The sequence below is a fragment of the Syngnathus floridae genome, chromosome 12 (genome assembly GCF_059516105.1).
Source record: "Syngnathus floridae isolate MCC-2025c chromosome 12, RoL_Sflo_1.0, whole genome shotgun sequence".
In the NCBI taxonomy this organism is placed as follows: Eukaryota; Metazoa; Chordata; class Actinopteri; order Syngnathiformes; family Syngnathidae; genus Syngnathus; species Syngnathus floridae.
The window spans coordinates 13,902,887-14,180,931 of record NC_142424.1 but is presented as its reverse complement, the minus strand read 5'-3'; the positions used below and the strand labels follow the sequence as shown (position 1 = coordinate 14,180,931).

Below are 278,045 nucleotides of genomic sequence, written 5' to 3'. Positions count from 1 at the left end.
ACAAAACAGCGGTTGCTATATGACGTCTGCCACGTCGTGGTCACGTGACGCGGACGTGACGTCGACGCCTACTTTACATCCCACCGATCACAGGACCCCTCGGCTGCATAACCGTGCCCCCTTCCCAACCAATCGGATTTGCTATACGCGAAAACGACGCCAATGGAAAGAGCTTCCGCCCAAATTTAAATCCGTGGGCGTGGCTCGCAGCAGGAAGTAGGAAAATGGCGGCGATGTTGACAAAGACACAGCGGATGGTAACATACGACTAACAAGAGAAATATTTTTATTTTCTGCTTGCAACTGGACCGTCCAGAGCGTACACGGTAAGTACAACTCATCGTTTTTAAAAAGAAGTACTTTTGTTGCCCTGAAAAGCGAGTGAGCGTGGCGTTTGTGGGGGACGTCGAATTTCGACGATTCTTTCTGGTCAACGGTTGTAAATGATTGTGTTGATTAAAAAAGAAAACTTGATGTAACTCTACTTTTAACTGCCGTTTCAGATAGATTTGGAATTGCATCACATCCAATTTTGCCTAGAGCGTACACGGTAAGTAACACTCGTTGTGTTTAAGGAGATTTACGTTTGTAATAGCAGAAGTGTAGCCGCGTTGCGTTGTACGTGTGAATGTTGGTCCAGGCGAAATGTTAATGTTTAATTTCATTCCTTTAGGTTCCACGGTGTTTGTTGGCTGCAAGTTTTCCACTGCAAGAAGAGGCTCATATCATTGACCAGGAGCGAGCTACAATGGTGAGTAGCCATAACATTTATGTTAAACACTTCCTATTTCATGTCTAACAGTACTTGATTTAACAAATAACCATAAATAAATACAGTGTGGGCACTGAAGTTAACATATGTGATTATACTGCCTAATCTGTCACCGAGTAGATTGTTGCAAAGTAATATAAGATCCAAAGTTGTAATTCAGAATAGTTTTCAAAAGAAGGCCATTAGAATTATATACAAGTCTGATTACCCTGAACAAGCTATTAATTAAATCACAAATTCTTCAATTCAAAGATTTGGTAGATTATCAGACAAATAATGTCTAACAGTAATTGATTTAACACATCACGATAAGTAGATTGAGTGTGGGCACTCTCAAGTTAACATATATGATTATACTGCCTAATCTGTTACAGAGTATGTTGTTGCCAAGTAATGTAGAATAGATCCAAAGTAGTAATCCAGAATAGTTTTGAAGAGGCCATTAGAATAATAAACAAATCTGATTACCTTGAACATAATAACAAGCTAAGTGTTTAATATGTCCTATGAAGTCAAAATTGGGCACCATCATGTGGTGAAATTTGGAATTGCATCACATCCAATTTTGCCTGGGAACAAACAGATTAAATAAATCTTAGTTTTGAATAAGCCACTCCTTCTCAAACAAGTAAACTCTGCCCATTTCGCGCAGTAGATGTTCTGTTAATATCTAGTATTTATACAAAGTCATAATTTAAATTGCTTTCAACCTTCATTCATCGGTTCAACCAACATTACTCGCTCTTATTACCAACTTGTATTGATTTAACTAAGCGTTTAATACTTCCTATCAGGTCTCAAGGCAAGATTTGGCAAAATACAGTTTCAGCAAATCCAATTTTGCCAGGGAACAAAAATAGATTAAATAAACTAAATAAGTCTTCTTCCCATTAAATAAATCAGAAAAGTCTGTCTTGTAACCAGTCCTCTTCAAACAAGTAAAGTCTGCCCATTTTGTGCCGTAGATTTTGTGTCTATGCCTAGTATTTAAACAAAATCATAATTTAAACGACTTCTTTCCTTCATTCACTTTGGAAATTTGGAATTGCAGCAAATCGAATTTTGCCAGGGAACAAAAATAGATCAATTAAACTAAATAAGTCTTCTTCCCATTAAATAAATTAAAAAAGTCTGTCTTGTAACCAGTCCTTTTCAAACAAGTAAAGTCTGCCCATTTTGTGCCGTCGATTTTGTGTTAATGCCTAGTATTTATACAAAATCATAATTTAAAGGACTTCATTCCTTCATTCACTTTGGAAATTTGGAATTGCAGCACATCAAATTTTGCCTGGGAAGAAAAGTAGATTAAATAAATTTAATAAGTCTTACTACTTCCCATTAAATAAATTAAATACGTCTTACTTGTTCCCACTCCTTTTCAAAACAGTAGTTTAAAACGAGGGCCCTTCACTCAATCTTTAACCTCAACCCCGCACGTTGTGTTGTATCTGTGAATGTTGGTTGTGGCCAAATGATAGTTTTCTTTCATTCGTTTAGGTTCCAAGAAAACTTGATGTAACTCTACTTTTAACTGCCGTTTCAGATAAGCGGGTATTACGTCGCAGTCATGTGCCGCGGATATGACGTAATTGCCCGAACCTCCGCCAAAATTCAAATCTGTTGGCGCGATGGCCGTGAGCCACTGAGCAGCGACGATTATCAACGGAAATATCTTTATTTTCTGCTTGCAACTGGACCGTCTAGAGCGTACACGGTAAGTAACACTCATTGTGTTTAAGGAGATTTACGTTTGTAATAGCAGAAGTGTAGCCGCGTTGCGTTGTACGTGTGAAAATTGGTCGAGGCGAAATGTTAATGTTGAATTTCATTCCTTTAGGTTCCACGGTGTTTGTTGGCTGCAAGTTTTCCACTGCAAGAAGAGGCTCGTATCATTGACCAGGAGCGAGCTACAATGGTGAGTAGCCATAACATTTATGTTAAACACTTCCTATTTCATGTCTAACAGTACTTGATTTAACAAATAACCATAAATAAATACAGTGTGGGCACTGAAGTTAACATATGTGATTATACTGCCTAATCTGTCACCGAGTAGATTGTTGCAAAGTAATATAAGATCCAAAGTTGTAATTCAGAATAGTTTTCAAAAGAAGGCCATTAGAATTATATACAAGTCTGATTACCCTGAACAAGCTATTAATTAAATCACAAATTCTTCAATTCAAAGATTTGGTAGATTATCAGACAAATAATGTCTAACAGTAATTGATTTAACACATCACGATAAGTAGATTGAGTGTGGGCACTCTCAAGTTAACATATATGATTATACTGCCTAATCTGTTACAGAGTATGTTGTTGCCAAGTAATGTAGAATAGATCCAAAGTAGTAATCCAGAATAGTTTTGAAGAGGCCATTAGAATAATAAACAAATCTGATTACCTTGAACATAATAACAAGCTAAGTGTTTAATATGTCCTATGAAGTCAAAATTGGGCACCATCATGTGGTGAAATTTGGAATTGCATCACATCCAATTTTGCCTGGGAACAAACAGATTAAATAAATCTTAGTTTTGAATAAGCCACTCCTTCTCAAACAAGTAAACTCTGCCCATTTCGCGCAGTAGATGTTCTGTTAATATCTAGTATTTATACAAAGTCATAATTTAAATTGCTTTCAACCTTCATTCATCGGTTCAACCAACATTACTCGCTCTTATTACCAACTTGTATTGATTTAACTAAGCGTTTAATACTTCCTATCAGGTCTCAAGGCAAGATTTGGCAAAATACAGTTTCAGCAAATCCAATTTTGCCAGGGAACAAAAATAGATTAAATAAACTAAATAAGTCTTCTTCCCATTAAATAAATCAGAAAAGTCTGTCTTGTAACCAGTCCTCTTCAAACAAGTAAAGTCTGCCCATTTTGTGCCGTAGATTTTGTGTCTATGCCTAGTATTTAAACAAAATCATAATTTAAACGACTTCTTTCCTTCATTCACTTTGGAAATTTGGAATTGCAGCAAATCGAATTTTGCCAGGGAACAAAAATAGATCAATTAAACTAAATAAGTCTTCTTCCCATTAAATAAATTAAAAAAGTCTGTCTTGTAACCAGTCCTTTTCAAACAAGTAAAGTCTGCCCATTTTGTGCCGTCGATTTTGTGTTAATGCCTAGTATTTATACAAAATCATAATTTAAAGGACTTCATTCCTTCATTCACTTTGGAAATTTGGAATTGCAGCACATCAAATTTTGCCTGGGAAGAATAGATTAAATAAATTTAATAAGTCTTACTACTTCCCATTAAATAAATTAAATACGTCTTACTTGTTCCCACTCCTTTTCAAAAAAGTAGTTTAAAACGAGGTCCCTTCACTCAACCTTTAACCCTATTTATTCACCTTCTAGGCTAAGTGTTAAAGGCTAAGTGTTAAAGGCTAAGTGTTAAAGGCTAAGTGTTAAAGGCTAAGTGTTAAAGGCTAAGTGTTAGAGGCTAAGTGCCAGAGGCTAGGCGCCAGAGGCGAGTTTTTGTGGGCTGAAGTTTTAGTGGGGTTAGTGTGAATACAATCCAAAAGAATACAACAGAATACAATACAATAGAATATAATACATAGATTAAATTCAATAGCTCTTACTACTTCCCATTAAATAAATTAAATACGTCTTACTTGTTCCCAATCCTTTTCAAAAAAGTAGTTTAAAACGAGGGCCCTTCACTCAACCTTTAACCTCAACCCCGCACGTCACATTGTGTTGTATCTGTGAATGTTGGTTGTGGCCAAATGATAGTTTTCTTTCATTCGTTTAGGTTCCACGGTGTTTGTTGGCTATGTTTTCCACTGTCAGAAGGATGAAAATACAAAGTACAACGCTTGGACGTGGGCGAAGACGTCACCGGTGAGTCCTTCCTTCCTATTTATTTACCTTCTAGATGCTAGAGGCTAAGTGTTAGAGGCTAAGTGTTAGAGGCTAAGTGTTAAAGGCAACACAATACGAACAACACAACACAATACGAACAACTCAACACAATATGAACAACACAATATGAACAACACAACACAATACGAACAACACAACACATTACGAACAACACAACACAATACGAACAACACAACGATACTGCACTGAACAACACGATACCGCACTGAGAAACACGATACCGCACTGAACAACACGATACCGCACTGAACAACACCATGCCGCACTGAACACCATGCCACACTGAACAACACCATCCCGCACTGAACAACACCATGCCGCACTAAATAACACCATGCCGCACTGAACAACACCATGCCTCACTGAACGACACCGTGCCGCACTGAAAGACACCATCCCGCACTGAACACCATGCCGCACTGAACAACACCATCCTGCACTGAACAACACCATCCCGCACTGAACAACACCATGCCGCACTGAACAACATTATGCCGCACTGAACATTATGCCGCACTGAACAACACCATGCCGCACTGAACAACACCATGCCGCACTGAACAACATTATGCCGCACTGAACAACACCATGCCGCACTGAACAACACCATGCCGCACTGAACAACACCATGCCGCACTGAACAACACCATGCCGCACTGAACAACATTATGCCGCACTGAACAACACCATGCCGCACTGAACAACACCATCCTGCACTGAACAACACCATTCCGCATTGAACACCATGCCGCACTGAACAACACCATCCCGCACTGAACAACACCATCCCGCACTGAACAACATCATGCCGCACTGAACAACATTATGCCGCACTGAACAACATTATGCCGCACTGAACAACACCATGCCGCACTGAACAACACCATGCCGCACTGAACAACACCATGCCGCACTGAACAACATTATAACGCACTGAACAACACCATCCCGCACTGAACAACACCATGCCGCACTAAACAACATTATGCCGCACTGAACAACATTATGCCGAAATGAACAACACCATGCCGCACTGAACAACACCATGCCGCACTGAACAACACCATGCCGCACTGAACAACACCATGCCGCACTGAACAACACGATCCCGCATTGAACACCATCCCGCACTGAACAACACCATGCCGCACTGAACAACACCATGCCGCACTGAACAACACCATGCCGCACTGAACAACACCATGCCGCACTGAACAACACCATTCCGCACTGAACAACACCATGCCGCACTGAACAACATTATGCTGCACTGAACAACACCATGCCGCACTGAACAACACCATGCCGCACTGAAAAACATTATGCCGCACTGAACAACACCATGCCGCACTGAACAACACCATCCCGAACTGAACAACACCATGCCGCATTGAACAACACCATGCCGCACTGAACAACACCATCCTGCACTAAACAACACCATCCCGCACTGAACAACACCATGCCGCACTGAACAACACCATGCCGCACTGAACAACACCATGCCGCAATGAACAACACCATCCCGCACTGAACAACATTATGCCGCACTGAACAACATTATGCCGCACTGAACTACATTATGCCGCACTGAACAACATTATGCCGCACTGAACAACATTATGCCGCACTGAACAACATTATGCCGCACTGAACAACACCATGCCGCACTGAACAACACCATGCCGCACTGAACAACACCATGCCGCACTGAACAACACCATGCCGCACTGAACAACACGATCCCGCATTGAACAACACGATCCCGCATTGAACAACACCATGCCGCACTGAACAACACCATCCTGCACTGAACAACACCATCCCGCACTGAACAACACCATGCCGCACTGAACAACATTATGCCGCACTGAACAACATTATGCCGCACTGAACAACACCATGCCGCACTGAACAACACCATGCCGCACTGAACAACACCATGCCGCAATGAACAACACCATCCCGCACTGAACAACACCATGCCGCACTGAACAACACCATGCCGCACTGAACAACACCATCCCGCACTGAACAACACCATCCCGCACTGAACAACACCATTCCGCACTGAACAACACCATGCCGCACTGAAACACATTACGCTGCACTGAACAACACCATGCCGCACTGAACAACACCATGCCGCACTGAACAACACCATGCCGCATTGAACAACACCATGCCGCATTGAACAACACCATGCCGCACTGAACAACACCATCCTGCACTGAACAACACCATGCCGCATTGAACAACACCATGCCGCACTGAACAACACCATCCTGCACTGAACAACACCATCCCGCACTGAACAACACCATCCCGCATTGAACAACACCATCCTGCACTGAACAACACCATGCCGCACTCAACAACACCATGCCGCACTGAACAACACCATTCCGCACTGAACAACACCATGCCCACTGAACAACACCATCCTGCACTGAACAACACCATCCCGCACTGAACACCATGCCGCATTGAACAACACCATCCTGCACTGAACAACACCATCCTGCACTGAACAACACCATGCCGCACTGAACAACACCATGCCGCACTGAACAACACCATGCCGCACTGAACAACACCATGCCGCACTGAACAACATTATGCCGCACTGAACAACATTATGTCGCACTGAACAACACCATGCCGCACTGAACAACACCATGCTGCACTGAACAACATTATGCCGCACTGAAAAACACCAATCAGAAAAGTCTGTCTTGTAACCAGTCCTCTTCAAACAAGTAAAGTCTGCCCATTTTGTGCCGTAGATTTTGTGTCTATGCCTAGTATTTAAACAAAATCATAATTTAAACGACTTCTTTCCTTCATTCACTTTGGAAATTTGGAATTGCAGCAAATCGAATTTTGCCAGGGAACAAAAATAGATCAATTAAACTAAATAAGTCTTCTTCCCATTAAATAAATTAAAAAAGTCTGTCTTGTAACCAGTCCTTTTCAAACAAGTAAAGTCTGCCCATTTTGTGCCGTCGATTTTGTGTTAATGCCTAGTATTTATACAAAATCATAATTTAAAGGACTTCATTCCTTCATTCACTTTGGAAATTTGGAATTGCAGCACATCAAATTTTGCCTGGGAAGAATAGATTAAATAAATTTAATAAGTCTTACTACTTCCCATTAAATAAATTAAATACGTCTTACTTGTTCCCACTCCTTTTCAAAAAAGTAGTTTAAAACGAGGTCCCTTCACTCAACCTTTAACCCTATTTATTCACCTTCTAGGCTAAGTGTTAAAGGCTAAGTGTTAAAGGCTAAGTGTTAAAGGCTAAGTGTTAGAGGCTAAGTGCCAGAGGCTAGGCGCCAGAGGCGAGTTTTTGTGGGCTGAAGTTTTAGTGGGGTTAGTGTGAATACAATCCAAAAGAATACAACAGAATACAATACAATAGAATATAATACATAGATTAAATTCAATAGCTCTTACTACTTCCCATTAAATAAATTAAATACGTCTTACTTGTTCCCAATCCTTTTCAAAAAAGTACTTTAAAACGAGGGCCCTTCACTCAACCTTTAACCTCAACCCCGCACGTCACATTGTGTTGTATCTGTGAATGTTGGTTGTGGCCAAATGATAGTTTTCTTTCATTCGTTTAGGTTCCACGGTGTTTGTTGGCTATGTTTTCCACTGTCAGAAGGATGAAAATACAAAGTACAACGCTTGGACGTGGGCGAAGACGTCACCGGTGAGTCCTTCCTTCCTATTTATTTACCTTCTAGATGCTAGAGGCTAAGTGTTAGAGGCTAAGTGTTAGAGGCTAAGTGTTAAAGGCAACACAATACGAACAACACAACACAATACGAACAACTCAACACAATATGAACAACACAATATGAACAACACAACACAATACGAACAACACAACACATTACGAACAACACAACACAATACGAACAACACAACGATACTGCACTGAACAACACGATACCGCACTGAGAAACACGATACCGCACTGAACAACACGATACCGCACTGAACAACACCATGCCGCACTGAACACCATGCCACACTGAACAACACCATCCCGCACTGAACAACACCATGCCGCACTAAATAACACCATGCCGCACTGAACAACACCATGCCTCACTGAACGACACCGTGCCGCACTGAAAGACACCATCCCGCACTGAACACCATGCCGCACTGAACAACACCATCCTGCACTGAACAACACCATCCCGCACTGAACAACACCATGCCGCACTGAACAACATTATGCCGCACTGAACATTATGCCGCACTGAACAACACCATGCCGCACTGAACAACACCATGCCGCACTGAACAACATTATGCCGCACTGAACAACACCATGCCGCACTGAACAACACCATGCCGCACTGAACAACACCATGCCGCACTGAACAACACCATGCCGCACTGAACAACATTATGCCGCACTGAACAACACCATGCCGCACTGAACAACACCATCCTGCACTGAACAACACCATTCCGCATTGAACACCATGCCGCACTGAACAACACCATCCCGCACTGAACAACACCATCCCGCACTGAACAACATCATGCCGCACTGAACAACATTATGCCGCACTGAACAACATTATGCCGCACTGAACAACACCATGCCGCACTGAACAACACCATGCCGCACTGAACAACACCATGCCGCACTGAACAACATTATAACGCACTGAACAACACCATCCCGCACTGAACAACACCATGCCGCACTAAACAACATTATGCCGCACTGAACAACATTATGCCGAAATGAACAACACCATGCCGCACTGAACAACACCATGCCGCACTGAACAACACCATGCCGCACTGAACAACACCATGCCGCACTGAACAACACGATCCCGCATTGAACACCATCCCGCACTGAACAACACCATGCCGCACTGAACAACACCATGCCGCACTGAACAACACCATGCCGCACTGAACAACACCATGCCGCACTGAACAACACCATTCCGCACTGAACAACACCATGCCGCACTGAACAACATTATGCTGCACTGAACAACACCATGCCGCACTGAACAACACCATGCCGCACTGAAAAACATTATGCCGCACTGAACAACACCATGCCGCACTGAACAACACCATCCCGAACTGAACAACACCATCCTGCACTAAACAACACCATCCCGCACTGAACAACACCATGCCGCACTGAACAACACCATGCCGCACTGAACAACACCATGCCGCAATGAACAACACCATCCCGCACTGAACAACATTATGCCGCACTGAACAACATTATGCCGCACTGAACTACATTATGCCGCACTGAACAACATTATGCCGCACTGAACAACATTATGCCGCACTGAACAACATTATGCCGCACTGAACAACACCATGCCGCACTGAACAACACCATGCCGCACTGAACAACACCATGCCGCACTGAACAACACCATGCCGCACTGAACAACACGATCCCGCATTGAACAACACGATCCCGCATTGAACAACACCATGCCGCACTGAACAACACCATCCTGCACTGAACAACACCATCCCGCACTGAACAACACCATGCCGCACTGAACAACATTATGCCGCACTGAACAACATTATGCCGCACTGAACAACACCATGCCGCACTGAACAACACCATGCCGCACTGAACAACACCATGCCGCAATGAACAACACCATCCCGCACTGAACAACACCATGCCGCACTGAACAACACCATGCCGCACTGAACAACACCATCCCGCACTGAACAACACCATCCCGCACTGAACAACACCATTCCGCACTGAACAACACCATGCCGCACTGAAACACATTACGCTGCACTGAACAACACCATGCCGCACTGAACAACACCATGCCGCACTGAACAACACCATGCCGCATTGAACAACACCATGCCGCATTGAACAACACCATGCCGCACTGAACAACACCATCCTGCACTGAACAACACCATGCCGCATTGAACAACACCATGCCGCACTGAACAACACCATCCTGCACTGAACAACACCATCCCGCACTGAACAACACCATCCCGCATTGAACAACACCATCCTGCACTGAACAACACCATGCCGCACTCAACAACACCATGCCGCACTGAACAACACCATTCCGCACTGAACAACACCATGCCCACTGAACAACACCATCCTGCACTGAACAACACCATCCCGCACTGAACACCATGCCGCATTGAACAACACCATCCTGCACTGAACAACACCATCCTGCACTGAACAACACCATGCCGCACTGAACAACACCATGCCGCACTGAACAACACCATGCCGCACTGAACAACACCATGCCGCACTGAACAACATTATGCCGCACTGAACAACATTATGTCGCACTGAACAACACCATGCCGCACTGAACAACACCATGCTGCACTGAACAACATTATGCCGCACTGAAAAACACCATGCCGCACTGAACAACACCATCCCGCACTGAACAACACCATGCCGCATTGAACAACACCATGCCGCACTGAACAACACCATGCTGCACTGAACAACATTATGCTGCACTGAACAACACGATCCTGCATTGAACAACACCATGCCGCACTGAACAACACCATCCTTCACTGAACAACACCATCCTGCACTGAACAACACCACCCCGCACTGAACAACACGATCCCGCATTGAACAACACCATCCCGCACTGAACAACACCATGCCGCACTGAACAACACCATTCCGCACTGAACAACACCATGCCGCACTGAACAACACCATGCCGCACTGAACAACACCATGCCGCACTGAACAACACCATGCCGCACTGAACAACACCATGCCGCACTGAACAACACCATGCCGCACTGAACAACACCATCCCGCACTGAACAACACCATGCCGCATTGAACAACACCATGCCGCACTGAACAACACCATCCTGCACTGAACAACACCATCCCGCACTGAACAACACCATGCCGCATTGAACAACACCATCCGCACTGAACAACACCATCCCGCACTGAACAACACCATGCCGCACTGAACAACATTATGGCGCACTGGACAACATTATGCCGCACTGAACAACACCATGCCGCACTGAACAACACCATGCCGCACTGAACAACACCATGCCGCACTGAACAACACCATGCCGCACTGAACAACATTATGCCGCACTGAACAACACCATGCCGCACTGAACAACACCATGCCGCACTGAACAACACCATGCCGCACTGAACAACACGATCCCGCATTGAACAACACCATCCTGCACTGAACAACACCATGCCGCACTGAACAACACCATGCCGCACTGAACAGCACCATTCCGCACTGAACAACACCATGCCGCACTGAACAACACCATCCTGCACTGAACAACACCATCCCGCACTGAACAACACCATGCCGCATTGAACAACACCATGCCGCACTGAACAACACCATCCTGCACTGAACACCATGCCGCACTGAACAACACCATGCCGCACTGAACAACACCATGCCGCACTGAACAACATTATGCCGCACTGACGCATTGAACAACACCATGCCGCACTGAACAACACCATCCTGCACTGAACAACACCATCCCGCACTGAACAACACCATGCCGCATTGAACAACACCATGCCGCACTGAACAACACCATCCTGCACTGAACAACACCATGCCGCACTGAACAACACCATGCCGCACTGAACAACACCATGCCGCACTGAACAACATTATGCCGCACTGAACAACATTATGCCGCACTAAACAACATTATGTCGCACTGAACAACACCATGCCGCACTGAACAACACCATGCCGCACTGAACAACATTATGCCGCACTGAACAACACGATCCCGCATTGAACAACACCATCCCGCAGTGAACAACACCATGCCGCATTGAACAACACCATGCCGCACTGAACAACACCATGCTGCACTGAACAACATTATGCTGCACTGAACAACACGATCCTGCATTGAACAACACCATGCCGCACTGAACAACACCATCCTGCACTGAACAACACCATGCCGCACTGAACAACATTATGCCGCACTGAACAACACCATGCCGCACTGAACAACACCATGCCGCACTGAACAACACCATGCCGCACTGAACAACACCATGCCGCAATGAACAACACCATCCCGCACTGAACAACACCATGCCGCATTGAACAACACCATGCCGCACTGAACAACACCATCCTGCACTGAACAACACCATGCCGCACTGAACAACACCATGCCGCACTGAACAACACCATGCCGCACTGAACAACATTATGCCGCACTGAACAACATTATGCCGCACTAAGCAACATTATGTCGCACTGAACAACACCATGCCGCACTGAACAACACCATGCCGCACTGAACAACATTATGCCGCACTGAACAACACGATCCCGCATTGAACAACACCATCCCGCAGTGAACAACACCATGCCGCATTGAACAACACCATGCCGCACTGAACAACACCATGCTGCACTGAACAACATTATGCTGCACTGAACAACACGATCCTGCATTGAACAACACCATGCCGCACTGAACAACACCATCCTGCACTGAACAACACCATGCCGCACTGAACAACATTATGCCGCACTGAACAACACCATGCCGCACTGAACAACACCATGCCTTACTGAACAACACGACGTCGCACTGAACAACACGACGCCGCACAGAACAACACGACGCCGCACAGAATAACACAATACCGCACAGAACAACACAATACCGCACAAACAGTTTTAGATAATATTACGTCGCAGTCATGTGACGCGGACATGACGTCAATAGGCGGAACTCACGGCAAAATTATAATCCGTGGGCGTGGCTTGCAACAGGAAGTAGGAAAGCGGCAATTCTGGCAAACAAGACACAGCGGTTAGTAACACGATGACTAACAAGGCAAATATTTTTGTTTTCAGCTTGCAACTTGACCGTCTAGAGCGTACAAGGTAATTACAACTGTTTTTTTTTAGCCCTGAAAAGCGAGGGAGTGTGGCGTTTGGGAGGAATGTCGAACTCGGCGTCTGCTTCCAGCCACAGACGCCAAATTTCGACGATTATTTCGACTGGTCAACGGTTGTAAATTATTGCGTTGACTAAAAACTTTATTTAACTCTACTCTTAACTTTGCCGTTTCAGATATGCGGGTATTACACCGCGGAAATGACGTCAATAGGCTGAACTCTCGCCAAAATTCAAATCTGTGGGCGCAATGGCCTTGAGCGAGACACCGGATACAAACACGACGATTATCAACAGAAATATCTTTATTTTCTGCTTGCAAGTGGACCGTCTAGAGCGTACACGGTAAGTACAACTCATTGTGTTTAAAAAGATTTACGTTTGTGTAGTTTGCGTTGCGTTGTATCTGTGAATGTTGGTTGAGGCTAAATGTTAATGTTTAATTTCATTCCTTTAGGTTCCACGGTGTTTGTTGGCTGTATGTTTTCCACTGCAAGAAGAGGCTCGTATCATTGACCAGCAGGAGCTACAATGGTGAGTACCCCTTTCGTCTTCCATTTATGTTAAACACTTCCTATTTCATGTCTAACAGTACTCGATTTAACAAATAACCATAAATAAATACAGTGTGGGCAGTCACGTTAACATATGTGATTATCCTGCCTAATATGTTTATCACAAATATGTCACTAATCACTAATATGTTTATTTGTTTATCACAACACCTTTGGACCTTCAGCAATCGATTATTTCCCTTCATCTACATAGAGACAGAACGATGGTGTCTTAAACATCTCATTCATTTCACCAAATAACTTCACGCAGGTGGATAACGGCCGTCTCGGTCACGCTATGTTGCGTGATGCAGTTTTGAAGAACCAAATGCATTTATTCAATGAATAAGTCAAGCTAGTTCTATGTTTATGATGTTGTAAGTTACGGTACCGATTGAAGTTGAGTTCGAAGCCAGTGGAAAACAGCGCTGCGTTTGTGCTCTCCAGGTACAAATGTTGTGATCTCTGACTGACGACCGGGCGAGACTCGAGTAAGAGATGTCCAAACGAGCTCCGGCAGGGCGGGCCAAGGCGGAGCGAACGGACGCCCTTCAGGCCGCCAATGACGAGCTGAGAACCAAACTGATGGACGTCCAGTTAGAACTTCAGCAGGAGAAGAACAAGGTGAAAACCTCAACAGACAGACACTGCCTGCCTCCCTGCCTGCCTCCCTGCCTGCCTCCCTCCCTCCCTCCCTCCCAGTTTTCCCGATGTAGATTAGACATGCGTGTGCCATGACTGTGTCAGCCTACATCAACAAATGCACCGAGGACGTCAGCACCACTAAGAATATCATCACCCGGGGCAACCAACGACCCTGGATGACTGAGGAGGTACGTCAAACGCTACGAGCGCGGAACTCTGCCTTCAAGTCTGGCGACAAGGAGACACTGAGGACAGCGAGAGCCAACTTGAACCGTGCCATCAGGATAGCGAAGCGAGACCGCAGTCGAAAATTTCAGGATCGTTTCCACGACGTCAAAAACATCAGGAGTATGTGGCAAGGCATACGGGCGATTACAGACTACAACTCACTCTCCCCCCCCCCCCGGTGGGTGTAGTTGATGCTGACTTTCTAAATGGTCTAAATAACTTCTTTGGGAGGTTCGAGGCACTAAACGGCACTCCAGCAGTTAAAACTGTCCCCCATCAGGAAGAGGAGGTACTTTGCCTTGACTCCGCCGATGTGTTGAAGACCCTGAGGAGAGTCAACCCCTGTAAGGCCCCTGGCCCCGACAACATTCCTGGGCGTGTGTTCAGGGAATGTGCAAGTCATCTGGCTGGGGTCATCACAGACATTTTTAACACCTCGCTGGGCCAAGCCACAGTGCCGGCGTGCTTTAAGACTGCCTCCATCATTCCGGTGCCGAAGAAACCTCAAATCACCTCATTTAATGATTACCGGCCTGTTGCACTGACTCCGGTTATGATGAAGTGCTTCGAAAGGCTGCTTAAAGGTCACATCGTTTCCAGACTCCCCCTATTATTTGACCCGTTCCAGTTTGCCGACCGGCAAAACCGCTCCACTCAGGACGCCATCTCCTCCGTTCTTCACCTGAGCCTGGCTCACCTGGAGGAGAAGAACACCCATGTGCGGAGGCTGTTCCTGGACTTCAGCTCAGCGTTTGACACCATCATCCCACAGCATCTGGTAGGAAAATTGGAACACCTGGGCTTCAACACCCTCCTTCGCAACTGGCTGCTAGACTTCCTCAGCAACAGACCTCAGTCAGTCCGGGTCGGACAGAACACCTCTGATGTCATCACCCTCAGCACAGGCTCCCTTCAGGGCTGCGTCCTGAGCCCCCTGCTGTTCACCCTGATGACACACGACTGCGTCCTCAGGTTCACCACCAATCACATCGTGAAGTCAGCAGACGACACAACGGTGGTGGGGCTCATCAGAGACAACAACGACCTGGACTACAGAGAGGAGGTGGAGCAGCTGGTGGGCTGGTGCAGAGAAAACAGCCTGATCCTGAATGAGGAGAAGATGAAGGAGATCATCGTCGACTTCAGGAAAAAACAGCCTCACCACGCTCCACTGATCATCAACAGCTCAGCTGTGGAGGTGGTCAGCACCACCAAATTCCTGGGGGTCCACATCACAGAAGACCTCACCTGGACTATGAACACTACGGCACTGGTCAAGAGGGCACAGAAGCGCTTGTACTTACAGCGGAGGATGAGGAGAGCCCACCTGCCCCCACCCATCATGAGGACGTTCTACAGGAGCACCATAGAGAGCATTCTGACAAGCTGTCTCTCTGTGTGGTGTGGAGGCTGCACCGCCTCCGATTGGAAGAACGTGAGGAGAGTGGTGAGGACAGCAGAGAGGATCATAGGGGCTCCTCTTCCCTCCATTCAGGACATTTCATCTCAGCGCTGCATGTCCCGTGCCCGTAACATCATCAATGACCCATCACACCCCCACCATGGACTGTTCTCCCTGCTGCCCTCTGGGAAGAGGTTTGCAGCATCCGCTGCAGGTCCACCAGGTTCTGCAACAGCTTTTTCCCTGCTGTCATCAGACTGTTGAACACTAGAACTGTTGAGCTCTAAACTGAACTCTGCATCACACATTCACAGAACTGTACTTTATGACACTACGGACCTCTATCTTGCACTATCTCGCACTACCAACTTTACTGAACTTGTATAAACCCTTTAAATAGAAGTTTAATACATGGTTTAGCATTCCTCTGCACACTCTTGAATACTGTTTTGCCTACTTGCACTATTGCATAATTATCACTGCTGCACTTTATACTTATTTTTAATATATATATATATATATAGTATATGTATATATATATATTTTCATAGGATATGTTACTTCTATTCAACTGCAATATCACTACTTTGTTGTAAGACGTATGCAACGGAATTTCGTTTTGTATGCACCATGTGCAGACAAGATGACAATAAAGTTTGTCTAAGTCTAAGTCATGTCAGGTCAGCTGTCTGGAGAGAGAGAGAAGTCAGGACCTGCGGGCGGAGCACCACCGTGCCACCGCCGCCATGACGGAACTCAAAAGCAAACTCCATGAGGAGAAGCAGAAAGAGTTAGCCATTACCAGGGAGACATTACTGCGGCAGCATGAAATGGAGCTGATGAGAGTGATCAAAATCAAAGATGGAGAGATCCAGCGACTGAATGCCTTGGTCCTCAGCCTGAGGGACGGCTCCATGGACAAGGTGATCCGCTCTATCCGTGTCTGACTATCCGCACGCCACGTCGGGCTTCGATGCGGCCGCTACCGTATTGTGTAGCTTGTCCCCAGTAAGCGTCGCGGCGCTCCGTTGCGGTCTCAACGGCCCGGTGTGGCGCAATGTCTGCTCAGGTGAGGAGGGGGGGCGCTTTGCTGGCGGAGGTGGAGGAGACGCGGCGGTGTCGGGAGACCGAGCGGTGTCGCCTCCACCAGGAGCGCGGAAGAAGCCCTGGCAGCGGCCCAGCAGGCCTGGCAGTCCCGAGCGGCCGAGCTCCGATCGGCTCATCACCAGCATCGGGAGGAGCTGAGCCGAACCAAGAGAGACTGCGAGAGGGAGATCCGCCGACTGGTAGGACTGATCAGATGCGCGGTGCGTGGCTATGTTCCCAATTTCGTTGTATACTTGCAGTGCAATGACACCTAAGGCATTCTATTCTATTCTATTTCACAAGAAGAAAATGTCCGGTTGCTCGCTTCGCTTTTGTCACAGCAAAGGTGTTCTAGTCGATTCAAGAAAAAAAATTGGCCGGTTGCTCTCTTTGTTTTTGTCACAATTCTGGCAAATGAGTTTGCCCGCCTGCCTGAGCGCTCCCCGTTTGTACATCCAGACGGATGAGATCAAGCTGAAAGACAGAGCGGTTAGTGTTTTGGATGAAGCCCTGGGGCCGGCAACGTCCACCGCCTTCAGCTGCAGACTCAGGCTGCCGAGCAGCAGATCGCTGCCCTGAGGGATTCCCAAAGGGCGGGCCTAAACTACCCTGGAAGTGGGGTCAACGCCGCTACTAGCAATCCTCTTCATTGCGTAAGCCACCTCATCACACACTTGCAGTACGCATGACTTAGTTCGTTGCTGGAGGAAGGTAGCACAAAAACAGTTTTGAACTTTGAACGAGTGCTTGTGTGTGTGTGTTGCGGGGCGTTTTCAGTCTCAGGAGGATCGGGACACGCGACGGTTTCATCTGAAAATCGCTGAGCTCAGCGCAGTCATCAGGAACCTGGAGGATCGAAACGCCCTGCTTTCTGAAGAGCGCAATGAACTGGTAATTTATTGACGGCACGCTTGAATGTTTGCGCTACGTTTGATGCGCGCCATCCAGCGAGGCACCCATTGCGCTTGCTTATTAGTTGAGCGGCGCGTCGAGTCGGTTGCCTGGTAGATGTCTTTTATTGGGAGCCAAAGCCACGATTCCGTTCAAACCGATGCAAAAGGAATGGATACGTTCTGGCCCGCGTGTTGTGCGTCTTTCACATCCCGCACTTCATGCTTGCAGCTAAAGCGACTGAGAGAAACAGAAAGCCAGTTTCTGCCACTCCTGTACAAAAACAAACGCCTGAGCAGGAAGAATGAAGAACTCTCGCTGGTGCTGTGTCGCCTTGAAAACAAAGTGCGCTTTGTCACCCAGGAGAACGAGGAGATGGCAAGCTTGGTAAGTCGACGCGGACAACGGCGGCGTGCCAACAGAGTCCACTGCATTTGTGTTCCACAGAGAAGGCCTAGTTCGCTCAATGACCTGGACCGCGGTTGCGGCCAGCAGGACGGTGAAATGGAGTTCCTTCAAGTTGTGGAGCAGCGGCACATCATCAACGACTTGTCCAAGGTCTTCAGGCAGGCGACTCGGTGCACGTACGGCAGCGCCACGCTCGCTCGCTGTCGCCAGGAAACCTTTTCCGTCCAAAGCTTGGCCGGCGGCCGCCATCCAAAAAATTGGCCCCTTAAATTCCGACCTTTCAAGCAGGAGCATTGTGCGCACGCGTTTGAACACGCTTTAGACTTGTTTTGCCGTTTTCAGCAGCTCAAAGCTCCCGTTTTGTCAGCGCCTTTGCCACTCGCTGTGCGCTGAAAACGACGGACTTGCCCGGCTGCTCAGCCCGTCAACCATGAGCCGCGAGCGCGACATCATTGTCCGTAGGCAGCTAGTGGCAAAATGCACCCTGTTAGAGTTGCGCTCGCTCCAACTTATTTTGCAAGAACCACACGGGAGACAAGTAAGTTCTTTTGGACACCTGCAGGTGGAGAGTCCATCCGTTGTACGAATGAAGTCTGACTCTCGGCTCCTGCACGAGCATTTTAATTAAGAGAAACAGGGTGGGTGTAAGAGTGGATTGAATAGAGGAAGCCCTTGACCTCTAGTCAAAACATAGCAAGGGGTGTTTTACGACTTTGTGTAGGAAGGGATAAGCGATAGGGATAAATAAGGGATAAATAATATTATTTATTACAGGTTGCAGTCAAAGTCAAAGCAACATAATGATACGATAAAGATAATCTGGAAAACCCTGACACACCCTGTAGTTGTCACTTTTGGAAAAGACGAGCGTCCCTCCAATCATCGCCGGTGACGTGTTTTTCAGGCTCTGGAGACAGGAGCTCATGTCAGAAATGTCATTGTGAGTCGCGTTTGTTTCTGCGCCGGAGCCGTTCGTTCCCTTTGCATCCAAAGAATCTCAAAGGCGGATTATTTGTGTCGACAGGAGAGAGATTTGCTGCTACGATACCGACGTCGAGAATCTCTGAGGAGGAACAAAGCGTGAGGTCCTGCAAGGTGAGTCTGTTTGTTTGCGGCTGCTTGGTGTTGCGCAAGATGAAATGGCCTTTTTCTCGCTATCGTTCCTCTCGTCGATTCATCGTGAGGTGTCGCTTCAGTTTGTTCAGAGAGATGTTTGCTTCCGCGCCCGCAGGTCATCGAAACATTTTACGGCTACGACGAAGACGTGTTGGTGGACTCGGACGGATCGTCCTTGTCTTTTCACACCGACAGAACCCCCGACACGGAACCCGAAGAGGTAGCCCGCCATTTCTGCCAGCGTATTGGCACCAAACATTCCTCTTCAGCCTGGAATCGGACTCGTCTTTGCGTCGCGGGTGCTTTGTCGCCGGTCTGACTGACTCTGGTACTAGTGCTGTGTTGCATTGGTGTGTGCATGAAGAGGCGGAGCTTCGCTACCGCCAGCTGACGCAAGAATATCAAGCGCTGCAACGAGCCTACGCTCTGCTAGCCCAGACCAGCGAAGGGGACTACGACGCCGAGAAGGAGATCAAGGTGGCGCCCCTTCCCGCAACCCCCGGCCGGGTCGCAGCCTCCCCGTTCTCACCCAGCCTCGGGTGTTCTCTGGTCTGAAAGGAGGAGGAGGAGCCTCCCTCCTCCTCCTTTCAGACCAGAGAAAAGCTGATGGTAGAAATGGGTCACTATCAAAGCAGAGTAGCAGATCTGGAGTCAGCGCTGAAGCAACAAGGACAGGTAAGCTCATCAATGAGCACACCTTTTTCTCAGACAAAATAGCTACATTCTTCAGTCACTCATTCGTCTGGCATTACTGGACCAACCCCCCCCGAATGTGGCTGGGAAAATGCGGAGAAAAGCAAATGTCATTTTCCAGTCAACCAAAGAATTTGTGGATGAAAATGACACAACATTCCAAAGCTGTCCACGCGTTTGTCTCTTCTAGAATGTCAAGTGGGTGGAGGAGAAGCAGCTGCTGCGTCAGAGCAATCAGCAGTTGGCCGAAAAGGTGACGGAAAGAAAGGCGCTGGGCGGAGTCGCTTGGCGTCACACCCGTCAGGAAGCCCCGCAGATGAGGTCTGACTGTCTTTTCAGGTCAGGCGGATGGAGGCGGAAGAAGCGCGTCTGAAAGAGCACATCCAGGATATCCGAGACCAAAACGAACTGCTTGAGTTCCGCATCCTGGAGCTGGAGGTGGGAAGACTCGCACAAGCGTGTTGAGGCCAGAGATGTGACGGACGGACGGACGGACGGACGGATGCATGCCTCTGCCTTTCAGGAGAGGGAGTGGCGCTCCCCCGTCTTGAAGTTTCTGCAAGTCCGTTTCCCAGACGGCCTCAGCCCTTTGCAGATCTACTGCGAGGCCGAGGGCGTGAGCGTACGTAAGGCGTCCCTCGCAACCCTAACCTTAACCCGAGGTCCCAGAACACCTTACATTGCTCCTTGCGCCTTTCCCCCGGACATCGTCATCAGTGATCTGATGAAGAAGCTGGACATCCTGGGCTATAACGCCGTAAGTGTATGTCGAACTCCTTATGTTCGCACTCCACGAGACTCGGCGGCTCAAATGTGACTTTTGGAAGGCTTTGCGCTGAAAGAAGCTTGTTGACGCTGTGCCTTTGGGCTCTTCTATGTTCTGCAAGCAGAAGGGCTACCTGGATGAAGAGTTGGACTTCAGGAAGTGTTCCATGGACCAGGCTCATAAGGTAAGCCTCCCTCAAATCTCCCGCCGGACCACTGATGGACGAGGATTGCGGCCCAGAGGATCCTGGAGCTGGAGGCCATGTTGTACGAGGCGCTACCGCAGCGGGACTGCCCCGCCACGGACGGCGAAAAAGCCAGCCACGCTGGCGTGAATGACGTGCTGACGGCGGATCAGAGAGAAGAGCTTAGGAGCGCCGTGGACCAATGGAAGCGAGCCCTGATGTGCGAGTTGAGGGAGCGCGACGCTTGCATCCTCCAAGAGAGAATGGATCTGCTGCACAGCGCGCAACAGGTAAGGGCCCAAAGCCAGCCCGGCACTTACTTGCACGCTTACTGGCTTTTGAATGCCACTTTCCATTTGTCCGTCCTAGAGGAACAAAGAGCTGAAAGAATTCATCGAAGCTCAGAAGAGACAAATCAAACAATTGGAGGAGAAGTTTCTGTTTCTCTTTCTATTCTTCTCCTTGGCCTTCATTCTGTGGCCCTAACACCAGCTGGTGAGTGAGCTCCAGCGGCACCGCACTCGACACCTCCGATACACTGCCAGCCGGTCTCAGACGTTGGCAGACGCTCCGATGCCAACGTATACCCCCCGCCACGGTGACAGAGGCACCGCGTCACACCGGCGCTCATCCAATCAGAAGGCAGGAAAAGCAAATTCACATGCAGGGCACTTTTGAACCAGAAGAGAGCGCCACAAAAAACGGTTGTTGCCCCAAACGCGCACTAAAAAGGGTCAGAATAACAAGAGTCCCACTGGCCAGCCGGGGCCACCCGTCCAGCTGTTTCTTCAGGGGGGAAAAAAATTGGAGTCACCGGTGAGTACATTTTGCATTTAGCTCTGCTTTTCTGCTTCTGTCTTCAAGTGTGTGGCATCCTGCGATCAAAGATTCAGCCAACCCCAAAGCGGTTGACCTCAACGTCCCACCACCATGCCTACCAGAGCAGGTGACGTGATGCTTTGGACATCCTTCCGTCTCAGATGCCCAAAAGTACTCTTTGCCACATCTGCGGCAATACGGTGTCTTTTCAAAGGTGCAAATAAATCCAGCGTGGGCGGAACACGCACGTCTTCGGTTTTTCCCGCTTTGTTTGTGTGACAGCTGTTGTGAAAATTTTATACAAATAAAGTTGTATAGTACAGGTTTGGCCAAGCCGCAACTCCCGAACCGCATGCGGCTCTTTTATGTTCATATCAACATTTGTGTGTGTGTGTGTGTGTGTGTGGGGGGGGGGGGGTTGTGCGTGTTGGCTTCACTTGAGTTCAATTTGGTATTTTGGTCAAAAGCGCATGTGGTGAAATTCCACAAAGTAGGATGGGCAAACACATTTCTTTAAACTATGAGTGTCAATTGGGCTCTCGAAATGGCAGGGAAAAGATGCACAGCAAAACGAAAATACGTAGATGAACGCAGGACGTTTTAATCAGAGTGGGAAAGTTTCTATTTTTTGTTGAACGTGATGGCAAACCATTCTGCCTGATATGTCAGACCTCAGCGCATTTCAAAGATTCAAATCTTCAGCGCCATGCACTTCAGCTCACTCCATGCTAACATTGATCAGGCGTCGAACCCGCAACATCATGCTTAAGAGGTGGCCATGCTAACCAGTGCGCCATTATGTCAACGCATAATAACTAAGTCTACTGATCAAAACAGCGGTTACTATATGACGTCGCTACGTCGTGGTCACGTGACGCAGACAAGACGTCAATGGACGTGGGCAGAGTTAACTTGTTTAAAAGGGAGTGGGCAGAAGAAATATTTAATTTATTTAAATCTATTTTGAGTGCACACCATTATGCCAATGCATAACAACTGTAAATCTACTAAACAAAACAGCGGTTGCTATATGACATCTGCCACGTCGTGGTCACGTGACATACGTGACGTCGATGGGCGTAACTTTCGCCGGAATTCAAATCTGCGGGGAGTATTAACTTGTTTAAAAGAGAGTGGGCAGAAGAATTATTTAATTTATTTAAATCTATTTGGTGTGTGCGCCATTATGTCAATGCATAACAACTGTAAGTCTACTAAACAAAACAGCGGTTGCTATATGACGTCTGCCACGTCGTGGTCACGTGACGCGGACGTGACGTCGACGCCTACTTTACATCCCACCGATCACAGGACCCCTCGGCTGCATAACCGTGCCCCCTTCCCAACCAATCGGATTTGCTATACGCGAAAACGACGCCAATGGAAAGAGCTTCCGCCCAAATTTAAATCCGTGGGCGTGGCTCGCAGCAGGAAGTAGGAAAATGGCGGCGATGTTGACAAAGACACAGCGGATGGTAACATACGACTAACAAGAGAAATATTTTTATTTTCTGCTTGCAACTGGACCGTCCAGAGCGTACACGGTAAGTACAACTCATCGTTTTTAAAAAGAAGTACTTTTGTTGCCCTGAAAAGCGAGTGAGCGTGGCGTTTGTGGGGGACGTCGAATTTCGACGATTCTTTCTGGTCAACGGTTGTAAATGATTGTGTTGATTAAAAAAGAAAACTTGATGTAACTCTACTTTTAACTGCCGTTTCAGATAGATTTGGAATTGCATCACATCCAATTTTGCCTAGAGCGTACACGGTAAGTAACACTCGTTGTGTTTAAGGAGATTTACGTTTGTAATAGCAGAAGTGTAGCCGCGTTGCGTTGTACGTGTGAATGTTGGTCCAGGCGAAATGTTAATGTTTAATTTCATTCCTTTAGGTTCCACGGTGTTTGTTGGCTGCAAGTTTTCCACTGCAAGAAGAGGCTCATATCATTGACCAGGAGCGAGCTACAATGGTGAGTAGCCATAACATTTATGTTAAACACTTCCTATTTCATGTCTAACAGTACTTGATTTAACAAATAACCATAAATAAATACAGTGTGGGCACTGAAGTTAACATATGTGATTATACTGCCTAATCTGTCACCGAGTAGATTGTTGCAAAGTAATATAAGATCCAAAGTTGTAATTCAGAATAGTTTTCAAAAGAAGGCCATTAGAATTATATACAAGTCTGATTACCCTGAACAAGCTATTAATTAAATCACAAATTCTTCAATTCAAAGATTTGGTAGATTATCAGACAAATAATGTCTAACAGTAATTGATTTAACACATCACGATAAGTAGATTGAGTGTGGGCACTCTCAAGTTAACATATATGATTATACTGCCTAATCTGTTACAGAGTATGTTGTTGCCAAGTAATGTAGAATAGATCCAAAGTAGTAATCCAGAATAGTTTTGAAGAGGCCATTAGAATAATAAACAAATCTGATTACCTTGAACATAATAACAAGCTAAGTGTTTAATATGTCCTATGAAGTCAAAATTGGGCACCATCATGTGGTGAAATTTGGAATTGCATCACATCCAATTTTGCCTGGGAACAAACAGATTAAATAAATCTTAGTTTTGAATAAGCCACTCCTTCTCAAACAAGTAAACTCTGCCCATTTCGCGCAGTAGATGTTCTGTTAATATCTAGTATTTATACAAAGTCATAATTTAAATTGCTTTCAACCTTCATTCATCGGTTCAACCAACATTACTCGCTCTTATTACCAACTTGTATTGATTTAACTAAGCGTTTAATACTTCCTATCAGGTCTCAAGGCAAGATTTGGCAAAATACAGTTTCAGCAAATCCAATTTTGCCAGGGAACAAAAATAGATTAAATAAACTAAATAAGTCTTCTTCCCATTAAATAAATCAGAAAAGTCTGTCTTGTAACCAGTCCTCTTCAAACAAGTAAAGTCTGCCCATTTTGTGCCGTAGATTTTGTGTCTATGCCTAGTATTTAAACAAAATCATAATTTAAACGACTTCTTTCCTTCATTCACTTTGGAAATTTGGAATTGCAGCAAATCGAATTTTGCCAGGGAACAAAAATAGATCAATTAAACTAAATAAGTCTTCTTCCCATTAAATAAATTAAAAAAGTCTGTCTTGTAACCAGTCCTTTTCAAACAAGTAAAGTCTGCCCATTTTGTGCCGTCGATTTTGTGTTAATGCCTAGTATTTATACAAAATCATAATTTAAAGGACTTCATTCCTTCATTCACTTTGGAAATTTGGAATTGCAGCACATCAAATTTTGCCTGGGAAGAAAAGTAGATTAAATAAATTTAATAAGTCTTACTACTTCCCATTAAATAAATTAAATACGTCTTACTTGTTCCCACTCCTTTTCAAAACAGTAGTTTAAAACGAGGGCCCTTCACTCAATCTTTAACCTCAACCCCGCACGTTGTGTTGTATCTGTGAATGTTGGTTGTGGCCAAATGATAGTTTTCTTTCATTCGTTTAGGTTCCAAGAAAACTTGATGTAACTCTACTTTTAACTGCCGTTTCAGATAAGCGGGTATTACGTCGCAGTCATGTGCCGCGGATATGACGTAATTGCCCGAACCTCCGCCAAAATTCAAATCTGTTGGCGCGATGGCCGTGAGCCACTGAGCAGCGACGATTATCAACGGAAATATCTTTATTTTCTGCTTGCAACTGGACCGTCTAGAGCGTACACGGTAAGTAACACTCATTGTGTTTAAGGAGATTTACGTTTGTAATAGCAGAAGTGTAGCCGCGTTGCGTTGTACGTGTGAAAATTGGTCGAGGCGAAATGTTAATGTTTAATTTCATTCCTTTAGGTTCCACGGTGTTTGTTGGCTGCAAGTTTTCCACTGCAAGAAGAGGCTCGTATCATTGACCAGGAGCGAGCTACAATGGTGAGTAGCCATAACATTTATGTTAAACACTTCCTATTTCATGTCTAACAGTACTTGATTTAACAAATAACCATAAATAAATACAGTGTGGGCACTGAAGTTAACATATGTGATTATACTGCCTAATCTGTCACCGAGTAGATTGTTGCAAAGTAATATAAGATCCAAAGTTGTAATTCAGAATAGTTTTCAAAAGAAGGCCATTAGAATTATATACAAGTCTGATTACCCTGAACAAGCTATTAATTAAATCACAAATTCTTCAATTCAAAGATTTGGTAGATTATCAGACAAATAATGTCTAACAGTAATTGATTTAACACATCACGATAAGTAGATTGAGTGTGGGCACTCTCAAGTTAACATATATGATTATACTGCCTAATCTGTTACAGAGTATGTTGTTGCCAAGTAATGTAGAATAGATCCAAAGTAGTAATCCAGAATAGTTTTGAAGAGGCCATTAGAATAATAAACAAATCTGATTACCTTGAACATAATAACAAGCTAAGTGTTTAATATGTCCTATGAAGTCAAAATTGGGCACCATCATGTGGTGAAATTTGGAATTGCATCACATCCAATTTTGCCTGGGAACAAACAGATTAAATAAATCTTAGTTTTGAATAAGCCACTCCTTCTCAAACAAGTAAACTCTGCCCATTTCGCGCAGTAGATGTTCTGTTAATATCTAGTATTTATACAAAGTCATAATTTAAATTGCTTTCAACCTTCATTCATCGGTTCAACCAACATTACTCGCTCTTATTACCAACTTGTATTGATTTAACTAAGCGTTTAATACTTCCTATCAGGTCTCAAGGCAAGATTTGGCAAAATACAGTTTCAGCAAATCCAATTTTGCCAGGGAACAAAAATAGATTAAATAAACTAAATAAGTCTTCTTCCCATTAAATAAATCAGAAAAGTCTGTCTTGTAACCAGTCCTCTTCAAACAAGTAAAGTCTGCCCATTTTGTGCCGTAGATTTTGTGTCTATGCCTAGTATTTAAACAAAATCATAATTTAAACAACTTCTTTCCTTCATTCACTTTGGAAATTTGGAATTGCAGCAAATCGAATTTTGCCAGGGAACAAAAATAGATCAATTAAACTAAATAAGTCTTCTTCCCATTAAATAAATTAAAAAAGTCTGTCTTGTAACCAGTCCTTTTCAAACAAGTAAAGTCTGCCCATTTTGTGCCGTCGATTTTGTGTTAATGCCTAGTATTTATACAAAATCATAATTTAAAGGACTTCATTCCTTCATTCACTTTGGAAATTTGGAATTGCAGCACATCAAATTTTGCCTGGGAAGAATAGATTAAATAAATTTAATAAGTCTTACTACTTCCCATTAAATAAATTAAATACGTCTTACTTGTTCCCACTCCTTTTCAAAAAAGTAGTTTAAAACGAGGTCCCTTCACTCAACCTTTAACCCTATTTATTCACCTTCTAGGCTAAGTGTTAAAGGCTAAGTGTTAAAGGCTAAGTGTTAAAGGCTAAGTGTTAGAGGCTAAGTGCCAGAGGCTAGGCGCCAGAGGCGAGTTTTTGTGGGCTGAAGTTTTAGTGGGGTTAGTGTGAATACAATCCAAAAGAATACAACAGAATACAATACAATAGAATATAATACATAGATTAAATTCAATAGCTCTTACTACTTCCCATTAAATAAATTAAATACGTCTTACTTGTTCCCAATCCTTTTCAAAAAAGTACTTTAAAACGAGGGCCCTTCACTCAACCTTTAACCTCAACCCCGCACGTCACATTGTGTTGTATCTGTGAATGTTGGTTGTGGCCAAATGATAGTTTTCTTTCATTCGTTTAGGTTCCACGGTGTTTGTTGGCTATGTTTTCCACTGTCAGAAGGATGAAAATACAAAGTACAACGCTTGGACGTGGGCGAAGACGTCACCGGTGAGTCCTTCCTTCCTATTTATTTACCTTCTAGATGCTAGAGGCTAAGTGTTAGAGGCTAAGTGTTAGAGGCTAAGTGTTAAAGGCAACACAATACGAACAACACAACACAATACGAACAACTCAACACAATATGAACAACACAATATGAACAACACAACACAATACGAACAACACAACACATTACGAACAACACAACACAATACGAACAACACAACGATACTGCACTGAACAACACGATACCGCACTGAGAAACACGATACCGCACTGAACAACACGATACCGCACTGAACAACACCATGCCGCACTGAACACCATGCCACACTGAACAACACCATCCCGCACTGAACAACACCATGCCGCACTAAATAACACCATGCCGCACTGAACAACACCATGCCTCACTGAACGACACCGTGCCGCACTGAAAGACACCATCCCGCACTGAACACCATGCCGCACTGAACAACACCATCCTGCACTGAACAACACCATCCCGCACTGAACAACACCATGCCGCACTGAACAACATTATGCCGCACTGAACATTATGCCGCACTGAACAACACCATGCCGCACTGAACAACACCATGCCGCACTGAACAACATTATGCCGCACTGAACAACACCATGCCGCACTGAACAACACCATGCCGCACTGAACAACACCATGCCGCACTGAACAACACCATGCCGCACTGAACAACATTATGCCGCACTGAACAACACCATGCCGCACTGAACAACACCATCCTGCACTGAACAACACCATTCCGCATTGAACACCATGCCGCACTGAACAACACCATCCCGCACTGAACAACACCATCCCGCACTGAACAACATCATGCCGCACTGAACAACATTATGCCGCACTGAACAACATTATGCCGCACTGAACAACACCATGCCGCACTGAACAACACCATGCCGCACTGAACAACACCATGCCGCACTGAACAACATTATAACGCACTGAACAACACCATCCCGCACTGAACAACACCATGCCGCACTAAACAACATTATGCCGCACTGAACAACATTATGCCGAAATGAACAACACCATGCCGCACTGAACAACACCATGCCGCACTGAACAACACCATGCCGCACTGAACAACACCATGCCGCACTGAACAACACGATCCCGCATTGAACACCATCCCGCACTGAACAACACCATGCCGCACTGAACAACACCATGCCGCACTGAACAACACCATGCCGCACTGAACAACACCATGCCGCACTGAACAACACCATTCCGCACTGAACAACACCATGCCGCACTGAACAACATTATGCTGCACTGAACAACACCATGCCGCACTGAACAACACCATGCCGCACTGAAAAACATTATGCCGCACTGAACAACACCATGCCGCACTGAACAACACCATCCCGAACTGAACAACACCATCCTGCACTAAACAACACCATCCCGCACTGAACAACACCATGCCGCACTGAACAACACCATGCCGCACTGAACAACACCATGCCGCAATGAACAACACCATCCCGCACTGAACAACATTATGCCGCACTGAACAACATTATGCCGCACTGAACTACATTATGCCGCACTGAACAACATTATGCCGCACTGAACAACATTATGCCGCACTGAACAACATTATGCCGCACTGAACAACACCATCCCGCACTGAACAACACCATGCCGCACTGAACAACACCATGCCGCACTGAACAACACCATGCCGCACTGAACAACACGATCCCGCATTGAACAACACGATCCCGCATTGAACAACACCATGCCGCACTGAACAACACCATCCTGCACTGAACAACACCATCCCGCACTGAACAACACCATGCCGCACTGAACAACATTATGCCGCACTGAACAACATTATGCCGCACTGAACAACACCATGCCGCACTGAACAACACCATGCCGCACTGAACAACACCATGCCGCAATGAACAACACCATCCCGCACTGAACAACACCATGCCGCACTGAACAACACCATGCCGCACTGAACAACACCATCCCGCACTGAACAACACCATCCCGCACTGAACAACACCATTCCGCACTGAACAACACCATGCCGCACTGAAACACATTACGCTGCACTGAACAACACCATGCCGCACTGAACAACACCATGCCGCACTGAACAACACCATGCCGCATTGAACAACACCATGCCGCATTGAACAACACCATGCCGCACTGAACAACACCATCCTGCACTGAACAACACCATGCCGCATTGAACAACACCATGCCGCACTGAACAACACCATCCTGCACTGAACAACACCATCCCGCACTGAACAACACCATCCCGCATTGAACAACACCATCCTGCACTGAACAACACCATGCCGCACTCAACAACACCATGCCGCACTGAACAACACCATTCCGCACTGAACAACACCATGCCCACTGAACAACACCATCCTGCACTGAACAACACCATCCCGCACTGAACACCATGCCGCATTGAACAACACCATCCTGCACTGAACAACACCATCCTGCACTGAACAACACCATGCCGCACTGAACAACACCATGCCGCACTGAACAACACCATGCCGCACTGAACAACACCATGCCGCACTGAACAACATTATGCCGCACTGAACAACATTATGTCGCACTGAACAACACCATGCCGCACTGAACAACACCATGCTGCACTGAACAACATTATGCCGCACTGAAAAACACCATGCCGCACTGAACAACACCATCCCGCACTGAACAACACCATGCCGCATTGAACAACACCATGCCGCACTGAACAACACCATGCTGCACTGAACAACATTATGCTGCACTGAACAACACGATCCTGCATTGAACAACACCATGCCGCACTGAACAACACCATCCTTCACTGAACAACACCATCCTGCACTGAACAACACCACCCCGCACTGAACAACACGATCCCGCATTGAACAACACCATCCCGCACTGAACAACACCATGCCGCACTGAACAACACCATTCCGCACTGAACAACACCATGCCGCACTGAACAACACCATGCCGCACTGAACAACACCATGCCGCACTGAACAACACCATGCCGCACTGAACAACACCATGCCGCACTGAACAACACCATGCCGCACTGAACAACACCATCCCGCACTGAACAACACCATGCCGCATTGAACAACACCATGCCGCACTGAACAACACCATCCTGCACTGAACAACACCATCCCGCACTGAACAACACCATGCCGCATTGAACAACACCATCCGCACTGAACAACACCATCCCGCACTGAACAACACCATGCCGCACTGAACAACATTATGGCGCACTGGACAACATTATGCCGCACTGAACAACACCATGCCGCACTGAACAACACCATGCCGCACTGAACAACACCATGCCGCACTGAACAACACCATGCCGCACTGAACAACATTATGCCGCACTGAACAACACCATGCCGCACTGAACAACACCATGCCGCACTGAACAACACCATGCCGCACTGAACAACACGATCCCGCATTGAACAACACCATCCTGCACTGAACAACACCATGCCGCACTGAACAACACCATGCCGCACTGAACAGCACCATTCCGCACTGAACAACACCATGCCGCACTGAACAACACCATCCTGCACTGAACAACACCATCCCGCACTGAACAACACCATGCCGCATTGAACAACACCATGCCGCACTGAACAACACCATCCTGCACTGAACACCATGCCGCACTGAACAACACCATGCCGCACTGAACAACACCATGCCGCACTGAACAACATTATGCCGCACTGACGCATTGAACAACACCATGCCGCACTGAACAACACCATCCTGCACTGAACAACACCATCCCGCACTGAACAACACCATGCCGCATTGAACAACACCATGCCGCACTGAACAACACCATCCTGCACTGAACAACACCATGCCGCACTGAACAACACCATGCCGCACTGAACAACACCATGCCGCACTGAACAACATTATGCCGCACTGAACAACATTATGCCGCACTAAACAACATTATGTCGCACTGAACAACACCATGCCGCACTGAACAACACCATGCCGCACTGAACAACATTATGCCGCACTGAACAACACGATCCCGCATTGAACAACACCATCCCGCAGTGAACAACACCATGCCGCATTGAACAACACCATGCCGCACTGAACAACACCATGCTGCACTGAACAACATTATGCTGCACTGAACAACACGATCCTGCATTGAACAACACCATGCCGCACTGAACAACACCATCCTGCACTGAACAACACCATGCCGCACTGAACAACATTATGCCGCACTGAACAACACCATGCCGCACTGAACAACACCATGCCGCACTGAACAACACCATGCCGCACTGAACAACACCATGCCGCAATGAACAACACCATCCCGCACTGAACAACACCATGCCGCATTGAACAACACCATGCCGCACTGAACAACACCATCCTGCACTGAACAACACCATGCCGCACTGAACAACACCATGCCGCACTGAACAACACCATGCCGCACTGAACAACATTATGCCGCACTGAACAACATTATGCCGCACTAAGCAACATTATGTCGCACTGAACAACACCATGCCGCACTGAACAACACCATGCCGCACTGAACAACATTATGCCGCACTGAACAACACGATCCCGCATTGAACAACACCATCCCGCAGTGAACAACACCATGCCGCATTGAACAACACCATGCCGCACTGAACAACACCATGCTGCACTGAACAACATTATGCTGCACTGAACAACACGATCCTGCATTGAACAACACCATGCCGCACTGAACAACACCATCCTGCACTGAACAACACCATGCCGCACTGAACAACATTATGCCGCACTGAACAACACCATGCCGCACTGAACAACACCATGCCTTACTGAACAACACGACGTCGCACTGAACAACACGACGCCGCACAGAACAACACGACGCCGCACAGAATAACACAATACCGCACAGAACAACACAATACCGCACAAACAGTTTTAGATAATATTACGTCGCAGTCATGTGACGCGGACATGACGTCAATAGGCGGAACTCACGGCAAAATTATAATCCGTGGGCGTGGCTTGCAACAGGAAGTAGGAAAGCGGCAATTCTGGCAAACAAGACACAGCGGTTAGTAACACGATGACTAACAAGGCAAATATTTTTGTTTTCAGCTTGCAACTTGACCGTCTAGAGCGTACAAGGTAATTACAACTGTTTTTTTTTAGCCCTGAAAAGCGAGGGAGTGTGGCGTTTGGGAGGAATGTCGAACTCGGCGTCTGCTTCCAGCCACAGACGCCAAATTTCGACGATTATTTCGACTGGTCAACGGTTGTAAATTATTGCGTTGACTAAAAACTTTATTTAACTCTACTCTTAACTTTGCCGTTTCAGATATGCGGGTATTACACCGCGGAAATGACGTCAATAGGCTGAACTCTCGCCAAAATTCAAATCTGTGGGCGCAATGGCCTTGAGCGAGACACCGGATACAAACACGACGATTATCAACAGAAATATCTTTATTTTCTGCTTGCAAGTGGACCGTCTAGAGCGTACACGGTAAGTACAACTCATTGTGTTTAAAAAGATTTACGTTTGTGTAGTTTGCGTTGCGTTGTATCTGTGAATGTTGGTTGAGGCTAAATGTTAATGTTTAATTTCATTCCTTTAGGTTCCACGGTGTTTGTTGGCTGTATGTTTTCCACTGCAAGAAGAGGCTCGTATCATTGACCAGCAGGAGCTACAATGGTGAGTACCCCTTTCGTCTTCCATTTATGTTAAACACTTCCTATTTCATGTCTAACAGTACTCGATTTAACAAATAACCATAAATAAATACAGTGTGGGCAGTCACGTTAACATATGTGATTATCCTGCCTAATATGTTTATCACAAATATGTCACTAATCACTAATATGTTTATTTGTTTATCACAACACCTTTGGACCTTCAGCAATCGATTATTTCCCTTCATCTACATAGAGACAGAACGATGGTGTCTTAAACATCTCATTCATTTCACCAAATAACTTCACGCAGGTGGATAACGGCCGTCTCGGTCACGCTATGTTGCGTGATGCAGTTTTGAAGAACCAAATGCATTTATTCAATGAATAAGTCAAGCTAGTTCTATGTTTATGATGTTGTAAGTTACGGTACCGATTGAAGTTGAGTTCGAAGCCAGTGGAAAACAGCGCTGCGTTTGTGCTCTCCAGGTACAAATGTTGTGATCTCTGACTGACGACCGGGCGAGACTCGAGTAAGAGATGTCCAAACGAGCTCCGGCAGGGCGGGCCAAGGCGGAGCGAACGGACGCCCTTCAGGCCGCCAATGACGAGCTGAGAACCAAACTGATGGACGTCCAGTTAGAACTTCAGCAGGAGAAGAACAAGGTGAAAACCTCAACAGACAGACACTGCCTGCCTCCCTGCCTGCCTCCCTGCCTGCCTCCCTCCCTCCCTCCCTCCCAGTTTTCCCGATGTAGATTAGACATGCGTGTGCCATGACTGTGTCAGCCTACATCAACAAATGCACCGAGGACGTCAGCACCACTAAGAATATCATCACCCGGGGCAACCAACGACCCTGGATGACTGAGGAGGTACGTCAAACGCTACGAGCGCGGAACTCTGCCTTCAAGTCTGGCGACAAGGAGACACTGAGGACAGCGAGAGCCAACTTGAACCGTGCCATCAGGATAGCGAAGCGAGACCGCAGTCGAAAATTTCAGGATCGTTTCCACGACGTCAAAAACATCAGGAGTATGTGGCAAGGCATACGGGCGATTACAGACTACAACTCACTCTCCCCCCCCCCCCCCGGTGGGTGTAGTTGATGCTGACTTTCTAAATGGTCTAAATAACTTCTTTGGGAGGTTCGAGGCACTAAACGGCACTCCAGCAGTTAAAACTGTCCCCCATCAGGAAGAGGAGGTACTTTGCCTTGACTCCGCCGATGTGTTGAAGACCCTGAGGAGAGTCAACCCCTGTAAGGCCCCTGGCCCCGACAACATTCCTGGGCGTGTGTTCAGGGAATGTGCAAGTCATCTGGCTGGGGTCATCACAGACATTTTTAACACCTCGCTGGGCCAAGCCACAGTGCCGGCGTGCTTTAAGACTGCCTCCATCATTCCGGTGCCGAAGAAACCTCAAATCACCTCATTTAATGATTACCGGCCTGTTGCACTGACTCCGGTTATGATGAAGTGCTTCGAAAGGCTGCTTAAAGGTCACATCGTTTCCAGACTCCCCCTATTATTTGACCCGTTCCAGTTTGCCGACCGGCAAAACCGCTCCACTCAGGACGCCATCTCCTCCGTTCTTCACCTGAGCCTGGCTCACCTGGAGGAGAAGAACACCCATGTGCGGAGGCTGTTCCTGGACTTCAGCTCAGCGTTTGACACCATCATCCCACAGCATCTGGTAGGAAAATTGGAACACCTGGGCTTCAACACCCTCCTTCGCAACTGGCTGCTAGACTTCCTCAGCAACAGACCTCAGTCAGTCCGGGTCGGACAGAACACCTCTGATGTCATCACCCTCAGCACAGGCTCCCTTCAGGGCTGCGTCCTGAGCCCCCTGCTGTTCACCCTGATGACACACGACTGCGTCCTCAGGTTCACCACCAATCACATCGTGAAGTCAGCAGACGACACAACGGTGGTGGGGCTCATCAGAGACAACAACGACCTGGACTACAGAGAGGAGGTGGAGCAGCTGGTGGGCTGGTGCAGAGAAAACAGCCTGATCCTGAATGAGGAGAAGATGAAGGAGATCATCGTCGACTTCAGGAAAAAACAGCCTCACCACGCTCCACTGATCATCAACAGCTCAGCTGTGGAGGTGGTCAGCACCACCAAATTCCTGGGGGTCCACATCACAGAAGACCTCACCTGGACTATGAACACTACGGCACTGGTCAAGAGGGCACAGAAGCGCTTGTACTTACAGCGGAGGATGAGGAGAGCCCACCTGCCCCCACCCATCATGAGGACGTTCTACAGGAGCACCATAGAGAGCATTCTGACAAGCTGTCTCTCTGTGTGGTGTGGAGGCTGCACCGCCTCCGATTGGAAGAACGTGAGGAGAGTGGTGAGGACAGCAGAGAGGATCATAGGGGCTCCTCTTCCCTCCATTCAGGACATTTCATCTCAGCGCTGCATGTCCCGTGCCCGTAACATCATCAATGACCCATCACACCCCCACCATGGACTGTTCTCCCTGCTGCCCTCTGGGAAGAGGTTTGCAGCATCCGCTGCAGGTCCACCAGGTTCTGCAACAGCTTTTTCCCTGCTGTCATCAGACTGTTGAACACTAGAACTGTTGAGCTCTAAACTGAACTCTGCATCACACATTCACAGAACTGTACTTTATGACACTACGGACCTCTATCTTGCACTATCTCGCACTACCAACTTTACTGAACTTGTATAAACCCTTTAAATAGAAGTTTAATACATGGTTTAGCATTCATCTGCACACTCTTGAATACTGTTTTGCCTACTTGCACTATTGCATAATTATCACTGCTGCACTTTATACTTATTTTTAATATATATATATATATATAGTATATGTATATATATATATTTTCATAGGATATGTTACTTCTATTCAACTGCAATATCACTACTTTGTTGTAAGACGTATGCAACGGAATTTCGTTTTGTATGCACCATGTGCAGACAAGATGACAATAAAGTTTGTCTAAGTCTAAGTCTAAGTCATGTCAGGTCAGCTGTCTGGAGAGAGAGAGAAGTCAGGACCTGCGGGCGGAGCACCACCGTGCCACCGCCGCCATGACGGAACTCAAAAGCAAACTCCATGAGGAGAAGCAGAAAGAGTTAGCCATTACCAGGGAGACATTACTGCGGCAGCATGAAATGGAGCTGATGAGAGTGATCAAAATCAAAGATGGAGAGATCCAGCGACTGAATGCCTTGGTCCTCAGCCTGAGGGACGGCTCCATGGACAAGGTGATCCGCTCTATCCGTGTCTGACTATCCGCACGCCACGTCGGGCTTCGATGCGGCCGCTACCGTATTGTGTAGCTTGTCCCCAGTAAGCGTCGCGGCGCTCCGTTGCGGTCTCAACGGCCCGGTGTGGCGCAATGTCTGCTCAGGTGAGGAGGGGGGGCGCTTTGCTGGCGGAGGTGGAGGAGACGCGGCGGTGTCGGGAGACCGAGCGGTGTCGCCTCCACCAGGAGCGCGGAAGAAGCCCTGGCAGCGGCCCAGCAGGCCTGGCAGTCCCGAGCGGCCGAGCTCCGATCGGCTCATCACCAGCATCGGGAGGAGCTGAGCCGAACCAAGAGAGACTGCGAGAGGGAGATCCGCCGACTGGTAGGACTGATCAGATGCGCGGTGCGTGGCTATGTTCCCAATTTCGTTGTATACCTGCAGTGCAATGACACCTAAGGCATTCTATTCTATTCTATTTCACAAGAAGAAAATGTCCGGTTGCTCGCTTCGCTTTTGTCACAGCAAAGGTGTTCCAGTCGATTCAAGAAAAAAAATTGGCCGGTTGCTCTCTTTGTTTTTGTCACAATTCTGGCAAATGAGTTTGCCCGCCTGCCTGAGCGCTCCCTGTTTGTACATCCAGACGGATGAGATCAAGCTGAAAGACAGAGCGGTTAGTGTTTTGGATGAAGCCCTGGGGCCGGCCACGTCCACCGCCTTCAGCTGCAGACTCAGGCTGCCGAGCAGCAGATCGCTGCCCTGAGGGATTCCCAAAGGGCGGGCCTAAACTACCCTGGAAGTGGGGTCAACGCCGCTACTAGCAATCCTCTTCATTGCGTAAGCCACCTCATCACACACTTGCAGTACGCATGACTTAGTTCGTTGCTGGAGGAAGGTAGCACAAAAACAGTTTTGAACTTTGAACGAGTGCTTGTGTGTGTGTGTTGCGGGGCGTTTTCAGTCTCAGGAGGATCGGGACACGCGACGGTTTCATCTGAAAATCGCTGAGCTCAGCGCAGTCATCAGGAACCTGGAGGATCGAAACGCCCTGCTTTCTGAAGAGCGCAATGAACTGGTAATTTATTGACGGCACGCTTGAATGTTTGCGCTACGTTTGATGCGCGCCATCCAGCGAGGCACCCATTGCGCTTGCTTATTAGTTGAGCGGCGCGTCGAGTCGGTTGCCTGGTAGATGTCTTTTATTGGGAGCCAAAGCCACGATTCCGTTCAAACCGATGCAAAAGGAATGGATACGTTCTGGCCCGCGTGTTGTGCGTCTTTCACATCCCGCACTTCATGCTTGCAGCTAAAGCGACTGAGAGAAACAGAAAGCCAGTTTCTGCCACTCCTGTACAAAAACAAACGCCTGAGCAGGAAGAATGAAGAACTCTCGCTGGTGCTGTGTCGCCTTGAAAACAAAGTGCGCTTTGTCACCCAGGAGAACGAGGAGATGGCAAGCTTGGTAAGTCGACGCGGACAACGGCGGCGTGCCAACAGAGTCCACTGCATTTGTGTTCCACAGAGAAGGCCTAGTTCGCTCAATGACCTGGACCGCGGTTGCGGCCAGCAGGACGGTGAAATGGAGTTCCTTCAAGTTGTGGAGCAGCGGCACATCATCGACGACTTGTCCAAGGTCTTCAGGCAGGCGACTCGGTGCACGTACGGCAGCGCCACGCTCGCTCGCTGTCGCCAGGAAACCTTTTCCGTCCAAAGCTTGGCCGGCGGCCGCCATCCAAAAAATTGGCCCCTTAAATTCCGACCTTTCAAGCAGGAGCATTGTGCGCACGCGTTTGAACACGCTTTAGACTTGTTTTGCCGTTTTCAGCAGCTCAAAGCTCCCGTTTTGTCAGCGCCTTTGCCACTCGCTGTGCGCTGAAAACGACGGACTTGCCCGGCTGCTCAGCCCGTCAACCATGAGCCGCGAGCGCGACATCATTGTCCGTAGGCAGCTAGTGGCAAAATGCACCCTGTTAGAGTTGCGCTCGCTCCAACTTATTTTGCAAGAACCACACGGGAGACAAGTAAGTTCTTTTGGACACCTGCAGGTGGAGAGTCCATCCGTTGTACGAATGAAGTCTGACTCTCGGCTCCTGCACGAGCATTTTAATTAAGAGAAACAGGGTGGGTGTAAGAGTGGATTGAATAGAGGAAGCCCTTGACCTCTAGTCAAAACATAGCAAGGGGTGTTTTACGACTTTGTGTAGGAAGGGATAAGCGATAGGGATAAATAAGGGATAAATAATATTATTTATTACAGGTTGCAGTCAAAGTCAAAGCAACATAATGATACGATAAAGATAATCTGGAAAACCCTGACACACCCTGTAGTTGTCACTTTTGGAAAAGACGAGCGTCCCTCCAATCATCGCCGGTGACGTGTTTTTCAGGCTCTGGAGACAGGAGCTCATGTCAGAAATGTCATTGTGAGTCGCGTTTGTTTCTGCGCCGGAGCCGTTCGTTCCCTTTGCATCCAAAGAATCTCAAAGGCGGATTATTTGTGTCGACAGGAGAGAGATTTGCTGCTACGATACCGACGTCGAGAATCTCTGAGGAGGAACAAAGCGTGAGGTCCTGCAAGGTGAGTCTGTTTGTTTGCGGCTGCTTGGTGTTGCGCAAGATGAAATGGCCTTTTTCTCGCTATCGTTCCTCTCGTCGATTCATCGTGAGGTGTCGCTTCAGTTTGTTCAGAGAGATGTTTGCTTCCGCGCCCGCAGGTCATCGAAACATTTTACGGCTACGACGAAGACGTGTTGGTGGACTCGGACGGATCGTCCTTGTCTTTTCACACCGACAGAACCCCCGACACGGAACCCGAAGAGGTAGCCCGCCATTTCTGCCAGCGTATTGGCACCAAACATTCCTCTTCAGCCTGGAATCGGACTCGTCTTTGCGTCGCGGGTGCTTTGTCGCCGGTCTGACTGATTCTGGTACTAGTGCTGTGTTGCATTGGTGTGTGCATGAAGAGGCGGAGCTTCGCTACCGCCAGCTGACGCAAGAATATCAAGCGCTGCAACGAGCCTACGCTCTGCTAGCCCAGACCAGCGAAGGGGACTACGACGCCGAGAAGGAGATCAAGGTGGCGCCCCTTCCCGCAACCCCCGGCCGGGTCGCAGCCTCCCCGTTCTCACCCAGCCTCGGGTGTTCTCTGGTCTGAAAGGAGGAGGAGGAGCCTCCCTCCTCCTCCTTTCAGACCAGAGAAAAGCTGATGGTAGAAATGGGTCACTATCAAAGCAGAGTAGCAGATCTGGAGTCAGCGCTGAAGCAACAAGGACAGGTAAGCTCATCAATGAGCACACCTTTTTCTCAGACAAAATAGCTACATTCTTCAGTCACTCATTCGTCTGGCATTACTGGACCAACCCCCCCCCGAATGTGGCTGGGAAAATGCGGAGAAAAGCAAATGTCATTTTCCAGTCAACCAAAGAATTTGTGGATGAAAATGACACAACATTCCAAAGCTGTCCACGCGTTTGTCTCTTCTAGAATGTCAAGTGGGTGGAGGAGAAGCAGCTGCTGCGTCAGAGCAATCAGCAGTTGGCCGAAAAGGTGACGGAAAGAAAGGCGCTGGGCGGAGTCGCTTGGCGTCACACCCGTCGGGAAGCCCCGCAGATGAGGTCTGACTGTCTTTTCAGGTCAGGCGGATGGAGGCGGAAGAAGCGCGTCTGAAAGAGCACATCCAGGATATCCGAGACCAAAACGAACTGCTTGAGTTCCGCATCCTGGAGCTGGAGGTGGGAAGACTCGCACAAGCGTGTTGAGGCCAGAGATGTGACGGACGGACGGACGGACGGACGGATGCATGCCTCTGCCTTTCAGGAGAGGGAGTGGCGCTCCCCCGTCTTGAAGTTTCTGCAAGTCCGTTTCCCAGACGGCCTCAGCCCTTTGCAGATCTACTGCGAGGCCGAGGGCGTGAGCGTACGTAAGGCGTCCCTCGCAACCCTAACCTTAACCCGAGGTCCCAGAACACCTTACATTGCTCCTTGCGCCTTTCCCCCGGACATCGTCATCAGTGATCTGATGAAGAAGCTGGACATCCTGGGCTATAACGCCGTAAGTGTATGTCGAACTCCTTATGTTCGCACTCCACGAGACTCGGCGGCTCAAATGTGACTTTTGGAAGGCTTTGCGCTGAAAGAAGCTTGTTGACGCTGTGCCTTTGGGCTCTTCTATGTTCTGCAAGCAGAAGGGCTACCTGGATGAAGAGTTGGACTTCAGGAAGTGTTCCATGGACCAGGCTCATAAGGTAAGCCTCCCTCAAATCTCCCGCCGGACCACTGATGGACGAGGATTGCGGCCCAGAGGATCCTGGAGCTGGAGGCCATGTTGTACGAGGCGCTACCGCAGCGGGACTGCCCCGCCACGGACGGCGAAAAAGCCAGCCACGCTGGCGTGAATGACGTGCTGACGGCGGATCAGAGAGAAGAGCTTAGGAGCGCCGTGGACCAATGGAAGCGAGCCCTGATGTGCGAGTTGAGGGAGCGCGACGCTTGCATCCTCCAAGAGAGAATGGATCTGCTGCACAGCGCGCAACAGGTAAGGGCCCAAAGCCAGCCCGGCACTTACTTGCACGCTTACTGGCTTTTGAATGCCACTTTCCATTTGTCCGTCCTAGAGGAACAAAGAGCTGAAAGAATTCATCGAAGCTCAGAAGAGACAAATCAAACAATTGGAGGAGAAGTTTCTGTTTCTCTTTCTATTCTTCTCCTTGGCCTTCATTCTGTGGCCCTAACACCAGCTGGTGAGTGAGCTCCAGCGGCACCGCACTCGACACCTCCGATACACTGCCAGCCGGTCTCAGACGTTGGCAGACGCTCCGATGCCAACGTATACCCCCCGCCACGGTGACAGAGGCACCGCGTCACACCGGCGCTCATCCAATCAGAAGGCAGGAAAAGCAAATTCACATGCAGGGCACTTTTGAACCAGAAGAGAGCGCCACAAAAAACGGTTGTTGCCCCAAACGCGCACTAAAAAGGGTCAGAATAACAAGAGTCCCACTGGCCAGCCGGGGCCACCCGTCCAGCTGTTTCTTCAGGGGGGAAAAAAATTGGAGTCACCGGTGAGTACATTTTGCATTTAGCTCTGCTTTTCTGCTTCTGTCTTCAAGTGTGTGGCATCCTGCGATCAAAGATTCAGCCAACCCCAAAGCGGTTGACCTCAACGTCCCACCACCATGCCTACCAGAGCAGGTGACATGATGCTTTGGACATCCTTCCGTCTCAGATGCCCAAAAGTACTCTTTGCCACATCTGCGGCAATACGGTGTCTTTTCAAAGGTGCAAATAAATCCAGCGTGGGCGGAACACGCACGTCTTCGGTTTTTCCCGCTTTGTTTGTGTGACAGCTGTTGTGAAAATTTTATACAAATAAAGTTGTATAGTACAGGTTTGGCCAAGCCGCAACTCCCGAACCGCATGTGGCTCTTTTATGTTCATATCAACATTTGTGTGTGTGTGTGTGGGGGGGGGGGGGGGGGGGGTTGTGCGTGTTGGCTTCACTTGAGTTCAATTTGGTATTTTGGTCATAAGCGCATGTGGTGAAATTCCACAAAGTAGGATGGGCAAACACATTTCTTTAAACTATGAGTGTCAATTGGGCTCTCGAAATGGCAGGGAAAAGATGCACAGCAAAACGAAAATACGTAGATGAACACAGGACGTTTTAATCAGAGTGGGAAAGTTTCTATTTTTTGTTGAACGTGATGGCAAACCATTCTGCCTGATATGTCAGACCTCAGCGCATTTCAAAGATTCAAATCTTCAGCGCCATGCACTTCAGCTCACTCCATGCTAACATTGATCAGGCGTCGAACCCGCAACATCATGCTTAAGAGGTGGCCATGCTAACCAGTGCGCCATTATGTCAACGCATAATAACTAAGTCTACTGATCAAAACAGCGGTTACTATATGACGTCGCTACGTCGTGGTCACGTGACGCAGACAAGACGTCAATGGACGTGGGCAGAGTTAACTTGTTTAAAAGGGAGTGGGCAGAAGAAATATTTAATTTATTTAAATCTATTTTGAGTGCACACCATTATGCCAATGCATAACAACTGTAAATCTACTAAACAAAACAGCGGTTGCTATATGACATCTGCCACGTCGTGGTCACGTGACATACGTGACGTCGATGGGCGTAACTTTCGCCGGAATTCAAATCCGCGGGGAGAGTTAACTTGTTTAAAAGAGAGTGGGCAGAAGAACTATTTAATTTATTTAAATCTATTTGGTGTGTGCGCCATTATGTCAATGCATAACAACTGTAAGTCTACTAAACAAAACAGCGGTTGCTATAGGACGTCTGCCACGTCGTGGTCACGTGACGCGGACGTGACGTCGACGCCTACTTTACATCCCACCGATCACAGGACCCCTCGGCTGCATAACCGTGCCCCCTTCCCAACCAATCGGATTTGCTATACGCGAAAACGACGCCAATGGAAAGAGCTTCCGCCCAAATTTAAATCCGTGGGCGTGGCTCGCAGCAGGAAGTAGGAAAATGGCGGCGATGTTGACAAAGACACAGCGGATGGTAACATACGACTAACAAGAGAAATATTTTTATTTTCTGCTTGCAACTGGACCGTCCAGAGCGTACACGGTAAGTACAACTCATCGTTTTTAAAAAGAAGTACTTTTGTTGCCCTGAAAAGCGAGTGAGCGTGGCGTTTGTGGGGGACGTCGAATTTCGACGATTCTTTCTGGTCAACGGTTGTAAATGATTGTGTTGATTAAAAAAGAAAACTTGATGTAACTCTACTTTTAACTGCCGTTTCAGATAGATTTGGAATTGCATCACATCCAATTTTGCCTAGAGCGTACACGGTAAGTAACACTCGTTGTGTTTAAGGAGATTTACGTTTGTAATAGCAGAAGTGTAGCCGCGTTGCGTTGTACGTGTGAATGTTGGTCCAGGCGAAATGTTAATGTTTAATTTCATTCCTTTAGGTTCCACGGTGTTTGTTGGCTGCAAGTTTTCCACTGCAAGAAGAGGCTCATATCATTGACCAGGAGCGAGCTACAATGGTGAGTAGCCATAACATTTATGTTAAACACTTCCTATTTCATGTCTAACAGTACTTGATTTAACAAATAACCATAAATAAATACAGTGTGGGCACTGAAGTTAACATATGTGATTATACTGCCTAATCTGTCACCGAGTAGATTGTTGCAAAGTAATATAAGATCCAAAGTTGTAATTCAGAATAGTTTTCAAAAGAAGGCCATTAGAATTATATACAAGTCTGATTACCCTGAACAAGCTATTAATTAAATCACAAATTCTTCAATTCAAAGATTTGGTAGATTATCAGACAAATAATGTCTAACAGTAATTGATTTAACACATCACGATAAGTAGATTGAGTGTGGGCACTCTCAAGTTAACATATATGATTATACTGCCTAATCTGTTACAGAGTATGTTGTTGCCAAGTAATGTAGAATAGATCCAAAGTAGTAATCCAGAATAGTTTTGAAGAGGCCATTAGAATAATAAACAAATCTGATTACCTTGAACATAATAACAAGCTAAGTGTTTAATATGTCCTATGAAGTCAAAATTGGGCACCATCATGTGGTGAAATTTGGAATTGCATCACATCCAATTTTGCCTGGGAACAAACAGATTAAATAAATCTTAGTTTTGAATAAGCCACTCCTTCTCAAACAAGTAAACTCTGCCCATTTCGCGCAGTAGATGTTCTGTTAATATCTAGTATTTATACAAAGTCATAATTTAAATTGCTTTCAACCTTCATTCATCGGTTCAACCAACATTACTCGCTCTTATTACCAACTTGTATTGATTTAACTAAGCGTTTAATACTTCCTATCAGGTCTCAAGGCAAGATTTGGCAAAATACAGTTTCAGCAAATCCAATTTTGCCAGGGAACAAAAATAGATTAAATAAACTAAATAAGTCTTCTTCCCATTAAATAAATCAGAAAAGTCTGTCTTGTAACCAGTCCTCTTCAAACAAGTAAAGTCTGCCCATTTTGTGCTGTAGATTTTGTGTCTATGCCTAGTATTTAAACAAAATCATAATTTAAACGACTTCTTTCCTTCATTCACTTTGGAAATTTGGAATTGCAGCACATCAAATTTTGCCTGGGAAGAAAAGTAGATTAAATAAATTTAATAAGTCTTACTACTTCCCATTAAATAAATTAAATACGTCTTACTTGTTCCCACTCCTTTTCAAAACAGTAGTTTAAAACGAGGGCCCTTCACTCAATCTTTAACCTCAACCCCGCACGTTGTGTTGTATCTGTGAATGTTGGTTGTGGCCAAATGATAGTTTTCTTTCATTCGTTTAGGTTCCAAGAAAACTTGATGTAACTCTACTTTTAACTGCCGTTTCAGATAAGCGGGTATTACGTCGCAGTCATGTGCCGCGGATATGACGTAATTGCCCGAACCTCCGCCAAAATTCAAATCTGTTGGCGCGATGGCCGTGAGCCACTGAGCAGCGACGATTATCAACGGAAATATCTTTATTTTCTGCTTGCAACTGGACCGTCTAGAGCGTACACGGTAAGTAACACTCATTGTGTTTAAGGAGATTTACGTTTGTAATAGCAGAAGTGTAGCCGCGTTGCGTTGTACGTGTGAAAATTGGTCGAGGCGAAATGTTAATGTTTAATTTCATTCCTTTAGGTTCCACGGTGTTTGTTGGCTGCAAGTTTTCCACTGCAAGAAGAGGCTCGTATCATTGACCAGGAGCGAGCTACAATGGTGAGTAGCCATAACATTTATGTTAAACACTTCCTATTTCATGTCTAACAGTACTTGATTTAACAAATAACCATAAATAAATACAGTGTGGGCACTGAAGTTAACATATGTGATTATACTGCCTAATCTGTCACCGAGTAGATTGTTGCAAAGTAATATAAGATCCAAAGTTGTAATTCAGAATAGTTTTCAAAAGAAGGCCATTAGAATTATATACCAGTCTGATTACCCTGAACAAGCTATTAATTAAATCACAAATTCTTCAATTCAAAGATTTGGTAGATTATCAGACAAATAATGTCTAACAGTAATTGATTTAACACATCACGATAAGTAGATTGAGTGTGGGCACTCTCAAGTTAACATATATGATTATACTGCCTAATCTGTTACAGAGTATGTTGTTGCCAAGTAATGTAGAATAGATCCAAAGTAGTAATCCAGAATAGTTTTGAAGAGGCCATTAGAATAATAAACAAATCTGATTACCTTGAACATAATAACAAGCTAAGTGTTTAATATGTCCTATGAAGTCAAAATTGGGCACCATCATGTGGTGAAATTTGGAATTGCATCACATCCAATTTTGCCTGGGAACAAACAGATTAAATAAATCTTAGTTTTGAATAAGCCACTCCTTCTCAAACAAGTAAACTCTGCCCATTTCGCGCAGTAGATGTTCTGTTAATATCTAGTATTTATACAAAGTCATAATTTAAATTGCTTTCAACCTTCATTCATCGGTTCAACCAACATTACTCGCTCTTATTACCAACTTGTATTGATTTAACTAAGCGTTTAATACTTCCTATCAGGTCTCAAGGCAAGATTTGGCAAAATACAATTTCAGCAAATCCAATTTTGCCAGGGAACAAAAATAGATTAAATAAACTAAATAAGTCTTCTTCCCATTAAAAAAATCAGAAAAGTCTGTCTTGTAACCAGTCCTCTTCAAACAAGTAAAGTCTGCCCATTTTGTGCCGTAGATTTTGTGTCTATGCCTAGTATTTAAACAAAATCATAATTTAAACGACTTCTTTCCTTCATTCACTTTGGAAATTTGGAATTGCAGCAAATCGAATTTTGCCAGGGAACAAAAATAGATCAATTAAACTAAATAAGTCTTCTTCCCATTAAATAAATTAAAAAAGTCTGTCTTGTAACCAGTCCTTTTCAAACAAGTAAAGTCTGCCCATTTTGTGCCGTCGATTTTGTGTTAATGCCTAGTATTTATACAAAATCATAATTTAAAGGACTTCATTCCTTCATTCACTTTGGAAATTTGGAATTGCAGCACATCAAATTTTGCCTGGGAAGAAAAGTAGATTAAATAAATTTAATAAGTCTTACTACTTCCCATTAAATAAATTAAATACGTCTTACTTGTTCCCACTCCTTTTCAAAACAGTAGTTTAAAACGAGGGCCCTTCACTCAATCTTTAACCTCAACCCCGCACGTTGTGTTGTATCTGTGAATGTTGGTTGTGGCCAAATGATAGTTTTCTTTCATTCGTTTAGGTTCCAAGAAAACTTGATGTAACTCTACTTTTAACTGCCGTTTCAGATAAGCGGGTATTACGTCGCAGTCATGTGCCGCGGATATGACGTAATTGCCCGAACCTCCGCCAAAATTCAAATCTGTTGGCGCGATGGCCGTGAGCCACTGAGCAGCGACGATTATCAACGGAAATATCTTTATTTTCTGCTTGCAACTGGACCGTCTAGAGCGTACACGGTAAGTAACACTCATTGTGTTTAAGGAGATTTACGTTTGTAATAGCAGAAGTGTAGCCGCGTTGCGTTGTACGTGTGAAAATTGGTCGAGGCGAAATGTTAATGTTTAATTTCATTCCTTTAGGTTCCACGGTGTTTGTTGGCTGCAAGTTTTCCACTGCAAGAAGAGGCTCGTATCATTGACCAGGAGCGAGCTACAATGGTGAGTAGCCATAACATTTATGTTAAACACTTCCTATTTCATGTCTAACAGTACTTGATTTAACAAATAACCATAAATAAATACAGTGTGGGCACTGAAGTTAACATATGTGATTATACTGCCTAATCTGTCACCGAGTAGATTGTTGCAAAGTAATATAAGATCCAAAGTTGTAATTCAGAATAGTTTTCAAAAGAAGGCCATTAGAATTATATACCAGTCTGATTACCCTGAACAAGCTATTAATTAAATCACAAATTCTTCAATTCAAAGATTTGGTAGATTATCAGACAAATAATGTCTAACAGTAATTGATTTAACACATCACGATAAGTAGATTGAGTGTGGGCACTCTCAAGTTAACATATATGATTATACTGCCTAATCTGTTACAGAGTATGTTGTTGCCAAGTAATGTAGAATAGATCCAAAGTAGTAATCCAGAATAGTTTTGAAGAGGCCATTAGAATAATAAACAAATCTGATTACCTTGAACATAATAACAAGCTAAGTGTTTAATATGTCCTATGAAGTCAAAATTGGGCACCATCATGTGGTGAAATTTGGAATTGCATCACATCCAATTTTGCCTGGGAACAAACAGATTAAATAAATCTTAGTTTTGAATAAGCCACTCCTTCTCAAACAAGTAAACTCTGCCCATTTCGCGCAGTAGATGTTCTGTTAATATCTAGTATTTATACAAAGTCATAATTTAAATTGCTTTCAACCTTCATTCATCGGTTCAACCAACATTACTCGCTCTTATTACCAACTTGTATTGATTTAACTAAGCGTTTAATACTTCCTATCAGGTCTCAAGGCAAGATTTGGCAAAATACAATTTCAGCAAATCCAATTTTGCCAGGGAACAAAAATAGATTAAATAAACTAAATAAGTCTTCTTCCCATTAAATAAATCAGAAAAGTCTGTCTTGTAACCAGTCCTCTTCAAACAAGTAAAGTCTGCCCATTTTGTGCCGTAGATTTTGTGTCTATGCCTAGTATTTAAACAAAATCATAATTTAAACGACTTCTTTCCTTCATTCACTTTGGAAATTTGGAATTGCAGCAAATCGAATTTTGCCAGGGAACAAAAATAGATCAATTAAACTAAATAAGTCTTCTTCCCATTAAATAAATTAAAAAAGTCTGTCTTGTAACCAGTCCTTTTCAAACAAGTAAAGTCTGCCCATTTTGTGACGTCGATTTTGTGTTAATGCCTAGTATTTATACAAAATCATAATTTAAAGGACTTCATTCCTTCATTCACTTTGGAAATTTGGAATTGCAGCACATCAAATTTTGCCTGGGAAGAAAAGTAGATTAAATAAATTTAATAAGTCTTACTACTTCCCATTAAATAAATTAAATACGTCTTACTTGTTCCCACTCCTTTTCAAAAAAGTAGTTTAAAACGAGGTCCCTTCACTCAACCTTTAACCCTATTTATTCACCTTCTAGGCTAAGTGTTGAAGGCTAAGTGTTAAAGGCTAAGTGTTAAAGGCTAAGTGTTAGAGGCTAAGTGCCAGAGGCTAGGCGCCAGAGGCGAGTTTTTGTGGGCTGAAGTTTTAGTGGGGTTAGTGTGAATACAATCCAAAAGAATACAACAGAATACAATACAATAGAATATAATACATAGATTAAATTCAATAGCTCTTACTACTTCCCATTAAATAAATTAAATACGTCTTACTTGTTCCCAATCCTTTTCAAAAAAGTAGTTTAAAACGAGGGCCCTTCACTCAACCTTTAACCTCAACCCCGCACGTCACATTGTGTTGTATCTGTGAATGTTGGTTGTGGCCAAATGATAGTTTTCTTTCATTCGTTTAGGTTCCACGGTGTTTGTTGGCTATGTTTTCCACTGTCAGAAGGATGAAAATACAAAGTACAACGCTTGGACGTGGGCGAAGACGTCACCGGTGAGTCCTTCCTTCCTATTTATTTACCTTCTAGATGCTAGAGGCTAAGTGTTAGAGGCTAAGTGTTAGAGGCTAAGTGTTAAAGGCAACACAATACGAACAACACAACACAATACGAACAACTCAACACAATATGAACAACACAATATGAACAACACAACACAATACGAACAACACAACACATTACGAACAACACAACACAATACGAACAACACAACGATACTGCACTGAACAACACGATACCGCACTGAGAAACACGATACCGCACTGAACAACACGATACCGCACTGAACAACACCATGCCGCACTGAACACCATGCCACACTGAACAACACCATCCCGCACTGAACAACACCATGCCGCACTAAATAACACCATGCCGCACTGAACAACACCATGCCTCACTGAACGACACCATGCCGCACTGAAAGACACTATGCCGCACTGAACGACACCATGCCGCACTGAAAGACACCATCCCGCACTGAACACCATGCCGCACTGAACAACACCATCCTGCACTGAACAACACCATCCCGCACTGAACAACACCATGCCGCACTGAACAACATTATGCCGCACTGAACATTATGCCGCACTGAACAACACCATGCCGCACTGAACAACACCATGCCGCACTGAACAACATTATGCCGCACTGAACAACACCATGCCGCACTGAACAACACCATGCCGCACTGAAAGACACCATGCCGCACTGAACAACACCATGCCGCACTGAACAACATTATGCCGCACTGAACAACACCATGCCGCACTGAAAAACACCATCCTGCACTGAACAACACCATTCCGCATTGAACACCATGCCGCACTGAACAACACCATCCCGCACTGAACAACACCATCCCGCACTGAACACCATGCCGCACTGAACAACATTATGCCGCACTGAACAACATTATGCCGCACTGAACAACACCATGCCGCACTGAACAACACCATGCCGCACTGAACAACACCATGCCGCACTGAACAACATTATAACGCACTGAACAACACCATCCCGCACTGAACAACACCATGCCGCACTAAACAACATTATGCCGCACTGAACAACATTATGCCGCACTGAACTACATTATGCCGCACTGAACAACATTATGCCGCACTGAACAACATTATGCCGCACTGAACAACATTATGCCGCACTGAACAACACCATGCCGCACTGAGCAACACCATGCCGCACTGAACAACACCATGCCGCACTGAACAACACCATGCCGCACTGAACAACACGATACCGCATTGAACAACACCATGCCGCACTGAACAACACCATCCTGCACTGAACAACACCATCCCGCACTGAACAACACCATGCCGCACTGAACATTATGCCGCACTGAACAACATTATGCCGCACTGAACAACACCATGCCGCACTGAACAACACCATGCCGCACTGAACAACACCATGCCGCAATGAACAACACCATCCCGCACTGAACAACACCATGCCGCACTGAACAACACCATGCCGCACTGAACAACACCATCCCGCACTGAACAACACCATCCCGCACTGAACAACACCATTCCGCACTGAACAACACCATGCCGCACTGAACAACATTACGCTGCACTGAACAACACCATGCCGCACTGAACAACACCATGCCGCACTGAACAACACCATGCCGCATTGAACAACACCATGCCGCATTGAACAACACCATGCCGCACTGAACAACACCATCCTGCACTGAACAACACCATGCCGCATTGAACAACACCATGCCGCACTGAACAACACCATCCTGCACTGAACAACACCATCCTGCACTGAACAACACCATCCCGCATTGAACAACACCATCCTGCACTGAACAACACCATGCCGCACTCAACAACACCATGCCGCACTGAACAACACCATTCCGCACTGAACAACACCATGCCCACTGAACAACACCATCCTGCACTGAACAACACCATCCCGCACTGAACAACACCATGCCGCATTGAACAACACCATCCTGCACTGAACAACACCATCCTGCACTGAACAACACCATGCCGCACTGAACAACACCATGCCGCACTGAACACCATGCCGCACTGAACAACACCATGCCGCACTGAACAACATTATGCCGCACTGAACAACATTATGTCGCACTGAACAACACCATGCCGCACTGAACAACACCATGCTGCACTGAACAACATTATGCCGCACTGAAAAACACCATGCCGCACTGAACAACACCATCCCGCACTGAACAACACCATGCCGCATTGAACAACACCATGCCGCACTGAACAACACCATGCTGCACTGAACAACATTATGCTGCACTGAACAACACGATCCTGCATTGAACAACACCATGCCGCACTGAACAACACCATCCTGCACTGAACAACACCATCCTGCACTGAACAACACCACCCCGCACTGAACAACACGATCCCGCATTGAACAACACCATCCCGCACTGAACAACACCATGCCGCACTGAACAACACCATTCCGCACTGAACAACACCATGCCGCACTGAACAACACCATGCCGCACTGAACAACACCATGCCGCACTGAACAACACCATGCCGCACTGAACAACACCATGCCGCACTGAACAACACCATGCCGCACTGAACAACACCATCCCGCACTGAACAACACCATGCCGCATTGAACAACACCATGCCGCACTGAACAACACCATCCTGCACTGAACAACACCATCCCGCACTGAACAACACCATGCCGCATTGAACAACACCATGCCGCACTGAACAACACCATCCCGCACTGAACAACACCATGCCGCACTGAACAACATTATGGCGCACTGGACAACATTATGCCGCACTGAACAACACCATGCCGCACTGAACAACACCATGCCGCACTGAACAACACCATGCCGCACTGAACAACATTATGCCGCACTGAACAACACCATGCCGCACTGAAAAACACCATGCCGCACTGAACAACACGATCCCGCATTGAACAACACCATCCTGCACTGAACAACACCATGCCGCACTGAACAACACCATGCCGCACTGAACAGCACCATTCCGCACTGAACAACACCATGCCGCACTGAACAACACCATCCTGCACTGAACAACACCATCCCGCACTGAACAACACCATGCCGCATTGAACAACACCATGCCGCACTGAACAACACCATCCTGCACTGAACAACACCATGCCGCACTGAACAACACCATGCCGCACTGAACAACACCATGCCGCACTGAACAACATTATGCCGCACTGACGCATTGAACAACACCATGCCGCACTGAACAACACCATCCTGCACTGAACAACACCATCCCGCACTGAACAACACCATGCCGCATTGAACAACACCATGCCGCACTGAACAACACCATGCCGCACTGAACAACACCATGCCGCACTGAACAACACCATGCCGCACTGAACAACACCATGCCGCACTGAACAACACCATCCCGCACTGAACAACACCATGCCGCATTGAACAACACCATGCCGCACTGAACAACACCATGCCGCACTGAACAACACCATGCCGCACTGAACAACACCATGCCGCACTGAACAACACCATCCCGCACTGAACAACACCATCCCGCACTGAACAACACCATGCCGCATTGAACAACACCATGCCGCACTGAACAACACCATCCTGCACTGAACAACACCATGCCGCACTGAACAACACCATGCCGCACTGAACAACACCATGCCGCACTGAACAACACCATGCCGCACTGAACAACACGATCCCGCATTGAACAACACCATCCTGCACTGAACAACACGATCCCGCATTGAACAACACCATCCTGCACTGAACAACACCATGCCGCACTGAACAACACCATGCCGCACTGAACAGCACCATGCCGCACTGAACAACACCATGCCGCACTGAACAACACCATCCTGCACTGAACAACACCATCCCGCACTGAACAACACCATGCCGCATTGAACAACACCATGCCGCACTGAACAACACCATCCTGCACTGAACAACACCATGCCGCACTGAACAACACCATGCCGCACTGAACAACACCATGCCGCACTGAACAACATTATGCCGCACTGACGCATTGAACAACACCATGCCGCACTGAACAACACCATCCTGCACTGAACAACACCATCCCGCACTGAACAACACCATGCCGCATTGAACAACACCATTCCGCACTGAACAACACCATGCCGCACTGAACAACACCATGCCGCACTGAACAACACCATGCCGCACTGAACAACACCATGCCGCACTGAACAACACCATGCCGCACTGAACAACACCATCCCGCACTGAACAACACCATCCCGCATTGAACAACACCATGCCGCACTGAACAACACCATGCCGCACTGAACAACACCATTCCGCACTGAACAACACCATGCCGCACTGAACAACACCATCCCGCACTGAACAACACCATCCCGCACTGAACAACACCATGCCGCATTGAACAACACCATGCCGCACTGAACAACACCATCCTGCACTGAACAACACCATGCCGCACTGAACAACACCATGCCGCACTGAACAACACCATGCCGCACTGAACAACATTATGCCGCACTGAACAACATTATGCCGCACTAAACAACATTATGTCGCACTGAACAACACCATGCCGCACTGAACAACACCATGCCGCACTGAACAACATTATGCCGCACTGAACAACACGATCCCGCATTGAACAACACCATCCCGCAGTGAACAACACCATGCCGCATTGAACAACACCATGCCGCACTGAACAACACCATGCTGCACTGAACAACATTATGCCGCACTGAACAACACGATCCTGCATTGAACAACACCATGCCGCACTGAACAACACCATCCTGCACTGAACAACACCATGCCGCACTGAACAACATTATGCCGCACTGAACAACACCATGCCGCAATGAACAACACCATCCCGCACTGAACAACACCATGCCGCATTGAACAACACCATGCCGCACTGAACAACACCATCCTGCACTGAACAACACCATGCCGCACTGAACAACACCATGCCGCACTGAACAACACCATGCCGCACTGAACAACATTATGCCGCACTGAACAACATTATGCCGCACTAAACAACATTATGTCGCACTGAACAACACCATGCCGCACTGAACAACACCATGCCGCACTGAACAACATTATGCCGCACTGAACAACACGATCCCGCATTGAACAACACCATCCCGCAGTGAACAACACCATGCCGCATTGAACAACACCATGCCGCACTGAACAACACCATGCTGCACTGAACAACATTATGCTGCACTGAACAACACGATCCTGCATTGAACAACACCATGCCGCACTGAACAACACCATCCTGCACTGAACAACACCATGCCGCACTGAACAACATTATGCCGCACTGAACAACACCATGCCGCACTGAACAACACCATGCCTTACTGAACAACACGACGTCGCACTGAACAACACGACGCCGCACAGAACAACACGACGCCGCACAGAATAACACAATACCGCACAGAACAACACAATACCGCACAAACAGTTTTAGATAATATTACGTCGCAGTCATGTGACGCGGACATGACGTCAATAGGCGGAACTCACGGCAAAATTATAATCCGTGGGCGTGGCTTGCAACAGGAAGTAGGAAAGCGGCAATTCTGGCAAACAAGACACAGCGGTTAGTAACACGATGACTAACAAGGCAAATATTTTTGTTTTCAGCTTGCAACTTGACCGTCTAGAGCGTACAAAGTAATTACAACTGTTTTTTTTTAGCCCTGAAAAGCGAGGGAGTGTGGCGTTTGGGAGGAATGTCGAACTCGGCGTCTGCTTCCAGCCACAGACGCCAAATTTCGACGATTATTTCGACTGGTCAACGGTTGTAAATTATTGCGTTGACTAAAAACTTTATTTAACTCTACTCTTAACTTTGCCGTTTCAGATATGCGGGTATTACACCGCGGAAATGACGTCAATAGGCTGAACTCTCGCCAAAATTCAAATCTGTGGGCGCAATGGCCTTGAGCGAGACACCGGATACAAACACGACGATTATCAACAGAAATATCTTTATTTTCTGCTTGCAAGTGGACCGTCTAGAGCGTACACGGTAAGTACAACTCATTGTGTTTAAAAAGATTTACGTTTGTGTAGTTTGCGTTGCGTTGTATCTGTGAATGTTGGTTGAGGCTAAATGTTAATGTTTAATTTCATTCCTTTAGGTTCCACGGTGTTTGTTGGCTGTATGTTTTCCACTGCAAGAAGAGGCTCGTATCATTGACCAGCAGGAGCTACAATGGTGAGTACCCCTTTCGTCTTCCATTTATGTTAAACACTTCCTATTTCATGTCTAACAGTACTCGATTTAACAAATAACCATAAATAAATACAGTGTGGGCAGTCACGTTAACATATGTGATTATCCTGCCTAATATGTTTATCACAAATATGTCACTAATCACTAATATGTTTATTTGTTTATCACAACACCTTTGGACCTTCAGCAATCGATTATTTCCCTTCATCTACATAGAGACAGAACGATGGTGTCTTAAACATCTCATTCATTTCACCAAATAACTTCACGCAGGTGGATAACGGCCGTCTCGGTCACGCTATGTTGCGTGATGCAGTTTTGAAGAACCAAATGCATTTATTCAATGAATAAGTCAAGCTAGTTCTATGTTTATGATGTTGTAAGTTACGGTACCGATTGAAGTTGAGTTCGAAGCCAGTGGAAAACAGCGCTGCGTTTGTGCTCTCCAGGTACAAATGTTGTGATCTCTGACTGACGACCGGGCGAGACTCGAGTAAGAGATGTCCAAACGAGCTCCGGCAGGGCGGGCCAAGGCGGAGCGAACGGACGCCCTTCAGGCCGCCAATGACGAGCTGAGAACCAAACTGATGGACGTCCAGTTAGAACTTCAGCAGGAGAAGAACAAGGTGAAAACCTCAACAGACAGACACTGCCTGCCTCCCTGCCTGCCTCCCTGCCTGCCTCCCTCCCTCCCTCCCAGTTTTCCCGATGTAGATTAGACATGCGTGTGCCATGACTGTGTCAGCCTACATCAACAAATGCACCGAGGACGTCAGCACCACTAAGAATATCATCACCCGGGGCAACCAACGACCCTGGATGACTGAGGAGGTACGTCAAACGCTACGAGCGCGGAACTCTGCCTTCAAGTCTGGCGACAAGGAGACACTGAGGACAGCGAGAGCCAACTTGAACCGTGCCATCAGGATAGCGAAGCGAGACCGCAGTCGAAAATTTCAGGATCGTTTCCACGACGTCAAAAACATCAGGAGTATGTGGCAAGGCATACGGGCGATTACAGACTACAACTCACCCTCCCCCCCCCGGTGGGTGTAGTTGATGCTGACTTTCTAAATGGTCTAAATAACTTCTTTGGGAGGTTCGAGGCACTAAACGGCACTCCAGCAGTTAAAACTGTCCCCCATCAGGAAGAGGAGGTACTCTGCCTTGACTCCGCCGATGTGTTGAAGACCCTGAGGAGAGTCAACCCCTGTAAGGCCCCTGGCCCCGACAACATTCCTGGGCGTGTGTTCAGGGAATGTGCAAGTCATCTGGCTGGGGTCATCACAGACATTTTTAACACCTCGCTGGGCCAAGCCACAGTGCCGGCGTGCTTTAAGACTGCCTCCATCATTCCGGTGCCGAAGAAACCTCAAATCACCTCATTTAATGATTACCGGCCTGTTGCACTGACTCCGGTTATGATGAAGTGCTTCGAAAGGCTGCTTAAAGGTCACATCGTTTCCAGACTCCCCCTATTATTTGACCCGTTCCAGTTTGCCGACCGGCAAAACCGCTCCACTCAGGACGCCATCTCCTCCGTTCTTCACCTGAGCCTGGCTCACCTGGAGGAGAAGAACACCCATGTGCGGAGGCTGTTCCTGGACTTCAGCTCAGCGTTTAACACCATCATCCCACAGCATCTGGTAGGAAAATTGGAACACCTGGGCTTCAACACCCCCCTTCGCAACTGGCTGCTAGACTTCCTCACCAACAGACCTCAGTCAGTCCGGGTCGGACAGAACACCTCTGATGTCATCACCCTCAGCACAGGCTCCCTTCAGGGCTGCGTCCTGAGCCCCCTGCTGTGCACCCTGATGACACACGACTGCGTCCTCAGGTTCACCACCAATCACATCGTGAAGTCAGCAGACGACACAACGGTGGTGGGGCTCATCAGAGACAACAACGACCTGGACTACAGAGAGGAGGTGGAGCAGCTGGTGGGCTGGTGCAGAGAAAACAGCCTGATCCTGAATGAGGACTTCAGGAAAAAACAGCCTCACCACGCTCCACTGATCATCAACAGCTCAGCTGTGGAGGTGGTCAGCACCACCAAATTCCTGGGGGTCCACATCACAGAAGACCTCACCTGGACTATGAACACTACGGCACTGGTCAAGAGGGCACAGAAGCGCTTGTACTTACAGCGGAGGATGAGGAGAGCCCACCTGCCCCCACCCATCATGAGGACGTTCTACAGGAGCACCATAGAGAGCATTCTGACAAGCTGTCTCTCTGTGTGGTGTGGAGGCTGCACCGCCTCCGATTGGAAGAACGTGAGGAGAGTGGTGAGGACAGCAGAGAGGATCATAGGGGCTCCTCTTCCCACCATTCAGGACATTTCATCTCAGCGCTGCATGTCCCGTGCCCGTAACATCATCAATGACCCATCACACCCCCACCATGGACTGTTCTCCCTGCTGCCCTCTGGGAAGAGGTTTGCAGCATCCGCTGCAGGTCCACCAGGTTCTGCAACAGCTTTTTCCCTGCTGTCATCAGACTGTTGAACACTAGAACTGTTGAGCTCTAAACTGAACTCTGCATCACACATTCACAGAACTGTACTTTATGACACTACGGACCTCTATCTTGCACTATCTCGCACTACCAACTTTACTGAACTTGTATAAACCCTTTAAATAGAAGTTTAATACATGGTTTAGCATTCCTCTGCACACTCTTGAATACTGTTTTGCCTACTTGCACTATTGCATAATTATCACTGCTGCACTTTATACTTATTTTTAATATATATATATATATATATATATAGTATATGTATATATATATATTTTCATAGGATATGTTACTTCTATTCAACTGCAATATCACTACTTTGTTGTAAGACGTATGCAACGGAATTTCGTTTTGTATGCACCATGTGCAGACAAGATGACAATAAAGTTTGTCTAAGTCTAAGTCTAAGTCATGTCAGGTCAGCTGTCTGGAGAGAGAGAGAAGTCAGGACCTGCGGGCGGAGCACCACCGTGCCACCGCCGCCATGACGGAACTCAAAAGCAAACTCCATGAGGAGAAGCAGAAAGAGTTAGCCATTACCAGGGAGACATTACTGCGGCAGCATGAAATGGAGCTGATGAGAGTGATCAAAATCAAAGATGGAGAGATCCAGCGACTGAATGCCTTGGTCCTCAGCCTGAGGGACGGCTCCATGGACAAGGTGATCCGCTCTATCCGTGTCTGACTATCCGCACGCCACGTCGGGCTTCGATGCGGCCGCTACCGTATTGTGTAGCTTGTCCCCAGTAAGCGTCGCGGCGCTCCGTTGCGGTCTCAACGGCCCGGTGTGGCGCAATGTCTGCTCAGGTGAGGAGGGGGGGCGCTTTGCTGGCGGAGGTGGAGGAGACGCGGCGGTGTCGGGAGACCGAGCGGTGTCGCCTCCACCAGGAGCGCGGAAGAAGCCCTGGCAGCGGCCCAGCAGGCCTGGCAGTCCCGAGCGGCCGAGCTCCGATCGGCTCATCACCAGCATCGGGAGGAGCTGAGCCGAACCAAGAGAGACTGCGAGAGGGAGATCCGCCGACTGGTAGGACTGATCAGATGCGCGGTGCGTGGCTATGTTCCCAATTTCGTTGTATACCTGCAGTGCAATGACACCTAAGGCATTCTATTCTATTCTATTTCACAAGAAGAAAATGTCCGGTTGCTCGCTTCGCTTTTGTCACAGCAAAGGTGTTCCAGTCGATTCAAGAAAAAAAATTGGCCGGTTGCTCTCTTTGTTTTTGTCACAATTCTGGCAAATGAGTTTGCCCGCCTGCCTGAGCGCTCCCCGTTTGTACATCCAGACGGATGAGATCAAGCTGAAAGACAGAGCGGTTAGTGTTTTGGATGAAGCCCTGGGGCCGGCCACGTCCACCGCCTTCAGCTGCAGACTCAGGCTGCCGAGCAGCAGATCGCTGCCCTGAGGGATTCCCAAAGGGCGGGCCTAAACTACCCTGGAAGTGGGGTCAACGCCGCTACTAGCAATCCTCTTCATTGCGTAAGCCACCTCATTACACACTTGCAGTACGCATGACTTAGTTCGTTGCTGGAGGAAGGTAGCACAAAAACAGTTTTGAACTTTGAACGAGTGCTTGTGTGTGTGTGTTGCGGGGCGTTTTCAGTCTCAGGAGGATCGGGACACGCGACGGTTTCATCTGAAAATCGCTGAGCTCAGCGCAGTCATCAGGAACCTGGAGGATCGAAACGCCCTGCTTTCTGAAGAGCGCAATGAACTGGTAATTTATTGACGGCACGCTTGAAGGTTTGCGCTACGTTTGATGCGCGCCATCCAGCGAGGCACCCATTGCGCTTGCTTATTAGTTGAGCGGCGCGTCGAGTCGGTTGCCTGGTAGATGTCTTTTATTGGGAGCCAAAGCCACGATTCCGTTCAAACCGATGCAAAAGGAATGGATACGTTCTGGCCCGCGTGTTGTGCGTCTTTCACATCCCGCACTTCATGCTTGCAGCTAAAGCGACTGAGAGAAACAGAAAGCCAGTTTCTGCCACTCCTGTACAAAAACAAACGCCTGAGCAGGAAGAATGAAGAACTCTCGCTGGTGCTGTGTCGCCTTGAAAACAAAGTGCGCTTTGTCACCCAGGAGAACGAGGAGATGGCAAGCTTGGTAAGTCGACGCGGACAACGGCGGCGTGCCAACAGAGTCCACTGCATTTGTGTTCCACAGAGAAGGCCTAGTTCGCTCAATGACCTGGACCGCGGTTGCGGCCAGCAGGACGGTGAAATGGAGTTCCTTCAAGTTGTGGAGCAGCGGCACATCATCGACGACTTGTCCAAGGTCTTCAGGCAGGCGACTCGGTGCACGTACGGCAGCGCCACGCTCGCTCGCTGTCGCCAGGAAACCTTTTCCGTCCAAAGCTTGGCCGGCGGCCGCCATCCAAAAAATTGGCCCCTTAAATTCCGACCTTTCAAGCAGGAGCATTGTGCGCACGCGTTTGAACACGCTTTAGACTTGTTTTGCCGTTTTCAGCAGCTCAAAGCTCCCGTTTTGTCAGCGCCTTTGCCACTCGCTGTGCGCTGAAAACGACGGACTTGCCCGGCTGCTCAGCCCGTCAACCATGAGCCGCGAGCGCGACATCATTGTCCGTAGGCAGCTAGTGGCAAAATGCACCCTGTTAGAGTTGCGCTCGCTCCAACTTATTTTGCAAGAACCACACGGGAGACAAGTAAGTTCTTTTGGACACCTGCAGGTGGAGAGTCCATCCGTTGTACGAATGAAGTCTGACTCTCGGCTCCTGCACGAGCATTTTAATTAAGAGAAACAGGGTGGGTGTAAGAGTGGATTGAATAGAGGAAGCCCTTGACCTCTAGTCAAAACATAGCAAGGGGTGTTTTACGACTTTGTGTAGGAAGGGATAAGCGATAGGGATAAATAAGGGATAAATAATATTATTACAGGTTGCAGTCAAAGTCAAAGCAACATAATGATACGATAAAGATAATCTGGAAAACCCTGACACACCCTGTAGTTGTCACTTTTGGAAAAGACGAGCGTCCCTCCAATCATCGCCGGTGACGTGTTTTTCAGGCTCTGGAGACAGGAGCTCATGTCAGAAATGTCATTGTGAGTCGCGTTTGTTTCTGCGCCGGAGCCGTTCGTTCCCTTTGCATCCAAAGAATCTCAAAGGCGGATTATTTGTGTCGACAGGAGAGAGATTTGCTGCTACGATACCGACGTCGAGAATCTCTGAGGAGGAACAAAGCGTGAGGTCCTGCAAGGTGAGTCTGTTTGTTTGCGGCTGCTTGGTGTTGCGCAAGATGAAATGGCCTTTTTCTCGCTATCGTTCCTCTCGTCGATTCATCGTGAGGTGTCGCTTCAGTTTGTTCAGAGAGATGTTTGCTTCCGCGCCCGCAGGTCATCGAAACATTTTACGGCTACGACGAAGACGTGTTGGTGGACTCGGACGGATCGTCCTTGTCTTTTCACACCGACAGAACCCCCGACACGGAACCCGAAGAGGTAGCCCGCCATTTCTGCCAGCGTATTGGCACCAAACATTCCTCTTCAGCCTGGAATCGGACTCGTCTTTGCGTCGCGGGTGCTTTGTCGCCGGTCTGACTGATTCTGGTACTAGTGCTGTGTTGCATTGGTGTGTGCATGAAGAGGCGGAGCTTCGCTACCGCCAGCTGACGCAAGAATATCAAGCGCTGCAACGAGCCTACGCTCTGCTAGCCCAGACCAGCGAAGGGGACTACGACGCCGAGAAGGAGATCAAGGTGGCGCCCCTTCCCGCAACCCCCGGCCGGGTCGCAGCCTCCCCGTTCTCACCCAGCCTCGGGTGTTCTCTGGTCTGAAAGGAGGAGGAGGAGCCTCCCTCCTCCTCCTTTCAGACCAGAGAAAAGCTGATGGTAGAAATGGGTCACTATCAAAGCAGAGTAGCAGATCTGGAGTCAGCGCTGAAGCAACAAGGACAGGTAAGCTCATCAATGAGCACACCTTTTTCTCAGACAAAATAGCTACATTCTTCAGTCACTCATTCGTCTGGCATTACTGGACCAACCCCCCCCGAATGTGGCTGGGAAAATGCGGAGAAAAGCAAATGTCATTTTCCAGTCAACCAAAGAATTTGTGGATGAAAATGACACAACATTCCAAAGCTGTCCACGCGTTTGTCTCTTCTAGAATGTCAAGTGGGTGGAGGAGAAGCAGCTGCTGCGTCAGAGCAATCAGCAGTTGGCCGAAAAGGTGACGGAAAGAAAGGCGCTGGGCGGAGTCGCTTGGCGTCACACCCGTCAGGAAGCCCCGCAGATGAGGTCTGACTGTCTTTTCAGGTCAGGCGGATGGAGGCGGAAGAAGCGCGTCTGAAAGAGCACATCCAGGATATCCGAGACCAAAACGAACTGCTTGAGTTCCGCATCCTGGAGCTGGAGGTGGGAAGACTCGCACAAGCGTGTTGAGGCCAGAGATGTGACGGACGGACGGACGGACGGACGGATGCATGCCTCTGCCTTTCAGGAGAGGGAGTGGCGCTCCCCCGTCTTGAAGTTTCTGCAAGTCCGTTTCCCAGACGGCCTCAGCCCTTTGCAGATCTACTGCGAGGCCGAGGGCGTGAGCGTACGTAAGGCGTCCCTCGCAACCCTAACCTTAACCCGAGGTCCCAGAACACCTTACATTGCTCCTTGCGCCTTTCCCCCGGACATCGTCATCAGTGATCTGATGAAGAAGCTGGACATCCTGGGCTATAACGCCGTAAGTGTATGTCGAACTCCTTATGTTCGCACTCCACGAGACTCGGCGGCTCAAATGTGACTTTTGGAAGGCTTTGCGCTGAAAGAAGCTTGTTGACGCTGTGCCTTTGGGCTCTTCTATGTTCTGCAAGCAGAAGGGCTACCTGGATGAAGAGTTGGACTTCAGGAAGTGTTCCATGGACCAGGCTCATAAGGTAAGCCTCCCTCAAATCTCCCGCCGGACCACTGATGGACGAGGATTGCGGCCCAGAGGATCCTGGAGCTGGAGGCCATGTTGTACGAGGCGCTACCGCAGCGGGACTGCCCCGCCACGGACGGCGAAAAAGCCAGCCACGCTGGCGTGAATGACGTGCTGACGGCGGATCAGAGAGAAGAGCTTAGGAGCGCCGTGGACCAATGGAAGCGAGCCCTGATGTGCGAGTTGAGGGAGCGCGACGCTTGCATCCTCCAAGAGAGAATGGATCTGCTGCACAGCGCGCAACAGGTAAGGGCCCAAAGCCAGCCCGGCACTTACTTGCACGCTTACTGGCTTTTGAATGCCACTTTCCATTTGTCCGTCCTAGAGGAACAAAGAGCTGAAAGAATTCATCGAAGCTCAGAAGAGACAAATCAAACAATTGGAGGAGAAGTTTCTGTTTCTCTTTCTATTCTTCTCCTTGGCCTTCATTCTGTGGCCCTAACACCAGCTGGTGAGTGAGCTCCAGCGGCACCGCACTCGACACCTCCGATACACTGCCAGCCGGTCTCAGACGTTGGCAGACGCTCCGATGCCAACGTATACCCCCCGCCACGGTGACAGAGGCACCGCGTCACACCGGCGCTCATCCAATCAGAAGGCAGGAAAAGCAAATTCACATGCAGGGCACTTTTGAACCAGAAGAGAGCGCCACAAAAAACGGTTGTTGCCCCAAACGCGCACTAAAAAGGGTCAGAATAACAAGAGTCCCACTGGCCAGCCGGGGCCACCCGTCCAGCTGTTTCTTCAGGGGGGAAAAAAATTGGAGTCACCGGTGAGTACATTTTGCATTTAGCTCTGCTTTTCTGCTTCTGTCTTCAAGTGTGTGGCATCCTGCGATCAAAGATTCAGCCAACCCCAAAGCGGTTGACCTCAACGTCCCACCACCATGCCTACCAGAGCAGGTGACGTGATGCTTTGGACATCCTTCCGTCTCAGATGCCCAAAAGTACTCTTTGCCACATCTGCGGCAATACGGTGTCTTTTCAAAGGTGCAAATAAATCCAGCGTGGGCGGAACACGCACGTCTTCGGTTTTTCCCGCTTTGTTTGTGTGACAGCTGTTGTGAAAATTTTATACAAATAAAGTTGTATAGTACAGGTTTGGCCAAGCCGCAACTCCCGAACCGCATGCGGCTCTTTTATGTTCATATCAACATTTGTGTGTGTGTGTGTGTGTGTGTGGGGGGGGGGGGGGTTGTGCGTGTTGGCTTCACTTGAGTTCAATTTGGTATTTTGGTCAAAAGCGCATGTGGTGAAATTCCACAAAGTAGGATGGGCAAACACATTTCTTTAAACTATGAGTGTCAATTGGGCTCTCGAAATGGCAGGGAAAAGATGCACAGCAAAACGAAAATACGTAGATGAACGCAGGACGTTTTAATCAGAGTGGGAAAGTTTCTATTTTTTGTTGAACGTGATGGCAAACCATTCTGCCTGATATGTCAGACCTCAGCGCATTTCAAAGATTCAAATCTTCAGCGCCATGCACTTCAGCTCACTCCATGCTAACATTGATCAGGCGTCGAACCCGCAACATCATGCTTAAGAGGTGGCCATGCTAACCAGTGCGCCATTATGTCAACGCATAATAACTAAGTCTACTGATCAAAACAGCGGTTACTATATGACGTCGCTACGTCGTGGTCACGTGACGCAGACAAGACGTCAATGGACGTGGGCAGAGTTAACTTGTTTAAAAGGGAGTGGGCAGAAGAAATATTTAATTTATTTAAATCTATTTTGAGTGCACACCATTATGCCAATGCATAACAACTGTAAATCTACTAAACAAAACAGCGGTTGCTATATGACATCTGCCACGTCGTGGTCACGTGACATACGTGACGTCGATGGGCGTAACTTTCGCCGGAATTCAAATCCGCGGGGAGAGTTAACTTGTTTAAAAGAGAGTGGGCAGAAGAACTATTTAATTTATTTAAATCTATTTGGTGTGTGCGCCATTATGTCAATGCATAACAACTGTAAGTCTACTAAACAAAACAGCGGTTGCTATATGACGTCTGCCACGTCGTGGTCACGTGACGCGGACGTGACGTCGACGCCTACTTTACATCCCACCGATCACAGGACCCCTCGGCTGCATAACCGTGCCCCCTTCCCAACCAATCGGATTTGCTATACGCGAAAACGACGCCAATGGAAAGAGCTTCCGCCCAAATTTAAATCCGTGGGCGTGGCTCGCAGCAGGAAGTAGGAAAATGGCGGCGATGTTGACAAAGACACAGCGGATGGTAACATACGACTAACAAGAGAAATATTTTTATTTTCTGCTTGCAACTGGACCGTCCAGAGCGTACACGGTAAGTACAACTCATCGTTTTTAAAAAGAAGTACTTTTGTTGCCCTGAAAAGCGAGTGAGCGTGGCGTTTGTGGGGGACGTCGAATTTCGACGATTCTTTCTGGTCAACGGTTGTAAATGATTGTGTTGATTAAAAAAGAAAACTTGATGTAACTCTACTTTTAACTGCCGTTTCAGATAGATTTGGAATTGCATCACATCCAATTTTGCCTAGAGCGTACACGGTAAGTAACACTCGTTGTGTTTAAGGAGATTTACGTTTGTAATAGCAGAAGTGTAGCCGCGTTGCGTTGTACGTGTGAATGTTGGTCCAGGCGAAATGTTAATGTTTAATTTCATTCCTTTAGGTTCCACGGTGTTTGTTGGCTGCAAGTTTTCCACTGCAAGAAGAGGCTCATATCATTGACCAGGAGCGAGCTACAATGGTGAGTAGCCATAACATTTATGTTAAACACTTCCTATTTCATGTCTAACAGTACTTGATTTAACAAATAACCATAAATAAATACAGTGTGGGCACTGAAGTTAACATATGTGATTATACTGCCTAATCTGTCACCGAGTAGATTGTTGCAAAGTAATATAAGATCCAAAGTTGTAATTCAGAATAGTTTTCAAAAGAAGGCCATTAGAATTATATACAAGTCTGATTACCCTGAACAAGCTATTAATTAAATCACAAATTCTTCAATTCAAAGATTTGGTAGATTATCAGACAAATAATGTCTAACTAATTGATTTAACACATCACGATAAGTAGATTGAGTGTGGGCACTCTCAAGTTAACATATATGATTATACTGCCTAATCTGTTACAGAGTATGTTGTTGCCAAGTAATGTAGAATAGATCCAAAGTAGTAATCCAGAATAGTTTTGAAGAGGCCATTAGAATAATAAACAAATCTGATTACCTTGAACATAATAACAAGCTAAGTGTTTAATATGTCCTATGAAGTCAAAATTGGGCACCATCATGTGGTGAAATTTGGAATTGCATCACATCCAATTTTGCCTGGGAACAAACAGATTAAATAAATCTTAGTTTTGAATAAGCCACTCCTTCTCAAACAAGTAAACTCTGCCCATTTCGCGCAGTAGATGTTCTGTTAATATCTAGTATTTATACAAAGTCATAATTTAAATTGCTTTCAACCTTCATTCATCGGTTCAACCAACATTACTCGCTCTTATTACCAACTTGTATTGATTTAACTAAGCGTTTAATACTTCCTATCAGGTCTCAAGGCAAGATTTGGCAAAATACAGTTTCAGCAAATCCAATTTTGCCAGGGAACAAAAATAGATTAAATAAACTAAATAAGTCTTCTTCCCATTAAATAAATCAGAAAAGTCTGTCTTGTAACCAGTCCTCTTCAAACAAGTAAAGTCTGCCCATTTTGTGCCGTAGATTTTGTGTCTATGCCTAGTATTTAAACAAAATCATAATTTAAACGACTTCTTTCCTTCATTCACTTTGGAAATTTGGAATTGCAGCAAATCGAATTTTGCCAGGGAACAAAAATAGATCAATTAAACTAAATAAGTCTTCTTCCCATTAAATAAATTAAAAAAGTCTGTCTTGTAACCAGTCCTTTTCAAACAAGTAAAGTCTGCCCATTTTGTGCCGTCGATTTTGTGTTAATGCCTAGTATTTATACAAAATCATAATTTAAAGGACTTCATTCCTTCATTCACTTTGGAAATTTGGAATTGCAGCACATCAAATTTTGCCTGGGAAGAAAAGTAGATTAAATAAATTTAATAAGTCTTACTACTTCCCATTAAATAAATTAAATACGTCTTACTTGTTCCCACTCCTTTTCAAAACAGTAGTTTAAAACGAGGGCCCTTCACTCAATCTTTAACCTCAACCCCGCACGTTGTGTTGTATCTGTGAATGTTGGTTGTGGCCAAATGATAGTTTTCTTTCATTCGTTTAGGTTCCAAGAAAACTTGATGTAACTCTACTTTTAACTGCCGTTTCAGATAAGCGGGTATTACGTCGCAGTCATGTGCTGCGGATATGACGTAATTGCCCGAACCTCCGCCAAAATTCAAATCTGTTGGCGCGATGGCCGTGAGCCACTGAGCAGCGACGATTATCAACGGAAATATCTTTATTTTCTGCTTGCAACTGGACCGTCTAGAGCGTACACGGTAAGTAACACTCATTGTGTTTAAGGAGATTTACGTTTGTAATAGCAGAAGTGTAGCCGCGTTGCGTTGTACGTGTGAAAATTGGTCGAGGCGAAATGTTAATGTTTAATTTCATTCCTTTAGGTTCCACGGTGTTTGTTGGCTGCAAGTTTTCCACTGCAAGAAGAGGCTCGTATCATTGACCAGGAGCGAGCTACAATGGTGAGTAGCCATAACATTTATGTTAAACACTTCCTATTTCATGTCTAACAGTACTTAATTTAACAAATAACCATAAATAAATACAGTGTGGGCACTGAAGTTAACATATGTAATTATACTGCCTAATCTGTCACCGAGTAGATTGTTGCAAAGTAATATAAGATCCAAAGTTGTAATTCAGAATAGTTTTCAAAAGAAGGCCATTAGAATTATATACAAGTCTGATTACCCTGAACAAGCTATTAATTAAATCACAAATTCTTCAATTCAAAGATTTGGTAGATTATCAGACAAATAATGTCTAACAGTAATTGATTTAACACATCACGATAAGTAGATTGAGTGTGGGCACTCTCAAGTTAACATATATGATTATACTGCCTAATCTGTTACAGAGTATGTTGTTGCCAAGTAATGTAGAATAGATCCAAAGTAGTAATCCAGAATAGTTTTGAAGAGGCCATTAGAATAATAAACAAATCTGATTACCTTGAACATAATAACAAGCTAAGTGTTTAATATGTCCTATGAAGTCAAAATTGGGCACCATCATGTGGTGAAATTTAGAATTGCATCACATCCAATTTTGCCTGGGAACAAACAGATTAAATAAATCTTAGTTTTGAATAAGCCACTCCTTCTCAAACAAGTAAACTCTGCCCATTTCGCGCAGTAGATGTTCTGTTAATATCTAGTATTTATACAAAGTCATAATTTAAATTGCTTTCAACCTTCATTCATCGGTTCAACTAACATTACTCGCTCTTATTACCAACTTGTATTGATTTAACTAAGCGTTTAATACTTCCTATCAGGTCTCAAGGCAAGATTTGGCAAAATACAGTTTCAGCAAATCCAATTTTGCCAGGGAACAAAAATAGATTAAATAAACTAAATAAGTCTTCTTCCCATTAAATAAATCAGAAAAGTCTGTCTTGTAACCAGTCCTCTTCAAACAAGTAAAGTCTGCCCATTTTGTGCCGTAGATTTTGTGTCTATGCCTAGTATTTAAACAAAATCATAATTTAAACGACTTCTTTCCTTCATTCACTTTGGAAATTTGGAATTGCAGCAAATCGAATTTTGTCAGGGAACAAAAATAGATCAATTAAACTAAATAACTTTTCTTCCCATTAAATAAATTAAAAAAGTCTGTCTTGTAACCAGTCCTTTTCAAACAAGTAAAGTCTGCCCATTTTGTGCCGTCGATTTTGTGTTAATGCCTAGTATTTATACAAAATCATAATTTAAAGGACTTCATTCCTTCATTCACTTTGGAAATTTGGAATTGCAGCACATCAAATTTTGCCTGGGAAGAAAAGTAGATTAAATAAATTTAATAAGTCTTACTACTTCCCATTAAATAAATTAAATACGTCTTACTTGTTCCCACTCCTTTTCAAAACAGTAGTTTAAAACGAGGGCCCTTCACTCAATCTTTAACCTCAACCCTGCACGTTGTGTTGTATCTGTGAATGTTGGTTGTGGCCAAATGATAGTTTTCTTTCATTCGTTTAGGTTCCAAGAAAACTTGATGTAACTCTACTTTTAACTGCCGTTTCAGATAAGCGGGTATTACGTCGCAGTCATGTGCCGCGGATATGACGTAATTGCCCGAACCTCCGCCAAAATTCAAATCTGTTGGCGCGATGGCCGTGAGCCACTGAGCAGCGACGATTATCAACGGAAATATCTTTATTTTCTGCTTGCAACTGGACCGTCTAGAGCGTACACGGTAAGTAACACTCATTGTGTTTAAGGAGATTTACGTTTGTAATAGCAGAAGTGTAGCCGCGTTGCGTTGTACGTGTGAAAATTGGTCGAGGCGAAATGTTAATGTTTAATTTCATTCCTTTAGGTTCCACGGTGTTTGTTGGCTGCAAGTTTTCCACTGCAAGAAGAGGCTCGTATCATTGACCAGGAGCGAGCTACAATGGTGAGTAGCCATAACATTTATGTTAAACACTTCCTATTTCATGTCTAACAGTACTTGATTTAACCAATAACCATAAATAAATACAGTGTGGGCACTGAAGTTAACATATGTGATTATACTGCCTAATCTGTCACCGAGTAGATTGTTGCAAAGTAATATAAGATCCAAAGTTGTAATTCAGAATAGTTTTCAAAAGAAGGCCATTAGAATTATATACAAGTCTGATTACCCTGAACAAGCTATTAATTAAATCACAAATTCTTCAATTCAAAGATTTGGTAGATTATCAGACAAATAATGTCTAACAGTAATTGATTTAACACATCACGATAAGTAGATTGAGTGTGGGCACTCTCAAGTTAACATATATGATTATACTGCCTAATCTGTTACAGAGTATGTTGTTGCCAAGTAATGTAGAATAGATCCAAAGTAGTAATCCAGAATAGTTTTGAAGAGGCCATTAGAATAATAAACAAATCTGATTACCTTGAACATAATAACAAGCTAAGTGTTTAATATGTCCTATGAAGTCAAAATTGGGCACCATCATGTGGTGAAATTTGGAATTGCATCACATCCAATTTTGCCTGGGAACAAACAGATTAAATAAATCTTAGTTTTGAATAAGCCACTCCTTCTCAAACAAGTAAACTCTGCCCATTTCGCGCAGTAGATGTTCTGTTAATATCTAGTATTTATACAAAGTCATAATTTAAATTGCTTCAACCTTCATTCATCGGTTCAACCAACATTACTCGCTCTTATTACCAACTTGTATTGATTTAACTAAGCGTTTAATACTTCCTATCAGGTCTCAAGGCAAGATTTGGCAAAATACAGTTTCAGCAAATCCAATTTTGCCAGGGAACAAAAATAGATTAAATAAACTAAATAAGTCTTCTTCCCATTAAATAAATCAGAAAAGTCTGTCTTGTAACCAGTCCTCTTCAAACAAGTAAAGTCTGCCCATTTTGTGCCGTAGATTTTGTGTCTATGCCTAGTATTTAAACAAAATCATAATTTAAACGACTTCTTTCCTTCATTCACTTTGGAAATTTGGAATTGCAGCAAATCGAATTTTGCCAGGGAACAAAAATAGATCAATTAAACTAAATAAGTCTTCTTCCCATTAAATAAATTAAAAAAGTCTGTCTTGTAACCAGTCCTTTTCAAACAAGTAAAGTCTGCCCATTTTGTGCCGTCGATTTTGTGTTAATGCCTAGTATTTATAAGAAATCATAATTTAAAGGACTTCATTCCTTCATTCACTTTGGAAATTTGGAATTGCAGCACATCAAATTTTGCCTGGGAAGAAAAGTAGATTAAATAAATTTAATAAGTCTTACTACTTCCCATTAAATAAATTAAATACGTCTTACTTGTTCCCACTCCTTTTCAAAACAGTAGTTTAAAACGAGGGCCCTTCACTCAATCTTTAACCTCAACCCCGCACGTTGTGTTGTATCTGTGAATGTTGGTTGTGGCCAAATGATAGTTTTCTTTCATTCGTTTAGGTTCCAAGAAAACTTGATGTAACTCTACTTTTAACTGCCGTTTCAGATAAGCGGGTATTACGTCGCAGTCATGTGCCGCGGATATGACGTAATTGCCCGAACCTCCGCCAAAATTCAAATCTGTTGGCGCGATGGCCGTGAGCCACTGAGCAGCGACGATTATCAACGGAAATATCTTTATTTTCTGCTTGCAACTGGACCGTCTAGAGCGTACACGGTAAGTAACACTCATTGTGTTTAAGGAGATTTACGTTTGTAATAGCAGAAGTGTAGCCGCGTTGCGTTGTACGTGTGAAAATTGGTCGAGACGAAATGTTAATGTTTAATTTCATTCCTTTAGGTTCCACGGTGTTTGTTGGCTGCAAGTTTTCCACTGCAAGAAGAGGCTCGTATCATTGACCAGGAGCGAGCTACAATGGTGAGTAGCCATAACATTTATGTTAAACACTTCCTATTTCATGTCTAACAGTACTTGATTTAACAAATAACCATAAATAAATACAGTGTGGGCACTGAAGTTAACATATGTGATTATACTGCCTAATCTGTCACCGAGTAGATTGTTGCAAAGTAATATAAGATCCAAAGTTGTAATTCAGAATAGTTTTCAAAAGAAGGCCATTAGAATTATATACAAGTCTGATTACCCTGAACAAGCTATTAATTAAATCACAAATTCTTCAATTCAAAGATTTGGTAGATTATCAGACAAATAATGTCTAACAGTAATTGATTTAACACATCACGATAAGTAGATTGAGTGTGGGCACTCTCAAGTTAACATATATGATTATACTGCCTAATCTGTTACAGAGTATGTTGTTGCCAAGTAATGTAGAATAGATCCAAAGTAGTAATCCAGAATAGTTTTGAAGAGGCCATTAGAATAATAAACAAATCTGATTACCTTGAACATAATAACAAGCTAAGTGTTTAATATGTCCTATGAAGTCAAAATTGGGCACCATCATGTGGTGAAATTTGGAATTGCATCACATCCAATTTTGCCTGGGAACAAACAGATTAAATAAATCTTAGTTTTGAATAAGCCACTCCTTCTCAAACAAGTAAACTCTGCCCATTTCGCGCAGTAGATGTTCTGTTAATATCTAGTATTTATACAAAGTCATAATTTAAATTGCTTTCAACCTTCATTCATCGGTTCAACCAACATTACTCGCTCTTATTACCAACTTGTATTGATTTAACTAAGCGTTTAATACTTCCTATCAGGTCTCAAGGCAAGATTTGGCAAAATACAGTTTCAGCAAATCCAATTTTGCCAGGGAACAAAAATAGATTAAATAAACTAAATAAGTCTTCTTCCCATTAAATAAATCAGAAAAGTCTGTCTTGTAACCAGTCCTCTTCAAACAAGTAAAGTCTGCCCATTTTGTGCCGTAGATTTTGTGTCTATGCCTAGTATTTAAACAAAATCATAATTTAAACGACTTCTTTCCTTCATTCACTTTGGAAATTTGGAATTGCAGCAAATCGAATTTTGCCAGGGAACAAAAATAGATCAATTAAACTAAATAAGTCTTCTTCCCATTAAATAAATTAAAAAAGTCTGTCTTGTAACCAGTCCTTTTCAAACAAGTAAAGTCTGCCCATTTTGTGCCGTCGATTTTGTGTTAATGCCTAGTATTTATACAAAATCATAATTTAAAGGACTTCATTCCTTCATTCACTTTGGAAATTTGGAATTGCAGCACATCAAATTTTGCCTGGGAAGAAAAGTAGATTAAATAAATTTAATAAGTCTTACTACTTCCCATTAAATAAATTAAATACGTCTTACTTGTTCCCACTCCTTTTCAAAAAAGTAGTTTAAAACGAGGTCCCTTCACTCAACCTTTAACCCTATTTATTCACCTTCTAGGCTAAGTGTTAAAGGCTAAGTGTTAAAGGCTAAGTGTTAAAGGCTAAGTGTTAAAGGCTAAGTGTTAGAGGCTAAGTGCCAGAGGCTAGGCGCCAGAGGCGAGTTTTTGTGGGCTGAAGTTTTAGTGGGGTTAGTGTGAATACAATCCAAAAGAATACAACAGAATACAATACAATAGAATATAATACATAGATTAAATTCAATAGCTCTTACTACTTCCCATTAAATAAATTAAATACGTCTTACTTGTTCCCAATCCTTTTCAAAAAAGTACTTTAAAACGAGGGCCCTTCACTCAACCTTTAACCTCAACCCCGCACGTCACATTGTGTTGTATCTGTGAATGTTGGTTGTGGCCAAATGATAGTTTTCTTTCATTCGTTTAGGTTCCACGGTGTTTGTTGGCTATGTTTTCCACTGTCAGAAGGATGAAAATACAAAGTACAACGCTTGGACGTGGGCGAAGACGTCACCGGTGAGTCCTTCCTTCCTATTTATTTACCTTCTAGATGCTAGAGGCTAAGTGTTAGAGGCTAAGTGTTAGAGGCTAAGTGTTAAAGGCAACACAATACGAACAACACAACACAATACGAACAACTCAACACAATATGAACAACACAATATGAACAACACAACACAATACGAACAACACAACACATTACGAACAACACAACACAATACGAACAACACAACGATACTGCACTGAACAACACGATACCGCACTGAGAAACACGATACCGCACTGAACAACACGATACCGCACTGAACAACACCATGCCGCACTGAACACCATGCCACACTGAACAACACCATCCCGCACTGAACAACACCATGCCGCACTAAATAACACCATGCCGCACTGAACAACACCATGCCTCACTGAACGACACCGTGCCGCACTGAAAGACACCATCCCGCACTGAACACCATGCCGCACTGAACAACACCATCCTGCACTGAACAACACCATCCCGCACTGAACAACACCATGCCGCACTGAACAACATTATGCCGCACTGAACATTATGCCGCACTGAACAACACCATGCCGCACTGAACAACACCATGCCGCACTGAACAACATTATGCCGCACTGAACAACACCATGCCGCACTGAACAACACCATGCCGCACTGAACAACACCATGCCGCACTGAACAACACCATGCCGCACTGAACAACATTATGCCGCACTGAACAACACCATGCCGCACTGAACAACACCATCCTGCACTGAACAACACCATTCCGCATTGAACACCATGCCGCACTGAACAACACCATCCCGCACTGAACAACACCATCCCGCACTGAACAACATCATGCCGCACTGAACAACATTATGCCGCACTGAACAACATTATGCCGCACTGAACAACACCATGCCGCACTGAACAACACCATGCCGCACTGAACAACACCATGCCGCACTGAACAACATTATAACGCACTGAACAACACCATCCCGCACTGAACAACACCATGCCGCACTAAACAACATTATGCCGCACTGAACAACATTATGCCGAAATGAACAACACCATGCCGCACTGAACAACACCATGCCGCACTGAACAACACCATGCCGCACTGAACAACACCATGCCGCACTGAACAACACGATCCCGCATTGAACACCATCCCGCACTGAACAACACCATGCCGCACTGAACAACACCATGCCGCACTGAACAACACCATGCCGCACTGAACAACACCATGCCGCACTGAACAACACCATTCCGCACTGAACAACACCATGCCGCACTGAACAACATTATGCTGCACTGAACAACACCATGCCGCACTGAACAACACCATGCCGCACTGAAAAACATTATGCCGCACTGAACAACACCATGCCGCACTGAACAACACCATCCCGAACTGAACAACACCATGCCACATTGAACAACACCATGCCGCACTGAACAACACCATCCTGCACTGAACAACACCATCCCGCACTGAACAACACCATGCCGCACTGAACAACACCATGCCGCACTGAACAACACCATGCCGCAATGAACAACACCATCCCGCACTGAACAACATTATGCCGCACTGAACAACATTATGCCGCACTGAACTACATTATGCCGCACTGAACAACATTATGCCGCACTGAACAACATTATGCCGCACTGAACAACATTATGCCGCACTGAACAACACCATGCCGCACTGAACAACACCATGCCGCACTGAACAACACCATGCCGCACTGAACAACACCATGCCGCACTGAACAACACGATCCCGCATTGAACAACACGATCCCGCATTGAACAACACCATGCCGCACTGAACAACACCATCCTGCACTGAACAACACCATCCCGCACTGAACAACACCATGCCGCACTGAACAACATTATGCCGCACTGAACAACATTATGCCGCACTGAACAACACCATGCCGCACTGAACAACACCATGCCGCACTGAACAACACCATGCCGCAATAAACAACACCATCCCGCACTGAACAACACCATGCCGCACTGAACAACACCATGCCGCACTGAACAACACCATCCCGCACTGAACAACACCATCCCGCACTGAACAACACCATTCCGCACTGAACAACACCATGCCGCACTGAAACACATTACGCTGCACTGAACAACACCATGCCGCACTGAACAACACCATGCCGCACTGAACAACACCATGCCGCATTGAACAACACCATGCCGCATTGAACAACACCATGCCGCACTGAACAACACCATCCTGCACTGAACAACACCATGCCGCATTGAACAACACCATGCCGCACTGAACAACACCATCCTGCACTGAACAACACCATCCCGCACTGAACAACACCATCCCGCATTGAACAACACCATCCTGCACTGAACAACACCATGCCGCACTCAACAACACCATGCCGCACTGAACAACACCATTCCGCACTGAACAACACCATGCCCACTGAACAACACCATCCTGCACTGAACAACACCATCCCGCACTGAACAACACCATGCCGCATTGAACAACACCATCCTGCACTGAACAACACCATCCTGCACTGAACAACACCATGCCGCACTGAACAACACCATGCCGCACTGAACAACACCATGCCGCACTGAACAACACCATGCCGCACTGAACAACATTATGCCGCACTGAACAACATTATGTCGCACTGAACAACACCATGCCGCACTGAACAACACCATGCTGCACTGAACAACATTATGCCGCACTGAAAAACACCATGCCGCACTAAACAACACCATCCCGCACTGAACAACACCATGCCGCATTGAACAACACCATGCCGCACTGAACAACACCATGCTGCACTGAACAACATTATGCTGCACTGAACAACACGATCCTGCATTGAACAACACCATGCCGCACTGAACAACACCATCCTGCACTGAACAACACCATCCTGCACTGAACAACACCACCCTGCACTGAACAACACGATCCCGCATTGAACAACACCATCCCGCACTGAACAACACCATGCCGCACTGAACAACACCATTCCGCACTGAACAACACCATGCCGCACTGAACAACACCATGCCGCACTGAACAACACCATGCCGCACTGAACAACACCATGCCGCACTGAACAACACCATGCCGCACTGAACAACACCATCCCGCACTGAACAACACCATGCCGCATTGAACAACACCATGCCGCACTGAACAACACCATCCTGCACTGAACAACACCATCCCGCACTGAACAACACCATGCCGCACTGAACAACACCATGCCGCACTGAACAACACCATCCCGCACTGAACAACACCATGCCGCACTGAACAACATTATGGCGCACTGGACAACATTATGCCGCACTGAACAACACCATGCCGCACTGAACAACACCATGCCGCACTGAACAACACCATGCCGCACTGAACAACACCATGCCGCACTGAACAACATTATGCCGCACTGAACAACACCATGCCGCACTGAACAACACCATGCCGCACTGAACAACACGATCCCGCATTGAACAACACCATCCTGCACTGAACAACACCATGCCGCACTGAACAACACCATGCCGCACTGAACAGCACCATGCCGCACTGAACAACACCATGCCGCACTGAACAACACCATCCTGCACTGAACAACACCATCCCGCACTGAACAACACCATGCCGCATTGAACAACACCATGCCGCACTGAACAACACCATCCTGCACTGAACAACACCATGCCGCACTGAACAACACCATGCCGCACTGAACAACACCATGCCGCACTGAACAACATTATGCCGCACTGACGCATTGAACAACACCATGCCGCACTGAACAACACCATCCTGCACTGAACAACACCATCCCGCACTGAACAACACCATGCCGCATTGAACAACACCATTCCGCACTGAACAACACCATGCCGCACTGAACAACACCATGCCGCACTGAACAACACCATGCCGCACTGAACAACACCATGCCGCACTGAACAACACCATGCCGCACTGAACAACACCATCCCGCACTGAACAACACCATCCCGCATTGAACAACACCATGCCGCACTGAACAACACCATGCCGCACTGAACAACACCATTCCGCACTGAACAACACCATGCCGCACTGAACAACACCATCCCGCACTGAACAACACCATCCCGCACTGAACAACACCATGCCGCATTGAACAACACCATGCCGCACTGAACAACACCATCCTGCACTGAACAACACCATGCCGCACTGAACAACACCATGCCGCACTGAACAACACCATGCCGCACTGAACAACATTATGCCGCACTGAACAACATTATGCCGCACTAAACAACATTATGTCGCACTGAACAACACCATGCCGCACTGAACAACACCATGCCGCACTGAACAACATTATGCCGCACTGAACAACACGATCCCGCATTGAACAACACCATCCCGCAGTGAACAACACCATGCCGCATTGAACAACACCATGCCGCACTGAACAACACCATGCTGCACTGAACAACATTATGCCGCACTGAACAACACGATCCTGCATTGAACAACACCATGCCGCACTGAACAACACCATCCTGCACTGAACAACACCATGCCGCACTGAACAACATTATGCCGCACTGAACAACACCATGCCGCAATGAACAACACCATCCCGCACTGAACAACACCATGCCGCATTGAACAACACCATGCCGCACTGAACAACACCATCCTGCACTGAACAACACCATGCCGCACTGAACAACACCATGCCGCACTGAACAACACCATGCCGCACTGAACAACATTATGCCGCACTGAACAACATTATGCCGCACTAAACAACATTATGTCGCACTGAACAACACCATGCCGCACTGAACAACACCATGCCGCACTGAACAACATTATGCCGCACTGAACAACACGATCCCGCATTGAACAACACCATCCCGCAGTGAACAACACCATGCCGCATTGAACAACACCATGCCGCACTGAACAACACCATGCTGCACTGAACAACATTATGCTGCACTGAACAACACGATCCTGCATTGAACAACACCATGCCGCACTGAACAACACCATCCTGCACTGAACAACACCATGCCGCACTGAACAACATTATGCCGCACTGAACAACACCATGCCGCACTGAACAACACCATGCCTTACTGAACAACACGACGTCGCACTGAACAACACGACGCCGCACAGAACAACACGACGCCGCACAGAATAACACAATACCGCACAGAACAACACAATACCGCACAAACAGTTTTAGATAATATTACGTCGCAGTCATGTGACGCGGACATGACGTCAATAGGCGGAACTCACGGCAAAATTATAATCCGTGGGCGTGGCTTGCAACAGGAAGTAGGAAAGCGGCAATTCTGGCAAACAAGACACAGCGGTTAGTAACACGATGACTAACAAGGCAAATATTTTTGTTTTCAGCTTGCAACTTGACCGTCTAGAGCGTACAAAGTAATTACAACTGTTTTTTTTTAGCCCTGAAAAGCGAGGGAGTGTGGCGTTTGGGAGGAATGTCGAACTCGGCGTCTGCTTCCAGCCACAGACGCCAAATTTCGACGATTATTTCGACTGGTCAACGGTTGTAAATTATTGCGTTGACTAAAAACTTTATTTAACTCTACTCTTAACTTTGCCGTTTCAGATATGCGGGTATTACACCGCGGAAATGACGTCAATAGGCTGAACTCTCGCCAAAATTCAAATCTGTGGGCGCAATGGCCTTGAGCGAGACACCGGATACAAACACGACGATTATCAACAGAAATATCTTTATTTTCTGCTTGCAAGTGGACCGTCTAGAGCGTACACGGTAAGTACAACTCATTGTGTTTAAAAAGATTTACGTTTGTGTAGTTTGCGTTGCGTTGTATCTGTGAATGTTGGTTGAGGCTAAATGTTAATGTTTAATTTCATTCCTTTAGGTTCCACGGTGTTTGTTGGCTGTATGTTTTCCACTGCAAGAAGAGGCTCGTATCATTGACCAGCAGGAGCTACAATGGTGAGTACCCCTTTCGTCTTCCATTTATGTTAAACACTTCCTATTTCATGTCTAACAGTACTCGATTTAACAAATAACCATAAATAAATACAGTGTGGGCAGTCACGTTAACATATGTGATTATCCTGCCTAATATGTTTATCACAAATATGTCACTAATCACTAATATGTTTATTTGTTTATCACAACACCTTTGGACCTTCAGCAATCGATTATTTCCCTTCATCTACATAGAGACAGAACGATGGTGTCTTAAACATCTCATTCATTTCACCAAATAACTTCACGCAGGTGGATAACGGCCGTCTCGGTCACGCTATGTTGCGTGATGCAGTTTTGAAGAACCAAATGCATTTATTCAATGAATAAGTCAAGCTAGTTCTATGTTTATGATGTTGTAAGTTACGGTACCGATTGAAGTTGAGTTCGAAGCCAGTGGAAAACAGCGCTGCGTTTGTGCTCTCCAGGTACAAATGTTGTGATCTCTGACTGACGACCGGGCGAGACTCGAGTAAGAGATGTCCAAACGAGCTCCGGCAGGGCGGGCCAAGGCGGAGCGAACGGACGCCCTTCAGGCCGCCAATGACGAGCTGAGAACCAAACTGATGGACGTCCAGTTAGAACTTCAGCAGGAGAAGAACAAGGTGAAAACCTCAACAGACAGACACTGCCTGCCTCCCTGCCTGCCTCCCTGCCTGCCTCCCTCCCTCCCTCCCAGTTTTCCCGATGTAGATTAGACATGCGTGTGCCATGACTGTGTCAGCCTACATCAACAAATGCACCGAGGACGTCAGCACCACTAAGAATATCATCACCCGGGGCAACCAACGACCCTGGATGACTGAGGAGGTACGTCAAACGCTACGAGCGCGGAACTCTGCCTTCAAGTCTGGCGACAAGGAGACACTGAGGACAGCGAGAGCCAACTTGAACCGTGCCATCAGGATAGCGAAGCGAGACCGCAGTCGAAAATTTCAGGATCGTTTCCACGACGTCAAAAACATCAGGAGTATGTGGCAAGGCATACGGGCGATTACAGACTACAACTCACCCTCCCCCCCCCGGTGGGTGTAGTTGATGCTGACTTTCTAAATGGTCTAAATAACTTCTTTGGGAGGTTCGAGGCACTAAACGGCACTCCAGCAGTTAAAACTGTCCCCCATCAGGAAGAGGAGGTACTCTGCCTTGACTCCGCCGATGTGTTGAAGACCCTGAGGAGAGTCAACCCCTGTAAGGCCCCTGGCCCCGACAACATTCCTGGGCGTGTGTTCAGGGAATGTGCAAGTCATCTGGCTGGGGTCATCACAGACATTTTTAACACCTCGCTGGGCCAAGCCACAGTGCCGGCGTGCTTTAAGACTGCCTCCATCATTCCGGTGCCGAAGAAACCTCAAATCACCTCATTTAATGATTACCGGCCTGTTGCACTGACTCCGGTTATGATGAAGTGCTTCGAAAGGCTGCTTAAAGGTCACATCGTTTCCAGACTCCCCCTATTATTTGACCCGTTCCAGTTTGCCGACCGGCAAAACCGCTCCACTCAGGACGCCATCTCCTCCGTTCTTCACCTGAGCCTGGCTCACCTGGAGGAGAAGAACACCCATGTGCGGAGGCTGTTCCTGGACTTCAGCTCAGCGTTTAACACCATCATCCCACAGCATCTGGTAGGAAAATTGGAACACCTGGGCTTCAACACCCCCCTTCGCAACTGGCTGCTAGACTTCCTCACCAACAGACCTCAGTCAGTCCGGGTCGGACAGAACACCTCTGATGTCATCACCCTCAGCACAGGCTCCCTTCAGGGCTGCGTCCTGAGCCCCCTGCTGTGCACCCTGATGACACACGACTGCGTCCTCAGGTTCACCACCAATCACATCGTGAAGTCAGCAGACGACACAACGGTGGTGGGGCTCATCAGAGACAACAACGACCTGGACTACAGAGAGGAGGTGGAGCAGCTGGTGGGCTGGTGCAGAGAAAACAGCCTGATCCTGAATGAGGACTTCAGGAAAAAACAGCCTCACCACGCTCCACTGATCATCAACAGCTCAGCTGTGGAGGTGGTCAGCACCACCAAATTCCTGGGGGTCCACATCACAGAAGACCTCACCTGGACTATGAACACTACGGCACTGGTCAAGAGGGCACAGAAGCGCTTGTACTTACAGCGGAGGATGAGGAGAGCCCACCTGCCCCCACCCATCATGAGGACGTTCTACAGGAGCACCATAGAGAGCATTCTGACAAGCTGTCTCTCTGTGTGGTGTGGAGGCTGCACCGCCTCCGATTGGAAGAACGTGAGGAGAGTGGTGAGGACAGCAGAGAGGATCATAGGGGCTCCTCTTCCCACCATTCAGGACATTTCATCTCAGCGCTGCATGTCCCGTGCCCGTAACATCATCAATGACCCATCACACCCCCACCATGGACTGTTCTCCCTGCTGCCCTCTGGGAAGAGGTTTGCAGCATCCGCTGCAGGTCCACCAGGTTCTGCAACAGCTTTTTCCCTGCTGTCATCAGACTGTTGAACACTAGAACTGTTGAGCTCTAAACTGAACTCTGCATCACACATTCACAGAACTGTACTTTATGACACTACGGACCTCTATCTTGCACTATCTCGCACTACCAACTTTACTGAACTTGTATAAACCCTTTAAATAGAAGTTTAATACATGGTTTAGCATTCCTCTGCACACTCTTGAATACTGTTTTGCCTACTTGCACTATTGCATAATTATCACTGCTGCACTTTATACTTATTTATATATATATATATATATATATATATATATATAGTATATGTATATATATATATTTTCATAGGATATGTTACTTCTATTCAACTGCAATATCACTACTTTGTTGTAAGACGTATGCAACGGAATTTCGTTTTGTATGCACCATGTGCAGACAAGATGACAATAAAGTTTGTCTAAGTCTAAGTCTAAGTCATGTCAGGTCAGCTGTCTGGAGAGAGAGAGAAGTCAGGACCTGCGGGCGGAGCACCACCGTGCCACCGCCGCCATGACGGAACTCAAAAGCAAACTCCATGAGGAGAAGCAGAAAGAGTTAGCCATTACCAGGGAGACATTACTGCGGCAGCATGAAATGGAGCTGATGAGAGTGATCAAAATCAAAGATGGAGAGATCCAGCGACTGAATGCCTTGGTCCTCAGCCTGAGGGACGGCTCCATGGACAAGGTGATCCGCTCTATCCGTGTCTGACTATCCGCACGCCACGTCGGGCTTCGATGCGGCCGCTACCGTATTGTGTAGCTTGTCCCCAGTAAGCGTCGCGGCGCTCCGTTGCGGTCTCAACGGCCCGGTGTGGCGCAATGTCTGCTCAGGTGAGGAGGGGGGGCGCTTTGCTGGCGGAGGTGGAGGAGACGCGGCGGTGTCGGGAGACCGAGCGGTGTCGCCTCCACCAGGAGCGCGGAAGAAGCCCTGGCAGCGGCCCAGCAGGCCTGGCAGTCCCGAGCGGCCGAGCTCCGATCGGCTCATCACCAGCATCGGGAGGAGCTGAGCCGAACCAAGAGAGACTGCGAGAGGGAGATCCGCCGACTGGTAGGACTGATCAGATGCGCGGTGCGTGGCTATGTTCCCAATTTCGTTGTATACCTGCAGTGCAATGACACCTAAGGCATTCTATTCTATTCTATTTCACAAGAAGAAAATGTCCGGTTGCTCGCTTCGCTTTTGTCACAGCAAAGGTGTTCCAGTCGATTCAAGAAAAAAAATTGGCCGGTTGCTCTCTTTGTTTTTGTCACAATTCTGGCAAATGAGTTTGCCCGCCTGCCTGAGCGCTCCCCGTTTGTACATCCAGACGGATGAGATCAAGCTGAAAGACAGAGCGGTTAGTGTTTTGGATGAAGCCCTGGGGCCGGCCACGTCCACCGCCTTCAGCTGCAGACTCAGGCTGCCGAGCAGCAGATCGCTGCCCTGAGGGATTCCCAAAGGGCGGGCCTAAACTACCCTGGAAGTGGGGTCAACGCCGCTACTAGCAATCCTCTTCATTGCGTAAGCCACCTCATCACACACTTGCAGTACGCATGACTTAGTTCGTTGCTGGAGGAAGGTAGCACAAAAACAGTTTTGAACTTTGAACGAGTGCTTGTGTGTGTGTGTTGCGGGGCGTTTTCAGTCTCAGGAGGATCGGGACACGCGACGGTTTCATCTGAAAATCGCTGAGCTCAGCGCAGTCATCAGGAACCTGGAGGATCGAAACGCCCTGCTTTCTGAAGAGCGCAATGAACTGGTAATTTATTGACGGCACGCTTGAAGGTTTGCGCTACGTTTGATGCGCGCCATCCAGCGAGGCACCCATTGCGCTTGCTTATTAGTTGAGCGGCGCGTCGAGTCGGTTGCCTGGTAGATGTCTTTTATTGGGAGCCAAAGCCACGATTCCGTTCAAACCGATGCAAAAGGAATGGATACGTTCTGGCCCGCGTGTTGTGCGTCTTTCACATCCCGCACTTCATGCTTGCAGCTAAAGCGACTGAGAGAAACAGAAAGCCAGTTTCTGCCACTCCTGTACAAAAACAAACGCCTGAGCAGGAAGAATGAAGAACTCTCGCTGGTGCTGTGTCGCCTTGAAAACAAAGTGCGCTTTGTCACCCAGGAGAACGAGGAGATGGCAAGCTTGGTAAGTCGACGCGGACAACGGCGGCGTGCCAACAGAGTCCACTGCATTTGTGTTCCACAGAGAAGGCCTAGTTCGCTCAATGACCTGGACCGCGGTTGCGGCCAGCAGGACGGTGAAATGGAGTTCCTTCAAGTTGTGGAGCAGCGGCACATCATCGACGACTTGTCCAAGGTCTTCAGGCAGGCGACTCGGTGCACGTACGGCAGCGCCACGCTCGCTCGCTGTCGCCAGGAAACCTTTTCCGTCCAAAGCTTGGCCGGCGGCCGCCATCCAAAAAATTGGCCCCTTAAATTCCGACCTTTCAAGCAGGAGCATTGTGCGCACGCGTTTGAACACGCTTTAGACTTGTTTTGCCGTTTTCAGCAGCTCAAAGCTCCCGTTTTGTCAGCGCCTTTGCCACTCGCTGTGCGCTGAAAACGACGGACTTGCCCGGCTGCTCAGCCCGTCAACCATGAGCCGCGAGCGCGACATCATTGTCCGTAGGCAGCTAGTGGCAAAATGCACCCTGTTAGAGTTGCGCTCGCTCCAACTTATTTTGCAAGAACCACACGGGAGACAAGTAAGTTCTTTTGGACACCTGCAGGTGGAGAGTCCATCCGTTGTACGAATGAAGTCTGACTCTCGGCTCCTGCACGAGCATTTTAATTAAGAGAAACAGGGTGGGTGTAAGAGTGGATTGAATAGAGGAAGCCCTTGACCTCTAGTCAAAACATAGCAAGGGGTGTTTTACGACTTTGTGTAGGAAGGGATAAGCGATAGGGATAAATAAGGGATAAATAATATTATTTATTACAGGTTGCAGTCAAAGTCAAAGCAACATAATGATACGATAAAGATAATCTGGAAAACCCTGACACACCCTGTAGTTGTCACTTTTGGAAAAGACGAGCGTCCCTCCAATCATCGCCGGTGACGTGTTTTTCAGGCTCTGGAGACAGGAGCTCATGTCAGAAATGTCATTGTGAGTCGCGTTTGTTTCTGCGCCGGAGCCGTTCGTTCCCTTTGCATCCAAAGAATCTCAAAGGCGGATTATTTGTGTCGACAGGAGAGAGATTTGCTGCTACGATACCGACGTCGAGAATCTCTGAGGAGGAACAAAGCGTGAGGTCCTGCAAGGTGAGTCTGTTTGTTTGCGGCTGCTTGGTGTTGCGCAAGATGAAATGGCCTTTTTCTCGCTATCGTTCCTCTCGTCGATTCATCGTGAGGTGTCGCTTCAGTTTGTTCAGAGAGATGTTTGCTTCCGCGCCCGCAGGTCATCGAAACATTTTACGGCTACGACGAAGACGTGTTGGTGGACTCGGACGGATCGTCCTTGTCTTTTCACACCGACAGAACCCCCGACACGGAACCCGAAGAGGTAGCCCGCCATTTCTGCCAGCGTATTGGCACCAAACATTCCTCTTCAGCCTGGAATCGGACTCGTCTTTGCGTCGCGGGTGCTTTGTCGCCGGTCTGACTGATTCTGGTACTAGTGCTGTGTTGCATTGGTGTGTGCATGAAGAGGCGGAGCTTCGCTACCGCCAGCTGACGCAAGAATATCAAGCGCTGCAACGAGCCTACGCTCTGCTAGCCCAGACCAGCGAAGGGGACTACGACGCCGAGAAGGAGATCAAGGTGGCGCCCCTTCCCGCAACCCCCGGCCGGGTCGCAGCCTCCCCGTTCTCACCCAGCCTCGGGTGTTCTCTGGTCTGAAAGGAGGAGGAGGAGCCTCCCTCCTCCTCCTTTCAGACCAGAGAAAAGCTGATGGTAGAAATGGGTCACTATCAAAGCAGAGTAGCAGATCTGGAGTCAGCGCTGAAGCAACAAGGACAGGTAAGCTCATCAATGAGCACACCTTTTTCTCAGACAAAATAGCTACATTCTTCAGTCACTCATTCGTCTGGCATTACTGGACCAACCCCCCCCCGAATGTGGCTGGGAAAATGCGGAGAAAAGCAAATGTCATTTTCCAGTCAACCAAAGAATTTGTGGATGAAAATGACACAACATTCCAAAGCTGTCCACGCGTTTGTCTCTTCTAGAATGTCAAGTGGGTGGAGGAGAAGCAGCTGCTGCGTCAGAGCAATCAGCAGTTGGCCGAAAAGGTGACGGAAAGAAAGGCGCTGGGCGGAGTCGCTTGGCGTCACACCCGTCGGGAAGCCCCGCAGATGAGGTCTGACTGTCTTTTCAGGTCAGGCGGATGGAGGCGGAAGAAGCGCGTCTGAAAGAGCACATCCAGGATATCCGAGACCAAAACGAACTGCTTGCGTTCCGCATCCTGGAGCTGGAGGTGGGAAGACTCGCACAAGCGTGTTGAGGCCAGAGATGTGACGGACGGACGGACGGACGGACGGATGCATGCCTCTGCCTTTCAGGAGAGGGAGTGGCGCTCCCCCGTCTTGAAGTTTCTGCAAGTCCGTTTCCCAGACGGCCTCAGCCCTTTGCAGATCTACTGCGAGGCCGAGGGCGTGAGCGTACGTAAGGCGTCCCTCGCAACCCTAACCTTAACCCGAGGTCCCAGAACACCTTACATTGCTCCTTGCGCCTTTCCCCCGGACATCGTCATCAGTGATCTGATGAAGAAGCTGGACATCCTGGGCTATAACGCCGTAAGTGTATGTCGAACTCCTTATGTTCGCACTCCACGAGACTCGGCGGCTCAAATGTGACTTTTGGAAGGCTTTGCGCTGAAAGAAGCTTGTTGACGCTGTGCCTTTGGGCTCTTCTATGTTCTGCAAGCAGAAGGGCTACCTGGATGAAGAGTTGGACTTCAGGAAGTGTTCCATGGACCAGGCTCATAAGGTAAGCCTCCCTCAAATCTCCCGCCGGACCACTGATGGACGAGGATTGCGGCCCAGAGGATCCTGGAGCTGGAGGCCATGTTGTACGAGGCGCTACCGCAGCGGGACTGCCCCGCCACGGACGGCGAAAAAGCCAGCCACGCTGGCGTGAATGACGTGCTGACGGCGGATCAGAGAGAAGAGCTTAGGAGCGCCGTGGACCAATGGAAGCGAGCCCTGATGTGCGAGTTGAGGGAGCGCGACGCTTGCATCCTCCAAGAGAGAATGGATCTGCTGCACAGCGCGCAACAGGTAAGGGCCCAAAGCCAGCCCGGCACTTACTTGCACGCTTACTGGCTTTTGAATGCCACTTTCCATTTGTCCGTCCTAGAGGAACAAAGAGCTGAAAGAATTCATCGAAGCTCAGAAGAGACAAATCAAACAATTGGAGGAGAAGTTTCTGTTTCTCTTTCTATTCTTCTCCTTGGCCTTCATTCTGTGGCCCTAACACCAGCTGGTGAGTGAGCTCCAGCGGCACCGCACTCGACACCTCCGATACACTGCCAGCCGGTCTCAGACGTTGGCAGACGCTCCGATGCCAACGTATACCCCCCGCCACGGTGACAGAGGCACCGCGTCACACCGGCGCTCATCCAATCAGAAGGCAGGAAAAGCAAATTCACATGCAGGGCACTTTTGAACCAGAAGAGAGCGCCACAAAAAACGGTTGTTGCCCCAAACGCGCACTAAAAAGGGTCAGAATAACAAGAGTCCCACTGGCCAGCCGGGGCCACCCGTCCAGCTGTTTCTTCAGGGGGGAAAAAAATTGGAGTCACCGGTGAGTACATTTTGCATTTAGCTCTGCTTTTCTGCTTCTGTCTTCAAGTGTGTGGCATCCTGCGATCAAAGATTCAGCCAACCCCAAAGCGGTTGACCTCAACGTCCCACCACCATGCCTACCAGAGCAGGTGACATGATGCTTTGGACATCCTTCCGTCTCAGATGCCCAAAAGTACTCTTTGCCACATCTGCGGCAATACGGTGTCTTTTCAAAGGTGCAAATAAATCCAGCGTGGGCGGAACACGCACGTCTTCGGTTTTTCCCGCTTTGTTTGTGTGACAGCTGTTGTGAAAATTTTATACAAATAAAGTTGTATAGTACAGGTTTGGCCAAGCCGCAACTCCCGAACCGCATGCGGCTCTTTTATGTTCATATCAACATTTGTGTGTGTGTGTGTGTGTGGGGGGGGGGGGGGGGGGGGGGGTTGTGCGTGTTGGCTTCACTTGAGTTCAATTTGGTATTTTGGTCATAAGCGCATGTGGTGAAATTCCACAAAGTAGGATGGGCAAACACATTTCTTTAAACTATGAGTGTCAATTGGGCTCTCGAAATGGCAGGGAAAAGATGCACAGCAAAACGAAAATACGTAGATGAACACAGGACGTTTTAATCAGAGTGGGAAAGTTTCTATTTTTTGTTGAACGTGATGGCAAACCATTCTGCCTGATATGTCAGACCTCAGCGCATTTCAAAGATTCAAATCTTCAGCGCCATGCACTTCAGCTCACTCCATGCTAACATTGATCAGGCGTCGAACCCGCAACATCATGCTTAAGAGGTGGCCATGCTAACCAGTGCGCCATTATGTCAACGCATAATAACTAAGTCTACTGATCAAAACAGCGGTTACTATATGACGTCGCTACGTCGTGGTCACGTGACGCAGACAAGACGTCAATGGACGTGGGCAGAGTTAACTTGTTTAAAAGGGAGTGGGCAGAAGAAATATTTAATTTATTTAAATCTATTTTGAGTGCACACCATTATGCCAATGCATAACAACTGTAAATCTACTAAACAAAACAGCGGTTGCTATATGACATCTGCCACGTCGTGGTCACGTGACATACGTGACGTCGATGGGCGTAACTTTCGCCGGAATTCAAATCCGCGGGGAGAGTTAACTTGTTTAAAAGAGAGTGGGCAGAAGAACTATTTAATTTATTTAAATCTATTTGGTGTGTGCGCCATTATGTCAATGCATAACAACTGTAAGTCTACTAAACAAAACAGCGGTTGCTATATGACGTCTGCCACGTCGTGGTCACGTGACGCGGACGTGACGTCGACGCCTACTTTACATCCCACCGATCACAGGACCCCTCGGCTGCATAACCGTGCCCCCTTCCCAACCAATCGGATTTGCTATACGCGAAAACGACGCCAATGGAAAGAGCTTCCGCCCAAATTTAAATCCGTGGGCGTGGCTCGCAGCAGGAAGTAGGAAAATGGCGGCGATGTTGACAAAGACACAGCGGATGGTAACATACGACTAACAAGAGAAATATTTTTATTTTCTGCTTGCAACTGGACCGTCCAGAGCGTACACGGTAAGTACAACTCATCGTTTTTAAAAAGAAGTACTTTTGTTGCCCTGAAAAGCGAGTGAGCGTGGCGTTTGTGGGGGACGTCGAATTTCGACGATTCTTTCTGGTCAACGGTTGTAAATGATTGTGTTGATTAAAAAAGAAAACTTGATGTAACTCTACTTTTAACTGCCGTTTCAGATAGATTTGGAATTGCATCACATCCAATTTTGCCTAGAGCGTACACGGTAAGTAACACTCGTTGTGTTTAAGGAGATTTACGTTTGTAATAGCAGAAGTGTAGCCGCGTTGCGTTGTACGTGTGAATGTTGGTCCAGGCGAAATGTTAATGTTTAATTTCATTCCTTTAGGTTCCACGGTGTTTGTTGGCTGCAAGTTTTCCACTGCAAGAAGAGGCTCATATCATTGACCAGGAGCGAGCTACAATGGTGAGTAGCCATAACATTTATGTTAAACACTTCCTATTTCATGTCTAACAGTACTTGATTTAACAAATAACCATAAATAAATACAGTGTGGGCACTGAAGTTAACATATGTGATTATACTGCCTAATCTGTCACCGAGTAGATTGTTGCAAAGTAATATAAGATCCAAAGTTGTAATTCAGAATAGTTTTCAAAAGAAGGCCATTAGAATTATATACAAGTCTGATTACCCTGAACAAGCTATTAATTAAATCACAAATTCTTCAATTCAAAGATTTGGTAGATTATCAGACAAATAATGTCTAACAGTAATTGATTTAACACATCACGATAAGTAGATTGAGTGTGGGCACTCTCAAGTTAACATATATGATTATACTGCCTAATCTGTTACAGAGTATGTTGTTGCCAAGTAATGTAGAATAGATCCAAAGTAGTAATCCAGAATAGTTTTGAAGAGGCCATTAGAATAATAAACAAATCTGATTACCTTGAACATAATAACAAGCTAAGTGTTTAATATGTCCTATGAAGTCAAAATTGGGCACCATCATGTGGTGAAATTTGGAATTGCATCACATCCAATTTTGCCTGGGAACAAACAGATTAAATAAATCTTAGTTTTGAATAAGCCACTCCTTCTCAAACAAGTAAACTCTGCCCATTTCGCGCAGTAGATGTTCTGTTAATATCTAGTATTTATACAAAGTCATAATTTAAATTGCTTTCAACCTTCATTCATCGGTTCAACCAACATTACTCGCTCTTATTACCAACTTGTATTGATTTAACTAAGCGTTTAATACTTCCTATCAGGTCTCAAGGCAAGATTTGGCAAAATACAGTTTCAGCAAATCCAATTTTGCCAGGGAACAAAAATAGATTAAATAAACTAAATAAGTCTTCTTCCCATTAAATAAATCAGAAAAGTCTGTCTTGTAACCAGTCCTCTTCAAACAAGTAAAGTCTGCCCATTTTGTGCTGTAGATTTTGTGTCTATGCCTAGTATTTAAACAAAATCATAATTTAAACGACTTCTTTCCTTCATTCACTTTGGAAATTTGGAATTGCAGCACATCAAATTTTGCCTGGGAAGAAAAGTAGATTAAATAAATTTAATAAGTCTTACTACTTCCCATTAAATAAATTAAATACGTCTTACTTGTTCCCACTCCTTTTCAAAACAGTAGTTTAAAACGAGGGCCCTTCACTCAATCTTTAACCTCAACCCCGCACGTTGTGTTGTATCTGTGAATGTTGGTTGTGGCCAAATGATAGTTTTCTTTCATTCGTTTAGGTTCCAAGAAAACTTGATGTAACTCTACTTTTAACTGCCGTTTCAGATAAGCGGGTATTACGTCGCAGTCATGTGCCGCGGATATGACGTAATTGCCCGAACCTCCGCCAAAATTCAAATCTGTTGGCGCGATGGCCGTGAGCCACTGAGCAGCGACGATTATCAACGGAAATATCTTTATTTTCTGCTTGCAACTGGACCGTCTAGAGCGTACACGGTAAGTAACACTCATTGTGTTTAAGGAGATTTACGTTTGTAATAGCAGAAGTGTAGCCGCGTTGCGTTGTACGTGTGAAAATTGGTCGAGGCGAAATGTTAATGTTTAATTTCATTCCTTTAGGTTCCACGGTGTTTGTTGGCTGCAAGTTTTCCACTGCAAGAAGAGGCTCGTATCATTGACCAGGAGCGAGCTACAATGGTGAGTAGCCATAACATTTATGTTAAACACTTCCTATTTCATGTCTAACAGTACTTGATTTAACAAATAACCATAAATAAATACAGTGTGGGCACTGAAGTTAACATATGTGATTATACTGCCTAATCTGTCACCGAGTAGATTGTTGCAAAGTAATATAAGATCCAAAGTTGTAATTCAGAATAGTTTTCAAAAGAAGGCCATTAGAATTATATACCAGTCTGATTACCCTGAACAAGCTATTAATTAAATCACAAATTCTTCAATTCAAAGATTTGGTAGATTATCAGACAAATAATGTCTAACAGTAATTGATTTAACACATCACGATAAGTAGATTGAGTGTGGGCACTCTCAAGTTAACATATATGATTATACTGCCTAATCTGTTACAGAGTATGTTGTTGCCAAGTAATGTAGAATAGATCCAAAGTAGTAATCCAGAATAGTTTTGAAGAGGCCATTAGAATAATAAACAAATCTGATTACCTTGAACATAATAACAAGCTAAGTGTTTAATATGTCCTATGAAGTCAAAATTGGGCACCATCATGTGGTGAAATTTGGAATTGCATCACATCCAATTTTGCCTGGGAACAAACAGATTAAATAAATCTTAGTTTTGAATAAGCCACTCCTTCTCAAACAAGTAAACTCTGCCCATTTCGCGCAGTAGATGTTCTGTTAATATCTAGTATTTATACAAAGTCATAATTTAAATTGCTTTCAACCTTCATTCATCGGTTCAACCAACATTACTCGCTCTTATTACCAACTTGTATTGATTTAACTAAGCGTTTAATACTTCCTATCAGGTCTCAAGGCAAGATTTGGCAAAATACAATTTCAGCAAATCCAATTTTGCCAGGGAACAAAAATAGATTAAATAAACTAAATAAGTCTTCTTCCCATTAAAAAAATCAGAAAAGTCTGTCTTGTAACCAGTCCTCTTCAAACAAGTAAAGTCTGCCCATTTTGTGCCGTAGATTTTGTGTCTATGCCTAGTATTTAAACAAAATCATAATTTAAACGACTTCTTTCCTTCATTCACTTTGGAAATTTGGAATTGCAGCAAATCGAATTTTGCCAGGGAACAAAAATAGATCAATTAAACTAAATAAGTCTTCTTCCCATTAAATAAATTAAAAAAGTCTGTCTTGTAACCAGTCCTTTTCAAACAAGTAAAGTCTGCCCATTTTGTGCCGTCGATTTTGTGTTAATGCCTAGTATTTATACAAAATCATAATTTAAAGGACTTCATTCCTTCATTCACTTTGGAAATTTGGAATTGCAGCACATCAAATTTTGCCTGGGAAGAAAAGTAGATTAAATAAATTTAATAAGTCTTACTACTTCCCATTAAATAAATTAAATACGTCTTACTTGTTCCCACTCCTTTTCAAAACAGTAGTTTAAAACGAGGGCCCTTCACTCAATCTTTAACCTCAACCCCGCACGTTGTGTTGTATCTGTGAATGTTGGTTGTGGCCAAATGATAGTTTTCTTTCATTCGTTTAGGTTCCAAGAAAACTTGATGTAACTCTACTTTTAACTGCCGTTTCAGATAAGCGGGTATTACGTCGCAGTCATGTGCCGCGGATATGACGTAATTGCCCGAACCTCCGCCAAAATTCAAATCTGTTGGCGCGATGGCCGTGAGCCACTGAGCAGCGACGATTATCAACGGAAATATCTTTATTTTCTGCTTGCAACTGGACCGTCTAGAGCACAGGTGTCAAACTCAAGGCCCGGGGGCCAGATACGGCCCGCCACATCATTTTATGTGGCCCGCGATGACAGATTGTGCATCAAATTCGTGTCATTACTAGAATTGCAAATTGTCTTCATTTTTAATAATATCTTTTTTTTTCAACATTTGACCAGTTTTTACTCGTCTGATTTGAAAACGAGTTATTTGTCAGTTTGTTTTGTACCTTTTACTGTATATAATACGAGATGCTCATACATTTATTTGTATACATATATACATAATGGCCCTCTGAAAGAAGCTATGAGTACATTGCGGCCCGTGAAAAAAAATGAGTTTGACACCCCTGGTCTAGAGCGTACACGGTAAGTAACACTCATTGTGTTTAAGGAGATTTACGTTTGTAATAGCAGAAGTGTAGCCGCGTTGCGTTGTACGTGTGAAAATTGGTCGAGGCGAAATGTTAATGTTTAATTTCATTCCTTTAGGTTCCACGGTGTTTGTTGGCTGCAAGTTTTCCACTGCAAGAAGAGGCTCGTATCATTGACCAGGAGCGAGCTACAATGGTGAGTAGCCATAACATTTATGTTAAACACTTCCTATTTCATGTCTAACAGTACTTGATTTAACAAATAACCATAAATAAATACAGTGTGGGCACTGAAGTTAACATATGTGATTATACTGCCTAATCTGTCACCGAGTAGATTGTTGCAAAGTAATATAAGATCCAAAGTTGTAATTCAGAATAGTTTTCAAAAGAAGGCCATTAGAATTATATACAAGTCTGATTACCCTGAACAAGCTATTAATTAAATCACAAATTCTTCAATTCAAAGATTTGGTAGATTATCAGACAAATAATGTCTAACAGTAATTGATTTAACACATCACGATAAGTAGATTGAGTGTGGGCACTCTCAAGTTAACATATATGATTATACTGCCTAATCTGTTACAGAGTATGTTGTTGCCAAGTAATGTAGAATAGATCCAAAGTAGTAATCCAGAATAGTTTTGAAGAGGCCATTAGAATAATAAACAAATCTGATTACCTTGAACATAATAACAAGCTAAGTGTTTAATATGTCCTATGAAGTCAAAATTGGGCACCATCATGTGGTGAAATTTGGAATTGCATCACATCCAATTTTGCCTGGGAACAAACAGATTAAATAAATCTTAGTTTTGAATAAGCCACTCCTTCTCAAACAAGTAAACTCTGCCCATTTCGCGCAGTAGATGTTCTGTTAATATCTAGTATTTATACAAAGTCATAATTTAAATTGCTTTCAACCTTCATTCATCGGTTCAACCAACATTACTCGCTCTTATTACCAACTTGTATTGATTTAACTAAGCGTTTAATACTTCCTATCAGGTCTCAAGGCAAGATTTGGCAAAATACAATTTCAGCAAATCCAATTTTGCCAGGGAACAAAAATAGATTAAATAAACTAAATAAGTCTTCTTCCCATTAAATAAATCAGAAAAGTCTGTCTTGTAACCAGTCCTCTTCAAACAAGTAAAGTCTGCCCATTTTGTGCCGTAGATTTTGTGTCTATGCCTAGTATTTAAACAAAATCATAATTTAAACGACTTCTTTCCTTCATTCACTTTGGAAATTTGGAATTGCAGCAAATCGAATTTTGCCAGGGAACAAAAATAGATCAATTAAACTAAATAAGTCTTCTTCCCATTAAATAAATTAAAAAAGTCTGTCTTGTAACCAGTCCTTTTCAAACAAGTAAAGTCTGCCCATTTTGTGACGTCGATTTTGTGTTAATGCCTAGTATTTATACAAAATCATAATTTAAAGGACTTCATTCCTTCATTCACTTTGGAAATTTGGAATTGCAGCACATCAAATTTTGCCTGGGAAGAAAAGTAGATTAAATAAATTTAATAAGTCTTACTACTTCCCATTAAATAAATTAAATACGTCTTACTTGTTCCCACTCCTTTTCAAAAAAGTAGTTTAAAACGAGGTCCCTTCACTCAACCTTTAACCCTATTTATTCACCTTCTAGGCTAAGTGTTGAAGGCTAAGTGTTAAAGGCTAAGTGTTAAAGGCTAAGTGTTAGAGGCTAAGTGCCAGAGGCTAGGCGCCAGAGGCGAGTTTTTGTGGGCTGAAGTTTTAGTGGGGTTAGTGTGAATACAATCCAAAAGAATACAACAGAATACAATACAATAGAATATAATACATAGATTAAATTCAATAGCTCTTACTACTTCCCATTAAATAAATTAAATACGTCTTACTTGTTCCCAATCCTTTTCAAAAAAGTAGTTTAAAACGAGGGCCCTTCACTCAACCTTTAACCTCAACCCCGCACGTCACATTGTGTTGTATCTGTGAATGTTGGTTGTGGCCAAATGATAGTTTTCTTTCATTCGTTTAGGTTCCACGGTGTTTGTTGGCTATGTTTTCCACTGTCAGAAGGATGAAAATACAAAGTACAACGCTTGGACGTGGGCGAAGACGTCACCGGTGAGTCCTTCCTTCCTATTTATTTACCTTCTAGATGCTAGAGGCTAAGTGTTAGAGGCTAAGTGTTAGAGGCTAAGTGTTAAAGGCAACACAATACGAACAACACAACACAATACGAACAACTCAACACAATATGAACAACACAATATGAACAACACAACACAATACGAACAACACAACACATTACGAACAACACAACACAATACGAACAACACAACGATACTGCACTGAACAACACGATACCGCACTGAGAAACACGATACCGCACTGAACAACACGATACCGCACTGAACAACACCATGCCGCACTGAACACCATGCCACACTGAACAACACCATCCCGCACTGAACAACACCATGCCGCACTAAATAACACCATGCCGCACTGAACAACACCATGCCTCACTGAACGACACCATGCCGCACTGAAAGACACTATGCCGCACTGAACGACACCATGCCGCACTGAAAGACACCATCCCGCACTGAACACCATGCCGCACTGAACAACACCATCCTGCACTGAACAACACCATCCCGCACTGAACAACACCATGCCGCACTGAACAACATTATGCCGCACTGAACATTATGCCGCACTGAACAACACCATGCCGCACTGAACAACACCATGCCGCACTGAACAACATTATGCCGCACTGAACAACACCATGCCGCACTGAACAACACCATGCCGCACTGAAAGACACCATGCCGCACTGAACAACACCATGCCGCACTGAACAACATTATGCCGCACTGAACAACACCATGCCGCACTGAAAAACACCATCCTGCACTGAACAACACCATTCCGCATTGAACACCATGCCGCACTGAACAACACCATCCCGCACTGAACAACACCATCCCGCACTGAACACCATGCCGCACTGAACAACATTATGCCGCACTGAACAACATTATGCCGCACTGAACAACACCATGCCGCACTGAACAACACCATGCCGCACTGAACAACACCATGCCGCACTGAACAACATTATAACGCACTGAACAACACCATCCCGCACTGAACAACACCATGCCGCACTAAACAACATTATGCCGCACTGAACAACATTATGCCGCACTGAACTACATTATGCCGCACTGAACAACATTATGCCGCACTGAACAACATTATGCCGCACTGAACATTATGCCGCACTGAACAACACCATGCCGCACTGAGCAACACCATGCCGCACTGAACAACACCATGCCGCACTGAACAACACCATGCCGCACTGAACAACACGATACCGCATTGAACAACACCATGCCGCACTGAACAACACCATCCTGCACTGAACAACACCATCCCGCACTGAACAACACCATGCCGCACTGAACAACATTATGCCGCACTGAACAACATTATGCCGCACTGAACAACACCATGCCGCACTGAACAACACCATGCCGCACTGAACAACACCATGCCGCAATGAACAACACCATCCCGCACTGAACAACACCATGCCGCACTGAACAACACCATGCCGCACTGAACAACACCATCCCGCACTGAACAACACCATCCCGCACTGAACAACACCATTCCGCACTGAACAACAACATGCCGCACTGAACAACATTACGCTGCACTGAACAACACCATGCCGCACTGAACAACACCATGCCGCACTGAACAACACCATGCCGCATTGAACAACACCATGCCGCATTGAACAACACCATGCCGCACTGAACAACACCATCCTGCACTGAACAACACCATGCCGCATTGAACAACACCATGCCGCACTGAACAACACCATCCTGCACTGAACAACACCATCCTGCACTGAACAACACCATCCCGCATTGAACAACACCATCCTGCACTGAACAACACCATGCCGCACTCAACAACACCATGCCGCACTGAACAACACCATTCCGCACTGAACAACACCATGCCCACTGAACAACACCATCCTGCACTGAACAACACCATCCCGCACTGAACAACACCATGCCGCATTGAACAACACCATCCTGCACTGAACAACACCATCCTGCACTGAACAACACCATGCCGCACTGAACAACACCATGCCGCACTGAACACCATGCCGCACTGAACAACACCATGCCGCACTGAACAACATTATGCCGCACTGAACAACATTATGTCGCACTGAACAACACCATGCCGCACTGAACAACACCATGCTGCACTGAACAACATTATGCCGCACTGAAAAACACCATGCCGCACTGAACAACACCATCCCGCACTGAACAACACCATGCCGCATTGAACAACACCATGCCGCACTGAACAACACCATGCTGCACTGAACAACATTATGCTGCACTGAACAACGCGATCCTGCATTGAACAACACCATGCCGCACTGAACAACACCATCCTGCACTGAACAACACCATCCTGCACTGAACAACACCACCCCGCACTGAACAACACGATCCCGCATTGAACAACACCATCCCGCACTGAACAACACCATGCCGCACTGAACAACACCATTCCGCACTGAACAACACCATGCCGCACTGAACAACACCATGCCGCACTGAACAACACCATGCCGCACTGAACAACACCATGCCGCACTGAACAACACCATGCCGCACTGAACAACACCATGCCGCACTGAACAACACCATCCCGCACTGAACAACACCATGCCGCATTGAACAACACCATGCCGCACTGAACAACACCATCCTGCACTGAACAACACCATCCCGCACTGAACAACACCATGCCGCATTGAACAACACCATGCCGCACTGAACAACACCATCCCGCACTGAACAACACCATGCCGCACTGAACAACATTATGGCGCACTGGACAACATTATGCCGCACTGAACAACACCATGCCGCACTGAACAACACCATGCCGCACTGAACAACACCATGCCGCACTGAACAACATTATGCCGCACTGAACAACACCATGCCGCACTGAAAAACACCATGCCGCACTGAACAACACGATCCCGCATTGAACAACACCATCCTGCACTGAACAACACCATGCCGCACTGAACAACACCATGCCGCACTGAACAGCACCATTCCGCACTGAACAACACCATGCCGCACTGAACAACACCATCCTGCACTGAACAACACCATCCCGCACTGAACAACACCATGCCGCATTGAACAACACCATGCCGCACTGAACAACACCATCCTGCACTGAACAACACCATGCCGCACTGAACAACACCATGCCGCACTGAACAACACCATGCCGCACTGAACAACATTATGCCGCACTGACGCATTGAACAACACCATGCCGCACTGAACAACACCATCCTGCACTGAACAACACCATCCCGCACTGAACAACACCATGCCGCATTGAACAACACCATGCCGCACTGAACAACACCATGCCGCACTGAACAACACCATGCCGCACTGAACAACACCATGCCGCACTGAACAACACCATGCCGCACTGAACAACACCATCCCGCACTGAACAACACCATGCCGCATTGAACAACACCATGCCGCACTGAACAACACCATGCCGCACTGAACAACACCATGCCGCACTGAACAACACCATGCCGCACTGAACAACACCATCCCGCACTGAACAACACCATCCCGCACTGAACAACACCATGCCGCATTGAACAACACCATGCCGCACTGAACAACACCATCCTGCACTGAACAACACCATGCCGCACTGAACAACACCATGCCGCACTGAACAACACCATGCCGCACTGAACAACATTATGCCGCACTGAACAACATTATGCCGCACTAAACAACATTATGTCGCACTGAACAACACCATGCCGCACTGAACAACACCATGCCGCACTGAACAACATTATGCCGCACTGAACAACACGATCCCGCATTGAACAACACCATCCCGCAGTGAACAACACCATGCCGCATTGAACAACACCATGCCGCACTGAACAACACCATGCTGCACTGAACAACATTATGCTGCACTGAACAACACGATCCTGCATTGAACAACACCATGCCGCACTGAACAACACCATCCTGCACTGAACAACACCATGCCGCACTGAACAACATTATGCCGCACTGAACAACACCATGCCGCACTGAACAACACCATGCCTTACTGAACAACACCATGCCGCACTGAACAACACGACGTCGCACTGAACAACACGACGCCGCACAGAACAACACGACGCCGCACAGAATAACACAATACCGCACAGAACAACACAATACCGCACAAACAGTTTTAGATAATATTACGTCGCAGTCATGTGACGCGGACATGACGTCAATAGGCGGAACTCACGGCAAAATTATAATCCGTGGGCGTGGCTTGCAACAGGAAGTAGGAAAGCGGCAATTCTGGCAAACAAGACACAGCGGTTAGTAACACGATGACTAACAAGGCAAATATTTTTGTTTTCAGCTTGCAACTTGACCGTCTAGAGCGTACAAGGTAATTACAACTGTTTTTTTTTAGCCCTGAAAAGCGAGGGAGTGTGGCGTTTGGGAGGAATGTCGAACTCGGCGTCTGCTTCCAGCCACAGACGCCAAATTTCGACGATTATTTCGACTGGTCAACGGTTGTAAATTATTGCGTTGACTAAAAACTTTATTTAACTCTACTCTTAACTTTGCCGTTTCAGATATGCGGGTATTACACCGCGGAAATGACGTCAATAGGCTGAACTCTCGCCAAAATTCAAATCTGTGGGCGCAATGGCCTTGAGCGAGACACCGGATACAAACACGACGATTATCAACAGAAATATCTTTATTTTCTGCTTGCAAGTGGACCGTCTAGAGCGTACACGGTAAGTACAACTCATTGTGTTTAAAAAGATTTACGTTTGTGTAGTTTGCGTTGCGTTGTATCTGTGAATGTTGGTTGAGGATAAATGTTAATGTTTAATTTCATTCCTTTAGGTTCCACGGTGTTTGTTGGCTGTATGTTTTCCACTGCAAGAAGAGGCTCGTATCATTGACCAGCAGGAGCTACAATGGTGAGTACCCCTTTCGTCTTCCATTTATGTTAAACACTTCCTATTTCATGTCTAACAGTACTCGATTTAACAAATAACCATAAATAAATACAGTGTGGGCAGTCACGTTAACATATGTGATTATCCTGCCTAATATGTTTATCACAAATATGTCACTAATCACTAATATGTTTATTTGTTTATCACAACACCTTTGGACCTTCAGCAATCGATTATTTCCCTTCATCTACATAGAGACAGAACGATGGTGTCTTAAACATCTCATTCATTTCACCAAATAACTTCACGCAGGTGGATAACGGCCGTCTCGGTCACGCTATGTTGCGTGATGCAGTTTTGAAGAACCAAATGCATTTATTCAATGAATAAGTCAAGCTAGTTCTATGTTTATGATGTTGTAAGTTACGGTACCGATTGAAGTTGAGTTCGAAGCCAGTGGAAAACAGCGCTGCGTTTGTGCTCTCCAGGTACAAATGTTGTGATCTCTGACTGACGACCGGGCGAGACTCGAGTAAGAGATGTCCAAACGAGCTCCGGCAGGGCGGGCCAAGGCGGAGCGAACGGACGCCCTTCAGGCCGCCAATGACGAGCTGAGAACCAAACTGATGGACGTCCAGTTAGAACTTCAGCAGGAGAAGAACAAGGTGAAAACCTCAACAGACAGACACTGCCTGCCTCCCTGTCTGCCTCCCTGCCTGCCTCCCTCCCTCCCTCCCAGTTTTCCCGATGTAGATTAGACATGCGTGTGCCATGACTGTGTCAGCCTACATCAACAAATGCACCGAGGACGTCAGCACCACTAAGAATATCATCACCCGGGGCAACCAACGACCCTGGATGACTGAGGAGGTACGTCAAACGCTACGAGCGCGGAACTCTGCCTTCAAGTCTGGCGACAAGGAGACACTGAGGACAGCGAGAGCCAACTTGAACCGTGCCATCAGGATAGCGAAGCGAGACCGCAGTCGAAAATTTCAGGATCGTTTCCACGACGTCAAAAACATCAGGAGTATGTGGCAAGGCATACGGGCGATTACAGACTACAACTCACCCTCCCCCCCCCGGTGGGTGTAGTTGATGCTGACTTTCTAAATGGTCTAAATAACTTCTTTGGGAGGTTCGAGGCACTAAACGGCACTCCAGCAGTTAAAACTGTCCCCCATCAGGAAGAGGAGGTACTCTGCCTTGACTCCGCCGATGTGTTGAAGACCCTGAGGAGAGTCAACCCCTGTAAGGCCCCTGGCCCCGACAACATTCCTGGGCGTGTGTTCAGGGAATGTGCAAGTCATCTGGCTGGGGTCATCACAGACATTTTTAACACCTCGCTGGGCCAAGCCACAGTGCCGGCGTGCTTTAAGACTGCCTCCATCATTCCGGTGCCGAAGAAACCTCAAATCACCTCATTTAATGATTACCGGCCTGTTGCACTGACTCCGGTTATGATGAAGTGCTTCGAAAGGCTGCTTAAAGGTCACATCGTTTCCAGACTCCCCCTATTATTTGACCCGTTCCAGTTTGCCGACCGGCAAAACCGCTCCACTCAGGACGCCATCTCCTCCGTTCTTCACCTGAGCCTGGCTCACCTGGAGGAGAAGAACACCCATGTGCGGAGGCTGTTCCTGGACTTCAGCTCAGCGTTTAACACCATCATCCCACAGCATCTGGTAGGAAAATTGGAACACCTGGGCTTCAACACCCCCCTTCGCAACTGGCTGCTAGACTTCCTCACCAACAGACCTCAGTCAGTCCGGGTCGGACAGAACACCTCTGATGTCATCACCCTCAGCACAGGCTCCCTTCAGGGCTGCGTCCTGAGCCCCCTGCTGTGCACCCTGATGACACACGACTGCGTCCTCAGGTTCACCACCAATCACATCGTGAAGTCAGCAGACGACACAACGGTGGTGGGGCTCATCAGAGACAACAACGACCTGGACTACAGAGAGGAGGTGGAGCAGCTGGTGGGCTGGTGCAGAGAAAACAGCCTGATCCTGAATGAGGACTTCAGGAAAAAACAGCCTCACCACGCTCCACTGATCATCAACAGCTCAGCTGTGGAGGTGGTCAGCACCACCAAATTCCTGGGGGTCCACATCACAGAAGACCTCACCTGGACTATGAACACTACGGCACTGGTCAAGAGGGCACAGAAGCGCTTGTACTTACAGCGGAGGATGAGGAGAGCCCACCTGCCCCCACCCATCATGAGGACGTTCTACAGGAGCACCATAGAGAGCATTCTGACAAGCTGTCTCTCTGTGTGGTGTGGAGGCTGCACCGCCTCCGATTGGAAGAACGTGAGGAGAGTGGTGAGGACAGCAGAGAGGATCATAGGGGCTCCTCTTCCCACCATTCAGGACATTTCATCTCAGCGCTGCATGTCCCGTGCCCGTAACATCATCAATGACCCATCACACCCCCACCATGGACTGTTCTCCCTGCTGCCCTCTGGGAAGAGGTTTGCAGCATCCGCTGCAGGTCCACCAGGTTCTGCAACAGCTTTTTCCCTGCTGTCATCAGACTGTTGAACACTAGAACTGTTGAGCTCTAAACTGAACTCTGCATCACACATTCACAGAACTGTACTTTATGACACTACGGACCTCTATCTTGCACTATCTCGCACTACCAACTTTACTGAACTTGTATAAACCCTTTAAATAGAAGTTTAATACATGGTTTAGCATTCCTCTGCACACTCTTGAATACTGTTTTGCCTACTTGCACTATTGCATAATTATCACTGCTGCACTTTATACTTATTTTTAATATATATATATATATATATATATATATATATATATAGTATATGTATATATATATATTTTCATAGGATATGTTACTTCTATTCAACTGCAATATCACTACTTTGTTGTAAGACGTATGCAACGGAATTTCGTTTTGTATGCACCATGTGCAGACAAGATGACAATAAAGTTTGTCTAAGTCTAAGTCTAAGTCATGTCAGGTCAGCTGTCTGGAGAGAGAGAGAAGTCAGGACCTGCGGGCGGAGCACCACCGTGCCACCGCCGCCATGACGGAACTCAAAAGCAAACTCCATGAGGAGAAGCAGAAAGAGTTAGCCATTACCAGGGAGACATTACTGCGGCAGCATGAAATGGAGCTGATGAGAGTGATCAAAATCAAAGATGGAGAGATCCAGCGACTGAATGCCTTGGTCCTCAGCCTGAGGGACGGCTCCATGGACAAGGTGATCCGCTCTATCCGTGTCTGACTATCCGCACGCCACGTCGGGCTTCGATGCGGCCGCTACCGTATTGTGTAGCTTGTCCCCAGTAAGCGTCGCGGCGCTCCGTTGCGGTCTCAACGGCCCGGTGTGGCGCAATGTCTGCTCAGGTGAGGAGGGGGGGCGCTTTGCTGGCGGAGGTGGAGGAGACGCGGCGGTGTCGGGAGACCGAGCGGTGTCGCCTCCACCAGGAGCGCGGAAGAAGCCCTGGCAGCGGCCCAGCAGGCCTGGCAGTCCCGAGCGGCCGAGCTCCGATCGGCTCATCACCAGCATCGGGAGGAGCTGAGCCGAACCAAGAGAGACTGCGAGAGGGAGATCCGCCGACTGGTAGGACTGATCAGATGCGCGGTGCGTGGCTATGTTCCCAATTTCGTTGTATACCTGCAGTGCAATGACACCTAAGGCATTCTATTCTATTCTATTTCACAAGAAGAAAATGTCCGGTTGCTCGCTTCGCTTTTGTCACAGCAAAGGTGTTCCAGTCGATTCAAGAAAAAAAATTGGCCGGTTGCTCTCTTTGTTTTTGTCACAATTCTGGCAAATGAGTTTGCCCGCCTGCCTGAGCGCTCCCCGTTTGTACATCCAGACGGATGAGATCAAGCTGAAAGACAGAGCGGTTAGTGTTTTGGATGAAGCCCTGGGGCCGGCCACGTCCACCGCCTTCAGCTGCAGACTCAGGCTGCCGAGCAGCAGATCGCTGCCCTGAGGGATTCCCAAAGGGCGGGCCTAAACTACCCTGGAAGTGGGGTCAACGCCGCTACTAGCAATCCTCTTCATTGCGTAAGCCACCTCATCACACACTTGCAGTACGCATGACTTAGTTCGTTGCTGGAGGAAGGTAACACAAAAACAGTTTTGAACTTTGAACGAGTGCTTGTGTGTGTGTGTTGCGGGGCGTTTTCAGTCTCAGGAGGATCGGGACACGCGACGGTTTCATCTGAAAATCGCTGAGCTCAGCGCAGTCATCAGGAACCTGGAGGATCGAAACGCCCTGCTTTCTGAAGAGCGCAATGAACTGGTAATTTATTGACGGCACGCTTGAATGTTTGCGCTACGTTTGATGCGCGCCATCCAGCGAGGCACCCATTGCGCTTGCTTATTAGTTGAGCGGCGCGTCGAGTCGGTTGCCTGGTAGATGTCTTTTATTGGGAGCCAAAGCCACGATTCCGTTCAAACCGATGCAAAAGGAATGGATACGTTCTGGCCCGCGTGTTGTGCGTCTTTCACATCCCGCACTTCATGCTTGCAGCTAAAGCGACTGAGAGAAACAGAAAGCCAGTTTCTGCCACTCCTGTACAAAAACAAACGCCTGAGCAGGAAGAATGAAGAACTCTCGCTGGTGCTGTGTCGCCTTGAAAACAAAGTGCGCTTTGTCACCCAGGAGAACGAGGAGATGGCAAGCTTGGTAAGTCGACGCGGACAACGGCGGCGTGCCAACAGAGTCCACTGCATTTGTGTTCCACAGAGAAGGCCTAGTTCGCTCAATGACCTGGACCGCGGTTGCGGCCAGCAGGACGGTGAAATGGAGTTCCTTCAAGTTGTGGAGCAGCGGCACATCATCGACGACTTGTCCAAGGTCTTCAGGCAGGCGACTCGGTGCACGTACGGCAGCGCCACGCTCGCTCGCTGTCGCCAGGAAACCTTTTCCGTCCAAAGCTTGGCCGGCGGCCGCCATCCAAAAAATTGGCCCCTTAAATTCCGACCTTTCAAGCAGGAGCATTGTGCGCACGCGTTTGAACACGCTTTAGACTTGTTTTGCCGTTTTCAGCAGCTCAAAGCTCCCGTTTTGTCAGCGCCTTTGCCACTCGCTGTGCGCTGAAAACGACGGACTTGCCCGGCTGCTCAGCCCGTCAACCATGAGCCGCGAGCGCGACATCATTGTCCGTAGGCAGCTAGTGGCAAAATGCACCCTGTTAGAGTTGCGCTCGCTCCAACTTATTTTGCAAGAACCACACGGGAGACAAGTAAGTTCTTTTGGACACCTGCAGGTGGAGAGTCCATCCGTTGTACGAATGAAGTCTGACTCTCGGCTCCTGCACGAGCATTTTAATTAAGAGAAACAGGGTGGGTGTAAGAGTGGATTGAATAGAGGAAGCCCTTGACCTCTAGTCAAAACATAGCAAGGGGTGTTTTACGACTTTGTGTAGGAAGGGATAAGCGATAGGGATAAATAAGGGATAAATAATATTATTTATTACAGGTTGCAGTCAAAGTCAAAGCAACATAATGATACGATAAAGATAATCTGGAAAACCCTGACACACCCTGTAGTTGTCACTTTTGGAAAAGACGAGCGTCCCTCCAATCATCGCCGGTGACGTGTTTTTCAGGCTCTGGAGACAGGAGCTCATGTCAGAAATGTCATTGTGAGTCGCGTTTGTTTCTGCGCCGGAGCCGTTCGTTCCCTTTGCATCCAAAGAATCTCAAAGGCGGATTATTTGTGTCGACAGGAGAGAGATTTGCTGCTACGATACCGACGTCGAGAATCTCTGAGGAGGAACAAAGCGTGAGGTCCTGCAAGGTGAGTCTGTTTGTTTGCGGCTGCTTGGTGTTGCGCAAGATGAAATGGCCTTTTTCTCGCTATCGTTCCTCTCGTCGATTCATCGTGAGGTGTCGCTTCAGTTTGTTCAGAGAGATGTTTGCTTCCGCGCCCGCAGGTCATCGAAACATTTTACGGCTACGACGAAGACGTGTTGGTGGACTCGGACGGATCGTCCTTGTCTTTTCACACCGACAGAACCCCCGACACGGAACCCGAAGAGGTAGCCCGCCATTTCTGCCAGCGTATTGGCACCAAACATTCCTCTTCAGCCTGGAATCGGACTCGTCTTTGCGTCGCGGGTGCTTTGTCGCCGGTCTGACTGATTCTGGTACTAGTGCTGTGTTGCATTGGTGTGTGCATGAAGAGGCGGAGCTTCGCTACCGCCAGCTGACGCAAGAATATCAAGCGCTGCAACGAGCCTACGCTCTGCTAGCCCAGACCAGCGAAAGGGGACTACGACGCCGAGAAGGAGATCAAGGTGGCGCCCCTTCCCGCAACCCCCGGCCGGGTCGCAGCCTCCCCGTTCTCACCCAGCCTCGGGTGTTCTCTGGTCTGAAAGGAGGAGGAGGAGCCTCCCTCCTCCTCCTTTCAGACCAGAGAAAAGCTGATGGTAGAAATGGGTCACTATCAAAGCAGAGTAGCAGATCTGGAGTCAGCGCTGAAGCAACAAGGACAGGTAAGCTCATCAATGAGCACACCTTTTTCTCAGACAAAATAGCTACATTCTTCAGTCACTCATCCGTCTGGCATTACTGGACCAACCCCCCCCCCCCCCCCCCCCGAACGTGGCTGGGAAAATGCGGAGAAAAGCAAATGTCATTTTCCAGTCAACCAAAGAATTTGTGGATGAAAATGACACAACATTCCAAAGCTGTCCACGCGTTTGTCTCTTCTAGAATGTCAAGTGGGTGGAGGAGAAGCAGCTGCTGCGTCAGAGCAATCAGCAGTTGGCCGAAAAGGTGACGGAAAGAAAGGCGCTGGGCGGAGTCGCTTGGCGTCACACCTGTCGGGAAGCCCCGCAGATGAGGTCTGACTGTCTTTTCAGGTCAGGCGGATGGAGGCGGAAGAAGCGCGTCTGAAAGAGCACATCCAGGATATCCGAGACCAAAACGAACTGCTTGAGTTCCGCATCCTGGAGCTGGAGGTGGGAAGACTCGCACAAGCGTGTTGAGGCCAGAGATGTGACGGACGGACGGACGGACGGACGGATGCATGCCTCTGCCTTTCAGGAGAGGGAGTGGCGCTCCCCCGTCTTGAAGTTTCTGCAAGTCCGTTTCCCAGACGGCCTCAGCCCTTTGCAGATCTACTGCGAGGCCGAGGGCGTGAGCGTAGGTAAGGCGTCCCTCGCAACCCTAACCTTAACCCGAGGTCCCAGAACACCTTACATTGCTCCTTGCGCCTTTCCCCCGGACATCGTCATCAGTGATCTGATGAAGAAGCTGGACATCCTGGGCTATAACGCCGTAAGTGTATGTCGAACTCCTTATGTTCGCACTCCACGAGACTCGGCGGCTCAAATGTGACTTTTGGAAGGCTTTGCGCTGAAAGAAGCTTGTTGACGCTGTGCCTTTGGGCTCTTGCAGAATCTCACCAACGAGGAGCAGGTGGTCGTGATTCACGCCAGGACCCTTCTCACCCTAGCCGAGAAGGTAACGCGCACGTCCACGCACGCTCTCGCATTCTGCTTATGTGACAGCAGCCTTTCCTCAGTGGTTAGAATACATCAAAGTGACCAAGTCAGCACTTCAACAGAAGATGTTGGACATTGAAAGTGAGAAGGTAGACAGACACGCGACATCAGCCAAGGGGAACTCCGGCAATGTGCCCCAACAATTCTGACCTTGAGCTGTGCTAGGATATGTTCTGCAAGCAGAAGGGCTAACTGGATGAAGAGTTGGACTTCAGGAAGTGTTCCATGGACCAGGCTCATAAGGTAAGCCGCCCTCAAATCTCCCGCCGGACCACTGATGGACGAGGATTGCGGCCCAGAGGATCCTGGAGCTGGAGGCCATGTTGTACGAGGCGCTACCGCAGCGGGACTGCCCCGCCACGGACGGCGAAAAAGCCAGCCACGCTGGCGTGAATGACGTGCTGACGGCGGATCAGAGAGAAGAGCTTAGGAGCGCCGTGGACCAATGGAAGCGAGCCCTGATGTGCGAGTTGAGGGAGCGCGACGCTTGCATCCTCCAAGAGAGAATGGATCTGCTGCACAGCGCGCAACAGGTAAGGGCCCAAAGCCAGCCCGGCACTTACTTGCACGCTTACTGGCTTTTGAATGCCACTTTCCATTTGTCCGTCCTAGAGGAACAAAGAGCTGAAAGAATTCATCGAAGCTCAGAAGAGACAAATCAAACAATTGGAGGAGAAGTTTCTGTTTCTCTTTCTATTCTTCTCCTTGGCCTTCATTCTGTGGCCCTAACACCAGCTGGTGAGTGAGCTCCAGCGGCACCGCACTCGACACCTCCGATACACTGCCAGCCGGTCTCAGACGTTGGCAGACGCTCCGATGCCAACGTATACCCCCCGCCACGGTGACAGAGGCACCGCGTCACACCGGCGCTCATCCAATCAGAAGGCAGGAAAAGCAAATTCACATGCAGGGCACTTTTGAACCAGAAGAGAGCGCCACAAAAAACGGTTGTTGCCCCAAACGCGCACTAAAAAGGGTCAGAATAACAAGAGTCCCACTGGCCAGCCGGGGCCACCCGTCCAGCTGTTTCTTCAGGGGGGAAAAAAATTGGAGTCACCGGTGAGTACATTTTGCATTTAGCTCTGCTTTTCTGCTTCTGTCTTCAAGTGTGTGGCATCCTGCGATCAAAGAGTCAGCCAACCCCAAAGCGGTTGACCTCAACGTCCCACCACCATGCCTACCAGAGCAGGTGACGTGATGCTTTGGACATCCTTCCGTCTCAGATGCCCAAAAGTACTCTTTGCCACATCTGCGGCAATACGGTGTCTTTTCAAAGGTGCAAATAAATCCAGCGTGGGCGGAACACGCACGTCTTCGGTTTTTCCCGCTTTGTTTGTGTGACAGCTGTTGTGAAAATTTTATACAAATAAAGTTGTATAGTACAGGTTTGGCCAAGCCGCAACTCCCGAACCGCATGCGGCTCTTTTATGTTCATATCAACATTTGTGTGTGTGTGTGTGTGTGTGGGGGGGGGGGGGGGGGGGGTTGTGCGTGTTGGCTTCACTTGAGTTCAATTTGGTATTTTGGTCAAAAGCGCATGTGGTGAAATTCCACAAAGTAGGATGGGCAAACACATTTCTTTAAACTATGAGTGTCAATTGGGCTCTCGAAATGGCAGGGAAAAGATGCACAGCAAAACGAAAATACGTAGATGAACACAGGACGTTTTAATCAGAGTGGGAAAGTTTCTATTTTTTGTTGAACGTGATGGCAAACCATTCTGCCTGATATGTCAGACCTCAGCGCATTTCAAAGATTCAAATCTTCAGCGCCATGCACTTCAGCTCACTCCATGCTAACATTGATCAGGCGTCGAACCCGCATCATCATGCTTAAGAGGTGGCCATGCTAACCAGTGCGCCATTATGTCAACGCATAATAACTAAGTCTACTGGTCAAAACAGCGGTTACTATATGACGTCGCTACGTCGTGGTCACGTGACGCAGACAAGACGTCAATGGACGTGGGCAGAGTTAACTTGTTTAAAAGGGAGTAGGCAGAAGAAATATTTAATTTATTTAAATCTATTTTGAGTGCACACCATTATGCCAATGCATAACAACTGTAAATCTACTAAACAAAACAGCGGTTGCTATATGACATCTGCCACGTCGTGGTCACGTGACATACGTGACGTCGATGGGCGTAACTTTCGCCGGAATTCAAATCCGCGGGGAGAGTTAACTTGTTTAAAAGAGAGTGGGCAGAAGAATTATTTAATTTATATAAATCTATTTGGTGTGTGCGCCATTATGTCAATGCATAACAACTGTAAGTCTACTAAACAAAACAGCGGTTGCTATATGACGTCTGCCAAGTCGTGGTCACGTGACGCGGACGTGACGTCGACGCCTACTTTACATCCCACCGATCACAGGACCCCTCGGCTGCATAACCGTGCCCCCTTCCCAACCAATCGGATTTGCTATACGCGAAAACGACGCCAATGGAAAGAGCTTCCGCCCAAATTTAAATCCGTGGGCGTGGCTCGCAGCAGGAAGTAGGAAAATGGCGGCGATGTTGACAAAGACACAGCGGATGGTAACATACGACTAACAAGAGAAATATTTTTATTTTCTGCTTGCAACTGGACCGTCCAGAGCGTACACGGTAAGTACAACTCATCGTTTTTAAAAAGAAGTACTTTTGTTGCCCTGAAAAGCGAGTGAGCGTGGCGTTTGTGGGGGACGTCGAATTTCGACGATTCTTTCTGGTCAACGGTTGTAAATGATTGTGTTGATTAAAAAAGAAAACTTGATGTAACTCTACTTTTAACTGCCGTTTCAGATAGATTTGGAATTGCATCACATCCAATTTTGCCTAGAGCGTACACGGTAAGTAACACTCGTTGTGTTTAAGGAGATTTACGTTTGTAATAGCAGAAGTGTAGCCGCGTTGCGTTGTACGTGTGAATGTTGGTCCAGGCGAAATGTTAATGTTTAATTTCATTCCTTTAGGTTCCACGGTGTTTGTTGGCTGCAAGTTTTCCACTGCAAGAAGAGGCTCATATCATTGACCAGGAGCGAGCTACAATGGTGAGTAGCCATAACATTTATGTTAAACACTTCCTATTTCATGTCTAACAGTACTTGATTTAACAAATAACCATAAATAAATACAGTGTGGGCACTGAAGTTAACATATGTGATTATACTGCCTAATCTGTCACCGAGTAGATTGTTGCAAAGTAATATAAGATCCAAAGTTGTAATTCAGAATAGTTTTCAAAAGAAGGCCATTAGAATTATATACAAGTCTGATTACCCTGAACAAGCTATTAATTAAATCACAAATTCTTCAATTCAAAGATTTGGTAGATTATCAGACAAATAATGTCTAACAGTAATTGATTTAACACATCACGATAAGTAGATTGAGTGTGGGCACTCTCAAGTTAACATATGTGATTATACTGCCTAATCTGTTACAGAGTATGTTGTTGCCAAGTAATGTAGAATAGATCCAAAGTAGTAATCCAGAATAGTTTTGAAGAGGCCATTAGAATGATAAACAAATCTGATTACCTTGAACATAATAACAAGCTAAGTGTTTAATATGTCCTATGAAGTCAAAATTGGGCACCATCATGTGGTGAAATTTGGAATTGCATCACATCCAATTTTGCCTGGGAACAAACAGATTACATAAATCTTAGTTTTGAATAAGCCACTCCTTCTCAAACAAGTAAACTCTGCCCATTTTGCGCAGTAGATGTTCTGTTAATATCTAGTATTTATACAAAGTCATAATTTAAATTGCTTTCAACCTTCATTCATCGGTTCAACCAACATTACTCGCTCTTATTACCAACTTGTATTGATTTAACTAAGCGTTTAATACTTCCTATCAGGTCTCAAATCGAGATTTGGCAAAATACAATTTCAGCAAATCCAATTTTGCCAGGGAACAAAAATAGATTAAATAAACTAAATAAGTCCTCTTCCCATTAAATAAATCAGAAAAGTCTGTCTTGTAACCAGTCCTCTTCAAACAAGTAAAGTCTGCCCATTTTGTGCCGTAGATTTTGTGTCTATGCCTAGTATTTAAACAAAATCATAATTTAAACGACTTCTTTCCTTCATTCACTTTGGAAATTTGGAATTGCAGCAAATCGAATTTTGGCAGGGAACAAAAATAGATCAATTAAACTAAATAAGTCTTCTTCCCATTAAATAAATTAAAAAAGTCTGTCTTGTAACCAGTCCTTTTCAAACAAGTAAAGTCTGCCCATTTTGTGCCGTCGATTTTGTGTTAATGCCTAGTATTTATACAAAATCATAATTTAAAGGACTTCATTCCTTCATTCACTTTGGAAATTTGGAATTGCAGCACATCAAATTTTGCCTGGGAAGAAAAGTAGATTAAATAAATTTAATAAGTCTTACTACTTCCCATTAAATAAATTAAATACGTCTTACTTGTTCCCACTCCTTTTCAAAACAGTAGTTTAAAACGAGGGCCCTTCACTCAATCTTTAACCTCAACCCCGCACGTTGTGTTGTATCTGTGAATGTTGGTTGTGGCCAAATGATAGTTTTCTTTCATTCGTTTAGGTTCCAAGAAAACTTGATGTAACTCTACTTTTAACTGCCGTTTCAGATAAGCGGGTATTACGTCGCAGTCATGTGCCGTGGATATGACGTAATTGCCCGAACCTCCGCCAAAATTCAAATCTGTTGGCGCGATGGCCGTGAGCCACTGAGCAGCGACGATTATCAACAGAAATATCTTTATTTTCTGCTTGCAACTGGACCGTCTAGAGCGTACACGGTAAGTAACACTCATTGTGTTTAAGGAGATTTACGTTTGTAATAGCAGAAGTGTAGCCGCGTTGCGTTGTACGTGTGAAAATTGGTCGAGGCGAAATGTTAATGTTTAATTTCATTCCTTTAGGTTCCACGGTGTTTGTTGGCTGCAAGTTTTCCACTGCAAGAAGAGGCTCGTATCATTGACCAGGAGCGAGCTACAATGGTGAGTAGCCATAACATTTATGTTAAACACTTCCTATTTCATGTCTAACAGTACTTGATTTAACAAATAACCATAAATAAATACAGTGTGGGCACTGAAGTTAACATATGTGATTATACTGCCTAATCTGTCACGGAGTAGATTGTTGCAAAGTAATATAAGATCCAAAGTTGTAATTCAGAATAGTTTTCAAAAGAAGGCCATTAGAATTATATACAAGTCTGATTACCCTTAACATAACAACAAGCTATTAATTAAATCACAAATTCTTCAATTCAAAGATTTGGTAGATTATCAGACAAATAATGTCTAACAGTAATTGATTTAACACATCACGATAAGTAGATTGAGTGTGGGCACTCTCAAGTTAACAGATATGATTATACTGCCTAATCTGTTACAGAGTATGTTGTTGCCAAGTAATGTAGAATAGATCCAAAGTAGTAATCCAGAATAGTTTTGAAGAGGCCATTAGAATAATAAACAAATCTGATTACCTTGAACATAATAACAAGCTAAGTGTTTAATATGTCCTATGAAGTCAAAATTGGGCACCATCATGTGGTGAAATTTGGAATTGCATCACATCCAATTTTGCCTGGGAACAAACAGATTAAATAAATCTTAGTTTTGAATAAGCCACTCCTTCTCAAACAAGTAAACTCTGCCCATTTCGCGCAGTAGATGTTCTGTTAATATCTAGTATTTATACAAAGTCATAATTTAAATTGCTTTCAACCTTCATTCATCGGTTCAACCAACATTACTCGCTCTTATTACCAACTTGTATTGATTTAACTAAGCGTTTAATACTTCCTATCAGGTCTCAAGGCAAGATTTGGCAAAATACAATTTCAGCAAATCCAATTTTGCCAGGGAACAAAAATAGATTAAATAAACTAAATAAGTCTTCTTCCCATTAAATAAATCAGAAAAGTCTGTCTTGTAACCAGTCCTCTTCAAACAAGTAAAGTCTGCCCATTTTGTGCCGTAGATTTTGTGTCTATGCCTAGTATTTAAACAAAATCATAATTTAAACGACTTCTTTCCTTCATTCACTTTGGAAATTTGGAATTGCAGCAAATCGAATTTTGCCAGGGAACAAAAATAGATCAATTAAACTAAATAAGTCTTCTTCCCATTAAATAAATTAAAAAAGTCTGTCTTGTAACCAGTCCTTTTCAAACAAGTAAAGTCTGCCCATTTTGTGCCGTCGATTTTGTGTTAATACCTAGTATTTATACAAAATCATAATTTAAAGGACTTCATTCCTTCATTCACTTTGGAAATTTGGAATTGCAGCACATCAAATTTTGCCTGGGAAGAAAAGTAGATTAAATAAATTTAATAAGTCTTACTACTTCCCATTAAATAAATTAAATACGTCTTACTTGTTCCCACTCCTTTTCAAAAAAGTAGTTTAAAACGAGGTCCCTTCACTCAACCTTTAACCCTATTTATTCACCTTCTAGGCTAAGTGTTAAAGGCTAAGTGTTAAAGGCTAAGTGTTAAAGGCTAAGTGTTAGAGGCTAAGTGCCAGAGGCTAGGCGCCAGAGGCGAGTTTTTGTGGGCTGAAGTTTTAGTGGGGTTAGTGTGAATACAATCCAAAAGAATACAACAGAATACAATACAATAGAATATAATACATAGATTAAATTCAATAGCTCTTACTACTTCCCATTAAATAAATTAAATACGTCTTACTTGTTCCCAATCCTTTTCAAAAAAGTAGTTTAAAACGAGGGCCCTTCACTCAACCTTTAACCTCAACCCCGCACGTCACATTGTGTTGTATCTGTGAATGTTGGTTGTGGCCAAATGATAGTTTTCTTTCATTCGTTTAGGTTCCACGGTGTTTGTTGTTTTCCACTGTCAGAAGGATGAAAATACAAAGTACAACGCTTGGACGTGGGCGAAGACGTCACCGGTGAGTCCTTCCTTCCTATTTATTTACCTTCTAGATGCTAGAGGCTAAGTGTTAGAGGCTAAGTGTTAGAGGCTAAGTGTTAAACACAATACGAACAACACAACGATACTGCACTGAACAACACGATACCGCACTGAGAAACACGATACCGGACTGAACAACACGATACCGCACTGAACAACACCATGCCGCACTGAACACCATGCCACACTGAACAACACCATCCCGCACTGAACAACACCATGCCGCACTAAACAACACCATGCCGCACTGAACAACACCATGCCTCACTGAACGACACCATGCCGCACTGAAAGACACCATGCCGCACTGAACGACACCATGCCGCACTGAAAGACACCATCCCGCACTGAACACCATGCCGCACTGAACAACACCATCCTGCACTGAACAACACCATCCCGCACTGAACAACACCATGCCGCACTGAACAACATTATGCCGCACTGAACATTATGCCGCACTGAACAACACCATGCCGCACTGAACAACACCATGCCGCACTGAACAACATTATGCCGCACTGAACAACACCATGCCGCACTGAACAACACGATCCCGCATTGAACAACACCATGCCGCACTGAACAACACCATCCTGCACTGAACAACACCATCCCGCACTGAACAACACCATGCCGCACTGAACAACATTATGGCGCACTGAACAACATTATGCCGCACTGAACAACACCATGCCGCACTGAACAACACCATGCCGCACTGAACAACACCATGCCGCAATGAACAACACCATCCCGCACTGAACAACACCATGCCGCACTGAGCAACACCATGCCGCACTGAACAACACCATCCCGCACTGAACAACACCATGCCGCACTGAACAACACCATTCCGCACTGAACAACACCATGCCGCACTGAACAACATTACGCTGCACTGAACAACACCATGCCGCACTGAACAACATTATAACGCACTGAACAACACCATCCCGCACTGAACAACACCATGCCGCACTAAACAACATTATGCCGCACTGAACAACACCATGCCGCACTGAACAACACCATCCTGCACTGAACAACACCATTCCGCATTGAACACCATGCCGCACTGAACAACACCATCCCGCACTGAACAACACCATCCCGCACTGAACAACACCATGCCGCACTGAACAACATTATGCCGCACTGAACAACATTATGCCGCACTGAACAACACCATGCCGCACTGAACAACACCATGCCGCACTGAACAACACCATGCCGCACTGAACAACATTATAACGCACTGAACAACACCATCCCGCACTGAACAACACCATGCCGCACTAAACAACATTATGCCGCACTGAACAACATTATGCCGAAATGAACAACACCATGCCGCACTGAACAACACCATGCCGCACTGAACAACACCATCCTGCACTGAACAACACCATCCCGCACTGAACAACACCATGCCGCACTGAACAACACCATGCCGCACTGAACAACACCATGCCGCACTGAACAACACCATCCCGCACTGAACAACACCATGCCGCATTGAACAACACCATCCTGCACTGAACAACACCATCCTGCACTGAACAACACCATGCCGCACTGAACAACACCATGCCGCACTGAACAACACCATGCCGCACTGAACAACACTATGCCGCACTGAACAACATTATGTCGCACTGAACAACACCATGCCGCACTGAACAACACCATGCCGCACTGAACAACACTATGCCGCACTGAACAACATTATGTCGCACTGAACAACACCATGCCGCACTGAACAACACCATGCCGCACTGAACAACATTATGCCGCACTGAAAAACACCATGCCGCACTGAACAACACCATCCCGCACTGAACAACACCATGCCGCATTGAACAACACCATGCCGCACTGAACAACACCATGCTGCACTGAACAACATTATGCTGCACTGAACAACACGATCCTGCATTGAACAACACCATGCCGCACTGAACAACACCATCCTGCACTGAACAACACCATCCTGCACTGAACAACACCACCCCGCACTGAACACGATCCCGCATTGAACAACACCATCCCGCACTGAACAACACCATGCCGCACTGAACAACACCATTCCGCACTGAACAACACCATGCCGCACTGAACAACACCATGCCGCACTGAACAACACCATGCCGCACTGAACAACACCATGCCGCACTGAACAACATTATGCCGCACTGAACAACACCATGCCGCACTGAACAACACCATCCCGCACTGAACAACACCATGCCGCATTGAACAACACCATGCCGCACTGAACAACACCATCCTGCACTGAACAACACCATCCCGCACTAAACAACACCATGCCGCACTGAACAACATTATGGCGCACTGGACAACATTATGCCGCACTGAACAACACCATGCCGCACTGAACAACACCATGCCGCACTGAACAACACCATGCCGCACTGAACAACACCATGCCGCACTGAACAACACCATGCCGCACTGAACAACACCATGCCGCACTGAACAACACCATGCCGCACTGAACAACACCATCCCGCATTGAACAACACCATCCTGCACTGAACAACACCATGCCGCACTGAACAACACCATGCCGCACTGAACAACACCATTCCGCACTGAACAACACCATGCCGCACTGAACAACACCATCCTGCACTGAACAACACCATCCCGCACTGAACAACACCATGCCGCATTAAACAACACCATGCCGCACTGAACAACACCATGCCGCACTGAACAACACCATGCCGCACTGAACAACACCATGCCGCACTGAACAACATTATGCCGCACTGAACAACATTATGCCGCACTAAACAACATTATGTCGCACTGAACAACACCATGCCGCACTGAACAACACCATGCTGCACTGAACAACATTATGCCGCACTGAACAACACGATCCCGCACTGAACAACACCACCCCGCACTGAACAACACGATCCCGCATTGAACAACACCATGCCGCACTGAACAACACCATGCCGCACTGAACAACATTATGCCGCACTGAACAACATTATGCCGCACTGAACAACACCATGCCGCACTGAACAACACCATGCCGCACTGAACAACACGACGTCGCACTGAACAACACGACGCCGCACAGAACAACACAATACCGCACAGAACAACACAATACCGCACAAACAGTTTTCGATAATATTACGTCGCAGTCATGTGACGCGGACATGACGTCAATAGGCGGAACTCACGGCAAAATTATAATCCGTGGGCGTGGCTTGCAACAGGAAGTAGGAAAGCGGCAGTTCTGGCAAACAAGACACAGCGGTTAGTAACACGATGACTAACAAGGCAAATATTTTTGTTTTCAGCTTGCAACTTGACCGTCTAGAGCGTACAAGGTAATTACAACTGTTTTTTTTTAGCCCTGAAAAGCGAGGGAGTGTGGCGTTTGGGAGGAATGTCGAACTCGGCGTCTGCTTCCAGCCACAGACGCCAAATTTCGACGATTATTTCGACTGGTCAACGGTTGTAAATTATTGCGTTGACTAAAAACTTTATTTAACTCTACTCTTAACTTTGCCGTTTCAGATATGCGGGTATTACACCGCGGAAATGACGTCAATAGGCTGAACTCTCGCCAAAATTCAAATCTGTGGGCGCAATGGCCTTGAGCGAGACACCGGATACAAACACGACGATTATCAACAGAAATATCTTTATTTTCTGCTTGCAAGTGGACCGTCTAGAGCGTACACGGTAAGTACAACTCATTGTGTTTAAAAAGATTTACGTTTGTGTAGTTTGCGTTGCGTTGTATCTGTGAATGTTGGTTGAGGCTAAATGTTAATGTTTAATTTCATTCCTTTAGGTTCCACGGTGTTTGTTGGCTGTATGTTTTCCACTGCAAGAAGAGGCTCGTATCATTGACCAGCAGGAGCTACAATGGTGAGTACCCCTTTCGTCTTCCATTTATGTTAAACACTTCCTATTTCATGTCTAACAGTACTCGATTTAACAAATAACCATAAATAAATACAGTGTGGGCAGTCACGTTAACATATGTGATTATCCTGCCTAATATGTTTATCACAAATATGTCACTAATCACTAATATGTTTATTTGTTTATCACAACACCTTTGGACCTTCAGCAATCGATTATTTCCCTTCATCTACATAGAGACAGAACGATGGTGTCTTAAACATCTCATTCATTTCACCAAATAACTTCACGCAGGTGGATAACGGCCGTCTCGGTCACGCTATGTTGCGTGATGCAGTTTTGAAGAACCAAATGCATTTATTCAATGAATAAGTCAAGCTAGTTCTATGTTTATGATGTTGTAAGTTACGGTACCGATTGAAGTTGAGTTCGAAGCCAGTGGAAAACAGCGCTGCGTTTGTGCTCTCCAGGTACAAATGTTGTGATCTCTGACTGACGACCGGGCGAGACTCGAGTAAGAGATGTCCAAACGAGCTCCGGCAGGGCGGGCCAAGGCGGAGCGAACGGACGCCCTTCAGGCCGCCAATGACGAGCTGAGAACCAAACTGATGGACGTCCAGTTAGAACTTCAGCAGGAGAAGAACAAGGTGAAAACCTCAACAGACAGACACTGCCTGCCTCCCTGCCTGCCTCCCTGCCTGCCTCCCTGCCTGCCTCCCTCCCTCCCAGTTTTCCCGATGTAGATTAGACATGCGTGTGCCATGACTGTGTCAGCCTACATCAACAAATGCACCGAGGACGTCAGCACCACTAAGAATATCATCACCCGGGGCAACCAACGACCCTGGATGACTGAGGAGGTACGTCAAACGCTACGAGCGCGGAACTCTGCCTTCAAGTCTGGCGACAAGGAGACACTGAGGACAGCGAGAGCCAACTTGAACCGTGCCATCAGGATAGCGAAGCGAGACCGCAGTCGAAAATTTCAGGATCGTTTCCACGACGTCAAAAACATCAGGAGTATGTGGCAAGGCATACGGGCGATTACAGACTACAACTCACCCTCCCCCCCCCCCCGGTGGGTGTAGTTGATGCTGACTTTCTAAATGGTCTAAATAACTTCTTTGGGAGGTTCGAGGCACTAAACGGCACTCCAGCAGTTAAAACTGTCCCCCATCAGGAAGAGGAGGTACTCTGCCTTGACTCCGCCGATGTGTTGAAGACCCTGAGGAGAGTCAACCCCTGTAAGGCCCCTGGCCCCGACAACATTCCTGGGCGTGTGTTCAGGGAATGTGCAAGTCATCTGGCTGGGGTCATCACAGACATTTTTAACACCTCGCTGGGCCAAGCCACAGTGCCGGCGTGCTTTAAGACTGCCTCCATCATTCCGGTGCCGAAGAAACCTCAAATCACCTCATTTAATGATTACCGGCCTGTTGCACTGACTCCGGTTATGATGAAGTGCTTCGAAAGGCTGCTTAAAGGTCACATCGTTTCCAGACTCCCCCTATTATTTGACCCGTTCCAGTTTGCCGACCGGCAAAACCGCTCCACTCAGGACGCCATCTCCTCCGTTCTTCACCTGAGCCTGGCTCACCTGGAGGAGAAGAACACCCATGTGCGGAGGCTGTTCCTGGACTTCAGCTCAGCGTTTAACACCATCATCCCACAGCATCTGGTAGGAAAATTGGAACACCTGGGCTTCAACACCCCCCTTCGCAACTGGCTGCTAGACTTCCTCACCAACAGACCTCAGTCAGTCCGGGTCGGACAGAACACCTCTGATGTCATCACCCTCAGCACAGGCTCCCTTCAGGGCTGCGTCCTGAGCCCCCTGCTGTGCACCCTGATGACACACGACTGCGTCCTCAGGTTCACCACCAATCACATCGTGAAGTCAGCAGACGACACAACGGTGGTGGGGCTCATCAGAGACAACAACGACCTGGACTACAGAGAGGAGGTGGAGCAGCTGGTGGGCTGGTGCAGAGAAAACAGCCTGATCCTGAATGAGGAGAAGATGAAGGAGATCATCGTCGACTTCAGGAAAAAACAGCCTCACCACGCTCCACTGATCATCAACAGCTCAGCTGTGGAGGTGGTCAGCACCACCAAATTCCTGGGGGTCCACATCACAGAAGACCTCACCTGGACTATGAACACTACGGCACTGGTCAAGAGGGCACAGAAGCGCTTGTACTTCCTGCGGAGGATGAGGAGAGCCCACCTGCCCCCACCCATCATGAGGACGTTCTACAGGAGCACCATAGAGAGCATTCTGACAAGCTGTCTCTCTGTGTGGTGTGGAGGCTGCACCGCCTCCGATTGGAAGAACGTGAGGAGAGTGGTGAGGACAGCAGAGAGGATCATAGGGGCTCCTCTTCCCTCCATTCAGGACATTTCATCTCAGCGCTGCATGTCCCGTGCCCGTAACATCATCAATGACCCATCACACCCCCACCATGGACTGTTCTCCCTGCTGCCCTCTGGGAAGAGGTTTGCAGCATCCGCTGCAGGTCCACCAGGTTCTGCAACAGCTTTTTCCCTGCTGTCATCAGACTGTTGAACACTAGAACTGTTGAGCTCTAAACTGAACTCTGCATCACACATTCACAGAACTGTACTTTATGACACTACGGACCTCTATCTTGCACTATCTCGCACTACCAACTTTACTGAACTTGTATAAACCCTTTAAATAGAAGTTTAATACATGGTTTAGCATTCCTCTGCACACTCTTGAATACTGTTTTGCCTACTTGCACTATTGCATAATTATCACTGCTGCACTTTATACTTATTTTTAATATATATATATATATATATATATATATATATATATATATATATATATATATATATAGTATATATGTATATATATATATTTTCATAGGATATGTTACTTCTATTCAACTGCAATATCACTACTTTGTTGTAAGACGTATGCAACGGAATTTCGTTTTGTATGCACCATGTGCAGACAAGATGACAATAAAGTTTGTCTAAGTCTAAGTCATGTCAGGTCAGCTGTCTGGAGAGAGAGAGAAGTCAGGACCTGCGGGCGGAGCACCACCGTGCCACCGCCGCCATGACGGAACTCAAAAGCAAACTCCATGAGGAGAAGCAGAAAGAGTTAGCCATTACCAGGGAGACATTACTGCGGCAGCATGAAATGGAGCTGATGAGAGTGATCAAAATCAAAGATGGAGAGATCCAGCGACTGAATGCCTTGGTCCTCAGCCTGAGGGACGGCTCCATGGACAAGGTGATCCGCTCTATCCGTGTCTGACTATCCGCACGCCACGTCGGGCTTCGATGCGGCCGCTACCGTATTGTGTAGCTTGTCCCCAGTAAGCGTCGCGGCGCTCCGTTGCGGTCTCAACGGCCCGGTGTGGCGCAATGTCTGCTCAGGTGAGGAGGGGGGGCGCTTTGCTGGCGGAGGTGGAGGAGACGCGGCGGTGTCGGGAGACCGAGCGGTGTCGCCTCCACCAGGAGCGCGGAAGAAGCCCTGGCAGCGGCCCAGCAGGCCTGGCAGTCCCGAGCGGCCGAGCTCCGATCGGCTCATCACCAGCATCGGGAGGAGCTGAGCCGAACCAAGAGAGACTGCGAGAGGGAGATCCGCCGACTTGTAGGACTGATCAGATGCGCGGTGCGTGGCTATGTTCCCAATTTCGTTGTATACCTGCAGTGCAATGACACCTAAGGCATTCTATTCTATTCTATTTCACAAGAAGAAAATGTCCGGTTGCTCGCTTCGCTTTTGTCACAGCAAAGGTGTTCTAGTCGATTCAAGAAAAAAATTGGCCGGTTGCTCTCTTTGTTTTTGTCACAATTCTGGCAAATGAGTTTGCCCGCCTGCCTGAGCGCTCCCCGTTTGTACATCCAGACGGATGAGATCAAGCTGAAAGACAGAGCGGTTAGTGTTTTGGATGAAGCCCTGGGGCCGGCCACGTCCACCGCCTTCAGCTGCAGACTCAGGCTGCCGAGCAGCAGATCGCTGCCCTGAGGGATTCCCAAAGGGCGGGCCTAAACTACCCTGGAAGTGGGGTCAACGCCGCTACTAGCAATCCTCTTCATTGCGTAAGCCACCTCATCACACACTTGCAGTACGCATGACTTAGTTCGTTGCTGGAGGAAGGTAGCACAAAAACAGTTTTGAACTTTGAACGAGTGCTTGTGTGTGTGTGTTGCGGGGCGTTTTCAGTCTCAGGAGGATCGGGACACGCGACGGTTTCATCTGAAAATCGCTGAGCTCAGCGCAGTCATCAGGAAACTGGAGGATCGAAACGCCCTGCTTTCTGAAGAGCGCAATGAACTGGTAATTTATTGACGGCACGTTTGAAGGTTTGCGCTACGTTTGATGCGCGCCATCCAGCGAGGCACCCATTGCGCTTGCTTATTAGTTGAGCGGCGCGGCGAGTCGGTTGCCTGGTAGATGTCTTTTATTGGGAGCCAAAGCCACGATTCCGTTCAAACCGATGCAAAAGGAATGGATACGTTCTGGCCCGCGTGTTGTGCGTCTTTCACATCCCGCACTTCATGCTTGCAGCTAAAGCGACTGAGAGAAACAGAAAGCCAGTTTCTGCCACTCCTGTACAAAAACAAACGCCTGAGCAGGAAGAATGAAGAACTCTCGCTGGTGCTGTGTCGCCTTGAAAACAAAGTGCGCTTTGTCACCCAGGAGGACGAGGAGATGGCAAGCTTGGTAAGTCGACGCGGACAACGGCGGCGTGCCAACAGAGTCCACTGCATTTGTGTTCCACAGAGAAGGCCTAGTTCGCTCAATGACCTGGACCGCGGTTGCGGCCAGCAGGACGGTGAAATGGAGTTCCTTCAAGTTGTGGAGCAGCGGCACATCATCGACGACTTGTCCAAGGTCTTCAGGCAGGCGACTCGGTGCACGTACGGCAGCGCCGCGCTCGCTCGCTGTCGCCAGGAAACCTTTTCCGTCCAAAGCTTGGCCGGCGGCCGCCATCCAAAAAATTGGCCCCTTAAATTCCGACCTTTCAAGCAGGAGCATTGTGCGCACGCGTTTGAACACGCTTTAGACTTGTTTTGCCGTTTTCAGCAGCTCAAAGCTCCCGTTTTGTCAGCGCCTTTGCCACTCGCTGTGCGCTGAAAACGACGGACTTGCCCGGCTGCTCAGCCCGTCAACCATGAGCCGCGAGCGCGACGTCATTGTCCGTAGGCAGCTAGTGGCAAAATGCACCCTGTTAGAGTTGCGCTCGCTCCAACTTATTTTGCAAGAACCACACGGGAGACAAGTAAGTTCTTTTGGACACCTGCAGGTGGAGAGTCCATCCGTTGTACGAATGAAGTCTGACTCTCGGCTCCTGCACGAGCATTTTAATTAAGAGAAACAGGGTGGGTGTAAGAGTGGATTGAATAGAGGAAGCCCTTGACCTCTAGTCAAAACATAGCAAGGGGTGTTTTACGACTTTGTGTAGGAAGGGATAAGCGATAGGGATAAATAAGGGATAAATAATATTATTTATTACAGGTCGCAGTCAAAGTCAAAGCAACACAATGATACGATAAAGATAATCTGGAAAACCCTGACACACCCTGTAGTTGTCACTTTTGGAAAAGACGAGCGTCCCTCCAATCATCGCCGGTGACGTGTTTTTCAGGCTCTGGAGACAGGAGCTCATGTCAGAAATGTCATTGTGAGTCGCGTTTGTTTCTGCGCCGGAGCCGTTCGTTCCCTTTGCATCCAAAGAATCTCAAAGGCGGATTATTTGTGTCGACAGGAGAGAGATTTGCTGCTACGATACCGACGTCGAGAATCTCTGAGGAGGAACAAAGCGTGAGGTCCTGCAAGGTGAGTCTGTTTGTTTGCGGCTGCTTGGTGTTGCGCAAGATGAAATGGCCTTTTTCTCGCTATCGTTCCTCTCGTCGATTCATCGTGAGGTGTCGCTTCAGTTTGTTCAGAGAGATGTTTGCTTCCGCGCCCGCAGGTCATCGAAACATTTTACGGCTACGACGAAGACGTGTTGGTGGACTCGGACGGATCGTCCTTGTCTTTTCACACCGACAGAACCCCCGACACGGAACCCGAAGAGGTAGCCCGCCATTTCTGCCAGCGTATTGGCACCAAACATTCCTCTTCAGCCTGGAATCGGACTCATCTTTGCGTCGCGGGTGCTTTGTCGCCGGTCTGACTGATTCTGGTACTAGTGCTGTGTTGCATTGGTGTGTGCATGAAGAGGCGGAGCTTCGCTACCGCCAGCTGACGCAAGAATATCAAGCGCTGCAACGAGCCTACGCTCTGCTAGCCCAGACCAGCGAAAGGGGACTACGACGCCGAGAAGGAGATCAAGGTGGCGCCCCTTCCCGCAACCCCCGGCCGGGTCGCAGCCTCCCCGTTCTCACCCAGCCTCGGGTGTTCTCTGGTCTGAAAGGAGGAGGAGGAGCCTCCCTCCTCCTCCTTTCAGACCAGAGAAAAGCTGATGGTAGAAATGGGTCACTATCAAAGCAGAGTAGCAGATCTGGAGTCAGCGCTGAAGCAACAAGGACAGGTAAGCTCATCAATGAGCACACCTTTTTCTCAGACAAAATAGCTACATTCTTCAGTCACTCATCCGTCTGGCATTACTGGACCAACCCCCCCCCCCCCCCCCCGAACGTGGCTGGGAAAATGCGGAGAAAAGCAAATGTCATTTTCCAGTCAACCAAAGAATTTGTGGATGAAAATGACACAACATTCCAAAGCTGTCCACGCGTTTGTCTCTTCTAGAATGTCAAGTGGGTGGAGGAGAAGCAGCTGCTGCGTCAGAGCAATCAGCAGTTGGCCGAAAAGGTGACGGAAAGAAAGGCGCTGGGCGGAGTCGCTTGGCGTCACACCTGTCGGGAAGCCCCGCAGATGAGGTCTGACTGTCTTTTCAGGTCAGGCGGATGGAGGCGGAAGAAGCGCGTCTGAAAGAGCACATCCAGGATATCCGAGACCAAAACGAACTGCTTGAGTTCCGCATCCTGGAGCTGGAGGTGGGAAGACTCGCACAAGCGTGTTGAGGCCAGAGATGTGACGGACGGACGGACGGACGGACGGATGCATGCCTCTGCCTTTCAGGAGAGGGAGTGGCGCTCCCCCGTCTTGAAGTTTCTGCAAGTCCGTTTCCCAGACGGCCTCAGCCCTTTGCAGATCTACTGCGAGGCCGAGGGCGTGAGCGTAGGTAAGGCGTCCCTCGCAACCCTAACCTTAACCCGAGGTCCCAGAACACCTTACATTGCTCCTTGCGCCTTTCCCCCGGACATCGTCATCAGTGATCTGATGAAGAAGCTGGACATCCTGGGCTATAACGCCGTAAGTGTATGTCGAACTCCTTATGTTCGCACTCCACGAGACTCGGCGGCTCAAATGTGACTTTTGGAAGGCTTTGCGCTGAAAGAAGCTTGTTGACGCTGTGCCTTTGGGCTCTTGCAGAATCTCACCAACGAGGAGCAGGTGGTCGTGATTCACGCCAGGACCCTTCTCACCCTAGCCGAGAAGGTAACGCGCACGTCCACGCACGCTCTCGCATTCTGCTTATGTGACAGCAGCCTTTCCTCAGTGGTTAGAATACATCAAAGTGACCAAGTCAGCACTTCAACAGAAGATGTTGGACATTGAAAGTGAGAAGGTAGACAGACACGCGACATCAGCCAAGGGGAACTCCGGCAATGTGCCCCAACAATTCTGACCTTGAGCTGTGCTAGGATATGTTCTGCAAGCAGAAGGGCTACCTGGATGAAGAGTTGGACTTCAGGAAGTGTTCCATGGACCAGGCTCATAAGGTAAGCCGCCCTCAAATCTCCCGCCGGACCACTGATGGACGAGGATTGCGGCCCAGAGGATCCTGGAGCTGGAGGCCATGTTGTACGAGGCGCTACCGCAGCGGGACTGCCCCGCCACGGACGGCGAAAAAGCCAGCCACGCTGGCGTGAATGACGTGCTGACGGCGGATCAGAGAGAAGAGCTTAGGAGCGCCGTGGACCAATGGAAGCGAGCCCTGATGTGCGAGTTGAGGGAGCGCGACGCTTGCATCCTCCAAGAGAGAATGGATCTGCTGCACAGCGCGCAACAGGTAAGGGCCCAAAGCCAGCCCGGCACTTACTTGCACGCTTACTGGCTTTTGAATGCCACTTTCCATTTGTCCGTCCTAGAGGAACAAAGAGCTGAAAGAATTCATCGAAGCTCAGAAGAGACAAATCAAACAATTGGAGGAGAAGTTTCTGTTTCTCTTTCTATTCTTCTCCTTGGCCTTCATTCTGTGGCCCTAACACCAGCTGGTGAGTGAGCTCCAGCGGCACCGCACTCGACACCTCCGATACACTGCCAGCCGGTCTCAGACGTTGGCAGACGCTCCGATGCCAACGTATACCCCCCGCCACGGTGACAGAGGCACCGCGTCACACCGGCGCTCATCCAATCAGAAGGCAGGAAAAGCAAATTCACATGCAGGGCACTTTTGAACCAGAAGAGAGCGCCACAAAAAACGGTTGTTGCCCCAAACGCGCACTAAAAAGGGTCAGAATAACAAGAGTCCCACTGGCCAGCCGGGGCCACCCGTCCAGCTGTTTCTTCAGGGGGGAAAAAAATTGGAGTCACCGGTGAGTACATTTTGCATTTAGCTCTGCTTTTCTGCTTCTGTCTTCAAGTGTGTGGCATCCTGCGATCAAAGATTCAGCCAACCCCAAAGCGGTTGACCTCAACGTCCCACCACCATGCCTACCAGAGCAGGTGACGTGATGCTTTGGACATCCTTCCGTCTCAGATGCCCAAAAGTACTCTTTGCCACATCTGCGGCAATACGGTGTCTTTTCAAAGGTGCAAATAAATCCAGCGTGGGCGGAACACGCACGTCTTCGGTTTTTCCCGCTTTGTTTGTGTGACAGCTGTTGTGAAAATTTTATACAAATAAAGTTGTATAGTACAGGTTTGGCCAAGCCGCAACTCCCGAACCGCATGCGGCTCTTTTATGTTCATATCAACATTTGTGTGTGTGTGTGTGTGTGGGGGGGGGGGGGGGGGGGGGTTGTGCGTGTTGGCTTCACTTGAGTTCAATTTGGTATTTTGGTCAAAAGCGCATGTGGTGAAATTCCACAAAGTAGGATGGGCAAACACATTTCTTTAAACTATGAGTGTCAATTGGGCTCTCGAAATGGCAGGGAAAAGATGCACAGCAAAACGAAAATACGTAGATGAACACAGGACGTTTTAATCAGAGTGGGAAAGTTTCTATTTTTTGTTGAACGTGATGGCAAACCATTCTGCCTGATATGTCAGACCTCAGCGCATTTCAAAGATTCAAATCTTCAGCGCCATGCACTTCAGCTCACTCCATGCTAACATTGATCAGGCGTCGAACCCGCATCATCATGCTTAAGAGGTGGCCATGCTAACCAGTGCGCCATTATGTCAACGCATAATAACTAAGTCTACTGGTCAAAACAGCGGTTACTATATGACGTCGCTACGTCGTGGTCACGTGACGCAGACAAGACGTCAATGGACGTGGGCAGAGTTAACTTGTTTAAAAGGGAGTAGGCAGAAGAAATATTTAATTTATTTAAATCTATTTTGAGTGCACACCATTATGCCAATGCATAACAACTGTAAATCTACTAAACAAAACAGCGGTTGCTATATGACATCTGCCACGTCGTGGTCACGTGACATACGTGACGTCGATGGGCGTAACTTTCGCCGGAATTCAAATCCGCGGGGAGAGTTAACTTGTTTAAAAGAGAGTGGGCAGAAGAATTATTTAATTTATTTAAATCTATTTGGTGTGTGCGCCATTATGTCAATGCATAACAACTGTAAGTCTACTAAACAAAACAGCGGTTGCTATATGACGTCTGCCACGTCGTGGTCACGTGACGCGGACGTGACGTCGACGCCTACTTTACATCCCACCGATCACAGGACCCCTCGGCTGCATAACCGTGCCCCCTTCCCAACCAATCGGATTTGCTATACGCGAAAACGACGCCAATGGAAAGAGCTTCCGCCCAAATTTAAATCCGTGGGCGTGGCTCGCAGCAGGAAGTAGGAAAATGGCGGCGATGTTGACAAAGACACAGCGGATGGTAACATACGACTAACAAGAGAAATATTTTTATTTTCTGCTTGCAACTGGACCGTCCAGAGCGTACACGGTAAGTACAACTCATCGTTTTTAAAAAGAAGTACTTTTGTTGCCCTGAAAAGCGAGTGAGCGTGGCGTTTGTGGGGGACGTCGAATTTCGACGATTCTTTCTGGTCAACGGTTGTAAATGATTGTGTTGATTAAAAAAGAAAACTTGATGTAACTCTACTTTTAACTGCCGTTTCAGATAGATTTGGAATTGCATCACATCCAATTTTGCCTAGAGCGTACACGGTAAGTAACACTCGTTGTGTTTAAGGAGATTTACCTTTGTAATAGCAGAAGTGTAGCCGCGTTGCGTTGTACGTGTGAATGTTGGTCCGGGCGAAATGTTAATGTTTAATTTCATTCCTTTAGGTTCCACGGTGTTTGTTGGCTGCAAGTTTTCCACTGCAAGAAGAGGCTCATATCATTGACCAGGAGCGAGCTACAATGGTGAGTAGCCATAACATTTATGTTAAACACTTCCTATTTCATGTCTAACAGTACTTGATTTAACAAATAACCATAAATAAATACAGTGTGGGCACTGAAGTTAACATATGTGATTATACTGCCTAATCTGTCACCGAGTAGATTGTTGCAAAGTAATATAAGATCCAAAGTTGTAATTCAGAATAGTTTTCAAAAGAAGGCCATTAGAATTATATACAAGTCTGATTACCCTGAACAAGCTATTAATTAAATCACAAATTCTTCAATTCAAAGATTTGGTAGATTATCAGACAAATAATGTCTAACAGTAATTGATTTAACACATCACGATAAGTAGATTGAGTGTGGGCACTCTCAAGTTAACATATGTGATTATACTGCCTAATCTGTTACAGAGTATGTTGTTGCCAAGTAATGTAGAATAGATCCAAAGTAGTAATCCAGAATAGTTTTGAAGAGGCCATTAGAATGATAAACAAATCTGATTACCTTGAACATAATAACAAGCTAAGTGTTTAATATGTCCTATGAAGTCAAAATTGGGCACCATCATGTGGTGAAATTTGGAATTGCATCACATCCAATTTTGCCTGGGAACAAACAGATTACATAAATCTTAGTTTTGAATAAGCCACTCCTTCTCAAACAAGTAAACTCTGCCCATTTTGCGCAGTAGATGTTCTGTTAATATCTAGTATTTATACAAAGTCATAATTTAAATTGCTTTCAACCTTCATTCATCGGTTCAACCAACATTACTCGCTCTTATTACCAACTTGTATTGATTTAACTAAGCGTTTAATACTTCCTATCAGGTCTCAAATCGAGATTTGGCAAAATACAATTTCAGCAAATCCAATTTTGCCAGGGAACAAAAATAGATTAAATAAACTAAATAAGTCCTCTTCCCATTAAATAAATCAGAAAAGTCTGTCTTGTAACCAGTCCTCTTCAAACAAGTAAAGTCTGCCCATTTTGTGCCGTAGATTTTGTGTCTATGCCTAGTATTTAAACAAAATCATAATTTAAACGACTTCTTTCCTTCATTCACTTTGGAAATTTGGAATTGCAGCAAATCGAATTTTGGCAGGGAACAAAAATAGATCAATTAAACTAAATAAGTCTTCTTCCCATTAAATAAATTAAAAAAGTCTGTCTTGTAACCAGTCCTTTTCAAACAAGTAAAGTCTGCCCATTTTGTGCCGTCGATTTTGTGTTAATGCCTAGTATTTATACAAAATCATAATTTAAAGGACTTCATTCCTTCATTCACTTTGGAAATTTGGAATTGCAGCACATCAAATTTTGCCTGGGAAGAAAAGTAGATTAAATAAATTTAATAAGTCTTACTACTTCCCATTAAATAAATTAAATACGTCTTACTTGTTCCCACTCCTTTTCAAAACAGTAGTTTAAAACGAGGGCCCTTCACTCAATCTTTAACCTCAACCCCGCACGTTGTGTTGTATCTGTGAATGTTGGTTGTGGCCAAATGATAGTTTTCTTTCATTCGTTTAGGTTCCAAGAAAACTTGATGTAACTCTACTTTTAACTGCCGTTTCAGATAAGCGGGTATTACGTCGCAGTCAAATGCCGCGGATATGACGTAATTGCCCGAACCTCCGCCAAAATTCAAATCTGTTGGCGCGATGGCCGTGAGCCACTGAGCAGCGACGATTATCAACAGAAATATCTTTATTTTCTGCTTGCAACTGGACCGTCTAGAGCGTACACGGTAAGTAACACTCATTGTGTTTAAGGAGATTTACGTTTGTAATAGCAGAAGTGTAGCCGCGTTGCGTTGTACGTGTGAAAATTGGTCGAGGCGAAATGTTAATGTTTAATTTCATTCCTTTAGGTTCCACGGTGTTTGTTGGCTGCAAGTTTTCCACTGCAAGAAGAGGCTCGTATCATTGACCAGGAGCGAGCTACAATGGTGAGTAGCCATAACATTTATGTTAAACACTTCCTATTTCATGTCTAACAGTACTTGATTTAACAAATAACCATAAATAAATACAGTGTGGGCACTGAAGTTAACATATGTGATTATACTGCCTAATCTGTCACGGAGTAGATTGTTGCAAAGTAATATAAGATCCAAAGTTGTAATTCAGAATAGTTTTCAAAAGAAGGCCATTAGAATTATATACAAGTCTGATTACCCTGAACAAGCTATTAATTAAATCACAAATTCTTCAATTCAAAGATTTGGTAGATTATCAGACAAATAATGTCTAACAGTAATTGATTTAACACATCACGATAAGTAGATTGAGTGTGGGCACTCTCAAGTTAACATATGTGATTATACTGCCTAATCTGTTACAGAGTATGTTGTTGCCAAGTAATGTAGAATAGATCCAAAGTAGTAATCCAGAATAGTTTTGAAGAGGCCATTAGAATGATAAACAAATCTGATTACCTTGAACATAATAACAAGCTAAGTGTTTAATATGTCCTATGAAGTCAAAATTGGGCACCATCATGTGGTGAAATTTGGAATTGCATCACATCCAATTTTGCCTGGGAACAAACAGATTACATAAATCTTAGTTTTGAATAAGCCACTCCTTCTCAAACAAGTAAACTCTGCCCATTTTGCGCAGTAGATGTTCTGTTAATATCTAGTATTTATACAAAGTCATAATTTAAATTGCTTTCAACCTTCATTCATCGGTTCAACCAACATTACTCGCTCTTATTACCAACTTGTATTGATTTAACTAAGCGTTTAATACTTCCTATCAGGTCTCAAATCGAGATTTGGCAAAATACAATTTCAGCAAATCCAATTTTGCCAGGGAACAAAAATAGATTAAATAAACTAAATAAGTCCTCTTCCCATTAAATAAATCAGAAAAGTCTGTCTTGTAACCAGTCCTCTTCAAACAAGTAAAGTCTGCCCATTTTGTGCCGTAGATTTTGTGTCTATGCCTAGTATTTAAACAAAATCATAATTTAAACGACTTCTTTCCTTCATTCACTTTGGAAATTTGGAATTGCAGCAAATCGAATTTTGGCAGGGAACAAAAATAGATCAATTAAACTAAATAAGTCTTCTTCCCATTAAATAAATTAAAAAAGTCTGTCTTGTAACCAGTCCTTTTCAAACAAGTAAAGTCTGCCCATTTTGTGCCGTCGATTTTGTGTTAATGCCTAGTATTTATACAAAATCATAATTTAAAGGACTTCATTCCTTCATTCACTTTGGAAATTTGGAATTGCAGCACATCAAATTTTGCCTGGGAAGAAAAGTAGATTAAATAAATTTAATAAGTCTTACTACTTCCCATTAAATAAATTAAATACGTCTTACTTGTTCCCACTCCTTTTCAAAACAGTAGTTTAAAACGAGGGCCCTTCACTCAATCTTTAACCTCAACCCCGCACGTTGTGTTGTATCTGTGAATGTTGGTTGTGGCCAAATGATAGTTTTCTTTCATTCGTTTAGGTTCCAAGAAAACTTGATGTAACTCTACTTTTAACTGCCGTTTCAGATAAGCGGGTATTACGTCGCAGTCAAATGCCGCGGATATGACGTAATTGCCCGAACCTCCGCCAAAATTCAAATCTGTTGGCGCGATGGCCGTGAGCCACTGAGCAGCGACGATTATCAACAGAAATATCTTTATTTTCTGCTTGCAACTGGACCGTCTAGAGCGTACACGGTAAGTAACACTCATTGTGTTTAAGGAGATTTACGTTTGTAATAGCAGAAGTGTAGCCGCGTTGCGTTGTACGTGTGAAAATTGGTCGAGGCGAAATGTTAATGTTTAATTTCATTCCTTTAGGTTCCACGGTGTTTGTTGGCTGCAAGTTTTCCACTGCAAGAAGAGGCTCGTATCATTGACCAGGAGCGAGCTACAATGGTGAGTAGCCATAACATTTATGTTAAACACTTCCTATTTCATGTCTAACAGTACTTGATTTAACAAATAACCATAAATAAATACAGTGTGGGCACTGAAGTTAACATATGTGATTATACTGCCTAATCTGTCACGGAGTAGATTGTTGCAAAGTAATATAAGATCCAAAGTTGTAATTCAGAATAGTTTTCAAAAGAAGGCCATTAGAATTATATACAAGTCTGATTACCCTGAACAAGCTATTAATTAAATCACAAATTCTTCAATTCAAAGATTTGGTAGATTATCAGACAAATAATGTCTAACAGTAATTGATTTAACACATCACGATAAGTAGATTGAGTGTGGGCACTCTCAAGTTAACATATGTGATTATACTGCCTAATCTGTTACAGAGTATGTTGTTGCCAAGTAATGTAGAATAGATCCAAAGTAGTAATCCAGAATAGTTTTGAAGAGGCCATTAGAATGATAAACAAATCTGATTACCTTGAACATAATAACAAGCTAAGTGTTTAATATGTCCTATGAAGTCAAAATTGGGCACCATCATGTGGTGAAATTTGGAATTGCATCACATCCAATTTTGCCTGGGAACAAACAGATTACATAAATCTTAGTTTTGAATAAGCCACTCCTTCTCAAACAAGTAAACTCTGCCCATTTCGCGCAGTAGATGTTCTGTTAATATCTAGTATTTATACAAAGTCATAATTTAAATTGCTTTCAACCTTCATTCATCGGTTCAACCAACATTACTCGCTCTTATTACCAACTTGTATTGATTTAACTAAGCGTTTAATACTTCCTATCAGGTCTCAAATCGAGATTTGGCAAAATACAATTTCAGCAAATCCAATTTTGCCAGGGAACAAAAATAGATTAAATAAACTAAATAAGTCTTCTTCCCATTAAATAAATCAGAAAAGTCTGTCTTGTAACCAGTCCTCTTCAAACAAGTAAAGTCTGCCCATTTTGTGCCGTAGATTTTGTGTCTATGCCTAGTATTTAAACAAAATCATAATTTAAACGACTTCTTTCCTTCATTCACTTTGGAAATTTGGAATTGCAGCAAATCGAATTTTGGCAGGGAACAAAAATAGATCAATTAAACTAAATAAGTCTTCTTCCCATTAAATAAATTAAAAAAGTCTGTCTTGTAACCAGTCCTTTTCAAACAAGTAAAGTCTGCCCATTTTGTGCCGTCGATTTTGTGTTAATGCCTAGTATTTATACAAAATCATAATTTAAAGGACTTCATTCCTTCATTCACTTTGGAAATTTGGAATTGCAGCACATCAAATTTTGCCTGGGAAGAAAAGTAGATTAAATAAATTTAATAAGTCTTACTACTTCCCATTAAATAAATTAAATACGTCTTACTTGTTCCCACTCCTTTTCAAAACAGTAGTTTAAAACGAGGGCCCTTCACTCAATCTTTAACCCCAACCCCGCACGTTGTGTTGTATCTGTGAATGTTGGTTGTGGCCAAATGATAGTTTTCTTTCATTCGTTTAGGTTCCAAGAAAACTTGATGTAACTCTACTTTTAACTGCCGTTTCAGATAAGCGGGTATTACGTCGCAGTCATGTGCCGTGGATATGACGTAATTGCCCGAACCTCCGCCAAAATTCAAATCTGTTGGCGCGATGGCCGTGAGCCACTGAGCAGCGACGATTATCAACAGAAATATCTTTATTTTCTGCTTGCAACTGGACCGTCTAGAGCGTACACGGTAAGTAACACTCATTGTGTTTAAGGAGATTTACGTTTGTAATAGCAGAAGTGTAGCCGCGTTGCGTTGTACGTGTGAAAATTGGTCGAGGCGAAATGTTAATGTTTAATTTCATTCCTTTAGGTTCCACGGTGTTTGTTGGCTGCAAGTTTTCCACTGCAAGAAGAGGCTCGTATCATTGACCAGGAGCGAGCTACAATGGTGAGTAGCCATAACATTTATGTTAAACACTTCCTATTTCATGTCTAACAGTACTTGATTTAACAAATAACCATAAATAAATACAGTGTGGGCACTGAAGTTAACATATGTGATTATACTGCCTAATCTGTCACGGAGTAGATTGTTGCAAAGTAATATAAGATCCAAAGTTGTAATTCAGAATAGTTTTCAAAAGAAGGCCATTAGAATTATATACAAGTCTGATTACCCTTAACATAACAACAAGCTATTAATTAAATCACAAATTCTTCAATTCAAAGATTTGGTAGATTATCAGACAAATAATGTCTAACAGTAATTGATTTAACACATCACGATAAGTAGATTGAGTGTGGGCACTCTCAAGTTAACAGATATGATTATACTGCCTAATCTGTTACAGAGTATGTTGTTGCCAAGTAATGTAGAATAGATCCAAAGTAGTAATCCAGAATAGTTTTGAAGAGGCCATTAGAATAATAAACAAATCTGATTACCTTGAACATAATAACAAGCTAAGTGTTTAATATGTCCTATGAAGTCAAAATTGGGCACCATCATGTGGTGAAATTTGGAATTGCATCACATCCAATTTTGCCTGGGAACAAACAGATTAAATAAATCTTAGTTTTGAATAAGCCACTCCTTCTCAAACAAGTAAACTCTGCCCATTTCGCGCAGTAGATGTTCTGTTAATATCTAGTATTTATACAAAGTCATAATTTAAATTGCTTTCAACCTTCATTCATCGGTTCAACCAACATTACTCGCTCTTATTACCAACTTGTATTGATTTAACTAAGCGTTTAATACTTCCTATCAGGTCTCAAGGCAAGATTTGGCAAAATACAATTTCAGCAAATCCAATTTTGCCAGGGAACAAAAATAGATTAAATAAACTAAATAAGTCTTCTTCCCATTAAATAAATCAGAAAAGTCTGTCTTGTAACCAGTCCTCTTCAAACAAGTAAAGTCTGCCCATTTTGTGCCGTAGATTTTGTGTCTATGCCTAGTATTTAAACAAAATCATAATTTAAACGACTTCTTTCCTTCATTCACTTTGGAAATTTGGAATTGCAGCAAATCGAATTTTGCCAGGGAACAAAAATAGATCAATTAAACTAAATAAGTCTTCTTCCCATTAAATAAATTAAAAAAGTCTGTCTTGTAACCAGTCCTTTTCAAACAAGTAAAGTCTGCCCATTTTGTGCCGTCGATTTTGTGTTAATACCTAGTATTTATACAAAATCATAATTTAAAGGACTTCATTCCTTCATTCACTTTGGAAATTTGGAATTGCAGCACATCAAATTTTGCCTGGGAAGAAAAGTAGATTAAATAAATTTAATAAGTCTTACTACTTCCCATTAAATAAATTAAATACGTCTTACTTGTTCCCACTCCTTTTCAAAAAAGTAGTTTAAAACGAGGTCCCTTCACTCAACCTTTAACCCTATTTATTCACCTTCTAGGCTAAGTGTTAAAGGCTAAGTGTTAAAGGCTAAGTGTTAAAGGCTAAGTGTTAGAGGCTAAGTGCCAGAGGCTAGGCGCCAGAGGCGAGTTTTTGTGGGCTGAAGTTTTAGTGGGGTTAGTGTGAATACAATCCAAAAGAATACAACAGAATACAATACAATAGAATATAATACATAGATTAAATTCAATAGCTCTTACTACTTCCCATTAAATAAATTAAATACGTCTTACTTGTTCCCAATCCTTTTCAAAAAAGTAGTTTAAAACGAGGGCCCTTCACTCAACCTTTAACCTCAACCCCGCACGTCACATTGTGTTGTATCTGTGAATGTTGGTTGTGGCCAAATGATAGTTTTCTTTCATTCGTTTAGGTTCCACGGTGTTTGTTGGCTATGTTTTCCACTGTCAGAAGGATGAAAATACAAAGTACAACGCTTGGACGTGGGCGAAGACGTCACCGGTGAGTCCTTCCTTCCTATTTATTTACCTTCTAGATGCTAGAGGCTAAGTGTTAGAGGCTAAGTGTTAGAGGCTAAGTGTTAAACACAATACGAACAACACAACGATACTGCACTGAACAACACGATACCGCACTGAGAAACACGATACCGGACTGAACAACACGATACCGCACTGAACAACACCATGCCGCACTGAACACCATGCCGCACTGAACACCATGCCACACTGAACAACACCATCCCGCACTGAACAACACCATGCCGCACTAAACAACACCATGCCGCACTGAACAACACCATGCCTCACTGAACGACACCATGCCGCACTGAAAGACACCATGCCGCACTGAACGACACCATGCCGCACTGAAAGACACCATCCCGCACTGAACACCATGCCGCACTGAACAACACCATGCCGCACTGAACAACACCATGCCGCACTGAACAACACCATGCCGCACTGAACAACATTATGCCGCACTGAACAACACCATGCCGCACTGAACAACACCATCCCGCACTGAACAACACCATGCCGCATTGAACAACACCATGCCGCACTGAACAACACCATCCTGCACTGAACAACACCATCCCGCACTGAACAACACCATCCCGCACTGAACAACATTATGGCGCACTGAACAACATTATGCCGCACTGAACAACACCATGCCGCACTGAACAACACCATGCCGCACTGAACAACACCATGCCGCACTGAACAACATTATGCCGCACTGAACAACATTATGCCGCACTGAACAACACCATGCCGCACTGAACAACACCATGCCGCACTGAACAACACCATGCCGCACTGAACAACACGACGTCGCACTGAACAACACGACGCCGCACAGAACAACACGACGCCGCACAGAATAACACAATACCGCACAGAACAACACAATACCGCACAAACAGTTTTAGATAATATTACGTCGCAGTCATGTGACGCGGACATGACGTCAATAGGCGGAACTCACGGCAAAATTATAATCCGTGGGCGTGGCTTGCAACAGGAAGTAGGAAAGCGGCAATTCTGGCAAACAAGACACAGCGGTTAGTAACACGATGACTAACAAGGCAAATATTTTTGTTTTCAGCTTGCAACTTGACCGTCTAGAGCGTACAAGGTAATTACAACTGTTTTTTTTTAGCCCTGAAAAGCGAGGGAGTGTGGCGTTTGGGAGGAATGTCGAACTCGGCGTCTGCTTCCAGCCACAGACGCCAAATTTCGACGATTATTTCGACTGGTCAACGGTTGTAAATTATTGCGTTGACTAAAAACTTTATTTAACTCTACTCTTAACTTTGCCGTTTCAGATATGCGGGTATTACACCGCGGAAATGACGTCAATAGGCTGAACTCTCGCCAAAATTCAAATCTGTGGGCGCAATGGCCTTGAGCGAGACACCGGATACAAACACGACGATTATCAACAGAAATATCTTTATTTTCTGCTTGCAAGTGGACCGTCTAGAGCGTACACGGTAAGTACAACTCATTGTGTTTAAAAAGATTTACGTTTGTGTAGTTTGCGTTGCGTTGTATCTGTGAATGTTGGTTGAGGCTAAATGTTAATGTTTAATTTCATTCCTTTAGGTTCCACGGTGTTTGTTGGCTGTATGTTTTCCACTGCAAGAAGAGGCTCGTATCATTGACCAGCAGGAGCTACAATGGTGAGTACCCCTTTCGTCTTCCATTTATGTTAAACACTTCCTATTTCATGTCTAACAGTACTCGATTTAACAAATAACCATAAATAAATACAGTGTGGGCAGTCACGTTAACATATGTGATTATCCTGCCTAATATGTTTATCACAAATATGTCACTAATCACTAATATGTTTATTTGTTTATCACAACACCTTTGGACCTTCAGCAATCGATTATTTCCCTTCATCTACATAGAGACAGAACGATGGTGTCTTAAACATCTCATTCATTTCACCAAATAACTTCACGCAGGTGGATAACGGCCGTCTCGGTCACGCTATGTTGCGTGATGCAGTTTTGAAGAACCAAATGCATTTATTCAATGAATAAGTCAAGCTAGTTCTATGTTTATGATGTTGTAAGTTACGGTACCGATTGAAGTTGAGTTCGAAGCCAGTGGAAAACAGCGCTGCGTTTGTGCTCTCCAGGTACAAATGTTGTGATCTCTGACTGACGACCGGGCGAGACTCGAGTAAGAGATGTCCAAACGAGCTCCGGCAGGGCGGGCCAAGGCGGAGCGAACGGACGCCCTTCAGGCCGCCAATGACGAGCTGAGAACCAAACTGATGGACGTCCAGTTAGGACTTCAGCAGGAGAAGAACAAGGTGAAAGCCTCAACAGACAGACACTGCCTGCCTCCCTGCCTGCCTCCCTGCCTGCCTCCCTGCCTGCCTCCCTCCCTCCCAGTTTTCCCGATGTAGATTAGACATGCGTGTGCCATGACTGTGTCAGCTTACATCAACAAATGCACCGAGGACGTCAGCACCACTAAGAATATCATCACCCGGGGCAACCAACGACCCTGGATGACTGAGGAGGTACGTCAAACGCTACGAGCGCGGAACTCTGCCTTCAAGTCTGGCGACAAGGAGACACTGAGGACAGCGAGAGCCAACTTGAACCGTGCCATCAGGATAGCGAAGCGAGACCGCAGTCGAAAATTTCAGGATCGTTTCCACGACGTCAAAAACATCAGGAGTATGTGGCAAGGCATACGGGCGATTACAGACTACAACTCACCCTCCCCCCCCCCGGTGGGTGTAGTTGATGCTGACTTTCTAAATGGTCTAAATAACTTCTTTGGGAGGTTCGAGGCACTAAACGGCACTCCAGCAGTTAAAACTGTCCCCCATCAGGAAGAGGAGGTACTCTGCCTTGACTCCGCCGATGTGTTGAAGACCCTGAGGAGAGTCAACCCCTTTAAGGCCCCTGGCCCCGACAACATTCCTGGGCGTGTGTTCAGGGAATGTGCAAGTCATCTGGCTGGGGTCATCACAGACATTTTTAACACCTCGCTGGGCCAAGCCACAGTGCCGGCGTGCTTTAAGACTGCCTCCATCATTCCGGTGCCGAAGAAACCTCAAATCACCTCATTTAATGATTACCGGCCTGTTGCACTGACTCCGGTTATGATGAAGTGCTTCGAAAGGCTGCTTAAAGGTCACATCGTTTCCAGACTCCCCCTATTATTTGACCCGTTCCAGTTTGCCGACCGGCAAAACCGCTCCACTCAGGACGCCATCTCCTCCGTTCTTCACCTGAGCCTGGCTCACCTGGAGGAGAAGAACACCCATGTGCGGAGGCTGTTCCTGGACTTCAGCTCAGCGTTTAACACCATCATCCCACAGCATCTGGTAGGAAAATTGGAACACCTGGGCTTCAACACCCCCCTTCGCAACTGGCTGCTAGACTTCCTCACCAACAGACCTCAGTCAGTCCGGGTCGGACAGAACACCTCTGATGTCATCACCCTCAGCACAGGCTCCCTTCAGGGCTGCGTCCTGAGCCCCCTGCTGTGCACCCTGATGACACACGACTGCGTCCTCAGGTTCACCACCAATCACATCGTGAAGTCAGCAGACGACACAACGGTGGTGGGGCTCATCAGAGACAACAACGACCTGGACTACAGAGAGGAGGTGGAGCAGCTGGTGGGCTGGTGCAGAGAAAACAGCCTGATCCTGAATGAGGAGAAGATGAAGGAGATCATCGTCGACTTCAGGAAAAAACAGCCTCACCACGCTCCACTGATCATCAACAGCTCAGCTGTGGAGGTGGTCAGCACCACCAAATTCCTGGGGGTCCACATCACAGAAGACCTCACCTGGACTATGAACACTACGGCACTGGTCAAGAGGGCACAGAAGCGCTTGTACTTCCTGCGGAGGATGAGGAGAGCCCACCTGCCCCCACCCATCATGAGGACGTTCTACAGGAGCACCATAGAGAGCATTCTGACAAGCTGTCTCTCTGTGTGGTGTGGAGGCTGCACCGCCTCCGATTGGAAGAACGTGAGGAGAGTGGTGAGGACAGCAGAGAGGATCATAGGGGCTCCTCTTCCCTCCATTCAGGACATTTCATCTCAGCGCTGCATGTCCCGTGCCCGTAACATCATCAATGACCCATCACACCCCCACCATGGACTGTTCTCCCTGCTGCCCTCTGGGAAGAGGTTTGCAGCATCCGCTGCAGGTCCACCAGGTTCTGCAACAGCTTTTTCCCTGCTGTCATCAGACTGTTGAACACTAGAACTGTTGAGCTCTAAACTGAACTCTGCATCACACATTCACAGAACTGTACTTTATGACACTACGGACCTCTATCTTGCACTATCTCGCACTACCAACTTTACTGAACTTGTATAAACCCTTTAAATAGAAGTTTAATACATGGTTTAGCATTCCTCTGCACACTCTTGAATACTGTTTTGCCTACTTGCACTATTGCATAATTATCACTGCTGCACTTTATACTTATTTTTTATATATATATATATATATATATATATATATATATAGTATATGTATATATATATATATTTTCATAGGATATGTTACTTCTATTCAACTGCAATATCACTACTTTGTTGTAAGACGTATGCAACGGAATTTCGTTTTGTATGCACCATGTGCAGACAAGATGACAATAAAGTTTGTCTAAGTCTAAGTCTAAGTCATGTCAGGTCAGCTGTCTGGAGAGAGAGAGAAGTCAGGACCTGCGGGCGGAGCACCACCGTGCCACCGCCGCCATGACGGAACTCAAAAGCAAACTCCATGAGGAGAAGCAGAAAGAGTTAGCCATTACCAGGGAGACATTACTGCGGCAGCATGAAATGGAGCTGATGAGAGTGATCAAAATCAAAGATGGAGAGATCCAGCGACTGAATGCCTTGGTCCTCAGCCTGAGGGACGGCTCCATGGACAAGGTGATCCGCTCTATCCGTGTCTGACTATCCGCACGCCACGTCGGGCTTCGATGCGGCCGCTACCGTATTGTGTAGCTTGTCCCCAGTAAGCGTCGCGGCGCTCCGTTGCGGTCTCAACGGCCCGGTGTGGCGCAATGTCTGCTCAGGTGAGGAGGGGGGGCGCTTTGCTGGCGGAGGTGGAGGAGACGCGGCGGTGTCGGGAGACCGAGCGGTGTCGCCTCCACCAGGAGCGCGGAAGAAGCCCTGGCAGCGGCCCAGCAGGCCTGGCAGTCCCGAGCGGCCGAGCTCCGATCGGCTCATCACCAGCATCGGGAGGAGCTGAGCCGAACCAAGAGAGACTGCGAGAGGGAGATCCGCCGACTGGTAGGACTGATCAGATGCGCGGTGCGTGGCTATGTTCCCAATTTCGTTGTATACCTGCAGTGCAATGACACCTAAGGCATTCTATTCTATTCTATTTCACAAGAAGAAAATGTCCGGTTGCTCGCTTCGCTTTTGTCACAGCAAAGGTGTTCTAGTCGATTCAAGAAAAAAATTGGCCGGTTGCTCTCTTTGTTTTTGTCACAATTCTGGCAAATGAGTTTGCCCGCCTGCCTGAGCGCTCCCCGTTTGTACATCCAGACGGATGAGATCAAGCTGAAAGACAGAGCGGTTAGTGTTTTGGATGAAGCCCTGGGGCCGGCCACGTCCACCGCCTTCAGCTGCAGACTCAGGCTGCCGAGCAGCAGATCGCTGCCCTGAGGGATTCCCAAAGGGCGGGCCTAAACTACCCTGGAAGTGGGGTCAACGCCGCTACTAGCAATCCTCTTCATTGCGTAAGCCACCTCATCACACACTTGCAGTACGCATGACTTAGTTCGTTGCTGGAGGAAGGTAGCACAAAAACAGTTTTGAACTTTGAACGAGTGCTTGTGTGTGTGTGTTGCGGGGCGTTTTCAGTCTCAGGAGGATCGGGACACGCGACGGTTTCATCTGAAAATCGCTGAGGTCAGCGCAGTCATCAGGAAACTGGAGGATCGAAACGCCCTGCTTTCTGAAGAGCGCAATGAACTGGTAATTTATTGACGGCACGCTTGAAGGTTTGCGCTACGTTTGATGCGCGCCATCCAGCGAGGCACCCATTGCGCTTGCTTATTAGTTGAGCGGCGCGGCGAGTCGGTTGCCTGGTAGATGTCTTTTATTGGGAGCCAAAGCCACGATTCCGTTCAAACCGATGCAAAAGGAATGGATACGTTCTGGCCCGCGTGTTGTGCGTCTTTCACATCCCGCACTTCATGCTTGCAGCTAAAGCGACTGAGAGAAACAGAAAGCCAGTTTCTGCCACTCCTGTACAAAAACAAACGCCTGAGCAGGAAGAATGAAGAACTCTCGCTGGTGCTGTGTCGCCTTGAAAACAAAGTGCGCTTTGTCACCCAGGAGAACGAGGAGATGGCAAGCTTGGTAAGTCGACGCGGACAACGGCGGCGTGCCAACAGAGTCCACTGCATTTGTGTTCCACAGAGAAGGCCTAGTTCGCTCAATGACCTGGACCGCGGTTGCGGCCAGCAGGACGGTGAAATGGAGTTCCTTCAAGTTGTGGAGCAGCGGCACATCATCGACGACTTGTCCAAGGTCTTCAGGCAGGCGACTCGGTGCACGTACGGCAGCGCCGCGCTCGCTCGCTGTCGCCAGGAAACCTTTTCCGTCCAAAGCTTGGCCGGCGGCCGCCATCCAAAAAATTGGCCCCTTAAATTCCGACCTTTCAAGCAGGAGCATTGTGCGCACGCGTTTGAACACGCTTTAGACTTGTTTTGCCGTTTTCAGCAGCTCAAAGCTCCCGTTTTGTCAGCGCCTTTGCCACTCGCTGTGCGCTGAAAACGACGGACTTGCCCGGCTGCTCAGCCCGTCAACCATGAGCCGCGAGCGCGACGTCATTGTCCGTAGGCAGCTAGTGGCAAAATGCACCCTGTTAGAGTTGCGCTCGCTCCAACTTATTTTGCAAGAACCACACGGGAGACAAGTAAGTTCTTTTGGACACCTGCAGGTGGAGAGTCCATCCGTTGTACGAATGAAGTCTGACTCTCGGCTCCTGCACGAGCATTTTAATTAAGAGAAACAGGGTGGGTGTAAGAGTGGATTGAATAGAGGAAGCCCTTGACCTCTAGTCAAAACATAGCAAGGGGTGTTTTACGACTTTGTGTAGGAAGGGATAAGCGATAGGGATAAATAAGGGATAAATAATATTATTTATTACAGGTCGCAGTCAAAGTCAAAGCAACACAATGATACGATAAAGATAATCTGGAAAACCCTGACACACCCTGTAGTTGTCACTTTTGGAAAAGACGAGCGTCCCTCCAATCATCGCCGGTGACGTGTTTTTCAGGCTCTGGAGACAGGAGCTCATGTCAGAAATGTCATTGTGAGTCGCGTTTGTTTCTGCGCCGGAGCCGTTCGTTCCCTTTGCATCCAAAGAATCTCAAAGGCGGATTATTTGTGTCGACAGGAGAGAGATTTGCTGCTACGATACCGACGTCGAGAATCTCTGAGGAGGAACAAAGCGTGAGGTCCTGCAAGGTGAGTCTGTTTGTTTGCGGCTGCTTGGTGTTGCGCAAGATGAAATGGCCTTTTTCTCGCTATCGTTCCTCTCGTCGATTCATCGTGAGGAGTCGCTTCAGTTTGTTCAGAGAGATGTTTGCTTCCGCGCCCGCAGGTCATCGAAACATTTTACGGCTACGACGAAGACGTGTTGGTGGACTCGGACGGATCGTCCTTGTCTTTTCACACCGACAGAACCCCCGACACGGAACCCGAAGAGGTAGCCCGCCATTTCTGCCAGCGTATTGGCACCAAACATTCCTCTTCAGCCTGGAATCGGACTCGTCTTTGCGTCGCGGGTGCTTTGTCGCCGGTCTGACTGATTCTGGTACTAGTGCTGTGTTGCATTGGTGTGTGCATGAAGAGGCGGAGCTTCGCTACCGCCAGCTGACGCAAGAATATCAAGCGCTGCAACGAGCCTACGCTCTGCTAGCCCAGACCAGCGAAGGGGACTACGACGCCGAGAAGGAGATCAAGGTGGCGCCCCTTCCCGCAACCCCCGGCCGGGTCGCAGCCTCCCCGTTCACACCCAGCCTCGGGTGTTCTCTGGTCTGAAAGGAGGAGGAGGAGCCTCCCTCCTCCTCCTTTCAGACCAGAGAAAAGCTGATGGTAGAAATGGGTCACTATCAAAGCAGAGTAGCAGATCTGGAGTCAGCGCTGAAGCAACAAGGACAGGTAAGCTCATCAATGAGCACACCTTTTTCTCAGGCAAAATAGCTACATTCTTCAGTCACTCATCCGTCTGGCATTACTGGACCAACCCCCCCCCCCCCCCCCCGAACGTGGCTGGGAAAATGCGGAGAAAAGCAAATGTCATTTTCCAGTCAACCAAAGAATTTGTGGATGAAAATGACACAACATTCCAAAGCTGTCCACGCGTTTGTCTCTTCTAGAATGTCAAGTGGGTGGAGGAGAAGCAGCTGCTGCGTCAGAGCAATCAGCAGTTGGCCGAAAAGGTGACGGAAAGAAAGGCGCTGGGCGGAGTCGCTTGGCGTCACACCTGTCGGGAAGCCCCGCAGATGAGGTCTGACTGTCTTTTCAGGTCAGGCGGATGGAGGCGGAAGAAGCGCGTCTGAAAGAGCACATCCAGGATATCCGAGACCAAAACGAACTGCTTGAGTTCCGCATCCTGGAGCTGGAGGTGGGAAGACTCGCACAAGCGTGTTGAGGCCAGAGATGTGACGGACGGACGGACGGACGGACGGACGGATGCATGCCTCTGCCTTTCAGGAGAGGGAGTGGCGCTCCCCCGTCTTGAAGTTTCTGCAAGTCCGTTTCCCAGACGGCCTCAGCCCTTTGCAGATCTACTGCGAGGCCGAGGGCGTGAGCGTACGTAAGGCGTCCCTCGCAACCCTAACCTTAACCCGAGGTCCCAGAACACCTTACATTGCTCCTTGCGCCTTTCCCCCGGACATCGTCATCAGTGATCTGATGAAGAAGCTGGACATCCTGGGCTATAACGCCGTAAGTGTATGTCGAACTCCTTATGTTCGCACTCCACGAGACTCGGCGGCTCAAATGTGACTTTTGGAAGGCTTTGCGCTGAAAGAAGCTTGTTGACGCTGTGCCTTTGGGCTCTTGCAGAATCTCACCAACGAGGAGCAGGTGGTCGTGATTCACGCCAGGACCCTTCTCACCCTAGCCGAGAAGGTAACGCGCACGTCCACGCACGCTCTCGCATTCTGCTTATGTGACAGCAGCCTTTCCTCAGTGGTTAGAATACATCAAAGTGACCAAGTCAGCACTTCAACAGAAGATGTTGGACATTGAAAGTGAGAAGGTAGACAGACACGCGACATCAGCCAAGGGGAACTCCGGCAATGTGCCCCAACAATTCTGACCTTGAGCTGTGCTAGGATATGTTCTGCAAGCAGAAGGGCTACCTGGATGAAGAGTTGGACTTCAGGAAGTGTTCCATGGACCAGGCTCATAAGGTAAGCCGCCCTCAAATCTCCCGCCGGACCACTGATGGACGAGGATTGCGGCCCAGAGGATCCTGGAGCTGGAGGCCATGTTGTACGAGGCGCTACCGCAGCGGGACTGCCCCGCCACGGACGGCGAAAAAGCCAGCCACGCTGGCGTGAATGACGTGCTGACGGCGGATCAGAGAGAAGAGCTTAGGAGCGCCGTGGACCAATGGAAGCGAGCCCTGATGTGCGAGTTGAGGGAGCGCGACGCTTGCATCCTCCAAGAGAGAATGGATCTGCTGCACAGCGCGCAACAGGTAAGGGCCCAAAGCCAGCCCGGCACTTACTTGCACGCTTACTGGCTTTTGAATGCCACTTTCCATTTGTCCGTCCTAGAGGAACAAAGAGCTGAAAGAATTCATCGAAGCTCAGAAGAGACAAATCAAACAATTGGAGGAGAAGTTTCTGTTTCTCTTTCTATTCTTCTCCTTGGCCTTCATTCTGTGGCCCTAACACTAGCTGGTGAGTGAGCTCCAGCGGCACCGCACTCGACACCTCCGATACACTGCCAGCCGGTCTCAGACGTTGGCAGACGCTCCGATGCCAACGTATACCCCCCGCCACGGTGACAGAGGCACCGCGTCACACCGGCGCTCATCCAATCAGAAGGCAGGAAAAGCAAATTCACATGCAGGGCACTTTTGAACCAGAAGAGAGCGCCACAAAAAACGGTTGTTGCCCCAAACGCGCACTAAAAAGGGTCAGAATAACAAGAGTCCCACTGGCCAGCCGGGGCCACCCGTCCAGCTGTTTCTTCAGGGGGGAAAAAAATTGGAGTCACCGGTGAGTACATTTTGCATTTAGCTCTGCTTTTCTGCTTCTGTCTTCAAGTGTGTGGCATCCTGCGATCAAAGATTCAGCCAACCCCAAAGCGGTTGACCTCAACGTCCCACCACCATGCCTACCAGAGCAGGTGACGTGATGCTTTGGACATCCTTCCGTCTCAGATGCCCAAAAGTACTCTTTGCCACATCTGCGGCAATACGGTGTCTTTTCAAAGGTGCAAATAAATCCAGCGTGGGCGGAACACGCACGTCTTCGGTTTTTCCCGCTTTGTTTGTGTGACAGCTGTTGTGAAAATTTTATACAAATAAAGTTGTATAGTACAGGTTTGGCCAAGCCGCAACTCCCGAACCGCATGCGGCTCTTTTATGTTCATATCAACATTTGTGTGTGTGTGGGGGGGGGGAGGGGGGGGGGGTTGTGCGTGTTGGCTTCACTTGAGTTCAATTTGGTATTTTGGTCAAAAGCGCATGTGGTGAAATTCCACAAAGTAGGATGGGCAAACACATTTCTTTAAACTATGAGTGTCAATTGGGCTCTCGAAATGGCAGGGAAAAGATGCACAGCAAAACGAAAATACGTAGATGAACACAGGACGTTTTAATCAGAGTGGGAAAGTTTCTATTTTTTGTTGAACGTGATGGCAAACCATTCTGCCTGATATGTCAGACCTCAGCGCATTTCAAAGATTCAAATCTTCAGCGCCATGCACTTCAGCTCACTCCATGCTAACATTGATCAGGCGTCGAACCCGCAACATCATGCTTAAGAGGTGGCCATGCTAACCAGTGCGCCATTATGTCAACGCATAATAACTGTAAGTCTACTGATCAAAACAGCGGTTACTATATGACGTCGCTACGTCGTGGTCACGTGACGCAGACAAGACGTCAATGGACGTGGGCAGAGTTAACTTGTTTAAAAGGGAGTGGGCAGAAGAAATATTTAATTTATTTAAATCTATTTTGAGTGCACACCATTATGCCAATGCATAACAACTGTAAATCTACTAAACAAAACAGCGGTTGCTATATGACATCTGCCACGTCGTGCTCACGTGACATACGTGACGTCGATGGGCGTAACATTCGCCGGAATTCAAATCCGCGGGGAGAGTTAACTTGTTTAAAAGAGAGTGGGCAGAAGAATTATTTAATTTATTTAAATCTATTTGGTGTGTGCGCCATTATGTCAATGCATAACAACTGTAAGTCTACTAAACAAAACAGCGGTTGCTATATGACGTCTGCCACGTCGTGGTCACGTGACGCGGACGTGACGTCGACGCCTACTTTACATCCCACCGATCACAGGACCCCTCGGCTGCATAACCGTGCCCCCTTCCCAACCAATCGGATTTGCTATACGCGAAAACGACGCCAATGGAAAGAGCTTCCGCCCAAATTTAAATCCGTGGGCGTGGCTCGCAGCAGGAAGTAGGAAAATGGCGGCGATGTTGACAAAGACACAGCGGATGGTAACATACGACTAACAAGAGAAATATTTTTATTTTCTGCTTGCAACTGGACCGTCCAGAGCGTACACGGTAAGTACAACTCATCGTTTTTAAAAAGAAGTACTTTTGTTGCCCTGAAAAGCGAGTAAGCGTGGCGTTTGTGGGGGACGTCGAATTTCGACGATTCTTTCTGGTCAACGGTTGTAAATGATTGTGTTGATTAAAAAAGAAAACTTGATGTAACTCTACTTTTAACTGCCGTTTCAGATAGATTTGGAATTGCATCACATCCAATTTTGCCTAGAGCGTACACGGTAAGTAACACTCGTTGTGTTTAAGGAGATTTACGTTTGTAATAGCAGAAGTGTAGCCGCGTTGCGTTGTACGTGTGAATGTTGGTCCAGGCGAAATGTTAATGTTTAATTTCATTCCTTTAGGTTCCACGGTGTTTGTTGGCTGCAAGTTTTCCACTGCAAGAAGAGGCTCATATCATTGACCAGGAGCGAGCTACAATGGTGAGTAGCCATAACATTTATGTTAAACACTTCCTATTTCATGTCTAACAGTACTTGATTTAACAAATAACCATAAATAAATACAGTGTGGGCACTGAAGTTAACATATGTGATTATACTGCCTAATCTGTCACCGAGTAGATTGTTGCAAAGTAATATAAGATCCAAAGTTGTAATTCAGAATAGTTTTCAAAAGAAGGCCATTAGAATTATATACAAGTCTGATTACCCTGAACATAACAACAAGCTATTAATTAAATCACAAATTCTTCAATTCAAAGATTTGGTAGATTATCAGACAAATAATGTCTAACAGTAATTGATTTAACACATCACGATAAGTAGATTGAGTGTGGGCACTCTCAAGTTAACATATGTTATTATACTGCCTAATCTGTTACAGAGTATGTTGTTGCCAAGTAATGTAGAATAGATCCAAAATAGTAATCCAGAATAGTTTTGAAGAGGCCATTAGAATAATAAACAAATCTGATTACCTTGAACATAATAACAAGCTAAGTGTTTAATATGTCCTATGAAGTCAAAATTGGGCACCATCATGTGGTGAAATTTGGAATTGCATCACATCCAATTTTGCCTGGGAACAAACAGATTAAATAAATCTTAGTTTTGAATAAGCCACTCCTTCTCAAACAAGTAAACTCTGCCCATTTCGCGCAGTAGATGTTCTGTTAATATCTAGTATTTATACAAAGTCATAATTTAAATTGCTTTCAACCTTCATTCATCGGTTCAACCAACATTACTCGCTCTTATTACCAACTTGTATTGATTTAACTAAGCGTTTAATACTTCCTATCAGGTCTCAAATCGAGATTTGGCAAAATACAATTTCAGCAAATCCAATTTTGCCAGGGAACAAAAATAGATTAAATAAACTAAATAAGTCTTCTTCCCATTAAATAAATCAGAAAAGTCTGTCTTGTAACCAGTCCTCTTCAAACAAGTAAAGTCTGCCCATTTTGTGCCGTAGATTTTGTGTCTATGCCTAGTATTTAAACAAAATCATAATTTAAACGACTTCTTTCCTTCATTCACTTTGGAAATTTGGAATTGCAGCAAATCGAATTTTGCCAGGGAACAAAAATAGATCAATTAAACTAAATAAGTCTTCTTCCCATTAAATAAATTAAAAAAGTCTGTCTTGTAACCAGTCCTTTTGAAACAAGTAAAGTCTGCCCATTTTGTGCCGTCGATTTTGTGTTAATGCCTAGTATTTATACAAAATCATAATTTAAAGGACTTCATTCCTTCATTCACTTTGGAAATTTGGAATTGCAGCACATCAAATTTTGCCTGGGAAGAAAAGTAGATTAAATAAATTTAATAAGTCTTACTACTTCCCATTAAATAAATTAAATACGTCTTACTTGTTCCCACTCCTTTTCAAAAAAGTAGTTTAAAACGAGGTCCCTTCACTCAACCTTTAACCCTATTTATTCACCTTCTAGGCTAAGTGTTAAAGGCTAAGTGTTAAAGGCTTAGTGTTAAAGGCTAAGTGTTAAAGGCTAAGTGTTAGAGGCTAAGTGCCAGAGGCTAGGCGCCAGAGGCGAGTTTTTGTGGGCTGAAGTTTTAGTGGGGTTAGTGTGAATACAATCCAAAAGAATACAACAGAATACAATACAATAGAATATAATACATAGATTAAATTCAATAGCTCTTACTACTTCCCATTAAATAAATTAAATACGTCTTACTTGTTCTCAATCCTTTTCAAAAAAGTAGTTTAAAACGAGGGCCCTTCACTAAACCTTTAACCTCAACCCCGCACGTCACATTGTGTTGTGTCTGTGAATGTTGGTTGTGGCCTAATGATAGTTTTCTTTCATTCGTTTAGGTTCCACGGTGTTTGTTGGCTATGTTTTCCACTGTCAGAAGGATGAAAATACAAAGTACAACGCTTGGACGTGGGCGAAGACGTCACCGGTGAGTCCTTCCTTCCTATTTATTTACCTTCTAGGTGCTAGAGGCTAAGTGTTAGAGGCTAAGTGTTAGAGGCTAAGTGTTAAAGGCAACACAATACGAACAACACAACACAATACGAACAACTCAACACAATATGAACAACACAATATGAACAACACAACACAATACGAACAACACAACACAATACGAACAACACAACACAATACGAACAACACAACACATTACGAACAACACAACACAATACGAACAACACAACGATACTGCACTGAACAACACGATACCGCACTGAACAACACGATACCGCACTGAACAACACGATACCGCACTGAACAACACCATGCCGCACTGAACACCATGCCACACTGAACAACACCATCCCGCACTGAACAACACCATGCCGCACTGAACAACACCATGCCGCACTGAACAACACCATGCCTCACTGAACGACACCATGCCGCACTGAAAGACACCATGCCGCACTGAACGACACCATGCCGCACTGAAAGACACCAACCCGCACTGAACAACACCATGCCGCACTGAACAACACCATCCTGCACTGAACAACACCATCCCGCACTGAACAACACCATGCCGCACTGAACAACATTATGCCGCACTGAACATTATGCCGCACTGAACAACACCATGCCGCACTGAACAACACCATGCCGCACTGAACAACACCATGCAGCACTGAACAACACCATTCCGCACTGAACAACATTATGCCGCACTGAACAACACCATGCCGCACTGAACAACACCATCCTGCACTGAACAACACCATTCCGCATTGAACACCATGCCGCACTGAACAACACCATCCCGCACTGAACAACACCATCCCGCACTGAACAACACCATGCCGCACTGAACAATATTATGCCGCACTGAACATTATGCCGCACTGAACAACACCATGCCGCACTGAACAACACCATGCCGCACTGAACAACACCATGCCGCACTGAACAACACCATCCTGCACTGAACAACACCATTCCGCATTGAACACCATGCCGCACTGAACAACACCATCCCGCACTGAACAACACCATCCCGCACTGAACAACACCATGCCGCACTGAACAACATTATGCCGCACTGAACAACATTATGCCGCACTGAACAACACCATGCCGCACTGAACAACACCATGCCGCACTGAACAACACCATGCCGCCGCGGAGGAGATCGCAGAGCCTCATTGCACTTCCAGCGGCCAGCACACTCGCGCACACCGCCCGGCTCCACCGGCAGGCCGTGCGCACGCTCCGTGGCCGAAATAAGCTCCCGCCTAGCGAATCGGCTGTTTATAAGCACCGCGGAGGAAATCGCGGAGCCTCATTGCACTTCCAGCGGCAAGCACACTCGCGCACGCCGCCCGGAACAACCGGGAGGACGTGCGCATGCGCCAAGTGGCCGAAATAAGCTCCCGCCGAGCGGATCGGCTGTTTATAAGCACTGCGGAGGAGATCACGGAGCCTCATTGCACTTCCAGCGGCAAGCATACTCGCGCACGCCGCCCGGAACAACCGGGAGGCCGTGCGCATGCGCTAAGTGGCCGAAATAAGTTCCCGCCTCGCGGATCGGCTGTTTATAAGCACCGCGGAGGAGATAGCGGAGCCTCATTGCACTTCCAGCGGCCAGCACACTCGCGCACGCTTCCCGGTTCCACCGGGAGGCCTTGCGCACGCACCAAGTGGCCGAAATAAGCTCACGCCTAGCGGACCGGCTGTTTATAAGCACCGCGGAGGAGACCGCAGAGCCTCATTGCACTTCCAGCGGCCAGCACACTCGCACACGCCGCCCGATTCCACCTTGAGGCCATGCGCACGAGCCAAGTGCCCGAAATAAGCTCCCGCCTAGCGGATTGGCTGTTTATAAGCACCGCAGAGGAGATTGCGGAGCCTCATTGCACTTCCAGCGGCCAGCACACTCGCGCACGCTTCCCGGTTCCACCTTATAAACAGCCTTATTTCGGCCACTTGGTGCGTGCGCACGGCCTCCCGGTGGAACCGGGAAGCGTGCGCGAGTGTGCTGGCCGCTGGAAGTGCAATGAGGCTCCGCTATCTCCTCCGCGGTGCTTATAAACTGCCGATCCGCTAGGCGGGAGCTTATTTCGGCCACTTAGCGCATGCGCACGGCCTCCCGGTTGTTCCGGGCGGCATGCGCGAGTATGCTTGCCGCTGGAAGTGCAATGAGGCTCCGCGATCTCCTCCGCGGTGCTTATAAACAGCCGATCCGCTAGGCGGGAATTTATTTCGGCCACTTGGCGAGTGTGCATGGCCTTCCGGTGGAGTTGGGCGGCGTGTGCGAGTGTGCTTGCCGCTGGAAGTGCAATGAGGCTCTGCGATCTCCTCCGCGGTGCTTATAAACAGCCGCTCCGCTAGGCGGGAGCTTATTTCGGCCACTTGGCGCATGCACACGTCCTCCCGGTTTTTCCGGGCGGCTTGCGCGAGTGTGCTTGCCGCTGGAAGTGCAATGAGGCTCCGCGATCTCCTCCGCGGTGCTTATAAACAGCCGATCCGCTAGGCGGGAGCTTATTTCGGCCACTTGGCGCGTGCGCACGGCCTTCCGGTGGAGTTGGGCGGCGTGTGCGAGTGTGCTTGCCGCTGGAAGTGCAATGAGGCTCCGCGATCTCCTCCGCGGTGCTTATAAACAGCCGCTCCGCTAGGCGGGAGCTTATTTCGGCCACTTGGCGCATGCGCACGTCCTCCCGGTTGTTCCGGGTGGCGTGCGCGAGTGTGCTTGCCGCTGGAAATGCAATGAGGCTCCGCGATCTCCTCCGCGGTGCTTATAAACAGCCGATCCGCTAGGCGGGAGCTTATTTCGGCCACGGCGCGTGCGCACGGCCTCCCGGTGGAGCCGGGCGGTGTGCGTGAGTGTGCTGGCCGCTGGAAGTGCAATGAGGCTCTGCGATCTCCTCCGCGGTGCTTCTAAACAGCCAATCCGCTAGAAGGGAGCTTATTTCAGCCACCTGGCGCGTGCGCACGGCTTCCCGGTGGAACCGGGAAGCATGCGCGAGTGTGCTGACCGCTGGAAGTGCAATGAGGCTCCGCAATCTCCTCCGCGGTGCTTATAAACAGCCGATTTGCTAGGCGGGAGCTTATTTCGGCCACTTGGCTCGTGCGCACGACCTCAAGGTGGAATCGGGCGGCGTGTGCGAGTGTGCTGGCCGCTGGAAGTGCAATGAGGCTCCGCGATCTCCTCCGCGGTGCTTATAAACAGCCGATCCGCTCGGCGGGAGCTTATTTCGGCCACTTGGCGCATGCGCACGTCCTCCCGGTTGTTCCGGGCGGGGTGCGCGAGTGTGCTTGCCGCTGGAAGTGCAATGAGGCTCCGCGATTTCCTCCGCGGTGCTTATAAACAGCCGATCCGCTAGGCGGGAGCTTATTTCGGCCACGGCGCGTGCGCACGGCCTCCCGGTGGAGCCGGGCGGTGTGCGCGAGTGTGCTGGCCGCTGGAAGTGCAATGAGGCTCCGCGATTTCCTCCGCGGTGCTTATAAACAGCCGATCCGCTAGAAGGGAGCTTATTTCGGCCACCTGGCGCGTGCGCACGGCCTCCCGGTGGAACCGGGAAGCGTGCGCGAGTGTGCTGGCCGCTGGAAGTGCAATGAGGCTCTGCGGTCTCCTCCGCGGTGCTTATAAACAGCCGGTCCGCTAGGCGGGAGCTTATTTCGGCCACTTGGTGCGTGCGCACGGCCTCCCGGTGGAACCGGGAATCGTGCGCGAGTGTGCTGGCCGCTGGAAGTGCAATCAGGCTCCGCGATCTCCTCCGCGGTGCTTATAAACGGCCGATCCGCTAGGCCGGAGCTTATTTCGGCCACTTGGCGCTTGCGCACGGCCTCCCGGTTGCTCCGGGCGGCGTGCGCGAGTGTGCTGGCCGCTGGAAGTGCAATCAGGCTCCGCAATCAACTCCAAGGTGCTTATAAACAGCCGATCCGCTAGGCGGGAGCTTATTTCGGCCACTTTGCGCGGGCGCACGGCCTCCCGGTGGAGCCGGGCGGCGTGTGCAAATGTCCTGGATGCTGGAAGTGCAATGAGGCTCTGCGATCTCCTCCGCGGTTCTGATAAACAGCCGATCCGCTAGGCGCGATCTTATTTAGGCCACTTGGCGCGTACGCACGGCATCCCGGTTGTTCCGGGCGGCGTGCGCAAGTGTGCTGGCCGCTGGAAGTGCAATGAGGCTCCGCAATCTCCTCCGCGGTACTTATAAACAGCCGATCCGCTAGAAGGGAGCTTATTTCGGCCATTTTTCGCGTGCGCACCGCCTCCCGGTTGTTCCGGGCGGCGTGCGCGAGTATGCTTGCCGCTGGAAGTGCAATGAGGCTCCGCGATCTCCTCCGCGGTGCTTATAAACAGCCAATCCGCTAGGCGGGAGCTTATTTCGGCCACTAGGCGCATGCGCACGGCCTCCCGGTTGTTCCGGGCGGCGTGCGCGAGTGTGCTGGCCGCTGGAAGTGCAATGAAGCTCTGCGATCTCCTCCGCGGTGCTTATAAACAGCCGATCCGCTAATAGGGAGCTTATTTCAGCCACCTGGCGCGTGCGCACGGCCTCCCGGTGGAACCGGGAAGCATGCGCGAGTGTGCTGGCCGCTGGAAGTGTAATGAGGCTCTGCGATCTCCTCCGCGGTGCTTATAAACAGCCAATCCGCTAGAAGGGAGCTTATTTCGGCCACCTGGCGCGTGCGCACGGCCTCCCTGTGGAACCGGGAAGCGTGCACGAGTGTGCTGGCTGCTGGAAGTGCAATGAGGCTCTGCAATCTCCTCCGCGGTGCTTATAAACAGCCGATCCGCTCGGCGGGAGCTTATTTCGGCCACTTGGCGCATGCGCACGTCGTCCCGGTTGTTCCGGGCGGCGTGCGCGAGTGTGCTTGCCGCTGGAAGTGCAATGAGGCTCCGCGATCTCCCCCGCGGTGCTTATAAACAGCCGATTTGCTAGGTGGGAGCTTATTTCGGCCACGGCGCGTGCGCACGGCCTCCCGGTGGAGCCGGGCGGTGTGCCCGAGTGTGCTGGTCGCTGGAAGTGTAATGAGGCTCTGCGATCTCCTCCGCGGTGCTTATAAACAGCCAATCCGCTAGAAAGGAGCTTATTTCGGCCACCTGGCGCGTGCGCACGGCCTCCCTGTGGAACCGGGAAGCGTGCACGAGTGTGCTGGCCGCTGGAAGTGCAATGAGGCTCCGCAATCTCCTCCGCGGTGCTTATAAACAGCCGATCCGCAAGGCGGGAGCTTATTTCGGCCATTTGGCTAGTGCGCACGGCCTCCCGGTTGTTCCGGGCGGCGTGCGCGAGTGTGCTTGCCGCTGGAAGTGCAATGAGGCTCCGCGATCTCCTCCGCGGTGCTTATAAACAGCCGATCCGATAGGCGGGAGCTTATTTCGGCCACTTGGCGCGTGCGCACGGCCTCCCGGTGGAACCGGGTGGCGTGCGCGAGTGTGCTGGCCACTGGAAGTGCAATGAGGCTCTGCAGTCTCCTCCGTGGTGCTCATAAACAGCCGATCCGCTAGGCGGGAGCTTATTTCGGCCACTTGGCGCATGTACACGGCCTCCCGGTTGTTCCGGGCGGCGTGCGCGAGTGTGCTTGCCGCTGGAAGTGCAATGCGGCTCCGCGATCTCCTCCGCGGTGCTTATAAACAGCCGATCCGCTAGGCGGGAATTTATTTCGGCCACTTGGCGAGTGCGCACGGCCTTCCGGTGGAGTTGGGCGGCGTGTGCGAGTGTGCTTGCCGCTGGAAGTGCAATGAGGCTCTGCGATCTCCTCCGCGGTGCTTATAAACAGCCGCTCCGCTAGGCGGGAGCTTATTTCGGCCACTTGGCGCATGCGCACGTCCTCCCGGTTGTTCCGGGCGGCGTGCACGAGTGTGCTTGCCGCTGGAAGTGCAATGAGGCTCCGCGATCTCCTCCGCGGTGCTTATAAACAGCCGATCCGCTAGGCGGGAGCTTATTTCGGCCACGGCTCGTGCGCACGGCCTCCCGGTTGAGCCGGGCGATGTGCGTGAGTGTGCTGGCCGCTGGAAGTGCAATGAGGCTCTGCGATCTCCTCCGCGGTGCTTATAAACAGCCGGTCCGCTAGAAGGGAGCTTATTTCGGCCACCTGGCGCGTGCGCACGGCCTCCCGGTGGAACCGGGAAGCGTGCGCGAGTGTGCTGGCCGCTGGAAGTGCAATGAGGCTCCGCAATCTCCTCCGCGGTGCTTATAAACAGCCGATCCGCTAGGCGGGAGCTTATTTCGGCCACTTGGCTCGTGCGCACGGCCTCAAGGTGGAATCGGGCGACGTGTGCGAGTGTGCTGGCGGCTGGAAGTGCAATGAGGCTCTGCGGTCTCCTCCGCGGTGCTTATAAACAGCCGGTCCGCTAGGCGGGAGCTTATTTCGGCCTTTTGGTGCGTGCGCACGGCCTCCCGGTGGAACCGGGAAGCGTGCGCGAGTGTGCTGGCCGCTGGAAGTGCAATGAGGCTCCGCTATCTCCTCCGCGGTGCTTATAAACAGCCGATCCGCTAGGCGGGATCTTATTTCGGCCACTTAGCACATGCGCACGGCCTCCCGGTTGTTCCGGGCGGCGTGCGCGAGTATGCTTGCCGCTGGAAGTGAAATGAGGCTCCGCGATCTCCTCCGCGGTGCTTATAAACAGCCGATCCACTCGGCGGGAGCTTATTTCGGGCACTTGGCGCGTGCGCACGGCCTCCCGGTGGAACCGGGTGGTGTGCGCGAGTGTGCTGGCCGCTGGAAGTGCAATGAGGCTCTGCAGTCTCCTCCCCGGAGCTCATAAACAGCCGATCCGCTAGGCGGGAGCTTATTTCGGCCACTTGGCGCGTGCGCACGGCCTCCCGGTGGAACCGGGAAGCGTGCGCGAGTGTGCTGGCCGCTGGAAGTGCAATGAGGCTCCGCTATCTCCTCCGCGGTGCTTATAAACAGCCGATCCGCTAGGCGGGAGCTTAATTCGGCCACTTAGCGCATGCGCACGGCCTCCCGGTTGTTCCGGGCGGCGTGCGCGAGTATGCTTGCCGCTGGAAGTGCAATGAGGCTCCGCGATCTCCTCCGCGGTGCTTATAAACAGCCGATCCGCTCGGCGGGAGCTTATTTCGGCCACTTGGCGCATGCGCACGTCCTCCCGGTTGTTCCGGGCGGCGTGCGCGAGTGTGCTTGCCGCTGGAAGTGCAATGAGGCTCCGCGATTTCCTCCGCGGTGCTTATAAACAGCCGATCCGCTAGGCGGGAGCTTATTTCGGCCACGGCGCGTGCGCACGGCCTCCCGGTGGAGCCGGGCGGTGTGCGCGAGTGTGCTGGCTGCTGGAAGTGCAATGAGCCTCTGCGATCTCCTCCGCGGTGCTTATAAACAGCCAATCCGCTAGAAGGGAGCTTATTTCGGCCACCTGGCGCGTGCGCACGGCCTCCCGGTGGAACCCGGAAGCGTGCGCGAGTGTGCTGGCCGCTGGAAGTGCAATGAGGCTCTGCGGTCTCCTCCGCGGTGCTTATAAACAGCCGGTCCGCTAGGCGGGAGCTTATTTCGGCCACTTGGTGCGTGCGCACGGCCTCCCGGTGGAACCGGGAAGCGTGCGCGAGTGTGCTGGCCGCTGGAAGTGCAATGAGGCTCCGCTATCTCCTCCGCGGTGCTTATAAACAGCCGATCCGCTAGGCGGGATCTTATTTCGGCCACTTAGCGCATGCGCACGGCCTCCCGGTTGTTCCGGGCGGCGTGCGCGAGTGTGCTTGCCGCTGGAAGTGCAATGAGGCTCCGCGATTTCCTCCGCGGTGCTTATAAACAGCCGATCCGCTAGGCGGGAGCTTATTTCGGCCACGGCGCGTGCGCACGGCCTCCCGGTGGAGCCGGGCGGTGTGCGCGAGTGTGCTGGCTGCTGGAAGTGCAATGAGCCTCTGCGATCTCCTCCGCGGTGCTTATAAACAGCCAATCCGCTAGAAGGGAGCTTATTTCGGCCACCTGGCGCGTGCGCACGGCCTCCCGGTGGAACCCGGAAGCGTGCGCGAGTGTGCTGGCCGCTGGAAGTGCAATGAGGCTCTGCGGTCTCCTCCGCGGTGCTTATAAACAGCCGGTCCGCTAGGCGGGAGCTTATTTCGGCCACTTGGTGCGTGCGCACGGCCTCCCGGTGGAACCGGGAAGCGTGCGCGAGTGTGCTGGCCGCTGGAAGTGCAATGAGGCTCCGCTATCTCCTCCGCGGTGCTTATAAACAGCCGATCCGCTAGGCGGGATCTTATTTCGGCCACTTAGCGCATGCGCACGGCCTCCCGGTTGTTCCGGGCGGCGTGCGCGAGTATGCTTGCCGCTGGAAGTGCAATGAGGCTCCGCGATCTCCTCCGCGGTGCTTATAAACAGCCGATCCGCTCGGCGGGAGCTTATTTCGGCCACTTGGCGCATGCGCACGTCCTCCCGGTTGTTCCGGGCGGCGTGCGCGAGTGTGCTTGCCGCTGGAAGTGCAATGAGGCTCCGCGATCTCCTCCGCGGTGCTTATAAACAGCCGCTCCGCTAGGCGGGAGCTTATTTCGGCCACTTGGCGCATGCGCACGTCCTCCCGGTTGTTCCGGGTGGCGTGCGCGAGTGTGCTTGCCGCTGGAAATGCAATGAGGCTCCGCGATCTCCTCCGCGGTGCTTATAAACAGCCGATCCGCTAGGCGGGAGCTTATTTCGGCCACGGCGCGTGCGCACCGCCTCCCGGTTGTTCCGGGCGGCGTGCGCGAGTGTGCTGGCCGCTGGAAGTGGAATGAGGCTCCGCGATTTCCTACGCGGTGCTTATAAACAGCCGCTCCGAGAGGCGGGAGCTTATTTCGGCCACTAGGCGCATGCGCACGGCCTCCCGGTTGTTCCGGGCGGCGTGCGCGAGTGTGCTGGCCGCTGGAAGTGCAATGAAGCTCTGCAATCACCTCCGCGATGCTTATAAACAGCCGCTCCTAGAGGCGGGAGCTTATTTCGGCCACTTTGCGCATGCGCACGTCCTCCCGGTTGTTCCGGGAGGCGTGCGCGAGTGTGCTTGCCGCTGGAAGTGCAATGAGGCTCCGCGATCTCCTCCGCGGTGCTTATAAACAGCCGATCCGCCAGGCGGGAGCTTATTTCGGCCACGGCGCGTGCGCACGGCCTCCCGGTGGAGCTGGGCGGTGTGCGCGAGTGTGCTGGCCGCTGGAAGTGCAATGAGGCTCTGCGATCTCCTCCGCGGTGCTTATAAACAGCCAATCCGCTAGAAGGGAGCTTATTTCGGCCACTCTGCGCGTGCGCACGGCCTCCCGGTGGAACTGGGTGAAGTGCGCACGGCCTCCCGGTGGAAACGGGTGGCGTGCGCGAGTGTGCTGGCCGCTGGAAGTGCAATGAGGCTCCGCGATCTCCTCTGCATTACTTATAAACAGCCGATCCGCTAGGCGGGAGCTTATTTCGGCCACTTGGCGCGTGCGCACCGCCTCACGGTTGTTCCGGGCGGCGTGCGCGAGTGTGCTGGCCGCTGGAAGTGGAATGAGGCTCCGCGATTTCCTACGCGGTGCTTATAAACAGCCGATCCGCTAGGCGGGAGCTTATTTCGGCCACTTCGCGCGTGCGCACGGCCTCCCGGTGGAACCGGGTGGCGTGCGCGAGTGTGCTGGCCGCTGGAAGTGCAATGAGGCTCTGCAGTCTCCTCCGCGGTGCTCATAAACAGCCGATCCGCTAGGCGGGAGCTTATTTCGGCCACTTGGCGCATATACACGGCCTCCCGGTTGTTCCGGGCGGCGTGCACGACTGTGCTTGCCACTGGAAGTGCAATGAGGCTCCGCGATCTCCTCCGCGGTGCTTATAAACAGCCGATCCGCTAGGCGGGAATTTATTTCCGCCACTTGGCGAGTGCGCACGGCCTTCCGGTGGAGTTGGGCGGCGTGTGCGAGTGTGCTTGCCGCTGGAAGTGCAATGAGGCTCTGCGATCTCCTCCGCGGTGCTTATAAACAGCCAATCCGCTAGAAGGGAGCTTATTTCGGCCACCTGGCGCGTGCGCACGGCTTCCCGGTGGAACCGGGAAGCATGCGCGAGTGTGCTGACCGCTGGAAGTGCAATGAGGCTCCGCAATCTCCTCCGCGGTGTTTATAAACAGCCGATCCGCTAGGCGGGAGCTTATTTCGGCCACTTGGCTCGTGCGCACGACCTCAAGGTGGAATCGGGCGGCGTGTGCGAGTGTGCTGGCCGCTGGAAGTGCAATGAGGCTCTGCGGTCTCTCCCGCGGTGCTTATAAACAGCCGGTCCGCTAGGCGGGAGCTTATTTCGGCCACTTGGTGCGTACGCACGGCCTCCCGGTGGAACCGGGAAGCGTGCGCGAGTGTGCTGGCCGCTGGAAGTGCAATGAGGCTCCGCTATCTCCTCCGCGGTTCTTATAAACAGCCGATCCGCTAGGCGGGATCTTATTTCGGCCACTTAGCGCATGCGCACGGCCTCCCGGTTGTTCCGGGCGGCGTGCGCGAGTATGATTGCTGCTGGAAGTGCAATGAGGCTCCGCGATCTCCTCCGCGGTGCTTATAAACACCCGATTCACTCGGCGGGAGCTTATTTCGGGCACTTGGCGCGTGCGCACGGCCTCCCGGTGGAACCGGGTGGTGTGCGCGAGTGTGCTGGCCGCTGGAAGTGCAATGAGGCTCTGCAGTCTCCTCCGCGGAGCTCATAAACAGCCGATCCGCTAGGCGGGAGCTTATTTCGGCCACTTGGCGCGTGCGCACGGCCTCCCGGTGGAACCGGGAAGCGTGCGCGAGTGTGCTGGCCGCTGGAAGTGCAATGAGGCTCCGCTATCTCCTCCGCGGTGCTTATAAACAGCCGATCCGCTAGGCGGGAGCTTAATTCGGCCACTTAGCGCATGCGCACGGCCTCCCGGTTGTTCCGGGCGGCGTGCGCGAGTATGCTTGCCGCTGGAAGTGCAATGAGGCTCCGCGATCTCCTCCGCGGTGCTTATAAACAGCCGATCCGCTCGGCGGGAGCTTATTTCGGCCACTTGGCGCATGCGCACGTCCTCCCGGTTGTTCCGGGTGGTGTGCGCGAGTGTGCTGGCCGCTGGAAGCGCAATGAGGCTCTGCAGTCTCCTCCGCGGTGCTCATAAACAGCCGCTCCGCTAGGCGGGAGCTTATTTCGGCCACTTGGTGCGTGCGCACGGCCACCCGGTGGAACCGAAGCGTGCGCGAGTGTGCTGGCCGCTGGAAGTGCAATGAGGCTCCGCTATCTCCTCCGCGGTGCTTATAAACAGCCGATCCGCTAGGCGGGAGCTTATTTCGGCCACTTAGCGCATGCGCACGGCCTCCCGGTTGTTCCGGGCGGCGTGCGCGAGTATGCTGGCCGCTGGAAGTGCAATGAGGCTCCGCTATCTCCTCCGCGGTTCTTATAAACAGCCGATCCGCTAGGCGGGATCTTATTTCGGCCACTTAGCGCATGCGCACGGCCTCCCGGTTGTTCCGGGCGGCGTGCGCGAGTATGATTGCTGCTGGAAGTGCAATGAGGCTCCGCGATCTCCTCCGCGGTGCTTATAAACACCCGATTCACTCGGCGGGAGCTTATTTCGGGCACTTGGCGCGTGCGCACGGCCTCCCGGTGGAACCGGGTGGTGTGCGCGAGTGTGCTGGCCGCTGGAAGTGCAATGAGGCTCCGCGGACTCCTCCGCGGTGCTTATAAACAGCCGGTCCGCTAGGTGGGAGCTTATTTCGGCCACTTGGTGCGTGCGCACGGCCTCCCGGTGGAACCGGGAATCGTGCGCGAGTGTGCTGGCCGCTGGAAGTGCAATCAGGCTCCGCGATCTCCTCCGCGGTGCTTATAAACGGCCGATCCGCTAGGCCGGAGCTTATTTCGGCCACTTGGCGCTTGCGCACGGCCTCCCGGTTGCTCCGGGCGGCGTGCGCGAGTGTGCTGGCCGCTGGAAGTGCAATCAGGCTCCGCAATCAACTCCAAGGTGCTTATAAACAGCCGATCCGCTAGGCGGGAGCTTATTTCGGCCACTTTGCGCGGGCGCACGGCCTCCCGGTGGAGCCGGGCGGCGTGTGCGAATGTCCTGGATGCTGGAAGTGCAATGAGGCTCTGCGATCTCCTCCGCGGTTCTGATAAACAGCCGATCCGCTAGGCGCGATCTTATTTAGGCCACTTGGCGCGTGCGCACGGCATCCCGGTTGTCCCGGGCGGCGTGCGCGAGTGTGCTGGACGCTGGAAGTCGAATGAGGCTCTGCGATCTCCTCCTCGGGGCTTGTAAACAGCCGATCCGCGCGGCTCGGAGCTAATTCTGGCTAGCCGTTGTATGCGCACAGCCTCCCGGTGGTCCCGCTCGCTTCCACTAACCGTTAAAAAAATGTCAAGTGAGCCTACCTTAAGAGAGTTAGAGTTACTCCTGCCGTTTGCCCGCACAAAGTGTCATCGAACGCGGAGCAATGCAAGTGTGCGCTAAGTGCGAGAGTGGCTTAATTTCTCGCCGTGTCCGTCAGAGGGAGGTATTTTCCCGCTGCAATGGCACCGGCAGCTTCCGAACGTCTCCCCGAGCGGTTGGAAGTCCGCGCGGGGGGAGAAGCGGGCCGAGCAAGGTACCGGATGAAGCTGGTCGGTCACAGGCGGCGCGCGCGAGTGTGCTGGCTGCTGGAAGTGGAATGAGGCTGCGCGATCTCTTCTGCGGTGCTTATAAACAGCCGATCCGCTCGGCATGGAGCTATTTCCGGCAACTTGGCGCATGCGCACGGCCTCCCGGTTGTTCCGGGCGGCGTGCGCGAGTGTGCTTGCCGCTGGAAGTGCAATGAGGCTCCGCAATCTCCTCCGCGGTGCTTATAAAGAGTCGATCCGCTAGGCGGGAGCTTATTTCGGCCACTTGGCGCGTGCGCACGGCCTCCCGGTGGAACCGGGTGGTGTGCGCGAGTGTGCTGGCCGCTGGAAGCGCAATGAGGCTCTGCAGTCTCCTCCGCGGTGCTCATAAACAGCCGCTCCGCTAGGCGGGAGCTTATTTCGGCCACTTGGCTCGTGCGCACGGCCTCAAGGTGGAATCGGGCGGCGTGTGCGAGTGTGCTGGCCGCTGGAAGTGCAATGAGGCTCCGCGGTCTCCTCCGCGGTGCTTATAAACAGCCTTTCCGCTAGGCGGGAGCTTATTTCGGCCACTTGGTGCGTGCGCACGGCCACCCGGTGGAACCGAAGCGTGCGCGAGTGTGCTGGCCGCTGGAAGTGCAATGAGGCTCCGCTATCTCCTCCGCGGTGCTTATAAACAGCCGATCCGCTAGGCGGGAGCTTATTTCGGCCACTTAGCGCATGCGCACGGCCTCCCGGTTGTTCCGGGCGGCGTAAACGAGTATGCTTGGCGCTGGAAGTGCAATGAGGCTCCGCGAATTCCTCCGCGGTGCTTATAAACAGCTGATCCGCTAGGCGGGAGCTTATTTCAGCCACTTTGCGCGTGCGCACCGCCTCCCGGTTGTTGCGGGCGGCGTGCGCGAGTGTGCTTGCCGCTGGAAGTGCAATGAGGCTCCGCGATCTCCTCCGCGGTGCTTATAAACAGCCGATCCGATAGGCGGGAGTTTATTTCGACCATTTGGCGCGAGTGTGCTGGCCACTGGAAGTGCAATGAGGCTCTGCAGTCTCCTCCGCGGTGCTCATAAACAGCCGATCCGCTAGGCGGGAGCTTATTTCGGCCACTTGGCGCATGTACACGGCCTCCCGGTTGTTCCGGGCGGCGTGCGCGAGTGTGCTTGCCGCTGGAAGTGCAATGAGGCTCCGCGATCTCCTCCGCGGTGCTTATAAACAGCCGATCCGCTAGGCGGGAATTTATTTCGGCCACTTGGCGAGTGCGCACGGCCTTCCGGTGGAGTTGGGCGGCGTGTGCGAGTGTGCTTGCCGCTGGAAGTGCAATGAGGCTCTGCGATCTCCTCCGCGGTGCTTATAAACAGCCGCTCCGCTAGGCGGGAGCTTATTTCGGCCACTTGGCGCATGCGCACGTCCTCCCGGTTGTTCCGGGCGGTGTGCGCGAGTGTGCTTGCCGCTGGAAGTGCAATTAGGCTCCGCTATCTCCTCCGCGGTGCTTATAAACAGCCGATCCGCTAGGCGGGAGCTTATTTCGGCCACGGCTCGTGCGCACGGCCTCCCGGTTGAGCCGGGCGGTGTGCGTGAGTGTGCTGGCCGCTGGAAGTGCAATGAGGCTCTGCGATCTCCTCCGCGGTGCTTATAAACAGCCAATCCGCTAGGCGGGAGCTTATTTCGGCCACTTGGCTCGTGCACACGGCCTCAAGGTGGAATCGGGCGACGTGTGCGAGTGTGCTGGCCGCTGGAAGTGCAATGAGGCTCTGCGGTCTCCTCCGCGGTGCTTATAAACAGCCTGTCCGCTAGGCGGGAGCTTATTTTGGCCACTTTGTGCGTGCGCACGGCCTCCCAGTGGAACCGGGAAGCGTGCGCGAGTGTGCTGGCCGCTGGAAGTGCAATGAGGCTCCGCTATCTCCTCCGCGGTGCTTATAAACAGCCGATCCGCTAGGCGGGAGCTTATTTCGGCCACTTAGCGCATGCGCACGGCCTCCCGGTTGTTCCGGGCGGCGTGCGCGAGTATGCTTGCCGCTGGAAGTGCAATGAGGCTCCGCGATCTCCTCCGCGGTGCTTATAAACAGCCGATCCGCTAGGCGGGAGCTTATTTCGGCCACGGCTCGTGCGCACGGCCTCCCGGTTGAGCCGGGCGGTGTGCGTGAGTGTGCTGGCCGCTGGAAGTGCAATGAGCCTCTGCGATCTCCTCCGCGGTGCTTATAAACAGCCAATCCGCTAGGCGGGAGCTTATTTTGGCCACTTAGCGCATGCGCACGGCCTCCCGGTTGTTCCGGGCGGCGTGCGCGAGTATGCTTGCCGCTGGAAGTGCAATGAGGCTCCGCGATCTCCTCCGTGGTGCTTATAAACAGCCGATCCGCTCGGCGGGAGCTTATTTCGGCCACTTGGCGCATGCGCACGTCCTCCCGGTTGTTCCGGGCGGCGTGCGCGAGTGTGCTTGCCGCTGGAAGTGCAATGAGGCTCCGCGATCTCCTCCGCGGTGCTTATAAACAGCCGATCCGCTCGGCGGGAGCTTATTTCGGCCACTTGGCGCATGCGCACGTCCTCCCGGTTGTTCCGGGCGGCGTGCGCGAGTGTGCTTGCCGCTGGAAATGCAATGAGGCTCCGCGATTTCCTCCGCGGTGCTTATAAACAGCCGATCCGCTAGGCGGGAGCTTATTTCGGCCACTTAGCGCATGCGCACGGCCTCCCGGTTGTTCCGGGCGGCGTGCGCGAGTATGCTTGCCGCTGGAAGTGCAATGAGGCTCTGCGATCTCCTCCGCGGTGCTTATAAACAGCCGCTCCGCCAGGCGGGAGCTTATTTCGGCCACTTGGCGCGTGCGCACGGCCTCCCGGTGGAACCGGGTGGCGTGCGCAAGTGTGCTGGCCGCTGGAAGTGCAATGAGGCTCCGCAATCTCCTCCGCAGTACTTATAAACAGCCGATCCGCTAGGCGGGAGCTTATTTCGGCCACTTTGCGCGTGCGCACCGCCTCCCGGTTGTTCCGGGCGGCGTGCGCGAGTGTGCTAGCCGCTGGAAGTGCAATGAGGCTCCGCGATCTCCTCCGCGGTGCTTATAAACAGCCAATCCGCTAGGCGGGAGCTTATTTCGGCCACTAGGCGCATGCGCACGGCCTCCCGGTTGTTCCGGGCGGCGTGCGCGAGTGTGCTGGCCGCTGGAAGTGCAATGAAGCTCTGCGATCTCCTCCGCGGTGCTTATAAACAGCCGCTCCGAGAGGCGGGAGCTTATTTCGGCCACTTGGCGCATGCGCACGTCCTCCCGGTTGTTCCGGGCGGCGTGCACGAGTGTGCTTGCCGCTGGAAGTGCAATGAGGCTCCGCGATCTCCTCCGCGGTGCTTATAAACAGCCAATCCGCTAGGCGGGAGCTTATTTCGGCCACTTGGCGCATGCGCACGTCCTCCCGGTTGTTCCGGGCGGCGTGCGCGAGTGTGCTGGCCGCTGGAAGTGCAATGAGGCTCCGCGATCTCCTCCGCGGTGCTTATAAACAGCCGATCCGCTCGGCGGGAGCTTATTTCGGCCACTTGGCGCATGCGCACGTCCTCCCGGTTGTTCCGGGCGGCGTGCGCGAGTGTGCTTGCCGCTGGAAATGCAATGAGGCTCCGCGATTTCCTCCGCGGTGCTTATAAACAGCCGATCCGCTAGGCGGGAGCTTATTTCGGCCACTTAGCGCATGCGCACGGCCTCCCGGTTGTTCCGGGCGGCGTGCGCGAGTATGCTTGCCGCTGGAAGTGCAATGAGGCTCTGCGATCTCCTCCGCGGTGCTTATAAACAGTCGCTCCGCCAGGCGGGAGCTTATTTCGGCCACTTGGCGCGTGCGCACGGCCTCCCGGTGGAACCGGGTGGCGTGCGCAAGTGTGCTGGCCGCTGGAAGTGCAATGAGGCTCCGCAATCTCCTCCGCAGTACTTATAAACAGCCGATCCGCTAGGCGGGAGCTTATTTCGGCCACTTTGCGCGTGCGCACCGCCTCCCGGTTGTTCCGGGCGGCGTGCGCGAGTGTGCTAGCCGCTGGAAGTGCAATGAGGCTCCGCGATCTCCTCCGCGGTGCTTATAAACAGCCAATCCGCTAGGCGGGAGCTTATTTCGGCCACTAGGCGCATGCGCACGGCCTCCCGGTTGTTCCGGGCGGCGTGCGCGAGTGTGCTGGCCGCTGGAAGTGCAATGAAGCTCTGCGATCTCCTCCGCGGTGCTTATAAACAGCCGCTCCGAGAGGCGGGAGCTTATTTCGGCCACTTGGCGCATGCGCACGTCCTCCCGGTTGTTCCGGGCGGCGTGCACGAGTGTGCTGGCTGCTGGAAGTGCAATGAGGCTCCGCAATCTCCTCCGCGGTGCTTATAAACAGCCAATCCGCTAGGCGGGAGCTTATTTCGGCCACGGCGCGTGCGCACGGCCTCCCGGTGGAGCCGGGCGGTGTGCGCGAGTGTGCTGGCCGCTGGAAGTGCAATGAGGCTCTGCGATCTCCTCCGCGGTGCTTATAAACAGCCAATCCGCTAGAAGGGAGCTTATTTCAGCCACCTGGCACGTGCGCACGGCCTCCCGGTGGAACCGGGAAGCGTGCGCGAGTGTGCTGGCCGCTGGAAGTGTAATGAGGCTATGCGATCTCCTCCGCGGTGCTTATAAACAGCCAATCCGCTAGAAGGGAGCTTATTTCGGCCACCTGGCGCGTGCGCACGGCCTCCCTGTGGAACGGGGAAGCGTGCACGAGTGTGCTTGCCGCTGGAAGTGCAATGAGGCTCTGCGATCTCCTCCGCGGTGCTTATAAACAGCCGCTCCGCTAGGCGGGAGCTTATTTCGGCCACTTGGTGCATGCGCACGTCCTCCCGGTTGTTCCGGGCGGCGTGCACGAGTGTGCTTGCCGCTGGAAGTGCAATGAGGCTCCGCGATCTCCTCCGCGGTGCTTATAAACAGCCGATCCGCTAGGCGGGAGCTTATTTCGGCCACGGCTCGTGCGCACGGCCTCCCGGTTGAGCCGGGCGATGTGCGTGAGTGTGCTGGCCGCTGGAAGTGCAATGAGGCTCTGCGATCTCCTCCGCGGTGCTTATAAACAGCCAATCCGCTAGAAGGGAGCTTATTTCGGCCACCTGGCGCGTGCGCACGGCCTCCCGGTGGAACCGGGAAGCGTGCGCGAGTGTGCTGGCCGCTGGAAGTGCAATGAGGCTCCGCAATCTCCTCCGCGGTGCTTATAAACAGCCGATCCGCTAGGCGGGAGCTTATTTCGGCCACTTGGCTCGTGCGCACGGCCTCAAGGTGGAATCGGGCGACGTGTGCGAGTGTGCTGGCGGCTGGAAGTGCAATGAGGCTCTGCGGTCTCCTCCGCGGTGCTTATAAACAGCCGGTCCGCTAGGCGGGAGCTTATTTCGGCCACTTTGTGCGTGCGCACGGCCTCCCGGTGGAACCGGGAAGCGTGCGCGAGTGTGCTGGCCGCTGGAAGTGCAATGAGGCTCCGCTATCTCCTCCGCGGTGCTTATAAACAGCCGATCCGCTAGGCGGGAGCTTAATTCGGCCACTTAGCGCATGCGCACGACCTCCCGGTTGTTCCGGGCGGCGTGCGCGAGTATGCTTGCCGCTGGAAGTGCAATGAGGCTCCGCGATCTCCTCCGCGGTGCTTATAAACAGCCGATCCGCTAGGCGGGAATTTATTTCGGCCACTTGGCGAGTGCGCATGGCCTCCCGGTGGAACCGGGAAGCGTGCGCGAGTGTGCTGGCCGCTGGAAGTGCAATGAGGCTCCGCTATCTCCTCCGCGGTGCTTATAAACACCCGATCCGCTAGGCGGGAGCTTAATTCGGCCACTTAGCGCATGCGCACGGCCTCCCGGTGGAACCGGGTGGCGTGCGCGAGTGTGCTGGCCACTGGAAGTGCAATGAGGCTCTGCAGTCTCCTCCGCGGTGCTCATAAACAGCCGATCCGCTAGGCGGGAGCTTATTTCGGCCACTTGGCGCATGTACACGGCCTCCCGGTTGTTCCGGGCGGCGTGCGCGAGTGTGCTTGCCGCTGGAAGTGCAATGAGGCTCCGCGATCTCCTCCGCGGTGCTTATAAACAGCCGATCCGCTCGGCGGGAGCTTATTTCGGCCACTTGGCGCATGCGCACGTCCTCCCGGTTGTTCCGGGCGGCGTGCGCGAGTGTGCTTGCCGCTGGAAGTGCAATGAGGCTCCGCGATCTCCTCCGCGGTGCTTATAAACAGCCGATCCGCTCGGCGGGAGCTTATTTCGGCCACTTGGCGCATGCGCACGTCCTCCCGGTTGTTCCGGGCGGCGTGCGCGAGTGTGCTTGCCGCTGGAAGTGCAATGAGGCTCCGCGATTTCCTCCGCGGTGCTTATAAACAGCCGATCCGCTAGGCGGGAGCTTATTTCGGCCACCTGGCGCGTGCGCACGGCTTCCCGGTGGAACCGGGAAGCATGCGCGAGTGTGCTGACCGCTGGAAGTGCAATGAGGCTCCGCGATCTCCTCCGCGGTGCTTATAAACAGCCGATCCGCTAGGCGGGAGCTTATTTCGGCCACTTGGCTCGTGCGCACGGCCTCAAGGTGGAATCGGGCGGCGTGTGCGAGTGTGCTGGCCGCTGGAAGTGCAATGAGGCTCTGCGGTCTCCTCCGCGGTGCTTATAAACAGCCGCTCCGAGAGGCGGGAGCTTATTTCGGCCACTTGGCGCATGCGCACGTCCTCCCGGTTGTTCCGGGCGGCGTGCACGAGTGTGCTGGCTGCTGGAAGTGCAATGAGGCTCCGCAATCTCCTCCGCGGTGCTTATAAACAGCCAATCCGCTAGGCGGGAGCTTATTTCGGCCACGGCGCGTGCGCACGGCCTCCCGGTGGAGCCGGGCGGTGTGCGCGATTGTGCTGGCCGCTGGAAGTGCAATGAGGCTCCGCGATCTCCTCCGCGGTGCTTATAAACAGCCGATCCGATAGGCAGGAGCTTATTTCGGCCACTTGGCGCGTGCGCACGGCCTCCCGGTGGAACCGGGTGGCGTGCGCGAGTGTGCTGGCCACTGGAAGTGTAATGAGGCTCTGCAGTCTCCTCCGCGGTGCTCATAAACAGCCGATCCGCTAGGCGGGAGCTTATTTCGGCCACTTGGCGCATGTACACGGCCTCCCGGTTGTTCCGGGCGGCGTGCGCGAGTGTGCTTGCCGCTGGAAGTGCAATGAGGCTCCGCGATCTCCTCCGCGGTGCTTATAAACAGCCGATCCGCTCGGCGGGAGCTTATTTCAGCCACTTGGCGCATGCGCACGTCCTCCCGGTTGTTCCGGGCGGCGTGCGCGAGTGTGCTTGCCGCTGGAAGTGCAATGAGGCTCCGCGATCTCCTCTGCGGTGCTTATAAACAGCCGATCCGCTCGGCGGGAGCTTATTTCGGCCACTTGGCGCATGCGCACGTCCTCCCGGTTGTTCCGGGCGGCGTGCGCGAGTGTGCTTGCCGCTGGAAGTGCAATGAGGCTCCGCGATTTCCTCCGCGGTGCTTATAAACAGCCGATCCGCTAGGCGGGAGCTTATTTCGGCCACTTGGCTCGTGCGCACGGCCTCAAGGTGGAATCGGGCGGCGTGTGCGAGTGTGCTGGCCGCTGGAAGTGCAATGAGGCTCTGCGGTCTCCTCCGCGGTGCTTATAAACAGCCGGTCCGCTAGGCGGGAGCTTATTTCGGCCACTTGGTGCGTGCGCACGGCCTCCCAGTGGAACCGGGAAGCGTGCGCGAGTGTGCTGGCCGCTGGAAGTGCATTGAGGCTCCGCTATCTCCTCCGCGGTGCTTATAAACAGCCGATCCGCTAGGCGGGATCTTATTTCGGCCACTTTGCGCATGCGCACGGCCTCCCGGTTGTTCCGGGCGGCGTGCGCGAGTATGCTTGCCGCTGGAAGTGAAATGAGGCTCCGCGATCTCCTCCGCGGTGCTTATAAACAGCCGATCCACTCGGCGGGAGCTTATTTCGGGCACTTGGCGCGTGCGCACGGCCTCCCGGTGGAACCGGGTGGTGTGCGCGAGTGTGCTGGCCGCTGGAAGTGCAATGAGGCTCTGCAGTCTCCTCCCCGGAGCTCATAAACAGCCGATCCGCTAGGCGGGAGCTTATTTCGGCCACTTGGCGCGTGCGCACGGCCTCCCGGTGGAACCGGGAAGCGTGCGCGAGTGTGCTGGCCGCTGGAAGTGCAATGAGGCTCCGCTATCTCCTCCGCGGTGCTTATAAACAGCCGATCCGATAGGCGGGAGCTTATTTCGGCCACTTGGCGCGTGCGCACGGCCTCCCGGTGGAACCGGGAAGCGTGCGCGAGTGTGCTGGCCGCTGGAAGTGCAATGAGGCTCCGCTATCTCCTCCGCGGTGCTTATAAACAGCCAATCCGCTAGGCCGGAGCTTATTTCGGCCACTTGGCGCGTGCGCACGGCCTCCCGGTTGCTCCGGGCGGCGTGCGCGAGTGTGCTGGCCGCTGGAAGTGCAATCAGGCTCCGCAATAAACTCCAAGGTGCTTATAAACAGCCGATCCGCTAGGCGGGAGCTTATTTCGGCCACTTTGCGCGGGCGCATGGCCTCCCGGTGGAGCCGGGCGGCGTGTGCGAATGTCCTGGCTGCTGGAAGTGCAATGAGGCTCTGCGATCTCCTCCGCGGTTCTGATAAACAGCCGATCCGCTAGGCGCGATCTTATTTAGGCCACATGGTGCGTGCGCACGGCATCCCGGTTGTTCCGGGCGGCGTGCGCGAGTGTGCTGGACGCTGGAAGTCGAATGAGGCTCTGCGATCTCCTCCTCGGGGCTTGTAAACAGCCGATCCGCGCGGCTCGGAGCTAATTCTGGCTAGCCGTTGTATGCGCACAGCCTCCCGGTGGTCCCGCTCGCTTCCACTAACCGTTAAAAAAATGTCAAGTGAGCCTACCTTAAGAGAGTTAGAGTTACTCCTGCCGTTTGCCCGCACAAAGTGTCATCGAACGCAGAGCAATGCAAGTGTGCGCTAAGTGCGAGAGTGGTTTAATTTCTCGCCGTGTCCGTCAGAGGGAGGTATTTTCCCGCTGCAACGGCACCGGCAGCTTCCGAACGTCTCCCCGAGCGGTTGGAAGTCCGCGCGGGGGGAGAAGCGGGCTGAGCAAGGTACCGGATGAAGCTGGTCGGTCACAGGCGGCGCGCGCGAGTGTGCTGGCTGCTGGAAGTGGAATGAGGCTGCACGATCTCTTCTGCGGTGCTTATAAACAGCCGATCCGCTCGGCGGGAGCTTATTTCGGCCACTTGGCGCATGCGCACGTCCTCCCGGTTGTTCCGGGCGGCGTGCACGAGTGTGCTTGCCGCTGGAAGTGCAATGAGGCTCCGCGATCTCCTCCGCGGTGCTTATAAACAGCCGATTTGCTAGGTGGGAGCTTATTTCGGCCACGGCGCGTGCGCACGGCCTCCCGGTGGAGCCGGGCGGTGTGCGCGAGTGTGCTGGTTGCTGGAAGTGTAATGAGGCTCTGCGATCTCCTCCGCGGTGCTTATAAACAGCCAATCCGCTAGAAGGGAGCTTATTTCGGCCACTTGGCTCATGTACACGGCCTCCCGGTTGTTCCGGGCGGGGTGCGCGAGTGTGCTTGCCGCTGGAAGTGCAATGAGGCTCCGCGATCTCCTCCGCGGTGCTTATAAACAGCCGATCCGCTAGGCGGGAATTTATTTCGGCCACTTGGCGAGTGCGCACGGCCTTCCGGTGGAGTTGGGCGGCGTGTGCGAGTGTGCTTGCCGCTGGAAGTGCAATGAGGCTCTGCGATCTCCTCCGCGGTGCTTATAAACAGCCGCTCCGCTAGGCGGGAGCTTATTTCGGCCACTTGGCGCGTGCGCACGGCCTCCCGGTGGAACCGGGTGGCGTGCGCGAGTGTGCTGGCCGCTGGAAGTGCAATGAGGCTCCGCAATCTCCTCCGCAGTACTTATAAACAGCCGATCCGCTAGGCGGGAGCTTATTTCGGCCACTTGGTGCGTGCGCACGGCCTCCCGGTGGAACCGGGAATCGTGCGCGAGTGTGCTGGCCGCTGGAAGTGCAATCAGGCTCCGCGATCTCCTCCGCGGTGCTTATAAACGGCCGATCCGCTAGGCCGGAGCTTATTTCGGCCACTTGGCGCGTGCGCACGGCCTCCCGGTTGCTCCGGGCGGCGTGCGCGAGTGTGCTGGCCGCTGGAAGTGCAATCAGGCTCCGCAATCAACTCCAAGGTGCTTATAAACAGCCGATCCGCTAGGCGGGAGCTTATTTCGGCCACTTTGCGCGGGCGCACGGCCTCCCGGTGGAGCCGGGCGGCGTGCGCGAGTGTGCTTGCCGCTGGAAGTGCAATGAGGCTCCGCAATTTCCTCCGCGGTGCTTATAAACAGCCGATCCGCTAGGCGGGAGCTTATTTTATGTGACTTGCTCGAAATCCGTCGTCACTCGCGCGAACTGGAAGCCGTGGCTGACGGGGGCTGTCCTCAGACTGTTGAGGGCCAGGGACAAGGCTTTCAGAGCAGGGGATGAGGCTGGCTTGAGGACAGCGAGGGCCGACCTGTCCCGAGGCATCAAAGAAGCGAAGAAGGCGTTCTCGTGCAAGGTCTCCACCCATTTCAAGGACAGCAAGGACGCACGTAGCCTTTGGCGGGGCATTCAGACCATCACAGACTACAAGCCCGCGCCGAGGAGCTGTGAGGGCGACGTCCGCCTGCTGAACGATCTGAACCGCTTCTTTGCTCGCTTCGACGCCCAGAACAGCACTTGCCCGCTGAAGACCACTCCCCCCCCACACGAGCAGCCCCTGCGCCTCTCTGCCGACGGTGTGAGGAGGGCGCTTGCCGCTATTGACACCCGTAAGGCGGCGGGCCCTGACAACATCCCGGGTCGAGCGCTGAAGGACTGCGCTGGGGAGCTGTCGGGTGTCTTCACAGACATCTTTAACGTTTCCCTGCAGCAGGCCATCGTCCCCTCGTGTTTCAAGGCTGCCACCATCGTTCCTGTGCCGAAGAAACCTGCACCGTCCTGCTTCAATGACTACCGCCCTGTGGCACTGACGCCCATCATCATGAAGTGCTTTGAGCGGCTGGTCTTGGAGCACATCAATTCCGTTCTCCCCCCCACCATTGACCCTTTCCAGTTTGCGTACCGTGCCAAGCGGTCCTCTGAGGATGCCATCTGCTCTGCCCTCCACTCGGCCCTCACCCACCTGGAGAGAAAGGACTCATATGTGAGGTTGCTGTTTGTGGACTTCAGCTCTGCCTTCAACACCATTGTGCCGCAGCGACTCATCTCCAAACTCGACGAGCTGGGCCTCAGTACCTCCCTCTGCAACTGGATACTGGACTTCCTCTGTCAGAGGCCTCAGGTGGTGCGTGTTGGCGACAAAATCTCCGCCAGCATCACGCTGAGCACGGGGGCCCCCCAGGGCTGCGTGCTCAGTCCATTGCTCTTCACCCTGCTGACGCATGACTGCAATGCGACCTACAGCGACAACCGCATAGTGAAGTTTGCTGACGACACGACTCTGGTGGGTCTCATCACGAAGGGCGACGAGACTCGGTACAGGTCGGAAGTTGACCTTCTGACCACGTGGTGCAGGGACAACAACCTCCTGCTGAACGTCAGTAAGACCAAGGAAATCATTGTGGACTTCCGGAAGGGTCACACAACACACCTGCCGCTGATCATCGACGGTGCTGTGGTGGAGAGGGTGAGCTGCACCAAGTTCCTGGGGGTGCACATCAGTGAGGACCTCTCCTGGTCCGCGAACACCTCGTCACTGGCAAAGAAAGCTCAGCGCCGCCTGTATTTCCTGCGGAAGCTCAGGCGTGCATGTGCTCCTCAGGCAGTCCTGTCTACATTCTACCGTGGCACCATTGAGAGCGTCCTCACCAGTTGCATCGCTGTCTGGGGTGGTAACTGCACTGAACAGAACTTGAAGGCCCTGCAGCGCATAGTGAATACGGCTGGTAAGATTATTGGTGCTTCGCTTCCCTCCCTGAAGGACATTTACACCTCCCATCTCGCCCGCAAGGCAACCTCGATTGCCAGAGATGTGAGTCACCCGGCTCACTCCTTGTTTGACCTTCTGCCCTCTGGGAAGAGGTACAGGAGCCTGCGCTCCCGCACCACCAGACTCGCCAACAGCTTCTTTCTCCAGGCTGTTAGGGCCCTGAACTCGCTACCCCCTTCTGCGTAGCGTGCGGCACTGTTGCGCTATTTTCGGGAATGTCTGCTGTACGCGTTTTTACGCTCCTCTTAATTAATTATTTATTTATTTATTGTTGTGTTATTTATTCATTATTTATTCAGCACGCTTTTGTTATACTTGTTTACTGTTTGTCTGTTGTGAGCCATGTCTTGTCACCGTGGGATAGGGGGGAACGAAATTTCGGTTTCTTTGTGTGTCTTTGGCATGTGGAGAAATTGACAATAAAGCTGACTTTGACTTTGACTTTGACTTTGACTTTGATTTCGGCCACGGCGCGTGCGCACGGCCTTCCGGTGGAGCCGGGCGGTGTGCGCGAGTGCGCTGGCCACTGGAAGTGCAATGAGCCTCTGCGATCTCCTCCGCGGTGCTTATAAACAGCCAATCCGCTAGAAGGGAGCTTATTTCGGCCACCTGGCGCGTGCGCACGGCCTCCCGGTGGAACCGGGAAGCGTGCGCGAGTGTGGTGGCCGCTGGAAGTGCAATGAGGCTCCGCAATCTCCTCCGCGGTGCTTATAAACAGCCGATCCGCTAGGCGGGAGCTTATTTCGGCCACTTGGCTCGTGCGCACGGCCTCAAGGTGGAATCGGGCGACGTGTGCGAGTGTGCTGGCGGCTGGAAGTGCAATGAGGCTCTGCGGTCTCCTCCGCGGTGCTTATAAACAGCCGGTCCACTAGGCGGGAGCTTATTTCGGCCACTTTGTGCGTGCGCACGGCCTCCCGGTGGAACCGGGAAGCGTGCGCGAGTGTGCTGGCCGCTGGAAGTGCAATGAGGCTCCGCGATCTCCTCCGCGGTGCTTATAAACAGCCAATCCGCTAGGCGGGAGCTTATTTCGGCCACTAGGCGCATGCGCACGGCCTCCCGGTTGTTCCGGGCGGCGTGCGCGAGTGTGCTGGCCGCTGGAAGTGCAATGAAGCTCTGCGATCTCCTCCGCGGTGCTTATAAACAGCCGCTCCGAGAGGCGGGAGCTTATTTCGGCCACTTGGCGCATGCGCACGTCCTCCCGGTTGTTCCGGGCGGCGTGCACGAGTGTGCTGGCTGCTGGAAGTGCAATGAGGCTCCGCAATCTCCTCCGCGGTGCTTATAAACAGCCAATCCGCTAGGCGGGAGCTTATTTCGGCCACTAGGCGCATGCGCACGGCCTCCCGGTTGTTCCGGGCGGCGTGCGCGAGTGTGCTGGCCGCTGGAAGTACAATGAAGCTCTGCGATCTCCTCCGCGGTGCTTATAAACAGCCGCTCCGAGAGGCGGGAGCTTATTTCGGCCACTTGGCGCATGCGCACGTCCTCCCGGTTGTTCCGGGCGGCGTGCGCGAGTGTGCTTGCCGCTGGAAGTGCAATGAGGCTCCGCAATCTCCTCCGCGGTGCTTATAAACAGCCGATCCGCTCGGCGGGAGCTTATTTCGGCCACTTGGCGCATGCGCACGTCCTCCCGGTTGTTCCGGGCGGCGTGCGCGAGTGTGCTTGCCGCTGGAAGTGCAATGAGGCTCCGCGATCTCCTCCGCGGTGCTTATAAACAGCCGATCCGATAGGCGGGAGCTTATTTCGGCCACTTGGCGCGTGCGCACGGCCTCCCGGTGGAACCGGGTGGCGTGCGCGAGTGTGCTGGCCACTGGAAGTGCAATGAGGCTCTGCAGTCTCCTCCGCGGTGCTCATAAACAGCCGATCCGCTAGGCGGGAGCTTATTTCGGCCACTTGGCGCATGTACACGGCCTCCCGGTTGTTCCGGGCAGCGTGCGCGAGTGTGCTTGCCGCTGGAAGTGCAATGAGGCTCCGCGATCTCCTCCGCGGTGCTTATAAACAGCCGATCCGCTAGGCGGGAATTTATTTCGGCCACTTGGCGAGTGCGCACGGCCTTCCGGTGGAGTTGGGCGGCGTGTGCGAGTGTGCTTGCCGCTGGAAGTGCAATGAGGCTCTGCGATCTCCTCCGCGGTGCTTATAAACAGCCGCTCCGCTAGGCGGGAGCTTATTTCGGCCACTTGGCGCATGCGCACGTCCTCCCGGTTGTTCCGGGCGGCGTGCACGAGTGTGCTTGCCGCTGGAAGTGAAATGAGGCTCCGCGATCTCCTCCGCGGTGCTTATAAACAGCTGATCCGCTAGGCGGGAGCTTATTTCGGCCACGGCTCGTGCGCACGGCCTCCCGGTTGAGCCGGGCGATGTGTGTGAGTGTGCTGGCCGCTGGAAGTGCAATGAGGCTATGCGATCTCCTCCGCGGTGCTTATAAACAGCCAATCCGCTAGAAGGGAGCTTATTTCGGCCACCTGGCGCGTGCGCACGGCCTCCCGGTGGAACCGGGAAGCGTGCGCGAGTGTGCTGGCCGCTGGAAGTGCAATGAGGCTCCGCAATCTCCTCCGCGGTGCTTATAAACAGCCGATCCGCTAGGCGGGAGCTTATTTCGGCCACTTGGCTCGTGCGCACGGCCTCAAGGTGGAATCGGGCGACGTGTGCGAGTGTGCTGGCGGCTGGAAGTGCAATGAGGCTCTGCGGTCTCCTCCGCGGTGCTTATAAACAGCCGGTCCGCTAGGCGGGAGCTTATTTCGGCCACTTTGTGCGTGCGCACGGCCTCCCGGTGGAACCGGGAAGCGTGCGCGAGTGTGCTGGCCGCTGGAAGTGCAATGAGGCTCCGCTATCTCCTCCGCGGTGCTTATAAACAGCCGATCCGCTAGGCGGGAGCTTAATTCGGCCACTTAGCGCATGCGCACGACCTCCCGGTTGTTCCGGGCGGCGTGCGCGAGTATGCTTGCCGCTGGAAGTGCAATGAGGCTCCGCGATCTCCTCCGCGGTGCTTATAAACAGCCGATCCGCTAGGCGGGAATTTATTTCGGCCACTTGGCGAGTGCGCATGGCCTCCCGGTGGAACCGGGAAGCGTGCGCGAGTGTGCTGGCCGCTGGAAGTGCAATGAGGCTCCGCTATCTCCTCCGCGGTGCTTATAAACAGCCGATCCGCTAGGCGGGAGCTTAATTCGGCCACTTAGCGCATGCGCACGGCCTCCCGGTGGAACCGGGTGGCGTGCGCGAGTGTGCTGGCCACTGGAAGTGCAATGAGGCTCTGCAGTCTCCTCCGCGGTGCTCATAAACAGCCGATCCGCTAGGCGGGAGCTTATTTCGGCCACTTGGCGCATGTACACGGCCTCCCGGTTGTTCCGGGCGGCGTGCGCGAGTGTGCTTGCCGCTGGAAGTGCAATGAGGCTCTGCGATCTCCTCCGCGGTGCTTATAAACAGCCGCTCCGCTAGGCGGGAGCTTATTTCGGCCACTTGGCGCATGCGCACGTCCTCCCGGTTGTTCCGGGCGGCGTGCACGAGTGTGCTTGCCGCTGGAAGGGAAATGAGGCTCCGCGATCTCCTCCGCGGTGCTTATAAACAGCCGATCCGCTAGGCGGGAGCTTATTTCGGCCACGGCTCGTGCGCACGGCCTCCCGGTTGAGCCGGGCGATGTGCGTGAGTGTGCTGGCCGCTGGAAGTGCAATGAGGCTATGCGATCTCCTCCGCGGTGCTTATAAACAGCCAATCCGCTAGAAGGGAGCTTATTTCGGCCACCTGGCGCGTGCGCACGGCCTCCCGGTGGAACCGGGAAGCGTGCGCGAGTGTGCTGGCCGCTGGAAGTGCAATGAGGCTCCGCAATCTCCTCCGCGGTGCTTATAAACAGCCGATCCGCTAGGCGGGAGCTTATTTCGGCCACTTGGCTCGTGCGCACGGCCTCAAGGTGGAATCGGGCGACGTGTGCGAGTGTGCTGGCGGCTGGAAGTGCAATGAGGCTCTGCGGTCTCCTCCGCGGTGCTTATAAACAGCCGGTCCGCTAGGCGGGAGCTTATTTCGGCCACTTTGTGCGTGCGCACGGCCTCCCGGTGGAACCGGGAAGCGTGCGCGAGTGTGCTGGCCGCTGGAAGTGCAATGAGGCTCCGCTATCTCCTCCGCGGTGCTTATAAACAGCCGATCCGCTAGGCGGGAGCTTAATTCGGCCACTTAGCGCATGCGCACGACCTCCCGGTTGTTCCGGGCGGCGTGCGCGAGTATGCTTGCCGCTGGAAGTGCAATGAGGCTCCGCGATCTCCTCCGCGGTGCTTATAAACAGCCGATCCGCTAGGCGGGAATTTATTCCGGCCACTTGGCGAGTGCGCATGGCCTCCCGGTGGAACCGGGAAGCGTGCGCGAGTGTGCTGGCCGCTGGAAGTGCAATGAGGCTCCGCTATCTCCTCCGCGGTGCTTATAAACAGCCGATCCGCTAGGCGGGAGCTTAATTCGGCCACTTAGCGCATGCGCACGGCCTCCCGGTGGAACCGGGTGGCGTGCGCGAGTGTGCTGGCCACTGGAAGTGCAATGAGGCTCTGCAGTCTCCTCCGCGGTGCTCATAAACAGCCGATCCGCTAGGCGGGAGCTTATTTCGGCCACTTGGCGCATGTACACGGCCTCCCGGTTGTTCCGGGCGGCGTGCGCGAGTGTGCTTGCCGCTGGAAGTGCAATGAGGCTCCGCGATCTCCTCCGCGGTGCTTATAAACAGCCGATCCGCTAGGCGGGAGCTTATTTCGGCCACTTGGCGCATGCGCACGTCCTCCCGGTTGTTCCGGGCGGCGTGCGCGAGTGTGCTTGCCGCTGGAAGTGCAATGAGGCTCCGCGATCTCCTCCGCGGTGCTTATAAACAGCCGATCCGCTCGGCGGGAGCTTATTTCGGCCACTTGGCGCATGCGCACGTCCTCCCGGTTGTTCCGGGCGGCGTGCGCGAGTGTGCTTGCCGCTGGAAGTGCAATGAGGCTCCGCGATTTCCTCCGCGGTTCCTTTAAACAGCCGATCCGCTAGGCGGGAGCTTATTTCGGCCACCTGGCGCGTGCGCACGGCTTCCCGGTGGAACCGGGAAGCATGCGCGAGTGTGCTGACCGCTGGAAGTGCAATGATGCTCCGCGATCTCCTCCGCGGTGCTTATAAACAGCCGATCCGCTAGGCGGGAGCTTATTTCGGCCACTTGGCTCGTGCGCACGGCCTCAAGGTGGAATCGGGCGGCGTGTGCGAGTGTGCTGGCCGCTGGAAGTGCAATGAGGCTCTGCGGTCTCCTCCGCGGTGCTTATAAACAGCCGGTCCGCTAGGCGGGAGCTTATTTCGGCCACTTGGTGCGTGCGCACGGCCTCCCGGTGGAACCGGGAAGCGTGCGCGAGTGTGCTGGCCGCTGGAAGTGCAATGAGGCTCCGCTATCTCCTCCGCGGTGCTTATAAACAGCCGATCCGCTAGGCGGGATCTTATTTCGGCCACTTTGCGCATGCGCACGGCCTCCCGGTTGTTCCGGGCGGCGTGCGCGAGTATGCTTGCCGCTGGAAGTGAAATGAGGCTCCGCGATCTCCTCCGCGGTGCTTATAAACAGCCGATCCACTCGGCGGGAGCTTATTTCGGGCACTTGGCGCGTGCGCACGGCCTCCCGGTGGAACCGGGTGGTGTGCGCGAGTGTGCTGGCCGCTGGAAGTGCAATGAGGCTCTGCAGTCTCCTCCCCGGAGCTCATAAACAGCCGATCCGCTAGGCGGGAGCTTATTTCGGCCACTTGGCGCGTGCGCACGGCCTCCCGGTGGAACCGGGAAGCTTGCGCGAGTGTGCTGGCCGCTGGAAGTGCAATGAGGCTCTGCAGTCTCCTCCGCGGTGCTCATAAACAGCCGATCCGCTAGGCGGGAGCTTATTTCGGCCACTTGGCGCATGCGCACGTCCTCCCGGTTGTTCCGGGCGGCGTGCGCGAGTGTGCTTGCCGCTGGAAGTGCAATGAGGCTCCGCGATTTCCTCCGCGGTTCCTTTAAACAGCCGATCCGCTAGGCGGGAGCTTATTTCGGCCACCTGGCGCGTGCGCACGGCTTCCCGGTGGAACCGGGAAGCATGCGCGAGTGTGCTGACCGCTGGAAGTGCAATGATGCTCCGCGATCTCCTCCGCGGTGCTTATAAACAGCCGATCCGCTAGGCGGGAGCTTATTTCGGCCACTTGGCTCGTGCGCACGGCCTCAAGGTGGAATCGGGCGGCGTGTGCGAGTGTGCTGGCCGCTGGAAGTGCAATGAGGCTCTGCGGTCTCCTCCGCGGTGCTTATAAACAGCCGGTCCGCTAGGCGGGAGCTTATTTCGGCCACTTGGTGCGTGCGCACGGCCTCCCGGTGGAACCGGGAAGCGTGCGCGAGTGTGCTGGCCGCTGGAAGTGCAATGAGGCTCCGCTATCTCCTCCGCGGTGCTTATAAACAGCCGATCCGCTAGGCGGGATCTTATTTCGGCCACTTTGCGCATGCGCACGGCCTCCCGGTTGTTCCGGGCGGCGTGCGCGAGTATGCTTGCCGCTGGAAGTGAAATGAGGCTCCGCGATCTCCTCCGCGGTGCTTATAAACAGCCGATCCACTCGGCGGGAGCTTATTTCGGGCACTTGGCGCGTGCGCACGGCCTCCCGGTGGAACCGGGTGGTGTGCGCGAGTGTGCTGGCCGCTGGAAGTGCAATGAGGCTCTGCAGTCTCCTCCCCGGAGCTCATAAACAGCCGATCCGCTAGGCGGGAGCTTATTTCGGCCACTTGGCGCGTGCGCACGGCCTCCCGGTGGAACCGGGAAGCTTGCGCGAGTGTGCTGGCCGCTGGAAGTGCAATGAGGCTCCGCTATCTCCTCCGCGGTGCTTATAAACAGCCGATCCGATAGGCGGGAGCTTATTTCGGCCACTTGGCGCGTGCGCACGGCCTCCCGGTGGAACCGGGAAGCGTGCGCGAGTGTGCTGGCCGCTGGAAGTGCAATGAGGCTCCGCTATCTCCTCCGCGGTGCTTATAAACAGCCAATCCGCTAGGCCGGAGCTTATTTCGGCCACTTGGCGCGTGCGCACGGCCTCCCGGTTGCTCCGGGCGGCGTGCGCGAGTGTGCTGGCCGCTGGAAGTGCAATCAGGCTCCGCAATCAACTCCAAGGTGCTTATAAACAGCCGATCCGCTAGGCGGGAGCTTATTTCGGCCACTTTGCGCGGGCGCACGGCCTCCCGGTGGAGCCGGGCGGCGTGTGCGAATGTCCTGGCTGCTGGAAGTGCAATGAGGCTCTGCGATCTCCTCCGCGGTTCTGATAAACAGCCGATCCGCTAGGCGCGATCTTATTTAGGCCACTTGGCGCGTGCGCACGGCATCCCGGTTGTTCCGGGCGGCGTGCGCGAGTGTGCTGGACGCTGGAAGTCGAATGAGGCTCTGCGATCTCCTCCTCGGGGCTTGTAAACAGCCGATCCGCGCGGCTCGGAGCTAATTCTGGCTAGCCGTTGTATGCGCACAGCCTCCCGGTGGTCCCGCTCGCTTCCACTAACCGTTAAAAAAATGTCAAGTGAGCCTACCTTAAGAGAGTTAGAGTTACTCCTGCCGTTTGCCCGCACAAAGTGTCATCGAACGCAGAGCAATGCAAGTGTGCGCTAAGTGCGAGAGTGGTTTAATTTCTCGCCGTGTCCGTCAGAGGGAGGTATTTTCCCGCTGCAACGGCACCGGCAGCTTCCGAACGTCTCCCCGAGCGGTTGGAAGTCCGCGCGGGGGGAGAAGCGGGCCGAGCAAGGTACCGGATGAAGCTGGTCGGTCACAGGCGGCGCGCGCGAGTGTGCTGGCTGCTGGAAGTGGAATGAGGCTGCACGATCTCTTCTGCGGTGCTTATAAACAGCCGATCCGCTCGGCGGGAGCTTATTTCGGCCACTTGGCGCATGCGCACGTCCTCCCGGTTGTTCCGGGCGGCGTGCACGAGTGTGCTTGCCGCTGGAAGTGCAATGAGGCTCCGCGATCTCCTCCGCGGTGCTTATAAACAGCCGATTTGCTAGGTGGGAGCTTATTTCGGCCACGGCGCGTGCGCACGGCCTCCCGGTGGAGCCGGGCGGTGTGCGCGAGTGTGCTGGTCGCTGGAAGTGTAATGAGGCTCTGCGATCTCCTCCGCGGTGCTTATAAACAGCCAATCCGCTAGAAGGGAGCTTATTTCGGCCACTTGGCTCATGTACACGGCCTCCCGGTTGTTCCGGGCGGGGTGCGCGAGTGTGCTTGCCGCTGGAAGTGCAATGAGGCTCCGCGATCTCCTCCGCGGTGCTTATAAACAGCCGATCCGCTAGGCGGGAATTTATTTCGGCCACTTGGCGAGTGCGCACGGCCTTCCGGTGGAGTTGGGCGGCGTGTGCGAGTGTGCTTGCCGCTGGAAGTGCAATGAGGCTCTGCGATCTCCTCCGCGGTGCTTATAAACAGCCGCTCCGCTAGGCGGGAGCTTATTTCGGCCACTTGGCGCGTGCGCACGGCCTCCCGGTGGAACCGGGTGGCATGCGCAAGTGTGCTGGCCGCTGGAAGTGCAATGAGGCTCCGCAATCTCCTCCGCAGTACTTATAAACAGCCGATCCGCTAGGCGGGAGCTTATTTCGGCCACTTTGCGCGTGCGCACCGCCTCCCGGTTGTTCCGGGCGGCGTGCGCGAGTGTGCTAGCCGCTGGAAGTGCAATGAGGCTCCGCGATCTCCTCCGCGGTGCTTATAAACAGCCAATCCGCTAGGCGGGAGCTTATTTCGGCCACTAGGCGCATGCGCACGGCCTCCCGGTTGTTCCGGGCGGCGTGCGCGAGTGTGCTGGCCGCTGGAAGGGCAATGAAGCTCTGCGATCTCCTCCGCGGTGTTTATAAACAGCCGCTCCGAGAGGCGGGAGCTTATTTCGGCCACTTGGCGCATGCGCACGTCCTCCCGGTTGTTCCGGGCGGCGTGCACGAGTGTGCTGGCTGCTGGAAGTGCAATGAGGCTCCGCAATCTCCTCCGCGGTGCTTATAAACAGCCAATCCGCTAGGCGGGAGCTTATTTCGGCCACGGCGCGTGCGCACGGCCTCCCGGTGGAGCCGGGCGGTGTGCGCGAGTGTGCTGGCCGCTGGAAGTGCAATGAGGCTGTGGTATATGGTTTTTTCTGCTTCGCTGGTCTTCAAAAAACACTCGGTGATCGGTGGCTGTTTCCCGACGAATGAGCACTTCAGGGACCACGGCTGATTGGGAAAAGATTTTATTTAACCGATGTCAGAGTGAAGTCTTTCCAAAAAGTTGAGTGGCCCAAGGCATGGATGTAAAAAAGCCCCCCACCCCTGTCAGGCCCGTATCTTTTATACCTGGCAAGGAGCTGATGTCATGGCTTTGTGCACCAGCTGTGGTTTTCAATCTACTAGTTTACTTCAGTCCTAAAAAGGAGATCTTGACCAGCGCTGTTGGTGATGGACGACAACAGCCACTTTACCTTATTATAGGATTGCACACATTGCTGAAACTGAATTCTCCCTGACCAGCAAATATAGAATAGAACCGTGTCACTGACGCCAGGTGGACATTCTAAGGCCACCTACAGGAATAGAGAGGGAATTCCAAATTACACTTCATTCCCCCCTTCCGGGACAAAGTAATAGTCCCGGAAACGGTCTAACAAAAGATGACATCGGTAAAGGTCCAAACATCTTCCCCCAACCAAATTTTATATATGCTCACGTTTACAATTTGGCCCAAAATCTTCAGCCTAAATCACGCTCAAGGCATGCTACGTAAGGTTATTTTAACTAGGAAAGCTCAAACCATTCAGTTAGCCAATTGCCCCCTGACAACAATCTGAGGCATCTCAGGAACCACAAGCAAAGAAAATCGAAGTCCACATTATTCAAACGACGATACCACCCCCCTTAGGTAATACCCTTACAACGGTGACAAATTGCAAAGTAATAAATTTGGTGTGGCCCGTTAGAAGCCCCAAAAAGCTGTCGGCCCTACCTCTAGAAAAAACTTCGCCCGTTTAGTGACAAAGAAAAAGAGGAGGCCCCTTCTACTAACGCCAGTGGTTCCCCCCACCTGGTGTCCCCCAGGTGTAAGGATCCCCGGCACATTACAATCCACAAAACAGTATGAGCTCACCAAACAGTGTGAAAATGGAATGACATGTCCCCCTATCACCAAACAGTGAAATTGTACCGTCACATGATCAGCCGGCCAGCAGGTAACAAAATGAGGTAGAAATATTGGAATAAACAATGAGGTATATAGTAATGAGGTATCAAAACATGCTATCAAAACAAGCCCCCGAAATGTCGCCCCCCTTCTTCATGTGTAAGTGCGTGCCGAGGCAGAGTCCATTCCCCGAATCTTCAGCGATAGAACGTGCTGGGTATCACTGCCCAGGGCCTGCTGTCCATACAAAGTCCTTATGTCCAGGTCACTGTCCATAGAGTCCCTTGCACGGCCCCGGTCAGCATTCAGAGGTTCTGGAACGAATAAGAACTCCTGCCAGTATCGTGTGATGACAATGGCACTCAACGCAAAACACATGCAACTTTGACACAATAACGATGGTAAACCGGTCGCGGGCCGGGCAACAACATACGGTGGATCACATTCCAGTGGAATCATGCAACACATCACACAAAAAGGAAAATAAAAACCCAAGGAAGTGGCGCTACGCCGATGTTCCCACTCCTTCATCCCCTAACTTTGGGTTTTCATTTTCGTGTATAGCTCTATTTTTTGTATTTTTCTGATATTAATTCTCCTCTCCCATGCACTCCCCTTATCATTTTATTATGTTTAATCCGAGTACCTGTCAGCCACTATCATTTCACCAGAGTAAGTCAGATCAGTCTTACAGTCGATCGGGAGCAGCGGCATCTGGGTCTGGTCCCTTGGCATTACCACGCCTATCCACCGTAATATCATGGCCTTTGCGCAAGTCATTATCACAGTGCAAAAACAAAGCATCACACATAGTGATATCCCGAGCGCCCCCAACACCTGCGCCACTATCGTCCCTATAGGTCCCAGTCTATCCTGTATCCAGCTGGTTGCTGACCAACCAGCTCCCTCAGACGGCCCAAAGGAATCTCGAATGACTTTAAGCGCGTCGATGATACTGGCAATGTTGTCGGTGTTATCAGGGATCAAAGTGTAGCAGGCGTCATCTGTCAAGTTTAGGGCTATGCACAACCCCCCTTGCCTCGCCAAGATATAATCCAAAGCCATGTCATGTTTAAGCAGGGTCAGCCGATGGCTCTTTTGGGTAAGTGACAACTGTCGGAAGCCCTTGATCGTCTCATTCGCCAATCCCTGGAGGGTATACGTAATATTATCAATGTGATCTGCCAAAAATGTCACCCCATACCAGGGAAAGATCCCAAGGCCCCATTTTTCTCCCAAGCTAATTCTCCAATGGTACGCCTCCGTGGTGTGAAACGCCGCCATCTCCCTCTTGGCCCTGCTTGGGACCGCCTGATAAGTCTCCCCCTCTGGCTTGTGGCCCCTCTTTATCGTCATCACCTCAAACGGGAGCTTCAGGGTAGCAGAATAGCAGCAACCCAACCATCCATAAGGCAAAAACAAATAAGCTTTAGTCCCACACACCCACCAGATGTCTCTAAGGTTACCTATGGTTGTGTTTCCAGGCACCGTGCGATTCTCCACCATCACCGTAATCGCATTATAGGAGTCGGGTAGAGGAAAGGTCACCGGATGGATGGCTCCCCTTTCCCCCCATGCTTCCCCTGGGAATTGCATAGAGTAATAGTCGCAATCTGCCACCCCCATAGGCACCCCCGGACCACCGTGAGTCACATTAGAGCAAAAACAGGCGGGCACCTTTATAGACGGCACATCTATGGATTCTGGCACTGCAACCTGAATGTCCTCATGCACGGCGAGCATATCCAAATAGGGAAGTTCACTTATCCACGCGCACACCCCTGTGGGCTTAAAAATCTTCCTGACCTGAGCGTCAGTTTCAGGTGCTTTCCACGACTGCTCGTACACCAACCAAAGCAGTAGCCTAAGTTGGCAATCGTCGGATACCGGCACCGGAACAGTCTGAAAAACAGCTTTCAGCGTACTTGGTGATTTTACCCTTACCAAGCACGGCCCACTCACTGCCTTGGACGACTTGATCGAATGTACCATCAGTTGATACCACATGTTTCTTCCTGCCCATTCATCAACCCCCGGTAATGCCAAAGCATCGAACCCATAAGCCTTCCAAGCAGCTTCCCGTCTTGCCATAGCATGCAAATTGGTTCGCACCTCCGCCGGGGACCAGTCCGAGTCCGCAAACGCTTCGTGGACAGGTCCTGGAACGTCAGGCGTCGGCTTTACCGCCTCCGCCGTTGTCATGAGCGTCCCTGACGTGGCCGACTGCGTTTCAATGTTGTCGCCAATCGTTGTCATGGAAACATTGTCAATTTTGATTGTGACTGCCCTCTCCGTCTTAACATACTCCGTGACTGGGCTGTCTGGTTGTTCGTCATCAATTTCTTTTTTCTCCATCAATGTCACAAAAGTAACACTATCTACCGTCGTTTGGTCGCCCATGCGTTCTGCTTTTCCCACTCCCCTTTTGAAACAGGTACACGTATAGTTTCCGAAATCAGTCATGCCAATTTTTGTCAGAAATAGAGCGCAATCTCCTAACACCTCAAATCGCCTATATGTATTTAGTAACAGTACATTGTCCACATGAGTTCGCTGGGCCAGGGCAAGGATGTTACCGGAGTTGTCTTCCCATTTGGCGGTGTGTCTGCATAGGGACCTTCCTGCCCTTGCACAATTACATGGCAGTATGACAGCTCTTCCCAACACTCCCTCAACATTGCTCAATGTAACGCTCCGGCCGGACTCTGTGGCGGACTGGGCGTCCGTCACTGGGTCCTGTTGGGTGACCGTGTCCATTGGGGACACCATCTCCGGTGGTAGTTGGCTCGGTGTCGCTGTGTTGGGGACGAGTCACCTGCATCTGGGGAGGGCGCGTCGTCAAGATTGACATTGTCGAACTGTTGGCTTCCTCGATCGTCGGCTGTGTCGCCCCCGATGTCCTCAGGAACAGATACAGCAGACACGTTATCCACCACAGCTCGACCTTGCCCGTCTTCCTCCCGATCTGGGCCCCTGGGCGACTCTTGTTCTGGCAGTTGTTCGGAGTTCTCGCAGCCGCGACTCCCTCTTTGGGGTTCTTCATCTTTGGGCACCTTGACGCAGTGTGTCAGATGGTACCAAGTTGGCGACCCTTTCACTTGCACCGCTGTTCCGGTACAGCGGAACACTTCAAATGGCCCCTGCCGTCTTTCGTTGTACCACTTGCGGCGGAACACTTTCACATACACCTTGTCTCCTGGCTGAACCGTGTCTTTAGTATTTGCTTCGAGTCTCTCTTGTGCTTCTTCTTGTTTCTGCCTGTCAACAACATAGGTGGAAATATTCCTATGTATCTTGGTTAAATGTTTGACATAGGCTTTCATTTCGTCCTCCAAAATTGACAGGCTTGGGCCTTTCCCACTGGTACGCAAACACGGCGAAGGCATGCGTCTACCGGTTACCAATTCATGTGGGGTCAAATGCAAATCGCGTAGTTCACTCGACCGGCAAACCATCAGTGCCAGTGGTAAGGCAGCTATCCAATTCAAGCCTGTATGTTGACAAATTTTGGAAATTCGATTTTTTATGACGCCGTTCATTTTTTCACAAATGCCTTGGCTTTGTGGATGATACACTGCTCCGAGCCGCTGTTTAATTCCCAATTTTTGCATTATGATTTTGACCGTTTTATCCACAAACTCTCTCCCGTTATCTGAAGAAATCCTATCCGGCAGACCCCATCTGCTGATAACTTCGCGGCACAGAAACTTGGCCACAGACTGAGCATCTTTCCGTTTAGTTGGACAGGCCTCCGGCCATCTTGAAAACCGGTCTACGACCACCAACATATATCTTTTCCCTTCGACAGGTTGTATCATGTCGACAAAATCCACCACTAGTTCTCTCATGGGGCCATTAGGAGTCGGGATATAACCCGTGGGGGTGGCTACCCCTCTTCTCACATTGTTTTTCAAACAGATTGCACATTTTCCAATTACCTGGTCGATTTGTTCGAGCAAATATGGCGCCCAAAACCCGTATTCTGCGGTTATTTTTCTCTTTACCTCCCCCCTTGACACATGGGCCAACCCATGTGCCTCCTGGATTAACATTCCCAGCAAATCTGGCGGCGCCACTACCAGACCTTCGTGATTTCTCCACAGTCCAGTAGGGTCTTGACTCGCCCCCCTTTGCTCCCAAAGGTGTTTATCCATCGGGTTAACGGCTGCCTGCATTAAAATTACATCTCTGAGTGTGACTCTGTCTTCGAGGTCGACCTCATGCGTAACCAACAAAACTTTCCCTTTCTGGCCGCCTTTCGTGACAGCCCTGGCTGCTTCGTCCGCCACTCTATTTCCCTGCGTGACCCTGGACGCATCGGACTTGTGGGCAGCACATTTTGCAATGGCTATTTCTCTAGGTTTCATCATGGCCACCAGCAGCTTCATTATCTGCGCATGATGCTGGATGGGGGAACCGTCAGTCTTCTTGAACCCCCGATTCCTCCACACAGCACCGAACAGGTGGCACACGCTATGCGCATATGCCGAATCTGTATAGATTGTCACTCTTTTCCCTTCTGCGAGCAGGCATGCTTCTGTTAACCCCACCAGTTCAGCAAGTTGGGCCGAGGCCGGTTGTGGCACCACTTCGGCTTTGATCGTTACAAACTCAGGTCCCTGCGCTTGCACGACCGCATAGCCTGCGCATAAATTTTCTCCGACTCGATAACAAGAGCCCTCTGTCCAAAGCTCGAGATCCGCCTCCCTCAGGGGGATGGCTTGCAAATCGGACCGCAGTCTAGAGTATTTTTCTGACTCATGCAAACAATCGTGGGGGTCCCCATCCTCTGAAGTTGGCAAAAACTCAGCTGGGTTTACAGTATTACACCTTGTTAGAGTGACATCCTCTTGCTCCACGAGCCTGTAATAGTCCCGGAGCCGGGGCTCTGTCAAGGTGTACTTGCCACGGTTTAACAGAGTCCGAAGACTATGGTGAGTAAGAATTGTCACAGGATAGCCCATGGTGATAGCAGAGGCTTTGTCATACATCAAATAGACTCCAACCATTGCTCTATAACATGGCGGCAGGCCCATCTCCACCTCGGAGTAGGATGTCGAATAATAGGCCACAGGTTGGGGTCCAGACCCCGTACCTGTAGGCTGACAAAGAATTGCACATGCAAATCTACCCCCCGCTGAGCTTGACACGAATAACACAAACTTTTTGGAGTAATCTGGTAAAGCCAATGCCGGAGCCTCTTGCAATCTTGCTTTGATTGTTTCAAACGCCACATGGCCATCCTGTGTCCAATCCAGCGTGGCGTGGAGATCCTTATTGCCTGTGTCTTTGATCATGGCTCTTAACGGTCCTACCAATTTGGCGTATTCTTCGACCCAGGAGGCCGAATATCCCGCAATTCCCAGAAAGGTTAACATTTGCCGAACAGTTCTAGGTTTTGGAGCCGTTCGTATCGCCTCCAAATGGCCATCTGAGATACGTCTCTGTCCATACGATATTTTCTGGCCCAAATAGTCAACCTGTTTTTGACAGTATTGTAATTTCTTTTGTGACACTTTATGACCATTTTCTGCCAAAATTTGCAACAGTTTGATCGAGTCTTTGTGGCACGTCTCGACATCCGATGCACAGACAATAATGTCGTCCACATATTGAATAACAGTGCTCTGCACCTGTCTTTCGAGCCCTTCGAGATCATCCTTTAACACTTTGTTAAACACATGAGGGCTATGTTTGTAACCCATAGGAAGTCTCTGATATTGATAAAACTGTCCTTTGAATGTGAACCCGAACAGTCCTTGTGATTCGCTACTGAGTGGGACACTGAAAAAGGCGCCACAAAGGTCCACCACTGAGAAGCATTCCGCGTCCGGCGGAATCTGTGCCAGCAGGGTGTGCGGATCTGGCACATCAGCTACATTGTCAATCACCACTTCGTTCACGGCTCGAAGGTCATGTACTAGCCGGTGGGTGTTGTCAGGCTTTTTCAAGGGCAGTATTGGCGTATTACTAAGAGGGGTCTGCGTTACCCTCAACACATTTGCCACGAGCAATCCTTCGATCTGTGTTTCAATCCCCCGCACTGCTTCCTCCTTCAGGGGGTACTGTGTTTTCCATGGGGGTCTGCAGCCTGGCCGAAGATCTACTGTTACCGGTTGTGCAGATTTTACAAGTCCAATATCCGTACTATGGCGAGACCACAGGTAGTCGGGTACCTGTCGGAGCATGTCCTCTTTGAGTTGATCTGTCGTCATACTGAGGATGGAGTCGTGTGACAGCTGTACCGTTTGGGGCTGTCCATGTCCATGCGCTGAAACCATGATCTTCATGAACCGTTTATCAACACTCACCCACAGAGCATTGTTTCCTGCCAGCGGGGAAAACTTGAGTGTTTCCGCCTCCGCCATCATTTCTCCTACATGTTGCTGCTCCCAGTCTTCTGCTATCAACAAAGTCACATGTGGGATGCTATTCTTGACTTTAAATTCCTTGTCAATGAATCCGTTTCTCTGGATTTTCATGGCCACTCCCTGTGGTCCCAGGATAATGCAAGTGCCGTTCAATTGCACTTCTTGCGGTTGCTGACGCAACCACTCTTCTGCCTGTGCCTGCGTTAGGTCTTTGTGATATTGTAGCGTGCAGTGGAATGGGTACTCTGGAGTCCTTGCTCCTGGTCTATTGGAGCGGATAAACTTTTCCCACTTCTCGTATGGTTCCAATAGGTTGTCGCTGACATCTCCCACCCAAAATACAGTGGGCGTTGACTCCCCGGACCCTGACTGCATCATCACCTTGTGGCACGTTTTGTTTGGTATTTCAACCTCACATCCATCGGGAGAACACTTTATGGTACAGTTCAATCCACACAGGGTGTTAGAGATTTGTTCACTCAAACAATATCTTGCAAGAACCACACGGAGACAAGTAAGTCCTTTTTGACACCTGCAGGTGGAGAGTTCACTCACTCCAGAATGAAGTCTGAACCCTTGTTCCTGCGAGGGGATATTTATTAAGAGAAACAGAGTGGGGGTTGAGAGTGGGCAAATGGCCGAAGCCCCTGGCTGATCAAAGCACAGCAGGGGGTCCTTCACGATGTTGTGTGAACAAAACAACTTTGATTGCTTCCTCTGCAGCTAGTCAATCAGTTCAAAAGATCTTAGCACTTTGTTCTACTACTTTTGTTAAGACAGGACAAGCGAGTTTAATTATTACAGGTTACATTCCAACATAATCATAGGATCAAACTAACCTGAAAACCCTAACATCTCCCTCCTGATTTATCATATGATTATGCCACCCCAAACAACAAAGACAAGCAAGAAAACATATATACGTATAATGAAGAAAGCAGAATGGTAAAAATAAAAACAACAAACAATGATAGCAACACTATCCAGTGAAGATGAGGCATTACCTCAATACCCCAGATCAAACTTATTGTGTAAGCGAAAAACCTGCTGGCCAGATGTTATTAGCAGGAAAATTCTTACACGGCCCCGTTGCCACAGGCGACCAGAATGCTATCAATAATAAAAAAAAATAAAAAGAAAAACACAGAACAGCATCTACGCAATCCACGTCTCATTATCATTATCACATCTGTCACGTCTAAGAAGTTGTATATGTGCTCGCGTTTTCGTCAGCTGATGATGTTGTAGTCTGTAGGTGAGGTCTGTCACACACACTGGCGCACACGCTCGTGTCCAGTTGGCGGGCAGCATCGGATAAACCTTGTGACCACAAAGCCACCAGCCATTCTGTATGAAGTATGTTCCGTTCGATGGTGTAGCCATGTTGGTTGGAGAGCCCTTACACCTTGAAAATGGCTCTCTCATCCTGGCACACAGCGGTGATGTCCAAAGCTCCCATCCAGTTCCCTCCTGGAGAGCAGTCGTCGTCAATGCATTTGTGGGTCCTGCAACCTTGGATGTGTAGTCAGCAAGACTTAGAATGGTCCCTCCTGTCGTGGCTGGCCCAGTTCCTTCTTTTGATAACTTTGATGTAGACCCAGTCTCCTGGATTGATGGGGTTGTCGACCTGTGAGGAGGAAAGATCAAGCGGCAGTAAATTTGTCTTTGACACAGTTTGAGCGTCCTGATCATATAATCTGCCAAGGACTGCTCTTCATTTGTTGTTTGCAACTCTCGTAGTCAATTGTCGTGCCCATTTAACTGGCAAATAGGAGTGTTTGCGGGAAGAGTTTGAACACCTCCTAATGATTCCCTTTAACCAAAAACTATTTATGACAGGGGCGTTCCCATTTATTGCCTCCTGGTTTAAAAGAGATTGTCTTACCCATGCCTTCTTTCTCCTCACACGCTCGCACCCACACAGGGTGTGAACACACACACACACACACACACACACACACACACACACACACACACACACACACACACACACAGAACACACAGACAAATAGATTGTAATCCATCTCTCATGTAGCTTCTTTTGATAGAATCTCCTATTGGTAACTGTATAGCAGACGTTTTAGCATATAATCCCATACTCTGCTCTCTCGTTTCTACTTTTTCATGTCGGTGCAGTCGTAGGTGGCCCCTATTGCAGTCATCGACTTGTTAACTGTCGCCGTGTGACTCCTATGCATGATTGTGTGAATGTCAAAAATTGAACGTACCTAACTTTCTGACCATCAGACCTCCACTGTGGTACAAAAAACCTTACTGTTGTATTGAGTAGGTACATTGAGCAACCTAGCTCCCTCCTGACTGCCAAATGTCCTGTTCTAAAATTTATATAACTCGACCTCTACGTCTTAAGCTTGATGAGCCAAAATATCAGATCTTGCTCGTTTCCTACCGTTTTAGCCTATTTGTTTTATCCAAATCCGTTCAATCTCTGATTATAATGCTTTTCTCTGTAGCCCTACGTATTTTTCAAATTTTTATTTATTTATTTATCAAATCTCCTCAGTTCTGTCAAACTCAGTGCACAATGAATCTCCCTTCCACTTTGAACCAAGCTTCACCAAATTTGGTAACGCCGTAGCAAGGAGTGCGATTTGGTTGTCGGACGCTCCAAGTCCATATCTTTTTGCTGCACTTCACCCTCTCAAGTTGGTGTTCTTTTGTTGTTGCTTCAGAGCGACCCCATCCATCACTCTTGAATGAGTCCATTGTTCAAATGAGTCAATTTTCATCATTGTGAGTTCCTCCGCTTTTCACTGTCTTTTCTCGTCCCCGAGGATGTTGTCTGTCCTCCGGAGTGTACTTGCCCCTCTCCAAGCACAACAGTAGTCTTTTCTTGTCCTTCGCCAAAGGGCAAAGGTGCTTCAGAGCCAGGCACCATTTTGTAGTTGTTCACGGCTGCAGGTGAAGTCTCGGATTGGGTTTCAGGGACCCTGACACTGAGAATGACAGGCTGGGACATCAAACTTGTAAGACTATCTCCAAATGTAGCTGCTTCCATCAATTTGCTGGTAACGTTTGTTTACCAAACTTCAAATTCTTCTAATAACAGCGGTCTCGTTTTTATATCGTAAATCCTGCAACTCATCCTATTTTTGAGCTACATTTTATCTATTGTTCCAATTTAATCGGACAGTATGTTGTCTTCAGTATCATTATTGAAAATCAACTCATCGAGGTCTGCTTTCCACATCAAGCCCTGATCTGTATGTCTTGACCTCTCACATGTTATTGTCATGCTTGCTCAAAAATGTGACTTCGAGTATGGTGCTGTGAATTCTCAATCTCCCCAATGAAATTGGATCCCACCTCGTAGTTCTTATCGTTCTCATGTTCCTGTTAGCCTGCAATTGTCCAAATCAAAAATGTTTTCTTTTAACTGTCTTTCTTTTGAACCTCTAAATCTCTCGTGTTGCGAACCTATCTACACCAGAACAAAAAATTTACCACAGTATAACACCAAATGTATTCGAAAATTCATTGTCATAAAGTGTTGTATTCTTACTATCTTCCTCTATCTGTCCTACTCACTCCCTCCTTTTGAGGCTTGGCAACGCCCATGCCTCACACCTTGACAAACTTTTTGGGAGAATGCGTTCTGTACTACATATGATTCCATCATCATTTAATTTGACTTTCTTTCCAAAACGCTTCTCAATTTCTCAGTTCACACATCTTCTACATGTGTTACTGGTTCTCCAGTTTTTTTCTAGTTAATTATCAATCCAAAAGCTACGTGTTTCTTTCTAACATTCAACCTGCTCAAAATCACTCTTTCATCAAAGTCGCTCTACTAATTTTCTATAGTAGTCGCCAACGACTTCAACCATTCAACCTTTCATTCAGGCAATCATTCATCAATGCTCATCATATGCATCTCACACAGTCTCCAAAAAGGAGTCATACTATCACATTGGTCCCAATTCATCCAAGCTCACCACACAGCATTCATATATCATTTTCAACTCAGGTTTCCTGGTAGAACAATCCACCAGTCCAAAAAAAACTTAACTAAAACAAACAACTGGCAAATTAATCTGAATTTTTTCTTTGTTTTTAAATTTTAAGAACTCAATCTCTCAGATTTAGCTTGCATTTAGAAGTTTGTATAATTTTATAACACAACCAATCAATTATTCCTATTAAATGTAGCATTGCAAAATCTTAAATTCACAATTTAGCTTCTTCCAATTCCTGAAAGCATGTTCTGTCGTTTTTTTTTTTTTTTTCCTTCATCGAATTTCTCATGTGAGCTCGACACTTAACATGCACTAGTGTGGATTAGTTTCTGCTCGCAAACAGATTTCTCTCTTTTCCTCTCATTTTTATTTGTCAAAATTGTTTCTGTTCTGCGGTGTAAATTGAATAGACAACAGTCTAGCAAATTTCTTTATATTAAAAGTTTAGCCAATCTTCATCAATTTGGGACTTTAACTTTAACTTTAACACATACGCACACACATGCACAGCTCTCGCGTGCAGAAGGTAGGTTCCAGCAACAATGATTCGTCACAGGCTGGCCATTTCCTGTGGTCGATCATGAGCTGGTCCCTCCCATGCACACGAGGACAGCACATTCTAATTTTATTTATTTATCTTCTAGAAGCAAGTTGCATTTCTTTACCACTTGATTTGCATATTTTAACTTTAGTGTAACACAAATTGAGCTCTAGTCATTTGTAATTTGGGCATACAAACAGCATTGTCATACTTCTTGGATGGACAAGACTTCTAATAATCTAAAAAAATTCTAATAATCTGACAATGACATGTTTCTCTGTCATATGGGCATCTATTCTTTCTTTCTCTGTATGAGCATAAGCGGTCAAAGAGGAGGAAGCTTGTCATGCTAAAAATTTGGCTTTTCCTCTGCCCCTTCCTGCACCCTTTGATTGATATTGCTTTGCAGAACGACACACTCTTGCAAAGTGTCCTCGTTTCCCACAGTTCCAACAGTTGTCAGTATCTTGTGGGGGTTTTGAATTATATGGCGGCCTGCGACCTTGTTGGCCTCTACCTCTTCCTCTGCCTTGCTGGGACCCTTGGAAGAAGACTGTTGTATCTTCATCTAGTTCATCATCATCATTATCTAGATGAAATACATCAGAACTTTTGCCTTTTTTTATCACTTTTTCAGCATGTCTGGCCCATTGCATAGTTGTTGTCACACTTGCAACGTCCACTTCCACCAAATGTTTCTTCACCCAGTTGCCTATTTCAGGGCGGAAATTAGTGAGGAGCGCGTTTTTAAGCTGTTGTTGATAAGCACTCTCAGCTGTATCATTGAATGGGATGCCACTATGCACCCTGAATTCTTTTTCAAATCTCAAACGAAAATCATCAGTATCTTCCCCAGGCTTCTGTTTTATTCCTGCCAAATGACCATAATTCGCTCGTCTTTGAAATATAGTTCGCACTCTTTGCACAAGACCATTCCATTGTGCTGCATACTCCCCTCCCAATTGATTTTCCTCAATGGGATAGGGAAAAGGCCCTTGATTATTTCTACCTGTATAATTTCCTCTAACCTTCGCCCAGTCTTTTCCCAAGGAGGACATTGCAGCTTCTCCTGCCTCATGTCCATTCAGTCTATAGGAATGTATAATTCCGGCCATGTCCTCTGCCCATTTATCTGGGTCTTCAGCAACAGGGATAACCCCTTCAACTGCTTTTCTTGCCTCTTCCAAAGTCCATGGCCGGAAAACATATGTATGTGGGAGTTGGCCTTCCCCTACATTAGGGTTTGGCACCTGTATCATTGGGCATACATCAACCTTGTCTAAATTTTGAGAAAATCTAGCAGCAGTGGTCAAACTTCTTGTTTGTACAGGACTTCTACTAGCGTGACCCTGACTTCCTTTGCTGTTATATGGGGGGGGATGCAGGTTTGTTAAGCTTGGATACAAGTTTTGCGTACGAGCGGAAGGCCCCTCTTGCTCCTCTGCTCGAGCTGCCCCTTCAGCGTCGGCTGGAGCCGCAGCCGCAGCAGTGCGCCTGCGCACTGTGGCCTCATTGTCTTCCGGCCTGACAAACATAGTCTCAGCCTCATCACCTTTCATCTTTCTATCTTTTGTCTTTTGGATTTGTTCTCTTCTCTCTTGTGAAGCTTTTAACCAGATTTTAGCACAATCCAATTCTCTCTCTTTTCTTTTCTTTTTCAGCCCATTTTTCTTTTTATCCACACTCTCTTCCAAAACATCAACTACTATCTTCCACACTTCAACTCTCAACTTCCCTTCTACTCCATATTTTTTCTTCCACTTCGGCATATATTGCATACAATTAATAAATCTACTCGCCATGTACTTCTCATCTCCGTCAAGAGGTAGAGATTTACCGTTTTTATTTCCCATCTTAATTCTAGTAGTTTTAGGTTATATAATTTCTTTTTCTCAAAAATATTATTATTATTATTACTTATTTATTTCTTTTATGTCTTTGAGGATCCTCAATGCAGGTTTAAATTGACCTTTCAACAAATTACTAGCCTGTATTATTGCCGTGGATCAATGCTAGAACTGCTATTTAGTCAATTTATCCTACTAGTCACACACTCAATCACACAAACGCCAGCGCTTTTTTAGGCCTCATGGCTCGGACAAACCAAAGCCGTATCTCATAGCTCGGACAAACCAAAGCCGTATCTCATAGCTCGGATAAACCAAAGCCGTATCTCATAGCTCGGATACACCAAAGCCGTATCTCATAGCTCGGACAAACCAAAGCCGTATCTCATAGCTCGGATAAACCAAAGCCGTATCTCTCGTGCACACAACTTAAGGCCTTTAACTTACTTGTTCCCTTGGTTCGTTGCACTGCCGGGTCCCGTCAATCCACCTCTGTCAGACGAAGGCAGACCTAAGATGCTGGCCCAGCGAAGAATTCTCTTCCCAGGACTTTCTTCTCCAGGTCCTCCTAATGGACACTGGCTTGTCGACAATGCAGCACGTCCTCCTTCGTCAGCCAGATAGCGGGTATGAGGGTCCCGGGTTTCGGCACCAAAATGTTAGAGATTTGTTCACTCAAACAATATCTTGCAAGAACCACACGGAGACAAGTAAGTCCTTTTTGACACCTGCAGGTGGAGAGTTCACTCACTCCAGAATGAAGTCTGAACCCTTGTTCCTGCGAGGGGATATTTATTAAGAGAAACAGAGTGGGGGTTGAGAGTGGGCAAATGGCCGAAGCCCCTGGCTGATCAAAGCACAGCAGGGGGTCCTTCACGATGTTGTGTGAACAAAACAACTTTGATTGCTTCCTCTGCAGCTAGTCAATCAGTTCAAAAGATCTTAGCACTTTGTTCTACTACTTTTGTTAAGACAGGACAAGCGAGTTTAATTATTACAGGTTACATTCCAACATAATCATAGGATCAAACTAACCTGAAAACCCTAACACAGGGCATCTCTGCCGAGGAGGGCAATAGGTGTACGGTTTGACACTAGGACTGGGATTTTTATTGTGTGGTCTTGCCAGCAGAGCTTTACTGGTCTTGTGGAAGGGATCAGCTGTTTAATACCCTCGAACCCTATTGTCCGCACAAAATGACCGGACACGGGGAGATGTGTAGCGTCTTCGGGCCGGATACAAGTGAAAGCCGCTCCGCTGTCAACCATAGCTGTCAAAGGCTGATCATTTACTTTCACTGTTATTGTTGGCTCCTGTTCCGGACCTGACACTACCAGCTGACATCCCCCCTTAGGGCACTCTGGGCACCCCTAAAATCCAGGCTCCGGGCCCCCAAAGGGGTTTACCGGGCCCTGAGGCCTTTGGCCTCGTGGTTTGGTTCCTCCTCTGAAGCCACCTCCAGAGGAATTGTTATAGGGCCTATCACACTGGCGAGATATGTGGCCTGGTCGACCGCAATTATAGCACGCATTAGGTCTCTGTTGTAGGCCCCCCGGGAGATTAGGCCTTCCTGCCCGTTCTTTGTCTCCACGGGCCGTGGCTCCCCAGAGATGGGCCGGTCTGTTTCCCCATTGAGGGGCTGGGCTGAAGGGCACCGCCATGGCTGCTTGCGGAGTTAGGCCATGCGGGGACGTGGGCTGTAGAATGATTTGTTGCGGTGGAGCTTGCACCACGACTGTCTGCTTCTTTTCCTTTTTATTGTCCACGAGCTGCACTTGGTTCAGCCTCCTCACCACTTCTTGGTCCTGCTCCTTTTGAGCCATCTCCTTCTTGCGGAACCAATCGACTTGATGAGCGATGTGATCAGTGTAGACATTAGTCGTCATGCTTCCCAGTCCCACCACTTCAGCCAGTTTGCTCCTCACTTGCACGGGCAGGCCCTTTTGGATCTTATCCCGCAAGATAGATTTTTCCATTTGGGTTGTATCTGGATCATTTCCTGTGATGTGTCTCCAAGTCTGATATGCTCTTGCCACGTATGAGCGTGCGTTCTCTGTCAGTCCCAGGGGTTCGAGCACGATATTATCAGGGTTTACATTGGTCGGGTACGCTGCCTTCAGTGCTCCCCACATCTGGCCTCGGACTGCTGCAAACAGGTCAGAGTCATTTGCTGATGTTGTAGCAAAGCGATGTAACCCTGCTTTTCCCAAAATGTCTTTCATGGTATGGACTCCTACCACGTTAGCCAGAAGCCTCTTAATGTCTCCTACCGCGAACTGGGTTCCCACCATGCACTCCTCCAATTTGGATATCCAAGGGTGTGCTCCGTCTTGAATGGTGGGCAGCTTCTCAAGGATGGCTGACATGTCAGAATTCTGCCATGGTTTGTATTCCAGCTGTTGTCCTCTCACCAAAACTGGTAGGATTGTATTTGCCCGCCTTGATCTTTGTTCCTGGCTCAAAAGGGATGTTGGTATTTTGGATGCTTCTTTCTTCAGCTTGCGTTCAGCGACCTCCAACCTTTGCAATTGTTCCTCCAGCTCCTCTTGCTCCTTTGGTTCCACACTCCAGTCCAATTCCTCCAGGCATTGCTTTTTCCTGTTCTTAATGCTCATTAAGGCGGTTCTTCTCCAATCCTCCATGGGCGTGGGGGTGGAGCATGAGGTAGGCGTAGGATCCTTGTCGCCCCCGTCATCATCACTACTGTCGCTTCCACTGTCGGTACTACTAAAATATGTTCTTGTTCTAATCTTTTTCCCCGGAGTGCGTCCTTTTTCCTCCGCTTTTTTCAAAATGCTTTTGATTGTGGGGTCATAGCCCCCCGCTGCTCCTTCAGCATCACTCTGGCTGTCATACTGCAGCTCCTTTCTGGTGTAGTCCAAAGTGCCATGCTTTGCAAATCGTGTTTTATTTCTTTTGCGGGCAGGGCTAGGGTGCATGATGATGGTGGTCTTTGCTCTTCCTGTTTCGACAATGTCCTTATCCTCCGTCTCCAGCTGATAACTTCCTTCCTGGTTGATTATCGGAAGTTGTGGATATACATTTCCACGGTCTTCACTCACATCATACGGTGGGGGATTCTTAACAGGGGACACAATAGAAAAAGGCATGTTTGCTTTTTCCATTAGGTTCTTAGCTTCTTCCATATTTTTCTGCACTTCAGCTTTAATCTTCTCTTTTCTCTGTTGGAACTCTCGGTTCAATTTGAGTCCCTCTTCGTCAAATATTTTTAACAATCCCAATTCCCATTCTCTTTTTTCCTTCCTCTTTTCTCCTCTTTTTCCTTTTTTATGTCCTGCCTTGTATGCTGATACTAGTACACGTATAGTCTCAACTACTTCCCTGTTAAAAGTCCCTTCCACCGGCCAAGGCCTCTCGATGTCAGGCCATCTTTTATTCCATTTTTTGGATATTTCTTTAACCCCCTTAATGAGCGGGTAGTTTCTCCGCACTACCTTGATGGGGGTGGTCACCATTGGACTAGCATAGTTCCTTTCCCCCATTTTTTTTTTTTTTTTTTTTTTTTTGCAGATAACAATATCAATTAAACAATGCACATACGATTTTGCCAACCTCAGATGGACACCTTAAGACCGGCTGTCTCAATTGATATTCGATCCGGTGTATTCCGTCCGCGCTATTTCTGTACCCGCACTCAACTTATGTTGGAGATGACACCTTGTTTGAAAAACAATTGTTCACAAGTTTATGATGATCAGTCTGTAGTCAGTCTGCTATGCAATCCCTGTTCTCAGGTTAGAGTGAAATGCAAGAGTTTGTGGACAAAATCACACTGGCCTTAAGAATTTGAATGCGACGCTCCACGAAGCTCTTCTCCAGACGACTTGGAAGTTCAGTCTGTGTCTCTTTGTCCCCCTGGAGAAACGGATGTATCCGCCGTCTCAGGTTTTTTATGTAAACAGAAAATCAGAAGTATTGAGGAGAGCCCCAGAGAGCAATATCAATAATTGGTTTTTAATTTTATCATTCTGTCTTTAATTTAAATTAACAAGTCGGGCTTTTCTGCAACTCCAATTTCTCATTGCTCCCAGAGGGTCTAGGGGGCGCCAGCTGACCCTCGTATTATTTATGAGGGGCCACACTCTTTCTTGAGATGCATACATGCTCATCTATATTAGTGTCGTTAGGTAGCATTCCCGTGCTTCTTGTTTCTTGTTAGACAGCTGTGGCACATTAATTCTCCTGGGTTTCAGTTACCTCAGGACCTCCACAGTTGGTCATGCATTCTTTTGCTCCTTCAGCATGCCGTCCCCCATCATCCTGTCACATTTTCTCGCTACCAGCAAGGTAGGCCCCAAAATGGGCACAACTCTGGCCCCACGCCCCGCCCCCACGTCACCCACACGGGGAGTGCCTAGCCTTGAAACACGGTGGGCAGGTACAGGTTGGCCACTCCCTGTCCCGCCCCCGAAGCCAGATTCCCCTCCCCGAGCGGGCACCGCAGGCGGGCACGCGCCCCAGAGCACCGAGAAGCACACTATCCTATCCATTCCATTCGTTTCTTCTACAAGCACGCTCACTCACTCGCACTCAAGAGCACACACACACTCACTCACGATTGCGCAAACGCGCACACCCGCACACACGCACGCTCACACACACACACCCATGGGTACACTCACACACACACACACACACACACACACACACACACACACACACACACACACACACACACACACACACAGGGATCCCACACGCGCGCGCAGACACTCACAAACAAAGAAGACAGAGCAGGATTCGAATCCATTCCACGTTTTGCTGTTTGCCAACTGCGGCTATGCAGTTTGGTGTTTAACAGTGCAGATATGCACTGACAAATACGCACGTCTTACTTAACTTTCGTTTCGTTTCGTTTCTAGTAGCGCTTTATATTTTCCCCTTTATTTTCTGCAGAATTTAACTTAAGTGTGCACACAAATTACTTTTTTCCCAAGGTATACCAATCCTTGCACTCCGAGGCCTCATTGCCACGTTTTCCCTTTTTCACACAGAGGGATTTCCTATACACACACAATGCCGTCCAGCACCTATTTCCCAAACGCGGTCTGTACAGGCTCAAATTTATCAAACTTTGACAGATGTGTATGCTATTATGACACGTCCCCATAGAGGAATCGAACCGCAAGCAGATCATATCAGCTTAATCAATATTCAAGAACCGCCAGTCCTTTTAAGTTTTACCTGGGGGCCTCTTACACCAGCATTTAAATTGATAAGCCTTATAACTCACATACACCTCTAACTCGATCAGTGCCCAAACGACGTGGCTTCGCGCGCATCATTCTCTTCGGCCCACAGGTCCCTGACCTGGCCGGATATTTCCTCCATCCACTCCCACGGTACGGATGCCAAGGTTGCGCTCGTTCCTATTGGCCAAACGCGGTCGACGCAACCTCCCTTTTGCGTTGGACTTTGGCAGAGACTAGCACAACCACCGAACATCTCGACAATCGCACTTGGCGCTTGCAGTGTCCCGGCTTGCCCCAGGAATGTCCGTCTGGGAGCTAGATGGTGTGGGTTATCTCTTGTCACAACATAATTCAATCGTACCCGTGTTTCCGCCACAATCACACAGCTAAAATTTCGATCCTCCGCCGGACCATTGAAACGACTAATTTCCACGTCCACGTTTTATGGGACTTCCTACTATTTTCTTCTCGTGACAGCCGACCAGCGTTGTTCTCGACAACCTGTCCTGTTTCACATTCGCCCTCCCTGGAGCGTTTATTTCTTCTCGTTTATCATTCTCACCAGACATGTCATTCATACAATTCCCAAAACGTTTTGTTACTGTTCCCTTTTTATTTATTGTTTTTTATTTATTTTCCTGTTTTTATTTTACTTTTCTTTCGCTGTCTCTATTTGGGGCCACTCCCCCTTCAAAAGTCGCATTATGACGGCTTTTGACTAGGAGAGACAATTTTCCCTGGAGCCCGCCGTGGCCCCCTCAGATCCGTTTAACTGTCCTCCGTGCGGGGGACAACGCTCCCTCCCCCCCTTTCCAAGAGCGAGCATGCTGCGGTGACTTTGAGTGCAAGCAACTCACCTCAAAACAAGTTGTCGGCTGGCCGCTGGATGCTCGCGGAGAGAGCGGACGGGACGGTCCCCTGGAGAACACGAATCCTGTTCGTGACGCCAAAAATGTGGTATATGGTTTTTTCTGCTTCGCTGGTCTTCAAAAAACACTCGGTGATCGGTGGCTGTTTCCCGACGAATGAGCACTTCAGGGACCACGGCTGATTGGGAAAAGATTTTATTTAACCGATGTCAGAGTGAAGTCTTTCCAAAAAGTTGAGTGGCCCAAGGCATGGATGTAAAAAAGCCCCCCACCCCTGTCAGGCCCGTATCTTTTATACCTGGCAAGGAGCTGATGTCATGGCTTTGTGCACCAGCTGTGGTTTTCAATCTACTAGTTTACTTCAGTCCTAAAAAGGAGATCTTGACCAGCGCTGTTGGTGATGGACGACAACAGCCACTTTACCTTATTATAGGATTGCACACATTGCTGAAACTGAATTCTCCCTGACCAGCAAATATAGAATAGAACCGTGTCACTGACGCCAGGTGGACATTCTAAGGCCACCTACAGGAATAGAGAGGGAATTCCAAATTACACTTCAAGGCTCTGCGAACTCCTCCGCGGTGCTTATAAACAGCCAATCCGCTAGAAGGGAGCTTATTTCAGCAACTTGGCGCGTGCGCACGGCCTCCCGGTGGAACCGGGAAGCGTGCGCGAGTGTGCTGGCCGCTGGAAGTGTAATGAGGCTCTGCGATCTCCTCCGCGGTGCTTATAAACAGCCAATCCGCTAGAAGGGAGCTTATTTCGGCCACCTGGCGCGTGCGCACGGCCTCCCTGTGGAACCGGGAAGCGTGCACGAGTGTGCTGGCTGCTGGAAGTGCAATGAGGCTCCGCAATCTCCTCCGCGGTGCTTATAAACAGCCGGTCCGCTAGGCGGGAGCTTATTTCGGCCACTTGGTGCGTGCGCACGGCCTCCCGGTGGAACCGGGAATCGTGCGCGAGTGTGCTGGCCGCTGGAAGTGCAATCAGGCTCCGCGATCTCCTACGCGGTGCTTATAAACGGCCGATCCGCTAGGCCGGAGCTTATTTCGGCCACTTGGCGCGTGCGCACGGCCTGCCGGTTGCTCCGGGCGGCGTGCGCGAGTGTGCTGGCCGCTGGAAGTGCAATCAGGCTCCGCAATCAACTCCAAGGTGCTTATAAACAGCCGATCCGCTAGGCGGGAGCTTATTTCGGCCACTTTGCGCGGGCGCACGGCCTCCCGGTGGAGCCGGGCGGCGTGCGCGAATGTGCTTGCCGCTGGAAGTGCAATGAGGCTCCGCAATTTCCTCCGCGGTGCTTATAAACTGCCGATCCGCTAGGCGGGAGCTTATTTCGGCCACGGCGCGTGCGCACGGCCTTCCGGTGGAGCCGGGCGGTGTGCGCGAGTGCGCTGGCCACTGGAAGTGCAATGAGCCTCTGCGATCTCCTCCGCGGTGCTTATAAACAGCCAATCCGCTAGAAGGGAGCTTATTTCGGCCACCTGGCGCGTGCGCACGGCCTCCCGGTGGAACCGGGAAGCGTGCGCGAGTGTGGTGGCCGCTGGAAGTGCAATGAGGCTCCGCAATCTCCTCTGCGGTGCTTATAAACAGCCGATCCGCTAGGCGGGAGCTTATTTCGGCCACTTGGCTCGTGCGCACGGCCTCAAGGTGGAATCGGGCGACGTGTGCGAGTGTGCTGGCGGCTGGAAGTGCAATGAGGCTCTGCGGTCTCCTCTGCGGTGCTTATACAGCCGGTCCACTAGGCGGGAGCTTATTTCGGCCACTTTGTGCGTGCGCACGGCCTCCCGGTGGAACCGGGAAGCGTGCGCGAGTGTGCTGGCCGCTGGAAGTGCAATGAGGCTCCGCGATCTCCTCCGCGGTGCTTATAAACAGCCAATCCGCTAGGCGGGAGCTTATTTCGGCCACTAGGCGCATGCGCACGGCCTCCCGGTTGTTCCGGGCGGCGTGCGCGAGTGTGCTGGCCGCTGGAAGTGCAATGAAGCTCTGCGATCTCCTCCGCGGTGCTTATAAACAGCCGCTCCGAGAGGCGGGAGCTTATTTCGGCCACTTGGCGCATGCGCACGTCCTCCCGGTTGTTCCGGGCGGCGTGCACGAGTGTGCTGGCTTCTGGAAGTGCAATGAGGCTCCGCAATCTCCTCCGCGGTGCTTATAAACAGCCAATCCGCTAGGCGGGAGCTTATTTCGGCCACTAGGCGCATGCGCAAGGCCTCCCGGTTGTTCCGGGCGGCGTGCGCGAGTGTGCTGGCCGCTGGAAGTACAATGAAGCTCTGCGATCTCCTCCGCGGTGCTTATAAACAGCCGCTCCGAGAGGCGGGAGCTTATTTCGGCCACTTGGCGCATGCGCACGTCCTCCCGGTTGTTCCGGGCGGCGTGCGCGAGTGTGCTTGCCGCTGGAAGTGCAATGAGGCTCCGCGATCTCCTCCGCGGTGCTTATAAACAGCCGATCCGCTAGGCGGGAGCTTATTTCGTCCACGGCGCGTGCGCACGGCCTCCCGGTGGAGCCGGGCGGTGTGCGCGAGTGTGCTGGCCGCTGGAAGTGTAATGAGGCTCTGCGATCTCCTCCGCGGTGCTTATAAACAGCCAATCCGCTAGAAGGGAGCTTATTTCGGCCACCTGGCGCGTGCGCACGGCCTCTCTGTGGAACCGGGAAGCGTGCACGAGTGTGCTGGCTGCTGGAAGTGCAATGAGGCTCCGCAATCTCCTACGCGGTGCTTATAAACAGCCGATCCGCTCGGCGGGAGCTTATTTCGGCCACTTGGCGCATGCGCACGTCCTCCCGGTTGTTCCGGGCGGCGTGCGCGAGTGTGCTTGCCGCTGGAAGTGCAATGAGGCTCCGCGATCTCCCCCGCGGTGCTTATAAACAGCCGATTTGCTAGGTGGGAGCTTATTTCGGCCACGGCGCGTGCGCACGGCCTCCCGGTGGAGCCGGGCGGTGTGCGCGAGTGTGCTGGTCGCTGGAAGTGTAATGAGGCTCTGCGATCTCCTCCGCGGTGCTTATAAACAGCCAATCCGCTAGAAGGGAGCTTATTTCGGCCACCTGGCGCGTGCGCACGGCCTCCCTGTGGAACCGGGAAGCGTGCACGAGTGTGCTGGCCGCTGGAAGTGCAATGAGGCTCCGCAATCTCCTCCGCGGTGCTTATAAACAGCCGATCCGCAAGGCGGGAGCTTATTTCGACCATTTGGCTAGTGCGCACGGCCTCCCGGTTGTTCCGGGCGGCGTGCGCGAGTGTGCTTGCCGCTGGAAGTGCAATGAGGCTCCGCGATCTCCTCCGCGGTGCTTATAAACAGCCGATCCGATAGGCGGGAGCTTATTTCGGCCACTTGGCGCGTGCGCACGGCCTCCCGGTGGAACCGGGTGGCGTGCGCGAGTGTGCTGGCCACTGGAAGTGCAATGAGGCTCTGCAGTCTCCTCCGCGGTGCTCATAAACAGCCGATCCGCTAGGCGGGAGCTTATTTCGGCCACTTGGCGCATGTACACGGCCTCCCGGTTATTCCGGGCGGCGTGCGCGAGTGTGCTTGCCGCTGGAAGTGCAATGAGGCTCCGCGATCTCCTCCGCGGTGCTTATAAACAGCCGATCCGCTAGGCGGGAATTTATTTCGGCCACTTGGCGAGTGCGCACGGCCTTCCGGTGGAGTTGGGCGGCGTGTGCGAGTGTGCTTGCCGCTGGAAGTGCAATGAGGCTCTGCGATCTCCTCCGCGGTGCTTATAAACAGCCGCTCCGCTAGGCGGGAGCTTATTTCGGCCACTTGGCGCATGCGCACGTCCTCCCGGTTGTTCCGGGCGGCGTGCACGAGTGTGCTTGCCGCTGGAAGTGCAATGAGGCTCCGCGATCTCCTCCGCGGTGTTTATAAACAGCCGATCCGCTAGGCGGGAGCTTATTTCGGCCACGGCTCGTGCGCACGGCCTCCCGGTTGAGCCGGGCGATGTGCGTGAGTGTGCTGGCCGCTGGAAGTGCAATGAGGCTCTGCGATCTCCTCCGCGGTGCTTATAAACAGCCAATCCGCTAGAAGGGAGCTTATTTCGGCCACCTGGCGCGTGCGCACGGCCTCCCGGTGGAACCGGGAAGCGTGCGCGAGTGTTCTGGCCGCTGGAAGTGCAATGAGGCTCCGCAATCTCCTCCGCGGTGCTTATAAACAGCCGATCCGCTAGGCGGGAGCTTATTTCGGCCACTTGGCTCGTGCGCACGGCCTCAAGGTGGAATCGGGCGACGTGTGCGAGTGTGCTGGAGGCTGGAAGTGCAATGAGGCTCTGCGGTCTCCTCCGCGGTGCTTATAAACAGCCGGTCCGCTAGGCGGGAGCTTAATTCGGCCACTTAGCGCATGCGCACGACCTCCCGGTTGTTCCGGGCGGCGTGCGCGAGTATGCTTGCCGCTGGAAGTGCAATGAGGCTCCGCGATCTCCTCCGCGGTGCTTATAAACAGCCGATCCGCTAGGCGGGAGCTTAATTCGGCCACTTAGCGCATGCGCACGACCTCCCGGTTGTTCCGGGCGGCGTGCGCGAGTATGCTTGCCGCTGGAAGTGCAATGAGGCTCCGCGATCTCCTCCGCGGTGCTTATAAACAGCTGATCCGCTAGGCGGGAATTTATTTCGGCCACTTGGCGAGTGCGCATGGCCTTCCGGTGGAGTTGGGCGGCGTGTGCGAGTGTGCTTGCCGCTGGAAGTGCAATGAGGCTCTGCGATCTCCTCCGCGGTGCTTATAAACAGCCGCTCCGCTAGGCAGGAGCTTATTTCGGCCACTTGGCGCATGCGCACGTCCTCCCGGTTGTTCCGGGCGGCGTGCACGAGTGTGCTTGCCGCTGGAAGTGCAATGAGGCTCCGCGATCTCCTCCGCGGTGTTTATAAACAGCCGATCCGCTAGGCGGGAGCTTATTTCGGCCACGGCGCGTGCGCACGGCCTCCCGGTGGAGCCGGGCGGTGTGCGCGAGTGTGCTGGCCGCTGGGAGTGCAATGAGGCTCTGCGATCTCCTCCGCGGTGCTTATAAACAGCCAATCCGCTAGAAGGGAGCTTACGTATTTCAGCCACCTGGCGCGTGCGCACGGCCTCCCGGTGGAACCGGGAAGCGTGCGCGAGTGTGCTGACCGCTGGAAGTGCAATGAGGCTCCGCAATCTCCTCCGCGGTGCTTATAAACAGCCGATCCGCTAGGCGGGAGCTTATTTCGGCCACTTGGCTCGTGCGCACGGCCTCAAGGTGGAATCGGGCGGCGTGTGCGAGTGTGCTGGCCGCTGGAAGTGCAATGAGGCTCTGCGGTCTCCTCCGCGGTGCTTATAAACAGCCGGTCCGCTAGGCGGGAGCTTATTTCGGCCACTTGGTGCGTGCGCACGGCCTCCCGGTGGAACCGGGAAGCGTGCGCGAGTGTGCTGGCCGCTGGAAGTGCAATGAGGCTCCGCTATCTCCTCCGCGGTGCTTATAAACAGCCGATCCGCTAGGCGGGATCTTATTTCGGCCACTTAGCGCATGCGCACGGCCTCCCGGTTGTTCCGGGCGGCGTGCGCGAGTATGCTTGCCGCTGGAAGTGCAATGAAGCTCTGCGATCTCCTCCGCGGTGCTTATAAACAGCCGCTCCGAGAGGCGGGAGCTTATTTCGGCCACTTGGCGCATGCGCACGTCCTCCCGGTTGTTCCGGGCGGCGTGCACGAGTGTGCTGGCTGCGTGAAGTGCAATGAGGCTCCGCAATCTCCTCCGCGGTGCTTATAAACAGCCAATCCGCTAGGCGGGAGCTTATTTCGGCCACGGCGCGTGCGCACGGCCTCCCGGTGGAGCCGGGCGGTGTGCGCGAGTGTGCTGGCCGCTGGAAGTGCAATGAGGCTCCGCGATCTACTCCGCGGTGCTTATAAACAGCCGATCCGATAGGCTGGAGCTTATTTCGGCCACTTGGCGCGTGCGCACGGCCTCCCGGTGGAACCGGGTGGCGTGCACGAGTGTGCTGGCCACTGGAAGTGTAATGAGGCTCTGCAGTCTCCTCCGCGGTGCTCATAAACAGCCGATCCGCTAGGCGGGAGCTTATTTCGGCCACTTGGCGCATGCACACGGCCTCCGGGTTGTTCCGGGCGGCGTGCGCGAGTGTGCTTGCCGCTGGAAGTGCAATGAGGCTCCGCGATCTCCTCCGCGGTGCTTATAAACAGCCGATCCGCGAGGCGGGAATTTATTTCGGCCACTTGGCGAGTGCGCACGGCCTTCCGGTGGAGTTGGGCGGTGTGTGCGAGTGTGCTTGCCGCTGGAAGTGCAATGAGGCTCTGCGATCTCCTCCGCGGTGCTTATAAACAGCCGCTCCGCTAGGCGGGAGCTTATTTCGGCCACTTGGCGCATGCGCATGTCCTCCCGGTTGTTCCGGGCGGCGTGCACGAGTGTGCTTGCCGCTGGAAGTGCAATGAGGCTCCGCGATCTCCTCCGCGGTGCTTATAAACAGCCGATCCGCTAGGCGGGAGCTTATTTCGGCCACGGCTCGTGCGCACGGCCTCCCGGTTGAGCCGGGCGATGTGCGTGAGTGTGCTGGCCGCTGGAAGTGCAATGAGGCTCTGCGATCTCCTCCGCGGTGCTTATAAACAGCCAATCCGCTAGAAGGGAGCTTATTTCGGCCACCTGGCGCGTGCGCACGGCCTCCCGGTGGAACCGGGAAGCGTGCGCGAGTGTGCTGGCCGCTGGAAGTGCAATGAGGCTCCGCAATCTCCTCCGCGGTGCTTATAAACAGCCGATCCGCTAGGCGGGAGCTTATTTCGGCCACTTGGCTCATGCGCACGGCCTCAAGGTGGAATCGGGCGACGTGTGCGAGTGTGCTGGCGGCTGGAAGTGCAATGAGGCTCTGCGGTCTCCTCCGCGGTGCTTATAAACAGCCGGTCCGCTAGGCGGGAGCTTAATTCGGCCACTTAGCGCATGCGCACGACCTCCCGGTTGTTCCGGGCGGCGTGCGCGAGTATGCTTGCCGCTGGAAGTGCAATGAGGCTCCGCGATCTCCTCCGCGGTGCTTATAAACAGCCGATCCGCTAGGCGGGAGCTTAATTCGGCCACTTGGTGCGTGCGCACGGCCTCCCGATGGAGCCGGGCGGCGTGTGCGAATGTCCTGGATGCTGGAAGTGCAATGAGGCTCTGCGATCTCCTCCGCGGTTCTGAAAAAGAGCCGATCCGCTAGGAGCGATCTTATTTAGGCCACTTGGCGCGTGCGCACGGCATCCCGGTTGTTCCGGGCGGCGTGCGCGAGTGTGCTTGCCGCTGGAAGTGCAATGAGGCTCCGCAATCTCCCCCGCGGTGCTTATAAACAGCCGATTTGCTAGGTGGGAGCTTATTTCGGCCACTTGGCGCGTGCGCACGGCCTCCCGGTGGAACCGGGAAGCGTGCGCGAGTGTGCTGGCCGCTGGAAGTGCAATGGGGCTCTGCGATCTCCTCCGCAGTGCTTATAAACAGCCAATCCGCTAGAAGGGAGCTTATTTCGGCCACCTGGCGCGTGCGCACGGCCTCCCTGTGGAACCGGGAAGCGTGCACGAGTGTGCTGGCAGCTGGAAGTGCAATGAGGCTCCGCAATCTCCTCCGCGGTGCTTATAAACAGCCGATCCGCAAGGCGGGAGCTTATTTCGGCCATTTGGCTAGTGCGCACGGCCTCCCGGTTGTTCCGGGCGGCGTGCGCGAGTGTGCTTGCCGCTGGAAGTGCAATGAGGCTCCGCGATCTCCTCCGCGGTGCTTATAAACAGCCGATCCGCTAGGCGGGAATTTATTTCGGCCACTTGGCGAGTGCTAATGGCCTTCCGGTGGAGTTGGGCGGCGTGTGCGAGTGTGCTTGCCGCTGGAAGTGCAATGAGGCTCTGCGATCTCCTCCGCGGTGCTTATAAACAGCCGCTCCGCTAGGCGGGATCTTATTTCGGCCACTTGGCGCATGCGCACGTCCTCCCGGTTTTTCCGGGCGGCGTGCGCGAGTGTGCTTGCCGCTGGAAGTGCAATGAAGCTCCGCGATCTCCTCCGCGGTGCTTATAAACAGCCGATCCGCTAGGCGGGAGCTTATTTCGGCCACTTGGCGCGTGCGCACGGCCTTCCGGTGGAGTTGGGCGGCGTGTGCGAGTGTGCTTGCCGCTGGAAGTGCAATGAGGCTCCGCGATCTCCTCCGCGGTGCTTATAAACAGCCGCTCCGCTAGGCGGGAGATTATTTCGGCCACTTGGCGCATGCGCACGTCCTCCCGGTTGTTCCGGGTGGCGTGCGCGAGTGTGCTTGCCGCTGGAAATGCAATGAGGCTCCGCGATCTCTTCCGCGGTGCTTATAAACAGCTGATCCGCTAGGCGGGAGCTTATTTCGGCCACGGCGCGTGCGCACGGCCTCCCGGTGGAGCCGGGCGGTGTGCGCGAGTGTGCTGACCGCTGGAAGTGCAATGAGGCTCCGCAATCTCCTCCGCGGTGCTTATAAACAGCCAATCCGCTAGGCGGGAGCTTATTTCGGCCACTTGGCTCGTGCGCACGGCCTCAAGGTGGAATCGGGCGGCGTGTGCGAGTGTGCTGGCCGCTGGAAGTGCAATGAGGCTCTGCGGTCTCCTCCGCGGTGCTTATAAACAGCCGGTCCGCTAGGCGGGAGCTTATTTCGGCCACTTGGTGCGTGCGCACGGCCTCCCGGTGGAACCGGGAAGCGTGCGCGAGTGTGCTGGCCGCTGGAAGTGCAATGAGGCTCTGCGGTCTCCTCCGCGGTGCTTATAAACAGCCGGTCCGCTAGGCGGGAGCTTATTTCGGCCACTTGGTGCGTGCGCACGGCCTCCCGGTGGAACCGGGAAGCGTGCGCGAGTGTGCTGGCCGCTGGAAGTGCAATGAGGCTCCGCTATCTCCTCCGCGGTGCTTATAAACAGCCGATCCGCTAGGCGGGATCTTATTTCGGCCACTTAGCGCATGCGCACGGCCTCCCGGTTGTTCTAGGCGGCGTGCGCGAGTATGCTTGCCGCTGGAAGTGCAATGAGGCTCCGCGATCTCCTCCGCGGTGCTTATAAACAGCCGATCCACTCGGCGGGAGCTTATTTCGGGCACTTGGCGCGTGCGCACGGCCTCCCGGTGGAACCGGGTGGTGTGCGCGAGTGTGCTGGCCGCTGGAAGTGCAATGAGGCTCTGCAGTCTCCTCCGCGGAGCTCATAAACAGCCGATCCGCTAGGCGGGAGCTTATTTCGGCCATTTGGCGCGTGCGCACGGCCTCCCGGTGGAACCGGGAAGCGTGCGCAAGTGTGCTGGCCGCTGGAAGTGCAATGAGGCTCCGCAGTCTCCTCCGCAGTACTTATAAACAGCCGATCCGCTAGGCGGGAGCTTATTTCGGCCACTTCGCGCGTGCGCACGGCCTCCCGGTGGAACCGGGTGGCGTGCGCGAGTGTGCTGGCCGCTGGAAGTACAATGAGGCTCTGCGGTCTCCTCCGGGGTGCTTATAAACAGCCGGTCCGCTAGGCGGGAGCTTATTTCGGCCACTTGGTGCGTGTGCACGGCCTCCTGGTTGAGTCGGGTGGCGTGCGCGAGTGTGCTGGCCGCTGGAAGTCAAATGAGGCTCCGCAATCTCATTGGCGGTGCTTATAAACAGCCGATCCGCTATGCGGGAGCTTATTTCGGCCACTTGGCGCATGCGCACGGCCTCCCGGTTGTTCCGGGCGGCGTTCACGAGTGTGCTGGCCGCTGGAAGTCAAATGAGGCTCCGCGATCTCCTCCGCGGTGCTTATAAACAGCCGATCGGCTAGGCGGGAGCTTATTTAGGCCACTTGGCGCGTAAGCACGGCCTCCCGGTTGTTCTGGGCGGCGTGCGCGAGTGTGCTGGCCGCTACCAGTCGAATGAGGCTCCGCGATCTCCTCCGCGGTGCTTGTAAACTGCCGATCCGCGCGGCTCGGAGCTATGTCCGGCTAGCCGGTGCTTGCACACGGCCTCCCGGTGGTCCCGCTCGCTTCCACTAACCGTTAAAAAAATGTCAAGTGAGCCTACCTTAAGAGAGTTAGAGTTACTCCTGCCGTTTGCCCGCGCAAAGTGTCATCGAACGCGGAGCAATGCAAGTGTGCTATAGGTGCGAGAAGTGGTTTAATTTCTCGCCATGTCCGTCAGAGGGAGGTATTTCCCCGCTCCAACGGCACCGGCAGCTTCGGAACGTCTCCCCGAGCGGATGGAAGTCCGCGCGGGAGGAGAAGCGCGCTTTGCAAGGTACCGGATGAAGCTGGTCGGTCACCGGCGGCGCGCGCGACTGTGCTGGCCGCTGGAAGTGGAATGAGGCTCCGCGATCTCCTCCGCGGTGCTTATAAACATCCGATACGCTCGGCGGGAGCTATTTTCGGCCACTTGGCGCATGTGCACGGCCTCCCGGTTGTTCCGGGCGGCGTGCGCGAGTGTGCTGGCCGCTGGAAGTGCAATGAGGCTCCGTGATCTCCTCTGCGGTGCTTATAAACAGCCAATCCGCTAGGCGGGAGCTGATTTCGGCCACTTAGCGCGTGCGCACGGCCTCCCGGTTTCTCCGGGCGGCGTGTGCGAGTGTGCTGGCCGCTGGAAGTCAAATGAGGCTCCGCAATCTCATCGGCGGTGCTTATAAACAGCCGACCCGCTCGGCGGGAGCTTGTTTCAGCCACTTGGTGCATGCGCACGGCCTCCCGGTTGTTCCGGGCGGCGTGCGCGAGTGTGCTGGCCACTGGAAGTGCAATGAGGCTCCGCGATTTCCTCCGCGGTGCTTATAAACAGCCGATCCGCTAGGCGGTAGCTTATTTTGGCCACTTGGCGCGTGCGCACGGCCTCCGAGTTGTTCCGGGCGGCGTGCGAGAGAGTGCTGGCCGCTGGAAGTGCAATGAGGCTCCTCGATCTCCTCCGCGGTTCTTATAAACATCCGATACGCTCGGAGGGAGCAATTTTCGGCCACTTGGCGCATGTGCACGGTCTCCCGGTATTTCCGGGCGTAGTGCGCGAGTGTGCCGGCCGCTGGAAGTCAAATGAGGCTCCGCAATATCCTCGGCGGTGCTTATAAACAGCCGATCTGCTAGGTGGGAGATTATTTCGGCCACTTGGTGCTCTAATTTCTCTAATTCTCACTTTCTCGCTCTTGGCTAGAATAAAAATGGCGCAGAGAGGCAACTTTTCCAACCTGGTTAGGACCATCTTTTTCTCTCTCTCTCTCTCTCTCTCTCTCTCTCTCTCTCTCTCTCTCTCTCTCTCTCTCTCTCTCTCTCTCATTCTCTCGTTCTCTCTCTCTCATTTCTCGTTCTCTCTCTTTCTCTCTCCCTCTCTCTCTCTTGCTCTCTCTCTCTCTCTCTCTCTCTCTTTCTCTCTTTATCTCTAACCCTAACCCTAACCCCTCTCTCTCTCTCTCTCTCTCTCTCTCTCTATCTCTATCTCTTGCTCTCTCGCTCTCTCTATCTCTCTCTCTCTCTTTTCTCTCTCACTCTCTCTCTCTCTCTCTCGCTCTCTCTCTCTCTTTCTCTCTAACCCTGACCCTGACCCTAACCCTAACCTCTCTCTCTCTCTCTTGCTCTCTCGTTCCCTCGTTCTCTCTCTCTTTCTCTCTCTCTCTCTCTCTCTCTCTCTCTCTCTCTCTTTCGCTCTCTCTCTCTCTCTCTCTCTCGCTCTCTCGTTTTCTCTTTCTCTCTCGCTCTCCCTCTCTCTCTCTCTCTCTCTTTTTTTTAATTTTGACCAAAATAAAAAAGAAAAGTCTAAACTTTAATCAGACTCTATTCTTAACTCGAACAAAATTCTAGGGGAGTTTTCTTTCCAGATTAAAAGAGAAGATAGAGGCCGGGAGAGTACACATGAGGGCGCCATAGACACATAAAATAGCTGTCTTGCAAACAGGGCTTAGTTGGATAGAATCACTAATTGGTTATTATTATCTTTTAAATGTAGAAATAAATAAGTGGGGAAAACGCTAATAGATATTATTAAATTGTTTGTTAAAATTTTGTTTGATTTTGATCGCTTTTGGGGTGGATATGGTAATAAATACGCTCGGTGACAGTTGGTTGCCATGACAATGTAAGCGTCATCACGGATACTTCCGGCTTGGCTAACGTTTACTAGCCACTTGACGCGCACGGCTATTTCGGTTTAATTGCACGGTTTTATTATTGTGGTGGGCGAGTGGATTTACGGACAATAGTGACCGGGTAGTGCGAGTTAACAAGAGCAATCGAAATGTATTCTGTTATTATCACTGGGATGGGTAATTTTAATAATATTATCGATTAACGGGGTCCACTATGACATTTTGCAGGGGTTATAGATACTTGTGGGTTGCTCGTGCAAGCGCTTGTGGGTACTTCCGGGTTGCTAATGCTCATGACGTTAGCGGCGGTACGGCAAAAAAGAAAAGAGAAGAAGAAGGAGGAAGAGCGATTTCGTCCCAAATATGCGATCTTATTAATGTTAGCAATTGAATTTACGGATAAATGGGACCGGTTAACACATTTGAATAATACCAATGACCTTAATGGAAGTTTATTCGCTTTTTAACACTTTGTGGTTTTTAGTTTTGGAAAATATTTGTGGTACGGAAGCCGTTGGGATACTTGGCAAGGGCTTTGAGTACTTCCGGCTTGCTAATGCTAAATAGCCGCGATTTGGGTTAATCGATTTGTTTCCAAATATGTTGTTGCGAATTAAATTTGCGGTTGCAGGGGAACAGTTAACACAATTAAATGGCACAAATGTGTTTTATCTAACTTTATTTAGTGCTTATCACGTTGTTAGATAGGTTTAGAGACGGGATTGGTTGACGAGCCGCCGTGACACTTCGCTGAGGCTCATGGGAATTTGCTATTGACAGTGACACCGTGAACCAAGAAAGTGGCGCTGGGAATGACAATCTCCTAAGGTAGAACTGTTCTGGAATATCTATGATAGATAAATGGATGACACGAATTCAATCCCTTTGATAAACCAATATCACCGGTTCATGATGGCGGCGCGTGCACACGCAGCGGCCACTCTCTGTCCCGTTCGGTGATTACTGAGTGTTTGTCCGGCAGTTTTGTGTGTGTTCGTCTCGGGTGACACGTCGTGCTACTAGTGCGGCGGGCATGTTCTGCTCAACATCGGCGGAAGTGGGTTCTATGGCGTTCTGGACTTTGGTGCGGAGAGATTAAGGGTCCGGCGTCTGCTCTTCCTTCCCCGGTTGGACTGCGTCGTGAGCTCGGACTGCTCCGTCCTGGAGCATTGTTTGGATGCGTCGGCAGCGGGTCTGCGAGGCAGCGGAAGAGGGGCCAGCGCAAAGACGTCGGGCCAGGCTTGCGGCCAAACCAGCTCGCCCAGCCGTGCCTTCCATTCTCCTGGCGTACGTTCGGACGACAAGATGGGTTGCGTTCGCCTGATAGGATCCACGAACCGGACAGTGCGTGCCTGCTGTGTGCTCGTGTTCACAGTGGCCTGGTTGACTGTCATCTTTCCGGACTCTGCTGTGCATCAGGAGCAGCTAGCGTGCTATCACTCTTACATGTTCATCTTCTTGTTTTATTTTTCCTGTGTTGTTTACTTGTATGTGCGTTGTGAACTCTGTCTTGTCACCCTGGGATAGTGAGAAACGTTATTTCGATCTCTTTGTGTGTCTTGACATGCAGAGGGATTGACAATAAAGGAGACTTTGACTTTGACTTTGATTACTTGCGTGGATATAATGGTTTAAGGGTTTTACATCACAATTGGACTACAGGCATACCTCCAATTATGCTGATAAGCTTGGCCAGAAACTTAAATGAAATATTATAATATTGGGTTAAATACAAACGTACGTAATGATGGTTTATTAAATGAATCAATAAATTAAAAGAGGCAAAGACTGACCTATTGATCTTTTCTGTCTGCGTTAAAGCTGGGCAGTTGACTTGACAAATAACTGTAATTTTAATTGACTAGGTAGACACACTCCGGGGCTCGATCAACCCCGGCGGGGCCTCCCTTGGGCGAGGGTGTCTGGTGATAATGGCCGAAACACTCTGTGACCCCAAGGTCCACTACTGATGACGTGTCTACAAAATTATGACGTTCAAATTACCCAGAACAACAATGACAACTTAATGGGACCCCTTTTGAAGAAAGTGGTTGGTTGAGTATAGAAACAAGATATTGGGTCAAGAATGCTGCAAGGTTGGTAGACGTGATGTGGTCCAGGGATGGGACTTGGGGTTGCTTTCTTCTCTCGCGTCTCGCTGTTTTTCCGTCTTGCTGGCTGGGGTCCCGGGGGGGGCGCCTCGGCTGCTCCGGGGGGGGGGTTCTGGTTGAGGTGCGGTCTCGCTTCGCCGTCCTTCGTTCCGGAGTATGTGCGACTCCGGTGCGGCGGGGTTTGTTGAGGGGGACATGCGTCGGCCTGTGCCCTCCGCTGCCTTCTGTCTGGCCGGCTGGGTCGGCGGACCCTTTGGGGAATGTGTAGCGAGATAACCTTATAGACCTAGTCCTAACCCCTAATCCCTAAACCTAACCCCTAATCCCTAAACCTAACCCCTAATCCCTAGATCTAACCCCTGATCCCTAAACCTAACCCCTAATCCCTAAACCTAACCCTAAACCTAACCCCTAATCTCTAAAAAGAGGAAACTAACCCCTAATCCCTAAACCTAACTCCTAATCCCTAAACCTAACCCTAACCCCTAATCCCTAACCTTAACCTCTAAAGAAAACGGTTGGTTGAATATAAAAACGAAATATTAGTTCAAAAATAGTTCAAAGGGAATAGACAAAGGTAATCCAAGGGTAGGACTTTAAATTAGTGGGGTTTTTTTCCTCAGAGGTGACCAGATCGGGTAAATACAGTCAAAATCAAACATACAATAAGCACAAACACGAGTTCAAGGTAAAAAAAAATATCTTTATCAAGCCCAAAGTCGTCCGGGCCAACATGGCTGGCGCGTCCGCAATGGGTAGGATACTTTGGAGCCGGTTATGGGTGGCAGGTAAGGATAGAAGGACCGTGCCTTTGCTCCTCTCCTTCGGGGGAGGAACTCTTTAGCTGACCCTAACCCCTAACTTCTAAGGAAAGCGGTTGGTTGAATATAAAAACAAGATATGAGGTAAACAATGATTCAAAGTGAATAGACATAATGCAATACAAGGGTAGGACTTTAGGTTCCTTTCTTCTTCTCTCATTTTTTTTCTTCTTCTCTCATTTTTTCCATCTTGCTGGCCGAAGACCTGGGTGGCGCCTCAGCTACTCGGGGGAGGTTCTGGCAGAGGTGCAGTCTCACTTCGCCGTCCTTCGTACCCAATCCAGATTTTATGTGACCTGGTACGGCGAGGTTTACTGGTGAGACATGCGTAGGCCCGTGCCTTCCGTTGCCTTCTATCTAACCGACAGGGTCGGCGGCCCCTTTGGGGAAGGTTAAGCGAATAAAACTCAAAATACCTAACCCTAACCCTTTTTAAACACAATGAGTTGTACTTACCGTGTACGCTCTACACGGTCCACTTGCAAGCAGAAAATAAAGATATTTCTGTTGATAATCGTCGTGTTTGTATCCGTTGTCTCGCTCAAGGCCATTGCGCCCACAGATTTGAATTTTGGCGAGAGTTCAGCCTATTGACGTCATTTCCGCGGTGTAATACCCGCATATCTGAAACGGCAAAGTTAAGAGTAGAGTTAAATAAAGTTTTTAATCAACGCAATAATTTACAACCGTTGACCAGTCGAAACAATCATCGAAATTTGGCGTCTGTGGCTGGAAGCAGACGCCGAGTTCGACGTTCCTCCCAAACGCCACACTCCCTCGCTTTTCAGGGCTTCACAAAAAAACATATTTTTCAAAACAATGACTTGTAATTACCTTGTACGTTCTAGACGGTCAAGTTGCAAGCTGAAAAAAATATTTGTCTTGTTAGTCGTCGTGTTACTAACCGCTGTGTCTTGTTTGTCAGCATTGCCGCTTTCCTACTTCCTGTTGCAAGTCACGCCCACGGATTACAATTTTGCCGTGAGTTCCGCCTATTGACGTCATGTCCGCGTCACATGACTGCGACATAATATTATCTAAAACTGTTTGTACGGTATTGTGTTGTTCTGTGCGGTATTGTGTTATTATGTGCAGCGTCGTGTTGTTCTGTGCGGCGTCGTGTTGTTCAGTGCGGTGTCGTGTTGTTCAGTGCGGCATAGTGTAGTTCAGTGCGGCATGGTGTTATTCAGTGCGGCATGGTGTTATTCAGTGCGGCATGGTGTTGTTCAGTGCGGCATGGTGTTGTTCAGTGCGGCATGGTGTTGTTCAGTGCGGCATGGTGTAGTTCAGTGCGGCATGGTGTTGTTCAGTGCGGCATGGTGTTGTTCAGTGCGGCATGGTGTAGTTCAGTGCGGCATGGTGTTGTTCAGTGCGGCATGGTGTTGTTCAGTGCGGCATGGTGCTGTTCAGTGCGGCATGGTGCTGTTCAGTGCGATAAGGTGTTGTTAAGTGCAGCATGGTGTAGTCCAGTGCGACATGGTGTTGTTCAGTGCGGCATGGTGTTGTTCAGTGCGGGATGGTGTTGTTCAGTGCGGGATGGTGTTGTTCAGTGCGGCATGGTGTTGTTCAGTGCGGCATGGTGTTGTTCACTGCGGCATGTTGTTGTTTAGTGCGGCATGGTGGTGTTCAGTGCGGCATGGTGTTGTTCAGTGCGGCATGGTGTTGTTCTGTGCGGCGTCGTGTTGTTCAATGCGGCATGGTGTTGTTCAGTGCGGCATGGTGTTGTTCAGTGCGGGATGGTATTGTTCAGTGCGGCATGGTGTTGTTCAGTGCGGGATGGTGTTGTTCAGTGCGGCATGGTGTTGTTCAGTGCGGCATGGTGGTCAGTGCGGCATGGTGTTGTTCAGTGCGGCATGGTGTTGTTCACTGCGGCATGGTGTTGTTCAGTGTGGCATGGTGTTGTTCAGTGCGGCATAGTGTTGTTCAGTGCGGCATGGTGTTGTTCAGTGCGGCATGGTGTTGTTCAGTGTGGCATAATGTTGTTCAGTGCAGGATGGTGTTGTTCAGTGCAGGATGGTGTTGTTCAGTGCGGGATGGTGTTGTTCATTGCGGCATGGTGTTGTTCAGTGCGGCATGGTGTTGTTCAAAGCGGCATGGTGTTGTTCAAAGCGGCATGGTGTTGTTCAGTGCGGGATGGTGTTGTTCAGTGCGGCATAATGCTGTTCAGTGCGGCATGGTGTTGTTCAGTGCGGCATGGTGTTGTTCAGTGCGGCATGGTGTTGTTCAGTGCGGCATAATGTTGTTCAGTGCGGCATAATGTTGTTCAGTGCGGCATAATGTTGTTCAGTGCGACATGGTGTTGTTCAGTGCGGGATGGTGTTGTTCAGTGCGGGTTGGTGTTGTTCAGTGCGGCATGGTGTTGTTCAGTGCGGCATGGTGTTGTTCAGTGCGGGATGGTGTTGTTCAGTGCGGGATGGTGTTGTTCAGTGCGGCATGGTTTTGTTCAGTGCGGCATGGTGTTGTTCAGTGCGGCATAATGTTGTTCAGTGCGGCATGGTGTTGTTCAGTGCGGCATGGTGTTGTTCAGTGCTGGATGGTGTTGTTCAGTGTGGCATGGTGTTGTTCAGTGCGGCATGGTGTTGTTCAGTGCGGCATGGTGTTGTTCAGTGCGGCATGGTGTTGTTCAGTGCGGCATGGTGTTGTTCAGTGCGGTATAATGTTGTTCAGTGCGGCATAATGTTGTTCAGTGCGGCATGGTGTTGTTCAGTGCGGGATGGTTTTGTTCAGTGCAGGATGGTGTTGTTCAGTGCGGCATGGTGTTGTTCAATGCGGCATGGTGTTGTTCAGTGCGGGATGGTGTTGTTTAGTGCGGCATGGTGTTTTTCAGTGCGGCATAATATTGTTCAGTGCGGCATGGTGTTGTTCAGTGCGGCATGGTGTTGTTCAGTGCGGCATAATGTTGTTCAGTGCGACATAATGTTGTTCAGTGCGGGATGGTGTTGTTCAGTGCGGGATGGTGTTGTTCAGTGCGGCATGGTGTTGTTCAGTGCGGCATGGTGTTGTTCAGTGCGGGATGGTGTCTTTCAGTGCGGCATGGTGTGGTTCAGTGCGGCATGGTGTCGTTCAGTGCGGCATGGTGTCGTTCAGTGCAGCATGGTGTCGTTCAGTGCGGCATGGTGTCGTTCAGTGCGGTATCGTGTTGTTCAGTGCAGTATCGTTGTGTTGTTCGTATTGTGTTGTGTTGTTAGTAATGTGTTGTGTTGTTCGTTTTGTGTTGTGTTGCTCGTATTGTGTTGTGTTGTTCGTATTGTGTTGTCTTGTTCATATTGTGTTGTTCGTATTGTGTTGAGTTTTTCGTATTGTGTTGTGTTGTTCGTATTGTGTTGCCTTTAACACTTAGCCTCTAACACTTAGCCTCTAACACTTAGCCTCTAGCACCTAGAAGGTAAATAAATAGGAAGGAAGGACTCACCGGTGACGTCTTCGCCCAAGTTCAAGCGTTGTACTTTGTATTTTCATCTGACAGTGGAAAACATATAGCCAACAAACACCGTGGAACCTAAACGAATGAAAGAAAACTATCATTTGGCCACAACCAACATTCACAGATACAACACAATGTGACGTGCGGGGTTGAGGTTAAAGGTTGAGTGAAGGGCCCTCGTTTTAAACTACTTTTCTGAAAAGGATTGGGAACAAGTAAGACGTATTTAATTTATTTAATGGGAAGTAGTAAGAGCTATTGAATTTAATCTATGTATTATATTCTATTGTATTGTATTCTGTTGTATTCTTTTGGATTGTATTCACACTAACCCCACTAAAACTTCAGCCCACAAAAACTCGCCTCTGGCGCCTAGCCTCTGGCACTTAGCCTCTAACACTTAGCCTTTAACACTTAGCCTTTAACACTTAGCCTTTAACACTTAGCCTAGAAGGTGAATAAATAGAATAAATTGAGTGAAGGGCCCTCGTTTTAAACTACTTTTTTGAAAAGGAGTGGAAACAAGTAAGACGTATTTAATTTATTTAATGGGAAGTAGTAAGACTTATTAAATTTATTTAATCTACTTTTCTTCCCAGGCAAAATTTGATGTGCTGCAATTCCAAATTTCCAAAGTGAATGAAGGAATGAAGTCCTTTAAATTATGATTTTGTATAAATACTAGGCATTAACACAAAATCGACGGCACAAAATGGGCAGACTTTACTTGTTTGAAAAGGACTGGTTACAAGACAGAATTTTTTAATTTATTTAATGGGAAGAAGACTTATTTAGTTTAATTGATCTATTTTTGTTCCCTGGCAAAATTCGATTTGCTGCAATTCCAAATTTCCAAAGTGAATGAAGGAAAGAAGTCGTTTAAATTATGATTTTGTTTAAATACTAGGCATAGACACAAAATCTACGGCACAAAATAGGCAGACTTTACTTGTTTGAAGAGGACTGGTTACAAGACAGAGTTTTCTGATTTATTTAATGGGAAGAAGACATATTTATTTATTTATTTTTATTTATTTTTGTTCCCTGGCAAAATTGGATTTGCTGAAATTGTATTTTGCCAAATCTTGACTTGAGACCTGATAGGAAGTATTAAACGCTTAGTTAAATCAATACAAGTTGGTAATAAGAGCGAGTAATGTTGGTTGAACCGATGAATGAAGGTTGAAAGCAATTTAAATTATGACTTTGTATAAATACTAGATATTAACAGAACATCTACTGCGCAAAATGGGCAGAGTTTACTTGTTTGAGAAGGAGTGGCTTATTCAAAACTAAGATTTATTTAATCTGTTTGTTCCCAGGCAAAATTGGATGTGATGCAATTCCAAATTTCACCACATGATGGTGCCCAATTTTGACTTCATAGGACATATTAAACACTTAGCTTGTTATTATGTTCAAGGTAATCAGATTTGTTTATTATTCTAATGGCCTCTTCAAAACTATTCTGGATTACTACTTTGGATCTATTCTACATTACTTGGCAACAACATACTCTGTAACAGATTAGGCAGTATAATCACATATGTTAACTTGAGAGTGCCCACACTCAATCTACTTCTCGTGATGTGTTAAATCAATTACTGTTAGACATTATTTGTCTGATAATCTACAAAATCTTTGAATTGAAGAATTTGTGATTTAATTAATAGCTTGTTGTTATGTTCAGGGTAATCAGACTTGTATATAATTCTAATGGCCTTCTTTTGAAAACTATTCTGAATTACAACTTTGGATCTTATATTACTTTGCAACAATCTACTCGGTGACAGATTAGGCAGTATAATCACATATGTTAACTTCAGTGCCCGCACTGTATTTATTTATGGTTATTTGTTAAATCAAGTACTGTTAGACATGACATAGGAAGTGTTTAACATAAATGTTATGGCTACTCACCATTGTAGGTCGCTCCTGGTCAATGATATGAGCCTCTTCTTGCAGTGGAAAACTTGCAGCCAACAAACACCGTGGAACCTAAAGGAATGAAATTAAACATTAACATTTCCCCTGGACCAACATTCACACGTACAACGCAACGCGGCTACACTTCTGCTATTACAAACGTAAATCTCCTTAAACACAACGAGTGTTACTTACCGTGTACGCTCTAGACGGTCCAGTTGCAAGCAGAAAATAAAGATATTTCTGTTGATAATCGTCGTTGCTCAGTGGCTCACGGCCATCGCGCCAACAGATTTGAATTTTGGCGGAAGTTCCGGCAATTATGTCATATCCGCGGCACATGACTGTGACGTAATACCCGCTTATCTGAAACGGCAGTTAAAAGTAGAGTTACATCAAGTTTTCTTGGAACCTAAACGAATGAAAGAAAACTATCATTTGGCCACAACCAACATTCACAGATACAACACAACGTGCGGGGTTGAGGTTAAAGGTTGCGTGAAGGGCCCTCATTTTAAACTTCTTTTTTGAAAAGGAGTGGAAACAAGTAAGACATATTTAATTTATTTAATGGGAAGTAGTAAGACTTATTAAATTTATTTAATCTACTTTTCTTCCCAGGCAAAATTTGATGTGCTGCAATTCTAAATTTCCAAAGTGAATGAAGGAATGTCCTTTAAATTATGATTTTGTATAAATACTAGGCATAAACACAAAATCGACGGCACAAAATGGGCAGACTTTACTTGTTTGAAAAGGACTGGTTACAAGACAGACTTTTTTTAATTTATTTAATGGGAAGAAGACTTATTTAGTTTAATTGATCTATTTTTGTTCCCTGGCAAAATTCGATTTGCTGCAATTCCAAATTTCCAAAGTGAATGAAGGAAAGAAGTCGTTTAAATTATGATTTTGTATAAATACTAGGCATAGACACAAAATCTACGGCACAAAATGGGCAGACTTTACTTGTTTGAAGAGGACTGATTACAAGACAGACTTTTCTGATTTATTTAATGGGAAGAAGACTTATTTAGTTTATTTAATCTATTTTTGTTCCCTGGCAAAATTGCATTTGCTGAAATTGTATTTGGCCAAATCTTGACTTGAGACCTGATAGGAAGTATTAAACCCTTAGTTAAATCAATACAAGTTGGTAATAAGAGCGAGTAATGTTGGTTGAACCGATGAATGAAAGTTGAAAGCAATTTAAATTATGACTTTGTATAAATACTAGATATTAACAGAACATCTACTGCGCAAAATGGGCAGAGTTTACTTGTTTGAGAAGGAGTGGCTTATTCAAAACTAAGATTTATTTAATCTGTTTGTTCCCAGGCAAAATTGGATGTGATGCAATTCCAAATCTATCTGAAACGGCAGTTAAAAGTAGAGTTACATCAAGTTTTCTTTTTTAATCAACGCAATCATTTACAACCGTAGACCAGAAAGAATCGTCGAACTTCGACGTCCCCCACAAACGCCACACTCACTCGCTTTTCAGGGCAACAAAAGTACTTCTTTTTAAAAACGATGAGTTGTACTTACCGTGTACGCTCTGGACGGTCCAGTTGCAAGCAGAAAATAAAAATATTTCTCTTGTTAGTCGTATGTTACCATCCGCTGTGTCTTTGTCAACATCGCCGCCATTTTCCTACTTCCTGCTGCGAGCCACGCCCACGGATTTAAATTTGGGCGGAAGTTCTTTCCATTGGCGTCGTTTTCGCGTATAGCAAATCCGATTGGTTGGGAAGGGGGCACGGTTATGCAGCCGAGGGGTCCTGTGATCGGTGGGATGTAAAGTAGGCGTCGACGTCACGTCCGCGTCACGTGACCACGACGTGGCAGACGTCATATAGCAACCGCTGTTTTGTTTAGTAGATTTACAGTTGTTATGCATTGGCATAATGGTGTGCACTCAAAATAGATTTAAATAAATTAAATATTTCTTCTGCCCACTCCCTTTTAAACAAGTTAACTCTGCCCACGTCCATTGACGTCTTGTCTGCGTCACGTGACCACGACGTAGCGACGTCATATAGTAACCGCTGTTTTGATCAGTAGACTTAGTGGTTAGCATGTCCACCTCTTAAGCATGATGTTGCGGGTTCGACGCCTGATCAATGTTAGCATGGAGTGAGCTGAAGTGCATGGCGCTGAAGATTTGAATCTTTGAAATGCGCTGAGGTCTGACATATCAGGCAGAATGGTTTGCCATCACGTTCAACAAAAAATAGAAACTTTCCCACTCTGATTAAAACGTCCTGTGTTCATCTACATATTTTCGTTTTGCTGTGCATCTTTTCCCTGCCATTTCGAGAGCCCAATTGACACTCATAGTTTAAAGAAATGTGTTTGCCCATCCTACTTTGTGGAATTTCACCACATGCGCTTTTGACCAAAATACCAAATTGAACTCAAGTGAAGCCATCCTGCTTTCCACACCTTTTTTGTTTACACTGTTTGTACTATGTGTCCTCTCTGCATCCATTGCAGCCTGGTCATCCTAGAAGAGGGACCCTCCCATCTGTGGACTTTTCTCAAGGTTTCTCATTTCCCATAGCTGGAGTTTTGAGTTTTTCCTTGCCCTCTTGGGAGTTTAAGATCTGGGGATGTTTGAGAATATCTTTCGTTCTTCACATGTGCTGAGTGTTGTTGTTAGTCACCTAAATGTTGAACAGAGGCTGTGATTTACCGAAGTCAAATTCCTTGTTTGGCACGCTCAAACATGGCGAATAAAAAACTCTTGAATCTTGAATCTTGAATCTTGAATCTTGAATCTTGAATCTATACAACTTTACTTGTATAAAATTTTCACAACAGCTGTCAAACAAACAAAGCGGGAAAAACCGAAGACGTGCATGTTTCGCCCACGCTGGATTTATTTGCACCTTTGAAAAGACACCGTATTGCCGCAGATGTGGCAAAGACTACTTTTGGGCATCTGAGACGGAAGGATGTCCAAAGCATCACGTCACCTGCTCTGGTAGGCATGGTGGTGGGACGTTGAGGTCAACCGCTTTGGGGTTGGCTGAATCTTTGGTCGCAGGATGCCACACACTTGAAGACAGAAGCAGAAAAGCAGAGCTAAATGCAAAATGTACTCACCAGTGACTCCAATTTTTTCCCCCTGAAGAAACAGCTGGACGGGTGGCCCCGGCTGGCCGGTGGGACTCTTGTTATTCTGACCCTTTTTTGTGCGCGTTTGGGGCAACAACCGTTTTTTGTGGCGCTCTCTTCTGGTTCAAGAGTGCCCTGCATGTGAATTTGCCTTTCCTGCCTTCTGATTGGATGAGCGCCGGTGTGACGCGGTGCCTCTGTCACCGTGGCGGGGGGTATACGTCAGCATCGGAGCGTCTGCCAACGTCTGAGACCGGCTGGCAGTGTATCGGAGGTGTTGAGTGCGGTGCCGCTGGAGCTCACTCACCAGCTGGTGTTAGGGCCACAGAATGGAGGCCAATGAGAAGAATATAAAGAGAAACAGAAACTTCTCCTCCAATTGTTTGGTTTGTCTCTTCTGAGCTTCGATGAATTCTTTCAGCTCTTTGTTCCTCTAGGACGGACAAATGGAAAGTGGCCTTCAAAAGCCAGTAAGCGTGCAAGTAAGTGCCGGGCTGGCTTTGGGCCCTTACCTGTTGCGCGCTGTGCAGCAGATCCATTCTCTCTTGGAGGATGCAAGCGCCGCACTCCCTCAACTCGGACATCAGGGCTCGCTTCCATTGGTCCACAGCGCTCCTAAGCTCTTCTCTCTGATCCGCCGTCAGCACGTCATTCACGCCAGCGTGGCTGGCTTTTTCGCCGTCCGTGGCGGGGCAGTCCCGCTGCGGTAGCGCCTCGTGCAACATGGCCTCCAGCTCCAGGATCCCCTGGGCCGCAATCCTCGTCCATCAGTGGTCCGGCGGGAGATTTGAGGGCGGCTTACCTTATGAGCCTGGTCCATGGAACGTTTCCTGAAGTCCAACTCTTCATCCAGGTAGCCCTTCTGCTTGCAGAACATATCCTAGCACAGCTCAAGGTCAGAATTGTTGGGGCACATTGCAGGAGTTCCCCTTGGCTGATGTCGCGTGTCTGTCTACCTTCTCACTTTCAATGTCTAACATCTTCTGTTGAAGTGCTGACTTGGTCACTTTGATGTATTCTAACCACTGAGGAAAGGCTGCTGTCACATAAGCAGAATGCGAGAGCGTGCGTGGACGTGCGCGTTACCTTCTCGGCTAGAGTGAGAAGGGTCCTGGTGTGAATCACGACCACCTGCTCCTCGTTGGTGAGATTCTGCAAGAGCCCAAAGGCACAGCGTCAACAAGCTTCTTTCAGCGCAAGGCCTTCCAAAAGTCACATTTGAGCCGCCGGGTCTCGTGGAGTGCGAACATAAGGAGTTCTGTTAGATAAATTGTATATATATGTTATCATGCGTTCCCTAATGAGTACTTATTAATAAAGTTATTGCACAGAATGCTTGCTGTTTCGCCTTGCAGACATCACCTAGTCCACAACAAGTCAAACAATGCTGTCTGGAGCTTCCTGACCTTCTACACCTCTGGGAATCCAAGAAAGTTGTTGATGTCTGCACATGTCATTTTGTCTTTGCACTCTTTTCACATGACTACTTTGTTTCACATAGCATTTTGTCCTTGCACACTTTTCGTTTCTCATGGGATCCTGTCTGCGACTTCTAGTTTCACATAGAATCTCGTTTCTTCTCTCATGAGACAAAGCCCACGCTTTCCCCCCCACCTATCAGGGGCTAGTCTCACATTGTAGGTAGGGCATTCCTGAATAAAAAGAGAGGAGTGTAAACAGACCTTTAGTGTAATCGGATTGATGTAAGTCTGGATGCACTCCTCGTGAGAAAAGACTCAACATTCTGCCTCACTGGTTTTGTCTGCTGATCCTTTTGCTGATTCTGAACCTGACAAGTTCGACATACATTTACGGCGTTATCGCCCAGGATGTCCAGCTTCTTCGTCAGATCACTGATGACGATGTCCGGGGGAAAGGCGCAAGGAGCAATGTAAGGTGTTCTGGGACCTCGGGTTAAGGTTAGGGTTGCGAGGGACGCCTTTCGTACGCTCACGCCCTCGGCCTCGCAGTAGATCTGCAAAGGGCTGAGGCCGTCTGGGAAACGGACTTGCAGAAACTTCAAGACAGGGGAGCGCCACTCCCTCTCCTGAAAGGCAGAGGCATGCATCCGTCCGTCCGTCCGTCCTTCACATCTCTGGCCTCAACACGCTTGTGCGAGTCTTCCCACCTCCAGCTCCAGGATGCGGAACTCAAGCAGTTCGTTTTGGTCTCGGATATCCTGGATGTGCTCTTTCAGACGCGCTTCTTCCGCCTCCATCCGCCTGACCTGAAAAGACAGTCAGACCTCATCTGCGGGGCTTCCCGACGGGTGTGACGCCAAGCGACTCCGCCCAGCGCCTTTCTTTCCGTCACCTTTTCGGCCAACTGCTGATTGCTCTGACGCAGCAGCTGCTTCTCCTCCACCCACTTGACATTCTAGAAGAGACAAACGCGTGGACAGCTTTGGAATGTTGTGTCATTTTCATCCACAAATTCTTTGGTTGACTGGAAAATGACATTTGCTTTTCTCCGCATTTTCCCAGCCACGTTCGGGGGGGGGGGGGGGGGGTTGGTCCAGTAATGCCAGACGAATGAGTGACTGAAGAATGTAGCTATTTTGTCTGAGAAAAAGGTGTGCTCATTGATGAGCTTACCTGTCCTTGTTGCTTCAGCGCTGACTCCAGATCTGCTACTCTGCTTTGATAGTGACCCATTTCTACCATCAGCTTTTCTCTGGTCTGAAAGGAGGAGGAGGGAGGCTCCTCCTCCTCCTTTCAGACCAGAGAACACCCGAGGCTGGGTGAGAACGGGGAGGCTGCGACCCGGCCGAGGGTTGCGGGAAGGGGCGCCACCTTGATCTCCTTCTCGGCGTCGTAGTCCCCTCCGCTGGTCTGGGCCAGCAGAGCGTAGGCTCGTTGCAGCGCTTGATATTCTTGCGTCAGCTGGCGGTAGCGAAGCTCCGCCTCCTCATGCGCACACCAATGCAGCACAGCAATAGTACCAGAATCAGTCAGAACGGCGACAAAGCACCCGCGACGCAAAGACGAGTCCGATTCCAGGCTGAAGAAGAATGTTTGGCGCCAATACGCTGGCAGAAATGGCGGGCTACCTCTTCGGGTTCCGTGTCGGGGGTTCTGTCGGTGTGAAAAGACAAGGACGATCCGTCCGAGTCCACCAACACGTCTTCGTCGTAGCCGTAAAATGTTTCGATGACCTGCGGGCGCGGAAGCAAACATCTCTCTGAACAAACTGAAGCGACACCTAGCGATGAATCGACGAGAGGAACGATAGCGAGAAAAAGGCCATTTCATCTTGCGCAACACCAAGCAGCCGCAAACAAACAGACTCACCTTGCAGGACCTCACGCTTTGTTCCTCCTCAGAGATTCTCGACGTCGGTATCATAGCAGCAAATCTCTCTCCTGTCGACATAAATAATCCACCTTTGAGATTCTTTGGATGCAAAGGGAACGAACGGCTCCGGCGCAGAAACAAACGCGACTCACAATGACATTTCTGACATGAGCTCCTGTCTCCAGAGCCTGAAAAACACGTCACCGACGATGATTGGAGGGCCGCTCGTCTTTTCCAAAAGTGACAACTACAGGGTGTGTCAGGGTTTTCCAGATTATCGTTATCGTATGATTATGTTGCTTTGACTTTGACCGCAACCTGTAATAAATAATATTATTTATCCCTTATTCATCCCTATCGCTGGTCCCTTCCTACACAAAGTCGTAAAACACCCCTTGCTATGTTTTGACTAGAGGTCAAGGGCTTTCTCTATTCAATCCACTCTTACACCCACCCTGTTTCTCTTGATAAAAATGCTCGTGCAGGAGCCGAGAGTCAGACTTCATTCGTACAACGGATGGACTCTCCACCTGCAGGTGTCCAAAAGAACTTACTTGTCTCCCGGGTGGTTCTTGCAAAATAAGTTGGAGCGAGCACAACTCTAACAGGGTGCATTTTGCCACTAGCTGCCTACGGACAATGACGTCGCGCTCGCGGCTCATGGTTGACGGGCTGAGCAGCCGGGCGAGTCCGTCGTTTTCAGCGCACAGCGAGTGGCAAAGGCGCTGACAAAACGGGAGCTTTGAGCTGCTGAAAACGGCAAAACAAGTCTAAAACGTGTTCAAACGCGTGCGCACAATGCTCCTGCTTGAAAGGTCGGAATTTAAGGGGCCAATTTTTTGGATGGCGGCCGCCGGCCAAGCTTTGGACGGAAAAGGTTTCCTGGCGACAGCGAGCGAGCGCGGCGCTGCCGTACGTGCACCGAGTCGCCTGCCTGAAGACCTTGGACAAGTCGTCAATGATGTGCCGCTGCTCCACAACTTGAAAGAACTCCATTTCACCGTCCTGCTGGCCGCAACCGCGGTCCAGGTCATTGAGCGAACTAGGCCTTCTTTGTGGAACACAAATGCAGTGGACTCTGTTGGCACGCCGCCGTTGTCCGCGTCGACTTACCAAGCTTGCCATCTCCTCGTTCTCCTGGGTGACAAAGCGCACTTTGTTTTCAAGGCGACACAGCACCAGCGAGAGTTCTTCATTCTTCCTGCTCAGGCGTTTGTTTTTGTACAGGAGTGGCAGAAACTGGCTTTCTGTTTCTCTCAGTCGCTTTAGCTGCAAGCATGAAGTGCGGGATGTGAAAGACGCACAACACGCGGGCCAGAACGTATCCATTCCTTTTGCATCGGTTTGAACGGAATCGTGGCTTTGGCTCCCAATAAAAGACATCTACCAGGCAACCGACTCGCCGCGCCGCTCAACTAATAAGCAAGCGCAATGGGTGCCTCGCTGGATGGCGCGCATCAAACGTAGCGCAAACCTTCAAGCGTGCCGTCAATAAATTACCAGTTCATTGCGCTCTTCAGAAAGCAGGGCGTTTCGATCCTCCAGTTTCCTGATGGCTGCGCTGAGCTCAGCGATTTTCAGATGAAACCGTCGCGTGTCCCGATCCTCCTGAGACTGAAAACGCCCCGCAACACACACACACAAGCACTCGTTCAAAGTTCAAAACTGTTTTTGTGCTACCTTCCTCCAGCAACGAACTAAGTCATGCGTACTGCAAGTGTGTGATGAGGTGGCTTACGCTATGAAGAGGATTGCTAGTAGCGGCGTTGACCCCACTTCCAGGGTAGTTTAGGCCCGCCCTTTGGGAATCCCTCAGGGCAGCGATCTGCTGCTCGGCAGCCTGAGTCTGCAGCTGAAGGCGGTGGACGTGGCCGGCCCCAGGGCTTTATCCAAAACACTAACCGCTCTGTCTTTCAGCTTGATCTCATCCGTCTGGATGTACAAACGGGGAGCGCTCAGGCAGGCGGGCAAACTCATTTGCCAGAATTGTGACAAAAACAAAGAGAGCAACCGGCCAATTTTTTTCTTGAATCTACTAGAACACCTTTGCTGTGACAAAAGCGAAGCGAGCAACCGGACATTTTCTTCTTGTGAAATAGAATAGAATAGAATGCCTTAGGTGTCATTGCACTGCAGGTATACAACGAAATTGGGAACATAGCCACGCACCGCGCATCTGATCAGTCCTACCAGTCGGCGGATCTCCCTCTCGCAGTCTCTCTTGGTTCGGCTCAGCTCCTCCCGATGCTGGTGATGAGCCGATCGGAGCTCGGCCGCTCGGGACTGCCAGGCCTGCTGGGCCGCTGCCAGGGCTTCTTCCGCGCTCCTGGTGGAGGCGACACCGCTCGGTCTCCCGACACCGCCGCGTCTCCTCCACCTCCGCCAGAAAAGCCCCCCCCCTCTTCACCTGAGCAGACATTGCGCCACACCGGGCCGTTGAGACCGCAACGGAGCGCCGCGACGCTTACTGGGGACAAGCTACACAATACGGTAGCGGCCGCATCGAAGCCCGACGTGGCGTGCGGATAGTCAGACACGGATAGAGCGGATCACCTTGTCCATGGAGCCGTCCCTCAGGCTGAGGACCAAGGCATTCAGTCGCTGGATCTCTCCATCTTTGATTTTGATCACTCTCATCAGCTCCATTTCATGCTGCCGCAGTAATGTCTCCCTGGTAATGGCTAACTCTTTCTGCTTCTCCTCATGGAGTTTGCTTTTGAGTTCCGTCATGGCGGCGGTGGCACGGTGGTGCTCCGCCCGCAGGTCCTGACTTCTCTCTCTCTCCAGACAGCTGACCTTAGACTTAGACAAACTTTATTGTCATCTTGTCTGCACATGGTGCATACAAAACGAAATTCCGTTGCATACGTCTTACAACAAAGTAGTGATATTGCAGTTGAATAGAAGTAACATATCCTATGAAAATATATATATATACATATACTATATATATATATATATATATATATATATATATATATATATATATATATATATATATATATATATATATATATATATATATATATATATATATATTAAAAATAAGTATAAAGTGCAGCAGTGATAATTATGCAATAGTGCAAGTAGGCAAAACAGTATTCAAGAGTGTGCAGAGGAATGCTAAACCATGTATTAAACTTCTATTTAAAGGGTTTATACAAGTTCAGTAAAGTTGGTAGTGCGAGATAGTGCAAGATAGAGGTCCGTAGTGTCATAAAGTACAGTTCTGTGAATGTGTGATGCAGAGTTCAGTTTAGAGCTCAACAGTTCTAGTGTTCAACAGTCTGATGACAGCAGGGAAAAAGCTGTTGCAGAACCTGGTGGACCTGCAGCGGATGCTGCGAAACCTCTTCCCAGAGGGCAGCAGGGAGAACAGTCCATGGTGGGGGTGTGATGGGTCATTGATGATGTTACGGGCACGGGACATGCAGCGCTGAGATGAAATGTCCTGAATGGAGGGAAGAGGAGCCCCTATGATCCTCTCTGCTGTCCTCACCACTCTCCTCACGTTTTTCCAATCGGAGGCGGTGCAGCCTCCACACCACACAGAGAGACAGCTTGTCAGAATGCTCTCTATGGTGCTCCTGTAGAACGTCCTCATGATGGGTGGGGGCAGGTGGGCTCTCCTCATCCTCCCCAGGAAGTACAAGCGCTTCTGTGCCCTCTTGACCAGTGCCGTAGTGTTCATAGTCCAGGTGAGGTCTTCTGTGATGTGGACCTCCAGGAATTTGGTGCTGCTGACCACCTCCACAGCTGAGCTGTTGATGATCAGTGGAGCGTGGTGAGGCTGTTTTTTCCTGAAGTCGACGATGATCTCCTTCATCTTCTCCTCATTCAGGATCAGGCTGTTTTCTCTGCACCAGCCCACCAGCTGCTCCACCTCCTGTCTGTAGTCCAGGTCGTTGTTGTCTCTGATGAGCCCCACCACCGTTGTGTCGTCTGCGAACTTCAAGATGTGATTGGTGGTGAACCTGAGGACGCAGTCGTGTGTCATCAGGGTGAACAGCAGGGGGCTCAGGACGCAGCCCTGAGGGGAGCCTGTGCTGAGGGTGATGACATCAGAGGTGTTCTGTCCGACCCGGACTGACTGAGGTCTGTTGGTGAGGAAGTCTAGCAGCCAGTTGCGAAGGGGGGTGTTGAAGCCCAGGTGTCCCAATTTTCCTACCAGATGCTGTGGGATGATGGTGTTAAACGCTGAGCTGAAGTCCAGGAACAGCATCCGCACATGGGTGTTCTTCTCCTCCAGGTGAGCCAGGCTCAGGTGAAGAACGGAGGAGATGGCGTCCTGAGTGGAGCGGTTTTGCCGGTCGGCAAACTGGAACGGGTCAAATAATAGGGGGAGTCTGGAAACGATGTGACCTTTAAGCAGCCTTTCGAAGCACTTTATCATAACCGGAGTCAGTGCAACAGGCCGGTAATCATTAAATGAGGTGATTTGAGGTTTCTTCGGCACCGGAATGATGGAGGCAGTCTTAAAGCACGCCGGCACTGTGGCTTGGCCCAGCGAGGTGTTAAAAATGTCTGTGATGAGCCCACCCAGCTGACTTGCACATTCCCTGAACACACGCCCAGGAATGTTGTCGGGGCCAGGGGCCTTACAGGGGTTGACTCTCCTCAGGGTCTTCAACACATCGGCGGAGTCAAGGCAGAGTACCTCTTCTTCCTGATGGGGGACAGTTTTAACTGCTGGAGTGCCGTTTAGTGCCTCGAACCTCCCAAAGAAGTTATTTAGACCATTTTGAAAGTCAGCATCAACCACACCCACCGGGGGGGGGGGGGGGGGGGGTGAGTTGTAGTCTATAATCGCCCGTATGCCTTGCCACATACTCCTGGTGTTGTTGGCGTCGTGGAAACGATCCTGAATTTTTCGACTGTGGTCTCGCTTCGCTACCCTGATGGCACGGTTTAAGTTGGCTCTCGCTGTCCTCAGTGTCTCCTTGTCGCCAGACTTGAAGGCAGAGTTCCGCGCTCGTAGCGTTTGACGTACCTCCTCAGTCATCCAGGGTCGTTGGTTGCCCCGGGTGATGATATTCTTAGTGGTGCTGACGTCCTCGGTGCATTTGTTGATGTAGGCTGACACAGTCATGGCAGACGCATGTCTAATCTACATCGGGAAAACTGGGAGGGAGGGAGGGAGGGAGGGAGGGAGGGAGGGAGGGAGGGAGGCAGGCAGGCAGGCAGGGAGGCAGGCAGGGAGGCAGTGTCTGTCTGTTGAGGTTTTCACCTTGTTCTTCTCCTGCTGAAGTTCTAACTGGACGTCCATCAGTTTGGCTCTCAGCTCGTCATTGGCGGCCTGAAGGGCGTCCGTTCGCTCCGCCTTGGCCCGCCCTGCCGGAGCTCGTTTGGACATCTCTTACTCGAGTCTCGCCCGGTCGTCAGTCAGATATCACAACATTTGTACCTGGAGAGCACAAACGCAGCGCTGTTTTCCACTGGCTTCGAACTCCACTTCAATCGGTACCGTAACTTACAACATCATAAACATAGATATAGCTTGACTTATTCATTGAATAAATGCATTTGGTTCTTCAAAACTGCATCACGCAACATAGCGTGACCGAGACGGCCGTTATCCACCTGCGTGAAGTTATTTGGTGAAATGAATGAGATGTTTAAGACACCATCGTTCTGTCTCTATGTAGATGAAGGGAAATAATCGATTGCTGAAGGTCCAAAGGTGTTGTGATAAACAAATAAACATATTAGTGATTAGTGACATATTTGTGATCAATATATTAGGCAGGATAATCACATATGTTAATTTGACTGCCCACACTGTATTTATTTATGGTTATTTGTTAAATCGAGTACTGTTATACATGAAATAGGAAGTGTTTAACATAAATGGACGACGAAAGGGGTACTCACCATTGTAGCTCCTGCTGGTCAATGATACGAGCCTCTTCTTGCAGTGGAAAACATACAGCCAACAAACACTGTGGAACCTAAAGGAATGAAATTAAACATTAACATTTAGCCTCAACCAACATTCACAGATACAACGCAACGCAAACTACACAAACGTAAATCTTTTTAAACACAATGAGTTGTACTTACCGTGTACGCTCTAGACGGTCCACTTGCAAGCAGAAAATAAAGATATTTCTGTTGATAATCGTCGTGTTTGTATCCGTTGTCTCGCTCAAGGCCATTGCGCCCACAGATTTGAATTTTGGCGAGAGTTCAGGGTTAGGGTTAGGGTAAGGGTTAGGTATTTTGAGTTTATCTCGCTAAACCTTCCCCAAAGGGTCCGCCGACCCTGTCGGTTAGATAGAAGGCAACGGAAGGCACGGGCCTACGCATGTCTCTCCAGTAAACCTCGCCGTACCAGGTCACATAAAATCTGGATTGGGTACGAAGGACGGCGAAGTGAGACTGCACCTCTGCCAGATTCAGGTTCTGACAGATCGTCGCTCTTCGGACGCAAAGTATGGCAGCGGACCAAGAGGTATGTACGGCTTCGTGCACCAACTACACCCTTCTCTTAGAGAGGTTGTCTCTGCTAGAGGGACGTGTCCGCCAGTTAGAGCAGAATAGTGCGATAACAGTAGTTGCGGCGGACACAGACGCGGGCTGTAGTCAGCCCGCTAGCCCGGTTAGCATTAGCCCCAAGCGGCTTGCTAATCGCGATGAGCCAGGTAAGACGCATAGCCGTCCAAAGTCATCTCGGTCTACTGGCCCTCGCACTTTGGTCATAGGCGACTCCATTACCCGAAACATTACGCTTAAAAATCCAGCCACGGTAATGTGTATTCCTGGGGGCAGAGCACCCGACATAGAAGCTAATCTTAGGGAGCTGACTCGCAATAGGCCTAGTCAACAGCGTAGTTCCAACAACACTAGCTACTCGGACATAGTGATACATGTCGGCTCCAATGATGTTAGGATGAGACAATCAGAGATCACAAAGAAAAACATAGTGAGGACTTGTGATCTTGCCAGAAAGATGAGTCGGCATCGAGTATTTGTCTCTGGCCCCCTGCCTGGGAGAGGCACTGATGAGAGGTTTAGTAGATTAGTCTCCCTTAATCGATGGATGGCTGGGTTCTGTAAAAAGCAGGGACTGTATTTTATAGATAACTTGTCATCCTTCTGGGGCCGCCCCGACCTGCTGAGGAAGGACGGCCTTCACCCTAACCGTGAAGGCGCCTTCACTCTTTCTAGGAATATAGATTACTGTTTGAGCCTCTCATGACAGGTCACTCTAGAGCAGGCCAGGGCACAGGTGATTAGACCACCTGTGAGGATGGGTTTGGAGTCTGATAAGTTAAAGTTAACTAGCGCTAGGCTAGACTTTCAGCATACACATAGCTCCTCGTGTAGACTAGAGCGCGACAGTTTAAATAGTGCTGCAATACACATAAACATACTTTCTACTGGGGTAGTAGACAAATCCAATCACTCCGTCCCGACCGGTCTTGCTGATGAAACGGTGCCTGTTTTAGATAACTTCACATGTGTAACAAATATTCATCATCAAATTCCCACGGTCGTTTCATCCCACCGCCCTAATAAACTTTTGAGAGGTGATATTAGGCCTAGAGAACACAATTTTACTCGCATCCCGTTTAAAAATCTTTCGATAGATACGCACCCTGATCAACCGATTACACTTAAATTCGGTTTTATGAATATTAGATCACTTCATACGAAAGCAGTTCTCGTTAATGACCTTATCACGGAACATAATCTAAACGTTTTTGGTCTTTGCGAGACCTGGTTAAAACCTAATGAATTGCTGCCACTTAACGAGGCCTCGCCTCCAAATTTTGTGAGCTCGCATGTGGCACGTCCTCGAAAAAAGGGTGGGGGTGTCGCCCTCATCTCAAATTCTGAGCTTAGATTTAGGCCTCGCTCAATTCACGTATTTAAAACATTTGAAGTTCTCATTGTGCGATCCACTGCGTTACCGTCATTCTATCTTGTTGTTATTTACCGCCCACCCGGGGCTTACTCTGGCTTCCTGGATGAATTTTCAGAATTTGTGGCTGATCTAGTGACAAATGCAGATAATATAGTTACCATGGGTGATTTCAACATCCACATGAATTCACCGTCAGAACCACTGACTTCGGCATTTCAAACTTTAATCGATACGTGTGGTTTTACGCAAGCTGTACAAGCAGCAACGCATAAGAATGGAAATACCTTAGATCTGGTATTATCCCGGGGACTAGCAACCTCAAATATAGCAGTACTGCCATACACTACTGTTCTGTCTGATCATTTCTTAATAATTGTCGTAATTGCCGCAACTTCCGCCAAAATTCAAATCTGTTGGCGCGATGGCCGTGAGCCACTGAGCAACGGCGATTATCAACAGAAATATCTTTATTTTCTGCTTGCAACTGGACCGTCTAGAGCGTACACGGTAAGTAACACTCGTTGTGTTTAAGGAGATTTACGTTTGTAATAGCAGAAGTGTAGCCACGTTGCGTTGTATGTGTGAATGTTGGTCCAGGCGAAATGTTAATGTTTAATTTCATTCCTTTAGGTTCCACGGTGTTTGTTGGCTGCAAGTTTTCCACTGCAAGAAGAGGCTCATATCATTGACCAGGAGCGAGCTACAATGGTGAGTAGCCATAACATTTATGTTAAACACTTCCTATTTCATGTCTAACAGTACTTGATTTAACAAATAACCATAAATAAATACAGTGTGGGCACTGAAGTTAACATATGTGATTATACTGCCTAATCTGTCACCGAGTAGATTGTTGCAAAGTAATATAAGATCCAAAGTTGTAATTCAGAATAGTTTTCAAAAGAAGGCCATTAGAATTATATACAAGTCTGATTACCCTGAACATAATAACAAGCTATTAATTAAATCACAAATTCTTCAATTCAAAGATTTGGTAGATTATCAGACAAATAATGTCTAACAGTAATTGATTTAACACATCACGATAAGTAGATTGAGTGTGGGCACTCTCAAGTTAACATATGTGATTATACTGCCTAATCTGTTACAAAGTATGTTGTTGCCAAGTAATGTAGAATAGATCCAAAGTAGTAATCCAGAATAGTTTTGAAGAGGCCATTAGAATAATAAACAAATCTGATTACCTTGAACATAATAACAAGCTAAGTGTTTAATATGTCCTATGAAGTCAAAATTGGGCACCATCATGTGGTGAAATTTGGAATTGCATCACATCCAATTTTGCCTGGGAACAAACAGATTAAATAAATCTTAGTTTTGAATAAGCCACTCCTTCTCAAACAAGTAAACTCTGCCCATTTTGCGCAGTAGATGTTCTGTTAATATCTAGTATTTATCCAAAGTCGTAATTTAAATTGCTTTCAACCTTCATTCATTGGTTCAACCAACATTACTCGCTCTTATTACCAACTTGTATTGATTTAACTAAGCGTTTAATACTTCCTATCAGGTCTCAAGTCAAGATTTGGCAAAATACAATTTCAGCAAATCCAATTTTGCCAGGGAACAAAAATAGATTAAATAAACTAAATAAGTCTTCTTCCCATTAAATAAATCAGAAAAGTCTGTCTTTTTTCTAACCCTGTACCTTAACCCCTAACCCTAACCCTAACCTTAACCCAACCCACCACCAGGTGGTGATCAGTTGACAGCTCCGCCCCTCTCTTCACCCGAGTGTCCAAAACATGCGGCCGCAAATCCGATGACACGACTACAAAGTCGATCATCGAACCGCGGCCTAGGGTGTCCTGGTGCCAAGTGCACACATGGACACCCTTATGTTTGAACATGGTGTTCATTATTGAAAATCCGTGTCGAGCAGAGAAGTCCAACAATAGAACACCGCTCGGGTTCAGATCAGGGGGGCCGTTCCTCCCAATCACGCCCTTCCAGGTCTCACTGTCATTGCCCACGTGAGCATTGAAGTCACCCAGTAGAACGATGGAGTCCCCAGAAGGAGCGCTCTCCAGCACTTCTTCCAGGGACCCCAAGAAGGGTGGGTACTCTGAGCTGCCGTTTGGTGCATAGACACAAACAACAGTCAGGACCCGTCCCCCCACCCGAAGGCAGAGGGAGGCTACCCTCTCGTTCACCGGGGTGAACCCCAATGTGCAGGCGCCCAGCCGGGGGGCAATAAGTATACCCACACCTGCTCGACGCCTCTCACCGTGGGCAACTCCAGAGTGGAAGAGAGTCCAGCCCCTCTCGAGAGGGCTTGTACCGGAACCCAAACTGTGCGTGGAGGCTAGTCCGACTATATCTAGTCGGAATCTTTCTGCCTCGCACACCAGCTCGGGCTCCTTTCCAGTCAGAGAGGTGACATTCCATGTCCCAAGAGCCAGCTTCTGCAGCCGGGGATCAGACCGCCAAGGTCCCTGCCTTTGGCTGCCGCCCAGCTCACATTGCACCCGACCCCTTCGGCCCCTCCCAAGGTGGTGAGCCCATGGGAAGATATATATAAAACACACACATACTGTTATACATACCTGTCGCCATGGACAGTTGGTGTCCCCATAGTCGTACACAATTTCTTCTCCTTTGTTTATTTTTGTGATTGCAAAAGCACACAGATGTGGTTTTTTCTGTTTATCCAGTATCTGTTGGTCATATAGGCACAGACAATAAATAGTAGGAATTACAGTCATCAACAGTAATTTTTCTGTCTGACGGTTTCAACAGTGTATACATATATATTGTTACTTACTATTCTAATTTTGCTGTTTGGCTTTATGTGATCATCATTTATGAATCTTCCAAGTCTTGCTGTGTGCTTGCTGCCGTCCACGCTGTATAGGGGATTTATTGCACTTATTTAGTCTTTGTTGCATTTCAGCGATATTATCAAACATAGCTGAAGCATCTATAACTAAATGATTCATTCAATTGTTCTTACCAGAAAATCCGTCCCCGGAAAGAGTAAAAATACAGAAATGCTGCATCTGTATCTGAGTATTGTTTGAACAGGGCTTCTCCTTCTGAACCTGTCACGTGCCTTCCAACGTATTCAAGCAAGAACTCTCCTGTGTCAAACGCACCTCTTGCATTAAGGTGCCCCCGGCTTCCCGGTAACGGGTTTGTTTTAGCCGGGTTCGGAGATTCGTCCGTAATCTAACCACCCGAGTTAAATTAACTCCACCGGAATCAATCTAATTTCTGTACGACGCCAATCCCTCTCAAGTCACCCGAAGCTCGAGCCGAGTAACTCAATTCGAGGCAAGACTTCGAAGTGACCGCATCGTATTGATGGCTCCCCGCTAGTGTTTGAAGTTCTTATTTTGTTACGGATATTTTTTAGATGTCTTTGTTAAGACCTCAGGGATTCGTTTGTATAGCGCACCCAAGCACTAGTTTTGCCGAAGTAAATGTTGATATGGGTCCGTTCCACTTGGTCGCTCATGCAGCGAGCCGACCAACTTTTTCATTCGAAAGAGAATCGAATTAATAAAAGTGTGACAATAATAGCATTTAAGAAGAAAATTAATGCACTTTATATGATTAATTCCAACTTCTCATACGTAGATCTAGCACTTCCCCGTCGGAGTTCTTCACCCCACTTAATTGCTTTAAAAAGAATAGCGACTTTCTTAAACCGAATAAAAATGTCGTGCTCTATTTAGATTTGCCCAATAATTAATTTGGAAGGCAAGTCTATTTTTGATCGTGTCCCATTTAACTTTTGACGCGGCCCGACAAATTTAGGAACTGGGCCGCGCCCGACGGACAATCGAAATACTTTTATCCTCCACCAACTTCACTGATTTATTTTAATCGTCGTCGTTATGTTATTTAGAGGAAGTAATTTCTCAACCGAATTCACTTTTAACGAAATCAACTCTTCCGTTAAATATTTACGAAAGTTATTTAATTCTCTAACTTGCTCAGAGTTACTTTTTACGCGGCCCGTCAAAAAGGGGAAGCGGGCCTGAGCCTTTCAAATAGTTAAATAACTTTCCGTTCTACACAAACCAATAATCTGATTTAAACACTTCCTTTAATTTATTCAGACGAAACAACTTTTGAACGGATCGAAATTCACTCGTGGCTCAAATAACTACGGAAGTTATTTAAGTCTCTAACTTGTTCGGAGTTCCTTTTTACGCGGCCCGTCAAAAAGGGGAAGCGGGCCTGAGCCTTCGGTTGCATATTCAGTACAAATCCGCGCACAACGAAGTAAGTAATATACAAAACACATTTATTGAAGAAACATGGAATAGAATTACAAATCTCAATTACTCCAGAAACTGAACAATTTCACTCACTGATACCCGTGTTAATAAAATCATTCAATCCCAGAACAATTCGATTGCAAAACACAGTTCATAAAAAAGGGAAGAGGTAAATACCAGCTGCGTGCTATTTTTGGTGGAAGCAAAGTCGAGTGATCAGTTCGATCTTGCTTCTAAAATCCAAATTAAAGAAACAGGCTCGCCACGAGGAAGCCGGCGGCCCGATGACTATTTCCCCTTCTCGCTAAAATACATAAAAACGGTTATCCTCACCTATCTCTCCTATATAGTTGTCCAGTCCAATCTTTGGGAGTAAATCCAAGTTAATTTCAGTCCAGCGATCCTGCGTCTCACACAAAGATCTTCGGGACTTTGGAAAAAATCTTGAAACTCCTCCGGGCCTCTTCACGTATGAGCGCTCTTTTTGGGGGAAAAAGCCCTGAAGCTGCTCCTGCAGGACCTTTTATAGACCTCTCCGTCCCCCCCCTCCCCTTTCTTTTCTCCTGTACTTTCCCTATAGGGTAAGACTGCCCAGTTTTCCCTATAGAAGGGACTGGCCAGCTTTCTCACGCCTATAGAGGGACTGGCCAGCTTTCTCACGCCTATAGAGGGACTGGCCAGCTTTCTCACGCCTATAGAGGGAACTGGCCAGTTTCCCCACGCTTGGTTATCTGTGGCCTTCAGCAGCTGTTTCCGCCCTGACCACGCAGTACTTTCCACCAAATGCACAGCTAGTGGTAAAACCTTTCACTTCCCCTTTTTTTCTCTTTCTGTTACATAAAAATAACTTTTTAAAGTTACGCTTCAATTAACTCTGAAATAAAAATCCAAACCCTTGACCTACTTTTCTAAACAATTTATGTCACGCCACTATTCTCATAGTGACGGGTCTCTTGATCGAATTGACAAATGATATTGCTTAAAGCGGTTACAGTATACATTTTTAGCCAAGCCAAGAAATCAAAAATAAAAATCACATTTGTGCTTCCCCAAACAATTTTTGTCACGCCACTATTCTCATAGTGACGGGTCTCTTGATCGAATTAACAAATAATATTGCTTAAAGCGGTTACAGAATACATTTTTAGCCAAGCAAAGAAATCAAAAATAAAAATCACATTTGTGCTTCCATGCGTGACTCACACTCTGACACCGTGCTACTCTTTTATTTCTATTTTACCATGTTTAGCTTATTGGCTCCTCTTTTGGTCTCACGTTTTGGTCTGGCGCCATCTTTTGGACAAATTTGGAATTTCAGCTCTGCCAATTTATTCCTGTGAACAATCCATATTCTACCATTTGCACCATCTCTACCCCCATGTTACATGACACCTGCCTCCATGTTTTTGGTGGCAATTATTCCATAACCTGAAAAATGTGAGTATTTACATTTAATTATAGTATGATAAAAAAAAAAAAGTTTTGCATAGCAGACCCGTAGTAGAGCCTTAAATTCTAATGTGATAACATACCTTTCTCTTTGTTGATTATTCTTTTTTGAAATGTGGGTTTATCTTTATCAGCAGAAATGAACTCCAAGGCTTCCTTTTCAGGGCAGATCCTTCTTGGTCTCATTTTCTGTCAAAATTGACTGCAAGCAGGGAAAAACATTAACTTGTTATACAACACCAATGCACCTTTACATACAGACTAACACTGCTACGTGCAATAACTATTTATTATTTACTTCATGTACATACTTCATTCATGATAATATAAATACTTGCATTATGCATACTGTAAATAAGATCTTTCACGTTAATTCTTAGACTTCCTTCATACTTTTTTTATGTTCGTTATGTTTTTCACCAGAAAGTAGCCGCAATTTCATTGCACCATTGTGTTGTAAAACGACAATAAAGGGCACTCTATTCTATTCTACTTTTTTATCAAATAGGTTGTCTACCTTTACTATTAATTGCTTAATACTTTACTAAGAATATGTAACCCTGTGGACCTTACCGCTCTCTTGATGCTCAAAAACAGGTTTGAGGGGTGATTCTTGGTGCACAGTGCTCCAACCAGTAATGCAAACTGCAATGAGGCCAGTCGTATTTATATGGTCCTGCCTGCTCAATGCAAATGAGGACTGTCTGTTTTCGACCTACATACCAGGTTGAATGTAACGACCTATTGACGTTGAGCATTACTTAAAAATTTGCATCAACGTAGAGCAAGGCTGGAGGTGACGACCTGAGCCCTCTCTTCCACTCAATCGAAACCAGACTTTACCCACTTCTAACTTCTACGAAGTCACAGTTAGAAGTGTGGCTTCTAGTTAACTTCATGCTGTGCAAGGACAAGTTGAATAAGGAGTATGCATTATTGGTTGGAGCACTGTGTGTTTGTGGACCTTTTTTTGAGCATCAAGAGAGCGGCGAGGTCCACAATAATGCACAATTGGTTGGAGAAGTTGAATAAGCAGTTTGCATTATTGGATGCAAACCAATTGTGTATTATTGTTGACCTTACCGCTCTCTTGATGCTCAAAAGCGCATGTGGTGAAATTCCACAAAGTAGGATGGGCAAACACATTCCAGTAAACTATTAGTGTCAATTGGGCTCTCGAAATGGCAGGGAAAAGATGCACAGCAAAATGAAAATATGTATATGAACACAGGACATTTTTATCAGAGTGGGAAAGTTTCTATTTTTTGTTGAACGTGATGGCAAACCATTCTGCCTGATATGTCAGACCTCAGCGCATTTCAAAGATTCAAATCTTCAGCGCCATGCACTTCAGCTCACTCCATGCTAACATTGATCAGGCGTCGAACCCGCAACATCATGCTTAAGAGGTGGACATGCTAACCACTGCGCCATTATGTCAACGTGTAATAACTGTAAGTCTACTGATCAAAACAGCGGTTACTATATGACGTCGCTACGTCGTGGTCACGTGACGCAGACAAGACGTCAATGGGCGGACCTTCCTCCGAAATTAGAATCCGTGGGCAGAGTTAACTTGTTTAAAAGGGAGTGGGCAGAAGAAATATTTAATTTATTGAAATCTATTTTGAGTGCACACCATTATGCCAATGCATAACAACTGTAAATCTACTAAACAAAACAGCGGTTGCTATATGACATCTGCCACGTTGTGGTCACGTGACAGACGTGACGTCGATGGGCGGAACTTCCGCCGGAATTCAAATCCGCGGGGAGAGTTAACTTGTTTAAAAGGGAGTGGGCAGAAGAATTATTTAATTTATTTAAATCTATTTGGAGTGTGCGCCATTATGTCAATGCATAACAACTGTAAGTCTACTAAACAAAACAGCAGTTGCTATATGACGTCTGCCACGTCGTGGTCACGTGACGCGGACGTGACGTCGACGCCTACTTAACATCCCACCGATCACAGGACCCCTCGGCTGCATATCCGCGCCCCCTTCCAGACCAATCGGATTTGCTACACGCAAAAACGACACCAATGGGCGGAACTTCCGCCAAAATTTAAATCCGTGGGCGTGGCTCGCAACAGGAAGTAGGAAAATGGCGATGTTGACAAAGACACAGCGGATGGTAACATACGACTAACAAGAGAAATATTTTTATTTTCTGCTTGCAACTGGACCGTCCAGAGCGTACACGGTAAGTACAACTCATCGTTTTTAAAAAGAAGTACTTTTGTTGCCCTGAAAAGCGAGTGAGTGTGGCGTTTGGGGGGAACGTCGAAATTCGACGATTCATTCTGGTCAACGGTTGTAAATGATTGCGTTGATTAAAAAAGAAAACTTGATGTAACTCTACTTTTAACTGCCGTTTCAGATAAGCGGGTATTACGTCGCAGTCATGTGCCGCGGATATGACGTAATTGGCGGAACTTCCACCAAAATTCAAATCTGTTGGCGCGATGGCCATGAGCCACTGAGCAACGACGATTATCAACAGAAATATCTTTATTTTCTGCTTGCAACTGGACCGTCTAGAGCGTACACGGTAAGTAACACTCATTTACAGATTTACGTTTGTAATAGCAGAAGTGTAGCCGCATTGCATTGTACGTGTGAATATTGGTCGAGGCGAAATGTTAAGGTTTAATTTCATTCCTTTAGGTTCCACGGTGTTTGTTGGCTGTAAGTTTTCCACTGCAAGAAGAGGCTCGTATCATTGACCAGGAGCGAGCTACAATGGTGAGTAGCCATAACATTTATGTGAAACACTTCCTATTTCATGTCTAACAGTACTTGATTTAACAAATAACCATAAATAAATACAGTGTGGACACTGAAGTTAACATATGTGATTATACTGCCTAATCTGTCACCGAGTATATTGTTGCAAAGTAATATAAGATCCAAAGTTGTAATTCAGAATAGTTTTCAAAAGAAGGCCATTAGAATTATATACAAGTCTGATTACCCTGAACATAATAACAAGCTATTAATTCAATCACAAATTCTTCAATTCAAAGATTTAGTAGATTATCAGACAAATAATGTCTAACAGTAATTGATTTAACACATCACGATAAGTAGATTGAGTGTGGGCACTCTCAAGTTAACATATGTGATTATACTGCCTAATCTGTTACAGAGTATGTTGTTGCCAAGTAATGTAGAATAGATCCAAAGTAGTAATCCAGAATAGTTTTGAAAAGGCCATTAGAATAATAAACAAATCTGATTACCTTGAACATAATAACAAGCTAAGTGTTTAATATGTCCTATGAAGTTAAAATTGGGCACCATCATGTGGTGAAATTTGAAATTGCATCACATCCAATTTTGCCTGGGAACAAACAGATTAAATAAATCTTAGTTTTGAGTAAGCCACTCCTTCTCAAACAAGTAAACTCTGCCCATTTTGCGCAGTAGATGTTCTGTTAATATCTAGTATTTATACAAAATATTTATTTATTTATTTATGGCAAAATACAATTTCAGCAAATCCAATTTTGCCAGGGAACAAAAATAGATTAAATAAACTAAATAAGTCTTCTTCCCATTAGATAAATCAGAAAAGTCTGTCTTGTAACCAGTCCTCTTCAAACAAGTAAAGTCTGCCCATTTTGTGCCGTAGATTTTGTGTCTATGTCTAATATTTATACAAAATCATAATTTAAACAACTTCTTTCCTTCATTCACTTTGGAAATTTGGAATTGCAGCAAATCGAATTTTGCCAGGGAACAAAAATAGATCAATTAAACTAAATAAGTCTTCTTCCCATTAAATAAATTAAAAAAGTCTGTCTTGTAACCAGTCATTTTCAAACAAGTAAAGTCTGCCCATTTTGTGCCGTAGATTTTGTGTTTATGCCTAGTATTTATACAAAATCATAATTTAAAGGACTTCATTCCTTCATTCTCTTTGGAAATTTGGAATTGCAGCACATCAAATTTTGCCTGGGAAGAAAAGTAGATTAAATAAATTTAATAAGTCTTACTACTTCCAGTTAAATAAATTAAATACGTCTTACTTGTTCCCACTCCTTTTCAAAAAAGTAGTTTAAAACGAGGGCCCTTCACTCAACCTTTAACCCATTTATTCACCTTCTAGGCTAAGTGTTAAAGGCTAAGTGTTAGAGGCTAAGTGTTAGAGGCTAAGTGCCAGAGGCCAGTTTTTGTGGGCTGAAGTTTTAGTGGGGTTAGTGTGAATACAATCCAAAAGAATACAACAGAATACAATACAATAGAATATAATACATAGATTAAATTCAATAGCTCTTACTACTTCCCATTAAATAAATTAAATACGTCTTACTTGTTCCCAATCCTTTTCAAAAAAGTAGTTTAAAACGAGGGCCCTTCACTCAACCTTTAACCTCAACCCCGCACGTCACATTGTGTTGTATCTGTGAATGTTGGTTGTGGCCAAATGATAGTTTTCTTTCATTCGTTTAGGTTCCACGGTGTTTGTTGGCTATATGTTTTCCACTGTCAGAAGGATGAAAATACAAAGTACAACGCTTGGACGTGGGCGAAGACGTCACCGGTGAGTCCTTCCTTCCTAATTATTTACCTTCTAAGTGCTCGAGGTTAAGTGTTAGAGGCTAAGTGTTAGAGGCTAAGTGTTAAAGGCAACACAATACGAACAACACAACACAATACGAACAACTCAACACAATACGAACAACACAATATGAACAACACAACACAATACGAACAACACAACACAATACGAACAACACAACACATTACGAACAACACAACACAATACGAACAACACAACGATACTGCACTGAACAACACGATACCGCACTGAACAACACGATACCGCACTGAACAACACCATCCCGCACTGAACAACACCATGCCGCACTGAACAACATGATGCCGCACTGAACAACATTATGCCGCACTGAACACCATGCCGCACTGAACAACACCATGCCACACGGAACAAAACCATCCCGCACTGAACACCATGCCGCACTGAACAACACCATGCCGCTCTGAACACCACCATGCCGCACTGAACAACACCATGCCGCATTGAACAACACCATGCCGCACTGAACAACATTATGCCGCACTGAACAACACCATGCCGCACTGAACAACACCTTCCCGCACTGAACAACACCATGCCGCACTGAACAACACCATCCCGCAATGAACAACACCATCCCGCACTGAACAACACCATGCCGCACTGAACAACACCATGCCGCACTGAACTGAACAGCACAATGCCGCACTGAACAACACCATGCCGCACTGAACAACACCATGCCGCACTGAACTGAACAGCACAATGCCGCACTGAACAACACCATGCCGCACTGTACTACACCAGGCCGCACTGAACAACACCATGCCGCAATGAACAACACCATCCCGCAATGAACAACACCATGCCGCACTGAACAACATTATGCTGCACTGAACAACATCATGCCGCACTGAACAACATTATGCCGCACTGAACAACACCATGCCGCACTGAACAACACCATGCCGCACTGAACAACACCATGCTGCACTGAACAACACCATCCCGCACTGAACAACACCATGCCTCACTGAAAAAACACCATGCCCCACTGAACAACACCATCCCGCACTGAACAACACCATGCCGCACTGAACAACATTATGCCGCACTGAACAACAATATGCCGCACTGAACAACATTATGCCGCACTGAACTACACCATGCCGCACTGAACAACACCATGCCGCACTGAACAACACCATGCCGCACTGAACACCATCCCGCACTGAACACCATGCCCCACTGAACAACACCATGCCGCACTGAACAACACCATGCCGCACTGAACAACACCATGCCGCACTGAACAACATGCCACACTAAACAACACCATCCCGCACTGAACAACACCATGCCGCCCTGAACAACACCATGCCGCACTGAACAACACCATGCCGCACTGAACAACACCATGCCGCACTGAACAACACTATGCCGCACTGAACAACACCATGCCGCACTGAACAACACCATGCCGCGCTGAACAACACCATGCCGCGCTGAACAACACCATGCCGCGCTGAACAACACCATCCCACGCTGAACAACACCATGCCGCACTGAACAACACTATGCCGCACTGAACTACACCATGCCGCACTGAACAACGCCATGCCGCACTGAACAACACCATGCCGCATTGAACAACACCATGCCGCACTGAACAACACCATGCCGCACTGAACAACACCATGCCGCACTGAACTGAACAGCACAATGTCGCACTGAACAACACCATGCCGCACTGTACTACACCATGCCGCACTGAACAACACCATGCCGCACTTAACAACACCATGCCGCACTGAACAACACCATGCCGCACTGAACAACACCATGCCGCACTGAACAACACCATGCCGCACTGAACAACACGACGCCGCACTGAACAACACGACGCCGCACAGAACAACACGACGCCGCAGAGAATAACACAATACCGCACAGAACAACACAATACCGCACAAACTGTTTTAGATAATAGTCAATAGGCGGAACTCACGGCAAAATTATAATCCGTGGGCGTGGCTTGCAACAGGAAGTAGGAAAGCGGCAATGCTGGCAAACAAGACACAGCGGTTACTAACACGACTACTAACAAGACAAATATTTTTGTTTTCAGCTTGCAACTTGACCGTCTAGAGCGTACAAGGTAATTACAACTCATTGTTTTGAAAAATATGTTTTTTTTGTAGCCCTGAAAAGCGAGGGAGTGTGGCGTTTGGGAGGAACGTCGAACTCGGCGTCTGCTTCCAGCCACAGACGCCAAATTTCGACGATTATTTCGACTGGTCAACGGTTGTAAATTATTGCGTTGATTAAAAACTTTATTTAACTCTACTCTTAACTTTGCCGTTTCAGATATGCGGGTATTACACCGCGGTAATGACGTCAATAGGCTGAACTCTCGCCAAAATTCAAATCTGTGGGCGCAATGGCCTTGAGCGAGACAACGGATACAAACACGACGATTATCAACAGAAATATCTTTATTTTCTGCTTGCAAGTGGACCGTCTAGAGCGTACACGGTAAGTACAACTCATTGTGTTTAAAAAGATTTACGTTTGTGTAGTTTGCGTTGTATCTGTGAATGTTGGTTGAGGCTAAATGTTAATGTTTAATTTCATTCTTTTAGGTTCCACGGTGTTTGTTGGCTGCAAGTTTTCCACTGCAAGATGTATCACGCTTAAAAATCCAGCCACGGTAATGTGTATTCCTGGGGGCAGAGCACCCGACAAAGAAGCTAACCTTAGGCCTAGTCAACAGTGTAGTTCCAACAACACAAGCTACTCGGACATAGTGATACACGTTGGCGCCAATGATGTTAGGATGAGGCAATCAGAGATCAAAAAGAAAAACAGAGCGAGGACTTGTGATCTCGCCAGAAAGATGAGTCGGCATTGAATATTTGTCTCTGGCCCCCTGCCTGGGAGAGCCACTGATGAGAGGTTTAGTAGATTAGTCTCCCTTAATTGATGGATGGCTGGGTTCTGTAAAAAGCAGGGACTGTATTTTATAGATAACTGGTCCTCCTTCTGGGGCCGCCCCGACCTGCTGAGGAAGGACGGCCTTCACCCTAACCGTGAAGGCGCCTTCACTCTTTCTAGGAATATAGATTACTGTTTGAGCCACTCATGACAGGTCACTTTAAAGCAGGCCAGGGCACAGGTGATTAGACCACCTGTGAGGATGGGTTTGGAGTCTGTTAAGTTAAAGTTAACTAGCGCTAGGCTACTCTTTCAGCATACACATAGCTCCTCGTGTAGACTAGAGCGCGACAGTTTAAATAGTGCTGCAGTACACATAAACACACTTTCTACTGGGGTAGTAGACAAATCCAATCACTCCGTCCCGACCGGTCTTGCTGATGAAACGGTGCCTGTTTTAGATAACTTCACATGTGTAACAAATATTCATCATCAAATTCCCACGGTCGTTTCATCCCACCCCGCTAATAAACTTTTGAGAGGTGATGTTAGGCACAATTTTACTCGCATCCCGTTTAAAAATCCTTCGATAGATACGCACCCTGATCGACCGATTACACTTAAACTCGGTTTTATGAATATTAGATCGCTTCATACGAAAGCAGTTCTCATTAATGACCTTATCATGGAACATAATCTAAACGTTTTTGGTCTTTGCGAGACCTGGTTAAAACCTAATGAACTGCTGCCACTTAACGAGGCCTCGCCTCCAAATTTTGTGAGCTCGCATGTGGCGCGTCCTCGAAAAAAGGGTGGGGGTGTCGCCCTCATCTCAAATTCTGAGCTTAGATTTAGGCCTCGCTCAATTCACGTATTTAAAACATTTGAAGTTCTCATTGTGCGAGCCACTGCTTTACCGTCATTCTATCTTGCTGTTATTTATCGTCCACCCGGGGCTTACTCTGGCTTCCTGGATGAAGTTTCAGAATTTGTGGCTGATCTAGTGACAAATGCAGTTAATATAGTTATCATGGGTGATTTCAACATCCACATGAATTCACCGTCAGAACCACTGACTTCGGCATTTCTGACTTTAATCGATACGTTTGGTTTTATGCAAGCCGTACAGGCAGCAACGCATAAGAATGGAAATACCTTAGATCTGGTATTATCCCGGGGACTAGCAACCTCAAATATAGCAGTACTGCCATACACTACTGTTCTGTCTGATCATTTCTTAATAAAATTTGAAATTTTAGTTCCTTGTCAAAGACAAGAGAGCATTCAGAATTATAGCAGCCGTAATTTTAACTCCATGACTGCAACTGCGCTATCTGAGTTACTGTCGCCGGCAACCGCCATGTTTCCCGCATACAGCGGCTCTATTGATAATCTTACAAATGAATTCAATGCGACATTATTAAAAGCCATTGACTCTGTGGCGCCGCTACGTCTGAAAACTCGCCGTAGATGGCCAACTCCGTGGTTCACAGATGAAACACGTACGCTTAAACAATTATGTAGAAAGCATGAGCGCAGATGGCGTTTAACCAAACTTGAGGTTTTCCATCAGGCATGGAAGGACAGCCTCCTGAAATATAAAGATGCGCTTATCTTAGCAAAAACTCGTTATTTTTCGCAAGTCATTAATCTCAATAAAAACAATCCTAAATACCTACTTGATACAGTGGCAAAGCTAACTCTGCGCCGGCCGACCCCCGATAGCTCCTTCCACTCAGCTGACGAGTTTATGAAATTTTTTGCTCAAAAGATTGAGTCCATTAGGGACGAGATCAAGAATACCATTCTAATCGCTCCGCCGGTTACTAGCGCTGGGGATCATGCAATAACCCTCTCAAATTTTAAAAGCGTGTCCCTTGAAATGCTTACAAAATTGGTTAGTGCGGCTAAACAAACAACATGTTTACTCGACCCGCTTCCAGCCAAACTACTTAAAGAATTATTTCCAATTCTAGGACCGTCCGTCTTAAATGTAATCAATCTGTCTGTTTCCTCTGGGATAGTGGCAACAGCCTTTAAAACCGCCATTATTAAACCGTTACTTAAGCGAGCAAATCTTGACCCGGACTGTCTCAGTAATTATAGGCCAGTTTCAAACCTCCCATTCATAGCAAACCTTCTTGAAAAAGTAGTAGCGCAGCAGCTTATTGATTACATGATCCCTAATAATCGATATGATGCTTTTCAGTCTGGTTTTAGAGCTAATCATTCCACAGAGACAGCACTTGCTAAATTGACTAATGATCTCCTCATAGCTATGGATTCAAATACGTCGTCTGTATTGTTACTACTCGATCTTAGGGCTGCCTTTGACACTGTAGACTTCGATATTTTATTAGGGAGTCTTAAAAATTTTGTTGGTATCTCAGGGTCAGCACTCAGCTGGTTCAATTCCTATCTATCAGACAGGACGCACCGTGTGGTCCATGGCAATACGTCCTCTAAGCTCTATAATGTTACGTGTGGTGTCCCACAGGGATCGGTACTCGGACCGATTTTATTTATTATTTATATGATTCCGCTTGGGGACATAATACGTAAATATAATATTAGTTTTCAATGCTACGCGGACGACACCCAGTTATATATGCCATTATCGATGACAGATCCGCGGGACTGTTGTAATCTCGAGGCGTGCCTTGCAGAGATCAAGCAATGGATGTCTCTCAACTTCCTTCATCTTAACCCAGATAAAACTGAGATGTTGATAATTGGTCCTACTCGTTATCAACACTTATTTAAGGAAACCACTATAACTATAGATAACCGTGCTATCACTCAGAGTGATACTGTAACTAATCTCGGGGTAATATTTGACCAAACGCTCTCCTTTCAAAAACACATTAAGAATATAACCAGGATTGCGTTTTTTCACCTTCGTAATATTGCTAAGATTCGTCCGATCCTCTCGACCGGGGATGCGAAAACTATTATACATGCGTTCGTCACGTCGCGCCTAGACTACTGTAATGTGTTATTCTCTGGTCTTCCTAAGTCCAGTATCAAAAGTCTACAGTTAGTGCAAAATGCCGCTGCGAGGCTGCTCTCACGGTCAAGAAAATTTGATCACATTACCCCAATATTAGCCATATTATATAATATTGGCTCCCGGTCCATTTGAGATGTGACTTCAAGGTTCTTCTACTAACCTATAAATCACTGCATGGCTTAGCGCCTTCATATCTCGTCGACCTAGTCGTTCCTTGTGTTCCGTCTCGTAACCTTCGTTCGCAAAACTCTAGTCTTTTAGTTACACCGAGGGCCAAGAAAATGTCTGCAGGTTCTAGAGCATTCTCTATTCGGGCTCCAGAGCTTTGGAATGCCCTACCAATGGATATTAGAGCTACTACCTCAGTAGAAACATTTAAGACACGTTTAAAGACACATTTCTATGAGATGGCCTTTAACTAACTTGTGATGGCCGATTTGGCCGGAGTTTGTGTTGTTCTCTCTGCCCACCCCCTCCCTGGCTGGGGAGGGGGTTAGGTGGCGCAAAAGCTGATAGCGGCTAGCTGGATTCTCGGGGACCAATTCAAGATGAAGAAACTGCAGCTCAACCTCCTTGAAGACACTGCCAAGACAATCGAGGGCACCTCCGACATCCATTTTTTCATTGATTTTCATATTATGTATTACTTGTGCCCTCTCTGCATCCATTACAACCTGGTGATCCTGAAAGGGGGATCCTTCCATCTGTGGTCCCTTCTCAAGGTTTCTCATTTTCCCCTGGCAGGGGTTTTTTTAGTTTTTCCTTGCCCTTTTGGGAGCTTATGATCAGGGGATGCTTTGAGAATAATTGTCAATTTTTGGTTATGTGAAGCCCTTTGAGACTCTTTGTGATTTAGGGCTATACAAATAAAGTTCACTTGACTTGACTTGACACTTCCTGTTGGGGTTTCAGCTGCGGGCTTGGTCCTCTGGAATTGATCCTCATTTTCCTGTTGTAATTTGCATTAACAAAACCATGACAATTGCCGACCGTCCCAGTATGAATAATTACACCCTAACGGTAGGAGCAAAAATCACGAGTGTGTTCCTCAAAGATGTAGATAGTTATTTTGTAGCCTCCACAGGAATAAGCGGTCAAACTAACAACTTGCTCCTTATGCCTGAGCAAGCCGCAAAGATGGCTAACACCGGTTGCATTGCATGTATGGGTCCAAGACCTCTTTTGAAAGTTGTACCTGCAAATGTAGTTCCTAAATGCGCTGTTGTTTTGATGCTGAACTCATCCATATCACCCACTCATGACTGTTCAAAATGGGATAGTATTTATCCTGTTTCTTCTATGACAAAACATAAACCTCTTTTTTCTCCTAATGTTGCTAGTTACGTAATTACGTTACGTAATTTTACGTGCATTAAATTACCGTAATTTCCGGTGTATAGGCCGCACCAGCTAAAATTCGGGAATATTTTAATTTTTTTCTTACATAAGCCGCACCGGACTATAAGCCGCACGCGCACACGTTTTTTACAATGAAAGACAGTACACAGAAAAAGTTTTAATAACATACTTTAACATGTCTTTCTAAACATTGCCTGTGACGCAGCAGTGATACCGCAGCAACACGGAAGTGTGCACCCGAGTTATTAACAAAGAAATACTGGACACAGAAAGCTTTTTTAAAGTTTTAATAACATACCTTAACATTTCTTTCCAAACACTGCCCGTGACGCGGCAGTAATACCGCAGCAACACGGAAGTAACACAGCACTAATAGGGTTTGATTAAATAAAACATACCGGTAAAAGTCACTGAGACGCGGCGGTAACACAGCAGCAACACGGTAGCACAGCACTAACAGGGCTGGTTATAAAAACATACCAGTAAAAGTTAAAAAAAGAGCCGTCTTTATCTTCCTCCTGTGCACTGAAACCATCCACTTCTTCCTTCTCAATTTCCGATTGGAATAGCGTTAGATATCCTTCGCCACACACTTTCTCAGTATCTCTTTTGTCGTCGTTTTTATCCATTTCTTCTAGCATTTTCCATGATGAGGGTCTGTTCATGCTAATCTTATTCATGCACAAAGCGCTAAATTACATTAAACTAGCGAGCGACACGTATAGCTCCAGAGGAGACGCGACCACGAAATAAAGAAAAGGGTGCCGCAACACAATGTCATCAACATCGACTGCCTTTAGCTTAAAAGCGGCATCATATGCATTTCTTTTGTCCCCCATAATGATGGTTTGTGTATAAAAGCTTCCTTTCAGTAATGTCCGTCTTCATCACGTTCTGCGTGATGCGCGAAATGTTGTAAACACAAACTAGCACGTCCTCTTTGGCGCATTATCTCTCCTTCGTCTGTCTCGCTCTTGCTTCCTGCTAGAGCGCCCCCAGGAGGCCGGAGGCCGTAAAAATCCATAAGTACGCCGCGCCGCCATTTAAGCCTCAGGGTTCAAAGTAACCTTCTGAATAAAATGCATTAAAAGTTCACATTCAGTACAACTTGTTTTTGGTGAGCAAAATGTCAGAAGAATTGAATTAAAATGCTGATTGACTGGGTTTTAATACAATGCAGATGGTCCAAACAGCGCCACTGCTTTGCGTAATCTGAGTCAGATGGCAGAGTAAGAGAGAGGGTTTAGAGCACAGGTGTCAAACTCAAGGCCCGGGGGCCAGATACTACACCCGTTCGGAAACACTCCAAGCCGGTTCCTTCAAAATCTTGGGTTGCTACATGTATTATAACCCCAAAAATGTTTTCCTTAGTTATTAGTCATGTGTGAGGAACAAGTCGAATTTCTATTCATGCATTGATATGTAACATTGTTTTTTATATATTATAGCCCCCCAAAAAACTAACTGATGATGATGATTTTTACCAGTTTTTATGTTGTGTTCACTCAATAAAAAAAATTTACCTGATGATGATGATTTTTACCTGTTTTTACATTGTGTTCATTCAATAAAAAAAAAAATCCACGTCTGAGTGATTCATTAACTTTAGCACACGTCAGTATTTGTCACAACAGTTGTAACAGTGGCCGAGAAAATGTGTCTGGAACTCTATTATGATGCTAAAAATCCAGCAAGTTTTGGGGGTCCACAACGCCTTCACAAAGCTGCGCTATCTAAATGTAAAAACATAAATATTGAGAAAGTGAAGGCTTATCTGTCAGAACAAGATACCTACACATTGCATAAACCTGTTAGAATAGATTTCCCCAGAAACAAGGTTTTTGTCAGAGCTTCTTTGAGACAATTTCAAGCTGATTTATGTGACATGCAATCTCTATCAGATTACAACGACTGGTACAAATTTATACTCACAGTCATTGATGTTTTCAGCAAACGTGCATATGCACGTGTTTTAAAAAATAAAACATGGGCACAGGTTGCTAAGGCATTTGAATCTGTCTTGTCAGAGAGTGGAAAGCCTTTTACGCCTTCAAACTGATGATGGTAAAGAATTTTTCAACAAGCAATCTCAGAAATTAATGATTCGGCACAAGATCTTGCATTTTTCTACGGCATCGGATAAGAAAGCACAAACTGGAGAGATTTAACAGAACATTAAAGACACGCATGTGGCGCTTTTTTACTGCTAGAAATACACGCCGATATGGCGACGTAATTCAGGATTTTCTATCTAGCTATAACAACAGCCATCACAGTAGCATCAAAATGGCCCCTAATGACGTAACTACGGAGAATAAAGACGAGGTTTTCCGTAATATGTACACAAGCGCTCATTTGTATGGGTCTAAAAAGATGTATTTTGCACGTCGTAAGAATTTCTAAATCAAGAGGTATTTTTGAAAAAGGATGTGAACAGTCCTTCTCTGACGAAATTTTCACAACATCAGAATGTGTTCAACATTATCCACCCGTCTATAAACTGACTGATTACGATGGCGATGACGTGAAGGGGACCTTTTACGAATCCGAGCTGTAGAAAGTGACAATAGAAAAAAAACACAATTTTCCGCATCCAGAAAATTCTTAAATCACACGTTGTGTCAGGCAGACGTGAGCTTCTAGTTCAATGGAGAGGATGGCCCTCGAAATTTGATAGTTGGGTCCTGGCTAGCAGTGTTAAAAACATCCGAAATATCACAAAACGTTCATTCTGTGACAAAAGCAAGATGGGCGAAATACAGAAAGGGTTTTACGTAACAATAGCATTAAATGCTAGCAAGCATCTCTACCCTGCTAATACCATTTCAGAATTTAAGGTGGCGTTAGCTCAGCATATTGACTTAAAGGGCTCGTGGGAAGTAGCCATTTGTGAAATAACGTACGTCAACATTTATCTCGACGTTCCTAAGAAAAAACGAGTATTCTACTTTAAAATGCCAAAAGCATTAGAACAAGAGACGTTCAAAGATAATGAGTGTATTTCTGACATCCCACAACTAGTGAAAATTCCAGGAGAAGTTTACAACAACCTCGAATCCTTGTGTTTGGATATCCAAGCTCAACTCACAAAAGCGAGTGATAGAGTAATCGGCGTACACTACAAACCTCATATTCATAGATTCCGGTTTAGCGGATCTGACAGCTTCAAAATTATATTTAAATCTCCCCTAGCGCATATTGTGGGAATGAATCATGATCAATGGTTGACTCTTAAAACTGACGGCGTTAGAGCCCATCGACCAGCTGATTGACGAGGTGGGCGTTACCATCTTTTTATCTACACCGAACTAATGCATCCTCAAGCCGTGGGGGATGCTGACGGTTGTTTGCTCAGAACTATACCCGTTGACGGCAAATTCGGAGAAATCATAAATAGGACATTCAACCCGTTTTATTATTTAGAAGTGAAAAAGCACCACATCGAAAACATCAGAATCAGTATAACGACGAGCCAATTGATTTTAAGTACAGGAAAGTCGTCCTCATTCTGCATTTTAGACCAAAGCAATAAAATGGTTATGTTGGTCACACAACCTGATCTATACCGATTCGTCAATTATTGCGAAACTCAAGTAGGTGGATCATTCCTTGGCTTTCACGGCAGTCTGGTGCAATATGGACGGGGGCTGGGCTCTATTTTTGCAAAACTCTTTCGCTTCGTAGCACCAAAGTTCAAAAGTGGTTTCAGCCTTGCTAAACTGCACCGTCAAGCTGCTGCTAAGAACATTGCCACGGATGTGGTGGGGCGCGTCATCGAAAAAATTAGACGTAAACCGGACGCTGGACAAGAAGGCATGGGCCTGGTAGTTCTCTCTCGCAGATCTCGGAGACCCGTTGGAAGGAGAGTTAGAAGCGTTAAAAGGAGAGGTTGCGCTACCACACCTAAATCAATCGGTAAAAGAAGGCGCGCAAGGAGGAGGACGGACATATTCTCTTAAAAAATGGCCCTCCTACATTTCAAGTCGCAGGAGTGTACTTTAAGCGAATTATGTATTTTTTCACCCCCTTAGACACAACTGTCCATTGAACAAGGCCAATATGTAGACATTCTCCCATTATCAGCAATAGTAGACCAGGGCCCGATTGAATTTTTTATCCCCGGAGATGGCTCAAAATATCTAGATCTGTCTGATACACTACTACATCTTCGTTTAAAAGTAACGCATTCGAGACAGGAGCAATTTAGCCCCTGACAAGGCTGTGGGCATCATAAATTTTCCATTGAATACCATTTCAAGCCAATTAGATGTGACATTGGGAGATAGGCTCATTTCACAATCCCGCGCAACCCACGCATATAGATCTATGATAGAAACATTGCTAAACTTTTCAAAGGATTCGTTGCAATCGCAATTTACAGCTGGGATGTTCGTTAAATACACTAGGGGGCGCATGGATTCAATTGCTTTCGAAGGGGGTGCGGTCAACGAGGGTCTAGTGGAGCGCTCTCGTCGGATATCTGCATCACGTGAATTCCACCTAATGGGACCGCTTCACGGGGATATTTTTTTTCTGCAAACGACATCTGCTAAATAGCGTGGACCTGCGTTTGAAGTTATCCCGTGCTACGGACGATTTCTGTATCATGAGCGCCGTTGACAACAATGCTTGTCTCAAGATACTAGGAGCGTCCTTGTTTGTCAAAAAAGTAACGGTATCACCGGCCGTAGCTCTTGGGCACGCTGCTGCTTTACAGAAAGGGAACGCTTTATACCCTTTAACGAGAGTCAACATTAAGACATTCTCCATACCCCAAAACCCTAGGATTTGTCATTATGACAACCTGTTTCTAGGCATATGCCAAAACAAATCGTGTTAGCCCTGGTAAATCACAATAGCTTCATCGGTCGAACAGATTTAAACCCTTTCAACTTTCACCACCACGACATTGAGTTTCTAGCTCTGGGTCACGAAGGCCGGCAGATACCCTCGAAGGCTTTTCAACCCCATTTTGCCGGAGGAATATCTACACGTGAATTTCATAATCTGTTAACCGCCACAGCACGCTATTTGAAAGATCTACCTCTGTGCATAGATCAAGAAGATTTTAATCAAGGCTACTCGCTTTTTGTTTTCAACCTGAACCCTGGAGATGATTCAGGGGCCCTATCGTCTGTCAATAACGAAGTTTTGAGATTAGAGCTACGCTTCCATAACCTCCTCCCCCACACAGCAACCCTTGTTGTTTATGCAGCCTACGACTATTATTGAGATTAATTTCAAGAGAGAAGTGCTGATGGATTATTACCAACGAGATGAACAGACGTGAATTGGATAACATTATGACTCGTAAACAGGGATAACTGTTTGGCGGTGTTTATGCATCAGACGAGATCACTGACATCACAGACACCCCCCAAGCATTACATTGTGAACACCCATCCTAGACATCTACCTGGTGAGCACTCGCTGACTGACATTAGAGGCAGACGGCACGGCCTCATTTTTTGTCCCTTTGGCTGCGGTTAGTGAACTCGTCAAAAAACCGCAGCGACCGGGACGGATGTGTGGGTGTCAAACCGCATGCTCATTGCATAAGTTTAAAAAAATGTCATGAATTCATGTTAATGTTTTTCATGTTAATCTATTTTTATTCAATAGAATATTGTTAACGACATTTACATAGTCAGGTGTGATTTTTGTTACCTATTCATACATATTTTTTTCATAATACATAATACACAAAAAAAAATTCTCATATCTAATAATTAACCCACTTTAGAGCTGCAGAGGGTTTCTGTTAGAGATTTGCTCACTCCAACTTATTTTGCAAGAACCACACGGTAGACAAGCAAGTCCTTTTTGGCACCTGCAGGTGGAGAGTCCATTCGTCGCTGTGTGTGCAGCGATGATCGAATGGAGGTCTGAACTCTCCACCCTGCAAGGGCATATTTATTAAGAGAAACAGAGTGGGGGTTGAGAGTTGACAGGTTTGGTGAACCCCCGGCCTCTGGTAAGATCAGAGCAGGGGGTGTTTTACGATGTTGTGGGAAACAGAACAACTTTGATTGCTTCCTCTGCAGCTGGTCAATCAAGCAGAGGAAGCAACCACTTTATTTTACTGCGTTGTGAGAGCAAGACAAGATTGGTTAATCATTATAGTCTACATTCCAACATAATCCTACGATAAAGATAACCTGGAAAACCCTAACAGTTTCTTTCTTTTTTTCTTGTTTTTACCGCTTATAATTTTTCCGTAATAAATGTTTTCCTCTTCATCTCTACCGTATTTTAAACGTTTAAAGTCAGAACGAGCCAGTGGATTCGAGATGGTTGACTCGGGCAGGTTGAGCAGGGCTAGCGTTTGTAGAAATTCCGTCCATCCTACCGGGGTGCCGCCTAGTTTTTTACCGCTCACGACGAGATGTTTTAACAAATCGCTCATATGAGATCCTTTAATAAGATTTCCTTTAAATATAAATTTGCTACGAGGCGACTAGCCTACTTCACCCGACGATAATTTTCTCAACACTTAGGAAGCGTTACCACGATAACGTGGTCCGATAGCGTCTAGAATGTCTGGCCATTCTTCATCATTCATCTGTTCTTTAGTCTTTTTCCCATCCGTCTCTTTGTCGTTTTCAGTGATGACGATGTTGTGGACTTTTTGTTCTTCCGTTATGCTCAGTGTGATAGAAACACTTTCATCATTCTTTTGTTTTAATAACCCCCTGTAGCATTGCATCAGGGCCTGATACATTTTGATCTTATCATATTGATTTAATTGTTTTTTCCAACACCTGTTTCATCTCTCCATCTCTCTACTGTATCGCGGATGGTTGGCTCCGGTCGAGTCAGCCGCTCTAATTGATATGGGGAAACAAGGTAGATTTTCTGTGCCATTTTCAAGCTCATTTTTTTATTATTTGCTTATGAGCCCCCCTACAACACTTCCCAATACAGGTGCAAATGCGGCCAGCAGCAATAATATGAAGCCACCCTTCTGAACCAGCACAGCTCTTTTCTTCTTCAAAGTGTTTTTTTTATCAGCCAAAAAGCAAATATTCTTTTTCTGCTTTTTAAGTTTCTTGTACTGCGATGCTTTTAGAGATAGATGGCCTCTTAGAAGATTTAGAGCAATCCCACACAATGCTTTTAGTAAGCTCGCAGAAGCTCTGAGGAATAAGTGTTTACGTTTGGCGGGCTTGCAGGTAAACAATGACTTGAGTAAGGCTGCGTACCTTTTTAAAAGCTTCGTCATCCTTTTTATTGTTTAGGAATATAAAGACTGGGCCACTGATTATGTAGTATGCCTGTTGGAAGTCTGTATTGTTCTGGACACGAAGGTGTCAAATCAATCAGTAAATACCCGTGCGGATGCCGTGTTGCATCTTCAAAACACTCCAGGAAGAACTTCCGGTTGCTGGAACAAATTTGATAAGCCAGAACATTCAACTGCAATTTATCGTGCGGATTTATGAACAAAACCAAATAATTACTGTTTAGACTTTACCCTGATGGAAGACATTCTGTGTTAGCATTATGACGCTTAAATTCTTATGATGCCTATATTGTGTAAAAATGCGGACCACTTCCTGATTGTCTGAAGCTTGAAAGATGACGTCGTCCAATATCAGCAAATGGCTTTAATGCGGAGGGAACAACTTTTCATCGTCAAAAGATTCAGGCAATCCTTTGATAAACACAACATCTTTATTCAGAGATTTGACTTCATCATACAACGGTTGATGGGATGTATAAACCCAGACAATATTATCAGGCTTTTGTCTCATAACATGTTCGTCATGTTCGAAAACGTTTTTCACAAAAAAACGTTTTTCCACAACCGCTGGGACCGCTAAATATACAGGAATAAGGTAGCTCGAACCTAGGATCAAATTCGACTTCTTGCAAAGACATTTTGCACACATGTACAATGATAGATACAAAAAAGAAAAATTCGAAAACCGAAAGGAACTGTGTAACCTCTCTCGACTCATCAACGCTTGTCGTACACAACCCTGAGTTTTTTGGTGAATGAAATATTTTTCAGATGAAAGCCTCTTTTATATCGTACGATGTTGTGCTGTGGGACACTGAGCACAGCTTTGTGTACACCTTCGGCGGCAATGTACCCTTGAACCAGATCAAGCATGCTATCTAAATTAGTGTTTTGACTGCTCTCGTGAGATTGTGTAATCCCCTTAACTTTCATCACGGTTTGCTCACTGTTTCTCAACCTGTACGTGTAAGTTTTTGGTCCTGCGGATACAAATTTGGCAATGCTGTCATTCGAAAGCTCGTCTGTCAAATTGCCGAGATAATCTGCTAAAGAAAGAACACTTTCACCGGGCAAAGCTGTATAGCTGATACTGTCCGTATCCGCGTATAAAACTCTATTCTGCAAAATTTCCAAATAGCCACACATCTTCAAACGGGCATAAGATGTTGTAAAAGATGCCGCGGCCACATTTGTAGTTTTTGACAATGGCGTCTCGCTGTGTGTTTGGAAACAATACTGCACCATTGAGCGTTTCTTGTTAAGAAAGTGGATGAATTTCACATCATACAGGCCTGAAAAAAGAAGGTAAAAAAATTCATGTTTTTGTCACAACCTATGTGATTGGCATGTTCTCACGCTGTGCAAGCTTACCCCAAAGATTGTTAAAACAGAGTTTTGAAACTTGTCTTTTTCCCGGATTTACAGCAATTTTGGAGGGGTCCTATTGAATATTTTGATGAATTCTGTAATCCTCAATACAGTGGAGCCTCGGTTTTCGAACGTCCGGGTTCTCGAACAAATCGGTATTTGAACAATAAATTCGAGATTTTTTTGCTTCGGATGTCGGACGAAATTCGGTTGTTTAACCTCGCGAGATGAGCCAAGGGGACCCGCATGCCAACTCACTCCTTTCGTTATTACGTTCTCGTTACTCTGAGGATTGCATCAACTCTAATCATGCCTCCAAAGGAAACAAGTGGGAGCAGTAAAGCCATCCTAAAACACAAAGACGCTCCTAAAGCTTGTTTGTTTGTTTGTTTATTTGTTTATTTATTTCTAACATTAAAAGAAATACAAGAAAAAAAGTAAAAAATACAGAAAATTATAACTCCATAGTACAATAGAACATAAAAAAACTGAAAAAATGATATTGCATTATCATTTTCCCTTTATAGTAAATTTATATTTGTTCAAAAGGGAGTAGAAGGAAGCCTAAGCTTATCTGACTCTACCCCTTGTAACTACATATGTGTTAGAGATTTGCTCACTCCAACTTATTTTGCAAGAACCACACGGGAGACAAGCAAGTTCTTTTTGGACACCTGCAGGTGGAGAGTTCACTCGCTCCAGAATGAAGTCTGAACCCTCGTTCCTGCGAGGGGATATTTATTAAGAGAAACAGAGTGGGGGTTTGGGTAAACTGGCTAAAGCCCTTGTCCTCTAGTCTAAACATGTCAGGGGATGTTTTACGACCTTGTGATAAGGAGGACAAGGTAAGGTATTTATTACCTGTTGCATTCCAACATAATCCTATGATAAAGATAACCTGGAAAACCCTAACAATATGTTTCTCTTTGATTCTGTCAAGATTTGACCATAGTCAAATATATATAAAAAAAAATAAAAAAAATAAACACAAAAGCAACTTAAACAACTTCACAGCATATTACGGTATCCCGTCAATATTTTCTCCTTATACATTTTTTTAAACTTAGGTACTACAGTTCTTTAGTTCTTCATTGCTGGTGTTCCATAATTCCACACCTTTAACTGTTATACAATGTAACTTTAAGTTTGTTCTCACCAAATCTCTTTTAAACATAAGGTCGGAGGACGAGACTCAATACAGGTCAGAGGTCGACCTTCTCGCCACGTGGTGCAGGGACAACAACCTCCTGCTGAACGTCAACAAGACCAAGGAGATTGTTGTTGACTTCTGGAAGGGTCACACCCAACACCTGCCACTGACCATCGACGCTGCTGTGGTGGAGAGAGTGAGCAGCACTAGATTCCTGGGGGTGCACATCAGTGAGCACCTCTCCTGGACCACCAACACTGCATCACTGGCGAAGAAAGCTCAGCGCCGCCTGTACTTCCTGTGGAAAATCAGGCGAGCAAGTGCTCCTCCGGCCATCATGACCACATTCTACCGTGGCACCATTGAGAGCGTCCTCTCCAGTTGTATCGCTGTGTGGGGTGGTAGCTGCACTGAATACAACATGAGGGCCCTGCAGCGTATAGTGAACACAGCTGGTAAGATTATTGGTGCTTCACTCCCCTCTCTGAAGGACATTTACACCTCCCATCTCACCCACAAGGCGACCACGATTGTGTGTGATGTGAGTCACCCCGCTCACTCTTTGTTTGATCTTCTGCCCTCTGGGAAGAGGTACAGAAGCCTGCGCTCCCGCACCTCCAGACTCACCAAGAGCTTCATACTCCAGGCTGTTAGGATCCTGAACTCTCTCCCATCTCCACCCTCAGCTGCATAACGTCCTGTACTTTTGCGCTATATTCTGACTGTCTGCTGTATGCACACTTGCTCCATTTTTGCTCCTCTTATTTATTTGTTATTTGTTTATTTATTATTTATTCATCGCTCTTATTTGTTCATTGTGCCTTCTTGTTTTTACTTTTCGTGCTGTTTACTTGTATGTATATCGTGTAATATGTCTTGTCACCGTGGGATAGTGGGAAACGTAATTTCGATCTTTTTGTGTGTCTTGACATGTGAAGAAATTGACAATAAACCAGACTTTGACTTTGAAGTGTTCCTCTTAAATAATAGGTACTTTCCCTCCACTCAAACAACCTCTGGATACTGTTTGGCAATTGATTATTTTGTACATGAGTTGGATGGTTTTAAAGCCGACTAGGTCGTTGTATTTCAGTGAGTTCAGTTTAATAAAGAGAGGGATAGATGGTTTTCCATAATCAGCATTATTTACAAGTCGTATTGCTTTTTTTTTAATAATAAAGATTGGATCTGTGTTTGTTTTGTATGTATTGCCCCACACCTCCACACAGTAAATATGTCACAAAAGGAATGGAGCAGGGTGACCAAGTGCAGCTTGGACCAGGGTTTATTGACGAAAACAAACTAACAGACTCTGCAGACTGACGTAACTGAGTAACAAAACCAACAACAGAAACTGAACAGAGACGTGAGCCAAAAGACATCATGACATTAACAATGATCCGACAGGGAGTGACACACAGACATGACTTAAATACAAGACAGGTAACAAGAGGCAGGTGACTGAGATTACAATGATTGTGAGGTAACACAGGAGGGGAGGGGCGAGTACACAGACGTGGACAGAAACCATGACAACCTACATATAAAACAACCAGGGACGAGTCGAGACAAAATAATTTATGGGAGTATGAAGGAGCAGTACAAGGAATATAATGATAACTGATTTATAAGGTATTTTACTTTATATAATACTGCTAATGATTTTGAAATTTTTGATTTTATATACATTATATGTGGTTTCCAACTTAATTTATTATCTATAAGCACTCCAAGAAATGTTATTTCATTTACTCTTTCTATTTCTATATTATTTATTGTAAGAAATGTGTCTGTGTTAGTCGGACGGTTTCCAAATATAATATACTTTGTTTTACTTAAATTTAGTGAAAGTTTATTTGTGTCAAACCAATTTTTTCATTTCAATACCCACAGTATCCAGTAGTTGATCCAGGTCATCCCCACTGCAAAGCAGGTTTGTGTCATCTGCAAAAACTACGGCCTTGAGTAACCTGGAGACCTCGCACATATCATTGACATACAAAATAAATAACAAGTGGCCTAATATTGAGCCCTGAGGAACCCCACACTTTACCTGCTTTAGTTTTGATTTACAGTCCATATGTTGCACATATTGGTTCCTATTTGATAAATAACTGTTTAACCAAGTGAGTGACATACCTTGTATCCCATATCTTTCAAGTATTGCTCACAATATTTCATAATTTACAGTATCAAAAGCTTTCTTAAGATCCAAGAAAACACCAACATATTGTTTATTTTCAATAGCTGTTGTTATTTCAGCTACGAAATCTAACAAAGCTAGTGTGGTGGTCCTATTTTTTCGAAATCCATACTGTTGGTCACACAGTATATTTTGTTTTGTAATAAAATCATCAAGCCTTTTATGAAATATTTTCTCTAATATTTTGGAGAATTGTGGGAGTAGAGATATTGGGCTGTAATTTGAGAATATGTGTTTGTCCCCAGCTTTATATATTGGAATAATTTTGCAGTTTTCATTTCACTCGGAAAAACACCAGTTGTCAAAGATTGGTTGCAGATATGTGTAAGGGGTTTCACCACACATTCAATAATATTTTTAACAAGTGACATATCTAACCCATTACAGTCAGTTTACTTTTTAGCTTTTCTCTAACAATTTCTATTATTTCCTTCTCATTCGGTCCCCCTAGAACCATACTATGGCTATGGGTACATCCTTAATTAGGTCACTTGTACTACCTTTTTTTGCTACTTCCTCTGCCAAAGTAGGCCCAACACCAACATAGTAATCATTAAACTCCTCTGCAATCATAGTAAGATCATTTATAGTTATGTTATTACTGTTTAGAAAGTAAGAAGGATATCCTGGCTTTCCAGTTCTGTTTTTAATAATCTCATTTAACACTTTCCATGTAATTATTATGTTATTTTTGTTTTCCTCCAGTATTTTGCTATAGTAGTTCCTTTTACTGTTTCTCATTATTTTAATCAATTTATTTTTGTAGGTCATATATTTTAATTCAGCTTCCTTTGTTCTTATCTTTAAGAAATCTTTGTATAATGGGTTTTTCTTCTTGCAAGCATTTAAGATTCCCTTTGTCAACCATGGTTTTTTCACTGAATTATTATTGTGGCACTGTGAGATGTTATTCTAGTTGGATAGGTTATTGCGGGGTAGAGACTCATACTGTACATTAAGTTTATAAATTATGTTCCTGGAGTCAGCTGAAGTGGGTTCAATAGATCTATATTATATTCGCCACAGACATAGACCATTTTCGTATTGATTTTTCTTTCGTACATTCCTGATAATAGTTCACCAAATGTCTCAATACATGAATCTGGACATCTGTATACACAGCTTACCAGAATGTTTTTAGATGATTCCATTTCTATTTCAACAGTAATACATTCCATGATATTTCCTATTGCTTGAGACATACAGTTAGAAAAATTTTATATATATATATGTATATATATATATATGTATATATATATATATATATATATATATATATATATATATATATATATATACATATATATATATATATATATATATATATACATATATATATATATATATACATATATATATATATATATATATACATATATATATATATATATATACATATATATATATATATATATACATATATATATATATATATATATACATATATATATATATATATATATACATATATATATATATATATATATATATATATATATATATATATATATATATATATATATATATATATATATATACATATATATATATATCTTGCCCATTTGAGATATAGGGCAAGATAGATCCAAGATCCTCTGGGACTTCCAGATCCAGACGGACAGAATGGTAATGGCGAACCAACCGGACATTGTGGTGGTGGACAAAGAGCAGAGGAAAGCCGTTGTGGTTGACATAGCCATCCCAAATGATGGTAACATTAGGACAAAGGAACATGAGAAACTTGAGAAATATCAAGGGCTCAGAGAAGAGCTGGAGAAGACCTGGAGAGTTAAGACTTCAGTGGTACCTGTGGTCATTGGAGCACTAGGGGCAGTAACCCCCAAACTGGAGGAGTGGCTGAAACAGATTGCAGGAAAAACATCTGACATCTCAGTCCAGAAAAGTGCAGTACTAGGAACAGCAAAGATACTGCGTAGAACCCTCAAGCTCCCAGGCCTCTGGTAGAGGACCCGAGCTTGAAGGGAAAAAGAGACCACCCACGGGGGGTGAGGAAAAAGTTTTTTTTTATATATATATAAAACTTTTTATATTATTATTATATTTTTATATTTTATATTATCATGTGTTCTCTAATGAGTACTTATTCATAATGTTACTGCTCGGTATGCTTGCTGCTTTGCCTTGCTTATTCTTATCTTATGCAACAGAACAGAAGGATTACGGCTGAGTCAGGGGCGAGATGACGGTTGTGTCAAACAAGATACCGCTGACATCTCAGCAGAAAAATGACATCCACCAGAACAGATCACATCAAACGATGCGTCATGAACCTTCTGATCTTCCTTAAAGAACATCACTTTCTCTTTTTATCTCTCGGAATATTGCTTAAACTGTTTTGCTGATATAGCCATATCTGCACGCAACACTTTGTGCATTACTTTTTGTTTCTTTTCTTACGAGACGAAGCCCACAATCTTTTTTCCCCTCACCCTCTGGGGCTAATCGTCTCACACTGTGGATAGGGCGTTCCAAATAAAAAGAGCGAGAGTGTAAACAGATTTTTTAGTGTAGTCAGATTGTAGAAAGCAATCTTTATCGCACTCCTCGCGAGAAAAAGCAATATTCTGCCTCACTTGTTTTTGTCTGCTGATCCTTTTCTCTTATTCAGATATTCAGTTAGCACTTTGAACCTGACACATACTTCTTACTATCTTACACTTACAGTTTTTATCTATGAATAGAGCAACTCCTCCACATCTTTCTACCTTTCTATTTAATGTATAACTCTCATACCCCTCTATGTCAATCTTTTCAGACTGATCATCCTTTAACCAGGTTTCAGATATTGCAATTACAGTAAACAGGTTATTCATATCTTTTAAACATTGTTTGATCTTAGAGATGTTTGCTTTCAAGCTCCTACTATTAAAATGTATAATTGATATTGTTGTATTTGTTGTTACATTCTTGTTAAATTGCTTTACAGTATAGTATTTACAATTCCTTTGAGTGTAGTTGATAAAGAAGTTATTCACAGAATCAATATTGTTCTCTATGCCATATCCCTTATGTTCAGTGAAATCAAATGTTTTCAAATCAAGTTCTTCATTTTCGGTTATCAGTGCTTGTTTGTTAAACACACCAGTTGGAGAAAAAAGGCATTTTCAACCCACCTTGGTGGGTTGAAAATTTCACTTTTACCTTCCATGATCTAAGAGTACCACAACCTTAGGTTCAACAGAATGATGTACAGATTACTGGTCTCCTTCGTACCTCTTAAATTGCTCTATGGCACTGATGCAGAAACCATGAGAACTTTCTGCTGCTCCAACAGGTTTGATGAACACCTTACAACCAGCAGTTCAAGTGGACTGTATTTTACCATTTTTCTTAAGAGCTCTTGCTTTCTTAGCTATTTCACCATTTTTCTTGGTGAGGTGTTCATTAATGTACACGTTCGTGCCTTTTAGTTTTCTACCTTGTTTGAGCAGATTTATCTTATTTTTCCTGTTTGTAAATTGGACAATTATAGATGGTATGACAGGCTTGCCATTTAGGCTCTTGGTTGGCAGACTGTGGCATGCCTCAATATTGACACTGTCAACGACGATGTCTTTACTCTGGAGGAACGTTTTTACCTGCTCCTCGGTTGTCTTCTCATGTTCAGGATTGTCCTCAGAAGCAAGGCCTTTCACAGCCTGCTGGTAGCTCCGTGGTTTGATCTTTAAACCTGTGATGATGACATTCGTTCATTCTTGAATACTGCTCCAAACTGTCTAATCTATTTTCCAGGCTGACAATTTTCTTATTTTGTTCAATGTTTAATTGTTTGAGCTGCTTCACCTCTCCCATCAGCTCTGTAATAATTGCTTGTTGCTTCATTATGGTTTCCACATTTGAAGACATCACTTCCACTGATAACTTCAGCTCCTCCATGTCCTTCTGAAGCACTTTCATGGCCATTCCGGTTGTCAATCAAGACCTGATGGACCTGATGGTAGCTCTCCTCCTGGGGCTGGAGGGGCTATCCCACTCAGCCTGGTGACAGATCTCCTCCTGGGGCGGCTAGTGATGCTAGCCCACTAGGCTTGGTGGTGGCTGTCCTCCTGGGCCTGGTGATGGTAGTCTACTGGGCCTGGTGGTGGCTGTCCTCCTGGGGCTGGTGGTGCTAGCCTACTGGGCCTGATGTTAGCTCTCTTCCAGGGGCTGGTTGTGCTAGCACACTGGGCCTGAGTAGCTCTCCTCCTGGGGCTGGTGGTGCTAGCCTACTAGGCCTGTTGGTGGCCGACCTCGTGGGGCTGATGGTGGTGGCCTACTGGGCCTGGTGTTAGCTGGCCTCCTGGTACGTGGTGTTGGCTGGGCTCCTGGGGGGGATGATCGCTGGTACGGCGCAGGTGGCTGGAGGTCCGGTGAAGGCCGTGGGTCTAGCATTGCTGCCACACAGTCCGCCGACGGCTGCAGGTCCGGCATTGCTGGCTCGAGGTCCGGCGACGGCCGCTGTTAGAGTGGTGCTCACTCTAACTTTGCAAGAACCACACGGGAGACAGTATGCCCTTTTTAAGCACTTGCAAATGGAGAGTCATTCGTCACTGTGCGTACAGCGATGATCGAATGAGGTCTGACTTAGGCCTCTTGCAAGAGCATTTTTATTGAGAGAAACAGGGTGGGGGTGAGACTGGACAGGATGGAGTTGAAGCCCCTGACCTCTGGTCAAAGCATAGCAGGGAGTGTTTTATGACGTTGTGTAAGACAGGACAAGCTAGGTTATTTATTACAGGTTACATTCCAACATAAGCATAGGATCAACCTAATCTAGCTAGGTTATTTATTACAGGTTACATTCCAACATAAGCATAGGATCAACCTAATCTATCAACCCTAACAGCCGTGGGTCCGGCGACGCTGGGGTGGGGCCCTAATGCGGGCGCGAGTCTGATGGCGGCCGCGGGTCTGGCGTCGCTGGAGTGAAATCCAACGTCGGCCGCGAAGCCGATGGCGCCGGAAAGCTTCGACGTTTGCTGGCTCGGCGACTTCCTGACAAAGAAGAAGCCTCGGCGTGATCGTTCTTCGACGTGATCGCTCTTCCTCGGCGTGATCGCTCTTCCTCCAAGCAATGCGACAGTGGTTGCGCAATCGGACCAAATTAAGCTCCACTTAAATTTTGGAAAGTACATTAGGACTTTAAAAATATTTTCTAAATTTTAGCGACCGCTCTGTCACAATAATGTGACCAGCGCGGTGCAGTTGCGCGGTCGGCGACGCGCTACGGTTGCGCGGTCGGCGGTGCGCTGCAGTTGCGCGATCGGACAAAGATGCGCAAATGAAAAAATGCTTAAAAAAGGCATTTTTTTTGCTTGGAACGGATTACATTTGTCCATTATTTGTAATTGGGAAACATGATTCGGAAGTCGAACGATTCACTTCTCAAACAGCCTTCTGGAACGGATTGTGGTCGAAAACCGAGGCTCCACTGTACATCAAAAGGTCAAAAGTCACACTTTAAACACCTGTGCCAAAAGTCACATCTCAGACACTTTCCAAATTAATTAGCATACATGAATGCTTAATTAGACACCTCATTACTCACAACAATAGTTATCAAAGGAACGTGCATTCTAATATTGTGTGTTATATCCATCGAGGTGGAAAATCGTTGACTCTGTATTTTGTTTGATCCACGTTTTCGATATTGCAGTGACGTTGAGATGTCCCATGTCTAAAGATAGTCCTGTATTTTTTAAAGTTGCCTTTTAACTCATGTTAAATTGATCTTCCAAGAAGAACCCATATTTATCTCAATTTGCAAATTTCTCCAGTTCATTCATCGCTTTGATCAGGACTCGTCCATGCGTCCATCATGGTGCGGGAGGTGTTTCGTCACCACGGTCTCCCACAAGACATCGTGTCAGACCGAGGTCTTCAATTCGCTTCCACCTTCTGGACGGAGTTCTGCCGACTCCTCGGCGCCACGGCCAGCCTCTCCTCGGGGTTTCACCCTCAGTCCAATAGTCAAGCGGAGCGCCTGAACCAGGAACTGGGCAGGTCTCTCCGATGCATGGCAGCCGGGGACCAGCGCGGGTGGGTCCAACAGCTTCCCTGGGTAGAGTATGCTCACAATTCCCTCCCCAGCTTGGCCACGGGACTTTCGCCTTTCCACTGTGTCTTCGGGTACCAGCCACCCTTGTTCGCCCACCAGGAGCGTGGTGCGGCGTGCCCTTCGGCCCAGGCTTGTTGTCATCGTGCCTGGGCGAGGGGCCGGGTCACTCTTCTCCGCTCTGTTTCAGGCTACGCCCGCCAGGCGAACAAGCACCGGACGCCGGCTCCGGAGTACAGAGTGGGGCAGCGTGTGTGACTCTCGACGCGGGATTTGCCGCTGCGAGCTTTGTTGGACCGTTCCCTATTCAGAAGGTGATTGGCCCGGCCGCAGTCCATCTTCTCCTTCCAGATTCCATGAAGGTTCACCCCACGTTCCACGTGTCCCGTATGCGGCCCATCCATGAGAGCGTGTTGGCGCCGGCGCCCGTTCCGCCGCCGCCCCAGCTCGTCGATGGGGGTCCGGCTTACGCTGTCCGCTCCCTGCTCCGATCGCGGCGGCGCGGTCGTGGCCTCCAATACCTCGTGGATTGGGAGGGTTATGACGACGCGCACCGCTCCTGGGTTCCGAGCTGCTGGATACTCGACCGTTCGCTCATCACGGAGTTCCATCACTGTCATCCGGACCAACCGGGTCCTCGGCACGGGCGCCTGAGGAGGGACGAGGGGACCAGGGGTGAGGTCTTGTCCGCCGGTACCGGGGTCTTCTGCTCCCGCGTCCGTCGATCCTGCGTCTGGCGAGGTGTCGGACGTTTCAGCGGTGTGCTGACCCCCCCACCTGGTCGCCCGGGGTATTGCCTTCCTTTTTTTTTGTTTTTGGTTCCTGCGGACGTCGGGAGCCGTCCCTTGTGGGGGGGGGGGGGGGGGGGGTTCTGTCACGTGCTGGTGCCACCTGCAACAGGACCACGCCCCCCTGTCAGTGGAATCACCGTCACCTGCCACGGGTTCATGGACAGCGCTATATCAGCGCCGCCAGCGCAGACCCGAGTGTCAGTCTGTCCCGTGATGCTTCGCTCATCTGTCCCTGAGAATCTGACTTACAATTTGAATCCACAGAACTGCTTGTCCACCCCAGCCAGATCGCCGCTCCAGCGCCAGCCACCCCAGCGCCAGCCCCCCCCATCATCCCCTTCCACAATAAAGTCTGTCGCTACGCACTTGTCTGTACTGTCCGATCCCTTACAGGAACATGGAACAGCATGGATCGATTTTCTATCTCGTCTCTACCAGTGATCCCATTTTGATGTCTGGGCGAGATCTGGAGCCTAGAGATGATCAGTTTATATTGTTGGTCGATATCTTCTACTCTGTTAGAGACTCAGCTGGTCTTTCTTGGCATTCTCATCTCTGAGAAATGCAATTTCTTCCATTTTTGTTTCTATGCCAATCAATCGAGTCCCGATTTCCATAATATTCTTCTTAATGTCTCTGATCTTCCCGGTCCAGAGTTCAGCACGTGTCTGCTGTCAAAATCCTGCAAACGGGCACTTCCAGGATGCGGACCACAATTCTGTAGATGCAGGTGGTGTTTGGGGCGAGTGTTTGGGGAATTCTTGGAAATTCCTGGCAGTGTGCTGACCTTTTGCGGCATCAATGTTAACTTGCTGGAAATGGCTACCTACATGCTGTTCAATTCCTTGAAATGGGTGCTGACCTTCATCAAACGTATCAGACATACAAAGTAACCCAAATCTCTTTCCTCACTGTCCCATGCTGTCAACGCAAAAAGAACTTAACCCGAATTCCAAGTCAAGAACCAATTCCTGGAACACGATGATGTACTTCCTGGAATTCTATGTTGAAAGAACAGTGACACCTTGTGGCCATTCAAAAGGACCACAGCAACTAACTTCAAACGCTTCTAAAAATGTGTTAAATTTATGTCATGAATGAGTGGAGCAGGGCGACCAAATGCAGCTTGTTGAAGGGAAGGGAGGTGGGCGAACAAAGACATAGGCTGGACAGAGGCTTACGGACAGCAGGCAGAAAACAGAAGCCCACTCGGACACAGAATAAATACGGGAACTGATTCTGACCGTGAGCCTCCACACAAGACCGTGGGGCGGGGGGGCGGGGGGGGGGGGGAATGGATGAGAAGGACAGGAACAACAAGCGGAACCACACACGGAAAGCAACAGTAGACACCAGCAGGGAAAAACACATGGCAGGGTTTAAATACATGAGATAACAAGAGGGAGCAGGTGACAGACATTATGGCGATGAAAGGTGTTAGAGTTGTGCACACTCCAACTTATTTTGCAAGAACCACATGGGAGACAAGTAAGTCCTTTTAGACACCTGCAGGTGGAGAGTCCATTCGTCGCTGTGCGTACAGCGATGTTCGAATGGAGGTCTGACTCTCGGCTCCTGCAAGAGCATTTTTATTAAGAGAAACAGGGTGGGGGTAAGAGTGGACTGAATCGAGAAAGCCCTGGACCTCTAGTCAAAACATAGCAAGGGGTGTTTTACGACTTTGTGTAGGATGGGACAAGCT

The 278,045-nt window shown here is 48.3% G+C and overlaps 8 protein-coding genes, 4 long non-coding RNA genes and 5 pseudogenes across 18 annotated transcripts; 14 read left to right on the top strand and 3 right to left on the bottom strand.

Annotated features, from left to right (window-relative positions):
* Positions 1-17,473: 17,473 nt before the first annotated feature.
* LOC148390130 (uncharacterized) lies at positions 17,474-18,514 on the top strand. Its single transcript, XR_015861919.1, has 3 exons — positions 17,474-17,780; positions 18,040-18,233; positions 18,358-18,514. It is a non-coding gene; the product is annotated as an uncharacterized LOC148390130 (long non-coding RNA).
* Positions 18,515-18,700: 186 nt separating this feature from the next.
* LOC148390129 (janus kinase and microtubule-interacting protein 3-like) lies at positions 18,701-22,683 on the top strand (annotated as a pseudogene).
* A 14,391-nt stretch (positions 22,684-37,074) lies between these two features.
* LOC148390128 (janus kinase and microtubule-interacting protein 2-like) lies at positions 37,075-38,405 on the top strand. Its single transcript, XM_088392711.1, has 4 exons — positions 37,075-37,308; positions 37,455-37,671; positions 37,931-38,124; positions 38,249-38,405. Exons 1-3 carry the CDS (start codon positions 37,132-37,134, stop codon positions 37,936-37,938), a joined length of 402 nt encoding a protein of 133 aa, XP_088248837.1. The 5' UTR covers positions 37,075-37,131; the 3' UTR covers positions 37,939-38,124; positions 38,249-38,405.
* Positions 38,406-38,598: 193 nt separating this feature from the next.
* LOC148390127 (janus kinase and microtubule-interacting protein 3-like) lies at positions 38,599-42,341 on the top strand (annotated as a pseudogene).
* Positions 42,342-59,184: 16,843 nt separating this feature from the next.
* Positions 59,185-60,472, top strand: LOC148390126 (janus kinase and microtubule-interacting protein 2-like). Its single transcript, XM_088392665.1, has 4 exons — positions 59,185-59,418; positions 59,565-59,781; positions 60,041-60,234; positions 60,359-60,472. Exons 1-3 carry the CDS (start codon positions 59,242-59,244, stop codon positions 60,046-60,048), a joined length of 402 nt encoding a protein of 133 aa, XP_088248791.1. The 5' UTR covers positions 59,185-59,241; the 3' UTR covers positions 60,049-60,234; positions 60,359-60,472.
* A 1,190-nt stretch (positions 60,473-61,662) lies between these two features.
* Positions 61,663-64,753, top strand: LOC148390125 (janus kinase and microtubule-interacting protein 3-like; annotated as a pseudogene).
* A 1,578-nt stretch (positions 64,754-66,331) lies between these two features.
* LOC148390124 (uncharacterized) lies at positions 66,332-68,363 on the top strand. Its single transcript, XR_015861819.1, has 3 exons — positions 66,332-66,424; positions 67,987-68,157; positions 68,281-68,363. It is a non-coding gene; the product is annotated as an uncharacterized LOC148390124 (long non-coding RNA).
* A 14,820-nt stretch (positions 68,364-83,183) lies between these two features.
* Positions 83,184-84,471, top strand: LOC148390123 (janus kinase and microtubule-interacting protein 2-like). The gene is made up of 4 exons (XM_088392668.1): positions 83,184-83,417; positions 83,564-83,780; positions 84,040-84,233; positions 84,358-84,471. The coding sequence occupies exons 1-3, from the start codon at positions 83,241-83,243 to the stop codon at positions 84,045-84,047; spliced, it is 402 nt and encodes a 133-aa protein (XP_088248794.1). The 5' UTR covers positions 83,184-83,240; the 3' UTR covers positions 84,048-84,233; positions 84,358-84,471.
* A 250-nt stretch (positions 84,472-84,721) lies between these two features.
* LOC148390122 (janus kinase and microtubule-interacting protein 3-like) lies at positions 84,722-88,450 on the top strand (annotated as a pseudogene).
* A 4,376-nt stretch (positions 88,451-92,826) lies between these two features.
* Positions 92,827-110,210, top strand: LOC148390121 (janus kinase and microtubule-interacting protein 3-like; annotated as a pseudogene). Its single transcript, XR_015861839.1, has 17 exons — positions 92,827-94,421; positions 96,258-96,346; positions 100,769-100,798; positions 100,989-101,156; positions 101,269-101,345; positions 101,813-101,989; positions 104,314-104,556; positions 104,703-104,906; positions 107,706-107,810; positions 108,031-108,093; positions 108,180-108,278; positions 108,364-108,597; positions 108,718-108,783; positions 108,845-108,913; positions 108,990-109,067; positions 109,124-109,357; positions 109,437-110,210. The product of XR_015861839.1 is annotated as a janus kinase and microtubule-interacting protein 3-like (transcript).
* A 116-nt stretch (positions 110,211-110,326) lies between these two features.
* On the top strand, positions 110,327-128,580 carry LOC148390120 (janus kinase and microtubule-interacting protein 3-like). Its single transcript, XM_088392605.1, has 23 exons — positions 110,327-111,435; positions 111,613-111,659; positions 111,783-111,860; positions 113,425-113,595; positions 113,719-113,796; positions 115,641-115,723; positions 119,091-119,120; positions 119,311-119,478; positions 119,591-119,667; positions 120,135-120,311; positions 122,687-122,929; positions 123,076-123,285; positions 126,078-126,182; positions 126,401-126,463; positions 126,550-126,648; positions 126,734-126,831; positions 126,913-126,967; positions 127,088-127,153; positions 127,215-127,283; positions 127,360-127,437; positions 127,494-127,727; positions 127,807-127,932; positions 128,302-128,580. Exons 10-22 carry the CDS (start codon positions 120,186-120,188, stop codon positions 127,921-127,923), a joined length of 1,563 nt encoding a protein of 520 aa, XP_088248731.1. The 5' UTR covers positions 110,327-111,435; positions 111,613-111,659; positions 111,783-111,860; positions 113,425-113,595; positions 113,719-113,796; positions 115,641-115,723; positions 119,091-119,120; positions 119,311-119,478; positions 119,591-119,667; positions 120,135-120,185; the 3' UTR covers positions 127,924-127,932; positions 128,302-128,580.
* Positions 128,581-128,695: 115 nt separating this feature from the next.
* LOC148390119 (janus kinase and microtubule-interacting protein 3-like) lies at positions 128,696-148,558 on the top strand. 5 transcript variants are annotated; one of them, XM_088392562.1, is made up of 30 exons: positions 128,696-129,804; positions 129,986-130,028; positions 130,152-130,229; positions 131,794-131,964; positions 132,088-132,165; positions 133,730-133,900; positions 134,024-134,101; positions 135,666-135,836; positions 135,960-136,037; positions 137,882-137,970; positions 139,084-139,113; positions 139,304-139,471; positions 139,584-139,660; positions 140,128-140,304; positions 142,662-142,904; positions 143,051-143,267; positions 143,526-143,719; positions 143,844-143,957; positions 144,189-145,305; positions 145,390-145,460; positions 145,597-145,701; positions 145,846-146,156; positions 146,375-146,437; positions 146,524-146,622; positions 146,712-146,951; positions 147,066-147,131; positions 147,193-147,261; positions 147,338-147,415; positions 147,472-147,705; positions 147,785-148,558. In XM_088392562.1, the coding sequence occupies exons 22-30, from the start codon at positions 146,088-146,090 to the stop codon at positions 147,899-147,901; spliced, it is 1,035 nt and encodes a 344-aa protein (XP_088248688.1). In that variant the 5' UTR covers positions 128,696-129,804; positions 129,986-130,028; positions 130,152-130,229; positions 131,794-131,964; positions 132,088-132,165; positions 133,730-133,900; positions 134,024-134,101; positions 135,666-135,836; positions 135,960-136,037; positions 137,882-137,970; positions 139,084-139,113; positions 139,304-139,471; positions 139,584-139,660; positions 140,128-140,304; positions 142,662-142,904; positions 143,051-143,267; positions 143,526-143,719; positions 143,844-143,957; positions 144,189-145,305; positions 145,390-145,460; positions 145,597-145,701; positions 145,846-146,087; the 3' UTR covers positions 147,902-148,558. The 5 variants fall into 5 exon arrangements, with proteins under 5 accessions (XP_088248688.1, XP_088248689.1, XP_088248690.1 ...); XM_088392563.1 differs by having other exon boundaries at positions 145,817-146,156; XM_088392564.1 differs by having other exon boundaries at positions 145,597-146,156; positions 146,712-146,945.
* On the top strand, positions 140,419-239,469 carry LOC148390115 (uncharacterized). The gene is made up of 2 exons (XM_088392604.1): positions 140,419-141,677; positions 238,534-239,469. Exons 1-2 carry the CDS (start codon positions 140,419-140,421, stop codon positions 239,318-239,320), a joined length of 2,046 nt encoding a protein of 681 aa, XP_088248730.1. The 3' UTR covers positions 239,321-239,469.
* LOC148390118 (uncharacterized) lies at positions 149,347-150,203 on the top strand. Of its 2 annotated transcripts, none has more exons than XR_015861829.1 (3): positions 149,347-149,777; positions 149,959-150,001; positions 150,125-150,203. It is a non-coding gene; the product is annotated as an uncharacterized LOC148390118 (long non-coding RNA). The 2 variants fall into 2 exon arrangements; XR_015861830.1 differs by having other exon boundaries at positions 149,955-150,001.
* Positions 187,342-188,909, bottom strand: LOC148390117 (uncharacterized). Its single transcript, XM_088392597.1, has 2 exons — positions 187,553-188,909; positions 187,342-187,418 (listed from the first exon to the last, which is right to left on the bottom strand). The coding sequence occupies exons 1-2, from the start codon at positions 188,907-188,909 to the stop codon at positions 187,342-187,344; spliced, it is 1,434 nt and encodes a 477-aa protein (XP_088248723.1).
* Positions 200,448-202,786, bottom strand: LOC148390116 (uncharacterized). Its single transcript, XM_088392472.1, has one exon. The coding sequence runs from the start codon at positions 202,534-202,536 to the stop codon at positions 200,761-200,763; it is 1,776 nt and encodes a 591-aa protein (XP_088248598.1). The 5' UTR covers positions 202,537-202,786; the 3' UTR covers positions 200,448-200,760.
* Positions 239,470-242,541: 3,072 nt separating the features above from the next.
* Positions 242,542-247,117, bottom strand: LOC148390114 (uncharacterized). The gene is made up of 5 exons (XR_015861790.1): positions 246,994-247,117; positions 245,769-245,887; positions 244,570-245,664; positions 242,775-242,856; positions 242,542-242,667 (listed from the first exon to the last, which is right to left on the bottom strand). It is a non-coding gene; the product is annotated as an uncharacterized LOC148390114 (long non-coding RNA).
* Positions 247,118-278,045: the final 30,928 nt, after the last annotated feature.

Excerpts from the sequence above, each read along its gene's own strand:
- LOC148390117 (XM_088392597.1), bottom strand. The coding sequence starts at position 188,909 with ATGACAACGATTGGCGACAACATTGAAACGCAGTCGGCCACGTCAGGG. Across the intron at positions 187,419-187,552 it reads TGGGCCGTCTGAGGGAGCTG|GCCATGATATTACGGTGGAT; the intron begins GTTGGTCAGCAA and ends ACTTGCGCAAAG.
- LOC148390115 (XM_088392604.1), top strand. The coding sequence starts at position 140,419 with ATGACTGTGTCAGCTTACATCAACAAATGCACCGAGGACGTCAGCACC. Across the intron at positions 141,678-238,533 it reads ATCCTGAATGAGGAGAAGAT|CGTCGCTCTTCGGACGCAAA; the intron begins GAAGGAGATCAT and ends GTTCTGACAGAT.
- LOC148390126 (XM_088392665.1), top strand. The coding sequence starts at position 59,242 with ATGACGGAACTCAAAAGCAAACTCCATGAGGAGAAGCAGAAAGAGTTA. Across the intron at positions 59,419-59,564 it reads GGGACGGCTCCATGGACAAG|GTGAGGAGGGGGGGCGCTTT; the intron begins GTGATCCGCTCT and ends ATGTCTGCTCAG.
- LOC148390116 (XM_088392472.1), bottom strand. The coding sequence starts at position 202,536 with ATGGAAGAAGCTAAGAACCTAATGGAAAAAGCAAACATGCCTTTTTCT.
- LOC148390123 (XM_088392668.1), top strand. The coding sequence starts at position 83,241 with ATGACGGAACTCAAAAGCAAACTCCATGAGGAGAAGCAGAAAGAGTTA. Across the intron at positions 83,418-83,563 it reads GGGACGGCTCCATGGACAAG|GTGAGGAGGGGGGGCGCTTT; the intron begins GTGATCCGCTCT and ends ATGTCTGCTCAG.
- LOC148390128 (XM_088392711.1), top strand. The coding sequence starts at position 37,132 with ATGACGGAACTCAAAAGCAAACTCCATGAGGAGAAGCAGAAAGAGTTA. Across the intron at positions 37,309-37,454 it reads GGGACGGCTCCATGGACAAG|GTGAGGAGGGGGGGCGCTTT; the intron begins GTGATCCGCTCT and ends ATGTCTGCTCAG.
- LOC148390119 (XM_088392562.1), top strand. The coding sequence starts at position 146,088 with ATGGTAGAAATGGGTCACTATCAAAGCAGAGTAGCAGATCTGGAGTCA. Across the intron at positions 146,623-146,711 it reads TCCGCATCCTGGAGCTGGAG|GAGAGGGAGTGGCGCTCCCC; the intron begins GTGGGAAGACTC and ends TCTGCCTTTCAG. Across the intron at positions 146,952-147,065 it reads TGGGCTATAACGCCGTAAGT|AATCTCACCAACGAGGAGCA; the intron begins GTATGTCGAACT and ends GGGCTCTTGCAG.
- LOC148390120 (XM_088392605.1), top strand. The coding sequence starts at position 120,186 with ATGTCCAAACGAGCTCCGGCAGGGCGGGCCAAGGCGGAGCGAACGGAC. Across the intron at positions 126,649-126,733 it reads TCCGCATCCTGGAGCTGGAG|GAGAGGGAGTGGCGCTCCCC; the intron begins GTGGGAAGACTC and ends TCTGCCTTTCAG. Across the intron at positions 126,832-126,912 it reads TGCGAGGCCGAGGGCGTGAG|GGACATCGTCATCAGTGATC; the intron begins CGTAGGTAAGGC and ends CGCCTTTCCCCC.